The following is a 223,671-nucleotide window of genomic DNA, read 5'->3' as shown; positions in this document are numbered from 1 at the left end:
CAGTAGGGCTAAGAGTTAATGGCTTCAGGTTGTGCCAGGTTTAGGTTGGATATCAGGACAACTTTCTTCACGGGAAGGGTTGTGAGGCATGGGAGCAGGCTGCCCAGGGACGTGGTTGAGTCACCGCCCCTGGAGGCATCCAAAAGAGATGTGGTGCTCAGGGATGTGGTTCAGTGGTGGAGTTGGCACTGCTGGGTCAGTGGTTGGACTCGGTGCTCTTAGAGGCCTTTTCCAACCTAAACAATTCGGTGATCCTGTGGAGATGTGATCTGCTCCCGAGGACAGCATTAGAGGGGACATCAGGCCAAGCTTCATGATGGCAAATCTGTGGAGGGCTGGCAAAGCCAAGCCAGAGGCTGGCCCCACAGAAGCAAGGCAGTGCCAACAGGAGCACACAACGGGGGCCGAGGATGAGATGCTGAGCCTTGCTTGTGCTCTGTACTGCACGGGAGTGTGTGTGTAAAGGGCTGCCGGTAATGGCTGCCCAAGACTTGCTGACAGCTACCTTCTGCCACCACCACCACAGCCTATAGAGACTGCTTCCTGTCAGTCCTGTGTTCTCTGACGAGGCTTTTCTAGATACTTCACACGTGGGAAGTTTGATGTTTAATATGGAGTTTACTTATTTGAGGCTATTTGCATCTACAAGGGATTTTGATTTAGTACTGTGATGTATGGAGTAATAATTCGTGTCAAGAAGATGGTTGATGTTAATAAAGAAGGGGGAGATATGGGAGTGTGGCCATGGGGGTCAACAAGCCCCACGGTTGATGATAACATCAGACTCTTAACCATGAGGCCATGAGGAATGTAAAGAGTTTAAATGTAAACAGATTAGAGGGAACAAAGAAGGGTCATTCAGGAGACCATGCTGTCTGGGGTTGATTCAAGGCCCGTCTGGACGCCTCCCTGGGCAGCCTGCTCTGGGGAACTGCTTTGGCAGGGGGGCTGGACCCAGTGATCTTTCGAGGTCCCTTCCAACCCCTTCAATTCTGCTTCTTCTCCAGCCATTAAGGCATGGAAGTTGCTGGGGGGTTGCTGGTTGCTGGGCAAGGTTGTTGACCAATTAAAAGTTGTTTTTGAAAAGGACTGCTGGGGGGTGAAGGGTGTAAGAGGGGAGCCTGTCCTCAAAATGAAAAGGCAACACGATATAATGAAGTTATGTCATCAGTAAAGAAGTAGAAAAAATGAATGAATAGGGACAGGCTGGCAGAACAGAGACCAGGACAGGAACAGGCACATGGATGGCCTCATGAAGATAGGTTTGGGCAGACTCAGCAAACTGCCCAAAGAAGCTCGTACAGAAAGTCGCTGCAAATGGGCGCAGCGGAGCTGGGAAGAAGCTCAAGCTGAGAGAAGCGGAGCCGCGCACACAACTGCCCCTCGCTGGTCAGCAGTTGCGCGTTAGGGGGAATCGGACGTCCTTAGGAACAAAGACTGTCCTGGCAACCTTACAGCTTATTCTCCTTCTTACCAATCTGACAGTTTATGAGCCTGAAATATGGGACCAAACTGAGGTCAGGGTGTGGGACTCTGCAGCTAAAATGACAAGGTGGCGGTGGGATTGCTCAGCATCTGGCGAGCAGCCTCTGAGGCCTTAAAGAGCCATGTGGGCCCACAGTCAGAAACGTGTGGTTTGCCAGATAGTGAGGGAGCTGCGGGCTTGTCCACCGATACTCCTGCTTCACCAGCGGCCCCCACACCACTACAGCCATCGCAGGCCTTTGCTGTTTCACCCCCTGGTGACCTGAACATGCCTTTTGATCCAGGCTCTGTTGGCCTTGAAAAGGAGATGGAAATGTTTTCCTTCGATCCAGGAAGAATAGGATACATAAGGTCCAAAGGCCGAGTTGCTGAACAACTTAAAGCGAGACATATTGCTCCCATGACTTGCCCTGGAATTCTCCGGTGTTTGTAATCAAGAAAAGGAATTGAAAATTGAGACTTTTATATGATCCGAGAGAAATTAATGAAGTCATGGAAGATATGAGAGCACTTCAACCAGGATTACCAACTCCAACTATGCTCCTCCAGTCATGGACATTAATAGTAATAGACTTTAAGGGTTGTTTGTTAAACACTTGCCAGAATTCGGAAAACTTTGCCATGTTTCTGTTTCAATTGATACCTTTTCTGATTGTACATATGTATAGGTGTACTTGGGTTTAGTATGTAAAAGCAATGTTCTGTATGTTTAGGAAGTTCGATGTTCGCGTGTGTGTGTTTGTACAGACTCCCCGTGCACCCAGCACTGTTTACTTGCCTTTTATAAATATTACTAAATTCAGATTGAGTTGTATCTTCATTTATAACAGTACGATGATTCAGCAATCACAATATAAATTCACATTACACTTCACAGACTACTGCAATTCCAGTGTGTTGTCAAATTGCAGTGTAACTGTAAATCTCATTATTCATCTCCAGAATATGCATTTAGTCACATTACTGACTGGCCCTAATTGCAAAGAAGACATATGCGGGTTGCCACCAATTCAAGCCTGGAGTTCACTTTTTATAAGTCCTTTGTTCATTGTTTTTGAGGTATTTTGAAGTACTTGCTATTATACTTGCTAAATTGTACCCTATTATACTTGCTAAATTACTATCATAAGGCGAAGAGAGAGAATCTGTGCTGCTAAAGACAACTAACAGTCCCACAGGTGACAAGTGGGTGAGCATATTTTTTCCTTCCTCACCCTCTGGGTCTGAAGGAGTGAACTGTGCATACCTGCAGCTTGAGGCCGTAGCCACTGCAGAGCAAGGTTGTTCTTGCAGGGTGTGTATCTCAGCTCCTTGGGCTTCATAGTGCTTGTAGTGCAACTTCACCAGCTCCCAGGCAAAGGCAGAGTCACCGCAGGCAAAGTCGCTTCCTGAGAGATGACAGGGCTCTACAGAAAAGTAAAACAATAAGCTGAATACTGGCTGCAGTTACCTGTGTAATGAATAAATAAATATCGATTAGTCATAGGATCATAGCATTTATTACATACACAAGCCACATTATGTATCTGTATATGTATACATTATGCGTACACGCAGCAGTATGTACACCCCCTAAAACTAGTGTTGCTCTGCTCTAAGTCTGCATTTCTTGAAGTCAGAGACAGCCAGTTACAAAACTGGTTTTTATGGTTAGCTGATTCCAACTGTCTAAAACAAAGGCACCCTCTGGTTCCCTCTGGTATTGAGATGTGTTTGGCTGTTTTTCCAGCAATTGCGGTCAATCACTCCATTATTCTCCCTGAAGCCTCGAGGACATTTAGCCTCTCTGTATCTCCTCAGCGCATTCCTCCCCTGCCTGTGTGTGGTGGGTGATGAAGGGGTTCCTGAATCGGTCATGCTCCTCTGGCTGTGGTGGGAACTGAGCGCCTCTTTGGAGCTCACCAGATACTGGCAGCTTTTGTGAAGCTTGTCCTGATGAATGTGTGGAGATACAGCCTAGACAGGCAGCCCATTGCTGGGGACATACAGCGTCTTCTTGCCAAGGTGCACCAAGCAGCTCCTCCAGGAGCTTATCAGCTTTTTGGTCCTTGCACAGCCTGGAGGCCTACAAACATGTGTGGCTGCTGTGCTCCTGGCAAGCATGAAGGAAACCCCTCAACCTCACCAAGCCTGGCTGCTGCCACAGAGGTGGCTGCATCTCAGTGCCATGGTCCATTTTAGACTGGTAGCCCTCAAGTCCCTGGGCATAAGGAGCTTCCCAGCACCCCGGCTGCCAAGGAGGAGGAGAACAAGCAGCCCCCTAGGTTTATTTCCACCACAGCAATACATGGTCATGGCTCCAGCACTGGGAAGGAGTCTGGGAGCAAAGCCATAGTGCTAGGGAGATGGTCAGAAAGCAGACAGGAGCAGGCAGAGGAGACAAAGAAAAGGGCAGAAGAAGAGGTCAGGACACTTGCAAGTCACAAAATAGCCAAAGAGGCTTTGAAAGTTGTGAGAGAGGCCAGCAGGTCCCAAAGCTGCAGAAAGACTTCATCGGGAGCAGCTAAAGGAACAAATGCAGGAATTGTTTGTCTGGAAGAAACAGTACTCAAACCAAGACTAGAAGCTGGAGGGTGAGGGAACACACTGATGGGTACGGGACACTCAGGGCGTGGGGTCAGGGACAACAGACTTAGACACAAAGGGAAGGGTGAAGGAGCATCCATTGCTTTGATTCCCCAGGCAGTAAGAAAGAAAACACTTATTTCTCAGAGACTTCATTGTACTGTGCTCCTCAAAATGTCTGTGGACGGGAACAGGGCTGAACGAGGTGTGTGCAGCATGAAGCTTGTCTCTACCCTTATCAGTCCAGCCAGGCCTTTCTCTCTGTTGTGCAACCTGTTCAAAGTCCAGATAAAACGTTATGGAAAGATGGGAACAGAATCATTCTCAATGTGTTTCTTAAATGAGAAACAATCGTTTTCTGTTCTACTTTTTGGCATGTCTACACAGCTGTGACAGTGAAGTCCTGGGTGTGGAACAAAAACTTACCAACCTGTGCCCAGGTAGTGCTTTGCTGTGAGATGACCACACGATGGAGAGGTACCCAGGCAGACTGCTGAGGATTCCTGCAGCACACAAACTGGAAGGCTGGAGAAGCAGTTCAGGAAGCTGCTCGTAGATGTTTCTCAGCTCTTGGTTAGCAAGCCCTGGAGCTGGGAAGGTTTGCCTTCAGCCTGACTGTGTCCTGACGGCTGGGATTGTGCAGGGTGAGCAGAAGCGGCTTCATGAGCTCCCTCGCTCTGCTCAACCCGGGCAGCATGTCTGTTTGTGTGAGTCCCCCGGCTATGCAGCGTGGTCTTGCTGCAGACCGAGCATAATGCGAGGAGCAAAGACATCCACATGTCTGCCTACAAGCTTTTAATTAACACTTGGTGAGTTCCTTGGCCCTGTGCAGGTAGCAGAGGAGCAGTGGAGCCCTGCAGGAGGCCTCATCATGTGGGTAATTTCAAGCACTTATTACACAGGCGGCTCTGTGTTTGCCCACAACTTTTAAAGGCTCGAGCCTTCCCAATAAACACACAGAAATCAATAAATGTACAACAGGTCCAGGTGGGGTTTGGCTTGTGCTGGCTGAGGCTGGCCCTGGGCCAGGCAGAGGAAGTGAAGGGACGTGTCCCTGGCAGAGCTGCATTTCTGGGCCTGACGGGCAGAGACCCAGACCAAATGACCTTCACAGCCTGGTGATCGGCTGTGCCACCACCACCACCTCATGCCACCACCACCGCCTCAGATGGGGCGCTTCCACCAGCGCCTCCTCTGCCTCTTCAGGGCATGCACTGCCCTGTGGGTGTGTGCAGGTGTGTACACATATAGACGTGTACCCGAACACACGCAGACTGCTCACGGAGCGGGCACACAACAGGACACAGCTGGGTGTCTGCGCCGCCCAGCACCTGAGGCAAGCCCGGCCATTTTGTGGGCGGCAGCTGCCATTTTGTCCAGCGCCACAAGGCTGCCTCCTCGGCACCAGGAAGTGCTGTGGTACGAAAGCACACAGCATGTGCACACCGTGCGTGCTCGGATAGGAACATGCCTGTAACGGAGGGCATACCTGTGTAAAAATACATTTGTTTTATTTACTTATCCATAGGTGCAGTAGTTAGATACATGTATAAACCCACATTTACGGAGAAGGACACATTGAATATGTATAAACGTGAAGGCATAGGTTTAAAGTGGATGAGATTCTTTAGCCAGAGATAATGGAATGAATAATTACATATTCATAAAAAAAGTAATTAAATAAAAGCAGAAGAGGGCCTGTGTGTAGGTGATGGCTGACGCCGAATGCCAACACCACTGGCTCTCTGGGGGGACAGCATCCCCTGCACCCCTTGCCTGGGTGAGCTGGGGCAGCGCTGGCACCCCGTGAGCCGGAGGAGCCGTTCTGCTGGGCTGGCACTCCCCGCATGAGCATCCCCGGTGCGGGTGGCTTAGGGAGCTGCTGGGCCATCGTTTCTCTTTGTGCGCTGCTCGCTGACGGTGCAGGGCAGCGTTTGCCATCCCCATTGTGGCCCCGATTGTGCCGCTAATCCCCCGCAGGCCCCAGGGCTGGTCAGCAGCCTGGCTGGCGCGGCCGTGAGCGGCATGGGGCAGAGCGATGGCCTAAGCCCACCGTGGCACTGCTCCCTGGGGACAATGTTGGGCTCAGAGCAGCTCACTTTCCAGCAAGACCCACGGGTAATGCATGCGTCAGCAGCAGGAGGCTCTTTGGGGAGCTCTGCTGTGGGAAAAGGCTCAGCTTTCTCTCTCCACCAAGCACGGCACCAACACTCAGTTTCTCCTCCAGGTGGGATCAGCAGCTGCTGGCCCGTGCCCTCCACGCTGCACATGGGGTGGCACCAGCTCTGCTCCCAGCACTGGTGATGGGCGTCCAGGATCAACAACACGTCCTGGTGCAGGGAATCGCCCCATAGGAAGGACAGGGACAGGGACAGGCACCAGGGGGAAGGCAGCGTGAGGGACCATCAAAAAAAGCTGTGGAGTTGCCCAGGAGAACCTGCACCCTCATCACCTCCCTTTCTGCCTTTTTATTTCCTTCCCCAAAATGTTGGTTGTTTTGGAGGAGGAGGACTTTAGAAAACTAAGTAAATAAATAAATAAAATAAATAGATTAAGTTACACACCCACAGACCGAATAGTTACATTATAGGCATTTTTGCATAACTACAGTCCACCATTGCTCTTACAGTGTTTTCGACCGGCAGCAGTGGCACACCCGGTGGGCCAGGCAGGGTTTCCCGAAAGCCTCCAATAAACCACTGTAAGGTCTGGCTATCCTCAGTCGGAAAGCAAGAGGGCAGCAAGCTCCAGTGTAACAGCAAGAGCAGTTAGCTGGGCAGCCAGCTCACAAAGCTGTGCCCAGCACAAGAGCGGCTTTGTTTATGCCTAAGAAAGAGTTGTCAGAATTAAGGTCCGTGCTTTGGTGTCACGGTACTTCATTGACACTCCTTCGTTTTGTGCCAGCACTCAGCTGAACACTTGGCAGACAGCTGGCAAGTAGTTATAATTAACAGAAACTAACCCCGTCGGCAGGCAGGTGCAACTGAGACTTTGGACAGGTTATAGCAGGCTGGGGTTTAAAGTTTATGACCAGATCTGCTGACACACCACGGTTACAAATTTAAAGACACTGAAAAAAAAAAAAATCCACATCGTGTTCACTTAAAACCTGAGGAAGCCTGAAAAACTGTTAGCTCTTTGAAAAGGAGAGCAAGTATAGCAAGCCACTGTACAGAGCTCTCCCTGGGACTGAGAAGGGGAGAGGAATGGCTAACGCGGATTTGTGAGTAGGGTGGAGATACCAGGAGGAGACAAAGGCTGATGGAGAGAAGGGCCAAGCTGTCCCATTTTCCTGGTGAGGTGTGGGAGCATGGCCTTCACTGTGAGCTGGTTTGTGGCTTGTGGCTGGGTTAATTCTTCCAGCTTGGCCAGCTTGAAGCAGGAGCAGCAAGCTCCACATCTGATGTCCTTGCTGCTGGGGATGTTTGTGCCTCCGGAGCTGCTGTGGTTGCTTGCGTGGGCTTTGGGGATTGCAGGAGGGAGGAAAGCTGCTTGGAGCCAGGAGGTGCTGGCCTCCAGCCAGTTTGCAAGTGAGCAGAGGAGTGACCAGCACGCCCAGAAACCTTGGCTCTGAGCAGGCTCTTCAGCAGCAGGCACAGACTGAGCAGCACTGTCCTCACAGCAGTGCCAGCACTTGCCACGGCAGCCCTGGAGGCACAGAGCTGGTCCATGCCCCATTTCCTGCCCTGGGGTGAGGGGCTGTCCTTGTGCAGTTCCTCAGCACAGGTTTTCTGACCCCCACTCTACTCTCCCCTCTTTTTATTCACTGGAAAGGAGTCTATGGCAAAAACACCCCACAAATGACAGTGAATTTCTGGGTCACCTGGAAGCTCCTCCACTCACATTTCTTTCCTGCCCCTCCTCTTGCCCTTTGCCACTCTGGTTTGGGTTTGGGTGAAGGTTCAGAGACCTCCCTGCATGTGGCTGGCACTGAGCATTGCCCTCAGCTCCTGGGAGATATCTGCAGGTGTGATGCCAGAGCCTCTAGCAGTGCTTTGCTGAGGAGGAGGAGCACATTCTCATCACTGCCGGCTTCTTCCCCATTACTGGAGAGTTAAATTGATGTCTCTTTCTTTTCCAGGGCTATGCACAAGGATGGATTTTGGGTCGTGGCTCCTGAAGAGAGTTCACCAGCTCACTGCATGTTGGCCACAAGCCCACCTGCAGCGTTTGGAAGGACGGCCCCGCACTGAGCACCCACAGAGAGCTCCCTGGTCCTCGAGGTACATGTGTTCTACCTGCTGGACACCCCAGCTAGCTCCCACAATTGCATATTTGAAATAAGTGCTGGGTTGCAGCTGTAAACATACGTGTAAAAGCTGAAGTGGATAGAATTTGAAAATCAATGTTTTAGTGTGCCACAACACCACTTGAACCGGAATAATTGGAAGATGCGTCTTTGCTTTTCCCAGTAGTAGAGACAAGAGCATTTTCCTTCCATTGTTAAAGCAAGCTGGTAGGCATGCAGCTTGGTTATGTCATGAGAATGTCTTTCTTTCCTTTTTTTTTTTTTTAATTTTTATTTTTTAATATATATTTTTATTTTTATTTTTATTCTTTTTTTCCCCACAGTATTCTGTTTGCTTGTCATCTTTTCCTGGGACAGTAGTCCTGAATCAAGTTATACTAAACATGCTTTTTAGATGTGATTGTAGCTACTTTGAAGCTTCTTGGCTTGCACGAACAAGGTGCACCCTGAGACGCTAGGGCAAGCACAATCCCTCCCCTATTTTTCAATAAATTGGGAAGAAACAATTCCCTCGTGCCAGGGAAAGGGCTGATGGAGCAGGGACCTCCGAAGTGGAGATGCCAACGTGATGGACACCACGAGAGGCAGGCCAGGAGCTGCAGGGAAGGCAGGGGCTGTCCCGCCACAGTGCTTCCCATAGAAGTAACAGCTCCAGAAGTGCTCGACCCTTGCTGAGTGTGTGCATGTAGCAGTGTGGGCATCATTGTAGCAACTAAAACCTAAGAAAGGAACCAGGCTGCTACAACGCAGCCACCCTCCCGCCACCCAGCCTGGAGCACAACCCGGCCTCACACAGCGAGGCTGCAGAACGCTTAACCCAAGCAGCGCCCGCTGGAAACCAGGCACGTTTCCCTCCCACCAAGTGTACTTCACCATCTTCAAAGAAGCACAGCTACTCCACAGACAAACAGGGTGGAACAGATACTGTATTTTTTCACAGACAAATCCTAGTTATAGATCTCTGGAACTTGTAAATAATACTTAGAATACAGAATTTCAAATCAGTGCAAAATGTACAGTCAAATTAAACACAAACATATTGCCAAATATATACAGAATTGTTCTCCAAACACAACCCAAGGACAAACAGATGTTTAAATATATGAGGAAGGTCCATCTTCTATAAATTACTTTTTTTTTTTTTTTTTAAACCAATTAGTAGATTAGGTATGCTATTTGTAGACAAATTACCACAGCATAGTGATTTGCAAGGCAGACACTGAGAAACAAGTTACATCATCAAAACCCTGTTTCTTGAACCAATGCACAAGTAAATGTGAAAATGCATTACTAGTTTGAGGCACACAATGTGGAAGGCTTTCGAGCACTTGAATGCTTATGCTTACACTTTGTTTTCTCAGTATTATTTAGGCAGGTGCACAAAGAATAGGCACGAGACAACAGCTAAACTGTTTGGTGGTCAGCTTACCTTAGCTTGATGGGCCAAGTTGATTTATTAATGATGTATTAGAAGATTCACAAAAATGCTGTAAAACATCTTAGAGTATCTTGATATTAAAACACTCATTGAAAAACTGCTTGAAGTTGGCTTATTTAACCAGAGGTGAAAACCACAGTTACTTAAGCTGTAGTTTGAGAAGAGTTAACACGTGATGAGTGGTTTATAAGTAGGAGGGACACTGAAATCTACACTACATGACAACTTCTGTGATGCTTTGCATTCAAAGCAGAGATACTCCTATTAATTAGAACTTGCAGCTTATTCAAGGTATTGATTGCTACTATCTACACCATTGATAATTAAACTATCTCAAGGATTACTTGCTTTTGGCATGTTCAGAAAGCTGGAGTTATACAGCTATTGCTATGATACAGATCCCCACAATTTTCTTTTAAAATAGCAGTGAAGGCATCATAAGCACCTAAAAGTACACAATAAATACTCAGTAATTCTTCAAGCACCTCTTGCTACCCAATTTGGCAAGGTCAGCAGCACAAAGAAAGGGATGCCATGGCAAGGCAAGCTGTAACTGTTTGACACAGGGACGCGCCTGATTTATGCCTTATTTCCTTCAGAAAGCAAAAGGACCAAATTGTGGCATATCCTGTGGACAGCGAGAGATGTCTCGAAGGGCCAGACAGTCACCAGACATGTAGCATTCCTGCTGTCAAGCACAAGGGCAGGCTCTCTACTCCTTATCTGACAGTGGTTTGTATCGGGAAAAGTTCAGCCTTCGATAGCTGGTGTTTACGTTTGGAGTTGCTGCCAGAAGTGTGATACGGGATACACACAACGTAAATGAAGCCACGTCTTCCGAAATCAAGTCTTCTCCTAAATAACACACTTGAGCCAAAGGGTGTGTTGCGAGAAGAGCTCAGAGGAGTAACTACACCAGTAAGTGTCCTACTAAAAATACTTTGCTTTGGGATACATCTTTGATATCTACATACATTTATTTCAAGACTTCAGAACAACCTTTTAACAACACTGAATTGCTTATAAAACACTCTGATAAATTATCTTCACAAAAAATAAAGTCAATCTTTTTGAAAACACATTCAATAACAACACCTGTGTCAGTACAAAGTCTGCCCTACGAATCAATGGCAGAAAAGTCATAATCCACATTTAAATTTTTCTACAGGGACATAGCTAGGAGGCTAAACCGGAAGGCAATTATTTTATTAATTGTCATGGGAAGCAGAAACAGCGCTTCCAGAATGCAGGAAGGGAATGCACTGTTTCAACTGACATGTACAGGTTTACAATCAATAGTCACTGTCCTGTAAACATTGAAACTGCTGGTCTAACTGCGTGTTAAGACTAATACATTGCATTTGTTTCACTGCATTCCATACTTACAATGGCTACACTGTTCAAGAATACAGTAAGTAGCAAAGGAACAAAGGCTTTGAGCTGGACTTCTTCTACAAGCCAAGTGTCAAGTCAGTAAATGTTGACATTATAAATAAACTTTAACATTACTCTAAAGCATTATAAAATCAGACTAAGAAGCCTAAATCTTAGAATAGCAGCCAATTCGTAATTGTTTAAAAATACATGTGAACTTTCAGTCAGTCAGATATAAATACATACTGCGATGTGGGGAAGACACCACCTCCCATTCCCAAGCAGAGCTTTTGAAAACACAGTATCAGAGCTGGGGATCAAGGAACACTGCAAGTCAGAGAAACTCTTGAAACATTAAACAGTTGCATTCTACAAACTTGTGTTCATCATTACCTGAAAGTGCATTTTTATATCTGTAGAATCATCCCCATATTTACAAAAAAAGTACAAACATTGCAATTTTGCCACACCCTAAAACTATCCAACCTGCTTTTACTGTTAAGTGCAAAAAGTCTGTGAAGTGATACATGCACTGATGAATACAAGGTCAAGGGCTGAAAACGGAGGCAGTGCTGCCACCACGAATCCCAGGCATGTCAGTAGTTGCTGAATGTTTGCCGCACAGCTGCAAAAATGGCTGAAGTAGAAGCTGAAGCAGAAATCAATAAACAGCTTAAAGGCCAATAGCTAGCGTGGAGTTTTAGACCAGGATCTCCATTCCCTGCCCTCTGCACAACATCACCAGCCTTTTTTTTTTTTTCTTTAACCAGCTCACTCACGCCTTTGTTACCAGTGTCAGTATAAAGGTTGGGCCCAAAGGGCAGGAAGGCAGCCTAGCAGGAGAGGAAAATGCAGAGTTCATGCCAAGGCAGCAAGGGAGAGGTACGTGGTGCAGATCGAGAGACACCTATCTCCTGCCAGCTTCCTCAAGGGCACAACGCCAGCGCACCCTCAAGTTTCAGTGCTGGAGCACGGGCAGGTGGCCATGCAACACACACCGTACCTGCACACACAGTCAGAGCACACTACAAAACACCCATGCAGCTGCATCTGTTCTGTCTCCAACGTAAGTCCTTTTTAGGTGTTGCAGAAGTTCATCTGACATTCTCCTCCCTCAGAATGAGGCTTCATTTGGAAATGAGGTGGTTACATGCCAGCAGGCTGCTGCAAGGTAACGCGCACACCTGGCTGCTCAGCGATTCCACAGAGCTGATAATCAGACCATTATTGACACAGGACATTATTTGCTCTTTAAAGAACTGTAATCTTCACAATACTTTGAAAAGGGTAACTGTGAAGATTAATGAGCAATTGTCTGGAACAGTTCACTTAGTTTTGTTCCTTATCTAAGTCTTGAAGTTGACTATGCTGCAGCTTCTAGTTTTTAGAACATTGCAACAGGCATTGCCATTGATTTTAAACACGCTAAGGCTTGATTAAAACCTAGAAAAAGTAAGAGGGGCTCAAAGCGTACACATGCAGATACTATAAACACAGTTGTGCTTTGACTATATTGCTATCATGTCGGGAAGTACACATCCCTCAGAAATGTGGGCTGAGAGCCTCGGTGGGACCAGCAAGAAAGCAAGCCCTGCCTTCTGACCACGACTGGTGAGAGAAAGATCCAGAAGTGAGTGCTCTTTGCAAAAGCCACAAAACCACACACCATTTCCTTTCATGGAAATACAAGGAAGACTATTTTAAGGGTGTGTGCATATACACGCATATGCATATATGTACACACACATATACGGATGTATAGAAATAAAGTGTTTTTGGTAATATAACCCAGTTTCATACAAAAATCAATGCAACGAAAGCATCAGCAATTTAAACTACTCCAATCAAGTCTAAAAGTCATGGGAGAAAAAACAGCAAGTTTTCTGAAGTAGTGTTTTTATCTCAGGGATAAGCTTTTGAACTTAGGTTTAAATTCAAGGCAGAGGTAATGTATTCACCCATCAAAGCAGATTTTAACCAACTGACCACCTTCTTCCTTGTCTGTGACAGTGGGATATTTGAAATGAACCTTGGCTTTCAGGACCCCTCTTCTCCCCATGCTAGGAAAGTGTAGTAAGACGCCAAATAAAAAGCCAGGAGCTCATCACGAAAGAGGCTAGTGCTGCTCTGTGTGCCTGCCACCGTCTGCAGGTGAGCTGAGAAGGCAGGGCAGGATGAAGGTGATAGCAGCGAGCCTGCGTCTTGCCCTGTCAGTGGGTTATGCTTTCTGATTCTCTGTCCCTGATGTTGATTAACAGCTGTCTGTTCAGAACTGAGCCTCCTTCCCAGTACTTTTCTTACTGCCTTATTTAAAGCACTTGGCCGTGTGAACACCAGCTACCCACACAGTGCTCCTCTCTCCACTCAGTGCTGAGAATCATCTATCAGCCCGTGGTGATGTGAAGTATACTGCATTGTTTTATGTTCAACGTGAAGGCTAAATCAAAATGTTTCCTAATAACTGCGGGGAGTTTTATCACCTCTCTTCAAGGAAATCTCACTCCTGTGGAAGAAAATACTAGGCCTTTGCAGATAATCAGTGTGAGAAAAATGTCAGAAAAACAAACAAACAACCAAAAAAACAAACACCAAAAAAACAGGTATGATCCCCTTGATATACTGGCCTCTACAGTACCAAGAAACTGGAATGTCTTGATAGAGACATTCAACAGAGAGTTTCTTCTTTTAAAAACTTTACAAGAGCTTTCCTATCTCCGCCACCCAGGAATCTGTTTTGTCTTCAAAACGTACTAAAAATCACTCTATGATGTGGAGAGACCTTAAATGCCAAGTGTGTTTTTCTTAAGATGTATTTTCATTCCAGTGTGGCACTCATCTACTCAAACAACACGTGGGAGTCAGTTTATGGAAAAAGGGAAAGAGAACAGAAAACTAAAAGCCTCCATATCTTCCACTAGGATCTCCTTGGACAGTTGCAAGGAGAACGTGTTTATATTTCTGTGTTGCCTTACTAACACACTGCTACCCTGAGACAGGCTCCTACAGCGCTCCAGGTATGGAAAATCCCCATGGAAGGAAGGGCACGTCACAGTGAGAGGCCCTCTGATTAAAATACTCTGGCCCAAGAGTTTCATGTGATTTGAGAGAACAGATTCTGAGCAACAGAGACAGACAGCCAGGCCTTTAACGAGCCAAGAACATGAACACTGTCAGTTACATGCTGCAGGATGATGTCTGTCTGAAAAACAGAGTCAGACAGGCTCATTTACTTGGGCTGTAGAAGATAGCCAGTACCAACAAGCTTGAAAGTTTATGCATGTTATCTGTAATAAAGAGTTAGCAGTTTTCCTCTCCATCTTTGAGTCAGCAACCATACAGGAGACCAGTTTTTCAACTACCCCAAGGACAAAAAGCAGTTTCTCTGGCTTTCTGGACAACTACAAACAGCGATGTATTTAAGATTTCTTCTCTAATTTGTGAGCTTCATCCTGAGAAGGCATAGGCTGAAATACAGCACACCCCTCCTCCTTGCAACGCTGGTACCAGGATGCCAGAGGAGCTCCAGTTAATCCTTGCTGCCCAGGTTCTGAAGCTGAGACAATGCCATGGTTAATGACCAGGTGAGTGTCCACACTATCTCCTCCTGTACTGTCCATGCTACTTCCTTCACAGCACGAATCTAGTTTGCATGGTGAATAATGGTAAGTTGTAGTCCATGTGGTAGTACATGAAGATAATTCCTAAAAATTAGACTTACAATTGAAATAACAAGCTCCAGTGAAAAGAGGAGTCCTCCAAATGCATCTCTACAACAACAGTAGGCACCTGTTAACAGAAGGAATCACTGGGCAGCAAGGAGAGACTGCAGGCAGCTGCCCTTTTTCCATCTCTGTTACGTCTCTGTTTATAGCCTTAGCTGTGTAGCTCTGTCTGATGCTACAGATGAATGTTTTATAGTACCCACATTCACACCCTTTTCTGTACCGTAACTGGAAAATATAAAGCACAGGTAACGACCAGATGTTGCTGGAGATGGCACAGTGCTCAGAGTACAGACTGATGTCAACAAACCCAGCAAGAACTATCTAACCACATAATGGTCTCCAACACAGGACAATGGCTTTTGCATGTTTCAAAGGTATAGTGAAGTTTCCTGAAGCAGCTGGAGACGTTTTTCTAGACATGCTAACAAGAGGAACCTTCCTGAAGCTGCCACTTGAGTGACAAATCCACGTCATCCACAGCCAGGTTCGTTACTACCATGCAACAGAGGACAAGTTATCACCCTGGCTAGCTAAGTGGACTCTGATCCGTGCCAGCAGAGCTGAAGTAGCTCCAGGGAGCCAATGCACACACGTGGCAAAAGCACACAGGCCCCTTGCTCCACAGCCAACTGTGCTCAGAGGGCATCTCGTTATGATGTTGACCTGCAGTGAAAGGTTAGTCACTGGAGGACCAAAGCAAGACAAAACCAGCACTGATGTCAGTAAAGGTGTCAGATGTCAGTGAAGACCAACATGACCGCAGCCACGGGGAGCAGATGCATGTAGCACATTACAGGACCACCACATCAGCCCTAGTGCCAGTCTCCAGCAGGTAGCTTGAAAACTACTGGATCCCTGTGTCTTCAGCAGGTGGGTAAGCACAGAGAAGCGATCTCAGTCTCACAGGAGACGAGAGAGGAAACCTCTGAGGAGCAAACACACATCCCAGTGAGATGAAATAGTCACCTGGGTCCACAGCTGCTAGCACCACCCACAGGAGACCCAAGAAGGCTGGCTAGATCAGTGAGTTTTCATGACTGCTATCACATCCCCAGTTTTCTGAAGCCTACAGAACATTAGATGCATGGTACATCTCCTCAGTCTTCTCAGTGAAGTTACTCTTCAGTATGTCAGTTCAGCTCTACTGTATCACTGTGCAAATTCACTTTACTGAACACTAAATGGTACCTGTTTTACACTAATTAGTGACAATTCTTTTAGTCTTTGAACTTGCTGTTAAGTAACAGTCCAACTCTGACAAATACCAAAAATGAGATAACACAATTAAAGGCAAGCAAAGCCTGGTGTCAAAGATAATGGTCTCAGCAATAGAAAACAGTCAGTATAATGTAATACTGCCTCAGGTATTTTTGTTCATTTTTTAAAGTGGTAGCTGCTGAAATTCAAATGTTCTTTAAAACAGGCTATTATCAACTTTAGTTGACAACCTGCGCTAAAAGCTGTTTCCCCTTCACTCACACAGTCTAAATGCTGTAGAAATAAACTCTCTGAAATATTTTGACTCAACTGTTCTAGTACTTTCTTTCTTCCCAGTGCACGGGGCTCCTTTTATAGAAATCATCTCTCCTGTGTTTTGTATTTTTTCTCTTCTACGGTAGTACTGTTTCAGCTATGTTATTTGGACTTATCCAAGGAGTTCTCAGCAGCTCATGTCTTTGCCTTTTTTTGGTTTGGAGGTTACTATGAGCATTAATTTAAAACAACACATTTTCATTTATGGAAAGATACACCAAAACTTATCTATGGAATGATTTTCTTAAAGAAAAAGCTGGGAGGAGGGGAAGAGTCTTTGCGAACACAGATGTAGAAATCTCGGCATCTTGGAATCTCTGTTTGGCCTCAGTTCCATATATATTAAAAACTGGGAAACGGTTTATGGAAAAGCAACCCAAAGTAAACATCTCAAATGAGGCAAGTGGTACATAATAGTTATTTGTAACAATGAGGCACTATCTTTCAAAGACCACGCAGAACCCGGTACTGTTAAAATGCAATGAAAGGCACGCTCCTAAGCAACCCTTCTTCACCAGCTGTCTGCACCCAGTTTTACTGAACCATCTCAGTATCTACAGTAGTTGTGCTGCTTCGCTTCCGAGCACAGGTCTCCACTTAGCGTCCTCCTTCAGATACTGCCATGCTATCCACTCTCATCTCTTTCAGGCTTCCAGTTTTTTTCTGTTTCTGCTTGGACTTTTTCAACATATGTACCTAAAACGGAAAGTTTTTGAAGAAGGTGAGTGAGAATTCAAATATCTGTAGTCAGATATACATAAGCAGACCTAAGGCAACTAATACATGAGCAAAATGTTGGAACTGCAACTGAAACACATTGAAATACACTACTGGCTGAAGCAGCTATCCTTGTAAAGTGCTAGGATTAACTGATTTTTACATAAATATATACATATGCATGTAGGTACATGCATATAGAAGTGTAAGAATGTGTGTGCATATATATGAATGTACACACACATACATACGGGTAACACTATCAGTCACTAGCCTTAAAGACAGAAATATTTCTTACTGGAAGGACAACTTAGGTTTGTTCTTTCTTTCTCTCTTTTTTAACAATTTCCTGCAGGAAAAGAACAAAGTTTAACATATTCCCAAACATCTGAGGTATGACCCTCTTTTCTCATTTTTCATCTGTGATGGCTATTTTTCTGGTAGCCCTCCTTGTAGGGATATGTCTTGTCCATAGCAACAAACTGCTGTGAGTTAAAAAGGTGTCCTTAAGGTAGCAGACGAATCTGTAGACTTGTGCACACCAGAGTCAACCATTGCAAAACATTTATTTCACAATTTCAATATCAAAAGTTAATTCTTAAGCAGCTGATGGTCTTTTTTTTCTGTATATACACTGAAAGACCAAGGAAAAACAGACATCAGTTATCTCCACAGACTCTTTTTTTTCCCCTCGGAGTTTCCTCCTCCAGTATTCACTTTTTTCCTTTGCTGCTTTCTGACAGATCGTCCCTCTTCCAGCACAGCCAGCAGGCTGTTTGGTCCCTTGCACACTGCAGTGCTACCATGGGCTCCATAACTGTGATCTATTTCAGAGCAAGCAATACTGCCTGGAGATCTCAATACAGGAGTGCAAATTAAGTCACTTGGCTGAAGCTCAAGACTATCGAGGATGACTTTCTTAAACACAAGCCTCATCTGACCCAGTGGAGAGGGTCCTCAAACCATTCTCTGAATAAAAGGCTGTGTATTTATCCAGCAGTTACGACACTGTGCTGACTAGCTCCTTTGAAGTTAAGCATCAGAACACAACTGATGAGCAAGATAATATATTACTATCCACTGGAGAAACAAAGTCAGATTTCTGAGACAAACCTACAGTCATTACCTTTGGTCCAGCAGCAGAAATAATAATCTGTCCTGGGGCCTGAATCCAGGGCTCTCCATCAACTTGAACTGGAATTGGCTTTAGGAGCGTTACACGAAAATACGAGCCCTGGGCTATGCGGATGCCTGATCGAAAACCACCTTGGACTTGACCCTGTTAGGAAGTAAAAGCCTGGATTATCAAACACCCCAGTGAACAAAGAAGCACAAATATTAGCTGCCCTTAAACTGGGTGGATACAGTTTTTTTCTTACCTGATGTCTTAAGTTTCAAGCTAAAGAACTGCCTAGGCAAAATCTGCATAGGATGCTTTTACTGATGCAAAATTAATCATTTAATTAGTGCATGAAGCATAACATCCCCTTGCAAGCTGCCAGAGGTGAAATAATTTACACAGTGGAATCACTTGTACATTCATTTTGGGAAAGGAGAATGCATTCACAAAGTCATGTTTGCTTCTACTTCCCTCCTCCATAAAATAGTAAACACTTTTTCAAAACAACTAACTATACACACAGACTCTGGTGCACGTGAAATGCCAAAATCTAAAAGCACATTATCATAAATCAGGGAGACAGAGATTTACAATATCCAACTCCATATTCATCTTCAGCTAGTAGGATCAGCGTTAACCACAAAAAAAAAAAAAAAAAAAAAGATGCAACGGCAACTCTGCTGCTAAAAATTGTCTTGGGGAACATGTGCACATATCAAACATACAGGTAAAAATCTTAATACAAAATCACAAGAGCATCAGTTTGTTAATGTTTATATTCTGAAGCAGTATGTTCATTCCTTGGTGCTTCTAACAAAACAAAACTTTCAAGGATCTCTACGAAACTACTTCTCCTAGTGGAAAAATTTATGTTTATCTTCCTTAAAAGAACTAAATTGCAAAACCGTGAAGTTGGCTGACACCAAAGGTTGAGCTGCACAAACAATTTTAAGTACCCACCTTTCCATTTTTGGTGGTTGTATGGATTTGTTGTCTCTAGTTACCTGACCACATATACTTTTTCAGCACAGATTTCTTAAAACAGTGAAACAAATACGAAGAAAAGACAAAAATAACGCATCATTCCACAGGACTGCATTGCTAACAGCAGGCCATTTAAAAAATACGTACTACATGGAAGAATGAAAGCTACACTGATTGAGCGATAATATTCCTTGCATAACTGGTATACAATCTGCTTCGTGTAGCATTTGGATTAAGTATCAGATTCTAAGAGACAGGTATTGGAATGCCTGTGGCAGATAATTATAAAGATACCTCTCTAAAAAGCATCTCTGCCTTGGTTGCCTTGAAGTATGTCCAGATTTTGTGTGCACATACTAAGTGAAGAGTGGGCATTCTTATGACATTAAAATGAAATATTGCTTTCATCTTATGAACTATTTGGTTTTGATGCCATGATAAAGGGTAGTTATGCATACATGTATTTGTGTTCCATATCTATGTATATTTATGCACCATATATGCATGTGTGTTTAAGGCCTTAGTTCAAAGCCTGCATCAAGCATTTTCCCATGCTCTTTTAATGAGTACTTCACAATTCTCATACTTCCCATCCTAGCACAGATTTCTTCAGTTTCCTTTCCATCTACTGTCACGTGGCACCTAAATATGGATCTTCAAAGCAGGCTAATACACAGGCTACAAGGGGCGCTGGGGGCTGTGGAAGGGCATACCAGTTACAGCTAAACTCCTGAACATTTATTCACTCACAGACAGCTGATGTTGCTCATGAACTCTCTTTACGATCTGCAACCATTTTTGCATGAAAAAAACAAGAGCTTGATCAAACAGTGGTGTAACTCTAGCACTGGTGCCTATTTTTAGGCACTTGCAATGGTGCAAGTGGACTTGCAAAGTACTGTTTATTATGAAAATAAATGAGTCTGAGAAAATGTATTTACCAGGGAGGCTCATTCAACTCGTTCACGGAAATGCATTTCCTCTGTTCTCGCTTGGTTGCTAACTTACCATGTGAACAACGCCAGTCACACCAACAACTTCCAGCAGGCCATCGTCGATGCGTGGTTTCTCAAAGCGGTCATCGCTGTCAGAGCCCCAGAGATCGGCTCCAGACCCCCAGCTGTGCAGAGAACACACCACAGTGACCACCCCGCCAGGGATGTCTGGTCTGTCAGACTTCAAAAGCTGGGCGCTCTGCTCCCCACCAGTGAGAGGGAGACAGCTTAGCTCTCCTGCACCGCGAGAGCGAGAAAAGCTTTTCTAAAATCTGAAAAACTTCTGATCAGATCTTTGAGGGGTGAAAGAAGGATTGATATAAGTACTTCCCGTTTGAAAGAACTCAGTAGTTAAGCAGGTGTTCCTGCACTTCAATCGCTTCAACTGCTTCTGACAATTTAACACGGCATTGCTTTTCATGCAGTATTGACCTTCCTTACTCAAATCACTTGCTTATTCTTTTGGTGCACAGACTGCTCAGTGCTAATCCTGATCTTTTCTTCTCCACAATTCTCAGGTAGCTTAAGGTTAAGAGTCTATTTGAAGAAGGTAGTATGGCAACGCTAATGACCTGCTGTTACTGAACAAACAACAAAAAAAGTCACTCATCACCAGCAAATTCAAGGAAGGCAGGTTTCTGAAAGAACTGCCATTCTTTCTCACAGAACAGCAATTTCACCTCCCTGCTGGTGTCAGTACAGCCCCAGCGCCCACAACAGCTTCCTGAGCTGCAGGTTTTCCACAGCTCCCTGGGTAATAGCATCACCAACTCCACACGTACCTTTGATGAGGATATCATTCCAAATTACTGTTAGGACACAGGATAAGAAATAGCAAATGTACAGGGGCTTGCACCGGGAGAACGAGGTAGTACCTACCACCTTTTTCGGAGTGAGATTGTGACTTTCAAAGGATAAGAAAAGCAATGTTAAAATGGTATCAAGAGCCAGGCTCCTTAGGCACAGTTGCAAACCCACAGTTTGGCAATAATCAAAAATACCCAGGAACAGTCACCTATCAGCCCAGACTGTTTAATTTCAGGAGTGATGCTTAAGCACCAAGCAGTTTTCCCATGCATACATGCAAACATGCATCTACAGAAGATCCTTCCTCTCATTTTTACCTGGGTATATTAATAAAAATGAGTCCTTCTATACTTGGCAACTCCACCTCTCGCTGATCCACCTGAAGCTTTATGTCTTTGTGAAGATTTCTGGTATGACTTATCTTCTGCAGCCCAACTTTCACATAAACTCCTTTGTTGTGAAACCTAGGAGCAGACAAGCATCATGTAACTGAAAGGTAAGCCCCAGAACAGTACTGTTTTGTACTACAGTACTACATTGAACATGTGCTAGCATAGCATTGTCCTCTAGTGGGTATGTTTAAAGAGCTTTTCAATTTTTTATTGCAGAAACAAAGCATAAGCCACAAACTACTTCATATACTTTTTACTTAGAAGAACTGTGCTGCCAAGGCATGGGGAGATGCAGAGATGTGGAGAAGCAATACCTCTTTGAAAAATAAACTTCTGTGCTGAAAAACTGTATTACTGATTAAGACGTAGGAGATGTCACAAAACATTTTTAACTGATTTATCATGCAATGGTAGAATAATTAAGGCAGAAAACCCTCCTGAGTCTGGGCTTTACATACTGCTAGTTCATTTAACCATACTCAGCTGTAGAAATTAAAAACATGATTAGTAGTTTTTGACAGAGCTCTAACACACCTAATTTTAGAGTAAAGAAAATATTAGGAAGATTTTACGGCATCCCTTGAAACGTTAAAGCATTTGAAGAGTTACGTAAACAAATGCCAGTTAAATGCAGATATTCTTTTCTTTTGTAACGGTAACCTTTGGATACATGGCCTTCAGGACAACCTTAAAAGAAAAAGCATGAATTTTGACTATTTGGCCCTATTAACACATGGGTGTCATTGGAATCCAGCTCTGCAGAATGTCCCTAGCATTATGCCTGGATGATGCAGACATGCTAGTGGGGAAGACAGCCAACTTAGCACGTGGGTTACGGTCAATTCTCCAGACAGAGACTGTTCAGTTCTTTTAAGTTATTACATTGGGAATGATTTATCCTACGTGCCAACAGTTTTAAACAGCACTGAATTAATGATAGGCAAGGGATAACCATTTAATATATGCTTCCACTCCAGACAAGACCAAGAGATGTGTCTATGCTAAGTCTGATTTGAATGCATTACATGCAACTGAAAAATAAAACAGGTAGGAAACAAAATACTTTAAGTATCCTCAAGAAGTACAAACTTTAGTTGCATGAAGTGAGAAGCCTTGAGAAACTAGCAGAGTATGACACAGTGACAGAAGTGCAGACACTGTTCTGAATCACAAGAGTTCTAAGAAAGATTTGGCCTCTGAGGTCCACAGGATACATTGGGCAGGGCACCCTGTGACACATAACGAAGTGTAAAAACTGTCAGAGATCAAATACTATTACTCTTATTTTTGCACACATATTCCATTTCAGCTATGGATCCTATTAGGACATCGAGACCAGAAAAGAACAAACTGAGTTCTGTAATGTTATCATGCCAATACCTACTTAATGGTTGTGAAGGCAACTGGAAGATTTTGCAAGTAAAACAGCTCGTTGAGCTTGGAAGGGTGAACTCTGAACGTACACTACTAGACAGAGGCACCACCCTTCTTGGTGCATCTACGTGTCAGGCATGGCACGATTTGGTGGGAAAGTCCTAGTGGAAGTTGTCAGTCCATTGCTAGCTGTAGCAAAAAACATACCAACTTGCCCACTTGGTAGAAAAATGAATAATTTCCTAAAGCAAACCCTTGTTTACATACATTGTACTGACAGTAGTCTTAGGCAGGAATCACAGAACTAGTATTTGAAGCAGTCTCCAACACCTTATTTGTGCTGAAGGACTTTGAGTTTTCGATTTGGAGGCAAGGCTCACGTTGCAGTCACTGCTGTGAATGACTGACGGGGATGACAGGAGGAGGGAAGGGCTTTATATGCAGGTCATCCGTCCCCATGGAGCCCGTGAGTCTCCACAGCAGCTCAGCCGCAACACTTGCACCATGATGTCATCCCAGAATTATTTGGAAGGTTCTCTAGAGCACGGATATCAAAGTAACATCCTACTACATCAGACCAGTGTGGGGACTTGACCTACACAGCCCAGGAATCACCCATCAGTTCGTTTTTCTACAAACGATGCACTACAAATATAGCCAACATACTACTTAATGCCCCACTGGCCAAACCCATAAAGCTACACCCTACCAGAAAGGCATTCAAAAGCTTGGACTGACACTGCAGTTTAGCTAATTGAGTAAGTCAGAACAGATAAAGTTAAAAGGTGATCCTATATAGGACCAGTTTTATGGACTACGAAGGTAAACAGCTGTTTTCAAGCATCGCAATCCTGTGTTTGTTCTTGAAAGACCAAACTGAAAAACACCCTTTTCTTTTAACGAGCCCATGACTAAGTCTGCATAGACTCAGGGAGACACCAAACCATCAACTATGCTGTAAGTTGAACCGTCTCTGTGGTTGTTGCCCAAGCAGCAAGAATCTCTTGTGGTCAGAGAAAGCAAGACCCATCCATAAGCACTCTCCAGGCTTTCACAAAATCAAAATAAAGAAACCAGGTTTCAGGAGGCACTAAGAAGCCAAGTGAGCTGATGCAAAAAGCCAGATTCTTAACAGTTCCTGCCACTGCTGCATACGCAGGAGGGTAAGTTTGGGGAACTCTTTTATTTACAGGTGCTGGGTAAGAACTCTGTGTGCCAGCAGGCATTTTTAGATGAACTGCTGTTTCCCATGATCATTAATAAACTACTAGGAAACATCTCTTGAAAGGGAGTTGGCATTCAGAATTGCATCACAGAGTACGGAAAGCAGATCAAAGAAAACAAGGTGAGCACTTTTCATCTAGTCTTGCAATTTAATAATCCTACCTAGGGGATGTCACCACTGCAAAAGCCAATAATCAGCCTCTGTTTGGGTGATTTTATTAAGGTTTGTTCCCTACTGACAGGGAACAAACTTTACTAGACTCCCTTTCAACACCCCCAACATAGAAAAAACTAATTTAGACACACCAGCTGTTGCAGCACTTTAAAATCCAGAACTGACAAATCAAACAATCAATACTTTCAAACCTTCCCCCACCAAGAGGAGTTTTGTATCCTCAAAAGACAATTTTAAAATTGCATTAAATTGTGCAAAGTATTTTCTCTGCCTAATCTTACAGCCATGAGAATGCCTGTCACAGAAACATCCTGCCAATTTTGGATGACACAAAGGAATGTGATCTCTTCCCTAACAGGCAATTCTAAAGACTGTTCCAGGACCTCACAACAACTGAGGAATAAAGGCAGATGCCCTGATCTTTAGCTTTATATTGTAAAAAATAAAAATCATAATGCCTGGCACTCAACAATGAGAAACCACCACTGCCAAAACATACACTGCTTCTGCCTGCTCTGTGGTGCAAGTTTGGTGTTGATCTCCCTGCAGGGAAGTCATCACTTCGCTGTGATCTGCTAGCCCAAGGTAAGGAGTCCTGAGCCTGCAAAGACACTCTACAGCATGAGGACAGAAAGCACACAGATTTCAGGACATTTACCAGCCTAAGGTCTTAAATCAGAAGCACACACAAGCCTGTTTTCCTCCAATGGACTCTGCAACATGCAGACTTTGTTGCCACCACCTGAAACTTCCCATTCCGCATACAAGAGCAGCCTGTCCATATGCCAGCTGCTGTTGCATTTAGCATTAAGTAGCCGTGCTTCTTAGTTAATTTATTGAAAAAAAAAAATGCTAATTTGGCTAGCAAGTGTGCACTTGTATATCCTGGGAAAGGGGAAAGCCAACAGTTTTAACATGGCTCTCTGAAAGGCCCCGATTTCATAGGCACTGTTGGGCTGCACAACCTGTTTGTCCCCTGCAAAACCATACCTGAGTATCAATTCAGAATTCATATCTCTTTCCCATATCTTGACTCACAGAAACATACAGCCCTTCAGATTTGAAAAAATAAAAATAAAAAAATCACCCCCTCTTTCCTGCACAAAAACACTACGCTTGCACCATAACAATATACCTGCAGAAGGTCTGCAAGAACGATACCGAGTCATTGCTCATCACACTGCTGATGCTGCACGTTATGGGCTGGTAAAGATTTGAGAGATTAAAAGCACATAGGGAAACAAATGTCCAAGCATAACTCTTAAATACTGAGTCAATAAGTAAAGGACACATCTTCTAAAGTGCTGTAGCCTTGCAAAGTCAGAGTAGTCTATTTCGAAGGAACGAGTATAACTCTGATTTACTTATGTTCACTGCAAAAATAAATCCAGAACAATTTAATGGACTAAAACAGGCACTGCTGTATGCAAACTTATCACCCATGCTGTTTTTAATCCATTGGACTGAAAATAAAAAACAGTGCCTGTTGTCCTAATAGTAATTTACATACCATAAACAGTACTTTATGCAATTTTTAGAAAGTGTATGAGCAACATCTACACTGATAGACAGGCGAGGTTTCACTTTATTACACTCATACCTGGCCAGAAAATATTCTTAGTAGTTGGGATTGCAATACTGTGTAGTTGTAATAGCTTGTTCTGGCAACCAAGGGACAACTTAGAGGACATTTATTCACAAATGTAGGGGAATAAAGAGCAGTCAAGAACAGTTTCTACAAAGAGCTATTCTTTAATTAAACAAATGTGTTTTTTCTTTTTCCTCATCATTTTCAGTGATTAATGAAAAAAAAAAAGAAGTACTCTTATTGATTGATCTGCATGCCAGAATGAGGGAGGTTTCTCTTCACACCTTTTTTATCACTCTGTTTCACTTGAGATGCAGAGACTTTTTCCTAAATCACTATTACCAGCATGCAGATGCTAACACACCACTAAGCAAGGGTTGGAAACGTATGATGTGTTTATTATTCACGTACCAGCACTGCCTTCCCTCCTGTTATAAGCTTTGAATAACAGATATTTCCACTTTCTTGAAATTTCACTGAATTCGACATTGAAATTTTTGTATACTGAATAATAATGACAGGGCTTACAAAAACTGCTCTGATGCTCTCTCTCTTGGGGGAAAAAAAAAAAAAGGAATAGAAAGAAAAAAGAAAAGCCAAACAAATTCTGCATCTGAGTTCATGGGTATTTTAATTCCTCCCTGTGTCTGCTTTACCTCAGGCAATGTTATTTGTGAATACCTGTAGCAAGATTATCAGCCTTAGTGTAAGTTGGAAGTTATATTGTACTACAGCACTTATCCCTCACCTCTGTTTTCCCCCAGGATTACCTGCTATTAAATTTCCCTGGTTCTTCTTCTCTAGCATGATGGAAGTCCAAGCTCAACTCTGCATCAATGCCAAGACCACAGTAATTGTTCATCTGTACAATCTGTCAAAAAAAAAAAAAAGTTGTATTATTTGCTCAAGGCTTACATTTATAAATAAAGAGGTTCCAAAACCTTTCAACAAAAGCAAGAGTTGCAGATAATTCTTCCAAGTCATTTACATCTTGACAGATTTAGGAAAATATTTTCCAGAAACACTGCACTAAAAATAAAGCTGTACAAAGAATTGTTGATACGTGTAGTTACTAATTCCAAACTGTCAGAAACTTAAAAATTTAATCTTAATTGCTAGAAACAGGTATAATAAGGGCAGAAATAAAAGTAAATGCAGAAACAAAGACAACCCAACTTCTCCAAGTGATTCTATGCAATAACTAAAAGACTTGCTGAAGGGTAACACCACTACTATTTTTGGCATCAAGAAGGGAATTATCATGATGTCATTGGGAAGATCCTGTTCCTGAACTTCATCTTATGTTAGATGACCTTGACTTCACCTTTCAACTGCATTTTAAATAGCTCTACATGTGGCAACTTTTTACAGATTTCTATTCTTTCTCCTATTGATTCTTCCTTTGCCTGCCAGCTCATTCCACAGCTTTTCTATCCTCGCCTGTGATTCTCTCACCTTTCATCTTTAAAAACCACATTAGGCACTCAGGGCAAAATCTACCCCCGTGCTGTGGGTTAACCTGGCATGCAGCTCAGCACCACGCAGCCATTTGCTCAACCCACGCCCAGTGGGATGGGGGAGAGAATCAGAAGAAAACAAGATTCCCTTTTTGTATTTATATTTATTGCTGATCATGATGCCATGTGGTACGGGACATCCTGGTGGTCCATTTGGGCCAGCTGTCCTGGATGTGTCCCCTCACAGCTCCTGGTGCACGCCCAGCCTCCTCGCTGGTGGGACAGCACGAGGACCTGGAAAGGGCTTTGCTCTGTGTAAGCACTGCTCTGCAACAACTAAAAACATCAGTGTGTTATCAGCATTGTTCTCATCCTAAACACAGCACCATACCAGCTAATAGGAGGAAAATTAACTTGTTCCCAGCCAAAAGCAGGACAACCCACCTCCACCAAGTTAAAAATATCTAGAAGCAGAGCAACTTAAATTCTCCCACTGACACAACGCCTACGGTTTTCCAGCAACTGGACTAAAATCTTTGACGTGAGCTACCATTATTACAATTTTCTACTTTACTTTTGCCATATATTTTCTATCCAATTTCTTGGTTTTGTCTGATAAAATAAACAGAACTAGTGTACACAGAAAGCTCTGAAGTCACCACCTACAAACAACATTTTTATTTTCCTGCACAGAAATAAGTAATACAAACCAAGGGAAAGGCTGTTTCACTCCAAAAATGTAAAACAGATGCTGCAAATATAGATACCCAATGGCAATAAGATGATAGAAGGATTTACTTCCTGTATGTTTTTGCTATTTATAGTCACTTAATCTGTAACAGGAAAGATCAAAAGTAGTCTCTTTAATTTTATTTATTTATTTATTTATTTATTTTTGGTCAACACTCCAGTTTCACTAGTCTTCTGGAAGGCATTTGGCTTTCTTTGGAAAGTTTTTCTTACTTGAGAAATATGTATTCTCCTAAGCAAAGCAAATAGGTATGCTCCTGCTTCATGTATCTTTCCATTGATCTTCTCTCAGATACTTTTTGCCAGCCAATGAAGAAACGTGCTCTGCAACCAACCAGTCCTACCCAAATTGAAGCACTAGATCCAGACACAAGGTATGTTCACTACAGATTAGCTCAGCAAGGCCCAAGCACTAGATAGAAGAGCAATAAAAGATTAAATGGTGCTAATACCTATCTTCTTCATCACTCTCAACAGAACCACAGTTCTTAAAAGTCGAACCTGAACAGTGCTCAGCTCACCTTTGGAGGCTCGGGTTCTGCTACACCATTCTCCGCACCATCAGCAGGTTCTTCAGCATCCAAAAGGATAGTCCAGCGATCCATAAGAACGTCGTCTGCCTCATCCACGGAAATCAAAATAGAGTAGGGGTCCTCCCCACTGTAGCCAGCTCCCCAGCGTAAGACTCTCCCTAAGTCATTACCTGGGTAATAATGAAGAACCCCAAAATATGACTGCATTTTGTAAGTTAGCTAAAAGCATCAAAAAGTGTATTAGCCCTGTTCGACAAGATGGGAGGGGACCTGGGCAACCTGATCTAGTGGGTGGCATCCTTATCCATTGCAGGGGGGCTTTGAAGTGGGTCATCTTTAAGGTCCTTTCCAGCCCAAGCTGTTCTATGATTCTACAAAATAAGTTATTAAAGTAGTACAATTGGACTGAAAAGTTAACAAGCATAAAAAAAAAAATCTATTTGTGGTGGTTGCATATGTGCTTTGTGTCACAAACAGACATGTTGTCTCATCTGAAAAAAATCATAAAAAGCAGTGGAAAAAATGGAAAAATGTTATGGAGTTGGGAAGCTGGGCAAAGTGGACTTTACTGGTCTACAGCAAGTGCTGGCGCAGTTGTGGTTCCCAAGGGTACAATATTTTGCCCTCTCCAACTCCTGCCCACTCAGACACATCCATAGCAATAGCCCTGCTGCTCATTTTTCAGTCAAACTGTGACCAACATTTTGTTGATGAGCTGATACTACATTTGCTATCCAGTACCTGCCAGAACTGAGTCATGGCATCCTCACTGCAAAACCCTGTAATTTGTCAGGTGGATACATGAAGACAAACCTTCTGGAGGGCAACCAGGCACAAAGCCTCACACAGAGATCCAGCAGGACTTCCAGCACTGGACCAGTCCACAGACTGCAAGCAGACCTGTCAGCAGTGTGCTAGCACTGGGAGTTCGTCTACCCACTGATCCAAGAACACCTCTGTCATAAGCCACCACCAAAAAGGACAACATCTTAAGAGACAAAATGAAGGAGCTGTATTCTGAAGGCTATGTGCACTTACTCATGTGGTAGGCTGGGTATGAGAGATCAGATCTTTCACCCACTACATTAGAAAACAAGCATTTAAAGGTCATGGCCCAAGAGCTGCTAAATTCAATCCCAATTTAGCATTAAAATAAAAGCTAAACGCAGTTCTGAGCTACTTGGGAAGGTTCTTTGTTGCGTTCTCTGCCCCCAAGTCCATGTTACTATGTTCATTATTTAGAGATTATGCCAAAGAGTCACTCTTCCCAGCAATTATTCCTTCCAAATTCAACATAGCACAGCCATGGACAGTGAGAAGTCTGGGACTTCAGCACTTGCCCTGATTCTCACCTGTTCCTAAAGGTAAGATGGCAACAGAGGGCTCTGAGCACACCAGCTTGTGTCTGATCTCCTCCAGCGCACCAAGAACCCAACCCACGGTGCCATCGCCTCCACACACCAGCACTCGGAAAGAAGGGACTTTGGAGAATGTGTGAAACCTCAATTGAGAAACAAATAAAAGGGGAAAAGAAGCATTACAATGTAGTACAGCAAAGTCTCTTCATACGTTATTTAAGGTAAGACATAGTTACTGGATTTTTTCCGCCTTCACCATCTGTCTCAGGATCAACTTCAATGAAGTGAGTGGAAATACAGACAGTTTTAGATAAATCTGTTTTCAAGTAGTAAAAACCACAATCTTCTATTATTTTCTAAGGTGGAGATCAATTGTTAATTACTTCCTTCCTCAACAAAGACAGAGAGACCTAACTGTTTATAGTTTCCGTTTGAAGATCTATTACTCTCTAAATCTTTGTAGAGATTTTGATTTCACTTAGTGATTTCTATATTGTAAGTGTGGTATTTTGATACGACTTCTTGTTCATAGTACTATTTCGTTCACTGTCACCCTTTATGGCTTTTCATCCTACATACCAAAACATCCTGCAAAGGAATTTTTACTCACATTTCACGAGGAGCAAAAAGCAAGTGGAAGCAATTTGCCATAAAGCTGCAGAAATATTTTATGGGTAAAGCAAAATGAGCCAATTATCAAAATTACAGCCTCAACTACATTAGAAAGACATCAAAATTACACAGCTCTGACAAAAAAAAGTTTGTGCAGCTTGTTTTACTTGCTTCCTGCATAAGCTGCATTTCCCTATGAAGGCTTTTGTTTGGAAGGTCTTGTCACAACAGTTCTTTGTTAAAGCAGCACTGAAGTAATGAGGGTACTCTGACTAGGCTGCAAACATTGCTTTCAGTTTTATGAAGTTGGTGACAAAATGGTGTTGATAAAATCAAGTAATTGGTTACTGCCTCCCTTACAAGCACATTATGTTCTGTTCCTTGTATTGAGAAATGCTGCAGCTGTGATCAGGCAGGCCCTGCTAATTCTGCAGTTGTGGCCAAGTTTCAAGAGTCAAGATAGAAAATTTTATTATAATTGCCTCTTAGTTTCCATGAAACGTTAGAGTAAATAAAAGCAAAAAATGAGCATTCTTGTAAGGCAAGATGTTTCTATTTTGGTCCCCATTTGATTATAAAATCTTTTTATATTTAACGATTATTAGACCTGCATTATTGTAAAGTATGCTTCCCAGGATTTGACTCTACTAAACTTGACACAAGCATATACACCAGGAACTACTCTGTTTTCTTTAGAGAACTTAAAAGCTTAAGTCTGCTAAGTAAGAACCAGTTGGAAGGTCTGATCCACCACTTCGGTCTCCAGGCACAAAACATATAAAATTTGTATCTTCATAATAAGAGAATCTGATCCTTCCTTAGAACAAAACAAAACAAAAACACCCCTAACAAAATAACATCAAGAAAAATGTTAAAAATACTACAACTTACCCAGGCAGAGGGCCACCATTGGTAAGTTCAAAGACCTGATGTGGATTTAGCAGCTTTCTAAAACTGTACAGCAGATCCCGGCCTTTTAGACCACCGCTTTTTGGATTCACAAACACAAGAAGAGGCCAGCAGTTCTGTGGTATCTTGGAAGCCTGAATGAAGAAAAGGAAGGATTAGCCAAAACCATGACTAGGCAGGAAAATTACTACTGCATCTCAAAAGTATTTCCTGAAATTTCCTTGATGCTTAGTAAAACAAAAATCCAGATTCAATAAATAAAAAGATTCAACACCCAGACAATCGACAAGGCTAGCTGCTGATTTTGTCTTCCTGGGAAAAAGTTTCCTTATCCCACTCCTACTACACAGTCTGGCCTAATGTTAAAAATGAAGTCACTATCAGTAGTCCTTCCTATGCATTTTCAGTAAAAAAGTTTACAGAATCACAGAATGGCCAAGGCTATGGAAGGGACCTCTGGAGATCACCCAGTCCAACCCCGCTGCCAAGCAGGATCACCCAAAGCACATTCCTCAGGATGGCATCCAGGTGGGTTTTGGATATCTCCAGAGAAGGAGACACCACAACTTCTCTGTACAGCCTGTCCCAGTGCTCTGTCACCCTCACAGTACAGAAGTGCCCCCTCCTCTTCAGATGGAACCTCCTGGGCTTCAGTTTGTGCCTGTTGCCTCTTGTCCTGTTGCTGGGCACAACTGAAGGGCCTATTTCCATCCTCTTGACACTCTCCCTTCAGATATTTATAGACATTGATGTGATCTTCTCTCCATCTTCTCTTTCCAGGCTACACAGGCTCAGCTCTCTCAGCCTGTCCTTGTACAACAAGTGCTCCAGTCCCCTGATCATCTTCTTAGCCCTCCTCCAGACTCGCTCCAGTAGCTCCATGCCCCTCTTGAACGGGAGAGCCCAGAACTGGACACAAGACCCCAGGCATGGCCTCACCAGGGCTGAGTAGGTGATGGAGCTTTATGATGAAGAATAGTGTGAAGGATAAAGTAATTTTCAGCATCCTGTAGGATTCAAATATTTTCCTTGCAGAGAGAGAACTCTCTCCACAAGTAATCAAAACATTTGTCTTAGGATTTGTGGTTGTCTTAGAATACATCTTAATTTGCAAGGAGAAAACACTTCAAAATGAGGGAGCATTAAGAGGCTGAAAGCTTCTTTTAAAAAATACTTGTTTGAATGAGAAAGGCTTGGTGCCTGTATCCTCACCGTGCTGCAGTCACCACTGAAGGGCTCTCCAAGCACAAGAGTGCCGTGGGCATCCTGCTGCCCTTCCAGGAGCCACTCTGAGGGAAGTCCCACCAGGGGTCCCCTGGGACAGCCAACTCACTGCAGGGGCACAGTCAGCAGAAATATCCCCCCAGACTGGTCTTCAACTGGACCTTCAACCATCCTGTAACACGATGCGTAAATGACTCTAGGCAGACCACAAAGCTCTAAGGCACCTTTTATTCATCCTGCCACAGAGTTTAGGGTTTTTACTGGTCTGCGAGGCAGGTACAGCTTAAAAAAAGTCATTTGGCCATCTCGACAAGTGTGCTTCGAAACAGAAACGTTTGCCACAGTCCCTAAGTAATGGTAATTTGTATTTACAAATTGGACTGCATTCAGAGAACAGCAATTTGTCACGCGGCTGACAGGATGGATTCAGGGAAAAGAACAACTGTGCTAAATATAAGGCAATTTAGACAAGAATGATTCAGGGGGTGGTGAAGCAGCAGCATGACAGCAGCTTACAAACATGCGAAGAGATACCAGCAGCTACAGAGGGGAGGAGACAGTGCCTCAGCTGATGGCTGTACATAACCACCAGGGGTGCGAACCCAGTCTCAGGACGGAGAAATCGGGGCATGTAATCGAGTAACTGGGGAAGCAAACTGGCATCCAGTGTTGAGATACCTCACGTCACTGTCCACGTGTGAGCTGGCGTGGACACTGGAAAACAGTAGCTTGGGGTGTCCTAGTATTCAAGAGATTTTCTCAAATTGTGCTTTCCTGAAAGGGCTGTGCACTGACCCTCTGTGTTAAGATACCTGAAGCTGCATAAAAGTCTCTCCTCTGTGTCACTGCCTGCCTGAGAAATATCCTCCTTCATCAGCCATGACTGGCAAGCAAAAAACACCAAGAGAAGAGGAATGCTGAGCAGGTAAGAGGGCTGATGGAGGAGAAATACGTCTCTCTTCTTGCCCCTTCCTTCCTCCTGGTTTAGAGGCAGCTAAGCAGAGACATCCGGTTTGAATATGTTTATGTTTACTCCAAAGAATCCAGTCAAGCAAGGACTATTTTTGCTGACAGGGAGCCAGGAGAGCCCCAGCAGTTTCTAGCTGCTGGTGGGACAAAGAAACTGCCAAGACAAAGGTGGCACTACAGACCATGCAAGCACAGACAACCCTCAACCACGCTAGGACAAGGACAGGCAACCTCAGAGGAAAGCTCTCCTGAGGAAGTGCCCTCATGCTGTACCGTGGAGGCTGCTAAGCCAAAACGCCCCTTGCCTCCACATTCTGGCTTTGCTGGAAGAGGGGAAGCACTTCCTCAAGCGTGTGCAACGTACAAACAGGGTGATATGTTCATTTCTGTTATGTGCCTACGAAGGATATTTGCAGCCAGCAGCGGAAGTCTAAGCAAAACAATGCATGCCACTGTCACCAAAAGGAAGTACCTCTTGAATTATAAGGTCAGCAGCTCAAGGATCCACACATCCCAAAGAGAGGGGCGGACTTCCTCCCCTCAAGCCATCACAGCCATTAATAAAAATAGCAAGGGAAGCTCTGGCTCTTCCGTACAGCCCTCCTTGTTACTCCATCAGCTAACGCACTGTCATCTGCCACATCCCGTTAAGAATACTCCTTTGAAAATCCTGCCAGCAACCAAAGGCGGAGCAGCGCTGAAAGGAAATGCTGCTTCCCACTGGGTAACTGTTCCCTTCCTACGCTCCTTCTTCCAGCTTCTGCTCTGCCCTGCATTACCATTTCCCATCTCCTCCTCTTCAAAGCTTCTTTTTTACTACTTAAATTTGATCCCCAGTCATTTTAACTTTCTGAACGATACAGGCTATCTGAGACCTCAGGCTTGGTTCAGTGCCCAGGTACTTGTGGGATTTTATAAAACAAGGAGGCTGGGGGGAGAAGATGAATGAAAAAATAGGAAAAATAAATCAGCTCTGCAGCTCAAAGTAAATAAAAACTGTAACAATAAAAGAATGAGAGAAAAGAAACCAGACCAAAGCTTATGCCAAACAAATACCCTACTGGAATGCAGACAAGTGTTTGATTACCTTCTCTTTCTTAGGAAATCAATTCTTTAAAAAATATTGGTTGTAGACATTTAAAGTGACACTTTAATCACATGTTTATATTACTCCCTCTTACAGACAAGTTCTACATATTGGTTCTAAACCCAAGCAACTAAAATAATTTACAAAGAACCTCAGGGAACCATGCTGATTTTTGAGACATGGTAAATCTCAAGGCAGTCAAAAGCACAGCTGTGTTTTGCAAAGTGTGTAAGATTTTACCCTTTCAAGTATATGTTGCGGCAAATATATTTTTACAGTTTCCATAAAACTGCCATCTAAATTTCCTAGTTGCAAAGTGTCAATACCATATAAATAATAACAAAAAAAAAAGTGAAACATTTACCCTGAGTGCTACTAAGAGTCTCAACCAGCTGCAAAGGATGCCTGGAATTAAAAAAAATATCTGCACGTAGTGTAAACTGAATAGTCCTACCACTAAAAAAACATCTTTGCTCAAGTATCTTCTAATATAAATCCCTTAATTATAATCATTTAGGACTGAAAGAACACATGTAGACTAAACAAAGTATCCTAGAAAGGGCAGAAGCCCTCGCAAGTGTGCTTACCCTTACATTTAACTTGCTTCTCACCCACTCGTGGTTAAAAGCAGCAAAATCCCTTGAAAGGACCAATCTCTAAGAAAACAATCACTTTTTGTTAGGGGTTAAAAACTGCAGGAGATCAAGCTTCCAGGCTGATACAGCAGAGCAGGGCTGCTCTGGTGCTGTCTAAAAGGCTTGGGCCCCTCTGCTAGATGGCTGCAGGACAGCACCCTGATGCTGCAGAGTTTCTCCTGGTCCCTTAATAAAGCCCTGCGGGGACACTCTGAGAAGGGGAGGTGTGACTCACTGCCCAAGGACTCCCTGCCCCCTTTGGTCCTGACTTCCACACTCAGCTGGAGAAGCGAGGTCTGCGGAGGGGCTTTGTGTTGGCTGGAGTTCAGGAAGGAATTTACTGCGTGTTTCTCAGAGCCAGCTAGTGGAGGACGTGTGATTTAGGCACTCTGACAGTCACTGTGCATTGCTTAATTTGTCAGGATTAGCTCAACGTGGCTGCGGGCTGGGGCAGGATATTTATTGCACACGCTAATCCCCTTTCTGTTGCGCGCACGCTGTAATCACATCTAATGACAACAGAGAACAAGGCGTTCTGTGCCACGGGCCCGCCAGCACGACAATTACGGCGTATCTTCCAGGGTGGTGAGCTGTTTCCAGGAACGACGGAAATCTCTAAGCAACACGTAAATTTAACATTTACAAGCAGGCTGTCTGCAGCATCTCCCATGTGCAAGGGCTCGTGACTCCCCTGTACAAGACTCCCCCAGCCTGGCTGTAAAGGAGGCACTGCACCAGACGAAGAATGACGTGTAAGGTCTGTCAACACAACTGGAGAATCAGCTCTGTCCACACAGCAGGACCTCCAGGAACTGCTTCTTGACTTCTGGGGGACTGGGGAGGTGGCAGAAGGGTGGAAAGTAACCTTTCACAGTGTTTTGGCTAAGACGGTGATTAAACTATCATGCTCTTAAGCAGACACATGTCTGTGAAGAATTAGTACAAATGATTGAAATGGAAGGTTTCACCCACTTGGGTAAATCCCAAGTTTCTTTCTAATTCTTTTAAGGAACCCAAATATGGGTATTATGTTTAGTGAGATCAACAGAAATGAACCCTTTCCCTCCTCCCCCAGCTAGGTTTCCTCCCCCCATGCTAGGTTTTCATCAGAGCACGTTCCACTGATAAGTGGGATTAGAGGTCCAGCCACAAACACTTGCCCCTGCTGTGCTGGCATTGGCTTGCTACAGCTGTTTGATGACCTCCTTGCCTGCAAATGCTACATAAACTGCTCTGCCATTCTGGTGAGTTAGCTTTCAAATCAGTGCTTCAGTGCTGTGCTGCCTTCCACCCTTCCATGCTGCCCAAGACTGGAACCGAGTACCCCTTAAACACATTAGCAGATCAACTTTATAAGACTGTATTTTTTCACACTGTAACAAAAAGAGAGTATTTCCATTTACTTAAATATTGTGAAACAAAACCATTATTTTATTAAGCTCTCGCAGGCAAAAAATAATAAAACACTTATTATTGACTTTTTAATAAGCAGTTATCAAACTGCTTCTGTGTTCAGTGTTCTGTGTACAGAATCAAACTGATTCTGTATTAAAACTTTTCAGAAAAGATAAGAAGAGGGCTAATTGCTTCTGGCAGATGTGACCATGCCAGAATAGAACCAGGCCGACTCTTTTGAAGGTGTACCAAAACCAGAGCAAATAAATCACACATTGGGAAAATGACAGACTAACAAAACACAGAGCAGATGCTAACCACTAATTCACTTCTACGCTTTTATTGATTTTAAGTAGGGTTCTTTTGCTTTGCTTGTTTGTTTGAAGTTGAATAAACCATTAGCCAAAACACCGTGGCCTTTGATTTATCAGCAGTTCCCCTTCTATGGCTGCACATTATTACTTCATACACAATTTCTTTGTATTTCTGCCACAAGAGGAATGCCAAAAGAGTGCAAGTTTAATATTGTGCTTACTTCTTGTACAAGTATTTCCTGTAGCTGCATTTAAATGATCACGTACATACTATATAAACAAAAGCTAATAGTATCACAAGATAACAGAATTAACCTAGGTTGGAAAGGACCTCAGAAGATCATCCAGTCCAACAGCTACCAAAGCAGCATCAACAATTACTCATCAGTTTACTCTGGGTAATTAGTGAACAGCAGAAGCTGTGTGGCCTAGACACAGGCAAACCACAATTGAAATATTAGTCATATTAACTCTTGGCTCATTTTAGTGAGATATAAGCTGAAATGGAAAGAAAATGTATGTGCACATGTACAGCCTCTTTCTCCTCTTATATGTTATAAATTCATCCAATCAGTCTCCTGAAATGGAATTTCTAAGAAGTATCTTGCATCAGATAAAAGACAGCATTATCCACATTTGGCTTGCATCAAAAAGCTCACATCAAACATATGTAATGTCAGAAAACCCAGACGTATCAGCAGCAGAGCGGATATGTTCAACTTCACATACCAATACACCACATCTAGGATCATAACATATTTATCTAAACAACCACCAAAAGCAAGTATCCAAAACCATTCCCATCTTTGTTCTGCATTCTGTTCATTCTATCTCTGATAAAAAGTGTTGAAACCTAGATGGGAGGGGCAATTAGTTTCTAATGATCTCACAAAAACGTAATACCCATGCATGCACACGATGGTTTGCAATCCTGCAAGCTAAATGCAAGCACTGCCACTAGTATCTGCTTATATATAAAAAAAAATTCCCATCAGAAAACTTTGACAAGCATAGGACTCTTTAAATAAAAAAGCTGGCATTAGTTGCAAGTATGCAACTAATGGCCTTACTCCTGCTATTGAACTTGACTTCCTCCCACCTGAAGTTGACTCACAGTTCTCACTAATAATGTATTTTGTGAAGCTTTCATACTTCTATGCAGTTCTAAAGAACAAGTCAAATCAAGATTCTCAGTTCATTTGCTATAATAAAACTCCAGAAAGACAGTAACTGCAAGATACGCAACAAGTCAATAGAAAGTAATTATGGCTACCCTGTCTTCTGGACAGAACCTACATCATCCTGGTTCAAAAACATTTTATTCAATCAACCATTTCCCTCTTCGCACCTTGAATCTGCCTTATTAACATGAAGCCTATTATAAACCTAAGTGATTCATAGCAAAGTGGTTTGTAGCCATGAAAAGTAATAAATTAGAACCAAGCCTGAAACTGTGAAAGGACACTTGCACAGTCTAATGTCTGCATGAGGTGCAGATTTCAACAAAATGATTGATTTTTACCAGTCAAGGAAAAAAGAAGTATTTTTCACAGCAGTGAAGTCAAGGCAAGTGCTTTACTCAAACTCTTGCAGACACAGAAGTGATTAAGGTCCACTGTGTAACACTGCTCTCCCCATGGAAGGTGCATCTTCTCCTTCTTCCCTACCAGCCTCATACCCTTTAATCCAAGAATGAAAATTCACCCCACACTCAACTTCACGAAGTTCTTTAATGACCAATTTATTCTTATTATTATTGTTAACGTAGCATCCTGAAGTATGGCAAAAGCATCTGGCAGATGTCAGATGTTTTAACCAGGTCATTACAGTTATGTTAAAACCAATGAAGCTGCACATCTCAACTATGTCAGTCATTTCACCCCACTAGCGTACCTGCATGTCTTTCACAGAATCCCACACTGGTTGAGGTTGCCAAGCACCTCTGCAGGTCCTTTGGTCCAACCCCCTGCTTAAGCAGGGACAGCTGGGGTAGGCTGCCCAGGACCATGTCCAGGCAGCTTTAGAAGACCTCCAAAGCTGGAAACTCCACAGCCTCTCTGACCAACCTGTGCCAGTGCTCCATCACCCACATGGAAATGAATTGCTTCCTGATATACCTGATATTCAGTTTCTGCCCATTGCCTCTTGTCCTGTCCCTTGGCATCACTGGAAAGAGCCTGGCTATACTCTCTGCACTCTTTCTTGAGTGTTACACTCACACTTCTTCACAACTCAATTACAACAGGACAAGTGACTTAAGTCACAGTAGTATATCAGATACATTAAGCACAAGCTCTCAATTACTATTTCTTCATCACACTACTTACATAAACTTACTGTATGCCTTCCTTGAGCAACATGCATTTTTTATTCATTTCCAGAAAAAAAAAAAAATGTTGATGGTAGTGCTTTTTCTGTTAGATTAATTTTTAAGTTCAACCTCATCTCTTACCATAACTTCAGGAATCACCACAGCATTCAGAGGCTTGTCATTGACAGTTGTGTCTTTAACTAGCATATATATTCTTTCAGCTTCAGAAAAACATGAAATTTCGAGTACAACAGCACCTGCAAAGATGTGTTAGAATGACTTTTTGTATTTTCTATTAATAGAAAATCAACAATATTGAATCACAGCAAACATTTACTTAGGATATCTTTCATTTAACGTTACTCTACAACACTCGCGGTTGTTGGTTATCAATGAATTGGGCATTTTGCTTTGTTTTTAAGCCTTTCTTCATACCCCAAACACACCCCAGATTTTTGTTAAAAGTCTCAAGTATATAACTAACTTCAACAGAAAACTAACACAGATGTAAAGACTTCCTTTGGACTTCAGAAATATCATCTCTTTCCATACACTTTATCATACCTAACCGGCTGTTCTCAAGGTATACAAGTGACAAAGCTATCAAATTTCATTTTCTATCTCATTACTAAAAATTTAGTAGTTCAATTCACTGGCAATATCTCAACACGAATTACTACATACAAGGATCTGATCTGAGAATCATTTTAAGATCTTTAAGTCAGTTTAGGTCCCGTATTGGAAGATGGGGGTGGGAAGGGGAAGGGAACACCTGAATATATACAAGAGAAATCTCAGGCATTTATTTGTAAGCTGTACCAAATGCAGACCCACACCTGTGAAGCATTAGTGAAGCGGACAGAGGTGACTCTCAGCAGCCCTACAGCTTCTCTGCCCTCAGTGAAATATCATTCATACAGCAAAAGCAAAGCAACAGCTCAAAAAACAGTCAGAAGATTCAAAGGAAGAATGCAGAGAGGAGTATACTGATTTTCTTCAGATTTCCAGCCACAGAACCCCAGCTCAGTAGAGTGCTAGAAACAGTGACCACAAAGCAGTCCCACCAAGTTCAAGAGCAGCACCAAATTTTTGTGTTTCACAGTCAAAATTAGGAGAGAGCATTTGAAGGGCTTTAAAGAGTTCTGCGGTGTTAGCACTATTCAGCTGAAGTGCAATTTCAAACCTCACTTCTCTGACAGATTATCATCACTTTCTTGTATAGGTGGCATGAAGCCAGCCTTTTATTAATAAGGTAACACTAATCCCCTGCTCTTCATAAATACATTGGGTTATGTTTTATCTAAATGGCTTTTTGCTTATGCAGTAAGATTCACATACTCTGAGCTTAGAACCTCTAGTACTAGACTGTAGTTTTGAAAATAGACATTGTTTGCAGTACTTAAAATCTTATTGCTTACCTTGTGCTTGATAAACATGACTCACAGATACTACATTTGCTGCAAAGGGTAAAAATATAAACACATAAAACCTTGGGTACATTTAGAGTAAATATTTAAAATATTTTAAAAAGTTACGTAAATATAATATAAATAAATATTAAAAGTTATACAAATATAGGGAGAACCTCCAGCTAACACTTTCCCTCTTCTAAGTTTACTTTGCAAGTTAGAAAAGCTAAACCGATTTTCATAAAAGGTGGCTGTGTATCCTTCCTGGCATTTAGTTTAATTCCTCTTGAAGTTACATAAAAAATTGGGAAAAATACCTCGTTTCCCGAAACAAAAAGGATGACACATTCCTGACATTGTTTATATAACACGTTTGTTGAAAGAGTATTATGAAAAATCAATTACACTTTGAAAAAGGAAAATAAATTCTTTTCACTGAGTGCTTGCCCATATGTGCATGCATACACAGCTCTTATTTCTCTGTGACCTGGGACAGAGCACATGGACAGTATGGACAATAGCTCAAGCAAATATTAATAAAGGTAAAGATCATTCATGCACATGGAATTAAATTGCACTGCCATAATTTGAATGGTGTAAGGTATGCTCAGTTTAAAAAGGTTTTTCCACTAAAAATATTGTATAGTCACATGTAACTCCAGTACTGTAACATTACCATTTGAATAATAAGCTGTTACATCTCTTGTGCAGCCACCAACATGCTCAATTGAACAAAAAGGCTCCCATGAGAGTAGATGAGAGACTGATTCTTCAAAAGACATCAAAAACATTGCGAAAGAAACAATAAGAAGCTACAGATGCTACTACATTTAATTATGTACAGCTGAATAGATCTCAAAGCGCACCTGTTTACTTACTTTTGATAGCTAATTCATCCTTGAGAATATTTGTGTATTCTTCAGGAGAAAGCTGAGGTGGAAGGCCACCAATAAATAAATTTACTCGTACAATGGACTTGCTGTTTTCCACTACGTAAAATCTTGTTTGATTCATCTGACGTATTGAAGTCTACCAAAATAATAATAAAAAATGACATGACATTTGGCAAAAAGATATTATGAAACAAAATCCCAAATAGTTCTGAACTTAGCTATCACGTCGTCTATGCCTAGAGAATATCACAAATAGAAACAAACTTCAGTCCAAGCACTTGGCTTCTCTACAGATAAGCCAGCTGGGGGTGTAACCGAATACTTATTTTTTCTGTAAGAAGGGGAACTCCCAACTTGCTATAAAAAAGGGATCATGTTTCTCTTTCATGTTTACCTTTCTTATGTCCTTGAGTCTGTTAAGAATCAGTTCCTGACTGTCCAAGACCATGCGCTGAACTAGAGATGGAAAGAACATTAACCGTGTTTGAAAGCAGTATAAGTTATTATCAGGCTCAATTAAATTAAAACAAAACAAAACAAAAATCAGCACAACGAAAACACACACATGCCAAGATGTTAGGGAAAATTCACAACTCTTACATGTCTATCATTAAGGACCATGCAGACCCATTATTCAAAGGAAGATTATGAAGTTGCTTTGCACAATCTGAATTTGTCTACAGCTGTTTAAGACCTCCCTCCCTTTAAAAAAAATTACAATGAAACTAAGTGCTAGAAGATCACTTACACACATGCCTTTGGTCAGTGCTCCTTCACTTACCTTGCTTACTGCCCATAAGCACTTCTACCAGTTTGAAATTCTGGAGGCACTCCGTCTGCCAAAAGATGGAACATGTAAATGTAGTTTCTAAATGAGATACTGTTTTGCCAGATGTTTACATTGATATTACGGTATCCATTGCACAAACAAAGCATGGTCAATTAAACATTTTAAAATCCATCCCAATGTTCTTCCTCTACCCACTCCTCCCAAGTCAAGAATAATCTTTATTTTACACATTCAGCTTCCCACATGTGGTGTCAGGCTCCCGTACCCTTAATTACACAGGTCTCCTAGCAGCCCTGTGGAGAAATGATGCCCACAAAGCACGGTTAACTTTACCCCCTTCAGTGACCAGCAGCTCAGCTAGGCTATTTCCACAGTGCTCTTCCACAGCCAGCATGTAGGATGGGGGATGAACCTGATCTTTGAGAAGATCAGCCAGGAACCAGGCTCACCAGGCCTCACCTCCTGGGGCATTCCACCAGCACTGATGGAAGGAAACCCTCCTCGTGTGCCACTGTTATTTCTCTAAATTGTAGTGCTACACCACAGGGTAGCACTACAATTTAGACTACAATTTATTTAGACTACAATTCCTTGGTAGTCAGAAAAGAAAAGCCAGAGGTTCAATCACTTGCTAGTATAACTGCAATCCTGCAAACATGACACTCAGGACTGAGGAAGTCTTAATTTTAGGCCTTGAGATTCAAAAGAAAAATTGCTTTGCATGGATGTTAAAAGCAAGTGTGGTTTTAAAGGTGTCAACTGCCAACATTTGCTTTACCTGGAATTTGATGAGAGCTATTTGGAGGATCTTTAGAATAGATAAATTCTGAATATTAAAAAAGAGATTTCCTGTACATGCATATGTCTCTCACAACTGTAAAATAGCTTCCCAAATACAGGGATATAAAGAACTTTTCCAAACAGGGTACCTAGCTTTCTTGTTCAACAGTTTCTTTTTTTTTTCAGATGAGATGAAGTTTCAGATGAGAATTTCCAAGTTTTGTTAAAAGCTCCAAAGTACTTGAGAAAAAGGGCTGAAACCAAATCCTAGAACCATCCCACGATGCAAAACGAGCTGCATGCACTACAGTGTATACATGAAGACCACAGTTACCTGCTCCAAACAGCTAGCCACATGCATGCTTCAAAGTGCCCTGTAAGCAACTGCAGAAGGTGGTCACCCTCTGTGAGCATGGCTGTTCCCTGGAAGGAAACAGCTCATCCACTGGTCTACTCACAAACTCAAACTCCTGAACAAAATGCACGCACTACAGTTTTACGCCTCCACAGCTGTGTGTCTGATTCAGACTGCCAGTGCCTTGGCACACTTAAAAATTCTACTAACATGTTTCCTAAAAGTCATGCTATCTTGGCACCAGCTTTATGACAGACAGGAAGACTAAAAAGAGATCACATTCCACAGAAAACATGTATCTACAAGATTACAAGTTGTATCTAATTGTTTTACAACAAGGCTGGAAGGAGTGCAGATGGTAAACCATGCAAATGCCATTCAGTCTCAAGTTTTTCTTTGCATATAACCATGTTTTAAGCTATGCAAGACATAGACAACCAGAAAACATACACCGCATACTAAGAGTCATTGTGCTCTTACAAGTAAATTTGCTTGACCCAGAAAGACTGATGGTAACTTTCAGTAGAGAGCACCTAGGTCCACCAACAAGACCACAGAAAGTTTAATAGCAGTCACAAAAGACTATCAGGAATTAGCAATCTCAATACTAACATCAAATGGACAGATGGTATTTTTTCTACAGAGGAAAACATGCACATCCCACTTCAGGGTCACTCAGGTAGTATGTGGACACGCGTATTATCTTGTGCTTACCTGCCTTCCAAGTAAGGGGAGCACTTCTTTGATCACACTCTGTGTAGTGCTTTCCTTATTTACTCGTAGAGAAACGTATGCCATTCCCACCCTAGACAGAAAAGAGAATTTTTTTTTTTTTTAGGACAATCATTTGACCTAACCCTTTTTTATCTAAATGGAAAATTCACTGTCAGTTAGGAAGAAATCTGTATTATCTGAAGAAACATGCTCACTGAGTCTAATGGCAAATTCAGTATTAGCCACACCAGACAAAGCACAAGACACAAGACAAGTTCTCAAGAAATTGGTCATTAAAACTGCAGCACTGCAAATGAGTTTCTTACTATCCACACACAACTAAAACCAGGTAAAGTTTGGCAATGTAGGTACATTAGTAAAATGACCAAGTGTTTACATTTTATCCCACGGCTTTTAAGAAATGAATAGGTCATCACAGTCTTGTTTTGACTGCTAAGTATGCTTAAAATTTATATTCCCTTAGTGGTAAATGGAACAGATTTTTTTCCTTTAATTCTACTTCTACTTTCACATCAGAAGTTGCACTAAATTCTTCCTATTTAATAATTCTTCCAAGAATGTCAAGCTTTCAATTGACATGTATCTGTCATCATTTATTTACATATACTGTTAAAATAAACTTGCATCTTTTTGGCCAAATGTACAAAAATAGAACTGCACATGTTGCACGTGTTGTATGCATGTTAAGAAAACCGTGAGCAGGTTTCCACATGCTGAAATGAATAATATGCATACTGCTCATTCAGAAAAATAAACAAAAGTATCCTCTAGTACAGAAGAAAAAACAACATTCTCCATTACACTTGTGAGATTTTAATGACTGAAACACACTAAGCTAAACTACAGAGGACAAATGTAGCTAAGCAGGATAACCTTGTAAGAGAGGAGGAAAGCACTCACTTCAGCCAGGCAGGATAAATTCTGATCACTTCTTCATCCTTTGGTTTGGCTCTGATGATCCAAGCTTCAGGAACGGATTCTCGGAATACTGAGCCTGAGTTGCTGTCCTCTGCAGCATCGTTCCTGTTGATAACGTCATCAGACAGCAGCGCCTGCTGCGTAAAGGTCTGCAGCTCATACTCCTGCTGGTCATCATTTATGTAGTATGCCCTCAAAGCAGCCTCCTACAACACAGAAAGATAAATTAACATTTTCTTGAAAAGACACCAGTAATACCTGTGTAGCCGCAGACACTTATAAATATCCTACTTACAGAATCAACCTTTACAACATGTTTTAAGCACAGAACAGTAGGGAAAAAACAACAACCATGTTGTAAAAATAATTTTTAGTAGAAGTTAGAAAAAATTATCAGTAGAAAACAGTAATTTGAACACTATATTTTTCTCTAGTGATAGTCATTTTAAATTCATGTCAAAAGTAAAAATTCAGCACCAATACAACTGACACACAGTGCATGCAAAATTTACTCCAAAAGGAAATTGGTAAATGACACTTGATTATGCTCAATTCTGAACACATTATCTTCTTGAACTAAGGGGATACTGAAAACTAGTGAGCCTCTCAACCACAAGGCTGCCCTGAACCCACACATCTGCGAAGAGTAAGTTAAGGTGATGTCCTTGGGAGATGCAAGCAGTCAGAGGAATATTACATCCATTAGTGACCCATGCCTGCAGCAATTCTGCACATATAGACTCTGCAGTGAATACAGCCCACTAAGTCACTTACAAAAAGTGGTACTAATCTGCCCTGGTATTGTATGCAGCAGTCTGATGAAACATGCTTTAAAGACAAGTAGTAGTCCTAAATAAAAGTGTTTTCAGCACCGTATTCAATTTTCCTTGGACACCACTGACATACAAAACATTAAAAGCCATTTTCAAAATCCCTGCTGATTTTGAGCACACCAGCAAGGTAACAATCTTAATGAGCTGTGAGTTTAAATCATCAAAATTTTGAGTTAATATATTCTCCAGACTCGTGTGCCAAGCTCTTTATTGATGGAGTCCTCACCATCCTACTGTGCACCTCCCCATACTCCTTCTGGGCTTCATTCTGCACAACATGGGGTCTCTACCCAGTTATTCCCAGCCCAGTAAATCAAAATCTGCACAGAACATGTAGTTTTGGATTGAGTCATGTTTCCATCCAAGATGAAGTGCTGAAACAGCTAGAGAGTGGCCATTATGTAATCAATAATTCATTGCTTTCACAACCAAATGGAGGTAAGTGCGGCATGCTCCAGTCTTCAAAGCTGATTTATTGCAGTGCAGAAGTGGTGGCTATCCAGCATGAACTTCAAACTACTAATGAGGACTTCAAACTACAGAAGAGGAATGAAATATAAGGAGCTGGTTATCCAGTACTCCTCATATCGGTAAAATCACATTTCAGTGTCACACCAGGAAAGTGAATGACTGCTGAACATACCATTTTCTGCTGCACATACTGTGTGCCCCAAAAGCTGCATATATCTAAATAACAACATCTACAAATATTCTAAAATAAGAGCACCACACGAAGTCAAATTGCATTATTTTATACCACTTACAAATTTTGTTGTTGTTCAGTTACATTTGTAGAAATAAGCTTTTGACTATTGCAATATAAAATTATTTGCCCCTTTATGACACTGTAATATTGACCTTCACCAGGTATCTTACCACAACTTCTTCATTTTTTGCAATCCTTGGAATTGAAATCAGTCGAAATTGATTGCGTTTCACTGCATCATTCCCATCAAATATCTTTAATGTTTGTTTACCTGAATGAAAACAATTATTGTATTTCAATAACACACCCCTCAAATCATAAAGCTACCTGATCAGGAAGTGTACAATGGAACTATTAAAAACCTACTTTTAACCCACTGATTTGTTTCTTCATAACAAGCCCCGAGGCTAAACCTTTTTGTTTTGTCATTGTTGATTTAAAACAGGTGCACATTCATGGAGGAATCAAAGAAGAGTATTTTAAGTAATCATAGCTTTATGTGGGGTTTTGTTATGTGACTATAGTGTTTACTTCATCGCTTCTTCATCCTCACCATTCAAGACTGCCTTTATTGCTGAACAGTTCAACAACTAAAACCAAGCCATCACCTTCAGGAACAGCTCACAAAGCACTGCACGTTCTGAGAGCATCTTTCTGAAGAAAGTCTTTAAAATAGCTGGTCCAGGCAACAGGATAAAATTAAGGAACAGTAGAAAAGCTAGAAGAAAGCAACTGCAGCAAATGAAGAATAACACTTTGCTGTTACAGTGTGTAATCTCATAATAAAGCTGTTATAAACAGCTCATAAACAATCCTGCAGTCATCATAAAGTGATAAAATGGGTAGGAGCTGATGACTTGCAGACTTAAAATGCTTGAAGGCTTAACAGAAAACCACAGAGACCAGCTGTAATGTACACACAACCGGTTAATCAGGCAGTCTGTTAATGCTTGTTGTAAGGGAGGTGTGCATCGCATGCTGGAGTCCAGTTTCATCTTTCACTTTCAGTTTGGAAATATTGCGTAGTACAGCTGAAGGTACTGAAAACCTCTTGCTCTCAAATAGTATTGGCATTTAGATTTGAAGAACCATGCTATCAAATTATCCTTTGTCATATAAGGATTAAAAAGGAGCTGGAACTGGAAGAACAAAAAAAAAAAAAACCAACAAAAAAACTTAAAACCACCACACACCTAAGCGATGACTGGAGAAAACTGGCTAGAATCCCAGGCAGAACGAAGCATGTTGTTGGATACCTGCGTGCTGCAGTGACAGCACTCTTAGGAAACACTGCAGAGAATTAACTGCTTTGAAAAGGCACTTCAGTGACACCCTGCTGCCCTTCTGGAGCCACCTGAAACTCAGATACACTGTGTCTAATGCACCTATTCCTGTTTCAGTGTTTATTGTCACTTCCCAAGGAGACGCTTCACAGAATTAAAGCTTCATCCAAAATTATGTTTGAAGACAGCATTTTTTAAACAAGACCCTTACCCTCGAAAATAAAAAAATCCTGTTATCTTCATTCTTGCTGGTTTTACTTCCAATTATTTTGAAATGCAACAGCTAGACTTTAAACTTATCTCTGTTTAGGTTTCTCCATTTATCATGGCCTTTCTTCATTAACAATTCTACTAGGCATGGCACAGTAAATGAGCAAGGATGTTCTCATTAGGCAATATAATGATCTAATTGCACAGCAAAGCAATAACCACTACAGTCTCCCATTGCACTCTGAACTCATCTTAGCCTCTCCTAGGACGAAAGTGACAATGGTGATCAGTGAGTGTTTCAGCAGCAGCCCTTACCCACTAACAGGAGAAGAACGGGTGGGACTGCTCCAGGAGCAATCCTCCACTCTTTGGGGGGATTTGGGCAGTACTTTGGTATAGCACTTTACTCTTTGTTCATGTCATTGCACAACATTTGAGGTCCACCACAAGCTGAGACTGCAGCACAGAGCATGCACAAGCCTGCTGCAAGGGCACACAGACACCCAGCCTCTTTTCCTGGCTCTGGGAGCTTCTGTTCTGCGAAGAGGCTGGCTGCCTCCTCCTTTAATCCACTTAGGGACAGTGGGGCAGGAAAGTGACACACACGTCGATAAACATCACAAGAAATGTATTCAACAAATGCTGCTATGAAGTGGAAAGCATATAATACAAATTGATCTCAGAGCACTACGTTAGCTTTTTTAATCAAAGGATTTTTGTGAGATGCTTATTGCCTGCACCGCATATCGCTAATTGATGCTGAACAAACCGGTTGTGCTGGGAAACAAATAATATTAATTGTCCCCTGTTCCCCTAACTGCAAACACTAATTTATCCTTCTCGAATACATGAAAGATGAATGCTGACGATTATTCCTTCACGTGATAAGATACATACTCTTAATTTCCACACAGAATGAGGGTTAAATTTGATATACAGAAAACACTGAAAGGGGAGGCTATTTGAAAGACTGCACCTGAAACAAATGGGTGACTGAATCATTTCAAGGAACTCTTCTTTGTGTGGTTTCATGTCCAGTTACAAGAAGTATACAATTTCACCTTCTAAGGAAATTTTATGACCTCTCCTGAGATAACTAGGCCTCTCTGAAAAGAGGAATTTGAGGACTGCTTTGCTCTGCTGCAAATGAACTAATCCACCCAATCTCTTTTGCATCTGAATTCTTTCTAACTTAAGAGAATCATTTTGATCATTTGTACTTAACTTAAAAGTCACTGTGACATGGAAACAAGGGAATAAAATGCTAAAAATAACCTGCAAAAAAATTACTGACAGGAAAAACCTGAAATGTACCAATGATGTGAAAACAAGCACTTATCAAACTGTACATGAACAAGAAATATTTTATGTTAAGACCCTAAAAACAGAGCAGGGCTGAAACTGATCCATCCCACCAAGAGCTTCTGGGTTAGGAGCAGTGGGCCAGACAATGTGTGGGTGACATGGTGGTGGTTGTCAAAGTCTGTGGTCACGAAGAAGTAGGAGATGAAGTAGCAACACCTTCAAGCACCTGCAAGAAGCCTCACGTTAGCTGGTGCAGCTCCTCACAGAGGGTAATGATACCTTCCTGAGACAAGCAATGAGCTTATGTGAGGTGATGTTTTGCTAGACCCGATGCTTATAAACCAGGAAGAAATGTTTGGTTATATAAAGGCTGTGGACAGCCTTGGCTACAATGACCATAAGACGGTAGAGTTCAGGATCATGAAAGGAAGGGAAAAAAGCAAAGGGAAGTATCATAATGAAGAACTTCAGGAAAGCAGACTTCGGCTTGCCCTGGAATCTGTTTCTAAATATCCCATGGGATACAGTCCTGGAGAGAAGAGTGGTCCAGGAGGGGTAGCCAGTTTTCAAGGATCACTTACTCTGATTTCAAGCTTTCTGTACCCACAAATAGGAAAAATAAGCAAAGGTGGCAGAAAGCACGCACGGATTAATGAGGAACTCCTGATAAAACTTGGCTGTGAAAAGGAAGCACACAAGAGAGAGATGAAGAATAGTGTTGGAATGAATATAGAGACTGTCCATACAGGGATTTGGTTAGGAAAGCCAAAGCCCATATGGAGATAGGTCTAGTGAAGGACAGTAAGACAAGAAAAAAATCATCAGGAAAAGGATGACTGGAGAAAATGTGGGCCTGCAGAGGATTTGGAACGAGGACCTGGTCATAAGGGCCATGAAGAAGGCTGAGGCATTGACTGCCTTCTTTGTCTTGGTTTTCACTGGTAAGACTGGCCATCAGCCACCCCAAGGCTCCTGAGACCAGTGGGAAAGTCCAGGGCAAGGAAGCCTTAGTGGAGGAGGTTTACGTTAGGGAACACCTAAACAGGCCATGCAGAATGCCGTGGGTCTGATACAATGCTGAGAGCATGAAGTCCAGCTGTAGGCCCGTACAATGGAGCACCCTACCAGTGATATGGGGGATTGATAGCATTTAACCTCTTCACTGACTTTTTTTTAAGCCTCAATATGAGGCACATTTAAGTGTGATCAACTCATACTTCCAAACTATCCTTGACAGTCTATTGCCATCACACTGAGACATTCGCAACTTTTTAATAGTCAAAATCTGATCCTCTCCTTTAAATCCTGCTGGATTACTGTCAGAAGAAGCAAAATTCTTTTAAGAACAGATTTCTGTCAGAGAGATCTCCATGGTGACTGTAGCATGGACAAATTGTAACCAAAAGACATTGTGTCCTGGGTGACCTTCTCTTGGGCTAATATGATTTGAGAAAAGACAGCAAACACATGTTACTGAAGCACAACCAATGTTCCGAGTACGAACTTTCATAACATTATCAAGATCTCTACTGTTTTCTCTAGCAATCCAGAGGATAGACAAACATCTGAGAATAAAAACATTCATCCAAATTTTAGTACTTGTTTTCATTCAAACTGCCTTTGGAGACTGCTTGTTAGACTCTAGCTGTCCTGAAAGAATCCTTAGCAATTTCATCTGAAGATTTTTTATGAGCTTTCCACTTAAGATCAGACAAATGTTTCATAGGGTTGGATTGACTCAAACCATTTTGCTAAGAAGAATGTGGATCTCAAGTACATTCCTTAGCCAAACATACCCTATACTCAATCTTGCTTTCCATAAGGTAATGCAGTTACCTATCACACAAAGCAACTTCAATTTATGAAGTGAAAAGTCATATTCAACTTCTTTTGTCACTGCCATCCTTGTTGGAGTCCCCTGTACTACAACTTGATGAAAGTTGCCTTTCTTGCACCTGAGCTTCTGGGAACAGATAACAGAAAGCTAAACAGCCAGTTATTTGATCACGGCTAGTCACCTGGAAAAACACTTCCTGACTCATTCAAGTGCACATCCACAACATGAAAGTTAAGGTGTGTCTTCTGTCAGTCTGATATGTTGAACTAACCTCTGAAAAGAAGCTCAACTATAATAACTTCTAACATTAAAGCTCCTTCTCTCTCCTGCTCCAATTTTTGAATATTAGAGAATGATCAAGTTATAGAAGTGAGGTCTACCTCTCATATTTTGTAGCACATAAAAAGTATTGGTAATATGCAATGGATGCATACATCAAATTTTGGTATTTTAAGGAGTTATTGCCTGTGTTACAAATACTGATATTTCACTTCAGAATGCCTCTCCCTTTGAACTTTTACCTTTTCCTATTGTGCTAGACTACACAATATTGGGACTTCCCTTTAAAAAAACATTATTATTTTTTTCCTATTCTTATGGGTTAGCCCCAGTAGGCAGCTTAGTACCTCAGAGCCACTCACTATGGAAAGTAGAAAATTATCTCCATCCCAGCCAACGCCAGGACACTAATCACAGGACTCTGAGCAGGAAAAAAAAAAAAAAAAAAAATCTGTCTTCATGATTACACTTTTCAAGGTGAAGACAACTACAAAAAGGTCAACTACAGACATAAGTTACGAAACTACAAAATGACTTAAGAGGCTAATTTCCTGGGAAAAAAAGATAAATAGCATTTCATGATTCATGCACTTCGACCTAAAAAATCCTCATATACGGGACACTGCTTCTGAAAAGGTTTGTGTGTGGCTTGTGGCAGAGAGGATGAAACGAAGTAGACAGAGTTTTTGCTGTTCAAGAAAAATAGAGGCCTACACCAAACATATGTTCGAGTTTAACCTTAAAAGAAATAAATGTTAGCTATGCTGCTTACAGAGAACAATCCTTCCAAAGAGAACTTGTGTTATTCACAGGCTTTCTGCTCTCCTTTTATACTCAGAGCTACTTCAAATTATAAAAGTCTGGACTGGCAGATTTTGCTTACCACAGCCTTCAAGGCAGCAGTAAAACAGGTAGGAGTTGCGTGTTTTCTTTGCTTTTATTAGTCTTTAGAAGACTGTTGTGGAAGTCCCAAATTCTTTCTTCCTCTGGATTCTCCTCTTCCAGGAGAGCCATTTACAGGTTTGTCATTTCCCTGAAGAGGTTTTCATGATCAAGTCAAATATTGCTAGTTCCAAGACAGTTTTGGAGCACAAAACGATGCTGGCAGCCATGCTTGTTTGTTCATGCATCCCTTTTAGGGAGAATTTTAGAATTTCAGCAAGCATCTGCTGTACGTAACAAAACCTATTCTGGTTTTACCCGTTTCCCACTCTAGATTTAGGTCTCCAAATCCATTTAAACCACCTTTTAGAGGAACATGTGACCTGCATAGTTATCTGTAAGCAGTAAGTTCAGCAATGTAACTTTAGAGGAAAAATCCATACATGCTACATATGCTGTCTTTGCTCTTTCCTGAAATGATGTATTCTTGCCTGCAAAATTACAGTGAAGGTTTCCTCCACACTGTTAGCAGATTTGGGACAGGATATAAGCAAGCATTAAGCGAGTAACTCAGGTATACCTAATGAAACAACATTATATCTCACTTCCCCAGAACAGAAGGAAAAGACTCACGGAACACAGGCCCAAAAACCTCTGCAGTAAGCTACCTGAGCAGAGCATTAGCAGAACACGGGGTGTGGACAGACATGCTGTGAAAAACATGTTTGCTGACAATACTGTAGGCCCCTATTCCCTGAGTCAGTTTCCTTTGAAACCTCCTGTAGAGAGGGTTTCCTCTTGACGGGTGCCTCTCACATTTAGTGCTCAGCTTTCTCTCCTCTTTTCTCCTGCGGAGGATGTGCACTCACTGGAGCAGATGGTTCACACCCAGTCAGAGGGTGCTGAAAGCCATCCAGATGGCAGAGAGACTCCCAGGTCAGGAGTATGCCCTTCATCTTCACATTGCCAGGTTGCATCCCTGGGCTACAACACATGTGCTGCCAGAAAGTACCCTGAGCCCTTGATACGCCTACTGAAATGCGTTTGCACACATTTCCAGTGGGCTGCTATGGAGAAACTATACCCAAGCATCAAGACTAGCAAAATATTAAAGCAGAGAGAATGCAAAATCACAGGAAAAAACTCTCAAAAAAACATAAATCTCCATGTCATTTTTAGATATCTATAGTTACATTATTAATCTGCTAAGCCTTGTCTTATTCTCTGAAGACATGGAATAAATTAACACTGGCTAATAATATTAGCTAATATGTCTCCTCCATACCCTTCTGGCAACAATGCCAGAAAACCTCAGAGAGATGTTTCAATCATCCCTCTTAAAGATATTTGCCAGAAAACATTTTTACATTGTAAAATTACATTTACAGTAAGTGGATTAAGAAAAGGTGCTTGACTTCCCTAAAAAATGCATCTAGAGTAGGACATGTTTTGACAACCTATTAGCATGAGACATCAAGGGCGAGAGGAAAAGGGATGCATTGAGCAAGAGAGAGACAAGATGATTGAGAGGGAACTGAACCAAACCAAACAGGCAGTAACACTAGGGAGTAAATGTTACTGGAGAGGGAAGGGAAGTGGGAGATGGGATATCAGTGATGGACAATTTAGAAAAAGAAAATACAACACATAATTCATTAATAAGTGAGAACAGTAGTAGCCTCTAACAAGTGTCAGAAAAGGCAGACAAAGAAGGTTGAGCAGGAGGCTATGCACTGCAGGGGGAAACTGAAACGATACAAATGTAGCATATGATTTTTCAGAACACTTATTTTTCTTTTCCAGGTAGTTACAAGCACTTCAGCCAAGATAGGGAAACACACAACCTTTTCTACCATTCAAGACTCTAGTTCAAAATATCTTTAAATGCAGGCTAATTAAGCTATCTTGGGGAAAAAAGATTTTATCATGACGTCAGCATGACTGCAATTTAGCTAAATGAATACCTCCTGAAGTACCACTGAACATAATCTTCAGGAAAGAAGTGTAGGACATTTAGAGACAACAGCCATCAAGCACTACCTGTGATGGAAAAGCTTTCAAGTAAATAAAAGCTCCCTGGGCCTCACTACACAGTAGCCAAGTGTCCTCATCCTTTATTGATTACTGGCAAGCAATTAGGGTAGAACCTGATGTCTGTTCACGTTCCCAGATCCCTGAATATCGGCACTCAAATAAGAGCCTGCAATGACTCATTTTTATTTTATTTCAGGAGTTACTGAGATAGCTCCTCAGGGATTCATTTGTTGCATGTATACAACAAATCAAGGTTTTTGTTTTTATTTATCCACTCTGTCTTCACATTGCTATGAAATTAGAGGAGTGATTTTTACTTGATGACCCTTGTGGGTCCCTTCCAACCTGGGATATGCTGTGATTCTGTGATTTTTACATTTGCTCTTTTGACTTCTCAGGCCTGACAGAACACATTTGTGGTTGCCTCTTAGCTGAGACCAATGAATTCTGTTTCCAGGAAACCAAGAGTGATCTGTGGTGGTCGAAAGCAAATTCAACATCCCACCTCAGAAAGGACAGACAATGCACACTTTTGAAATTCACCTCTTAGAAGCACTTTTAATCCCTTCTCTTATCCCTGTTTTATCAGTTATACGTTCACAGAATGACCAACACAATTACTTTAGTTTGAAAATGGACTTTGGGCTGAACTCTTTCCCCAGGCAATACAACTAACTACGCTAATAAGAGCATCCACATAATGTTTATCTTACTACTCCTGTAACATTCAGTTCTCCTCAAGTTAATTGCTCACTGTGTAGACAAGCTCTTGGAAGCTGGCTCATGCTCCCAGGCACAAGGATTTACAGTCCTTTTTCAAACCTGCTCACACGTTTTTTTCAGCAAATCTCTACATCTGTTAAACCTATCACCTCAAAGTGTAGGTTTGTTTTTATGGTCCTTTTATGCTTTTGGCTTTGGTATCTCAGTAGGCTATGTTTCACGCCCAACTTAATGTATTTAAGTCCTGAAACCTAGTATTTATGTCTTCTAACTTTTCACTCAACAATCCTATTACAAGAGCTAAGAAACAAAGGGGAATGCAGGCCACCAACTCACAATTTTCTTCTAGTATTAATCTAAAGACTTTGCACCCTTTTTTACTGTTTTCTTGCCTAAGGAAAAAGCATGCCTTTACAGGCCAATACTGTTCAATATGTTTAGACTTATTTCCAAAGTTTCTGAAAAGCAGGTATCTGTAAAATGTGGAGAGCTGGAATTAAGAAAAACTACAGCACTGCAGAACCCAATTCAGTTCAGACACTCCTGAAGGAGAGCACGGTAACATCCCTAAAGCTATGGCAAATACAGAGTCAACACACAGAGGCTAATGAATGGCTAACTCCTGATCCACATTACACAACTACTATCATGTATTTTCTAGGAACAGGTGGAAGGTGCCCGGCACACAACTCCCACACCTCTGTGATGTTTAACTCGATAGTTTATGACTCCTGACACACAGAGGAGCACAGAAGCACAACGGCAGGCGGGGGAGCCCCAATAACTTTGTCAGAGAAGCCCTGTATTGCCCTGATACAAGGGATGTCAGTCCCACAGGCCAGGAGTGACACCTACCAGGTCAATCTGCAGGGGAAGCAATGTGGGTATCACCTCACTGACCAAGGGGGTCACTGCTTAGGGGTGTGGAGATCTTTATGGGATGCATGGGAATAGCACTCTGGGATTGTACAAGAGCTGTTATGGAGTATTTAGGGGAATATTAAGAACCAAAGGTGGCATGGGGAGGAATAGGTATGTGAAAATAGAGAGATAAGGACATAAAAGGGGCTGGTCATACATGGAGGTTGCAGGTTGGTGCACTTCACACCCTGCACCGGATCAGCACATACTGTCCTGTCTTCTCATTAAAGGCTGTTTCTAACTTTTGCTGGGTGTGTTATGCTCTTCTGCATGTGTACATATGTGCCTCTGAAAATAGCAACTGGAGTGGGACTGCAGGTCACTGTGACCCACACGTCCACAGTGCCAAAAACTGGACTGACAGTGGGTGTACAAGCACCAGCAAACCCCTAGCTGGACTGACGTGCCTGCACGGTGAGTGGCCTGGGAGCCATGTGCGTGTGTTTTTCTGTGGATGAGGCACCTGGAGATGATGACTACTGGAGGGACTAGGACAACCAGGCTGACTGCTAGAGAAACTACAGGAGAGTCTGAGGGTGCAATGAGACTTGGAGTTTGTGTGTGTGTATGCGTGCATATATGCATGTACACAGATACCTAAACACATACACACACGTTTATGTGTATACCCATATGCATGTAATATATGTATTCCCACATACACATGCATGAGTACACTCACACAAATATATATATCCCCACTAACAGATCTTCACCTTGCTCAGCCAGAGAGAAAAACAGGCTGAGCACCGAGTGTGCCTGATGTTGATCTGAGTGTCCATACGTATCTGTACATATGTAGTTGTTTCAAACGCATGTGTACACGTGGGTGTCTGCACATGCAGGTGCATGCTTGCTTATGTATAGCTTGTGGCTAGACCTGGGAACATGGAGCCACAGCAGCCTTACCTCTGCTGGGTACCAGATTTGGAGACCTCTAACACAACTAAACGAAAGCTTTCAAACATTTCTTTTTTTTTTTTTTTTCCTGAATGCTTTATTTTTAAAGAGTTAGAATCATTCCCTACCTAATGAGCTTTCTAATCATAGCAAAGACACTAGACTACACACTGACATCTGGTTTGTGAAAACGTATTAAGAGGAAGCAATTTCTTCTCTATTTAAAACATGAATAATGATTCCTTACATTTGCCTTGAAAATGTACCATCTATTGCTGCTTTCTCCAGTCCACAGAGGGATGTTGTACATGAAAAAAAGGACATGTTCAAGATTATATTGGGTTCCCAGTTTTCACATTTTTTTCCTTCTTTTGGGAAGGTTGTCTAAAGCTGAATTGTCCTGTACTAGTAGTTTTGAACAAACCAGCTGGAACGTCTGGATACTTAGTTTGTTCCCATTGACAGCCATGAGTAAGAGAAATAACCTTAGATGGCAAAGAACAACAGTCTTGACATTCAACCACTTATGTCATTTAAAACACAAGAGAATGCTGAAGGCTCATAGATAAAATGCAGTTAATCAGAGTTTGGTCCCATAATAAGGGAGTGTGGTTGTTCATCATAACTTCTTTATTAGTCATCAAGAGATTCCAGCTTCAAATTTTTAAAAGTGAAATAAGAGCACACTTGAGATCACTTCCATAACTCAGTTAACTGACTTAGACTTTTTTTTTTTTTTTAATCCAAGCAACATTTTCAGAATTAGCTCATTGATTTTATAAGAACTTTAAACTAAAAAAAAATAAATCATGGCTTGATTTGGAATTTCTGTTTTTACAGCAATCCATGCAGACACTTTAGGTAGCAAGTACTATGTTTTTCTAGTTACTAATAAGAATATAGCGAGTGGAATGCCCCCAAGTTGTAGTCAGCTTCATCTTCTGAAAAATAAGAGTTTGGCTAATACCACTCCTGGAAAGATCCACAAGTACGAGACTTCAACTGCATAAGTTGCTGCCAGCCTGCATCAATCCTGACACAAAGGAATGCATTCATTTCTACTATGGCTGATGAAAACTAAAAATTCACCTGGTATCTTCAGCATGATTTGGATCCAGCTATCTTAAAGGAAAAAGGCTCTGAAATGATTTGCTGTCTGCCCTTTAAATTGGTTGCTATGTATGGATTTTTAAGATCATTCTTTCTTTCTTCAATTACCACGTTGAGAGAAATGGCTAGTTGAGATTTATGCAGCATGCTCTTTTCCAATGTAACTTAGCGCTAAAGTACTGACTAGCAGAAAGGAAGTTTGGAAAATCTTACTTTTCCAATTGATTTGACCAGGTAATGAACAGATTGTCATTCATGGCAATTTACCAGTAGAAAATAGAGATGCGATGATAAGACCCTGGATATTTGCTAAACCCAAATTTTGGACTCCAAACTAATATCTAGCATTAGAAGAAGGGCAATTTTTTATTACTTTTTTTATATCTCTATATATAAGGTAAAGCTAACTAAGATTATATGAGTAAAGACTGGAATGGGAATATTCACCACTTAATACTTACTAAAATTCTACTTACTTGAATCTGTTGAAATTTGGACATCTTTTGCTGACACCTGTGTTGACCCATCAACATCATCATCTTCATCTGTGGAAAAAAATGATTTTAGGGAAAGATTCTCTTTTATCTAACCTTTAAAAAAAAGTAGTTGCTGTGTAAGAATGGTTTCCATGGAAGAGTAATACAAAAAAATTCTAGTCAGACAAAAGAAGCACATTTTCTTCTAGCTATTTTAGAATAAAAATCTGTACTATAAAATTGTTAAAAAAAAACAACACTGCATTGTCACATAACTATGGTGAAGGCATACATGAAAAGCTTCCGCTATCAACTTTAATATCACGACCCAGTGCATTTAATCTCTTTCTCAAGTTGTGACGTCTGCCTATTACCAAATTATACACGGTTTCCATGAATAAATTTCAAATCTATTGCTACTGCAGTAGCAGCTTTCCAGTAAAAAGTATGGGTATTACGCACATAATTTCTATAAATGAAAAACAGATTTGCAGACAAATGAAGAGAAACAAATAACTACGCTCCAGAAGTGACCTCTGAAGGCAGCTCATATCTCTCACTAAAAGCTATAAATTAACGTCAGCTGATAACAGAGCATGTACAATCACATATAAAACTCAGAAAAGATGAAAAAAAGGTACTAACATTTAAATTTGCTTCTCTGAAGACAACATCCTGACAGCATTATCATTCCCAAGATCAGATGCATAAAGGAAGACCAGAGCAAATCCAAAATATGAGATATTTTTATTCTCTAAGGTCAGCAGTGTGCCACAAAAGCCAACCCAATGTATGGATGATATGATATTCATACTCCCACCCATTGAAATTGTCAGTCAGTTTTGACTGGGATGCAGACAGAGCTCCCAGAAGCCATAAGCCAGGCTACAACTTTATAAAAACTATGTCTTGCATGTGGGGGACAAGGCACACAAAACCGAGAAACAAAGAAAGAAGAAAAAAATTAAAGCCCTAAGATCTTCAGATCAAAAAATGTATTAGGGAAGTTAGAACCCTAATGGAGAAAAACCTTCCAAGAAGCAAAGAGGAGTAGTTAATAGGAGTCCTAAACTGGAGACCAGGTTTCTTACCAAACATTTATGTAATGCTTCAATAGACTGCAAAAAACATCAATAATAATGCTTTTGTGTTATATTTTTCAAACATACATATATATATATATATAAATATATATAAATCACCTCAGTAAAAATCAAATTGAAAAACAATGTAAATACAAAAATAAGAAATAAAATAATTCATTGTTACTTCCAATATTTCCCTTTTTCTAAGCTTAGATGAAAAGGAACTGACCTCTTTCTTTTATGATTCTTTCTCACTCAGTCTGGATACCAGGGAAAGTACCACAAACAGCATCGTGAGACTGTGCATGTGAAGTTCTAAGAGTCCCCTTGAAATATGTTAAGACAAGAGCTCTGCAGGACAGGCATGCAATGGCATGTTTGAAACTTAAATTTCAAATGGAAGTTCACATTGTATTACATGCCCTTTCTCCTCCTGTCCCAGCACATGATACCATTATGATGTTACGCTCTTTCCTCCTTCAAAAAGCCCTCATCTCGTACGAGTTGCTTGTGTGTGTGCTTCCCCCTACTCTCAAAGAAGAGGCAGTTCCTGTAGTCAAACAGAGAATATTCTGATTTACATTTGCACTCTGGGGGGACCCATCATATCAGATCCTGCCTGATAGTCCCCACACTGAAAAGTAGTGGAAAGGAACCCTCACAGATGCATTCAGGTGAGCAAAGACCACAGTTTCTCTCTCACCATTTGATTCAGCATTGGGCTTGAGATGACTAGGTCTCTGAGGGCATACCAACAACTGACCAAGCCATCCACATAGCATTATTTCAGAAGAGCACAGGAGTATCTCCCCTACCCCTTTAGTCTGTCCCGGACCAGATTAGATCAGCTAATGACTGATCTTCATTGCATTCTTTCATTTCAAAGTACAAGGCATACATTTTTATTAAAGGAATGCAAAAAAAATTACTCCACAAAATGTGAATGTGTGTAAAACAAACTGGTACAGTTAGCATGTACCATATGTCCTGACATTGAAATCTTTCTTTTCAATCATTTGAAAAATGAAGGAAGAGACTAGAAGGCGCAGCTATAACCTTGGATTCTTTCACTCATGGTGGTCTGTATTCATTCTAGAGGTAACTTAAAGAAAAAAAAAGTCCAAGTCCAACAAACTAAAAGAGCATGCAGCTGTTTAAAAGATAAACTTGGTTAACATCACAGATACACCAAAAGGGACTGTTAAAAAGGTTTGTGATTAACTTTTGTTAATAATAACACATCTTTACCTTCATTAAAGCTTTTGGGAAACTTGTTGAATACCTAACAATAAGCCTGAATCAAGATTCATAAGGAATCTCCCAGCAAATCCAAGTTCATCTGTATTGCATATTTCTGCTATTTCTTACGCTGGAAGCATAAAAGACTGCATCACCTTCAAGTATGTACTATACCTCACTTTTCCCTGAGGAACAATTTATTAGAAAGAAAAATAACTTACTGAAAAAAAAACCCACAGGCCAATGAACAAGCTCGCAACATAAAGATTTCCTCCAGCCCTGCAGGCCTTTATAGTTCTGTACACCTAGCTTATGTAGGCTTAGGGCCATGCAGTTTATGTTGTAGCAGGACTGCTGCCATAGATTCTGCATATGCAAACACATGGCTCCTAGCAAACAACTGCCTCTGTGTGCACCAAAAGTTCAAAGCAGAAAGTTTAAGAACAACCTGTCAGGTTGAGAAAAGAACAGTTGCAAACATTTGGCTTTCAAGACCAATATTTTACCTACCTCATATTTACTTTGGTATTATTGTTAAGTACCAAAAGAAAAGCTTTACAAGAACGTAATTTAAGTATCAAACAAAAAATACTTTGGTAGTTCAAAAGAATTCTCTTTATCCTAAAGAGCTATTAAACAAACATACACTCTAGATGGCAGCAGAACATTATCCTGCTAAATATATGATTTCCTTTCAGCACAGAAATCTTACAAGGGCAGAACCCTCTCACCAAGTCAAAGAGGTAATTGAAAATATTTGCATATATCCAAGCCATATAAAAAACGTGTATTAGCAAGTGCTCGTCACAACAACAACAACACTAATCTACCACAAAAGTTTTTGCATTTTAGGTTTTTACTTTCTGCATGCTTATTATTGAAAGAACACTCTTCCAGTTGCTCAGTCTGCACTTAGAACCTGTATCCTGTGCCCTGATTTAGCAAAAAGTTATAGTATTGTCACAAAAGGCAGTGAAAATTAGCAATCATACACTCCAGTAAATTATAACACTGAATTAAACACACTCATCAATTAGTTGCATTCAATTTTGAAAGCTTTTACCTGATTCTGCTTGCAAATTTTCTGATATTCGAAAACAATGCAGTTTGCTGAAGTTGCGAGAAAATAATTGCACGCAGCTTGGAGGAAGAATCATATTCCTTAATCTTCCAAAAGTACATTCTGGTGTGACAATTATGTAGCAAGCAGCATGAGCCTATAAATAGAAGCATCAATTAAGCACTTTGTGAAACACAGAGAAAGCAACTGTGTTTATAACAAAACATGTACTGGAACTGCAAAAGACAGGCTAGGACGTACAGACCTTTCGTAAATCACTTTCATGAAATCAGTGATACATTTTTTCATTCTAGATTTTAATCTGCTCCATTAATTTTTAAAACAAACAATAATGGGAAGTCTTAACACATGAAGAAACTTCAAGTATTATAAATCGTCTGAATTAAATACTAAAGATTTTGAGCAGATATCTGGAGAAGATTAACATTTTGATCTCAAGCCCTGGATCTTCTGATCTATATGAATATTTATTGGGGTAGATGGGAAATGTAGGCAGGTTAAACTGACAAACTTTTAAATAGAAAAAAAAAATTTAGAACTTCTTACACTTGCTTGCAAGCCCCTGCTTGCAGATTCTGAGATAAGATGTTTGGAGTTTTATTTCAAGACTTGCCTGGTTTGTTTCTGCCTCTGTATTTGTCCTAGATCTATCTTCACTGAATATGCATGCCTTTATAACTGTGACCATGTAGCATGTTATAGTTGTTAGGCTGTTTTCAAAGACAGCTCCTGCTACCTCAGGAATTATGAATCAGATTACAAATACAAAAAACACAATTTTTACGATATAAAAAAATTAAATGATTCAAATCATATCTGAAATACACAAGACTTTCATTTTAAACAATTATTACATAGTATGCCTCATCTAGAATTACGTGGCAAATTAATTATTTAATTTACCAGACAAACGTCTCTGCTTGCACCCCATCTGGCACTACTTTGGTCTGTAACTATATTTCAGCAAGAGGTAGTATTCAGTGGATGGACCAATTCTTATCTATGCAGAAGACTGGCTTTCATCAGGATTACTGAAAGTTACCATCATGTTGCACAAGTCATGGGAAAGACAGAAACCAATACTCACTACTAACACAAAATTACAGGTTGAGCGTATTCTACACCGAAAGAGGAATATGCATGTTAGAATGTCAAAGGTGAGCCTTTGACTTTTCAGAATTCATGTGATTTAAAAGAACTTTGGATTTTGCACAGCAAAATTAACTGCAAGCTTATAAGCTGCAATATTTAAGGATTAGTCTCTATTAAATTTAAATTCCATTGATTTCACATAAAGTTTAACTGAGATTTTGCAAATTGCTTATTCTGGTGATTAACGGGGAAAAAAAGAATTCACACATTTCCTATCTAATTAATGAATGAATATATACACTGACAAATAATTGTGTATATATATAGATATATACACACACACACACATATATTTCTTATGTATATATATATATATATATGGTTCCCACAAATACACCCAACAGCACAACATACCAGAATGCCACACCATTCACATCTCATGCCAGACAGCACCTCAGAAGAGCCACAGGTTTTTTTGCAAACTTCGCAACGAGCACCTGAAGGAAGGTTTCCCTCCCTCCAGTGGTGATGGTAAGTATCCTGGTAGAACACATCACAACTTAGCATTACACCAGACAACAGGTACAGAAGTATCTTCAACCTAACTTTAAAATGAGCAATTCAAACAGCTCTGAGAAAACGGCAACACAGACCAGGCCATTAAATATTTTCTTAATAAAAATAAAACCCTGAAAAATCCTACATCTCACAAGAAGACCTTACCAAATGGCCCAAAAATTTAGTACATAATGCATCATCTTTGGAGTCCACCAAAACCAATTATTCTTAAAAAAAATCCTGAAAGATCAATATTACACATATACTTTACACTGAGAACCTGGGAAGTCTTGCCTCAGACAGACTGTAGGAAGCCTAAGGGATGTGACAGTGTTTACCAGGGATGCACGGCATCCAACAGCTCAAAAAAAAATAATCCATATCAGCTTCTGCAATGCAAGTGTTTAGAAAGATGATGGATTTTGTTTTTTTCTTTTTTAATTAGTATGTTGTAAACGTTGCACAGACTTCTCAGCAAGACTTCTATAAACCTCAAAAATAGAGATGTTTATCAGAATTTATGTTCATCTCACTATCTGCAGTACATTCTAAAGCCACAAAAATGTCTTTCCACAAAGCAGCAGCAAAAGTGCTTTGATAATTGTCAGCACGTGGAAAAAAAAAAAAAAAAAGGTCAGAAAAAGGTCTTCTCCCCTGCCTCTAGCCTACAAGGTGTGACCACTTTCTGCTGCAGATGTGCTCACACTTACCTGGTCCTGGTGCCCATCCTGGTGACACTGCCGGCAGTCACTACAAGCAAACAGGATACAATCTGTGTGGACGTGTAGCTCACAAACTAAAAGATGAAAACAAGAAAACTTCTTTAAGTCAAAATCCATTGGTTTCTGCTGCTCTTCCCTCTCTCCCTTCCTCCAGGACTTCTTCCATTACCTTTCTGCATGGCATTTTCTTCCCTTCATGCTCTTTTTTGTTCAGCAAAGACAGACAATAAAAGAAGTTTATCAGCACAACCTTGTGTGTAGCTCAATTTCCTTTGTGTTAAACTAATGCAGCAAATTCAAGGAACACCTGAGCTAATTTTGCTCATAGCTACCTGCTGTATTTCCTCCAGTACAGTAAGCTGAAACTGTAACAACTGTTTAGCTTATTACAGCTTTGTCTCAACTACTTCATGGGAACAGCTGCCTACTCTAACATTATCACTTCTGAAGTCTACTTTGATTTAATCAAAACCAAAAAACTGAATGGTAGAAGTATTAACAGAGGAAAGTTTTCCTTCTGTATCCAAACATCAAGCCTTGAGCGCAAGATAATGTTCTTCATGAACTCAGACTTGTCTGAGCTATTGTTGCACACTGTAAATTACCATATCATTGTCAGGAAAAGGAAAACAATAGTTTGTTTTTTTTTCAGAGCATTCTCCCAAGTAAGCTTCACACTGTCTACCTGTGAGATACTTTACCTGGAAGAAGTTTCAGTGGAGACTGTTGAGCATTTTGTGTTATTTATTTATTGATTTTGGATAAAGTACCTTCATTTCTTAAAAACTGACTTGAAATATCAGATATCAAGAAAAATATAACTAAAAGATCTCAACACTCAGCTTTATTATTGAAATAGTTCAGAAAGTTCTCTAAGAAACTCAAACAGATGTATGAAAAAATACATTAAAGTAAGAGGCAGGAGTCAGATTCTCCAACTATTTTTTTTTTTCTCCTGTTCTGCTCAAACGGGTTATTGCTCCAAGGATGTCACAATAATCTGAAGACTTTAACCTGAAGATGGGAAGGTGCTAATCATGAATGCTATCCATGCTACCTGAAAGCATTCTGAAAACAGTATAAAATCATCTAGAGCATAACAACTCGTTTTGAAATCGCTCTCCAAGATCTAGAAAAAAGTGACCACACGAACACTGTTTTAACTCTAATTATGCAGAAAAACACGATCTACCACCACATCAAAGCACAGACTGTCCTAAGGGTTTGCTATCTCAACCACAGATGTTCATGTACAGTTTCTCATACAGTGGATCTTTACCAAGCTCAAGAATCTTACATGCAGCTGTGGCAAGGTCTGTCCTCAGCTCATACTTCTCCTCAAACCATACTCATAGAAGAAACAGGAATATTTTACAGTTTTGTAGATTCAGCTACTAGGCAAGCTAGATGCTTTGAGTCATACCGTCAATAATAGTGAAAGTTTCTGTAGACCAAATTATAGTTTCAAGAAATTACCAAAAATATTGCTTGTTTTTTTTTTTTTTTTAATCACTGTCTGCTAACACAAACACACACTGCCCTTTAACATACTGTGTAAGAATACAAAAGGTTTTTCTCTCCCTCCCACCCCGAGCTTTTCTTTCCCTTACCCTCCTGCTGCTACTAACAGGTACCCCAATTCATAATTAGAACGAAAATGTGTGCGTGTGAAGAGCAGGAGTGTCACAGGAGTTAAACCCTTAAGATAGCTATCCCACTCGCTGGAAAGATAAAGTTGTCAGAACGTAAAGATCAATTCAAATCAGAGTGTCTCCAAAAAAAATTAAAAATCTACGCAGTTCTTTAACTCATAAAAGAATGAAGGTTTTCTGTTCGAGTTAATAAGGAATGTGTTGTGAATTCCTTTCTATTTGCCAAAAAACTTGATTTATTTCAGATATATAACTTGGCAGCACAGCCTTTAAAATGTTAAATGCACTCCTCAAAAAATGAAAATCTATCCATTACGTAAAAGTTCACAAATAATTTTCTGCTCCTGGTTGATGCTTAAAAAGAAAGTTTTAAAAAGGATCTAGCACTAAAAAATGCTTGGGTTAGTCCATTTTTTCCCTCTTTTTTCCCCCCCCCCCGCCCCTCCAGTCCTTCTTGGAAAGAAAAGAAAGAGGAACATTCAACATCCTGAGTTGAGGTTCAACTGTTACTCGTGAATTCTACAGCAAAAACTGCAATCCAAAGCAACTAATAATCATCAGCAGAGTTTGGATTACAAGTATTACATTTCTTGCCATTCAAGCATATGTATTTATATCACGAGGTGTTACAATGCATGTATGCTCATTTCTGAGAACAGATGCCCCACAAGCATCCACAGTGTGTAGCACTTACCTAAAAACTTTTCTTTCAACTAATATTTTATTGTAAGATATGGAGACCAAACCAAGTTATATAAATTATTTTAAAAGTACATCTAATTATGTCAATCACTTGCTTAGAACAGGTAATTTCATCTTAGCTCTGCTTTCCATCTTAGTTATAGCAAATATTTCAAGAAAAGTTCTTTAATCTCAATGTCAGAACACCAACACACAATATTTTACATTAAGCATAATTGTTAGAAGTATGCAAAAGGACAAGTCTAATGCCTACCTTTGAATTTAAAACTTTACAGCTTAAACCAGCTGATTTCTAAAACAAATTCTACAAATATTTTAGAAAAGCAGAGGAAGGCTCTCTTACATTTCATTAACCTCAACTGTGCTTTATAAACTACATTTTTTAAAAGTATCAAAGAAACAAGCTTAGAGTTATTAGTATTCAGAACACAGAATAGTAAAGTCACACCACACAAAACAAAAAATCCATTTAATCCATATTAGGAACACAACTCAGAACCTTCAATGAACCAGGAAAAGCATCTGGGCATTTCTGTTACCTAACTATTACACGTGACTTCATGTGTTTCTTGTTTAAAAACATTTCTTGTTTAGAAATGTCTGAAAAAATAAATATCCACTTGCAATGGGTACAAAGCTGATAAAATATAACAATTAAGATAGTAAGAACAAAAAGTCAAAATTTAGAAAGCTTTAACTAAAATAGACCACTAAACCATGGCCATTTTCAAGAATTAAGAAGACATAGCTAGTGAAAATTTTCTCTCTCTTTTTTTTTTTTTTAATGTTTACTTCATGCCACACTGAGTTCTGAACCTTATTAAGACAAGTCACTGGAAAAAACTCTGTGATATCTGTATGTCTTTGACCATCCCACTGAAGCAGCCAATTCACATGGTAATTGTATTAAATGACAGATTCCAATCAGTTGGTGAGATAAATTTTAGATTCATTATGCAACTCACCAGAAAAAAAGCGGAAGCAAAAACACTGCACCGTTTTAAGTCCAAATACTCTGATGAGAGAAACATTTACCCTACACACACACCTAAGCAACCACATCAAATGAGACATTATCTTTAGCATAACTGCAATTCTGAAAGCAGTTCTGAATTGGTTCTTCTCTTATTAGACTCCTTTGCCTCCTTCACTTTTTTTTTGTTTTGTTTTTAAACAGCTCGCTGGCAACATTTATTTAAAATACTAAATTCCACTGAACCTTACAACAACAACAAACCAAGTGCTACTAGAAATTTAGGACAAGAGAGTCAAGGGAGAATTAAGGAGCTGCCTCACAACAAAATCAGTGAAGTATTTGTGCCAACATATATTTCAAATTAATGGAACCTGAAATAGTGTTTGGGTGATTTATTTAATCATTGTTGTTTTTCTTTCTTTCTTTCATTTTTTTTCCCAGAGAATGTATGTTAGAACACTCTAAACAGTACTATTTTGACAAATAATGTTTTCAAGTATCTTTCCACCTAATGCACCTCCATCCCCGTTACAAGCAACAGACGTCTGAGTCTAGTGACACAGAGAGAAGTTATATTCAAGTTGTATTCCTATTCTTTTGTAGAGATGGGAAGGTTTTAGGTACATGAATACCTGGCATCTCCCATAACAACAGCTTCCACTGGAAACAGAAAAAAAAATAATACTTCAACAGAGTGAGTCTTTGTCGGAACGGCTTCTCATTCTTTACACATCTCAGGCATGGGCTCATAGCACACCATGAACACGACAGACCTGTGGTGCCTTAACTTGAGGTACACATTTCCACTGTCAGTGAGTGGATAACACAACACGGAAATCTTTCAGACACAGTAAAGGCATTATTGGCACGTATGTACCTACACACCCAAGATACGCACCGTAAGAAAAGCATATGCTACTGGATAACATACAGATGGCTACGCAAGTAGGGCTTTTTAAGTTACCTTCACATCGAAAAGCAGGTGACTCTAGTGACTTTCTGCACACAGTGCAAAACTTTCTTTTGTAATGTCCTGGAGGCCCAAAACAGTGTGCAACTGGAACCTGCCAAAGAAGAACATGTGAAACATTATCAGCTGCAGCTTTCCAAATGGCAGTTACAGCTCATAGAAACTGCTTTACCATGCAGGATAGGATAGCATATACGATGTGAACTCGAGTAAGCCTTAGAACAAATATTTTAAATACCTAATTTTTTTTATAGATATACACATATACATTATATATATATATTTTTAAGTGCTAGTCAGCTTCCCGATGATTCACAGTACCGTGAATGCAAAGGTTTCCTTTGGGTTCATTGCCATGCAATGTATCTGGAACCTCTGCTCCTCTCTCAAGTGTTCTTAAATGAATCAAGGACCATTAAACAGTAACAGCTATATATTATATATACACCCTCACACAACATGCCCTAAAGACACATTCAAGACAGTTTCTAAAAGTGTGATGCTGCCACAGTCCAGTATCCTCCACAAGTTTTTCACCTATTCTCCAAATATAACTCTGCCAACTGGCTGGATGGTAAAGAGATTAATCTCCAAACTACATCTGTACTGCTGTTCCTGGTGACTCTATGTTGAAAAGATGTGTTTCAATATTCCCTTGGTAAGAGCTGTACCAACAGTTTTGGCAAGTTTATTTCTTGTATGATCTTTCCTTATCCTAAAAGGATAGGTGTTTTCTTGATTAATATCAAAGATACATTAATATCTTGATTATTAAATGGTAACATTTTAAGGTGGAGGCAAAAGGGAACAATGGAGGAAAGAAGAAAAATTAAGAAGAAATACATTTGAGCTTTATACTTCTTCTAGAGACCACTCTTCCTAAAAGATGCACAGCTCTGTCAAGACTGACATCCACGTTAGAAGGAAGAAGCGTAACTGCATCTTTAAAATGCCAGAACCCAAATAACTTCCATAAAATTATGCTGTGATTAAGGCTAATAACTTTTTTAATCTTTCAAATTTCACATTTTGTATCTCACAAGCCCTTTGGACAAACATATCAGATTTATCTTCTGTTTCTTGCACCACAAAAAAAAATCAACCAACCAAGCAACCAAAAACTTGTGAAGGCTAAAACATGGTTTATTTAAGCATGAAATTAAATTAATCATTCCCAGAAAAAGATTAGGAAATAGAGACATAAGGTACACATAGTTAGAGACACTTTCTTTTCCTCCTAGATCCGTGAGTAAACAGTCCTCCGAGGTTATTGAGAAGGGTATGAAAATTTTCCTTGTAGATTAGGGTTTTCTTATGAACCACCAGTGGCAAATCTGACACGTACTGGCCACACAAAATTGGAGGACCTAAAATGTCCCTTTTGGTTATAAAATTCTAGTTCCCACCCACATTTCTGCCTTTGAAAGCATAGGCACAGTTACACTAAACAATCCTGTACTTTGAGTATGTTCAATGAAATAAGCAAGATAAAGTTTTTCCAGATGTAACATGAGGGGAAAAGAAGACTGCTCGAAGTTTAATCAATAGATTTATCAAGAGAGACTTTCTTTAGCTCTGGAGTGCTCAGTAACCTGCTTTGGACACCCAGCATGGACTTGCAATCCCTTCAACAACTGCTGTTTGAAATACAGAGACCTTTTCTCTCCCTGGCCTTGAGTCTGGCTATTTTATCTTCGAACTGGCATAGAAATGCAGGCTTTTCATTATTGTCATAGTGTTTAATAAGCAAGAGAAGTTCTGCTGAAGAAAAAGGACACTCCATAGATCAAAGCAGAGTTTTGTGTAAAGCAGTGATTAATCTGGAAAGACTGCAGAATAGGACTTTGACTGGAGACAAACTTATCCATGGTCTGACCATACTTATCTAGAAGACTCAAGGGAAAGAGACAAAGTCTAAATCCTGCAGTTATTCAAACCCTGGTGACAATCTTCTAAAGACTCAAGTCAGTGCCAAAGATAAAAGAACAACATACTGATTGAAACACTGGATGTGGAAAAAATAAATAAATAAAAATAAATCAATTCCTTCAATTTCTTACTTTTGGGAACAAGGGAAAGCAGCTTTGTTTATTACAAGCAGTCCTTCTAACTTGCTTTAGAAATTACAGGTACAAAACTGCTGCAGAGCCTGGTGGGAAATGGGATGGGAGTAACATGGAAGAGAAAATGGAAAAGAGCAAGTACAACATAACGAGCTCATCAATCACAGGCTATTTTTCCGAGCAATTTACCACATTTCTTTTGTTGTTGAACGAGTTCCAAGCACCCAATGTATAAACAAATCAAAACTCTTAGACTTGGAAAGCCAGCGAATCAACATGTCAGAATATGAAATGTTATCTATTATTCTTTAATTTATATCCACCTGTATAAGTACAGCAAGCTACAGACACACAAGGGGGCTTAAAGAGAGAAAGTTAATAATTGATGAGAGTTAAAAACTTCTTTTCCAATTCAATTCCTTGAATTACTTTATGCAAACCACAAAAATTGATTCCCAGAGAAAGATACAGAAAATTTCTGCTAGTAATACCATTAAATGACATTTAGTATCGATCAGAAGTCCATCAACAGAAAGTATAATGTTAACACTCTGGCATAAGCTCCAGAATGACCTTGTACTGATGTACAAGATGTTCCTAGTCTCCATTTTGTTTCCTGCCATCTGTTAAGAAATCCAAAGCATTAGTGTTACACATTTCTATAAAAGCTCATTTCAGCTTTTTCCAAATCTAAAGCTTACAGATTCTAACCCCCTTCAGTGCAATCTGTGTGAGTGCTTAGCACAAGACCATGCAATCACATCACACAGAAAGAACAGCAACAAATGCATCATCAGCAACAAATTACTCCAAACTTTGGAAGAAAAACACGGGAAATAACTTTAAAAATTGTTCCTCATTCTGAAATGCCGCGGAGTGTCAAGCACACGGTGAACAGCAGATCATCAGTTTAATGTGTTTTTCCACTGAAGTGCAATCACAATGTACAGAGCAGCCCAGCTGCCACCCGAACCATCTCACAGACCTGCCTCAGGTCAGGTCAAGTACTACTTGTCTGCAATCTTCCAGATACCTCAGTAGGGGAAGAACACAAATGCCTATTCTTTACCCAGCTGCAGATGCTATTCCACCAGCTGAGGCAAAAAGATTTTAGCCTGAATCTTGAAAAAAAATGCCCCCCAGCTAGTCACAGATCTTTCATGGACAGATCTTTCATTTGCTTGAAGCCTCTCCGCTTCATTAATGAAAGGTCTTTATTTCTGCAACACAAGTACTCTGCATTTTGCACTGTATTTCTTCTTTTTCCTTTTATGGACAAAGCCAGTCAATTGCTCTTTGTGTCCAAACTGAAGATCTTCCTTTGTGCACCCCATGTATCAGTCGGTGTTACAAAGGAACTTTAAGTACACACTCCACTTGCAAGGTTTGAAATCGGGTGTGAATGCAAAGAGAAGCAGTATCATAGGACAGCAGAGGAAAGAAATTTCAATATTCAGAATTAGTTATCAAAATGTTAATTGGTGCTAATGCAAGGAAAGAATGCACACATCAATTGCCTTCTGAAACAGTGCAGCTGGGGGCCAAGTGTTGAAATTTAGGGACAGACCTACCTGCTAAGATCAGATCAGCCTGAGTCCAGCAATTTCTATGACAGGCACCCTGTTAAAAAGCCCACATACCACTATAGCGAAGCCTATAGCCAAATAAAAGGGGAAGAAGAAAGAGAACAAGAACTTTCCCCCAAAATGGTTTTCATAATGCATGAAAGAGGAAAAACATTAAGCACACATTTTTTTGCTTTCAAATTCATGTTACACATCTAACTCCTGGCTTCCTCCCCAGAAAAGCACTTACATACAAGAGGGACAGGACAAAAAGTCCCTTGACAGATGCACATGAAATATACAATAATTTTAAGATGAGACTTAACAGTAGTAAGGCAACCAGCTTATTTACAAACACTGCATTTCAGCAGGTCTTCTACAGCTCTCTGGTAATGAGAAGCAGTAGAAGAAGCTCACCGAGAATTCACTGAAGCATTTTTCCCCGCGTAAAAGACATAACACCTGCAACTAGTATATAGGAATGACTCTCCAAAATTGTGTTCTGATTTTTTTTTCTCTTCTGCTCTCTTGAAGCAATCACAGAAAAATCCATCTGACAGCTGAATGAGACTGCGAGAATTTATAATTCCAAGGCAAGTGAAGCGGTAACCAAGCTTTGATGATCTCCATCTCCCATTTTGTCAGGGCTTCCCACTGCTTCTTGGGTAGGGAGAAAGAGGTAAGGAGGGAAAAGAAACAGGAGAGAGGTTGTGTCCCAGTGCAGTCGCCTTTCAGCTGCAGAAGAATTAGGTGCTGCTGTTGCACGTCTACTAACTGCCCAAATCAGAATAGATTATCAGAAGTGTTGGCGTATTTACCCTAACCTGCGTGACCTTTCCTCTCTGCTACTTTCAATTTTTCTGTCAGATCATGAGAAATACAGGAACTGACCCACACAGCCAACTGCACACATGTGAACGCAGCACCCAGACAGAGAGGCTCAGGTCAGCAAACAGGAGCAACAATGCCTGCTGCTCCCAGCAGAGACCTCTGTGAGCTCCACAACCTCATTCAGTATCACAACCTCTAAAAGCAGCAGCTATCCAAGCTCAGAACCACAAAGCCACATTTTATTTTTAGCATAAAAACCTTCACAAGAAGCTGATGGCCTCAACCAGCATGTTTCCACTCCAGACAACCTGGCTTTAAGAACAAAGGCACTTAGTGACATTTTGCAAACAGTTTATCAACCCTTCTTGAAGTGGAAACGTTTAGAAAACATTACAGCAATGCCCAACACAAAAACAAATTGAGGAAAAACAAGTATCGTAAATGTCCAACTTCACTAAAACTACTTGTATTATACTCTCGTTTATATTTAGTGTTCAAAGTACAGCTATATACAACCACCCCTCACTTACATGGCAAATTTAAGAGGCAAAAATTTGTGACTCATTGTTACCTAACAAAGGAAAAGAAAACCTTGCATTTCACATGCAGTCAAACAGATTTTGTTTTCATTGTTATTTTGTCTTTTGTTTGGACTTTTTTTTTTTAAACACATGCCTCAGAGTAGGCAAATACCTATGGGAATGTAGGGAGGAGTGTGTTTAAACTTAGACAAGTTGCAGAGACCTCAGCAGTGGAACAAATCTTGCAAACCATAAAAAAACAGGCTTGCTCAGAAGACCAATCTGTGAAGTTTCATTTCAAAACATCATGACCTGGATCCAGTCTGGAACACCGAGTGCAGGTGAGAATGATTAGTAATAGTGCAGGAAAACTCCTTAGGGCAGCCTAAAGAGCAAATTCATTAAGAATTATCTGAGACTGGATGTAGCCATGGCATGCTTGCAACTCTGTGGGCCTTTACTTGACCCTAGGAAGGAAACCCTACTCTCAGGAATGAAAGTTTCCATGAAATGTCTGCTGAAAAATGATTCTCTGATAGTTTGGCTTAGTACTCAATGACATACAGTCTGATGAGCTTTAGCGATTGCCCTCTTCTCTAGATGAAATCCAGGGGATTAAAAAAAAATAAAAAAATCTGATTTCTGTAACACACTGAATATTAACATGCTAGAAGGAAGTATCAGAAAAAAATCCTACCTGTGATCCCTCCTACACTGGACCTTTTAATAAAAAGATACATTCAAGTTATCTGAAAGCACCCAGAGATTAAGAAAATAAACTCTCCACACATTCTATAAATGACCATCATTCACTTTTTGCTCTGTTTTGTTTTTGAAGCAAGTGCCAAATTCAACATTTACTTCGACAGAACTTGCATGCAAAACAACATCTCCCATATGTCAGACTTCACTTCCACAGAAGACCAGGATTAATGCAACCTGGATGACTATGTCAAGGATGACAAGCCTGTCTAGAAAGAATAGCACAATGCTGTATTTTTGAAACATAATCATTACAACTTAACATGGATAAGGCAGACGACTTCACAGCTAAATTTGGCAACGCTGAACAGCAAACAGTCTTGAGAGCAGACAACAGCACTCCTAAGTTCCACTGCACAGTAAGATTACTCAGATTTGATGTGTAAACGAAGAACAATTAGATCAAATGTATGTGTTGGGGCAAGTAGGGAACAGGAACTGGCAAGGGAACAAAACAAACCCCTGAACTGATGCCCATGACTGGTGAAAGTAGGACCATTAATGTATTTCAGTGCATGATGTTCAACATGCAAAAGCAAAGCAACAAGTACTATTTTGGACAATAAATTATATGTAGAGCAAATTTACAAAAGAAGAAGTCAAGAATGTTCAGAAGTTTGGCTCTGAACTTAATGAATACTTCTAAATTAGATGTGTACTATGCCCCTAAAGATCCCTCTGCTGTGTGACTCATCATTCCTTTTCCCATGCCACAACTGACTGCCAGCATACTGGAACAGTAAAGATGCTAATTCTTAGTAATAACATTTCTCACCACCTACATGTCCCTTCACTGGGGTTGGAAGAATAATAGCAATATTTCTTATTCTTTCACTGGCGACATTCTGTGCATCAGCCAACTTTTTCCCAATCTAAATTACACCTCCCAAGATGAAAGTACGTGGGGAAGATGAAGTATGTAGCAAAGGCTGAACAGCAGCAGCATCTAGACAAAGCACATCAAATAAAAACGAGTGGGTAATGTCTCTGTCTGCTTCCTGTAACTCTAGTTACGTGCTGTTTTAGACCTTCTCCTGCCATCCCCTACATAGGCTTCCACGACTTAAAGGAACCCGTAAAGCTTTTTTGAATGCAAAAAAGCCCCCCTTGCAGGTTCCCAGATCTATACAGTGAGTATCTCATAAACATGGTTTTAGTCAGTGAGGTCTGTAAGGCTCACCATTTTCTCATTTTGATTTTACAGCAGTCTCATTTGACTTTTGCATAATGCTCTGTACGGTATTTGTAGTGTCTTCCTACTTATCTAGAAAGCTTCTCACCCCTTTTTTCCCTCCAGGTGGATAACACACAGTTTTCTCCTCAATTTAGCTTCTTAATACCATAGTTGCAACACATTATCATCTTCAAAATCAATCCCTCTCTTTCACCTAAAGTCATGGGGCAGAAAAGGTCACAGGGCATCTGAAGAGAGTATACTTTATTAATAACCAAAATACATACATTTGAACTCTTACCATCAGTTGGAAGCCCTGTCTTTAGATTTTATTTTATTTTTTTATTTTTTTTACTTATTTTTTTAAGTCCTATGCTTTTAATGCAACACCTTTATTCTCTGGACACAATAAGCAAGCAAATTCTCAAGAGCAGTAATCAATAGAAGCCAAACACAGCCCCTTCACTAGTCAGAAAAGCTTTAGCATTTTTCCAGTAAGGTGTAATTACTGCTGAAAAAAATGGTGGTAGTCAGAGTTCTTCAAGTATGATACATGGTATAGTTTCCTGAGAGCACTGATTTCAATCAGTCACCCCATTCCATTACTGTGAGACTTCCAGGTAATGACACAATTAAAAATGTCTAGTAATATATAAAGAATGCAAATAACCACTCTTTGAAGACAGACTGTCTACAGCTGCCCATATCAGGGACGTTTCAAAGGAAATGTATATTTTTTTCTCTGAGCAGCCATAAAAGTTTAAGTGATGACTAACACGATTGATTTAAGCATTTTAATATTAACAAGCTGTACTACACCGTATTATCTAGCGATAAATCTGTGCCGTTGTGCCATGAAGGAGACATGACAGCGTGTGCTTACTCACCCTTACAAGGCTGGGAGCAATACATGAACAAGGTATCTTGACATTCTTGAGGCACTTTTCATGAGACATGAAGTTGCAAACTGTGGAAATCAAACAAAGAACTGTAAGCAAGTCTTTCACAAAGAAGGGACATTTTGGTGGAAAAAAAAAAAAGAAAGAAGAAAACAACAACAAAAAATAATCACATTGAGTGAAATACGGTTGGGAAAACATCTTCTTAATCACATTTGCTCTCCACTAGATGTGGTATCTACACGACTGTTATATGTCTCCAGCCAGTTTTGTTACCAAGATGTTGGTGATAGAAAATAAAGGAGGAGAGCTTATCTGAATGCATTGCAGGCCAGCAGCAAGTCATTCCCCCCTAGACTCACTCTCTCTAAGTGCCAAAATGAGCTCTTAATTTTTCAGAAGAGATTTTAAGCAGCCTGTGGTCCAAAAGATCTCTTTGATGTTGCCAGAGTAGATGGACGTGTTTAAAAGGGATTTTTTCTAAAAGCTAGTGCATGTGACAGGAATAAATAGGAAGACAGCATTCACACTCACCGAGCGTAATGGATGAAGAGACAAAACTAAAAGCAGTTACATGCAGCTTTGAAAGTTGAGAGCAATTAATTATTTTATTTATGTATTTATTTATTTATTACTGTGTCAGTATCAGGTTTAGGATTTCACCCAAGCTTTATTAAATGCATTTTGACCAAGACAGTGTTTGATGACTCGTTTTTCATGGGGATGCTATTTTCCACAGCTCCGTGCCGTGGGTTTACAGGTTTAGTTTGCACACAGGGAACAAGGGATTCTTTATCTCTTTCCCACCACCTCGCACCAACGAACTAATACGCCATGCAGGTATGGCTTTAGAGTCATCCACCTTTCAGAATTACTCTCTTCCAGGTCAAGCACGAAGCCTTAAGCGTACAAGCTCTGGCCTCAGTCCCTCATGTGGAAGCACCTTTCCAGAGCTTCTGGCAGAAGATCCCTCACGAGTTGCAGTGATCTTGGTACACATGAAGTTTTTGCACGTCCCTGGTTTTCAGAAGCATGCTGCACGCTTCCTAAGCTTCATGAGCAACTGCAGAAAACCCACATCAAGCTTCCCATCTGCAGCCCATGTGCAGGACTCACGTTGCTGTTACTGGTAGCATGTGCTCATGCCATCACAGGCAGACCATTTTCTTCTCCTCCCCCTTCTCCAGCTCATTTACTTGTGATTTCACAACACCACCTTCTCCCGTGTCAACACAACAATTTAAATGCAGGCCCACTCCTTTCTGTGTCTTACTGTCAGCCCACAGAAAGCAACCTTTCCTTTCGGTGGCATGGAAAGGAAGATGACCCCACTCATATAAGCGCTCCTTTTAATATGTGTGGTAGGCTGACATTTGCTTTTCATCTGTCTGGAAGTCATGGAGGAAAAAAAAAACCACTGCAAGTCATTGCTGTGCTATTCGCCATCCATGGCTGAACACAGAGTGACCACTACGGAAATGAAATGCAAAGCAGGAACAGAGCAGATTGAGGCCTTCTGTTTGGTGCTATCAGGTGTTACATCTACCTCTATGGCTGATAATATTCCTGACTCCATGGGGCAGATAAGCAGCAGGAACAGCCAACGAAGGGGTGATAAAGGAGATTCTCAGAGCTGAAAATGCAGACACCCAACGTATGTAAATGTCACGTGAAGGAGCATACAGCACATCAGCACAGATGAAACCGAGGAGAATCTAGTAATTGTAGATGCATCTCCTGCTCCAAAAAAGCAGGACAGACCCAGAATGGTGAATTCTTATGAATTCACTTAGATTGGATGTAGATGTAGGCTGTAGACATGGACGTAGACAGGTGAAACCGAGTCTCCCCTCAGGTCTCCACAACATTTCCACTCAGGCTTGCAGGAAGGCAGCTGGCTGCTGTGCAGACAGGTCTGAAGAGGCTGCAGGAAAAAAGCTAGCTGCCCACTTCCCACCAGTCTGGGTTTTACCACGCACGCTACCACCAGAAAACATTTGCCCCAACCACTCGTTTAGGAAGCCTCTTCACTATTTTGCGGGTGGTCCCTGAAGTTTAAGCTGAACCTGTCTAGCTGCAGGGGGCTGGCAGGAGCAAGCTGACAGAGGTTGTTAGGTCCCCAGCCTGCAAAAGGTGACAACATGAAGCTTCAGACACCTACAGGCTGCTCTCAAGAGCTTCACATAGGGGTGAGAGAGAGTCAAGGAGGAAACTTCAGTGACTAAAGAAATTAATTAAAATGGCAGCTTTCTCCTGCATTTTCCTAGTTCTCAACTAGTCAGACCACAAAGGGAAGAACAGAGCAACGCAATGTAGATGGCTCCCACAAACGTTTTGATCTGGAAGAAGCAGCAGACAACATAAGTCTGCAAGACCAGGTGGCTACTGCCTAAATTTTAAGTGTGCTCAATAACAAGTCAACCAACCCCTACAGAAACACCTCGGGGAATTCACAGAAGAATGCTCTAAATCAGCCAACAGAAGTGGGCCTTCTCTCTCCCCTGGGCATGGACCTTGAGATGTTCTCCATTTACGCAGCCAACCCAAGTCACTGCATAAAGGCAGCACCTCATGATTCAGCTGAAGAAACATGTACTAAAGAAGAATGCAAGGCAGCAACTTTGGGAAAGCCAGAAGTTGTCACAGATAGAGACAACATTCAAAGTACTGAATTTCCTAGAATTTTCATGGAAAAGTTGGGAGCATTTGCACAGCATCAAATTAAGAAGTGTTAGCAGACAAACGCAGGAGGTAGCAGTGCTCAAGAGGAGATTCTAACGTTCTTCATGAAAGGTTTCCACGAGTTTTTCAGGAGGTTCATGCCTCCACTGCTCGTCACGTGCATTGAGTCCAGCAGAGAGGACACCCCTAGCTAAGTGTCGTTTCCCTGTCCCACAGGGGCCAACACAAGCACATTTAGCACTTGTAGCTCTAAAAGTAGAGCTACCAAATTGCTCTCCAAGGAGGACCAAGGAATGCCAATACAAAGACCAAAGCAGGTTTGCCCCTCTCCTCGAAGTGTGACAGACTTAACACAAGACTCACTCTGGACCTACCGACATGTGTGTTCGTAACCCAGGAGCATCCATCTCATTTCAGTGGGCACACAGTTTGAGCTTAACAAAACTGCAGTTCTTCCTCCAAACACACCCTCCAATGCTTTCCCGGAGCAGGGCCTACCTAAATATTTCCCAGATTGCCACCTGCGCTCATCCTGACATCCTCCTCTGCCTCTGGTCCATACACCCCACAATTCAGGTGCACCAGCATCACAAGCAGCAACCACGCTCTCTCCTCCTCCCAGCAATCCCCTCTTGCTGTCTGCGCGATCTGATCCTCTTCGTGCTGCAGGGAGCTCTCTCCATGCACACCCTGCATGCGCAGGAGACCTGCAGCAAGCTCCAGAAATTCACAAGAAACACCACAACATCTCTGTCGCATGGACAGCACTGGGAAAATATCATCTCCTATCGTGAAGAGACAACACGACCTCTCAGTATTGCCTGGGTGAGTTGGCAGATAGCAATTTTGTTCAGTTCTGCATGAACGCCAGAGCTCACTAGCTCGCACTGTGCTCACCTGCACAAATTGCCACTCTCAGCAAGCACCTGCCAGAGTTTCTTCTAACCTTTTAACTACAGTTAGCGATCGCTGAACGACCCAGTTGACTAAATGGCTTTTTTTGTTTGTTTGTTTGTTTTTAAAACAAACATTAGCTCAGCCACAAATGGACTAGTAACTCAGAATTGTTTTCCCAGCTATCAGTGTACATTAAGTTTTTCATTTCTGGAAAAACATAAGAGCAACACATTAAAGCACATACTCAACTCATTAATGTGAATATAAATAAAACTAAATGAAAAGCAATAATTCACTGGGGCATCTTGTTAAATTTAAGACTTGGAAGAAATCCCTGTCTCAGAGGGTTTACAGGACAGGATTGCCTGACATGTGAAAGGAGAGCACAAATGAAAACTCTCTGCATTTCTCTAAAAAAAAAACTAAAAGGCTACATAGGCATTTGTGCGTGTCACCTTCAAGCACTCCACCTTACATTCATCAGCCCCTGGCAATACGACGGTGGACTGAAATTAAATCACTCAAAACAAAGATTCCCCTGCAGTCCTCAGCAGCCACCGTCCCTTTTAAACTCTCAGCTCACTACTGCCCTTTCAGAGGGGGTGGTAGGCATCTGGAGCAGCATCCACATCCACATCTCTACCAAGGCACCACAGCCCAGATCCCACCTGCAGCCTTGTCCAAGTTCATTGCTTCCCTTTATCGCTTCTGTCTGCTGCTCAAAAGCAGGCCTGCCCTCAGTCTGGTTTTATTTCAGCATTTCACATGTGGTGAATGCCAACTTTCAGTTCCAGGCAGGTCCTTTCCATGTTCGCTAGCCGTGGCTACATCTATCTGCTGGTAAAACGTTCGGAAAAAAACAACAAATAAAAGGTTGTGGTTACAGCCAACAACTGACTCTGGCACCAGACCACCCTTTGGGTAGGCAGGGGAGCATTGCCAGCATTTCCTTGAATGTATGGAAACCGCAGGACGAAAAAAAAAAAAAAGGGTGGTTCTACTAGATTAAATTTTGTGCAGCTTTTACCCGACACCGGTTGCCTGCAAGTGTTACAGATGATAGCTCTCCAAACATACATCATCCTGAAAGGGTCATCTGTAAAAAAGATGAAGCAGTAGATGGGGAAATAGAGGTGAAATCCTCAATGAGTATCTGAAGTGCAACTTTAGAAGTACTCCTACTGCCTTGAATTGGAATACACAGCAGTTTTAGGCTTAAATTTGAATGTATTCATCTTAAAAACTGAGCACATTTAGAAATAGCTTCCTGTATTAGATGCAGGTTGTACAATTATGTTTTCCCCATCTCTAACCTTACTGCACTTCCTCTCTTTATCATAACACACCGCAACCCAGGACTCTTTCTCCTCCTTCGTGCCACAACCTTCAGCTCGTTAAGGCTTTCTATGCATCAGACAAAACTCATCCGCAATAAATTTTTTGCTTTTCCAGCTGAAGAAATCCCAGCAGCTACCAGCAGCAGCACTGCTGCCAAGCAAAGTCAGCTGACAAGAAGCAGGACCTTGATGAGAGCTTGCACCTGCCTCCAGGCTGCAAACACCACGGCGGTGGGCACCACGAATACGGGTCTGCTGCTGCTTGGGGCTGGGTGGACTCCCTGGAAAGGCAGCGTGTGTGCATCTTCCCTTCCACGCTGCCACGCACGCGGCCCTGCAGACTCACCTCTCCGAGGCATCGAGTCAAGCAGCAGTCTCTCGGCAGCACGAAGAATATGCGGTTCAGTTTCAAGCCCTCTGCTTCACAGGAAATGTTTTAAATGCAGCAGGTACTACAGAAAGAATGAGCGCTCGTGCCATTTCCTCCAAAGAGGTAATTTACTCCAGCGGGGGAAATTTTTTGATTCTTTTTCAATAATTTCAGTATTTTTCATTTTCATTAACCGCAGTAGAGAGCACTAATGTTAAGAGTGGAGCAGGCTTTCAGAGAAAGTACACCTAACACAGCCTGAAGAGCTAGGGTCACTCTCATATGCTGTAAATAAATCAGCGTGACTCCCTGAAGCTCACTGAAGCACAACAACTCGCATAAGCCAAGATTCTTTTCCTTCAAGTCAATACAGCAGATTATAAATTAGAACACGTAGCATACATCTCATTTTCATCAAGACAAAGAATGAATGAGAGGTAAATTATACCCTCAGCTACATTGTCAGGCTTCCTGTCAACGTTACTGGTGAGAAGAGATATCCATCAGTACTTCTAGCAACGTAAATATTCCTCTTAACTAGACATAATTATTACAAATCTTTGCTCTGTACATCAGCAACTTAAATAAGGCATCAACAACGCAGAGCAAGAGGGAGTACTTGAATTTGCCTGTGCTGCATCAAGCCAACACTGCAACCTACTCTCCGGCTACAGGCATTTCCTCTCCCCAAAGACAGAACTACGAGGAGTTCTTCAGAATTATGAAACGTTCGCCAGCTCCACTCTGAGAACGCTACAAATTCTGTGATTAACAGAAGAATCTTGGCATTTATCAAAACAAATCCCTGTGGGAATGTAGAGGTCTTACATGGTTTTCTCCCAAAAAAGGCACCTACTCAGGAAGGAAGAGTCGAGGACGTTCCTGAACACAAAGGATGATGGAAGCATTAGGATTTAAATCCTCTTCTCAGAGCTGCAAACTGAAACCCAGCTCATGAAGAAAGGCAGAAGAGCAGTAACAAGTCTGCCCCAGTTGGTTTCAAACATCCAGGCTATGGTTTAAACAGCGTTTTATTTCTGTAGCACATACCTACATTGCTCAAAATTGTTTTTTTGCAGAAGTATGTACTATTTTGGGCATGAACCTCAGTACGTTCCAGAGTTAACTGTAATGAAATTATGTAGGTAATACATTAATTTTTACAGAAATCCAGGCAGCAAATGGCCTCAAGAGCTCAGCTAATCTTGCATTCCTGACAGGCATCAGCCAAACATGCTCCAGAAATCCACCCAGGAGAGACAATCCACAGCCTCACCCTGTATCCTTCCAAGCCCTTGCTGTTAGGAGCCCAGTGCTTGATGTGCAAAAGCTGAATCTCCCTCATTAAAAGGTATGTCTAGCATTTCTTGCCCTGTTTGCTACAACCATGAAGACCCATGTATCTTCCTTTCTCTTTGCAACTGTTTTTACAGCTAGCTAGGACAGCAAGGCAAGGTGGTGGTGGTTATTTCAACCTTCAAAGGGGCTTATTTTGGGCATGTACTGACAGTGGAACAGAAAGCAGAGCAGAAAACACAAAGTGGCAAATCTTATCTTGTCTTTCAGGTGGTTATTTCTTACCTCTCCCCTCCCAGAAGAAAAAAGACAGTGCTCAGCAAGTTGAAAAACATCTCTGTTATTAAGAACACTTGCTATCACTGCTAGAATTCAAGAAAGAAAGAAAAAAAAAAAAGACAGCAAGTGTTTATTCAGTTCAGCCACTTTCCCCAACTTGACCCTAAAACACAGAAGGGCCCCCTGGACTTCTGGCGGATCACTAAACCAAACTATTTCAACTCAGGACCTGGAAAGGTTTCCAAAACAACACTTCTATTTGTCAGCATTTGTAAGATGGTGTAGCTTTTGCTCCAGCCCTGCAGGGCTCCACGTCTCAGCACAGTAGCAGTGGTTTCTGAAGAGGCTGTTTGGAGCAGCTGGGGAAGAAAGACGGGTCCAGAGTAGCCGAAAATGGAAGTCAGCTTGTTCAGATCAGTTCAATAAAAATACACAGGCACACAATGGCAAGGATGTTCTGCGCAGAAGGTGTTGCTGCTGCTGTGTACTTGAAGGCTGGGAGGAGGAAGTGCAACTGCCTGTAGATGGACGGAGCACAAACAAACAAGGAATCTAGCAACGCCGTGGAGCAAACCAGAGCTTCAAAGCTGTTGTGCAAGCCAACTCAAACAGTCTCTACTTTCCAAACAATGAATCAGTGGGACTTAAAGGGCATGTGAGCACCAAGACAACTCAGGCCAAGTCACCCTAACACAATCAAAACAGTTTTATTTTGGTCAGAATTGGGAAGGTTATTTCCTCCTCCCCTCCTGCTCTTCCAGAGCATGCTCATGATGTGACACAGGCCAAAACACAAGCTAAGCTTCCCGCGTCTCTGCCATGTAGGGGCCTTTTCGCTCACCCCTGCAGTTGTCCTTGGTCCTGCGAGCAGGCTGTTTTGCTCAGCAGGACTGCCTTTGTGTTCACTGAAGAGATCCATTGATAATTAGAAGACAATAGCTTTGAGGAAATGCCCAGAGGCTAAGCACTCACAGATTGGAGAAAAATACATTTTTTAAAATCTCTCTTTTTTTTTAAAATGAATATAAATCACATCGTTATCAGGTAGATTATACAAACAGCAGCACTCAAGCTAATGGATGAGAGGGACTTTTCATCAGTAACTTGAAAGCACTGTTCTCTTTTCACAGGAAGCTTGCAGGACTAAATTTTACATTTGCTACACAGCTTTGAGCTCCTTTTCCATTGTAACAGCTTGCCAACACAGACACATTTAGCTTTTGTGTTTAGGACTGTGACCACAGGGCAGTCTGAATACTGTGACTATTCACTGAGAGGAATGCTGGACGCAGCCATGCTCCTTGCCAGCTTGTTTCCCAATTCAGCAGAAACACGCGAAGACCTGTGTGCGATATTGGTGTGCTCTCTCAGGCAAGGCATAACCTAGGATAAGTTTAGAAGTCTGTTGTGCAATGCTTGCTAAATGTCACCAGAGAAGCTGTCACCAGAAGCTGTGGCCGGCCCAGGACGCCTCACACAATGGCAGGGCAGGGATGGAAAAATCTCTGAAAGCTTTAAGAAGTCAGGCGTTAAAACACCTTCCTCTCTCACTGCAGTGTCTTACAGTTCATTTTTACCACGTTGTGGATTCCATTTCTCTGCAAATCCACTGAGATTTGGAAACCTGTTGAGATTTTCTCATCATTTACTGAGCGTCTTACTGATCAGTCATACATGCCAGGTCCTTTCTGGGACTCTCGTCTTACTCACTAACCATCCATGCTTATCCCTGCTTTAAAAAGAGCTACAAGGATATGCTCCATCTGACCATAACGCAGTTTCCCCCTGCACAGTGGGGATAGCGTGGTATTTTACGCTTCCAAAACTGCCTGCATGACAGCAAGCTCTATATATAGGTACAGATACCCAAAAGAAATGTTTTCAAAACATCTGAGCTCTGTAATTTCAAGGCAGCGCACTCGAATCCCTATTCATTTGTATTTCAGATGTCACTGTTAGGAAACAACATAGAAACCAGTCAAGTGAAAACAAGACAAGCCACTGAATAACGAGGCAGAGTCAAATGAATTCAGTGATATACTTGGACTGTCAATCATGAAAGCACTGATTTGGTTACGTAGGCCTGATTGACTTGTGGCAACCTTACAGAGCCCCTGTGCTGCACCAAGGACCTCTCTCTTTCTCTCATCAGCAGGCTGCGAATAGTCCAGGGTCAACAACAAGCCTCATTTTGTTTCTCCGTCCTCCCTGGCATGGTAAGCCCTGAACTGACAAATGAACAGGTCCTCACCTGTCAGAAAAGCACCCTCACCGTCCTCCATCCCCTGTCTTCACCCAGAGCAGGCTCCCCAAACCCTGCTGTGCAGGCAAAGCCAGGGCACCTGCAGCTGCAGGGGCAACGAAGCCACCCACGCTCGGCGTTTTGCTCCACCAGGGTTTTGCACTTTGGGAGCAAGAAACAGTGGCACAAGCAGGCTGTACCACCATGGTAAAAGTGCCATTTCTACCTGGTCAAGAGGCTGTCCCCAGGTCATACCCACATCCAGCAGAAGTCCTAGACACCCTACATATAACAAGAAGAAAGTCTTCAGCCAACACGGTGAGGTCCTCTCCTTCCATGCTGTAAGATATGTCCAGTGACAATACAGTCTGGCTGAGTACAGGCCTCAATAAACAAAAAAGGTAAGTTTTGTATATACTTTACTTTCTCCTCTCAACAGAAAGCTGGGACAGACTTCCCACCTCTGAAATAATTTGGGCACAGGATTTCAAAGGCACGTGGTTTCTGCTTAGAACAAGTCCCTGGCATTACGAGATTTTTTTCTTCCTTCGACAGATGGCTAGTGCTTAACTCACATTTACACCCAGAACACATCAACACCTTCCTTTTCCTTCAGTTTTAGCCCACAGACAGGACCATGGTGTCTTGGGACAAGATGCTGGCTCACTGCTAGAAAACAAGAAATTTCCAAGAGGGCAATTTTCCAATAAGTTTTCCAGCACTGGGAGAGAACTTGGCAAATTAACCTCTAGACAGTTTCCCCAGAAGATCCTCAGAGGAGGAGGCATCCTGTTCACAACGTGGAGTTGTACAGGGAGCCTGGAGGGATGCAGTTCCTCCCCTTCCGTCCAGTGAATTCATTTTTCCACTGAAGTGGCTCTTGCATGGGAATTGACACCCGCGATGCCACACCAACAGGCCTCTGGGGTGGCTGTACCTCCCAGCCCAACAAAGAGGAACCACAGCCTCCCATTCTCAGGCTCCGAACCACGGGCATCTGCCTGTCTGAGGGACAACAATTAAGCACTCCAGTAGCTTCCATACAGGCTAGAGGATGAAGGCTGCCCATATAAACCAGATGCCAGCCAAAAATGGCACGGCTTTCCCCTCTTTGCCTTCCCAAGGTAAATACACTTTAGAGTTCACATAAACCTGCAAAGGCCTTGAGCCCAGTGCAGTGGTGTGGACACCACACTCAGCACCTAGAGCACGTCCTGGTCCTACAGATCAGCATCTGTCAGAACCCCCCCGAGGTCCTGTACCTGCAGGGAAGGAAGGGGTGTACCTCCTCATGCTCCTGGAAGGCACAGCAGGGATCTTTTGGTGACAGCCAACTCAGAATTTCAGCAAGATGCCATAGGGATAAGAAGAAAATCACACATCACCTGCCATTACGGACAACCCCCTTGAAAAGCACTTAAATAACACTCTTTTCCCTGGCTTTATCTAAAGCTGAAGCCTCTTTTGTCCTCTAGTGTACAACTGCCCACGCTATTAACTGAACTGTGGATTAAAAAAACAAGGGCTACAGCAGAGAAATGCCAGCTCTGCGGCGTCTGTAAGCAAAGAGGGAAGGCAGGGGCAGAGAAACGTGTAGCAGGTAAAAACAGGAGAGCTCAGAGGGAGACTCAGCCAGTCCCAAGGAGGACGTGCACACCAGTGTCATGAATACTAAAGACATGGTACTTAACACCCTGCAGCAGTTGTCTGCAACAGCTTCTCCAATTTACTGCTTTCAAATCCAGGCTTTACAAAGAGAAACTTTGTCAATTGTTTACCATCCTTCTCCAGCTGACTCGGGGTTACTGGGCAAAACAAAGAGCTATAGCTGGCAGTATTCAGAACAAAACAGCACAACACCAACCACAAGGTGGTCCCACCCCGGCCCTCGGTTTTAAGGAAACTCCACTAAAACTATTTGACATTCGCTCTAAGCATCCTCACAACCAAATCTTCGTCGTGCCTGGGCAACCGAGCTAAATATTGTAAGTTTCCAGCCCTCAAATACCATGCACAGTTCCCTGCATCACTCCTGCGGGTTGCCTGCCCAGCACAGCGTGCACAACTTCACACACCGCAGTGTCAATGTCACACGTCAGTAACTAGCTTCTGAAAACCCAGGTAAACAACACAGAGGTCTCCTGCACAGAAAAAACAGCCCTGTTAACACTTTTGCAAGTTTAGACACACACCAAAACATCTCCTCACACAAAGGAGAAACAACAAAATCACATCTTTGGGTTTAAAAAAAAAAGAATTTGAGTTAAATCAGCGGGGCAAACTGTAACAGAATTTAAGGCACAGTAGGACTTCATATGCCATGATGGTATTTTGTCAGAAAACGATGGTGTTGAAACAATTGCCTGGAATCCCTCACAAAGCGTCAAGATTTGGTGATGCTCTGAATGTTACAGTATGGGGAAAGGTCTTAATGCAGTCCTGAGACCACAGGGTGCATCACTGGGGGTACGGAGGTACAGTGCACGCATATCGCACGCACACAGAGACCAAATCAATTTGCTCAGCGCCCTGAAGGAAAGAAAGCAAAATTTCCCTCCAAAACACACCTAAGTCTTCGAATGCATTAAGGAAAGAACAGCAGCATTTCATATAAAACAAGAAGTTCCTCCACTCAATGACACAACCAGCATGCCGGAGGGCTGGATTCCCTAGTAGGTGCAGCTCTTTTCACTGCCCCTTTCAGAAAGTGAATACAGAACATGAAAATGCAGTTAAAAAAAAAAAAAAAATTTGAAGAGACTAGAATAAAAAACACAGTTATTCTTAACTACAATAGCACCCACCTACCTCCACTGAAGTTATAATTTTAAAAGAAACACCACGTACAGCTTAAATGTCGGCCAAATTATTAGTATTTTTTAACCCAAGGTAAGTGCTCTTGCTCTTTTAACACGGTAATTTCAACATTATTTAGCACATCTCAACACTTCACATCACCATGAAACACAACAAAACAAGGGAGGAAAGAAAAAGAGCAGTTGCCATGGTAACCCCTACCTCTCATTCCTGTAGTGCTCTGTTTCCAAAGTGCAGCACAGACAGAAGTGTACAAAACTACAGGACTCAAGTGAAAAACGGAGCTAGAAACATGAATTTAAAAATAAATAAATCCAAAGAAACAAGCTCCTGGGCCAGCTGGATAAGTACACTCAATGCTTTCTTTAGCTTGTTTGTTACAAGGGTATTGACATGATCCGGAAACTAAAGGTAAATGATTCATACAAGGCAGACCAGAGGAAAAAATAAAACACACTATTTAAAGAAAGGCTCCCAAATCGAACTTGTTAATCTTTGTGCCACTTTTTGGAATCACCGTTCCTATCTTACTACAAATTTCAAATATTTTAAAAAGATTCCTGTCAAGAAAGAGTGGTGATTTCAATTCTACCACACTGGCTTGAGTCACTGATGAGACTGAGGCCTATACTTATCTTGAATTTAAGGAACGGTCTCTCCTTCACATGAATAAGTTCATATATAATTCATAGAAGCTGAACATTAACATCTAACTGGAGAACAGAAGCCTGCAATGTCAAAATGTTATATACAACACCTACAACTACACCAGATCTTTCAACATGCAATAGCTCAGTTCTCGAACCAATAAAATTCATAGTCTACCCCTGGGGTACTGAATTAGTGTGATATATCTCCATTATCCTTCCAGACTCAGGGGAAGGAAGAGGAGGAGGACTTACTTTTAAGATAATCTACTTGCTCCTACTGAAGAATAATGCTTGAATGAAAAATACAGTGGTTTCAAGAAACCTCAAGGCACTTGCCAAAAAAGGAGCTATCTTGGATAGAAGAAAATATAGGAGGGATAGAATAAAGGAGGTCTGAACCAGCATAGACATGAGGATACTTAACTGTCTTGAAGAGCATTTTTAACATTACAGTATTTTTACCTGCTACTTCAGCCTATTTCTGACCAAGGATTTGGCTGGGGAGGTCTGATGGACACAGCTTCTACTGGGAAAATGAGGCAGTGATTAACTTACTTTCATCATCATTAAAAGAGAAACTACAGTTAAAGCAGTCAATGGCACAGAAACCAAAGCAAGAATTGCTTCACTTGGTATTGTTCACACAGGAAAGCCATCTTCACACAAGAGAAAAAACACAACAACAAAAGGAAACCATAAGAGGAGTAGATGCTGTGTTTCAATTCAAAAGCTCTTTTCTCAAAACTTACAGCTCTTAGGACTTATATTACAATGAAAGCCTGTCTCCTCCCTGCAATGGCACAAACAGCATATTCCCTCCCTGTGCCTCCCACAGGGTATCCAATATTTCACTTTTCTGGAAGGTTGTGCCTCTCTTCCTCCGCTAACTTTGGGTCATCCACTTGGTTTCTCAATCAGCATCTGCTATTGGCACAGTTAAGTCCCCACGATCCAGGTGTCAAACATAACTGTGAGTGCCATTTCCTCAAGCTGTAACTCCATCCCCTTCTGTGATAAAGTGTCGTAATTACTTTCTGAAGGGCTGTTGTTGACACCAATGACAGATCCTCAGGAGTGGGTGGAGATGTGCTGCACACAACTCATGCATTTAGGCCAGCAACAACGATCCCAGTATGGTACTACAGCACCAGTACCTGCAATGGCCTCTGTTGCCTCCCAGAATTTCTGCATCAGCTTGCAGAAGCATCTAGAGAGCATTAAATTCCCTAAATATTTGTGAATATCCACGAAGCCTGAAAAGGAACCCCGTTCCTTTCCTCCACATCAACACTGTTTTCAGAAGTGGATAACATGAACAAGCTGTTTTTCTTAGGTCGTGCTACTCAACTCACACCTTTGCTTCACATTTGAAGGCTATTTTTGTAGCAGATACAGTCCAGGAATGCTAACTCTAAGCACTTTCCCCTGCAAATTTGTTTTTGTAATGATTTACACTTTGGCATCTTAAGTAAGCTCTGAAGAAAATCTGTCATCTCACAAGAGGTATTTTCGATCCTGAAAGAAAGAAGACCAACAGTCTCAGAGAGGGCTAGAATCAGAGAGACATAAAATGGTTTGGGTTGGAAGGGACCTTATAGACTGTCCAGTTCCAATCCCCCTGCCACAGGCAGGCATGCCACCCACTACATCAGGTTGCCCAGGGCCTCATCCAACCTGGTCAGGGACACCTCCAGGGATGGGGCATTCTCTAGGCAACCTGGTCCACTCCCTCACCACCCTGTTAAATAATTTCTTCCTAATACCTAATCTAAACCTACTACCTCTCAGCTTAAAGCCATCACTCCTTGCCCTATCACTGCACCCCGTGACACAGAGTCCCCCTCCAGCTTTCCTGTAGGCCCCTTTAGGTACTGCCAGGCCACTGCAGGGCCTCCCCAGAGCCTTCTCTTTTCCAGGCTGAACAACCCCATCTCCTTCAGCCTGTCTCCACAGGAGAGGTGCTCCAGCCCTCTGACCATTCCCATGGCCCTCCTCTGGACTCATTCTAACACTTCCATGTCCTTTTTGTGCTGGGGGCCCCAGCACTGAGCACAGCACTCCAGGTGGGGTCTCACAAGGGCAGAGCAGAGGGCAAAAATCCCCTCCCTTACCCTGTTGGCCACGCTGTTTCTGGTGCAGCCCAAGATGTGGTTGGCTTTCTGGGCTGCAAGCACGAGTTGTTGGCTCGTGTCTAGCTTCTCAACAACCAGCACCCCCAAGTCTTTCTCCTCAGGGCTCTCAGTCATTTCCGCCCAGCCTGTATTTGTGTTTGGGATTGCCCTGGCCCAGATGCAGGACCTTGAACATCACCTTGTTGAACCTCATGAGGTTCACACAGGCCCACCTCTCAGGCCTGTCCAGGTCCTCCTGGATGGCATCCCTTCCTTCCAACGTGTCGACTGCACCACACTGCTTGTTGCCATCAGCAAACCTGCTGAGGGTGCACTCGATCCCACTGAGCCTTTCCATTCTATACCCAGACACTTCCCATATGCCCTCCTCATACGTGGAGGAATCTTAGCAATTTCCTTGTATTCTTCTGTCTTCTTCTGAAGCTCCCGAAAGATTTCAGCACTGAGGAAGTATTCTCCTTCAAAACACTTCAGGGACTGGTTAGTGGAGCACTTCCATACTCACTGCTTAACAGAGCGTACCAGTTCTTATCTCCACATGCTACGGAGAAAGTACTGCAGAAAAAGGACAGTGTCATTTCCTGAATTACATCATGACAAGCCAAGGCATTCAAACATGACACATTCTGCCAAGTCAAAAATGCAAAGAGGAACAGAGATTTTTTTGCTACCTAATCTCACACAAACTGGAAGTCCTATTTCCTTACCAGTGTAATCCAATACAACCCTACAGAACAACATGCTCCTCCTACTTTAACACCAGAAGCTCAAATCATTCAGTTTCTCCTAAGCACCTGCATTTAGCAAAGTATTCAGAATGCCTCCAGCAATCTTCTGTATGTGAAACCTCCGGGGACTGATTAAGCTGGCCAACTCAAGTCAATTTTATTTTTATCATTTTGAGTTGCTTCACATCTTAAACTACCTTGTTTTTACAAAGCAAGTGGCATGAACTTTATATCATACATGTGGTATTTAAAAAAACACCAAGCAGGTAAACAGTATCAGCATACCGTACAATCCTAATCCTGCTTCCACATACATCATTCAGACTAAATCGTTTAAATAGGAAAAAAAAAAAAAAAAAGAAAAGAAACAAAGACATACAGAAAAATACAAACATGCTCTTTTATATTTATAGTCACATATACATGGGAATATGCATACATGAAGATGTATATATGCAAACACATGCGTTCTTTCAGATTCAAGAGAATAAAAATATTTAAATTAACATAAAAAGTGAAATTAGGGGTCAATTCTACTCTAGTGAGTACCAGACTTGATGGGACTTCCACAAGTGAGGCATCAGTGGGCAACAATACAATTTAAAGGGAAGAATATTGTATGCACACCTAGAAAAAAAAAGAAAAAAGAAAAAAGAAGTATGCTTCCAGCAAATTCCCTATCACATAGTGATAATGCAAAGATTAGTTTTTGCTCTTTGCTTGGGTGTGTTTCCTCACAGCCTCCTCTCACAACTTAAAGGCACCATCAAGCAAAAAGACTGGGAAAAAAAAAAAAAAAAGAGAGAGAAAAGATCAAGAAGTGATCAAAAGACATCATTTTGTTGTTTAGCAGGGCTGTATGCTAGACACACATCCTGTTCTTTCCACACACTGCAGCTGAGTCAAAGTAAATACACGAAGGTAACTTACTCATCTGGTTTCAATAGGCGTTGCAAAAGCAGTTTCTCCAAAGGGCTTTACCCAAGCAGGCAAGGACTTTGAGCCCGCTCAGGATGGACCTGATGGGCAACAAGTGCCCCAGAAAAATGACAATTTGAAGTGATGAAACGCAGCATTAAAAACAACTCTGGGAGACAGGCAATATGACCAAAATGCAGAAGTCATCTGGGGACAACCTGAGTCAAATATAAGTCAGGAAAATGCTGCCACCTGAGAAAAAGGCTCCAAAGGCAGGAAGAGAATCAGATTTCTGATAGGACAGTAAGCAGAAAAAAAATCACAACACTGTAGATTAATTCTAAAGCGTACATAATAAAAGAGGAGAAAACAGACAAGCTAGGAGGAGCTTCCCCCAAAAGAGCTCACTGAAAACGATGCAGGAAAATTCCTTATCCTTGGACTTGGAAATCCGAATAAGAGAGAGGGGGAAGAAAGAAAAAAGACAACACTAGAAACATCTGTTACAAGCTTCCAAGAAGAGAATGAAAGCTAAAACCACTGCATGTCATCTTGCACTGGACAATAAGCAGGAGACCCTATCTCCAGACCAGCATCTGTGCTTAGGCTACTCAACGCCCTTACACATAACATGTCCCTTGTTTCAAGGAAACTGCCTGTGCAACACGGTTGCTTAGTGGGATTATTTCATGTAGGAAACCCCAGGATACTATGCCTAGTGCTACCACAGGTTATTTTAGGAAAACACTGACATAAAAGCAAAATCACTACTTAAAAAAAAAAAAAAGTGCTGATGACTAAACCCACAGGAGCACAGAGTAATCACACAGAGTGATGTGCGTCACTGGGGGAGATGTGCTACATGCCACTTTAATACAAACTCCTATGTCTAGAAACAGGGAATGCACACCACCAACACGGGAGAGAGGAAAGGGGATACCACAGTGCACTGACTCCCAGAAAGGAACCGGACCTGAGCCGAGGGGCATGCACACAAATATCTTGGAAAGCAGGAGCAGAAGAGCGCCTTTGTAGCCACGAAGTACTGACCTCACCTCCGCCTGAAACAGTCTATCCAGCTTCTTTAAGAAAATGCTGTTAAGGGACTCAAGCACAGCGCTTGGAAAGCGCTCTACAGGGAAAGCCTTAGAGTTCAATGTGCTTTGTTTATCAGAAAAAAATAACTAGTCAGGCATTCATCTCCCACATAACTGCAAGAATGAATAGAAAGCTTTTAGACCCTTTACACAGTACAGCAAGAACTATGGTCCGTGGGAAACTCACCAGAGGAAGACTGAAAAAATTTCTTGCAAGAGGAAAGGAACCAGAGGGTATAAGCCTAGAAGGTGGCTGAGGAATACCTGAACATTTAAAAAATATGTAATACTAGATGAAAGATTGCCTGGAAAGAAAACCTGCAGAGAACAAGCTGCAGCCCTCAGCTACTCCACAACATGATGGATTGATGAGCACCTTCTTTATTGCTTTTGTCATTTATCACCAAGTCAGACCAAGGCAGTGACAGAGATGATATATAAACGTGCTGTGGGAAGCCTGGTATTGGATTACTGGCTTTAACACTTTCTGCAGCAAGTTATTTCCTACCTAATTTAGTTCCTGGACTCAAATGTGGGTCTACTCCATCAACACAAAATATAGCTTCTGGCTACACGAGCTGTGCTCATCCTTGCAAAGTTCCCTATACGTTCCTTCGCATCACTGATGGTGACAATGACATTTTTTCTCTGAAGCACTGTCAGAGGGAGAAGGTGAAAAGAGAAGAAATTCTCTTCAGTGCAAAATGGTTTGTCCTCAAAATGCAGACTGGTAAATAAATGGCATCTTTCCGTCTGTCAGTCAATGCTCCCAGCTTTTTTCCCAACATGTGTTTTAACTTGACCAGAGCTGAGCTAAGTTTCTGTCTCAGGGTTTCTTTTGGAGCTTTATTTTTATTTGTTTGTTTTGGGGGTTTTGTCTTATTTTTATTTTTTGACATAGTTTGTGTTTGTTCCTCAGATGGATTTGGAGCTACATGGCTCAATGTAAGCTTTAAATGAAGCAGTCACATCTACACAGCAACACTTCAACCACAAACTCACATCACACCTTGACATCAAACACGTATTGTCGCACTGAAAGGCCTCACCACTGACATGGAACATGCAGCAGAACAAAGAAAGCTAGTACTGAAAATTAAAACTGATTGTGGGATAGAAGCGAGATTTTACTGTGGTTTTACCTCCTTGCAGCTTTTATTTTTAGTTTAAAATGCAACAAAGCAAGCCAAGCTCACTGGAAGACAGAATAATTTGTTTTTCTTTTGAACTGCAAGCATTAAGACCTTCTGGGGAATCTCATAGATCAGTCACTTTCCTCAAAACTAAGCTGAACCAAACCAGCAGGGTCAAGGATGTTCCAGCTGCCTGACCCAAGCACAGAATTAACCAGAAAGGATGAGAGTTCAAGGGGATCGCTCCTCTTCCCTGTGCTCCCTGCTGCTATTTCCACGTCTCTGAAGAGAGAAACTGCCTGTGGGTCCAAGATTTAAACTAAACCAGGATCACATGTGCATCTCCAGATCACTGCAGAGATGCTGTCTGAACACCTCCATGTTCTCCTGCACCAGCAAGACACAACATGGCTTGCCCATGTCTGGGACGTGCATATCTGAATCACAGCAGCTTCGCCTAAAAACAATCCTTTATGGCTATGTTTTTTAAGGGAGGGGTTAATGACAAACTTAATTCCAGTTCACCATTTGCACTGCATTCTGCAAAAGTTGAAGTGCTGTCAGACAGCAGCGGAACCAGCTTAGGAGAAACAGGAATTTCTGTGCCTTGGAGTAAGTTTGGAGGTTCTGCTTAGAATACAAAGCCTTAAAACATAAGCAACAAAACAGAAAAAAAAGGATGATATTTCCCTAAGTATTACTTCACTTATTGCCTTCATATCCAGACAAGCACCTTATGTGCTTGAATGACATTCTCCTAGTAGACAGGGGTACAAAAAAAATACAAAAAAGACCCTAATTGTGTCTTTCAATAAATGCTCCAGTAAAAGATATAAAAATAACCTAAAAATGACCGAATAATTCTGTTTAATTTGCCAACCAACTTGCTTATTACCTAAATCCCAAATGTTTTACCTTTGGCTAAAATAAATCAACTTAATTTCACATTAGAAGGATTTATAGCACTAGAAGAATTTGTAGCCTCCAGAACATACAGGTCATAGAATCATCCATAATTCTTCCTACACTTTTTTTTTTTTTAAATCTGATATATAAAAATAAAAAAGAAAAAGCATTGTGAAAAGAGTATTTATTGGTAGATAGATATAAATCCAAACCTTCAAATTCAGTATTTGCTAAAAAAGGCAAAACAAAACAAAACACAATTTTCTGAGTGTATGAAATTAATTCCATGGCCCATAAGAACTCAACTGTCTTTGTTTCATATGTAGACTTTACGTACTGAATAGATTTATATATTGAACTTATAGGATGCACACATACACGTACAGAAAACCAGCCACTTACACGCTTCTTCCCTGAGAAGCCTGAGGAAATTCAAAACCCACTCAAAACTGAAATGACCAGGCTTTGGAAAGCAAGACGAATACAAGAGAGTCATTGTTCTTGTTGCAATCGAAACATCACTTATTCTTTCACATACACATACTTATCAAAGGAAGTGACAGCTACAGTGTAAAGTGGCAAGAAAAATAAAGAGTCATTTAGAAAGGGTTTATGGAAAACAAATGTGAAGAAAAAAAAAAAAGGGCAAACATCTGCAGGCCTGTTTGACTGAGATTAAACTAAGTACGTGCACAAAAGCATAAGACAGTAACATCTTCAGACACAACTTAGTCTGCATGGTAAGACTACCAGCTTCCATCTAAAACATCACTTACAAAAATACCTATGCAGCTCCAGCAGGACAGCTGCAGTTCTCCCCAGATTTGTCTCCCTTCTTGTGCAAAGTTCTGGCAACACAGCACCACAGGCCCTGCACTGGAGAGGTGTGCTTCACCTTAAAACGGAGGGGTTAGATGCAGGATGCTCTGTGCCTTATGTGAAGAGCATCGGAGCATCTCTCCTATGTTTTTTTCAGAGTCTGCATGAAGAAAAGGAAAGAAGCACTCATCTTGGCCCACACAGCCAGGAATGTGCTAAGCATTCATTATACTTTCCTGTATTTTTGTAAACAGCCACATAACCCATGTGGGCATGTGTCAGTCCATGCTGAGCAGTTTGGTAGGCTTACCAAAGAACTCCATAGACCAGAAAATTCACATATGCAAGATGTCATTTTCACAGGGCCAAAAGCACGACTGCAATTAAAAATCAAATCCAGGCCATTTAGGCCACACAACTGCTCAAAGCAGTGACTGGCAAGCTCTCTGCCCCCAGCCCCTTTACTTTGGAGGAGTCTTATCTGCAGCTTGCTCAATTCTCTTCAAAGTCCAGAAACTTTCAGTTTGGTCCAGACCGGTTTTATCAAGACACAAGGAGCATCAGGTGACTGAGCACCTGAAAACAGAGGATTTGTAGGAGAAGCTGTTGCGAATCCAGAAAGCCAGAAAAAGGCCACAGAGTAGCTACATTTTGAAGCCTGCATGCCGTTCATCGGAAGGAGCCCAGCTAAGTAAGAGATCAGCTTAGCTGCAATTACACCTGTAATCCCAGCCTCTCTGGCGAGGAGGAGATAGCTATTACCCACCAAGTTTTTCAGTCTGCTGCAAACATTTGCCTTCACTAAAAGCAGGGTGGGTTGTTTTCGATTTTTTGATCAACGTGGCACCCTTTTATTACTTTCTAAAGAACAATGATCAAATTCCACTAGTTAGAGCGAATGTGGCAGGGAGGTAATTATTAAACAGAATTCACTTCAAACACTGCTGGAGAAAGCGCATTAGAGTCCATTAAATAACCCAGAAGGAGCAGGCTGCCTAACGAGGCACCGCGACCTGTCACAAGCAGCCCCAGTCAGCAGATAACACACCAGGTACTGCTCAAACCCGTCGTTTAGCAGCGAGTTACCAGGAAAGAGAAACACGGCGAGGAGCGCAGCCGGCTGAAAACAGCAGGAATAAAGCAAAAATGAATAAGAAAACACATATTTTTTTGACATAACGATGGACACACGTGCGCCCCGTGATATCGCACTCCGTGCTATGTGGAGATGCGCATACCCGCTGATGTTATAGGTATTTCCCTAACATTTTTCTCTCTCCCCGGGTGTTTTTCTCTCTCCCTGGCCACCTCTCGCACTGGCTCGTTTGGGCTGGAGCCTTCACACCGGGGTTTTTTGGAGGCACCACCAGAGCCGAGGTGGCTGGGCAGCACCTCCCCAGGGCACAAACCCCTCGGAGGAGCCACCCCGGAGGGCGAAAGCGCTCCGGACAGCCTCCCGAACTAGGCAAACACCCCGGCTTCCAGCCGGAGGAAGCCGGAGGGTATTTTTAAGGCTGTATTTTGGTAAAAAAAGCGGGCCGGGCTGCGATAACGCCGCTGCTGCGGGGCACCGGGAGGTGCCCGCGGGGGTGCCGGGTGCCTCTCAGCAGCGCACTCCCGGGACGGGGCAGCGCTGAAACCGCTCCGAGCACCCCCAAAATCCTCCCCCACACCCCCTTTACCCCCACACCCTCCCCCCACCACAGCCCCAGCCCCTTACCCTCGCACTGGTAGCCGGCCAGCCCCCAGATGAAGTCGGTGCAGTAGTGGCAGAAGGTGGGCTTGGTCAGGGTCACCCTGCGGAAGCCGTGACCCGGCGGCACGGCGGACGGCGCCCAGCCGCGGCACCGCCCGCCCAGCACCGGGCTGGAGCCCGGGCTGCCACCGCCACCACCTCGCACCGAGCGGCTCCCGTCCGCCATGCCCCGGCTCCTCCAACCCGGCACCGGCCGCCGACCGCCCTCGCTTCCGCCCCAAGCGGCGGCGGTGCCGCTGTCGGTGTCGGCATGGGGCGGGCGGAGGCGGCGCCCCGCTGAGGGGCCTCTCCCTCCGGCGCCGCGCCGCCGCCTGCCGGCCGCCAGCCGCTGTGGGCCTACCCTCGGGGCCAAGCCAGCCCCTGGTTTGTCAGAATCACCTTTATTTGAAAATAAAAATCCTTCACACATATCCCCCTCCCCCCCCAAAAAAAAATAAAAACACAACACGTTGAGAAACTGCAGCAGCGAGGCGGAGGAGCCCTGCCCGCGGGGAGGCCTCGCTGTGTGGCACGAAGCTGAGAGATGCTCATTAAAAAGAGTTCCAGCGTCTCGCTGCCCCATGGCGCAGGACGGGTGCTGTGACCCGCACCCAGCACCGCTTGGAAGTGCGCAGCGTTTCTGGTGGGGCGTTTGGGTGGAAGGGAAGGCTTGCCCTGGGTTGTCCTGCCTTCGACTTTCAAGAACTCTGCCTTTATGAGGAAAAAAAATCAGTGCCTAGCGATCCCTTTAGCACTTAATCCTTTATAACACATTTCTGTTGTCCACTTCATCTTCTTAGTACTTCTTATTCCAGTTTTGAAAACTGCACACCAGGATGTTTCCATCCCACCAGTCGTCCCTGCCTCTGAAATACTTCCATGTCTTTGTTGTTAAATTAAACAAAGAACCGTAGCAGGAATATGCTGGGACAAGAAAGGAAGCTATGCCGTTGGATTTCATATACCTGTAGTGGGTTTATGTGGCAAAGTTTTGGTAGCAGGGGGCCATGGGGGTGGCTTCTGTGAGAAGGATCTAGAAGCTGCCCCATGTTAGATAAGGGCCCTGCTGCTGACCAGAGCCAAGCCAGTAAGTGATGTTGTTTGCACCTCTGTGAGAGCAGATTTAAGAAAGGGGAGAAAAAAAAACTGGTGGAACAGCAGCTGGGGGAGAGGGGTGAGAGCCAGCCCTGCAGCCCCCACGGGCAGTGCAGCAGGAGGGCAGGAGGTGCTGCAGGCAGGCAGCAGCAGTTCCCCTGCGGGCTGGGCAGGGAGAGGCCCCTGGTGGAGCAGGCTGTCCCCCTGCAGCCCATGGGTCCCACATGGAGCGGATCTCCACGCTGCAGCCCCCCCATGGGTGGAGGAGCCCCCGTGGAGCAGGTGGACCTGCACTAAAAGAGGCTGCAGAAAACTCTTTCAGTTGAAGACGTGTGCGTGCTAAATACAAAGAATGAAATAAAGACCACAATGCCTGGTGCTATCTTCCAAAAACTCATCCTCAGTATGTTCTGTGTGAAGATCATAGAACAAGGAACACATTTCTGGGCACATGAAGGAGACGACAATGATCAGGAAGAGCTGGCACAGGTTTCTCAAGGAGCAATGATACCTGACCAGACTGGTTTTCTTCCAGGACAAAACAAGTAGGAGGGGAGAGCAGTGAAACCTTGGCTTCAGCAAGGCTTATGACATGGTCTGCCACAATATTCTTATATCCTTATATCAACAGTTAGGGTCAACAACATCCTTGGCTATATGAACAGGAGCACAGCCAGTAGACCTAGAGCAGGGATTATACCCATCTCCTCAGCACTTACCAGACTGTGTCAGGAGTATTGTATCCAGGTTTGGCCCCCGGTACAGGAAGAAAGCACAAAGACAAATTGAAGCAAGTTCAGTGGAGAGCCACCGGGATGGCTAGGAGCTGGAGTACTTACCATGTGAGTGGAAGCTGAAGGAGCAGGACTTAGCCTGCAGAAGAGACAGCTTCAGGGGGACCTTATGGCAGCTCCCTATTATCTGCAGAGAGGTTTTTGAGAAGATGGAGCAAGGTTCTTTATAGTGGTGTGTGCCGGGAGGACAAGAGGCAGTGGTCATGACTTCAAACAAGAGCCCTTCAAGCTGGATATAAGTGGAAAGTACCTTTCCACTGCAAAGGCACTCAAGCAGAGAAGCAAGTTATCTAGAGAGCTTATGCCCTCTCTGTCTCAAACTTCTCAAGACAAGACTGGATACACCGTGAGCAGCCTGGTCTGTCCTCACTTGTGAGGTCAGATAATAGACTAGCTGACCTGAGATGTGTTCCCATCTTAACTTTCACATGATCTTATTTTTCAGAATGTTACACTCAGACATTTCAACTGTGAATGAACCTCAATACACATACAAGCACTCTCGCTTTTGGAGACATGTCTGGGTTGTCAGTTGGTACACGCTGATGTAGTTCCTCAAGTTTTATCTCTGTGTACAGTGGCTGAGAGTGTAGATGTTCACACAGGCCACCAGAATGCAGGGAGACTACAGGTACATTTAAATTCCTGTTGAACATGGAGAAAGGGGAACTAAGACTAACAGAGTCTGTTTGCCCTTACATCTGTGTGCCTCAACTCCCACATACTGCATTTCAGTGCTTTAAAACAATTCAAGTTTGACATATCAGAAAGTTTATCTTTGACAGCAATTCCAAGATGCATGACAAAAATTTCAATTAGATTAGACTTGGCAGTGGTTTTGTAGATGGAGTTCAGTGCTCTTTGCCAGATTTGTTCTTTGGGACTTGCCTCCTTGCTCAGGAGAGGAAACCCTTTCCCTATTTGCTTAGCCCATGTCATTGTACTCTTATCTACCTAAAAAGACCCCTTCTCTTGCTTTTCTTCAAGAATGCATCTATAAAGCATCTCACTTCAGCTGCTCTGTTAACCTGCCCTACCTTAATTTTCCAAATAGACTGTCCTCTTTAGCAGTCATTCTTTTGTATGGATCAAAGGACAGAGGCCCAGGAAAGCTGAAGCTTCTGTGAACAACTCTTTCCTACAATCAGGGAAATACGCTGAGCTGCCTCATGAGGACAGTTGAGAATTTGGCCTTGTTTCAAAAGCTTGAGGAAGTAATTAATACATATTTTTATACAAATGTGAAAATGCATTCAATGAACAGTAATTCAGATACATTACTGCATTAGCTGCCAGTGCGGGATTTTCACAGGGTTTCCTTGAAGTTACCTGTGAAATGGTAGTTTGTATTGCTAAGGTGTAAACGACCATCTAAGATTTTGGCTATTTTTTCATGTCTCAGATGCATATTTATGTGCTGTAACACAACACAAAGGCATTTGTGATCTATATTTGTTGTGCTTTAACTTCCATTTTTTCTCTGAGCAACCAGTCTAATAATTCAAAACAACCTAAACCATCTGATTGTCTTCAGACACGCCTGTTTCCACCTCCACTGCCAGCAGCCATGGAATATGGCAGGATGTGAAGGACAGCCATTCTTCCCGTTTCACATGTGCATAACAAGGACCTAGTCCTTGACAGCTGAGAAGAGCAAAGTTAGAAATTATTACCAGAGGTGTCACATTGATAAATATGATAGCTCTCTAGAGGTGTCTGATAACACTTCCTGACTCAGAGCTTGGTCATCTTAACTGCAAGGTTTCTACCACCTTTATGTCTGCACTCAGGATTCTCATCCAAAAAGAGAAGAATGATAAGATAGCTGGAAGCAATTCCAGCTTTTTTTTTTTTTTTTTTTTTTTTTTTTTTTTGCTATCAAGGTGTCCTTTATAAGCAGGTCATACTCTGATCTTTATAAAAAAGTAGTAGCTAAACTCTTTTTGGAGATGAAACAGCAGTTTGCCTGAGCCAAAGAAGACAGAGTCCTCTTTGCAGCTAACATGACTGTCTGCACTCACAACTGCAAGAATGTGTGCAGCTAAAAGGATAAGGGCAGTGTTACCTGTTTCAAGGGCAGTTACCTGTTCTGGAAGAGTCAAAACAAAAACCTTGCCAGACCAAAGAAACAGTTTCTTTGAGGTGGCTGGATCATAGCAAACCTTGGAAAATGGATGCTGTTGCTCAAGGTCACAGTTATAATCACGGTCCTAGTACTGTTTGTCTCCTGCAGTTCTGCTAGGACAGAATTATCACCAGTTTTAAGCACCAGTGCATTCTTGGCTGGCAGCTCATTTAGGTGAAACCGTACTAGGTCAGCCAGGTCGGGCTATCTGAGGAAGGTAATTCTCCAGAAATTGTTGGCAACAGCATATTCAGATGCAACAGTCAAAGCACATTAGGGGAAAAAAATGTTTTGGTTAACTAACAAATTCTGTATTCCCATGGATAATCATCCTTCAGAATTTATAGTTTTTAATATTTTGTGGAATTCCAGCAAGCCTTCCATTAAGGACCAACATTCCCACATACTCTAGCATGGACTATAGATGAATAGATGAAGAAGTAGTTTCTACCTTTTTGCTTTAACAGTAAAATCAAGAGCTCATAGTGATCACAGTATTGCCTTTCTTAAATATTCCTCAGTGGCTCTTAGAATCTCCCTCTCTCTCTCTCTCTCTCTCTCCCAATCCCTCTATGAATATGTAAAATGATGCAGCATCCATCATCCCTCAATGAACTATTTCAAGAATATACATACAAAAGATCTACATATCTACATAAATCTTCAATTTGCAGTAAATACAAGGGTTGTATATTCATGCAGGAATTGATGCCTCACAGCCTGACAACTGAAAGATGGAATAAACACAGTTATACCACTTCTTAGGTTTACCTTTGCTTTTGAGTAAAGAAGAGCCAGAAACAGGTGAAGAGAAGTAAAATTGTAAAAGCATCCATTTGCTATGTCTTGACAAGATTAGCAACAAAGGTCAAAATGTAATGCCTCTGCAACCATCATTTAATCAGTTGTATAGTCAAGTAAACATTTTGTGTTTTTGGCTTGCTACAAACTCATTAAACTCCAGTGACACAACTCTAGAGCAGGCAATTCAGCAAAATCCTAATTTTTCCAAGCCTCTTGGCTCAGTAAAGGTGTGTTCTGTAAATTGTTCAAGCTTTACACCTTGATCTTCTGAACTTTCTGTAATCTCCTTGAACTCTGCATGTCTGGGGAGAGGAAATTTTGACAGGTAGAAGGCATGTGGTACAACTGAAAAGTGCAAGTTCTGGTACATTACTCCCATTTTATGAATAAGATTAAGTAAGTGTGATGTGCTCTTAATATCACACCATATTTTTATCTTATAAGTAGTAAATTATATCGATGTTTCCTTGACAATGCAATGAAATCCAGTTACCACTTTCATTTCATTTAAAACACAGACAGAGTTTTGCATATACCTTGCTGTTGGCAGCCAGTTGGAAGGAAAGGCTTGGATTTTTTTGGTTTGGTTTGGTTTGCTTTACTTTGTTTTCATTTAAATAAGCATACAAATATTTGGAGTTTGAGGGATAACTTAGTAGTAACGGCTCATGTGTCAGCTTCCTGGTCAGGGGAAGTTTCAGATTTGCAGCTTTTCCACTTCTCTATACTTTCACAGAGTGACAGAGTCACAGAGTGGTTGAGGCAGGGAGGGGACCTCTGGAGAGCATCTAGTCCAACCCCCTGCCAAGCAGTGTCACCCAGAGCACTTTGCACAAGATCACATCCAGGGGGGTTTTGAATATCTCCAGAGAAGGAGACCGCACAGCCTGTCTGGGCAGCCTGTCCCAGTGCTCTGTCACCCTCACAGTGAAGAAGCGTTTGCTCATATTCAGCCAGAACTTCTGTGTTTCAGTCTGTGCCTGTTGTCTCTTGTCCTGTCACTGGGCACCACTGAAGAAAGACCCGCTCCAGACTTCCTCTCTTGTCTCCAGGGTCTGGGATTCCTGGGAGCTGATTTTAGCAGTAGAGACTGAAGCAAAGAAGGCATTCAGCACCTCTGCCTTCTCTGTATCCTTCATCACCAGGGCACCTCCCCATTCAGCAGCGGGCCCAACATTTTCCCCTGTCTTCCTTTTGCTGCTGATGGATGTGAAGAAGCTCTTCTTGTTGTTCTTGCCATCCCTTGCCAGATTTAAATCCAAATGGGCTTTGGGCTTCCTTGTCACATCCCTGCATACATTGACAGCGTCCCTACATTCCTCCCAAATGGCCTGTCCCTTTTCCCACATGCTGTATACTTTCTTCTTCTGTTTAAGATTTGCTGGGAGCTCTCTGCTCATCCATGTTGATCTTCTGCCCCCTTTGCTGGCCTTCTTAATCCTAGGGATACATTGATCTTGAGCTTGGAGGAAGTGATGCTTGAATACTAACCACCTGTTTGGACCCCCCCTTCCTTCTAGGGCCCTAACCCATGGGATTCTTCCAAGCAGATCCCTGAAGAAGCCAGAGTTTGCTCCCATGAAGTCCAGAGTCACAATCATACTTTCTGCCCTGCTTCCCCCTCGCAAGAACCTGAGCTCCACAATATCATGGTCACTGCAGCCAAGGCTGCCCCTGACCTACACACCTGGAACCTCCTGGACTGATTGTGCCAGGCTGTGTGGTCTTTGCAGCAGAGGTCAGGGTGGTTGAAGTCCCCCATGGGAACCAGGGCTTGTGATTTCAGTTGGTGATGGCTAAACCAAAAGCGAATCCTGATGTTCATTTAAATGGGATACCAATTCTAATATTGTCCGTGGACACTGGCACTTTCTATCCCCATGCATCTCACCAGGCCTCAAATGTGAGATTTACAAAAATCTGACAGCTGAACAGACTGGAGAAGTACTAGTTCATGTTTGTGCTCTCTATGGTTTGCAATGGAAAGCAAAAGGGACATGAGCTTCTCAGACCCACACTGGGAAGGACTATCAGTATGTCCCTAGCATCTACTTAGTTTCCTTTTTGTTTTGTAGTAGCTGTATGTCTTACTTCCTGACAAGAGTGCCTTTAAGATAATTATACTGACCACACGAGAAATAAATCACAAGCACAACTGTTTGGCTGAAAGCTTCAGCTGCCCGTAAGTAGGAGAAGCAAAAGCACAGGTATGGAAAGCCAACAAAAAGTTCTGGCTCAGTTTCAAGTAACACTAGTAAGATAGATGATATGGCTTTCAATTTTTGATTTGATTCTTTATATAGACAAATTAAGAGATTACAGCTTTTCAGGTAAAGGTCAACAGGTCAACATAAATAACACATAAGACTACCCAAGCTTTTTTTTTTTTTTTTTAATAAAGGAAATTAAAATGTCTGTCCTCTTGAACACCAGAACATTAATTATGAGGCATATACTTCATAAGATACAGCACCCCACACACAGTACAGAGACTTAGGTCAGGAGAAAGTGCTATTTCCTTCAGCTGACATGCATCCATCTACTGTGGGGGAAAAAACTGCAGAGACAGCATCAATTAATACAGCTTCATTAAAAAAAAATAAAAAAATCACTACAGTTAACATTGTTAAGGAGTCTAACAAAAAGGTAGAGGCATTTATTGCAGGCAGACTGGACTGCAGAAGTCACACCATATTATAACATTTACACTTCTTGCTGTCTCAGGAGCACCCCTGGCTCTGCTAACAGAACTGAGACTTCTAAATAATGAGCTATCTCAGAGCTGATAGAAAAAAACATGTAGCAACATAGAAAGGTTAAAAGTCTGAAGCTTTATGCCCAGTCCTCTAGCACATGTGATGATACAGCAAGCAAGGCATTTTTGCTCCAAAAACACTGACTTTTAACATTTAATAGCTTATTTCCAGCTCTGTTTGGAACACATACTAATACAAATAACTTCCTGAGAAAGACTATACAGGATTTGCTCAGAGTTAAGCAATCACTTTTCTGGGAAACAAACAAAAAAAATTAATAAAAAATAACCTAGCATTAAATTTATTTATTGTAAAGGATTGTTAGTTGAATTTATTTAAATGTATTTTGACCCTGGACCTAGGGAACACATAAGCAGTTCCTATGAATGGAGTAGCTAACAGTGCATTTTGAACTGCAAAATAAGCAGAAACACCCACGTGGAATAACAGCTTGCTGTTTCTGTTTGGTGAGAGTTGTGAATCCAATAGGATCTGGAAAATAAAAATGTTTTGCTTTGAACATAATTTTGCTGAGATCAGTTGTAAGGATTCTGTGTAGGCAATAATGGTCCTTTCTTTTCTAAATTATAAAACACTCTAGACTGTCCAGCATGAGTATACATTGTGCTGGCATATTAATTTCTTATCTTAAAGATACTCCATCAAACATTCACCCACTCAATAACTGAAACAGAGTTATTTAGTTATATAGTTATTATAGACCCTCTTCCCACTTTTTTGTCCTTCTTGTGCATCCTCTTCTAAGATCCTCAATTGAGTCTCACTAAAATGGTTTCTGCACAGTGTGGTCCAGGGTTGATTCATAGTAAGATGCGTACTGTGACTGCTCTCAAGAGCTTGTGTTTATTTCATTGAAAATTTTAGGATAGGGGAGCTTTCTGGAGGTCTGAGGCTCGCAACAGGGACAACCTTAAAGTTAGATCCAACTCCAGTATTAGAGCAATTCCATGTTTTCTCAAAACAGGGCCGTTAACCCGCTCTGTCACTCTGTCATGCTGACAGAATGTTACAATGTGTGACTCAATCCATAGTTTTGAGAAGAGTGGAAATTTTCTGATCTATGCTGGAGGTAAAACGATTAAAAACCTACTTGTGTGCTCTGTAATGCAACTGGGAAGGGCCATGTAGGATCACGTGGTTAAAATGCAAACTTTGCTTAAGCGTAATAACACCAAGTCCATCAGTGTCCAGGAAAATTTAGCATTTTGAGGTGCCAAGAATACTGTTGGAGTGGTGTGAAACACTCCAGCGCCAGGATCTGGCTATGGGGTAGTTCACCCATACGATGCTTCATGCAGGATCTCTGCTTCCTGCTGTACCATTCCTGTGGTAGACTTCTCATTCACTTCTCAGACATTACATTCCCACTTTCTGCTTCCATGCAGCTCCCTTGCCTTGTGCCTTTTAATCAATGGCAGTGGCTCTTGACTCTGCGGTGGGGGATGTCCCTAAATCCCTCAGCATCTGCTCCTGCTCCAGCACATCTCCAGTGAATGCCCTGGTCCCTCACCAAGCCTCGCTCCAGCGATGTTTCCATGCAGGATGTTTGAGAAATTATCCTTTTCCTTGCAGACAGCAGCCTTTCAAGCAGGAGTGGTGGGCCTGAGACAAGCTGCCTGGCCGTGCCTGCCCTGGGGGTGTTTCTAGTGAAGGTAGGCACAGTGGCAAAGGCAGACCCCTCCAAAATCCATGCCCCCTCTGGGCGGGGGGAAGCCTGTCTCCTCCCAGCGCTCTGTTTAATGAGGAGGCTTAGGGAAGGAGGCTGGGCAAGCTGTGGAAGCACAGCCCCAGAGAAAGAGCCAAGTGGACAAAGTGCAAGCAGGAGCTGGCGCCCCAGGTACAGTGGGAGGGAAGCCAGCAAGGGACCACCATCAGCACCCTGAGCTGGGGTGGCAGCTGCTTTTGGGATGAGCACTGCCACCTGGGCTCCTATCGGATCTGCTGGCAGTTTGCCTACTGGGAGGGATAGCATAGGGGAAAGGACCTCTCTGGGTTGGTCTCTGCCCCTTGCAGAGAGACAGGCTGGAGGAAACGTGCACCCAACATCTAAGTATGGTCCACGGCTGAGTTAGCAGGGACCTGGGACTTGGCTGACTTCGAGTAGAGGCACGCACTGCAGCGTGGGCACAGGCACCAGCACCTCCAGCACCTTGCTGCCAAAGCTGCAACACCTGGCAAGGGAGCCAAGGACTACTGCGATGACCCAAGATGCTGCTCCTGGCAAGACATCTGGCTTTGATGGACTCCTAGGTTTCATGTCAGCCTCTTCCCCCTCCATGAGCACTGCTCAGAAGATAACAGAGTCAGTTCAACCTGAGTGTTTCTGCAAGCAGGACTCAGCCTCAGAAAGACTTCAATCCCCAGACAGTTGCTTCCAGATAGAGTTTGTTAGGAGGCAGATCCTACTCACCAGTGTTAGGTTGCTCAATATGCTTAGTTACTTTCGTCTAAATAAAGAGTATCTGCAGAGAGGCTTAACCCACATACAGTAAAATCAGTAAAAAAAGTTTTCCTGAAACTTAAGTCCTCTTGTTTTTTTTTTTTTTTTTGTTTTCTAACCCCTTTTCACGGTCACATTCCAAAACACTCATGCTATGTTCTGTTCTTCACTAAACAAGTAGAATAACTCTACTTTTTAAAAAATAAAGCAGCATATTACCTCTTTCTGGAAGGCTTCTCTCCAGATGTCTGCTCAGAACAGGGGAGTATAAAGATATTTATGCTTATTTCTGAAAACTCGAGAGGTTCAAATTACCAGCTGTTTGTCTGCATCACCGCAATTATTCCTTAACAAGTGTTTCAAAGATCAAAGGCACGTTGAATAGTTGCTGAGGTTTGGCAATTTAATCCTAAATTAGTTACATATGAAAAAAAAATAAAAAAAAGCCTCCAACACCTACTTCCATTGTGTTAGCATTATGATCAGGTTGAGAAGTCAGACTTCAGGGTGGGATTTTAGGGTGACTGCTGCTGGCCTAGGGGTGTAGCCAGAAGTGAAAGAATGTGAAATAACAGGGTGTAATTTTAAAGCACAGCAGATAATTAGCTTCCACCTCAGTGCTTACTCCAGAACTAAGGTTCTGCAGCTTAAGTTTTCTTTAGAAAAGCAACAAGCTAAGTACTGCCAGTGTGATTTTTAGCTTGGAACAATATCATCCAGATGGGACTCTGGTCTGGAACAGAACCTTTTGAGTCATTATCCTTCTAAAAACACATTTACAAACTCTCCAATATGAAGTGCTTTCAGGAAATGGATATTTAAAAGAGGCTTAGCCTCAATAAATATTGAAAGCACCACAGAATTAAATCTGGGTATGCAGGAACTGCCTACACAGAGAACATGATCAAAATACCTTATTACCATCTAGTAAATAGCACACAATAGATTTTCAGTGGTTTTGGTCAGTTAACATACTGCATACAAAACCAAAAGCACAACAACAACAACAAAACAAACAAAAAACACAATGGGATTTCACTGATGGAAATGAAACATTCAGAGCCTGGTAGCTTTCAAATTAACATGTCGTAGCAAGTCCCATTGGGTAGATTGCATTTGGCACAATCACAGCTTTTGATTAAGGTCTGTGGTAAATGAGGCAGTCTGTTCACAGAAGGAGAGATCAACAGTGGAGGTACTATTTGCACACAGAGCAGCAGTACAGGATTACTCACTGAAAGCATCTAAATGTTGTGCTAAGAAACGGGATAAAAAGAAACACCAAACTCGGTCTTCTTCAGTACATCATTCTTTGCTGCTATGTCTTCTGGGTTAGTGCAACCACTGAAAGCATTCTTATGAAGGATTGGTTATATGGAAAAGTCTTGACTTCTTGCAGAAGGGCAAAAATGGCAATATTTTAAAACAAAATTGTATTACAATGCCTGGTGTGAGATATGGTTTAGCTCTATGCTCCCATTTTTGCTGGGGGTCAGGGTATATCCCTTCATCCTGACTCTGCCATATCATGAGCAGTCTGGTTAGGAATCCTTGGAAGAAACTTAACAGAAGATTCCTGAATTATGACAGTTGTGTACATTCAGAAAGTTAACTTTCTGCAGGTATATTGAGGAATGTAAAAGCAAAGTACTAGTACAGAGATTTGGGAAAAAAAATAGGCAATATATTTCCCTTTTTGTTGAAAAGTAGTTAGGAACTGTTAATCGGTCATATTCAGACATGAAGAGTAAAATGTCATGGATAAATATAGCCCACCATTAGGGTGCAGCAGAGGAATTTCTGATGCTTTTCTCTGCATCTCTAATGCTCTGCGAGCAAAACAAGCATATGTAGACAGTACAAAATACAGGCCTCTTTTCAGAAGCACATTTTCTATTGTTTTCTATAATGTGCCGGCTGTTTTTTAGAGCTACGATCGTTTGCTTCTGGTACAGGTGCAAAACAGTTAATTTCACAATGACAGAAGACCGCTACCAGTTGGGGAAATGATTAGAGCTTACATCAGAAGTTCTTTTCACATGAATATGGAAGAGGAAAATAAAGGGAGAAAAAGAAAGATAGTTTGAAAAAAAAAGATGAATTTCAGGTGGAAAACATTTTTATTTTTTTTTATCACCCTTCATACTTTGGAGAGATCAGCGAGATTTATTCCCAGATGTTTCCTTGTTCTCCTCCTCTTCCGTCTCCACGTATATAGGAAGAAGAAAAAAAAGTCTTAGCTCTTAGCATTTGCACTGATCCTGGCTCTGCTTCTGTCTGCTCTGGTTTGGCATAACCTTCTGCTGTGTCTAAGTTGTCTGATAGTAAAAATGATACTTTATGAGTGAGTGCTATATATGCACTGAAATTAATGCCAGCAGGCATGATTTTAAATGCACCATTTAAAGCATTATCCACAGTGACCAGTGGACACTGAGGACAGAGGACAAATGTTAATACAGAGATGTGTCCAGATGTTTTTTCCCCTCAGAAATTAGTAGCCAGGCATACAGAAAGAATAGCATCCTTTCCACATACCAAAATCTTGTGCTGTTTGAGGAGTGCTTGTATGCTGAAATACTGGGAAAGACAAAAAGACTTTTTCCTCCTGATTTATACCTCGAGCGCTGTTCACCTCCCTGAGGCTTACAATAACTTTTGCACTTTGCTTTACACATTGAGCCCCTTACTGCAGGGCAAAAATGTTGTCTGAGCAGTCTATGAAAGTGAAAAGTGACAGCATGCCTTGCCTGGCCTAACTCCCACCAGCTCCACTGAAGGCAGTGCAACTGCAGCAGTGTGGGTCTGTCTGATCGAGCCTGACTCCAGACTTCAAGCTCTCAGCCAGTGCAAAAATTGTTCAATAATTCTTGAGTGAACTACTCTGAACATTTTCCATTTATGGCTAGTATAACTATAAATGGCTAGTGTATTTATGGCTAGTATAGCACTTGCAGTTTATCTAAAACTTTATACCTTTTTCTTTGATGATAGTGTTATTTATTTATGGATGGTTTCCTGCTCATTTTGCTACCAGTAACTGTCATTCATTTCTTCTTTTTGCCCTGTTTTTCTCTTTTTCTAACCTGCTTTTATTCTCAAAGCATTCCTTGTGACTTGTTCTCGCATTCTTCCTTTGAAGTATCATTACCTGATGCTTGTTTTTTGTACAGTCTTATTGCAATAGACTTTGGAATTACCTTAACTCAATTGCAAACGATTCTGAAGTCACCCTTGTGTCCTACATAAGAGCTTCACACTTTATATCAAACTGCTTTTACGTGCCTTCTACCAGTGGCAGCTTTAAAACCTTCAGTTTATTTAGAGCACTGCAGCAGTGACACTTAATTCATCTGACAGATTTATATTAATCCTTCCCGGCAAAGTGGAAATTATTCTGAAATTGGAGGTGATGGCATCACTTCTACTTGTAGTGATTATCTCAGTTACACCCAATTCAGCGTAACAATGACAATTAGCTCTGTATCTTATCTCACAAAACGCTTCATGGCACTCACAAGGCAGAATCAGCAATTCAGCTGGTTTCAGCAGTACAGAAGGAAACGTTTAATGAAAAGCCTAGGTGCCCAGCAACATGGGATAGCAGAGTGGTCAGTACAGTACTTGAGACCTCACCAATTTCAGCTGCATTGCTACAGCTACAGACACAAATGCTCCTTCTTTTCCCTAACTTTGGGAGTAACTCATGTTTCAAAACCATTGTTTCTTAGGAGGAAAAGGCATATTATTTAAGTATCTATTATTATTATTATTTTTAAGTTAGTGTATTTATATTCACTTGTGAAAATGGCACATTTGTAGCTAACCCACACTTAGGCTAAATCCACACAATTATTCAGCTCTTGTAAGCAGTTTGCTAAATACCAGTTGGTTCTAACCAAGAATTGGTGTGTATGTGCATGTCATTTATAAGTCCAAAATACAAAGCTGTTCCCACATGGCAGCAGAAATGTAAATTAAAGCATGAAGAGTGCTATTGTTTCTCCTTCCTATTCTTACAAGAAATGTCACAGTTATCAAAGTGGAGTAACTCCCAAATTTTGAGCTAGGAAAAAAGAAAACTGTATTCAAATGATTTAGAAAAGAGAGAACTCAGTGGAATAGGCCCCAGCAGAAGTATAAAGCCAATCTATTCTAGATAGAATATTAATTAAATTGTAAAGATTTCTGCATATCCAAAAATTATTTCCCCAGGAAAGGCTCCAGTAACCCAGAACTCCACTCACACATCAGTAAACTCAGTTGTTGGTTTTTTTTTTTTTTTTTTTTTTTTTTTTTTTTTTTTTTTCCAGTCGTGCAAGCTGTAAGTCCTTGGACAGAATAATTTTCCTTCTGTTTTAAAGTATAACAGCGGAAGTGATTGTTATTTTTACACAAGTGCAAGGCGTTTCAGGAACCCTGACAAAGTTTCAGAAACAGTATTTCTGCAAACATCTGCATCTAATGTATCTGTTTGGAGGGGATGGAGATAAGATTAGTGTGACATACATCATTCCCACATTCTCAAATGTCCTGAAGCCAAACATCCCAAGTCCAAAAGTGCCCTTCGTTACAAGACTTGCCCAAAGTGCTGAACTTTACCAGAACACAAGATGCCTGAGATTAAACTCATACTGAGGGATCCATCCTGTAAACACACTTCTGTGCATGCTTGACCACGTAGCTGCAAATAATCAACAACAACAACAACATTTATGAAAATACAAACATCTGTCCAGATTTAGCAGCAAGTTCCACTACAAACCACTGAGTCTACAGAGAATTAGGGCTAAGGAAGTGCCAATTTGTAGAGGTGCCATGTTCCAAAACAGGACAATTTAATCAGTTTGCTGGTGGTGAAAAAGAAAGAATAAGAATAAGAAGAAAAAAGCTATCACAAGAGCAAACCTGGCCTTTTACTTTTCTTATGACATGGCTTCCACAGTGTTCTTTTTACTGGCAAGAGGGTAGACTAGCTTAATAAGATTTATATCTCTGGGATGATTCGATGGTTGAATGGCATTTATCTATCTACACATAGTAGCTACTTGGACAGAATGGTGTTGGACGGAAAATGTCAGGTTTGGGGGATAAAATAAGTTCTTTGTGTCCAGGCAACTACAAATAACTGGGAGGGGACGGGAGGGGAGGGGAGGATCGTGCTGTAGTGCTTGCTCAGTTTACCAGTGACCAAAGGCATGGCAGTGAGGAATACGAAACCACTGCTTTTCAGGCAAAACTACAAAACCTAGCCAGGGTTAAAGCCCAGCTACACAGGGAAATACACTGGTGCCCAACAAAGAGTTCTGCATTGCCTGCAGGGTGTATCATCGCTCTTAATAGGGCCAAGAACTGCCCTTGTACTTCCACAGAACACACAGGTTTTCTTTCTGATGCTTTTTACATCGACTACAAGCTCATCAGGAATTTTCCACTTCTGAAGAAATTCTGCAAAAGTAGTATGTAGGGCCTGGTTTTGACAGCACAGCGCTGGCAGTCAGGAGACAGCAATTTTACTTGTCTCAATCTCAATTTGCAGCTTGATTTTGGGTACATTAGCCCCTTTCTCACCTCCATTTTCTTCAGCTCATCTGCCAGGGCTGGACAAGTGCTTTGATATTGTTGCAAGAGTGCTGGGAGTGGAAGGGGTGGGGAGGTTCTTCGTCAGACCACACGTGTGAACTTCAGCTGGGAAGTGAAATCAGAACCTGAACTCCAGGCCAGTGCCCTCTCGCAGGCAGCGAGACACCAAGCCTCCGCTAAACCTCATTTAGCCAGCAGATGGCAGAAGTTAAATCTTTGTTCTGGTACTGAAGCCAAACCGCGATATTCAATCAGCCTTTGCTGCAGCTACGCGAATTGGAGAGTCATTTAAAGAAAGGCATTAAAAAAATAGCGTTAAAACCAGAGGCAAATCATAATGTATTTATCAAAATACGCTGACCCTGCAAAATAACCTGCAAAATCCCCCCTCAGCAGCTCCTAAACTCTGATTCACAGATGGCTTCTTGGAGTGCAACACTTCTAGTGAGCGCCAGGTTCATTGGAAAATGCACATTATAGCCCACAGAACATAATATGAAATGTTATGTGCCCGTAGGTGCTGCCTGGGGGACACACAGTGCTCCAGAGCAAACCTCACTGGACCATTTCATTACACCACGGAAAGCCAGGAACAGCCGGAGGACACATGGAGATTGTGCTACTGACGGACACTTCTTTGGGATGACTGCTTTGAAAGGCAAACACTGGATCCTCCAGGCTGGCAGCTCTAAATTACCGTCTCCCTCACCCCAGCCTTAGCCTAGTTTTAGACAGGTGACAGCAGCCACAGGTTGTTGCAGCCTCAGTGAGCAGCTGAGTCTGTGTGGGGGATTAGCACCGTGCACGATTCTGCTAAGTGCTGTACACTAAGGCTTTATAGGATATAATGACCTGAAAACTTCTGCGTGGGAATCCCACATATTTGTAAGTTCTTGCTGGGATAAGAATGGGTGAAATGTGTTTATAGATGTAACAATAAGTCATGGAATCATAGAATGATCTGGGTTGGAAGGAGAACACCATCTAATTCCAACCCCCCTGCCATGGGCAGGGACATCTCCCACCAGACCAGGTTGCTCAAAGCCCCATCCAGCCTGGACTTGAGCACCTCCAGGGATGGGGCATCCACAGCTAGGAACTGAACAAACATGACACGCTCCCTGGGTTTCTAGGACACTGCTTGGTCAACAACTTCAGAGATCACTCTAGAATCAATTTGAAGTTAGACCAAGCGTCTTGCAACTGGATTTCCCCAAAAATGAGAAAAGGGCAAAGAACTTACATACAGTTCCTCATCTCCTCATCTGCTGTGAAATGATTTCACACAAAAAAAACACCTAAAAAACAGGAAGTCATGGGAACTGGGACGCCCAGGATTGCAGCAAGAAAAGCATGTTACTCCTATTCATGTCTATCTTCAGTGCAAGAATTGAAGAATGTAAGTTTTTGGTTTGTTTGTTTTCGTTTCTTTTGTTTGTTTGTTTACTTTTTTTTTTTTTCCTTACTTTAGCCCTCATTCACCACAGTGCATGATTGCCCACAACAAATGTCGGAGGTCTTTGCAATCTGATCTTAAAACCCAGAACACATTTCAGTAAATATCTTCCTTATAAACAATGGTTCTAACCTACTACTCACTTCCCAGCAATCTTTGGAGAGAGACAAACCTGACAGCAATCATCTGACACATCAGACACATTATTATCAGCCTAGTCCTGTTGAGGGGAATGACAGCTTCAAACACCCTGTACTGCAAATGCCAACCTGTGATAACCTTCAGAGAGTATTATCATAAATCCTTAAAGGAAGAGCCTATCTTCCAATCCCAACACAGCCTCTGTGTCCTTAGATACAAGCAGCTGATGCTGCAGCAGTGCTGCCTTTTCCTGTGTTAAGAAAGCCTCCCTCCCACAGCAGGACCTTGGGTGCCATCCCTCCAGACAGAACAGAAATTACAAGCCTTGCAGATATTCACTGACAGAAGTTAAAGCTGACAAATGGATTTTCCATTTCTGTTGCTGACCTGCTATTTTACTAGTCTTTGCTTTTCACAGAAGAGTTCTTAGGCCTATCAGATTTTGCAGCAATTGCATTGGCATGAAGGATTCTGTTCATGATTCAAAACTCAGTGACATACACAGGTCTTGGAAATCTGTTTTGTTGGGAGCAACAACAAAAATCACAATTTCTTTGAAAGGAAGTGGCCCAAAGAGTTATTCCCAGACTTTATCCCACTAAGAGGAAGGTACTGAAATTATGTCATTGTTATTTCTTAAACATGTAAAAAAAAAAACCAACAACAAAAACAACTTCTGCAACATCTAAAACTCTAAGGAAATCACTGAGAGGTTTTAGAAATTCTCCAGCTTCTCTTACTACCAGAATCATCATTATTTTGTGGTGTCCTGAAGAAGTCATTGGCCTTTTCCTTCTACTACCAAATTACAGAGATAACTTCATTCCAAAAACCTGAGTCTTCTGAACCTCTTTGAGTAAAGGTTTGAATGGATGCCCATTTTCATGTCTGAGTTAACCATTTCTTAAAGCCAATCAGTTGTTCTAAAGACTGATTTGATTCGAAAAAGAGAAGTTGGAGAATATATATTACTCCACGAGATACTTACACTGAACATAAAGCAGGGCGACCTGTAAAAGATTTTGAGTGATAACTCTAAAGTACTGTATTTTGTAGGTGACATGACAACTAGAAGTATCAAGATAATAGTAGGCTTAAGTACAGACAGACCTTAGAGGACATAATTGTGCCACTTAAATCAAGACCAAGTGTATTGACGTAAAATACAAAAGAAGGAAAAATAGCAAGACAACTACATATCTTCTTTGCTAGACCCTGAGATTCTGCCACTGATTTTCCCTGGCCTGCATGTTCCAGCTGGACAGTGCGTAGGCAGGAGGATCTGCCAGCACAGGTCAGCGTGCAGAAATGCAACCGGCAGACAACCAGACAAGCTGTCTTGGGCATTTTATAGGTTCCTGCAGTCTTTTCCAGCAGAGAAAAGTGCTTCCATTTTCACTCTCTGCATCACCTCCAGCATCTGAGGTCCGCTCCTCTCCTGCAGTGTCAGCAAGAAGCCCTGTTTGTTCTTCACCTCGTGAACCTTCTTCAGGGGAAAATAAATCATCAGAAACAACTACAAAAACATTAGTGGCCGTCGGTTTCTGCTGGTGGTTAAGCAACAGGTCTGCTAGCCACTACTCTCCCAGCCGCCCCTCAGAGATGTGTGAGACAAGTACGCCCTTTTTGCGTGATCCCTGCAGATCTTTAGCTCCCCCTTTCTTTATCTAATGCTTTCACTAGGACTAGATACACTTTAATTTATTCTTTCTTCTTTATTGAACGCTTTCCCTAGAATGAGACGAATTCTAATTGACGCTATTCGGGCGCCGTTTCTGTCAGGGGACGGGGGACGCGCAGCAACGCCCCCCCCCCCACCACCAGGCTGAGGTGACAGTGCCGTGCCAGCCTCTGGGACACTCTGTCCCCGGACACCCCCTCCAGCACTGGCGTCACGGTATCGATCCCGGACGGGTTTTGTGTAACAGCGCGGGGCGGGGGGGGAACAAAGGCCCGCTGAGGCAGGGGCAGGCCGGCTCGCCCCGCCGCCATGCCGGGCGGGGAGGCGGGAAGCCGGGGCCGCCATGCCCGGCCTTGAGGGCGGCGGGGCGGAGCCGGCCCGCCCCTGCCCCTGCCCCTGCTCCTGCCCTGTCCTGTCCCTCCGCAGGCCGGCAGCGGGGCAGCGCCGCTGGGTTCCTGCTGGCTCCCCGGTGAGTGCAGGGCTCGGCGGGGGGTCGCCGTGCCCTCCTTCGGCCCTGCTGGAAGCCGCCTCCCCCGCCGCCGAGGCGCCCCCTCTCCCGGCCGGGTGCGGGGCATGGCGGCGGGCGGGCGGCTCGGGGGCACCCGGGCGGCTGCGGCAGGGCTGAGGGGGGCTGAGGAGGGTCCCAGGAGGGTCCGAGGGGGGTTCCCGGGGTGCTGGGGGGGCTGTGGAGGGTCCCCGGGGTGCTGTGGGGTGAGGAAGGGTCCCCGGGGGCCTGCCCGCCTGCAGCGCGGAGCCGCCGGGAGCTGCTGTGGTGGCAGCGCTGAGAGGAGGGTTTGTGGGGAAGGAGGGGGAGAGGCGAGGCTGCCCTGCCCTCGTCCTGCTGTAGCTGTTTGGTGATTTATTATTATTATTATTGTTGTTATTATTATTATTATTATTATTACTGTTATTTTGTCTGTTGGAATAACGCTGGCCTAGCCTCCTCGCGTTTTCAGCGGTACCGAAATGCTGCGGGAGGGTGCGTGGCGCGGATACGGAGCACACGGCTGTGCAGTGGAAATAAAATAAACCCTTCCCAAACCCGCAGGACGCAGAAAGGATGGAGGCAAAGCTTTAGAGGCCGGGAGGAGCGGGGTTCACCCGGTGTGAAGGTGAGGTTGTGCAGGCACAGGTGCCCCACAGCAGCCGTGAGGTGGGAGCTCAGAGGCAGGTATTTGCGTTGCCCAGCCTGGCCGGGCAGCGTGGCCGTGGAGGTGCAGTGTTCTGGGCTGTGGATTAGGTATACGTCCAGATTAGTCCCTCCATATCTCTGCGGTGTATTGCTGTGTTTCATAACACCGCCGCGGCTCTCTCTTATTTATTAACTGCAGGTTGTACTTTGATATTTAGCTTCCACCTCTGAAACTAGTGTAGGTGCGAGAAGGGGGAAAGATGTAGAGATCTGGCCTTCAGTATGCTTTAGTATCAGCAGGAAACTTGGACTAAAACAGAGGATTCTCTTACCCAAAACTTGGAATTGAATTAGTATCTCTGAGCACTCCAGCGTGTTGCTATTGTTCAGACTGGCTCATTATCAATCCACAATACTGCAGTAAAGGAAGACCACCCTAGAGAAAAATATTAACACTGGAATGTTTATTTAGTACTGCTTTGCTTAAAAGCAATTGTGCTCCATCAGAATGTCCTAATAAACTTCTGGGGATTGTTAACTTCTTCAAAGGACATAGGAAGAATTTAATGTGCATAGGGTAGGAAGTGCAGCTGACTCTTATGCCCTCCAGGATTTGTGGTGTGTTTGAGGAGTTATTTGAAAAATTGTCAGTACTTTACTGATCCTGGACATTGTAAAATAAAGACAGTTCCCCTGGAGCATTTCAGTGTGTGAGGGAGTCTGAGCACTTAGCTATAGGGATGCTTTACAAAGTATGTATGAGTATAGCAGATTAGTGCTGAACCAAAGGTTGTAGGTCTTTCAAACTCTATTTCCAGTCACATGACACTTGTAATTTGGTGCTTTCCTCCTCTCCTGGTTCTCTTGAATGGAATACCAACCAATGAATGATACAATGCCACTCTGATATTTTTAATGAAGTTTTTATTGTAATTGTGGACGAGCTTTCACAATGATTGCAGAAAACCACAGAATAAATATTACTAATATTTAAATAGTAAGAACAGCAGCAAATCTCTTTGGCTAGTATTTTTCAGCACAGACTCTCCCTGCAGGCTTTTGCCACACAATAGCTGGAAGTTTTCTTCCTCACTCCAGTAACAGTCCACTTCAGATCACTGGAAGGGTCTGAACTGAAGAGTGGTCCCTTTCCTTCTTTTGAAACAGTGAGGAGGTAAAGATGAGTCGTTGTCTTCTTTTTTTTTTTTTTTTTTTTTTTTTTTTTTTTCTCTCCAATTTGTCCTGTTTGTGTGAATAGGAGGTAAGAATTTTTCAGGGTTCTTGCTTTCAGTGTTGGCCTGGGGAGTGGTTAGCTCAGAAGATTTCCTCTGGATATTTGGCACGTCCTCACAGGAATTGGGACATCCCGCAATTTTAGGGTCAGGACTCCAGAAGCTTGTGAAATAGGGTGTTTTGTTTTGTTTTTCCCTAGGCTTTTTACAGAAAACTGTTCTGAAAAAGTCATTTGAATTAAAACAATGTTTGATGGAAACTTAATTTTATTCCCCTGGGAGCTTGGCTAGTAAGCTCTGGTAACAGCTGGTTGGAATTGATGAAATGTTATCAGATACCGAGTTGTTCTGCTTGCAGACTGAAAGCAAGGCATTTTGAAGGTTGGATTGATTCATCTACATGAACAGTAGAATAGCTGCTGAGATTCTAGGCAGCAGCTTTTATTGTGAGGAGATTATCTTCCAGTATTTCCAGAGTGCAAAGGCCTGAAAATTAGGGGAAAAACACCATGATGCCAGACTTATTTCACAACAGTAATAATAATTCTTTCATCAGTTCTTCATCCTGAAAGGACTCCTTCCACCTACGTATTTTTGATGGCTCTGGAACAGGTCAGAGTTGCACAGAAGGAGTCCTAGGGGAGCAGAAACGGCAGTTTACAGGGCTGATATGTTGCTAGTGGGGCAAGTAGAAGAGAGCTGATTCACATTACTCTCATTTAGCTTCCACTTCCCATGCGCTTCTGCAGTCATCCTTCCAACTTTCACACGAGCCTTTTGAAACAAACAGACCAGTAATATGTCTTTTAATCCTGCATACTGAAATTGAAACCAAATTTCAGACCAAGCATTTGTACATGCTTACAACACTGTATTTCCAGCCTTCTTGCAGTGCTTCCATGTTAGCTTGTTGGTGGGAACGTGTTCCTGCGTGTTCCCCTGTATTTTTTTTTTTTTTCCTAACACTGAAAGCTGGCTCTTTGTTAAAACTAGTCCATGCTGCATATTTATTAATGTATAGTCTAAGACTGCTAACAGGGGAAATGAGCAGCAAGTTTGTACAGAGGTAGGAAGTAGGTTAAAGTTCAACATTACTCTTTCAGGGGAAAAAAAAAATAAATCAAGGCTTTATTTTTCAGCAGTAGCCTCCAGATAGGCTTCCTTGTGTCATTACATGTAATACTGCTTGTTTTCCTGCAGGAAAAAAAAAAGTCTCTACTTTTAACTAGGACACTCACTGGTGAGTCTGCTGACACAGCGCTCCCTTAACACTTATGGCTGCTTAATTAGGATCTGGATTTTTTTTTTTTTTTAACTGTAAGGTTAGATCACATTCCAGAGGCTGTCTGAGGATACTAGATATGTGTGCTTGTCTGGGTCATCAAAAGCTGGTGAGATGCACGCAAGAGAAGTGTTTTAACAGCCCCTTGAGTAGAAAGTGAACTAGCTTTCTGCCAAGTGAGGGAGGAGGAGGTAGCATTTGGCTTTCCGGAGGGATGACTTGGGGTTGAGCTTATTATCCGCATCTTGAAACTGAGCGCTCATTTAAACTTACAGCTCACTTGGGGCTGGAGTTTCTGCAAAACCCAAAGCCTTGATTTCGCAAGCATGATCTCTGAACTAAATTTTCAGTTCCTGCAAATGCGCTACAGCGCTGTTAACGACATGAAATTCTCAGAATGCTTATGATAGCCTGAGAATTATGTAGATTATAGGGATATGCAATTAGCAGACTTTCCAATGTGCTTGAAGTACAGCACATTGTGGTTTTGAGTAAGTATGTACTTTAGTGTTGCAGTCAAAGGTTTAGGCATTAGGAGCAAGCAGTAAAGTCAGTAATCCAAGGTCCCATTTGCGTTCCAGTACAAAGTTCCTTTTGAGCCTTCAAGATGAAAAGGGTTCCCTGAAAGCTTGTGTAGAGAGTTAAAATAAAAAAAAAAAAAAAATCCTTTACATATTGCTGGATTTTCTTCCAGTGCACAATAATGAAGTGGTTTATACCATGAAAATACTTGCTCAGCTGTCAAATTGCTAGTGGACTTCTCTTTAAGGATCTATGTAACTGTGGACTTCTCTGTGGAAGAGAGAAACACAAAGATGCTCTTTTCTCAGGTCTCTGGTAGCACTGACATCTCATCGCAGACAGTTTACATCAGTGCTGCGCTCTGTGCTTCTTATATAGCGGCCTTATCTGTCACAGGTAGAGCAAATGTTAAATAGTAAGAGCTTCTTTTAATCAAAACAAGAAACCTGTGTTTATTGCAGCTGTAGCTGTATTCATCTGTTCTGGGTGCATACAAATGTAATTATAGCTAGATACATTATAAAACAAGACGCTGCTTGTTCCAATAGTGGTGTACTGGTGTTGAACTTAATCCAAGTGCCAGGGGCTTTTTATTTATTTTTTCAATACATGCCAAGATAGCAGAAACATTTTCCTTCAGCAACTTTATATTTCAAATATTTTTTTTTCTACCACACAAATATCTGTGTTAACTTTTTTTTCTAAACTGTCTTGAATTACGGATGGATTTATTTGCCGAAGAATTATTACTGCAGACACCTGACTCATGCCGGAGAAGCTGCCTTTCCATATCAAACACATAGATTTCTGTCAGCATGCTTAGCATGGGTATTTTCAACTAAGGTAGGTGTTTATGCAGGGCATGTTGCAATTCCAACAGGACAGAACTTCCTACCTGATGGACCTGCTAACAGATCTTAGAATCACAGAATGGTTTGGGTTGGAAGGGACCTTAAAGACCATCCAGTTCCAACCCCTGCCACAAGCATAGACATTTCCTGCTACCTTCCAAATCTTGGTTCGTGGCTAAGAGATCTGAAACTTTCGTAAACTGAAATAAATGAAGTCATCAACATTTTTAATTAAGACCCATTGCTAAGCAGAATGTGAAAACATGAGTAGAGCTCTGCAAATTGTAGACGCTCATTTTCTGCTGGGGAACAGAGCAATAACCCCAAGTTTCAGAAGTGCTCTGTAGCTGTATGTAGTTCTCAGTAATGACAGAAACTGCGTGCTCAATATTGTGATGGATTTACAGTTCAGTAGTGTATTGCTCTGTGGCAGCTCCCCTGAGATTTTTTATACAAACATGCATGCATACATACAACATGTCAATTGTTGAGTAGACAAAACTAAAGGAAATAATAACTTGTGGGGGCAAGAGGAGGATGATGATCACAACTGAAGATGGCAGAGAAGTGGTCAGGTTCAGCACAGGTGGTAAGTGCTGTGTTTCCAAGCAAGGCTGTGAGTGATCCATAGGTCTTCTGCCTTTTTCCCATCATCAGGCAAGGACTTTTATCATAGCAGTGCTGCCCGCTCACACACCCTCCTTTTTCCAGTTTTCAGTTGGATGTTTCTTCACAGACACCTGTCATACCTGCAGGTCTAAGCCTTCAATCTCTGTGTTTGCTGAGTGTAACCACTTCCAGTGGATGCCCAAGTTAAATTGCTCCTTTGCAGATTCTGTGCTGTTGTTCTTCCCAGCAGGGACAGAGAATGAACGTGCTGTCCAGGGAAAAGTCTGCTTCAGGTGTCAAGCCACTAGATGTTCAATTTTATGAGTAGATGTTGCAAGTAAGTGATCCCTGCCTGCTAATAATGGAGGCACCTTTGCATAATTTGTAAGACAACAACCAAGAAACCAAAGATGAATTAAAAGAGACAGTGGTGGCATAGACTTGTTCCTGACCGTGCCTGTTATGTGCCTACATTCAGACTTTATGGTCTGAAGTTTAGACAGAAGTTCCCTCACCCAGGGATTTTTCTTTTCTTTCTGCAGGTCAAACAAAATAAATCTGTGTGCTTGGTTGGTCTTCAGGCACTTCAGTAATAAGTGATTATTACTCTGCAAGAGTCTTTTGTTGACACTCGTGTAATACAAAAGAGCATGAGTTGCTATTAACATCTATTTCAGCATAAAAATACTACATATGCTAAGGTTTTCTTGTATTCTGGATAGCAAGAGATAAGTGTCTCCCTTGAGACCCCCAGAAAATCAGAACAACGTGGTTCCTGGTATTAATCTCGTTCAACAAATGAAAGTAAGAGCGGTTATGTTTCAACATGTATATACAAATATTTTAGTGGTGCAGAGATCGTTCCTTTTAGTCTGATTAGCTATATTCACTTTTTACTTTCAGCCTCTTCTGCAGATCTAAAGAGAGTAGAATAGTATGCTAAGGTGGTATTTAAAGTGGAATCTGTCATCAGGTTCTCTTCTATAAGTACTGCACCTCTTCCTTCCCTGCAGTCTGGGTGAGATAACTTCTGCAAGTGCAAAACTGCAGGATGCTTTTTCAATTACATCTGTTTCACTCATGTTTCAGCTTGTTGAGGTTGTTCCAGGCTGCGCTGCTGCTTTTAAAGGGGTCTGAAGCAGAATCCAGGATCCACAATCAATTGAGAACGTGCTTTAATTAATTCCCCAGTATCCGGAGCTTAGTCCTTTTCCAGTTGGTGTTGTGATGCAACTAGTACTGGGTTTATGTTGTCAGAAAAGTTAAATCAATAAACTAAAAGTGTGAAAACACACACAAAATGTGTTTAAATCCCCTGTGAATTTTCTTAAGAAAAAAAGTGAAATTAAGTTGCATGTCTTTATCTTTGTTTTGAGGATTTTTGAGGATCCACGTGAGACTTTGTCATCCCTTTAACGTATTTGATTTAGTTGATTAACTCTGAAGAAAAGAAACAGATGGGAGGATACAGATACCTTTTCCTTCCAGTCCCCTTGGGACTGTGTGTATTTTGTATGTGATGATCATTCAGCCACACAGTCTTCAGGCTGCCACAGAGGTCCGCGTGCACAATACAGCCCATGGGCATATTTGTCCTGGTCTTTTCTTGCAAGTGAGTGTCTGAGCACTGATGGTAAATGCTGAGTGTACTGACCTACTCAGTGCAGATGGCGTGAGGAATGTTACCGTACACATATTTTGCTAGCGTGATTGCTTTGTTAGAGTATCACAATACAAGATTTTGTTGCTGGAGAGATTTGAACCCTGCTGTGTCATATCCACGGATACAGTGTGGAACAGCTGTTTTAGCACAGAGTTTGTTCTCTGCTCTGAAGGGCAAATGTTACATGCATGAAAAACAGTTTCCCTTTTTATATTTGGAAAGCTATGACCTAGTCCAAATAAATTTGCCCCTCTTGGTATTCATGGTTTCCATGCTGATGCTAGGAATCCTGCACTTTCGCTTCTGTGGGGGAGAGAGAGAGAGCTGGAGCTGGGAAAGCCAGAACAACAGGAAAGCCAAAACCCAGACTTTTCTGTGGTGAGCTGATGTGCAGACTGTGGGTAAATTCTAGATAATCTCCAGCAGGAGATGGAGGGGGTCAGCACAGCGCTGAGCATCGACATCGATAGGACAAGCTGAGTAGGTGACATTGATAGTTGGGGACTTCGGATTAAAGGATGACCAAACAGCATTAATGTGAACCCTAATTGCCAGTGCTGGTGGAATTGTATTAGCAAGCACAGGGAGGGCTAAAGTAAGGCTACTGTTTACCTGGTACATTTTACACGAGTCATGCAACCCTTTGGAAAGGTTCAAGTAATGGGAATATGCGTCTTGGCAGATGGTATTTGGAGGGGAATGTATAAAGAAAGGAGTGTCAACGACTTCAGAAAAACACCTCAGTGAAGAATGTGAAATTTGCCATGCTGCAAAATGGCAGATTTTCACTACTAATGCCTAGAAACTAAACATCCTTACTCCAAGTTCAACTTTTAGCATGTGCTCACGAAGACATGGATTCTGCGGGGCAGCTGGAAACTTGACAGCTTTTGCCTCAGTCACTGGTATCGTGGAGGTCTCCTGGCTCGTGATACTTTTCCTTTCTCATTTGGTTAATCCTCCTTGTTGTGTCATACCTCAGAGCTCCCCTTGCTCCTTTCCCTGTGTCCAGATCTGCACGAAGGTGGAGGAAGGGGACCAGGTTGAAGAAGAAAGCTGAGGCTTTCTTCTTCAGCAGAGCAGCTCGTGCGGGTTACTTGTGCCTGTTACCCTGAAGCCCCTGGGTCCGTGCACCCCTCATCCTGAGGGCTGTCGTGAGGAATCCCCTTCCAGATGTGGCCTCCACGCCATCCAGGGCAGGAGATCGAGTGCTTTCTGTGGGGTGGCCGCTCAGCTGCGGCCATGCACAAGGTGCGTGGCCCTGCCAGCCCTCTGCCGACAGGTGCTGGCTAACCTGCTTGCATATTTACCTTTCAGTGTCTGCACAGCCTGGATAAATACTCTGTGCTGCAATCACGAGTTAATCTGTATCCACTGCAGTGATTACTCAAGGTTTTGCTGCTGGAGTCAACCTGCAAAGTGTTGCTTCCTCGCGCCTTTTTGGCCAGTCAGCCAGAGAAGAGAGCACGTGTTTAGGCCTTGGTGACCTCCAGCCTGGTTTATTTGTTCAACTAACTGATGATGGCAAAAACGCTAACAAGTCAATAAAGTCTCCATCGTAGGGTCTTGAGCTCACACAGGTTTGACAAGACACTGACTTAAAAGAGAAATGTTGCTGATGCAATTTATACTTACAGGAGAATATGCAAAGTGAATACAGTGGCCTCATTACGGTCATAATGAAGATCTGCTGCATCTCTCAGCGAACACCCCAGAGTTTCCTATCTTCAACTGCCCTTTTGGCTTTCCCATGAGAAATGAGTATACATAAAATAAAGTTCTCAGCTTGGAAGGCAGAAAATAAAATCGGCTTGCAAGGAGAGGAAGGAAGCAGTTTATTTCAGTCATGCTCAATCCTAGAAGGACAGGGTTTGCTTCGGAAGAGGAATACCTGAGTAACTCATGCTGTTCAGAGAAGAAAACCAAAATTTGGTGAGGTTGTATAAGGGACTGGTATCTGCAAAGATGGGATGAGAAACCTGAGAGAATAACCTGTAGATAGGAACATGTGAGGTGATATGTCGGGCGCACTTGGTTCATGATAGGACAAATTCAAACACACATGTTGCAGCTGAAGTTTTAGGGACACAATACAGGGTGCAGTGCAGAATAGAAATTGTTTTTGGCCTAATGCAGGCACAAAAAATCAACTTGATTTCTCTGCGGTAAAGGAGTGCGTTGTCTGTGAATGCTTAGGAGTAAACACTGTTCTCTGAAAGGTGGAGGCTTTTGTGAACTTCCAGATACAAGTTTATAGTTTACAGCAAACAGTGCCTCATCTTAACTTCTGTTGTTTTGGCGTTTGCAGTCTGTTCATTTTCCTACCTTTCTGCCTTCTCTGGGCATTCAGTTTTTTCTCAAAAATTTTCCCTTGTTTTGTGTGGCAGAATGCTGGACATTTTCCTTTCTTCTACAGTATCTTAGTGCCTTACATCCTTGATTTGTCCTCATCTCTGCTATCTCTCTGTCCCACTCTCACTTTTAACTTGGTTGTTGTCTTGAAGCTACATGGGATGTGATTTATGCTGGACTGCTTTAAAAGTCCTCCATAAACACATTCCACATACTAGAATTTCCTTAATGGTTAACGAGGCTGATGGGTGAAATAAACTAATTCACTCCTTGGCCCGGTACTCACTGTAACTCACAAATACTGGTCTTTGTGCATGCAGTCCTTCCCACCAGTCTCAAGGATGAGGATTTCATGCTGTGGTTTTTTTTTTTTTTTTTTTTTTTTTTTTTTTTTTTTTGACTGTTTGTTTGAAAAACTGAGACAAAGGGGAGATAGTCTTACCTGAATGAAGATCAGAGCAGTGTTGTGTGAAAATAGCAATTGATCTGCTTATATATTTTCTAAAAAATAAAAAATCTGTGTATGTTTCCAGGCTGGGGGAGGATAATTGCCCTTACTGTTGCATCGTTAGCTTGTTCCCAGTCATATGTTAGCCTAAAGTAGGGCTCCCAAGAGAGCCCTGGGCAGACTTCAGGTGCTGATGTCCTAGGAACTGTTGCAATAGGCATTTTGCATGCAACCATCTTTTCTGGAGATTGACAGATATTTCCAATTCCAGCCCTTCTATGCTAGATGGCCTTGATATTGGGAATATTCGTGTGTACTTTAATGTGTGTAAGTAACCCTAGCATTTGTAAGTCCCAACAGAGGGTTCTGGCCACTGTGCCATTAGGGTAGTGACATTAAGAAGAAGTCTCAAACTGAAATGATGTTTAGAGTGGAGTCAGCTTTAATTTTCTTTTTTGTGGGGACTCAAGTGAATCTTACTGAAATCAAGAGGACTCCTTGTTTCTCAGATAGTCGATCAGAGTTTGTAGTCTTAGTGTGCAACATTTTCAGGCTGAAGTAAAAAACATCATGTTTTCTGTTTGATTCAGCTTGAGTTTTGAATGCAGATGCCTGTCTCTTCAGCTTTAGACTGCTGCCATGTAGGAAACAGGACCATGTTGTTGTAGTGGTTTCTGGATCACAAATGGTTATCTAGAAGTAGCCCCAAGAAGATGATAATGCAGACAATGTGAATCCAGAAATTTGAGCTTCCTTTTTAAACCACATGGCTTATCATATGTTTCTACAATGCTCTTCCTGCAGACCTCCTATCTCTGAGGGCATGTTTCAAGTAGATTGTGGGGAAAGGGCATGACTAATGCAGTCTGTACAGTACCTTTTGTCTGGTATAGGTTTTGCGCGTGGGATTGTGGAACATGTCCTTTTTATGTGGGCAGATACTGTGAAAATGGCTCTGATTTTTTTTTCTTTTGTGTTTTAGGGACACTAGGTGTCTTTAATAACCATGAGCAACCCTTTTGCACGGATTGTGGAGCCGCTAGACCCTAAACAGCCCCTGAAGAAGTTCTTTAATCTGACCAAACTGGAAGATGTGAGATACGGTATGTTGACAACATAAAGAAAGCATTTGGTTAGCACTGATGAGCAGCACCTGAGAAAGAGACATTGCAACACTGGGTGCTACTTGGTTTCTGATTGTACAGTCCTGGAGAGAAATATGAATTCAGAAAATGGTTCTTGAAAACAAACTTACAGCAAGATTTATTTCTGGAAACTTAGAATTACAGAAGTGCTGGCAAGTTGACGGTTATTTTTTCAACATGCTGTGCACACAAACTGCATGTTGCAGTCTTGTTTGTCCCGAGTGAATGAGGACTAGCCAAAACCAAGAGAGCAAATTTTCTCGTGTACCATCCTGCCACTGGGAAAGGCTGGAAAGGACCTAATGCTGACAGGACCAAATCATCCAGGAGGGCTGTTCAGCTTTAAGAGGAAGAAAGAATAGAGGCTAGAAGAATTGTTTCTGAAGAGGCTTTTTCTCTTGGTCTTCTGACATTTCCTGAATGTACTCAGGCATATTCCATGTGGCACTGGTAGAAATATTACATTCCATGCCACTGGCTTCCTAAGCCAGTATCTATAGTGTATATAACACAGCTGTCTGTGTTGGGTGTTTTTCCTCTTTCAAAGAGGAAACAGGTGATTAAGGAGAATTCAGTAAACAAACTTGGAGGAATGTTTTCTCCGAATGTCAGCAATACATATTCATTGCAAGCTCAGACAGGGTGTAAATGAGGAAAGAGTTAATGCTGGACTTTTATCTCTTAAAAGCAGAGATGAGTCTGAAGAAACAGGCAAATGCCTATATGGTATTATCAGTTGATTTATTCCAGAACCCTAATGTCCAGATTCTTTAAGGAAAAAAAAAAAAAGTGTAATTCTCATTGTACAGAAGAGAAATTGAATAACTTAGCAACTGGGTGTAGTGGAATTGAAAACCAAGCAACCAAAAAAGCCCCCACAGGTGTTTCTGACTAAGTGTCTGGGAAGCCGTGGATAGAAAGTTAGGACAGACTTGTCAGATTTTTGAATTGATATACTAGGACAAAATCAAACAGCTGTTATTACAGTGAATGAGGAAAGGGAGGGCAGAGAAGCTTTTTTTTTTTTTTTATTCACACGTGTTGCTTGCAGTAGAGCTGTCAGGACTGCTCTAATATTTTGTGTCATCTTATATAAGTATTTCTGACTTGAACTAGAAGATCAGCAGATGCACAATCTTGCTGCAGTTCAGTTTCATTTTCCTTCTCTGGAAAAGAAGAAACTGGTTAGACCATCAAGTGTGTGCTTTCCATTTTGCCAGGTAGAAAATTTTGGTTTTCTGTGTTCAGTGCAAAGATTGAGAGGAAACTGTAGAGAAACTAGGTGAGCACAGTCTGTTTCCAGGGTAGAGTCACTGTGGAGGGCAGGGAGAGCAGCGGAAAGTAGTCCTTTGGCCATTACTGTCTACTGTCTCAAAGGGACAAAAACAGATAATCTGTTGTAGGAGTTGAGTGGAATGGGTCAGTTGGCACTGATCTCCTGGCAAAGCTGGGAGATAGAAATGGGTGTCTGATAAATTGGAATAAAGCCTTGTCAGAATTCGGGGACAGCACCAAAGGAGCCATCTGCTCTGGGCATGGAACTCTATGCTTGTTGAGGTCTCTCTTTTTAATACAGTATTTGAAAAATCAGTCCCTAATGTAAAAGCTGAATTTGTTTCTTGCCTCTTACCCATGCAGCACGTCTGCCATTTTCTATTCGAGTCCTCTTGGAAGCAGCAATTCGTAACTGTGATGAGTTCCTAGTGAAGAAGCAAGATGTTGAGAATATTCTTGACTGGAAAGTTGTGCAACACAAGAATGTTGAAGTGCCATTTAAGCCTGCACGAGTTATTCTCCAAGACTTCACGTGAGTTTGATGATCTCCAAAGTCAGGAAAGAGGGGCTCTTGAAAGTCCAGCAGTGCTCAGCTTGGGGTGGAGAGGGTGAGCTGAGGGAAGGAATAGCAATTAAATGCTTGACAGGCATTTTTTTCATCTTTCCTGGATGTTATATGACAAACAGACAGCACCCGGGGAGGCAAACACTTGTGTTAAAAGCACTAGATGAAGTACTTCTGGGGTAGAGAAATAAATATCTTTATGAAATTTTTGAAAAATGGCAGGGAGGAAAATGAGATGGATAAATTTGCATCCAAATGAAGGAATTCAGAGTTAAAAGGTTTTCCTGTCATTGCTATTTTTTTGTATATTTTGCAGGGGCTCTTGCTTTCAGTATTTTACCCTTTTCAATTCTCATTTATAACCAACATCATTTATTTTCTGTTTTGAATCAGTATTATTCCAAATATATATTTTTAAAGGCTTCTCTGCTTTAGAAAAAGTAAATATCTGCTTTTTCCCAGACATGCCAGTTGAGATTTCTACTTAATGGACTCAGAAAGCAAGGTGCTTGTATTGCAGTGGTGTTAATTTCCATATGTCAGTGTGTAATAATCCCTGATAGTTGTGGAAAGCCAATTTTCAGATGGAACAGTAACTTCTAACTCTTTTTAATACAGTATTTGAAAAATACGTAGTATGAATATATAGCATAGTATGGAAGTCCATTTTCCTTTGTACCTTTGTCCTGTACCTTTGTGAAGAGAGATTTCAGTTCATCTCTGGGAAGCCGCATGCTGCTAAAATGTGATTTGATTTTATTCCTCAGAACAGTAACGTGTCTTAACTGTCCTACCTTCTGGTTTTCCTAAAGGCACAACACAGGTCAAATTCTGAAGACATCTGGAAAAAACTGGCAAAGCTTCAGTTGAAAAAAAAATGCTGATTTCCTAGTGCTTTTTTTTTTTTGTTTTTTTGCCTACCGGCTGTTGTTAACATTTGGAGAAAAAAAAATCGAGTACAGAGGAAGCCAAACTTACAAGCAAACTTTGTTCCCTTTGTTACTGAGTTTCTTTCTTGCCCCTTACTCTCCTACTGAGTTTTTAAAATCTCCCTGTAAGTCTGCAGAGCAGCTGCGTTTAAAAACAAGCTCTCGAGCATGCCCCTGTGAGGGAGCTTTCAGAAAGTGCAGCCTTTGCCAGCTTTACAGAAGCCATACGACAATTACATTCACAGGTCCTGGATTAGGATTATTGAATTTCCTAGATCTGACTGCTCTGCAAATATGCTGAGTTCCTGTATGAATGTAGAAGGATATTGTCTCTGTTTCTTTTCAATTGTATAATGTTGGTAGCTGGCAAAATAATGCTTCCTCTCACCTGCTCCCAAGCCTGCCCTTCCTCAAGTCCAGCCAGGAAGCATAATATAGCATCTGCTGTTTTTCTTGGTGTATGCATATTCTGGGACAGAAAAAAGCCTCCTTCAAACTACTAAGGAGCCAATTGTGTCAATGCTAGATAACACAAAGCCTGTTCTTGCTTTTTTTTTTTTTCCTTTTTTTCTGTAAACACTAAGGTTTTTCAAACTAAAATTCTGCAGGAATTACAAAGCTTTTTCTTTCTTGGTACTGTTTAGTCTGGAGAAGAAGAGGCTCAGGGCAGATCTTAATATATAAAAGTACCTGAAGGGAGGGTATGAAAAGGATGGAGCCAGTCTCACTCTAATTAATGGTGCCCAGTGACAGGCCAAAAAGACTGAAAAACAAGTTCCCTCTGAACATTAGGAAGTAATTCTTTACTGTGAGGTTTCCCAAACTGAAATGCACTTTTGAAAATACAGGTATTCTGCAAAGGTGTTCTGCAGTCATGTCCTTTGTGATTTAAGAAGTGTGATGCCCTGCTTTGCCAGTGAAACTGGCAGAAGTATGGAATGTACATCTCTAAATAGGGAGAAGACTCTCCCGTGCTTCACAAACCTTGGAAGAGGTGGTCCTTGCCTTAAAATCAGCTAAAGAAACAGAGAATGGAAGGAAGGATATTGTTGTTTTCCCTTTCACCTCCCCCATTTCTTACTATTTTTTACGTGACTGGAGAGGAGAGAGAACAGAGCAAAAAAGAGAAATCAGTTCAAGGTCCCAAAGGAATGCTGAATAGGACCAGTTTTCTGGAGTCCCAGCCAAGCATGTTAAAATGCTTTTTTTTTTTTTTTTTTTGGGTGGGGGTGGGGGAGGAGGTAGGGTTTTAGTTTTTCATTGTTACAATGCTCAGGATGTAGATACAGTTGTGTCTCTTCTATTCCGACTTCATCTTCCCAAGGGTAGCATCTCTGCAGTAGAGCAGTGATTGAGAGGCTTAGGGTCAGGCTATGGTTTGCTTCATATATGGCAGTAGATTTCTATTCTGAGTCCTAGGTTGTGTTTTGTTTTGTTTTTGTTTTCCAAATTGTTTCACCTTTTCTAATTCTCTTTCATTTCAGTGGGGTACCCGCTGTTGTTGACTTTGCTGCAATGCGTGATGCTGTGAAGAAACTTGGTGGGGACCCTGAAAAAATCAATCCTATCTGTCCTGCTGATCTAGTGATAGATCACTCCATCCAGGTTGATTTTAACAGGCGGTAAGGACACAAATTCACTCTTACTTCATAAGGTTAATTAGGAAACTAGTTCCTATTACTGGTAGTGTAATTGGTGATACTCGAGCATTTGGACCTTAGCAAGTGATTAAGTTAAACTGTTGTATGTGTTGCTGTTGTGAACAAAATGGATTTACTTTTTTTTTCTGTAGAGCATTTCTAAGTAGCACAAGCCTGGAATAAATGTTAATGGAAACAGGCTCAGTCCAGACCTGTGGTGATCACAATTTTCCATAATAATATTGCATTATTATTAGTTGTTCAGAAATAGCTTTTTTCCACATGCACTTTTTGACCTTGTGGGCCTTTTTTGGAAAGGACATGCGAGACTGTCTCCTTTCTTCCTTATTAATATAAGAATAGACCTGAGCTGCCCTAACCCAGCTGTTTGCTAGTTTAATACCTCCACAGAGAACACATTGATTAATATGGTCCCCAAAAGTACAGGAAAGTATAATGCTAATGACTCTTCAGTATGCTAGAGACAGACAAACACTAGACCTGCAAGTAAATACAATACATAGGGGTCCTTTTAACCTCCATAGTCTGTAAACGTGTGCCTCCCAAAATACTCTTCAAAACGGATCCTGCAATTACATGTTTCCTGGTGGTTTCCTTCCATTTTCCAAACTTCTGAAGTTAGTTGGTCTGCTAAAATATTGTGTATTTATTTCTCTCTGTATGAGATGGTTTTGAAGCAGGCCACTTAAATTATAGCATTACAGGGAAGAAAAGTAATAGAAGGTGGAAATTAAAGAACATAAAGAACATTCTGTCAGTGCCAATATTTCAAGGCCTCTTCAGAATAAAAATACTAAACTTCTGAGCAAAAATGTATCATAAAATCTACTTCATAGAAGAAAGTTGCCAACAAGATTTTAAATGTAACCTTTTCTTACCTTTTCTTTTTTTAAACTGTAGACTCATAAGGATACAAATTCATGGGTGTCCTTTCATAGCTGATGAGAGAAAAAAGGCCAAAAAATGTTGACATACATTGCAGTCAAAAATCAACTCCTTTTAGTTTTTTTTAGAAGTGCTGTATCTAAATCTTAATATAGCACTAAGGATTTTGGAAATAGACACAAAATTAAAAATAATTTCCAGACTGATTTCTGGGGTAATGGGCATTTTAACAGCAATCTAATAAACTAGAAGCATAACCTTTTTGGTTTGTAATTGGCATCTGTATAATTTTTAAGTTGGGAAACAGGGAAACTTGGGAAACACTGTATTCCTTTCTGAACAAGGTATGATTTTATCTTTACCACAGGATGAAATCAATTATTTTGATCGTTTTTCTGTGTATTATAATAACGTTTGTTTTATGTTATCATTACTCTCCAGGGCTCTATTTAGACAGTATTTTGCAAATAATTACTTCTTGTTTTAACCTTACTTTGATTCTGCCTGGGCCATGTATATACGTAGACAACGTTGGCCAGTCCCATGCTTCAGTTCTTTCTAACACCTCAGTCCTAAGTTAGGGAGCTGCTACAAGTGGAAAGCTTGTTAGCTCTGTCTGTATAGAAGCATGGGGGCTTCAGGAAGAACTGTACAGTCACTTACCAGTGATAGCCTGTATTTAACCACAGTTCCATGGCAGTTGTGTTCCATCTCCCTTTACTACTTTCCTGACTTCTCTAGATTTATGTGTTGAAAACTTCATAATAGAGTAATGCATGGTCTAGGGCTTCCCAAGCTACAAGTTTCAGGACTACCACCTGTATAATATGTAGATTAGTGTTTGCATTATTACCAAACTTCAGGTTTTACCTCTAAGACTTCTTAAATGCTACAGGCAACTTACATCATAATTGCCTGTAGTTTTCAGCTGGGGTGAGATTAAAGGTGAGATTGATCAATGTTTAAATTAGCTAATAATGCTTTTTCACCTTTTGGGTATGTATGATCATACATAAATATCAGGTGGACGCTTTTTGTTTCTTTTCTGACAGCTGATTATTTTCACTTCCAGATCAGACAGCTTGCAAAAGAATCAGGACCTGGAATTTGAAAGGAACAAAGAAAGGTTTGAGTTCTTAAAGGTACAGAAAGAGTTGATCTTATTTGCACATCCAAAGATGGAATGAGCAGAAGTTCTTCCAGTGCTCATGTGTGTTGAAAACTTTTGATCCACTTCTTTCTGTTTCAGTGGGGCTCTCAGGCTTTTAAAAACATGAGGATTGTTCCACCAGGCTCAGGGATCATCCACCAAGTGAACTTGGAGTACTTAGCAAGAGTGGTGATGGATCAGGACGGCTACTACTATCCAGACAGTGTGGTGGGCACAGACTCGCACACTACCATGATAGATGGCTTGGGAGTGCTTGGCTGGGGTATGTGCAGTAGCTCATCATGAATAGTCCGTTGGGTGATTAAGCTGTTTTTCAGACTGTTGTGGTTTGACCTCAGCTGGTAGGCGAACCCCACCCTCAGTTGCTCACTTGCTTCCCCCTCAGCAGGATGGGAGAGAATCAGAAGGGAAAACTGAGAAACAAAATCATGTGTGAAGATAAAGGCAGTTCAATAAGTGAAACGAGAAAAAAAAGGAAAAACAAGGCATGCAAAAGATGATCACTTTTCACATACCATTAGCATACTGAAGCCCAGCCAGTTCCCAAGCAACATCTGCTTTAGAAAATTAGAAGGGAAGTGTTACAGGATGTCCGTTTTTGTTCCTTAATCATTTACCTAGTTCCAAAGTGTTGCCATATCAAAAAGTACTGAAAAAGCTCTTTTGGGCTGAAGGTGCTGACTGAGTCTGAATAGGTTAAACATGGCCAGGGAGGGAGCTGAGGGAAAAAAAAAATGTGGTATGAGGTATGGTCTATGAGGTGTGGTCTGATATCAGTAGTCTGCAGCCTATTTTTTATAGAAAAAAATATAAGTAATTCATTTTTTTCTGCCAGTGACAAACTGCGGTATTCGATTATTGACTAAATAAATAGGTCTGAAATTAAAGTATTTGCAGTTGTCTTAGACATGGTAGCAAAAACTTGAGTTGAGCTTCTTATTTTCCTGTGATACGGTCATAGGAGTACTATTGAAACACATACTGTACAATAATGCAAGGTATGGTGATCTTAAACACCATATGCTTGTTGTCAAAGGTTCTTGTCAAGCTCTGAGTGGCACGTGATGCAAAGAACTGTCAGTTTTCTGCCCTATGTATACCACTAGAAATACTGACTGAAGAATCCTGTCAAGGATGGAGGAATTTCTGCTGACCTGATTATACAGATACACAAAAGTTGACTTTGCTTAAAGCCATGACATCTTTGACATGGGAGATGTCTCTTTTATTCTGTGTTTGGCTGCAGCTTGCACATGGGACCGTCATGCTCAGATCATGTTGCAATATACCAGTAGCTGCTTGGAAGAGTAAGCTTGTAAACTTGGCCTTGTGGTGCTCCAGAATTTGGAAAGTATAGGAGGGGATAGTCCATAACATACATACTCAAAGCATGCACTTTTGAATCCAGCATTTCTTGCTAATGGCTGGTAGTGCTGAACTTGCTTCGTGACAGTCCGTGGTAGCCAGACAGGTTTGCCCACCGGCTTGACTGTAGTGACAGCTGGTTCACCACCTAGTGAAAGGAGTCATGTGACTAGACCTTTCACAGGTTTCTCTCTTTAATTGATGTAGGTGTATCTTTTTGCATAAAATAAATTGGAAAGTATTATTCAGAACCAATTAGTGGGAATAATGATACGAGTAGCAATTTGGCATGCATAAGAAGGTATTACAGGCAGTTTTTCTAGCTCGGTATTAAGTAAACTAAACAAAATGTAGAAGGAAGTTTGAAAGTGCAAGATAAACACGCTAGGGACTTTCTACAGGCAGAGTCATAAAACAGATGCTTCATGCCCAACTAAAATCATGTGAATAAGAAGCATCGTGTTTTTAAGATTGCATATGACTATGAAGTCTTGACACTTGAGTAAGAGGAGGTAGTGACCTGAACAGCATTCTTCTAATGCAAAAGGTGTGCTTACACAGAGGTCCCACCAGCACATGCCAAAGCCCTGTTGAAACTTAATGGATTTAAAGAAGATTGTCTTAACAAGTAGCTATTTTTGTTGGTATTCTTTATAACACTCTATATCCTTTAGAATCATAGAATAGTTTGAATTGGAAGGGACCTTAAAGATCAACTAGTTCCAAACAATCTGCCATGGGTGGGGAACAGTCTATAACACTGACTCTAGTGCTCTTTCCTTCCTTTAAAATAACTTTTCGGGTTTTGTTTTATAGACCACAACTATTGGTTATCATGCATTTCACAAACAGTGCATCATGTTTCATGCCATATCAGGGTTTTTGTTCTTTGTTTATTCATTGCATAGTTAAGTCATTAAATAAATCTTTTACATCTTGCGTTGTAAAAGTCAAGTCTCCTCAGAGTGAGTTCGATTTATCTCAAATTCCATCTATTAGCTGAGGAACAAGATTGAAAATATGAACCCAAAGGAAATAAGAAAGGCTCAACCTTGCAAAAACTGAAACAGGATGATGAATGTCTGTTCACAGAGGGGTCAATCTGTCTTATGGTGTGCCTTCTTCTCTTTCACACTTTAAATCAAGTAATCAAACATATCTCATGGGTATATTTGACACTTCTCTATCTTTTGGATGATCTGATTGTGTAATTCTGTTGCACCCAGGTGTTGGTGGCATTGAAGCAGAAGCAGTGATGTTGGGCCAGCCAATTAGCATGGTGCTTCCTGAGGTGGTTGGCTATAAGCTGTTAGGAAACCCTCAGCCACTGGTAACATCCACTGACATAGTGCTCACCATTACCAAGGTAATGAACATGTCTGCTGTTTTATTGTTTTTGCTGGAAGCTGTGCATGTACTCTAAGACAGAGCCGCTGTGCTGCATACTTAGGAGGCCTCTTTGTACTTCCATGTAGTCATTTTGGTCTTTTTTGTTTCTTTGTTTTTTAAGCTTTGTTGCTCTGTGGGTTGGAATCAACTGCCCAAAGACAACTGTGAATTTGCTATGTAAATCTGTTTCCCAAAAGCCAGATAAAATAGAACACAGAGCTGATACCTCACTGCCAGTTCAATTCCTCATGTACAGACCTATTTAGGAACAGCAAAGCTTGTAAAAGGTTTTCGATTCTTTATCACCTCAAAATAAACATGATGACTCTTTATTTGAATGCCTTGCTTAGAATAATGTAATGTAAAACCTGAAAACAGGAAGTGGTGCAGCCTGATTTCTTTGATTTACAGGTGTTTGGCTCACATAATTTGGTCACAAGTCACGTAGTAAATAAAAATATTAAGTGTATTACTGGGTCAGCAGTACTGTTAAGTGGGAGCTCAGAGATCTGGTACTTATAATATATCTTTATATTTATATTATACTTATATTATACTTACATTTATATTCATCCTGGGATGCTGGCTGTAGAAAGAACCTCCAGCTCAGGAAAGTTGACCTTCTGAGTTCATCCAGATGTTGTATATTTTCAAACATTTACAGTTTGTTTTGTGTACTTGTGCAGCTGGTTCCTCCTGTTTCCCCATCTTTCAGGGTTTACTGGAAAAGGAGACCACACTTTTTGTCCCTTGGAAAGTCATGTTAAGATAAACGCAGTTGTTCAAAGATAGACTCTAGTTTAATTGAGAAGAAGAGCAAGTTCAAAAGGAATACATCCCTGTGCTGTATCTTATTGAAACTTCACATCTCTGAATCCTCATCTTTGTGAAATCTTTCCTAAGGGTTCTATAGCTATTTGAAACCAGGAGACTTTGGCAAACTAAATCACAAAGTCAAAAGCAGGACTTCCTACCTTACATAGACAGGTCATTACCTAGCAATGATATAGTCACTGTATTTTTATAACAGCACCTTCGCCAAGTTGGAGTTGTGGGTAAATTCGTGGAGTTTTTTGGTCCTGGTGTAGCCCAGCTCTCAATTGCTGACCGAGCCACCATTGCCAACATGTGTCCGGAGTATGGAGCAACAGCTGCCTACTTCCCAGTGGATGATATTAGCATTGGGTACCTGGTGCAAACTGGTGAGTTGTAACAGAAACTAAAGGTGGAATTGAAAGCAGGGATCCCAAGTCTGTATGGTACAGTCAACGACACTGTTGAATCAGGTGGAGCCTTATAAACTTGAGTGCTTTTTAATCCAAATATTTACTTTTTCAAGCTGTTTCTTGCTTAGCATCCATGTTTCTGAAGAGCCAAATTTTAGATTGTTTTCCAACTATCTGCTTAGCGCTGCTTGAAGCTAGACTGTCCAGATTACAGAAGCAATAACCTAAGCTTTTGTTCCGCAAAAGCCACTAAGTCTGCTCAGTTGCTTTGTTCCTAGCGAGTCCCTAACATTTGCACCAAAAGAGTGTTTTTGTGCAATTTATGGTGTGATCAGTGTGAAATAGCCTTAGTCATGCATTTTTACTTTCTGTTATATATGAATTCCTGTTTCATTTGTTTCATTTGCTTTTTTTTTTTTTTTCCCCTGCTATATCTGGCTTTTACCTTAGGCCGTGATAAAGAGAAAGTTATGTGCACAAAAAGGTATCTCGAGGCTGTGGGAATGCTAAGAGATTTCAAAAATTCCTCTCAGGATCCAGACTTCACACAGGTTAGAAGTTACTGCCTTTTGGCTCCTTATTTTATATCTTGCTATATTTTAATATAACTATTGTCTGTTTTTCACAGAAACTAAAAATAATCAAGGGACTTTTTATCCTTCTATTCCTTTGGCTTGATCTGCACAACAGTCTTACTCCACTGGGCTCTGAGTTGAGTCAGCTGGTCTCCAGGTGTGAAAATGCAGGCATCAGTATAGACTGGCTGTCTGTTGAGCTGTAGCTGGTGCAGATACCATGACTGGTTCCATGGTGTTATAAGAATTTCAGTCCAGACTTGAACAGAGCTCTTGAAGATGGTGTGGATGTGGTCTCTGTAGGCCTTGTCCCAGGTTTACTGTTCGTACATTCAGCAACGTATTTTACTGTGTGAATCAGGACAATTAGAAGCTCTGTTTGGTAACTGCAGACCACACAAGTTGTATTCTATGAAAGAAAATCAAGGTCTTAGTTTTTGTCTAAATATAATAAATAAATAAATAACAAATATAATAAAAAAAAATAAAATGGAAATAAACTACAAAAACAAAGATGAAACATGGATGAGGAGTAAGAAAATAGGATAATCTCTAATGCTTCACAGTAGACTGTGAACATTTTCCCTAGAATCAAGACAAATAGTCTGGTCTGGTTTATGGCAATACCAGGATTTCTCCGCATCATTGTTTTATGAAAAGAACCCTGCTGCTAACATGTGAAAGGACTTAATTCTCAAAAAGATGTACGTTGTTCAGATGCTTCAGTCACGCATCCATTTTTCAATAACTGGGCTACTTTTGAGAGCCATACCTGGGAGCAAGCAGGGTCTAAAAGTAGAACTGTTCCTTTGCTTTTGATCTTTCCCTTCTCATATGTCTCAGATAATTTCTACAAAAAATAATACAAAATTTTCAGATTTAGCCTTGATTCAACAGCAGAGGCAAGTACACCTGTGGCTTAACTGGCTTCAGCATGTTATGCAGTACTGAACCCCTCTCTGTTTCTCTTACTGAATAGGTTGTTGAGTTGGATCTTCATACTGTTGTGCCTTGCTGCAGTGGACCAAAAAGACCCCAGGACAAAGTTGCTGTGTCAGATATGAAGAAGGACTTTGAGACTTGTCTAGGAGCGAAGGTAGGGACTAGGAACATTTGGATCTACAAAGTCACATGTGCTTCTAAAAACACATTTTGAGGAACTACATGTTGAGGTTAACTAGTGAGCTCTTTGCTTGCCTATTTAAAAAGTGAATGAGATCGTTTGGTGCTTGAATGCAGTTCAGAAAATGACATCAGTGTTCATTTTGTATATTCCTCTCGCATGAAAGCATTCCTTTTCTACTGAACTATGAGTTCCTTCTGATTTTAGACAGCTCTTAGGCCCAATGTGTGTTCAGTGTGCAGAAGGGATTTCTGAAATAACTACATTTGGGTATTAGTAGTAGAGGGGTGAAGTAGATAATGCACTGACCTGTGTGCTAACCGCCCAGCTCTACGTCCAGCTTTCCAAGCGGGTTATGCTCTGAGCTCCACAAGGTAGTTTTGCTTCCAGTATTCAAATTAGATTCAGCAGTTCAATACTGCTTCTGTCTCCATGTCTCTTCCGCGTTGGTGATAAAGACAGAAAAAAAGACATTTTGAGAAATAAATACTTCTTCTACCTCATCCAGTCAAAAATAGGCATTGAAAGAAGAGCAAAATTTTATTTTGAATCAATATGCCCAGACATGCAAGTTTCCAAAATCAGTTTGAAACCTTCCCTGACATAGTAATCCTCTCTGGTAACCTTATACAGTAACCTTACCTGTTAGATGGCAGTACAGAACTCTAGTGATGTAAATGAAGAAACTTAAAACTGCAGTGAGTCTCATAATTTTTGATTTGTTACATGTTCCAAACTTAATTAAGCGGCCTTATCCTTCCCAATCTCTAAGCATAACGTTTTATGCTGCAAACAGTGGCTGCTTGTTCTTTATCAGATTTGCCTCTCAAGTCAGCTTGCAGCATAGGTTTGTGCTGTTTGATACTCACAGTTTAAAAATCTGACGTGTTACAGCTGAAATCTTAGGACTAGATTTTATCACAAGACTAGCCTGACGAGTCTTTGCTTTCCGATGTGTGGTCAGGAATCTGGTGCAAGTGGAGCTAGAAGCATCTGAGCACCAGTAAACAGAGAATGGGATATAGATCTCATGGAAATGATTTTTGTCCACTACTTTGACCAGAGATGCAAGCTTTCACCATCAGTGCAAGTAATTGGTGTGACTAACACACACTTCTCATTGATGAAGTTCGCATCTCATTGCTAATTTCCAGTCAAAATATTAACGACATCCTTTGTATTCTTCCTTTCTCCTCTTACAGCAAGGCTTCAAGGGATTCCAGATTGCCCCAGATCGACACAACAGTGTAATGAAATTTAATTTTGAGGGCTGTGACTTTGAGCTCACTCATGGTTCCGTAGTGATCGCTGCCATTACGAGCTGTACTAACACCAGTAACCCCTCAGTTATGTTGGGAGCAGGTAAGTACATTTGCTCAGTTTTATGCAGAGTAGTTTCTCCGTGGCTCTGGCTGTGTGTTGTGAAGATTCAAATACATCACTGATGCTGTTTTCTTCATTTGGCATGCTAAAACAGAGATTAGTCCCTAAGGGGTAGCAGAATAAATTCTGGAAATAGTAGCTGGAAATGTGAGTTGAAGAAAACGTACTTTTCCTGCACTGTCTTCTCTACAGGACAAGCTGGAACTGAATTAACCAGCACAGAAACAGCTATAAAGCTCTTCTGTGACTGGAGCTGAGGAGAGGCTATTGAAAGTCAGAGAGCCATGAGAAAAGGGACAGTAAAGAAGGGTCTGTGAGTTTAAGACTGGAGGTACTCTTATCTACCAGCAGACTACAGAAAATACTCTTAGCTAGAGATGTATTGAGCTGTCAGTGCAGGAGTCTGAGGGCACCTGGGGACAAGCAAAGGAGGAAAACTGCGTTCTCTGGGATTTCTGTCTTTCAGAGCTTTGTCATTTTCACATTAACTGCATCCAAGAAGTGGTCAGAGGTGTACTTTGTCCCCCACTCTTGTGCTTATCACTGATTAAACACTATAATACAGTTAGTATGAATTTGTTGCACGAAATTTCAAGTCATAAAAAGCAGTTACATTTTGGTGGCAGAACATGGTTCATTTCTAACCTGTACAGTGTAAGCTGAAAACTGCTCATTGCAAATGTGTGCTTCTGGCAAGAAAGTATGAATGGAGTCAGCTGAGTGGGCTTGGACTGTCTTATCCCAGTTCATCTCCCTTTCTCAGGTTCTTCAATATATGTCAACGTGTATTTCGTTCTCTCCTTTGCAAATATGTGCACAGAAGTTACCTGCCACTGTTAAGATCGTCACTACGTTAGGGCTTCCTAGTTTGTAAGACTGTAGGATGTAAGCTTATTTTTTACAAAAATCTGAATGAATGTGTAATGAGTAATACAAGAGAGGATGTCTGAAGTTTCTTTAATTTCTCTTGAGTTCCTGTGTGGTGCTGGAAAAATCTTAATCTTGTGGACAACCTCTAACAACAGTCACTTTGTGTCTCGTTTGTCTGTGATGTGACCTGTCCTTGGGCTAGCATCTTTCTCTGGGATTCTGCAGTATCAGTAGCTCACCCCTTTCACAGGCATGATCTGTCTTTTAATCCCAACAAGCAGGGAATGGGATGATCACCTTCCAGAAGCTGGGAGATGGGAAAGGGAGAGAAGACTCTTTCTTAGTCCTTTGAGAGGAACAAAATTAAAGTCTCTCAATTCACCTGCCCGTGACAGGACAACCAAATCAGCACTCTTTTTCTCAGGTCCATCCTGATCATGATCACAGAAGTTGAGCTGTGTTTATTTCTTCTGAGGATCAACAAGTAGGTTTCCTCCAGGCAGACTCTCCTTACTCTGTCTTGTTCCTTTAGTTCCAGGTGGGTGTATCCCTCAGTTGTTCCACCAGCACAGGGCACAGTTTCCTTAGGTGTTTGGCTCCCAGCCTAATGGTGTGCATTTTTAACCCTCTCCTCTGCGGCAGTGGTGATGCTGATCTTTCAGCTTGCTCAGCTTAATAGCTCTAAGGGTTTAACATGCAGAAAGCTCTGCAGCTGCAAATGAAGTTGGTACTTTGAACATGTTCACTGCAACATAGTGCACAGCAACCAGTTCTGCTGCCTTTCCATACAGCGAGCAGCACTTAAGCTTTGACTTTGTAAAGAGGGGAAGAAAAATTCTCTCAGTCTCTGGTGACTGTGCACTGTGATGTTTAGAACCCTCAGAGATGCTCACAGAAAAGATGATCATTCCACTTTCAAAGTGGGATTTCAAATTAAATTAAATAAAACATTCGGTGCACCAACACTTACTAAACAAGCTAAGAGAAATCCAGAATATGAATAGCTGTTTCAAACAACAACAGTGTATCCTGTGCGCTAAATGGTATTTGAGGGTTGTGTGTCTGTGGGAACAATGAGTGTATGTTATAGAAGCTTTGTCAGCCTAATCTGACTCTAAAAAAGTTTTGGACTAAGGTTGCTCAAAGTAACTTAAGTTCTATCATTTCCTTGCCTTTTAGTGTTTGACTTTGCATTCTTTTTAGAGGTGGTATTTGCAGGAAAACGGAAGCCAGCACTTTCAGACAGGCTCTCAGGTTCAAGAATCATTATCTTGATCATGGTCACCTTTTGAAAGTTACCCAAGAGAACTGGAAAGCTCCAGTTTCCACAGCTTTCTCTGACACCTACGAAGCTTCAGCAATTTCAGGGATAGAACTTTTTTTTTTTTTAAATATATTATCTACCTTTATGCCTCCAAATCTAATAGTCTAGTCCTTCTCACAGCACCGAAAGTGAAGGTCTCCAGGTCATGTCTAACACAGCTGCCAAATGGTCGACAGAAACAAACCAGTTTGATGATATCTTTCTGCTGGAGATGATGTTGGATCAAAGCAAAGATGACGTCTATTTTCTTATCTAAGTGGGTGTGTGAGAGAGAAAATGAGGCATGGGAATACGAAGTTTTGCATAGTTCGCATAGTTGCTGCTCGTTTTATGTCCATCCTGGGAAAGAGCTGGAGACGATTTGTTTTCTGAACATTCCTCTGCATATGGCCTGTTCATTTAAAAGGAAGAAGGTCAGGGTAAATATGTTTTTGGCAACTTAATCACCTCTATGCACATTACAAATCAGGAGTAGTAAAACAGCACTCCTGTAACAAGCTGCAGATTGTGAGATAGCTTGTTTGTGACAAGGGCCAGAGTTTCTGCCCTGAGATGCAGATGGTAACGATTGTACCAAGCCATATACTGGTAGTTATTTCAGCTCTGGGTCAGTAGACAGCCGTAAGTGGGAAGGTAACAATCCTTCATTGCACTTTCTGTGAGATGTTTGTCTGGTGGCTGATGTTCACTTAACTGTTTGAGTTCTGGATGTCTACATGTTGCCCCAGTGTGAGTGCACCTTGGCAAATGCAACTTCATGTGGCTTTCCAGTGGAGCAGAAATTGCAGGCTGGATTTACAGTACGGCAGAACACTTGAGCTCTAGCTGGTTCCTCAGGGATTAGTGCTGTAGTTAGCTGTGCCATTTCATTGCTGGAAATTGAATCATTTCTGTTTTCCAGCTATTTAATGGCACTGCTGTTGATCTGTTTATCCACCGAACTATATTACTTCCAGGAAAAACTACAACTATCATTTTCATTTTTCAGGATTGCTTGCTAAGAAAGCTGTTGAAGCTGGTTTGACAGTGAAGCCATACATTAAAACCAGCCTGTCCCCGGGAAGTGGAGTTGTTACTTACTATCTGAGGGAGAGTGGTGTTATGAGTTACCTTTCTAAACTGGGGTAAGAGCACTTTTCTTACTGTTGTCCAATGGCTGCTTAACTGCACTGACAAGTGCTGCAACAGAACAACCACTTCTTTGCACAACTTAAAAGCTATGTCAGGTGCCCTACGGCGTGATCCTGCACAAGTTAACGCGTTGCTGTTGTGCTGGCTGACTTTGTGGTAACTTGGAAGAGTGATTGCTGCATTCTATAGCTTCTTGAAGGCTCATGTTCTTACACAGGAAATTTTTTTTTTTTTTTTTTTTCCCAGAATAATGATTTTTAAATAGCACAAATGGCAAAATATTATAGTCTATCTTGCTAGGTAAAACATTTTCCTGCTCTTCACTCTGTTCACTCTGTGTACCTGGAGAATCATTGCAATGATAAAAATGGAGCATTCTTAAAAATTCTGTTTGCAGTAGCAATTTATTTGTTAAAACTGAACATCTTCTGAAAGTAACCCCACCCAATTACTTAGTTAAACACCTTACTACAAAATTTCTTTTTTTTTTTTTTTTTTGCTCATGATTTCTGTACTCTGACTAGGTTTGATGTGGTGGGTTATGGCTGTATGACTTGTATTGGCAACAGTGGGCCCCTACCAGACTCCGTTGTTGAGGCCATTACGCAGGTATGCATCAGTCAGATTTTCCTGTGCAGTTTATTTAGATAAGTTGTTCTCTGTTTTGTGCTGTACTTGAGCTAAACCTTCTCACCTGCATGCAAAGTAAATTCAGTTTATATTCAATTTTCTATGGGAGGTGCTTTGGGGTCTTGTGGAAGGAGAGAGCTGTGTGACTGTCCAGTTGTTGGTGTTGCAGCACAGGACAGCTCTGCAGACCTGTTGTGCATGTGGAGTCTGCAAGCTCTGCAGCTTCCTTTATCTCAAATTCTTGCAGGGAGACCTTGTAGCAGTGGGTGTACTGTCTGGCAATAGGAATTTCGAAGGTCGTGTCCATCCCAACACCCGTGCTAACTACCTGGCCTCCCCACCACTAGTGATTGCCTACGCAATTGCAGGGACCATCCGGATCGACTTTGAGAAAGAGCCTTTGGGTAAGACACTGCTGGGATGCTTATAAATGGAACCCGTTGGAATTGAGCTCTTCAGAAATGCTTGTCCTGTGGAGATGCTTCAAATGCCTGAGTATATGCCTCTGGGATACAAAGCATACCAAGTGTTAAGCAACAGAGTAATAATGGAGTCTGTATGTTGGAAGAAGGGAAAAAATAGGTCTGACCTTTTGATTTGTTGGGGGATATTTTAATTATATCTGGGTGATGGCCTCTCATGAACAGCCTGACCTTGCAGACTTTCTTTGAGTAGACGGTTCAACTCAAGACCCTTTCTAACCTAAATTTTCCTTCAAGTCATTCTGGCAGACTAGTGGAAGTCGCAGAAGAAAAAAAAAAAAAAAAAAAGACATTATCAAGGCCCTCTTCTGTCAGTCTTGTAGATGAAAAAGAGTGCTTCTCATGAGTCCTGGTTAGGCTAGAAGGACCACATAACTGAAGGACATGACAAGATATACTTTTCTTTTTCTTTCTTTCTTTCTTTTTAATGGAACATTTATAGAACAGATATAACAATACCAATTTCTACAGGAATAAATGCTTCGGGAAAGAAGATTTTCCTAAAAGACATCTGGCCAACACGAGATGAGATTCAGGCTGTTGAGCGTCAGTTTGTTATTCCTGGGATGTTCAAGGAGGTCTACCAAAAAATAGAGGTGAATTAATCCTCAGGGAAGTGGTTTGATTGATGTGCTGTGCTATTCTGAAGAGGTCAGATAAGGTGGTCTTGGCAATGAAATGAATATTTTCCTTCTGTTCCTGTTGCTGTCATGTAGTTCATGACAAGTGTTGAAATGAGATTTTATTTTATTTTTTTTATTTTTGTAATGGCTTCTGGTTAGTTAATTGGTTCTTATAGCGAGTCACATCCTGTAAATTGCTTCTTAATGATTTTCTAATGTAATGTGGAGATGATGGGCTCTAAACAGTAATTCCAGGCTGATATTAGAAGGTGAGATATTCCAGCCTCACAAATACTTCTTCCTGAGCTGACAAAATTCATCTGCATTACCTAATACCATTCATGCCAGAGGAGAACTTGTGCTTGGTAATATCTTTCTGCAGGTCTTCCTCAAGTGGTAAAACAAAATGTTCTTTAGGTTTACATGTTAGGAAAGCTTAAGGTTAATGATAAATACACTTGAGAGTTATAAAGTGCTATCTGTAAACATACCACAGACAAATGTCAGAAAACTGGATAAGCAGCTCTTCTGTAAGTTAGGGAGGGTACTTGATTTTAATAGGATAGGTAGAATCATTTGAAAAAAAATAATAATTATAATGTCATAAGAACTTCCCATAGTGCAAATGCAAGACTTCTTGCTGAAGTCAAATTTGTGGTTTTACCTGGAATCTGAAATGATTCCATTACTTCTGAAAACTTACAAAATTAATGGGATGTTTTTGTGTGTTTTTTCCAGACAGTAAATGAAGCTTGGAATGCCTTAGAAGCTCCCTCAGACAAGCTATACACTTGGAATCCCAAGTCAACGTACATCAAATCTCCACCTTTCTTTGATGGTCTGGTACGTGCACACTTTCCCTTTGAATCAAGGCAAACTTAATGAACGTTAAAGAGGAAGCAGAGGCACTTTAAGGGGCTTGGGAACATCCACCATAGCCTACTAAGACCTTGTTTCTCAAATGTTAGCATCACACCCATTGTATTCTTTTGAATTCAAAGGCACAAGTGAAAATTGCACTGAAGATTGCAAGGATTCTGTCCCTTCAAGACTTTTGAAAATTCTCCTTTCTTTTTAAGCTGGAGTAGTATTAAGTAGTAATAAAGCAAGTGAAGGAAAAGGAAAAGAACCCAAAGATCTTTCTGTCTTACACTAAATAGTTCAGTGCTCAGATTGCAATTTCAGCACTGTTTAGAAGAAAATGCAAATTTCAGTGTATGCAGATGTCCTGGAATCCGGGATTCATTCATGAACTTCTGTGTTCATGCATGTTCTGTTGAAGCTCCCATCTAACTTTTTTTGCCTCATCTATTTTATACATGCATGAACTTGCTGACAAGCACCCATAGTATCTGGTTTTGTTCAAGAGCACCTGCAATTTTAATAGTGTTTTTTTTTTGTCTTCTAGCTTGTATGAAAAGAGAAGCTCTATTTTGCAAATTTCTATACATATCTTGCCCTTTTGAGAAAGATAATGGAATTATATGTCATGTTTTAATGATTCTCTTTGTATATGTTGTGGCTTAGACTTTGGCTCTTCAGACCCCCAAAACTATAGAAGGTGCTTATGTCCTGTTGAGTTTTGGAGATTCTGTGACAACTGACCACATATCTCCAGCTGGGAATATAGCAAGGAATAGTCCTGCAGCACGTTATTTGACCAGCAGAGGGTAAGCAGTACTTCTTGTGATGTTTACAAATTGATAAGAGGAAACAAGCCACAATTACTACAACATGTTACAGGCACATGTATCTGCTGTCTGTTCACATACACTGAACATTGGATGGTGCCTGGAGAATATGTAAAAGAAGACAGAAAAACATTCCTATCTCTGCTGTTTCAGCAGCTGCCACTGATCCTAAGAGCTTGTGTAGGGTATGCAGATGATATACAGGCAAGCTAAAGGCCTACATATAGAGAGGGGAAGATGATGCTAGTTTTTGTAGTAATTCAACTTGTAAATACGGTAATGAGTATTTTTATCCCTATGGTCATATTCCTTGGAGCCAACAACTGATTCTATACTCAGTTCTCTTAGCAAGTGCAGTGATACTGCATATGTGGGATATGAATTACAGAACATCAGGAAGTTTAGGTTTTGGTGCAGCTGCCGTACCTGGGCTTGCTGAGTCTACCTGTTCTGTCTTCACATGTAATATGTTGGGTTTATTCTCTGGATTAATACTTCTTACACCTTCAGTGGTATTTTGAGGGACAGCACTGACATTTTAGAAATGTTTTCACTGCAATAAATCTGGAGAGGAAATTGGTTAAAACTGTGTGGTCTACTGACAAGTAACTGTTTTGGCCTCTTTGGCCCACTACTATCAGTCACTTTGGAATCTAAGTAGTTCCCCCATGTTACAAAACAGATGTTGTATTTCATAGCTGCCTTATGGATATAGCCCAATACAAACAGTCCATTTTTATGTCACATTCCAACATTTTTTTCTCTTTATTAGTTAGGATGGAGTCTTCCCATATTCCTATTTCCAAATGAAATTTTTCTTCCTTAGTTCTAACTTCCAGCAAGGCTTTCTCTTTGCCTTTTAGACATGTAGCACAGTGGTGTATCTATCTTTGACAACGCAGCTATATCTGTGTGTCAGTATCAGAATCTATTTTGTAGGGCAAAGGGTGAGAATGCCATTGAAGCTGCTTTCTGTGCCCAGGCTAAGTAGGCAAACTTTCTCTCTCTCTCTCTCTTTTTTCTTTACTCTTTTTCTTCCAAGAAAACTGTAGAAGTATCAGATAACTGGATATTACTGCCATGATGGGAACTGTTCATATGTGCCTCAGAAACACCAGTTCCTCATTTTACCTTAAAATACAGAGTTCTTCAGTCAAAAACTAACACATTTTCATTTTTCTCTTTTCCGTTAATAGCTTGACTCCTCGAGAGTTCAATTCTTATGGCTCCCGCAGAGGGAATGATGCTGTCATGGCTAGAGGAACCTTTGCAAACATTCGTCTGGTGAACAAATTTATTGATAAACAGGGACCTCAAACTATCCATTTCCCTTCGGGGGAAACGGTAAGTAATACATGCTGCTTTAAGATGAAGCTCACTGATGGCTGAATTAACACTAGCTTTCCTCCTTACAGTTTAAGTCATTTAGTTAAGTGCCTTTTAAGTAAAGCTAATGAGGGGAATGGAGATGTATTGACTTAGGGCAGCAGGTCACACATACCTACATAATGAGGTGCTATCATGCTTATCAGTGGAGAGAATAACCATTGTAGAAGTGACAGTAAAATGTGCAGGTGTGTGGTAGGAATGAGTTCAAGCTAGAAGTCACATAGTGCTGTGTAACAAACATCCTTAACATGCAGCTCGGCAGAAAGTGTGGGCTTCAGCTCTTTATGTGATAACATGTTTTCCTCGTGTCCCCAGAACTGTATTTCTACCCAGAAAAAGTATATAAAGTGTTTGGTATTTTCATTCCAGCTGGATGTGTTTGATGCTGCAGAAAGATACAAGCAGGCTGGCCATCCTCTGATTGTGCTGGCTGGGAAGGAGTATGGTGCAGGAAGTTCCAGAGACTGGGCAGCCAAAGGACCATTCCTCTTGGTGAGTAACTACAGTAAACTAGGAGAAGGACAATATTTGGAAGTTAATTAATCTTTTGTGAAGAGTAGCTTATAACCAGTATCCTGGGTAGCTTGATAGTAAAAGTTAGTTTGAAATATACGTGTCCAAGAGCCACAGCAGAGTTGCAAAGCGATTTAAATAATCATAGAGCCCATTCAGGCAGGAAATCTTGACTGATCTTCATCTAGCCAGAAAGCCCATTTTTCTTTACTGTTGCATCATGCAACCCAGTACACCTTGGGTCTGCTTCCAGGTGCTTTTTTCAGCTTGCTTACCAGGGAAGATAAAAAGTATAAGTGAAGAGTAGTATTAGTGAGCATGAAATTTAGCATTGCTTCAACACGCAGGTTGCAGGAATACTTACCAATATTGTGATAAGATTATAATACTCAGGTACAGTGGAGTATCTGTTTTCTCTGTCCTGTCCTGTACCATTCAGCAGCCTCTCCGAACTCTGATTCAGGTTTTCGCAGTGTGAGATTTTTGAATGCAATAGTTTTGTATATTATTATACAAGGCTTTAGGACAGTTAGTGTTTAAGATTATGTTTGTCTAATTTTTTATTTTTCGCCTTCCTTCAGTAGTGAATTTTTGTCTTAACTGTATTAACATGCAAAAATGTAGAAATCAGTAACACTGCAACCTGGAACATGTACTGTAGGAGGACAACATTGAATTAACAAGACCTAGTGAAATGACTACAGGTGCTCTACATAAAACACATTAAAGAGGTACACAGGATTTCAGAAAAAGTGCCTGTAATTTTTTGACAATCTTTCTTTTAAATATGTTTGGAAATTGACATATAAGCAATTCATTCTAGAGTCTGCTGTTGGACAGACTTATTGCCTCTAACAGTAGCTGGTAAATGAAAGGATGGGAACTCAAACATACCAGTTGCCTTCCTTTGAGCACAGAAAAACTATCTTGAACCATGCAGATAAATATGCATTTTGTGTACTTCCCAGGGTGTCAAGGCTGTGCTTGCTGAAAGCTATGAGAGAATTCACCGGAGTAACCTAGTAGGGATGGGAGTGATTCCTCTGCAGTATTTACCTGGAGAAGATGCGGCGACTTTAGGACTCACGGGAAGGGAGCGTTATACAATTATAATTCCTGAAAAACTAAAACCGCAGATGAACATCCAGATCAAGGTATGAAATGCCTAAGGGCTGAGTGTTCTACAGCACTATGATTTCAACCAAAGTAACTGTCTCTTCAAACAACATGCCTTCCAGTAAGCTTCTCTCTTTTTAGTAAGGGAAGAGAATCAAGACAAAGGCAGAGGGGATGAAAACAGTCATTCTAAGAGAGATTTGTTATGATGGGAGTTAAAAGCAGTATGACCAAACTGTTTCAATCAGCACAAAGTAGTCTATAGCAAGTAGTCTGGAGTAGTCTACAAAAGTTGTTTACATGTATATCTCATTAACTGTCCTGAAATGGAAAAGCCTTGATCCCAATGAATTCATCAGCTTATCTGGAAGAAACTAAATGAGTTTTCATTAAAACTGAAGTAGTTTTATTCACTTCTTGCACTCATCTTTGTGCTTTTCTTATTCCCATGCTAAGCTCGATAGAAAGCTAATGAAATTAGTATTGCTGTTGTACCGTAGCCAGGAAAATGACCATATAGAAAGGGTGATCAGCTTTCATGCCTCTAGGCTTGAAATCAACAATAAATCTAAGAGAGGCAGTAAATGCAATGCAAAGAGTTTGGTTTGTTTCAAACAAACTTCCTCTGAAGCATCTGGCTGTGGTATAGTGTGGCAACTTGTCCTAAAAAAAAACAATCTTACATCTAGTCCCTCTTCACTTTGGCTTTCTATCACAGTTTTTTCTTTTGACTGCAAAACTGTCATAATATCCTCTATCTTATTATTATGTCCTGTAACGTGGAAAGTTCTGCTGCTTGAATGACTCTCTTTGACCCCAACAGCTGGATACTGGGAAAACCTTTCACGCCATCATGAGGTTTGACACTGACGTGGAGCTCACTTACTTCCACAACGGTGGCATTCTGAACTACATGATTCGTAAAATGGCATCCTAATCAAAAGCATTAAGCGAAGCCGTCCAGGTAAAGCCTGCTTCTGGTGAACGCAATAAAACCATGTAGTTATCGTGAATTTAAAAGTGTGAACCATAAAATGAACAGTGTTGCTTGTTTGTTTGTTTGTTTTTTTTAACAAGCTTTTTGAAAGGCTTGTTCACAATGCTGAATGATTCTGTGTATCAGGAAACTGGACACCAGTTTAAGTCTTACCAGTTAAAGAAAACAACCTTTTATTACTTTTGTATGGTGGTTGGCTTGACTTACCTTAGAATACTGTGCAAAAGTCATTAAAATACTGATGGAATCTGTGGATCTGTTGGAGATAATGTGCTGATTTTATATATTTCGTCCATTTACTTTGACTCTGAAGTTCAGTTCTCTGCTCATATCAGTGGTCCAAAAACTAACTGACAATATACAATTAATTTTTATTCTTTCCTGATTACCTGATATTGACTCGCTTTCTTATTCAGTTGACCAGAATCTGAATCTAATACTGAAATTAATTATTTAGCTGTTTATTAATTTAAAAAAAAAAATGTGAACTCTGTTCCTTTTAAAACCTAAGCCTTTGTGAAAAGGTGGACCTATTGGGGATAATATTTCTAATGGATAAAATAAAACTTATTTTAAAGGAGCTTGGTGTATTGTTTCATGTTATCCTCAGTGCTGAGACACAGAACAAAGCTTTGAGCTTAAGCTCTACTGTCATTGTAGGAGCAAGATTCTACTGATCTTACATTCTCATATTTTAGTTCTTACTTGTTTCTTTGAATAATCTACAGGAGATAGAATGAATGCAGATGCTGTCTGGTACTGGCAGTCTTCTGTAACCCAGCAGAATAGCGCTGGTTTATTTCCCTGTTTTGTTATCAAGAAGACAATTTACCACGCTTTCAAGATTAATGTCAGCAATTTTATGGTAGTTACCAACCAGTGATTACAGTAATACATTTGTTGAAGGCAGTGGCTGCCCAATCCCCAAAACATGTATTTGTTTATGAACAGATAACAGATAACTCAGAGATAAACAGGGTTAATAAAGCACTTACTCTTAACTGTATTTAGACCAACTGCTAAAACAACACAGTGGAAAAAATATTATACCCTCCTGTTGTATTTTCAGTGCACTTAGCTCCAACTGTATCTGAGGAAAAAAACAGTGAAATTAGTTCTGAAAGAAAGCAAGAGTCTTAGACGGAGGGTAGAGAGTGCACTGTGCCTGCAATAGCCAAATGTTGCTTGATTATAACAAACAGCACTGCTGAGGTCACCTCTGGGGTACTATGTCCAGTTCTGGACTCCCTGGTAGAAGGGAAGGGTGAAAGAGCTGGGACTGTTTAGCCTAGAGAAGAGGAGGCTTAGGGGCACCTTGGCTATTTGTGTGTACAAATACCCAAGGGGAAGGCGTGAAGAAGGCGGACCCAAGCTCTTTTCAGTGTGTGCAGCAACAGGACAAGATGCAATGGGCCACCAAAGGAAACAGGATGTTCCCTCTGAATGTCTGGAAACACTTTCTCACTGTGAGGATGACTGGGTACTGTCACAGGTTGCCCCAAGAGGCTGTGGATTCTCCATCCTTGGTGGTATTCAAAAGCCATGTGAATGTGGTCTGCTCTAGCTGTCCCTGCTTAAGCAGAGGACTAGATGGCCCACAGAATTCCTTCTACCCTGAACCATTCTGTAGAGCATCTTGAGAGCTGTTAACGTGGTCATAATCTTGAATGTTTTTTGGTAATAAATATGTAATTCTGGGTTCAATAAAAAAATAAAATCAGATACTCTCAAGGGCCAGCCTTCTTCCAGTTCTTTGTTTCTAGTATTTTTGGAGGGGTGGCATATCCAATAATAAATCATCTTTATTCATTGTTCCATGTTTCCTTTTAGAAGCAGCTATACGAACAGGACATTTACTGGGTAAAAGCTATATCCAGAATAAATCATTGTAGGACTGAAGTGCAGGCATTATGTATGGTGCTATAGAGCTTTCACAAGAAAAGGCATGGACCAAGATAGAACATGAAGCATCACTTTAAAAGATTTTTGCTTTTAATGCCTTGTGACAACGTTTAAAAGACCATCCCAAGTCTCCCTGACTAGGAATTAAGTAGTTTACAAAACATTTTCCACTCTTAGCTTATCATTTGAGGTGCTTTCGGCTTAAGAGTTCAAGTGTATAATTAAATGCATAACTCTTCTATGTTAATATCTTACTGCACTACTAAATGTAGAAAGTAAACTACATTTCATCTTAGTTCCAAAAACTTTGAAGATTATGCTCTTTGAAGGTATCACGTAGAATCAAGTGCTTTATAATTTACAGTTTTAACATTACCTTTCATAATTGCATCTGTAGCAACTTCTGTTTTTTTCTTGGAGAAGTCTGGGATCTAGGTGAGGGGAAGGGATTTAAACACTAATGTTTAAACTCAGTTCTGATTCCAACTCAGCTGACAGGGCACCTATAGAATCAATATCAACATTGTGAGAGATTTCAAATACCAACCCCTGAGGCAAAACATCAGGGTAATCACCATCTAAATTAAGCCGTCACCTATCTTAGACGGCACTGTCTTGTCTCCCTTGCAGCTCATTAAGGTAAGCAACACATAGAAAGGTATCCATTCTGCAACTTCAGCTGTAGCAAGCTGACAAATATGCCATGATAGAAAAATGCTACCATTTTAATAAAATCAGTAAAGATTAAGATCTAGATAGTTAGGCATATGTTGGTCCATACTTACTTCATAAGTTCTGGTGAAACACTTAATAAGATAGCTTTTGTGTGTTTTTTTTTTTTTTGGTGGCCATACCAGCCTTTTGTTATCTAGACAGATGCCATTGAGGTACCTAGCACACACACAGTATAAAGAACAAGTATTTTTTATACAAGGAAATAGGAGATCATTTCCTTTTTCACATTAGTGTAGGAGAGTAATAGATGCACTAAAATGGTGGGTACAAGTTGGACATTTCTTCAACATCAAAATTCTTCAAAGAAGAATTAATGCTTTTCCATTTCTGAAAGTCCATTTGTGTTCCAGTTGCAGTACTCTCCATTACGAAGCTTTTGATTTTGATCACTGGTAGATTGTCAAATGTCAGGTACTTCACTGTGATTCCCCAGTCATGCTGGCAATTATTATTTCGGCAATACATCTTGCTTTTTTTCTCAAAACCATCAAACTGCATTGGTTTCTTATGAGGCTTTGTTATATAACGCTCCTTGAATGCTTCTCCTAGGACAATGTGATGAGAGTCCTGAAACAACGCACGTGCCAAAAATGGTTAATTGTAGAAACACCTTTTGTCATACTTCCTGACATTTCCCTTCCCCTCACAAATATCATTTCAGTCGTAAAGGGCTTCTCAATACTTGCAAGTCTCACCTTCCAGCCCCTCTTTGCCTTTTTTTTTTTTTTTTTTTTTTAATAGTTTGTTATATTTTCATTAAATACCAGGTACCAGAAAGGAGCAGGGCTGGGACTATCAAAACCAGAACTCTTACATATCACCAGCATATACACATTTAACTTAGCTTCTCTCAAAACCACGACTGCTGTTATTTGAGCCTTGTGCATAAAACTGAAAGCCATCTGAACAACAGATGACCTGAGAGACTCCTGCTTCCCACAGTTTTCTGTGAGTTATGATGCAAATAATTTGCAGAGGTAGCAAAAGCCACACTAACAAATTATAGAGGTTACAGTTATTTACACTTGTTTGTAACGTATTATCAAAGTTTGTTTCAAAAAAAAGCAATATGAAAGCATATACAGAACTTAAGGTGGAATCTGAAAACTCTCAATCCCTTCTGGAAATGCAATTTCTGTTAAATCTATTTAGGCTTGTAAGTTGGCAGAACTGAGTTTAGAGGGATTATTTAAAATGTTGGGGGTTATTTGCATGACACTAAGCAAAAAATCTGTTTTCTGAGCTCTCAAAATTTGCACAGGTATTGGTGATAACCCAACACCACAGGGAAAAAAAAAAAGAAAAAAGTGACAGAGTTGCATGTTAGACGCATCTTGTTATTTGGCAAAGAAATGAAACTTTTTTTTTTTTTTTTTTGTAAGGCTGAGCTATTTCAAACCCCTGTCTATTGACTTCACCAGGGCAGAGGAATAGTGAACTCCCATCAATAGTCCAAAAACAGCTGGTAAAAACAAAAAGGTTTTCTTGATTAAAAAGGAGAGTGCCTGGAAGCAAGTAATCATAATGCTCAGCTGTGGCTTGAAGCACCTTATCACATCTGTGCTTGTCAGAACAGCACGAATAAAAGAGAAGGATCTTAAAAAAAAAAAAAAAAAAAAAAAAAAAAAAAAAAAAAAAAAGCAGGAAAGGCTCAGAATATCCAGATAAGGCTCTCTCACGATTACCGCACCCCATGTGCAGAGTATTGGCTTCCTAGGCCTACACAGATTCTTCAAGTTCAGAAGTACAACAAAAATGTCCTCATGAGATACACAGAAACAATGTGAGCTACCTATAAAGAGTGGAAAACAACAAAATACTGAAGGATTGAAGGACTCCCCTTGCAAAACCCTGGTTTGCCTTGCCTTTCAATACACAAAAGTGGACCATAAACCAAGGTGTGAGTGGATCTCAGTACTTTGTGCTGATAATTTTCACTCAGCAGAAATAGTGAGAGAAATGTCAGCTGCAGGAAGAGGTCCAGGAGAAGCTTACATTAATAGGGAAAGTAAATATCCAGCAGTTACACTAAGAAGTTACATTATTAAACGTCACATGGTTTCCTGCAAAAATACAAGGATTTTGTCAGAAGGGAATTCAGGAATCCTGAACTGATTTCTGTCATATCACATATTTGCACACCTTGTACATCATCAGCTGCCACCATAATACGCTACAGAAGCTGTTACGACTGGTCCTGGGGCTTACTGATATACCAATATTTCTTGTCTTCCCCAGTTGGCACAAAATAGCTTACTTTCCACACAGAAAACCAATGCTATTGGTCCAAAAATGCTGACTTCCCTGGAGTTCATGGATGCAGATTTCCATACAGAGGCATACCTTTATAATTCTGATGTCATCTGTACTGCAGGCATATGCTTTGCATTTTCCACACAGGAGGTTCTTCTGGCCTTCCACTACTTTAGGTTTTATTTCTTTCCTCCTGGAATCTCGTAACACCCTTTCCTTCATTTGCAGATTATGTATCTTTAAAATTAACAGATAAATACAAATCAAGATCATAAAAGGCATCGCAAAATTCAGAGGAGCACCAATGTCTGAACACAACTCAAGATGGCTAAGTTCTCTTGGTAGGTAATGTCTGGGGACCCATTACTTATGAGGAAACAAACCATGCCCTGTTCTAGCCCAGAAAGAACATGGTATGTATGTCAGATTAGGCAACCAATGCCAGAATGAGTCTTCGGGATGGGCAGTGTTCATGCCATTGCTCTCCCACCTGAGCACATGGCCCTTTTGGTCATAACACTGTTAAAGTCCTTATAAAATTTAAGTCATGCGAGACTCCCTACAGCAGAAACAGCACTGCTGCTCTGGGCAGTCCCTGGTTTGTAAAGAAGGCTCCAGAAGGGCCTCCAGTGAGGCCTCAGGTGGGAGAAGAAGCTCTGCAATGGCTACAGGGCCTTGGACACCCCTTGTTACAACTCAGACTATGAAAGCTCACATGGAAACAGGGCAAACTGCAAATCCACAGGGATGTGGCAGAACTGTGTACAAAGCATTTTTACTTGCAGTGACTGTGACTGGCTTCCTCCTGCCCTCCCTGGGACACTTGTTACTAAGGCCTAGGAGGATCCCCACCTGTCCATCACAGCTGGCTTAGCCCAACACACATCTTTACATGTCACCTCAGATCCAAGGGTTCCTGACACTTCTTCCTCTGCCCCTCATAATGTTTTCTGATCTGCAAGTGCGTGGTTCACAGCACAGTTAATGTAAAACACTGTATGCATGCTGATTGTTCCTATAACGCTTGTTTTCTGTCAAATATTGCTCGTGGCAAAGATGAACAGTATTGTAGGCAGTACTGAAAAGGTCACCAGCAGAACAGCATGCACAAACCCAAACATCATCCTGTTAATATCCTGGTCAATGGTTTCTTGAAATCGATAAACCTTAGGCATTACAGCAAATAACTTAGGAAAACACTTGTAGTGGCCTGCTGTTAAGGAAAAGTGCTTCTGGACATGGATATGGATGGACATATTACCACCAGCTGCACAGTTTAAGTAATCCCATCTGCCCATCCACAGTCCCAAACAGATAAAATATTTTTCTTCTAGTAGACAAAATAGTTTATATTTAATTTTTTAAGCTGAGAAATTAATAAATTCTACCTCAACTTTTAAGGCTTCTGCAGTTCCAACCCAGATGACATTTTGCTAGCTAGTGGTATACACTATCCCTTCTCTGCTGGTCCAGCCTCTGTCTGAAACCAAGCACAGAGCACACTTTCCTCACATTATCATGTAGTCCTAGATAAAGCTGTGGTAGATGAAGGAAAATACACACTGTACGTGTAGATTTTAGGACAAAAATATAACAAACCTTTTTTGCAAATGTTTCTTCATCCCATTTCTGGATCTCTTCAACAGCTTTATTCATCATTTCTTCCTTATAACGGTTGCATTTTTCATTCTCAACCACTTCTGTTTTGCTTGTCACAAGGATGCACTTGCTGCCTGCTGCCCTTCCACGACCTATACAGCAACACTTTCATCCTCATTAGTTACTCTTAACACAATGTGCAAAACTAGTAGCTATGCCATAAAAGGGCATTAAGGACTTTCCGTGTGGCTGCTCATGTTTCCTGTACTTGTCTTCAAATTTATATAGCACTGTTTCCTGAACAGCATTCTCTCATCTGTTTCTTCCCTGATCATAAACCAGAACAAATAATTTGTACCCTTCTAGGCATCTTCATGCCTATCTCCCAGCCTCTGCTGTATTGCCTGCTTCTATGGCCTGCCTCAGTTAAGCTCAGGCATGCTTGACACGCTTCATTTACTGTACAGCATCTTGCAGCCTTCTTTGGAAAAAACAGGGTAGAGCAGAAAAGTTCTTACTATTTTTTTCCTCTGCTAATTGGTGTCTATCAAAATAAACAGATAAATAAATAAAAAAAATATCACAAAACAAAACAATGACAACCAACAGCAAAGTAAAACAAACCAGCAATGAAGAACTGGAAATACATTGCTGTCAATAAAAAGCAAGTGCTGTCTCTTCAATCTGTTGGTGCCTACTGCTTGTCTCCTTTTTGCTGCTGTGACACAGGCAAACATGGATTTCATACCAGTTCAGAAATACTGCACTTAGAACAAGTGTCCTCATTTATTTTTGAGCTCCAATCCCCTCCAAAGTCATGACTTTATGCGGCGTAAAAAGTTACGTAGCTTATTTTCTTTGTATCTTCAATGGCATATTATGAACTAACACTACTCTTTCAGCCATAAGCCAAAACAAGGACTATTATTTCTTTATAGGACAAAACTCAAAAATCACAGCACACAAGCTCTGAAAGCAGAGATCTGAGTGCAAAAGAGATCACATCTCATCAGATTGTGAACTTAATTACTCAGGTGATATGATAAAATATTGCAGGTGAATCCCTGAAAGACGGAGGCAGGTTTAGGACATCTGGGAATGTCAAGTAGAAGCAGTATTTAGTGTGGCTCTTTTTTCCCCTCTAGTGGCCATATAATAAAATCACCTAGGTTTGAGACTGAAGTCTTAGACTCCAAGCAAGCCAAGACAGAAGCTTTTTTTTGCTCTTGAATATTAGAGGTCTGTTATGCAGTGACCTAGTGAATTATCAGTGGGCACAAAGGGAGTACCTGTGTTGGTAATTGGCCACTGAGTAGGGGAAGGTCTTTGGGAGAAAAGGCAACACGTGAAACTTGATTACAGCAGTCCTTTGTAAATTATCACAATCACTACAATTCGCACTATTTTTGGCTACAGTTTTTGTAACCATACTTTTGTTTGTATATTTGATTATTCACTTGAGGTTTGCTCTTCAATAGCTCAATAGCCATGTGTGCCATGGTTAATTCACATGGCAAAAGAAAAGCCACACAACATTAAGGACTCTGTTCTGTGAACAAATTTGTTACATCCAGTCCCATCATTTATCTGACTGTACTCAAAAGGCACAAAGGAACAACAGTAAGCAATGCACATATTGCTATATTATTTCTGAAGTGCCATTTAGTAGCACTTTTAAGTCAATTTCTAGGCCAAAAGAGTAAATAAAGCAAAGTAATAGCTCTGAATTTCCATACCTCTGACTTGGATCATTTTGGTCACGTTACCGGAGTATTCATAGAGCACAACAAGGTTGCACTGGACAATATCAATGCCTTCATCAGCAACAGATGTAGCAATGAGCAGCCTGTTGTCCTTGCTGGTTTTGAACGCATCCAGCACACCCTTCTGGCTTAGGAGGGTCATACCTACAGTACCAAGAAACTGAGTCAGGAAAAAACACCAAAAGGTTTCTTGAGCCAGCTACCTGTATTTGCTGTTGCTGAAGTGGTACGTGGAAATTAGTACATCTTTCTGATATGGAAAAATACTTTAGGTTAGCATACCCCACTGGCTGCACACAATACCCACTGAACAGCAAATATGTTGATGTGCCACAATAATTGTCATCCTGGGAAAAAGCACCACACACACAGCACCTAACTGATCTTAGTTAATGAAACCCATGCAGATTACTTATTTTAAGACCAATCTAACTCTTAATTTAAGCCATTTGTACTTCATGTACTGTGATTCTGTGATTCATTTTGGGTGCTGCTTCCACTCCATCATAAAATGTCTTTGTACCACCAAATACAAAATTAGACAGGAGACTGTAAAAGAACACGGAAAATATCATGAGAAGTAATCACAAGGAAAACAATTTGTGAATTTCATTTGAACTAGCAAAAGAATCCAAAAGGAAAGGGCCACAGATGTTTCTAACTGCTGCTTTAACCAAAGATCCTAGATGGAAAAAGCCAGCATCTACACAGAATTGATTAAAAGTCTTCTAGATACTGAAGAAATCATAGCATAAATGATCTTCTGCTGGTTAGGAACACAGGAGCAGTAAAACAATTTTAGCTCTGTAGCCAGAGCATGTCTGGAGACTGGTATTCCACAGAGCAGACCTGCATACCTGTTGTTTGATCTCTTCTTCCGCGTCCCATCAGAACACCTGGCTTTATGTAGCTAAGGATAGGGTTTTCCTCCATACACTTCTTCAAAGCCTGGAAAGCAAACCAGGGAGTTAGATCGCCATCCAGATGAAATGCCAGTTTGGGACAGCTATGCAGAACCTCCCTGTCCTTGCCTAGGCAATTAATGCTTCTGAGAACAAAAGGCAGAAAAGAAGGTAAAGCCATATTTCAGCAGGGAAATTCTACAAGTAGGTGAGGGAACACAATCACTATTGCAGCCCTGATGCCAGATCTGATCACGTCACAGCTGGTTTCCTCTCTTTTAACCCTCCCAACATAAAGGCTGGCTAAAGTGCAGGCAGCCTTTCACTGCTAAATAGTATGCATTCCTTTATTTTTTTAATGTTCTCCTGTAAGCCAGTAGATCACTGAATACTAGAGCTCTGGGATCCAAAGGAAATGAAGCACTACTTACAAACTGCACTTTTCCACTGCACAGTGAAAGTAGCATCTTCAAACTGTCCTTATGTAAGAACGAATTTCAGCCAGACTAAAGTAGGCTTTTGCAAATATCACAGAAAGCTGCCAGGAGATGCTTGGTGTTGTTAGTCTGGACCTTACCTTGCATTTAACTTTTTTTTTTTTTTTTTTCTGTTTTGTAATTCATCCAGCAAGTCTATATGCAAGGATGAAATGGAGATTGGGACACTCAGCCGATAAGTCTGTTTACAGTAGCCAGAGATTATGACACATTGCAGCAAATGTCTAGGAGCTACTGAAGCTAATGATTAGCAGCACAGTTACTTCAAGAATGATTTTGTTTTCTGGGAACAATGTAGTGGAATAGTGAAAAAAGATCACCCAACCTAGATCTTTGATCCCAGGCAAATATAGAATAGATCAGTGCATCAGAAGGGTCCAGAGAAAATCTGTTCCACAAAGTCTTCCCTTTTCCTTGATCAAGAACACATGCTAGGGCACAGACCTCCTTTGGGCCTACAGGAATCCTCCAGGACACCTAAGAATACCTCTTGATGTGCACAGTCAGTAAAAGAGCAGAGTTGCTAGTTGATAACACTGCTGTACCAAGGCCAAAAATCTTGTAAAACAACTAGCTAAAACTGACTTTGTACCTAAAGTAAAAAACTGACAGCTTAATGATCAACTACAACCTGTAACAAGCAGAAATGATGAAGAACAACATCCCTTATCTTGTAGCTTTTAGGAAAAATAATAACCTCACCCTGCTTCAGAGCACCACTGCTTAGGATGGTATAGAAAGATAAATATTTGCTTAGGAAGACATGCATATTTTTACATTTCCAGATCTAAATGGAAAGGAAAATAGATGAGGCATTACATTTTATCATTTCCCATTGTAGGAGCTTTAAAAAGAGATGTCTTACAGATACTAAGGCTCTTGTCTTAGCAAAGAGAAGAGTGCGAGTCTGTGGGTTATAGCGGTATGCATCATCCAGGATGCAGGCAAGCTCTTCCAGTTTAGGATTCTCATTTGTTTCGTCTTTTGAAAGGGCAATCAGTTCTGGTTCTTTCTCTGGAAGAAAATAGCATTTTATTCAAAAAGAACTAAATCGCTTTCTTTAATGCAGGAAACAGAATTCTCACCTCAACCTACTTTCAAATGCCACCCGTATTCTCTTTAGCTTCTATTTTTACTTGTATTCTTTCAGATGCAAAGAAAAAAAGCTATTGATTAAATGTAACAAAACCCTCAGAAAACAATTTTTGAATCTCATTTCAGAATACATTTTGTAGCAAACTACAGGATCAGTTCTAATCAGAACAAACTTGGTTTCCATTTCTTCAGAAACAACTGGCACTAAAGGGCAGACACCCCAGTGATGTAAAACTGCAGTCAGCACTGCAACACACCACGTCACAGCCAGGTTTACAGCACACTGTTGTGAACCCAGAAGCTAGACAACTGCTCAGCCTCCAAATTTCAGTAAAAGAGGTGTAGAGGTCTGCCTGCTGTTTGCCAGGAGCTCATGGCTTGTCCAGGAGCACTGGGCAGGGGGAGGCTAGGCAGTGCTGTGATCAGTGTATGTTGCCTTATCTAAAGCTGCCAGCACCTATCTGTCCATCTGCTTGTGAAGCATCCCTCAAAGGATACCACGGCCTTATCTCAAAGGCTGGCACTTAAGAACCTACTACAGCATTTACTTAAAACTACCATTGCTTCCTTAGCTCCTGTGGTAGAGATTGTAATCCCAGAAAGTGAGGACCCCCCCCCCCCCAACAAACCCTAGTACTACCTTTGTGCCCACAGGAATAGTACAAAATACACAGGAAAAGTACAAAAATTCTAGGGAAAAAAAAAAAAAAAAGAATTACAGCTATTCTGAAAAAACAACTTGAATTACCCTACCAGAAGCCCTTTTCCTTCCTGCAGTTGTCAGAGGTGACTGTGTGAAATACCTTGAAATTTGGCCGTCAGGTGTTGCTCTAATTCTGTGTATGGTCCATTCTTGACATTTGTGAAAAACTCGGTCAGGTAGGATAAAGCATCTATGATGCGGGCATCTTCACTGATGATGAGGGCATCATTGTATTTCTGACCACAGAAAAAGACACACACACTGAAGCTTCACTTTCCATGGGACAAAGGATGAATGCAAATGTTATTTAGGTAGATTACATATTACAGAATTGTGTTGTTCTTCCATTTGCATGGCAACACAAATGTTACAAAGGCTCCTCTGTGTTATACTACGCTTAGTGAGTACCTTAAGACACAGTTCCTAGAGGATGCATGCTTTAGCCTGTTTCAAAAAAGATTATTAGGTTAAAAACCTGCTCCTCCATGCACATACCATTATCAGGAGGAACAGGAGGGCAGTATCTCTGTATGGAAGAACAGAAGATATACACTTACCCGCAGGTGTTCAGTGCAAATGAAAAGGGCTCTACATATCCTGCTCTCCTCCTCTTTGTCTTCTAGCTGCAGCAGTCTGCATTTCCTCTGAGTGACAACTATCCAGTGTTCATAGTTCTGTGTTCCAAAATCTTTCTTGCTGTTTTGGGAGACAGTATCTAGAAAAAGGGAGGAAACAATCATTTGTTTGCCTTGTTCATCATCACAAATAAACAGAACAGTTGGCCAGAAGACAATGCACTTTCAATGAATTTAGGTCTAAAAAGCCTAAACAGAAAAGCACCGTAAGATACAATCACTGAACTGCTGAGGCTGCAAGCACCTCTGGTGATCTTTAGGCCAAATACCTGCTCAAAGCAGGGTCACTTAGAGCAGATTTCTCAGGACCACGTCCAAATCAATTTTGAGTATTTCCAAGGATGGTGATGTCACAGCTTCTCTGGGCAACCTGTTCCAGTGCTTGACCACCTTCACAGCAAAGAAGTTCTTCCTGATGCTAAAGGGGGATTTCCTGGGTTTCTGTTTGTGCCCACTGCCTCTTGTTCTGTCTCTAGGAACCATCTGAGAAGAGCCTGGAACTGTCTTCTTTATTCTGTGCGTTTCAAGTTACACCCAGAGATTAGGCTAGAATTAACCTGGTACAATTCAGTTGAGGATCTATGTAGATACAAACATTTGTAAGGCTTTTACCAATAAAGTTGGAGTTCTCTTTTCCTGTAAGAATCCCACAGTATTCAAGACACTGTAAATGCATTGCTCCTTGGATTACCAGCTACTCAATAGTTCAGTAATCATCTGTTATATGGTCCATGGTACTTAAAGGTCTATTACCCAAAGGGCTGTTCTGGAGCCAGAACTAGCTAGTACCTCTTTGTTTTGTCCATACTCTGAGAACTTCATAAATATCAGTACTCTGAGGGTCCACAGAAGGGAAGGCAATGACATTTTATGCAAGAGGAACTGTGACAGGGAGATAAGCTTCAGAAATATTTACTTAATTTGCTGTACAGCTTGGAAAGTTTGTTGTGCAATTTGAAAACAAAAATTATTCTTTGTTTTTTATTGCCTTGTTTTGCTTTCTAATTCTCCCTTCCAGCCATGGAGTACAGTTCATTCTCCAATATCTGGAAAGTGGGGGAAAAGTAATTAGGAAAATACGGAAACAAGGAAGACAGGCTCAAGGCACCCTATTCAGTTTGCAAAGGCCAGTCTAAGTGCAGACAAAATCCTTTAATTCAGAGACGGACTCGATAGACCAAGGCAGATCCTGAGCATAACTCTTCAGGGGTGTCCACTTTGCGCTGTAGCTCTCAAACTGTATATAAGACCATTTACTGGACACCACTTAGGAACCCTGCAAAAGCAGACAGGATCAATGTCATTTCTGCAGGGCTGCACAATTCAGTCTCCTGACAATGCCACCCATTGGTTCTTCTCACAACTGTGCATCTGCTTCTCTGCAAACCTGCACATCTCTGGCAGCTCATGAAGCTGGGATCCTGCAGACAAATGTCTCCTTTCTTTGGCAGCTGTATCCTCTCTCTGACGGTGTTTCTGTTCCACAGATCCTCTTCTGCAAAATTATCTTAAATGCTTTCATCAGGAAATAACAGAGGCTTGGTAAACAAAGGAAACAGGGGAAAATGCAGCCAAAAATGTGAGAACAAAAGGCTGACCAGAAAAGGTGGTCAGGGTACCCCTACAAAGAACTCTGTGTGCAACTCAGAGAGACCAGAGATACTGTGTGAAGAAGTCTCAGTGCAGCAGAAGAGAGAGAAAACTTTCACGAAGAGGAAGAACTTAGAGCAGTCAGAGTAACACAGAGGCTGAGTCCCTTCTCACTTTCATTGACGGAGACAGCTAGGAATGAATCATCTGGAGAAATGCTTGAGTGAGAACTTCCAACTATCTCTCATCAACGAAATCCAGCTCACCACATTTTGAAAGCAAGCCTTTTGGTAGCTTTGTTTCCAATTCAAGCTGATGTGACAGTGTCAAAAACACACCATTCTTAGCTTCTAGAAACACAGGTTGAAATCCAAGCAAAAATATTCAAGGTTACAAAATTAATCACAAGTAACAGGACAGTATGTGACTCTTCTACCTGTGATCTCTCATGTAGGTAATACTGGTTAGAGACAAGTAAAAAGGAAGGAGGAGAAAGTCAGAGGAAGATAAGTGACTGTTGTAGCAGCCATGAGGATTTACACTGATGTAATCGATGACAGAATCCCAGTTATAGGCATGTTATAGTGCCTTACCCACTGAGTAAATTGTCCTCATCAGTGCCTCTGTCTCGGACATCAGATTTGAGATAATAACTGCAAAGGGATTGTGAACTCGTCTCTTAACCAATCTGACATCTAAAGACAAAAAGCAGAAGTGAGTGGTCAGTGGCTTCAGTAAGTCGAATGTTTTCCTGGGCAGCATAGAACAAATCCTCATCTGGAAGAACACTACATACAATGCTCTGTGCTATCATAATGATGTTTATTGTTAGTAAGCATTATGTTTGTGCAGAAACAGTTCCCAGTCTTCAATGGCAGAACTGAACTGACTTTTCTGCCTTGCTAAATGAATACCAGACACTGCAGCTCAGCAAAGAGAAAATTTGTTTTTTCCTGCTGTTTTCAGTACCATCCCCTTCTGGAATGATGTTATGACCACATGGCTCTTCATGGGAAGAGCCAGGAGAAATTTAAGTATTTCCTAGGAGGGACAAAAAAAAAAAAAAAAAAAAAAAAGACACAACATCATCCACCTCATTTCTCTACCTTTCATCTCTCAACACATTAATCTCAGCAAAGTGGTGGCATGGCTGTGTTGACCCTGAGGTTGTCTGATGGGAGCTCTGTTTGCAGTATGTGACACAGCAACGTCATCTAGTACAGATGATGACTTGCAGCTGATGAAGCTAAGTCTACATGGTATGGTCTGCTTTTTCTGCAGGTTCAGGGATGCTTGTGCTGGCTCTTGTGGTGCTGGCTACATTGTTTTTTGCCTGGTCACATGAATGAGCCCTAAAACTGGATGCAATCTGTGCCCAAACTGGCATTGTCTTACTGCAGGGCAATGCTTAAGTGCATGCTCAGACCTCTTTCAAGCTATCAGGAAGCAAAGCTCCAGCTGACTTATAAGCTCTTAACTTCACCTGACAAAAGTGGGTCAGATAGCTGAGTTATTGGTGGTGCTTTGCATCTCAGAGGAAAATGAAAAGGAAACATTTACCTATTTCTGGCTTGTTCATGAACCTTTGCAGTTCTTGTATGTTCTCTCTGACAGTGGATATGGCCTGTATGTCAAGGTAGGAGCAGAGACTACAGATGTGCTCTATTGTTTCCTCAATGTTCTTGGCATTACCAACTCCAACAGAAGCAGTCAAACCTAAAATCTGAACACACACACACACACACACACACACGTGAATAGCAGTGTTGGTCCTTTGTCACAAGTAAAAAAAGACTGGAGGTGCAGTTACCAACCAACGAATGGTCACTGTCTTCAAAAACAAGGAAACAAAGCAAGCAGCTGAAGTGCCTGAAGTCCTAAGTGCCAGGACTTATTCTTGAGAGTCAGACCTTGACCCCACTCATGCCTTCTCCATGTTGGTCAAGCCTTCTGTATTTAAACTGCAAATAAATTATCCAGCTAATTTAATCCATCAACAGCTGCATTTGCCTGTGCTCATCACACACAGAAACAGCAAATCCACACCCAGAGCTGTCCTCCACACCCACTCCGAGGAAGTGTCTTTACAGCAGTTTCTTGGCAGCTGAAGGGAAGATGCAACTGGGGAAAATAGTTTGGAGGTAGCTGAAGAAAGAGAGGAGTTGCAGGTGCTAGCATTTTCATTTGCAGCCATTGATAAGTGGGAGTTTGAACTAGACTAACACAGAAGGCAAAACTTCAGGCTTTGCTGACCACACTGCAATATGTTTCTCATTAAAGTTTCCACCACTGCCAGGCTGAGCCTTACCTGTGGCAGTTGACTTGCAGAGGAGTTAAATTTCTGCTCCAGATACCTGGTCATTAACACGTTGTAAGGGTGGTTGCCTGTAGTGTTGTGGCACTCATCGAATATCATCAGAGTGAAAATGGAGAGCGAGGTAAGGGACCCGTCCTCGAAGCTATTCACCAGGATCTGGGGTGTCACTACGATGATGTCACTATCCTCTATAACTTTTTCGACAGAGACATTTGAAAAATTTTCACCACTAATTCCTTGAACAGAATATCTAAGAAGAAATAAAAGATAATGTATGAAAAGAGGATGTTCTGCAAATAAAAACAAACAAACAAACAGCTAGAAGGGTTAATTTTCAGCAAGCCCTAGAGGGAAGTAACTAAATTAAAAATGTTGGAACCTATAGTCTGACCTGCAGAAACTGAGAAAAACAAGTGCTGAGAGTAAAAAGCTGGATTTTCATCTCCCATTAAATGAAATATATTAGATTTGAGGGGTGGTGACTTTGTCCATTTAAGCTTCACCTGTCAGTTCACAGTCAAGTTGTATTTGCAGAACCTGCCCTTCACCTGTTTTCTGTGTACAGCTGGTAGCACATGACTGTTTTCTGTCCAGCAGCCTCCTTTTCCCATAGCTATAGGAATTCCTATATATTTGTTCAAAATCAGAAACTGCAGGGTATCAATACTCCCCTAGGAAATTTTCAGTTCCATCTGAGAGGTTGACTGCCATCTGAAGAAAGGTTGAAAGGTTGAACAAGTTAGGATCCTTTCTTTTGGAAAAGAAGGAGATGCTACTATTTGAGAACAAGATGCATCCCAACTCTGGTGCTTCCAAGTGCCTTGTCCTTGGGAGCAGAGCTGCAAGGAGCCTCCAGGGAAAAGACACGTCAGCCCTTCTCCAGAGGCAAGCACAGGTATGCTTTGGCTATTGCCACAGATGCAGTACAGCCAGTGTGTGAACTCACCAGAGCTGAGGCACCACGCTCTTTTCACAGCACTTAGCATGTTGACTTGTCATTCTTACCACAAACCATCTCACATTAGTGAGAAACATTCCTGTCAGCAGTTAAACCATTAAATTTTGCCTGAGCTGCAGCTGACTGAGAGTATAGCTTATCTTCTGTGGAGGCAGAATTACACTTACCCTTGTCTTTCAAAATGGTGCTTGAAGACATTTTTCTGCTGTTCATACACTGGGACTTTAGTTGCAAGAAAGACAACTTTCGCCTTTCGTCCTGCAGGCATGTTTTGGAAATGGTGTTCGCAAATCAGAATTGAGACGAAAGTTTTTCCAGATCCTTTAAATGAAGAACATGATGAGTAAGGCACTAGAGTGAAAGGTCATGCTTGTAAGCAGGGGCCTGTCCCCTGTGCTTGTCATCTGGCCCTTGAGCAACAGGGAGCTGGCAAAGGGACTGTAATACTGCCAGATGCTCTTGGTGCAGGACCAGGGCCTGCACATCTCTGTTGCAGGTCCCAGACAAGTTACACAGCTCTGTTCCACAATGCACAAAGCTGAGTTCATAATATGGCATCTCCACGTACCCCAGAAATGATTACATGGAAAATAATGGAGTACAGAGGGCATGGGTGGCAGCAGCATCTGCTTCATGAAAGAACATGCATATTCTCTAACATATTTTGTTGTTAGTAATGGACAATTTCTGATTTTTTTACATTCACTTATTCTGGTTCACCTCTACTTTTTTCCAGTGTTGTGCAGAGGAACAAGGAGAGTGCTATGCTGCCCTTTGGAGGCTGTCTTTTCAGCTAGGTGGTCATCCCTTTCTCTCCTGCAGTCTCAGTCTGCAGACACCAGGTGAAAAGCTGTCTGCAGTGTTATTCGTTCTGTTTGAAGTCACTAAGTGTATTTCTGTTCCTGGTGTGCGCTACCACATGAGGCCAGGCCATGGCACAGGTACCAGTGTTTTCAGCCTCAGTTCTTCCCGTTGTAGCCTTGCGCCTCTCAGATTTCTCTCTTCCCCACTAGCATTCAGGCTCAGTGTGTGGAGCACCTGAGCTCTTCTTTGCTCTGCTGCCGCTACCCCACCTGCTTCTGCAGCATCTGGGGAGAATCAGGCTAGCAGCAGAGAAAATACGGTGGGGAGAAAGAGCTGAGTGATCTCTCTTTTGCTGCTGATCTTCACTATCAATTCAGTACTGAGCTACTGCAAAAGTTCCCTGTGGTGGTCTGGTGCTGCAGGCAGCGAAGCACAGAGTCTGACGAAGAGTCTGATGGGAATTCATTCTGTTTTTCCTAAGGGTTGCAAGGCAAATTGCTCAAAGACTCTACTCTTGCAGGGATGTCTGCTTTTAAATAAACAGCTGGAAAAGTCTGACTCAGTCTTTACCCTCCTCTGTCCTTCACAGCACTCTCTTCCAAAATACTTGCATTTTCTTACCAGTAGGGGCACATATTAAGGCATTTTTCCCATCGATAGCAGGCTGTGCAAGTTCAATCTGGTAGCTCCGAGCCTTCTTTGTTTCATAGGCAGGTGGAGGTTTGCCAATTCCTTCTAGGAAAGATTGCAAAAACATGGATTAAGCATCATTTGTCAAAGAGTGTTTCAACAGAAATTGATAAAATGTATTGTCCCCCACATGCTTAGTATCCAAAATGATAGAGCTAGTGTCCTTGCAGTCTACACAGGGCATTCTCTGATGGAAAATGCTTTTTACAGGACACATGCATCAGACAAGAATTGTATGTACTTTTGATGGTAGGCTTTTGTTATGAGATTGTTAGCAGATTGTGCTTCCAAAAATGAAGTCACTCCAGCATCTTGGAAGACAACTCTCACCTTGACTGGACATCTTTAACTCAGAAATAAAACATATGGACATATTTTTCCCAAAAATATGTGTACTGAGTTCAACTTGTATTCCTTCAGCCTTCTGCTTCAAAGACTTTTAAATAACAGTCTTACCAGAGGGCTTGTATTACAGAACAGTATGTAGAATCCACAGGCGGGACAAAATTTCACATATGAAATATGTCAGCAACTGTACAGATCCTTCACAGCCACTTTCAGCTACAGAAATTGGCTGACATCAGGTCTTGTGTGCATTGGTTGTATCAGAGAAGAGATATAACAACAGCCTGATGTTGGAAACTTCGTTGATAATGTGCTGATGGAACAACTCTGCATTGGAAATATGGTAAATGGAGGGCAACCTCTAACACATGTAATGTCCAACATGCAATACTTCAAACACTGAAAGAGGAGATAGCAAAATCAAGTCATTGATTTGTACTACATCTTCAGTGCCGTCCTTTGTGGCAAATCACATCTGCTTCCTCCAGGGGTCTAAAGGAATGAAGAATCCCCACTGTAAACTGTTGCTAAGTCTTACCTGCAGCTGAACCAAGATTTTCACTGAGATTATCATCAGGTTCTGCTTCTTCAGAATACGTCATACTGGCTTCAAGGCAGTCCTCAGAGGCATCTGTCATTTCACTGTCAACATCTTTGGCATTATCTGTACAACGACAAAAGAAAAAAGTCATGTTAACTACCCTTTTGATTTTAAAATGCTGTATTTGCTGGGATGGAAAGGTGAAAGAGATGGTTACTAGCATGGAAAAGCTACACTAAATGATGCTGCATCCAGGCTCCCTGTTACATAAAATGCATTGCATTCAGTGTTGGTCTTAGGAAATCCACAAACTCAATGCATATTTAAGTACCCCTTAAAAAGTAAGGGAGAGAATAGACGTGTAGAGACAAGATTACTGATCTAATGTGGACATTAACCACAATTAAACACATGTAGGAGTCCAAAGAAGCTTTGTAAATTCAAGACTTTGTTCTCCCTTTACCCTTATTCTTTGGAAGGACCTAGAAACTGTAGGACTATCTATATACTTTATTTGTATCTATCTATCTATCTAAAAGTATCTATATAGTATCTATATATATGTATATATAGAGAGAGATACATATATATATGTATATATATGTATACATATATATGTGTATATATATATATCTATATATAAAGTATATATATTATCTATATATAAAGTATCTATATACTTTATTTATATCTGTATACTTTATCTTATGTGATGATATCAAGACACTAGAATTTTCTTTCGCCCTGTAAATATTTACCTTTTCAAACAAATTTAAGTAGGCTTTGCAAAGAGTCTCACTGTGAACAGAACACACCAAGGCAAAGCACTGTTTTTGGAGAGGGGGAAAGAGCACAAATGTGCCCTAATCCAGCTCCTGAAAGCATATGTTACCCAGGATTAAATTCTACTGGTAACCCTCCTTAACTGCTAGCATTAAAGCACTTCCAGCATGTACGATATCACTTCAGTCAGCTTTAAACTAGATGTAAGCAGATGCTGCCCCAGAACAGTGAGAACTTTTACTTTTAAAATATAGTTGTTATCCGTATCATATATATAGCCATCAGCTATGTAAAATAGTATCTATATATTTGAAAGTATTATTCTTATATATTTTATATTGAATTTGTTCATAATTTGATTAACCATATCAAACTAAATCCCCAGATAAGAAATAACACACACACACATTTGACTACTGCAATAATATTTCTTATTCTGAATATTTTCATGTAAAAAGCCACTTAAGAGTGGCTTGTCTAACAAATAAAACAATCATTTATGGTTTGGGAAAAAGCAAATACAGACATAAAGAAATAGAAACCAATTTATCCAAAACCAATTGGCTTAATGTTTTAGTAGTGAAATACATATATTTAATTTTATATAAGAGATATTTTAATTTTTAAGAAAGAATATTGCTGGTTTTCTGTTTTGTTTCATTTTTAGCATTAAGGAGAAATGCAGTCTGATGGTATCCTTTTAAATTGGTCTTACTCTCCTGAAGAAACAACAAAACAAACAAAAACAAACAAACAAACAAAAAAAACCAACAACCTGTCTTGTTACAAGAAGAGAAAGAGAACATCATAAAAACAATTTGAAGTTTACCTTCTCTTATATCCCACAGTTCACTTGCACTATAATATCCTGTGGTATCTAGTGCCAGCTGAAGGCTTTTTGGCCAGTGCTCCTTATCCGACCGACAGAGACATTCAATGAGTTTAGTTATGCCTGCTGCTTTGCTTCTGTTTTCGCTAATCTGCATGTACAACAAACAGAAGTTGCTGTTGCTTGTGAGTAATCAAAAGCAATTCTCTGACATTTTGATTGATTTATATTGTTTCATGTTCAGTAGAAAATTACATTTCCCTCCCACAGAAGAAAAAAAAAGTCTCCAAAAAAATGTGGTCATTTACCTACTACTGCTGCAATTCTGCCTGCCTAGGTGTATACTAAGATTAGCTGGACTACATCAACAGACAGATTACTTGCTTAAATATTTAGAACACCATAAAGCAAACTGTGTGGCAGGCCTGATATTTAGTCAGAGGCAACCTTCCTAAATGTTATCTCTGTAAAGAAAAAACTCTTTTAAGATAAAATAGCTGCAAACAACCCTCCTCAGGAGTCACAAGGAGCAAGAACACCTTACAGACTCCTTCACCTAGCATCAATAATTTATTATTACCAATCACTCATTAACTACCACACGTTAGTGTTAATTGTTATCAGCCATCAGTCAGTAATGACACTGAGGTAACAGTAAAATTGCTGGGTAACAGTAAAATTGCTTCACATCCAGAAGTGTTAAAAACATCTGTGACACTGCATTTAGCTAATGACTTCGGACCAGAAGGTTTATTTTACTCTATGGGCATCTCTTTGGGTGCTGACAAAACTAAAAATGCCATACAAAGTTTCTAGGGTTTTCCACAGTCCAGGTAATAGTCTATCTGAAACCCCATTACAAGTAAGAATCAGTTTAGCTGGTATCCAATTGCCATTTTGCCTACATCCACCTCTATTTCTAGGAGGCTTAATGCAGCATGAATGCTCCAAAAAGGGGACTACTGCAAGGCACAGCAAGACACCCATTTGACCGCAACATGGCACCTTCCAGAAGCCCTGAGGTCTCTTCTCTGGAGCATCGACTCTGCAAACGTATGTGTCTGGGCACAGACAATGCCGAACATTTGTACAGCAGCAACACCAGGCAAATACAGGGGTTTTGCCATTAACCAAACCTGCTGGATCTCTTCGCACTCCCTGTCTATCAGGCACGTGTTTATGTAGGGAATGAGCGCTACTGGGTCGACTTCTAACATTGTTGCCTCTATCCGCTTCAACAGCTGTCTGTGTAACTCCAGTTTTTCCAGTTTGCTGAAGTCCCAGTTCTCAATTGCTTCTGCCAGTCCTGTGTAACCTTCAGGAAAAAATGGGTCAAAGAGTTACTATTAATTCAACTTCTGGCTAGAATACCCATGTGTGAGCTGCAATACACTTTCTTAGCCACTCTGGAGAAACAAAATTGTTTTGGCTTGTGACTGACAAAAGTCTAGGCCAACAACAATTTTTATGGATTCAGTGACTATTTACATTACCACATCTTCATATAAGTCCTGGTTTTGGCTGGAACAGATTTACTTTTCTTCCTACTGGCTGGTATGGTGCTGTGTGTTGGACTGAGGATGGGAAAAATTTGATAACACATGGATATTTCAGCTGTTGCAGAGCAGTGCTTGCACAGAGCCAAGGACCTTTCAACTTCTGGTGCTTCCCCACCAGCAAGGAGGCTGAGGGTGCACCAGGAGCTGGGAGGGGACACAGCCAGGACAGCTGGCCCAAATGGACCACAGGGATGTCCCGTGCCATGGGGTGTCATGGTCAGCAGTAAAACTGGGGGAGTTGGCTTGGGGCACTGCCTCTACTTGGGATCTGTCTGGGCATTAGCCAGTGGGTGGTAAGCAATTGCATTGTGCATCACTTGCTTTCTATATTCTATTGTTATTGTTTTCCCTTCATTTTCTGTCCTATTAAACTATTTTTACTCAACCCATGATTTTTTTTCACCCTGTTTTGATTCTCGTCCCCCTTCCCAGTGGGAGTTAGTGGGAGAATGAGCAAATGGCTGTGTGGTGCTTAGCTGCCTCCCGGGTTAAACCACAATATGTGGTTTAGAAAAGACTTTTGCTAAAAGAGCAGTAATACTTGCAAGGAGGACAAAAATGCTATAAAAGGTCACTCACTGAGTGTGTTCCCTTAAGTGGCCATTACAACCCACTTCCTTTGGTCCTTACAATCCTCGGATCCATTCAGTCTTTGCAAATACTCCTACATAATTTTTCCAGAGCACAGACACTGCTCTGCATCACGAGAGCCTTTGGACCCCTTTGATTTTATTCACCATCTACGTTTTATTCCTGTCCTTGGCTCCACCCTCATTTAGTATTTCCTACCGTAATGCATTCATTTCAGAACCCTGACTGAGAACTAGCCAGACGACTTCTGCCTAGTTAGACAGCAAACAGCTGAAAACAATGTAATGGGACAGAAAACAGCAGGGAATACCACATACACGACTTGCATGATTTGTCTTGGTTCAGAAGAGAAGGAAAGCAGGACGTTACCCCAGAGGGACAGTGGGAGCACAGAACAATTTCCATAGCTTTTTCTTGTCTTTTGGAGGAGCGGGAGAGCAGTGTGGGTACTTACCATCATGGTGTCTTTAACCTGGTTGTCACCTATCTCTTCATTTGCCAAGGACAAGAGTAATGCTCATTTCTAGTTTAAGGCCAAAGAGCTCTGTTAACTGTTGCAACCCAAAATGAAAGTGAGTAAATAGCACTTGGGGATAGCACTTGGGGTCAGTAGGCAGATGTTTTCAGTGTTTCTGCTGGACACACACCAAACCAAATGCTATGAAAATGTTTAAAGGGGGCATTTTTCTGGAATCCCGGGATCAACAATATAACACCATGGGAAAAAGTTGCCCTAGAACGAATATTTGCTTCACAGGGAGGGCGGGACAACATCCAAGCGGTAAGAAAGCCAGCAACAACTGCTCCCTGAGGTACCGTAGCCATCGATGCAGTAAGTGAAAGCAGAAGTGGCTTTTCTCATGAGACCTGTGGAGATGAGGTTTCTAACAAATCCCCAGCAGCAACCTGTGACAGAACCCACTCCAGGAGAGCGGAGATGCCAAACCCTGACCACTTTACGCTTCCACCATCTTTTTTTTTCCTGCCACCTGCGGGGACCTCACACACCCAGCAGCCACAGCTCCCCGGGGGGGCTCCCCGTGTCCTGAAGGGGGGGTGTCCCGGCGGGGGTCCTCCTCCTTCCCTCACACCCACCTGCGGCCAGCATCGCGTCCAGCATCCCTCGGAACCACCCCCGGGCCTCCAGCTGCAGCACGGCGTCCAGGAAGAGCGCGGCGGCGCCGCTCACCCCCCTCTCCTCCTCCTTGCGGATCCTCTCCCGCAGCTCTGCCGCAGAGAAGCGCTCCCGTCAGGGCTGCAACCCGACATGGGGGGAATCGGGGACACCCCCGGGGGGCACCCCGGGGCCCCGCGGCCGCGGGCAGGGCGCTGAGAGGCCCTGGGGAGGCTGTGGGGAGGGGGCGGCTCACCGTCGGGCAGCCAGTCCGTCATGTTGCCCAGCACGTAGACCGGGTTGAGGCTCCGCTCGATGTAGCGGCGGTAGCACTGCAGGCCCCGCTTCTCCTCCGCCGTCATGGCTGGGCTCCGCCGGCCGCCGCCCGGCCCGGCCCGGCCCCCCCCCGGCTCGGCACAGAAAGGCAGCGAGGCCCGGCGGGGAATGGAAAACGAAAGCGGCCCCCGCGGGGAGTGGAGATCGCGGCCCCATCCGCAGCCCGCCCTCTGGCCGCCAGCGGGCACAGGCAGCGGCTCGCAGCTTCGCGAGCCTCCTATCGCCACCAACAGCCCCACCGGGACACCGAGAGACGGGCCTGGGCTCCGGCACAGCCGCTCTCCCACTCCGCCTCCTCAAAGGGAAACGGGGAGAAAATGCGATGGAAAGGGCTCAGGGGTTGGCGTAAGGATGGGGAGAACAAGAGAGTGCATTGCCTATCACTAGCAGACTAGAGCGGTGAGAAAAAATAAAAGGAAATGAAAAACACCTTCCCCACCATCCACCATCCTCTTCCTCTTCCCCCCAAGCAGTGCAGGGGAATGGGGGCTGCGGTCAGTCCCTGACACTTTGCCTCCACCACTCCTTCTTGGTCCCTCTCTGCCCCTGCTCCCCGTGGGGTCCCTCCCAGGGATGCCGTCCTTCCTGAACTGAGCCTGGGGGGCTGCCCACAGGCAGCAGCTCTTCAAGCACTGCTCCCACACGGCTCCGTCCCACGGGGTCCATCCATCCCCCAGGAGCAAACTGCTCCAGCATGGGTCCTCCATGGGCAGCAGCTCCCCAAAGATCCCAAATGTGAGGTTCTCTCACATTTTCTCACTCTCTCCCAGCAGTTGTTGCCCTAGGCTACGAATGGCCCTAGGCTAGGAGAGACTTGCATTTGGGCTGTTAGCTTAACCAGAGCAATGAGAAGAGAGAAATATCATGCACAGCTGACCAAAACACAGAAAGGCTACCCACTCCTAGACTGGGAAATGCTGAACAACTGAGAGAGGAAGTCTTCTGCATCAAGCAAAGGACAGGGGAACAAGCCCCTGTCAGTCATCTCTCCACCCCGCATTTTCAGTAAGATAATCTCTTAGGGCTTAATTTGCTTGTGAGTAACAAGGAAGAAGCGTTAGCCTCTATGTGAGTTGCCCAACACACCTTGTAGAGCATGGTGATTAGACTGACAGGTAACAAACATAGCAGAGAGGCATTTTTACTTGGCAGTGCCTACTGAGCCTATTTCCACGTGAGAAGTGCCTATTACAGCTTTCATTCAGTAATGAGTGATATTAGCACTCAGGTTCTGCTCGTCACAGACGGAGTGTTCAAAGATTCAAAGATCAGTGCTGAGGGTGGGTAGCAATCGCTCCGCCAAGCAGAAACCCAGTCTTGTCCTTCATCTGAGAAGAGGAGGAAATCAAACTCCTTGCTTGCTGCTTCTCCAGCCCTAGATGGAGAAGTCAATCTGCCCTGTGAAATGGACCTGCTGGGCAGGGTGGCTACAGGAGGGGTCCTGAGGGCAGCAGGGATCAGTCGCACCAGGCTGGAGATGCACCTGGTGAGCACAGGAGGCTCTCCCAGGCTTTGTCATTGCAGGGCAGTGGTGCAGTGGGATGGGTTGTGGCCTGTGCGGTGTCTCATGCTCACATTCTCAGTGGCTGTGTTATGCTACATTGTAAGTGGTGGGTTGCAGTGGCCAAGCACATCGGGTGAGAAGAAGCTGCAGCACTGGGAAGACCTTAACCTGCTTGTGCTGCTGCAAACCATGGTGCCGAGCAGTTTCCTGGAGAACTTTCTAGGCAAGGGTGTAGGAAAAATGTTACTTTTTCCCAAAATCACTTGTGGCTGCCTGGAAGGGTCCCTGTGTGACCCACCAAGTCCTGCCTTAGAGAGTGTGGTCCAGCTGGTGGGAATAAATGCTTTTTTTGATTGGTATTATTATTTTTTCTTTTTCAGAGCATAGTGTGTAGTTGTGTTCCTCAGCATTAAATTTTGCATGTCCAACTTTTTGCAGGTCATCAGCTGTAGATTTTCCTCGTGATCACCACCTGGAAGCAATTGCCCAAATGGCAGAGAGCAAAACATCACAGGAGGTTTTGAGACTGATGGCCAGCCATAGCTGATGGGACCACAAGAAGAGAAACTAACAGGTGTGGCAAATGGGAGGTGGAAAAGTGTGTGGCCAGGAGAAACTACAGAGAGCACTGGGAAGACTGAGGGTGACAAATGACAGACAATGGCAAGAGAGGGGAAGTGCTGGCTTACTGGTGTGGGTGGTGCTGTAGGGTCAGCAAATTCAGGTTCTAAGTTAGCAAGGCAGGGCCCAATAAGGAAGGAGAGAGTGAGATGGGTTGTGTGGGAAAAGGAGTATCAGCTCAATGCTGTCTACTGGATAGACCAAGTGTCTAAGGTCAGTTACTGGAGGGATCCACAGTGCATGTGTGTGTACATGAGGGTCTTTATCCCACCTCCAGGTGCTGCTGAGACCAGTCTACAGCCCTTTGACCCACCCCTGGACACACAGGCCAGGAGAAATTATCTCTAAGGACCCTGGGGCTTCTTGTTGTTGTGGGGGGCCGCACGTGCTCAAATGCATGGCTGCACCTGTCTGCTGGAGCTTGGCTCAAAAGCCACCTCCACAGTTGGCTGTACTCCCACAGGACCCAAGGCTGCAAGGATGAGTCCGTGCCAAGGAAACCAGTGCCTGGCATTACAATCTCTGAGCACATCTTCAAGGCCTTTCAATTTCCACCCTTGCTCATTCTCAAACTTCTTTTCTTCACATCCTCATCTTCTAATACAGTGACATTTAAAGCCTTTGTTATTCCAAAGCCTTTGAATCATCTCAGGGTCTGTGAAGGAGAAGCAGGAAGAAATTCAGATCTTCAGACATGTAACGTCCCAAGACAACTGCAAGTCGCTGAGGAGTTGTGGTACACTCAGCCCTGACACTACAGCTTGGATGTAGCATCCTCAAAGTGTGTGAGGAAACAGGCCATTAATAATTTTATTTCCAGGTGGTACACTGAAATTAATACCCCAAGTCATCAGAATTTTTATCTGATTTTCTCCAAATGCTTAAGTACACATTTTTGTTTCAACTCATGGGTCAAGTTAATAATATGCTTGGCAAATCAAAGAGGCCAACAGAATTTGTATTTATACTTATGTTGTTCTGCAGCTGAAGCAAAGCAAGAAGAGGATTAGGCATACAGCAGCCAGCACTGTGCCCAGTCTCAGCTCCAGAACCATGTCCAAGTGATTGCTCCTTCTGCTGAGGACACACAATGGGCTGGAATTAACAAATTGGGGTGGGAGGCTGGAAAACATGGAATTGAAGGAAGAGAAAGCAGATGGAGGAAAACAGATGTAAAACAGAGATTGTACTTCAAAATATCACCATCATAAAGCCTCACAAATTTAAAAGAAATTAATTTCCAAAGATATAAATGTACAAATTCAAACAGAAGTTTTGAGATGCTTAATGTCTTTAAAATTGTTGCAGCAATCACCAAGGGCATTTCTTGATTGCATCTGTGAATAAAATTATAAATAAGATCAGAAATAAAAAATATAATTTGACCATTAATTTAGGTTTGAGGACCCAGTACAGAAAAAACACTTGAGCATATGTTTAATTTCAACCTGTTAAAAGCACATGTTTAACTATATTTATGAATCCTGACATTTCATAAGACATCAGAAAACTAGACGAAAAAGTTACTGAATCTTCATGGTAAGCTAACATGACAAGATTACCCCACATCCCTAACATATGCACAAGCCTTTCACTGCAAATAAGATGTTCAATAATTCAGTAAAAAGAAATCACTTAAAAAATACAGTTTAACAAGTGCTGCTAAATACAGTCTTTTTCATAACCCATTAACTCTTTGCTGTTGCCTAGCCTTGGCTGACTCCTCTGAGCATCCCCGGCAGTCAGTGGAGACAGCAGCCAAGAACAAACAAGACAAACACCGATGTTTGCAGCAGCTTTTTAAATACTTGCACACACACGTACATAATATTTTCTTGACCTGGAACAACAAAATGACTAGAGAGTGTAGTGATCAGTGGTCACTGCAGTCCTATGGAGAAGGCAGTGATTTTGTGTCTTGAGTGTTGTGATGGCATTGAACATGTGATGTGGCTCTCACCAACACATCCACCCAGAAGGATGATGCTCATGCCCAAAATGAAGGATATGCATGGCATATGTAAAAGCACTGTGCCTAAGAAGCATTTTCCATAGTCATAGGCCTTATCTCACAGGGATATTTCAGGGGAAAAGGAGACGGCAGCAGATTAAAACATTTGGGTTGACTTTATTTGCTGGGAACCGTGCTCCCTTGTCATAGGTTTCTGCATACAAACTCGTAGCGACTTGGGACTCGGTAATTTAATACCTGAAGGAAAAATTTCAGCACCAGCATGGAAGTAAAAACTGCCCAGCGCCTAAAATAATCCTCACAACCCCAAATCCTTCGTTGCTCTGAACGGGAGAGGTCAGGAGATGGCGCTGCCTTCCCGTGGGTCTTTCCACGGTGTGGGCACGGTTTGGTGCACACCGCAGCCAAGGGACACGCGTTACAACAATGTGCTGGCTCGCGTTATTCAGCAGGCACGGAAAGAGTCCCACAAAGACCTCAGAGAGACTCCTAACCAAACACAATACCACTGCTGTTCTTCAGAAACCCAGGTGAGCTTCAGGTGTCCAAGCCATTGCACGTCTTCTACACTTGAAGACAATTATTTTTCAAAGGTCTAGAATCAGTGTCCTAAACCCATATCTCACCTGTGATCCTGAAGAGGCTTATTCACATTTAAAGTTTAATACAAGATCAACTAAATGCCCATGTTAGCTGATTTCAACTAAACTACCTCAAATTTATCATGGCTTACCAATCCCTGTGGATCCACAGATGCTCAATGTATTTAATGAAGCATGGACTGAGTATCTAGGAGAACAAGAGTACCTGCATTGATGGAGATAATAAATAAAAGAAATGTTATAGCTCCAAAAAATGATGAACAATCACTGGCTTCTTGCTACTGTAGCAATAACCCTTGAAGATCACGCTGCTCTTCATACTGATGAGCTACAAGAATGTGTTTTCTAAATCTTTGTTTTACTATCCATTGTCAAAAGTGAAAAAACAATTCAACAAATAAATTTGGTTACTGCATGCTCAAAAGGAAAAGGCACATCTGACCTTTTAATTCCTTAGTTTTTCCTTAGAACCCAATTCTGTTTCTCAGTTCATAAAAAAGGACATTTTGTTTCATTTACAAATCTTTCTAAAGATTTCCTAAAACTAAACTGAGATCACTTGTATCTTTGTTTTAAAAGTCAGTACTGGTTTGCAGAGAAGCTCCTTACAGCATACATCTGGATAAATAAATACAGAGGGAATTATTTTTGCTTCCCCATGGGAAAAGGCAAGCAAAAAACCAAAAACAAACAAACAATTTTTCATGGCATTCTCCTACATTAAGTGTTAGAAGAAAATTCTAAAATTCTAATTTTAATGCATTTAAGAGGCTTTGTTCACCATTTTTCAGTAATGAACTGAAAACATTCTGCCAAATCCAGGCTGATTTTCTGCCAACAGCAACACATCTCACCAAGGTTCAGAGGAACCCTTGACCCGTCTGTGGTTTCCAGCAGCTCCTTGGGACTGGCAGAGTGAGCACTCTTCTCCTTTTGCAAAACGTCCACGGGAGGCAACCCCCTCCTGCAGCCCCCCCGTCATTCCCACAGATGGTGGGAGGGATGCCTCGGGAGGAGGGTGCCTTCTGACCCCGTGCAGCCCCGTCACACCTCTGTGAATCCTCTTTGTAAGTCACTGGCTGCCATTCAGCAGTCTTTTAGTGGCAGTTTCCCACGCAGAGTAAGTAGCTTGCACTTTCCGGGAGAAAATGTGGAGAGAATACTGGAGTAAAAAGATCAATGGGAAAATTACTTCTGGTGTGCACAGAATAAAAGGTCTTTCTCTGGTTTCAAAGCAGGGATTGTACAACTGAGATTCAAAACTAAAACTGACTATTTAAGGCTGTGCAACTTAAAAAAGAAAGTATTAATAAAAACAAATTTCTGATCCCATCCAGAGCAACACTGATTTCAAGGGGATACATTTGCAACCCCTTGAAGGATACTCTCTCCCCATGGTTTTGGAGCAAAGAGAAGATGACAGAGGAAATAGGCAAAACAATTTTGTCATGCCACAGAAAACAGCAATTAAAGCAAAATTGGAAAAAATAAAAATAATAATAATAAAAAAAGGACCATTGCCCACCCCTCCACAGAAAAAAAAAAAAAGAAAAAGAAAAAAAAAAAGTGAAAAAAGGGCCTTGTTACTTTTAGCAGATACAGAAGACAGATGCCTTTTAGCATGAATTTAGGTCTTCAATGGCAGTTCAAAAATAACATTTAAAACTAGCCAAAGAACATACTTTCAAGGAATATATGCAATTATTCATAGTGAATACATGTCCCTCACAGCAACCTGGGGCCCAATCCTGCATGGGCTGGCTGCCTGGCAGACCCCATCACTAAATCATCTGGATTTCCACAGATCTGTCCAGACCCAAAACTTTCCTGACCATGTAGAACTTCCTGTGAGGTTCTAGTAAAGCTTTAATCCTTGTTAAATCATTACTGGGACACAACATCAAATTCAGTTAACTTGATTAAATCATGAAGGTGCTAATATGTCTGGGAATAGCCCTCCTTTTGCAACTAAACTGAAAGAAAGACACGAGTAAATTAATAGTGTTTAGTTTTACAAGAAGTCACATTCCAGTTAAAATAAGGAAACAGAAATGTACATTGCCCAAATTATGCTAACTTTCAGCCTCACAATGAGCAGTGCTGCTCTTTTCGGGGGGAACTAGGAGGGAGAGGAGTGGAGAAAAGGGCAAGTGTAGAAGCAAAGCCCCCAGCCCTGTGATGACTCCTGTTCAGACAGCCACAGAGACATTGCTGGAGCTTTGCAACACTCTGGGAACTGCGAGGAGTGTGACAGCCTGCAGGACTGAGACGCCAGCGGTTGTTTGCAAATAGTGATGCATGCATTGTAAAAATTTTCTGTTGACATAGCACTGTAAAATTTCGCTTCTGAAACCGCAAATGAGGAATAAAGCTCTGAGCATACAAAGGTCTGTGAGGAGAGGCTGAGGACACTTGGCTTGTCTAGTCTGGAGAAAAGGAGGCCAAGAGGCAACCTTGCTGCTCTCTGAGGAGATGAGGCAGAGAGGGAGGTGCCGATCTCTGCTCCCTGGTGAGTGATGGGAAGACACAAGAGAACAAGAGAATGGCACAGAGCTGCAACAGAGAAGGTTCAGACAGGGCATGAGGAAACATTCCTGTACTGTGAGGGTGGTCAGACACTGGAACAGGCTTCCTAGCGGGGTGGTTGGTTCCCCAAGACTGTCAGTATTCAAGGAACGTCTGGATAATGCCTTTGATAACATGTTTAAACTTTTGCGTAGCCCATTGGCATCCTGAGGAAAAAAACAGCTGCTATGCAACATTTAAATGTGTCCTTTGTGACACAGAGCATATCAATGGTCAGATCTCACTGCTTTGGTCAGCAATTAGCATGGAGCTAAAATCCTCTTGCCTGTAGGATAACATAACCAACATACATTTAGGAAGCTGCTTTTCTGCTTGAGCTGCCCTTCATTCATTCATGGGGGCTGAGAGGGAATAGACAAGATACATCAACAAAGTTGGTGCCTCACTCTCAACTAGCACAGTGTTGGTAGAAATTGGCATGAATTAGATGGCTTGCTGTGATGCAAGAGGCATGTTATACTGTTTGTACTGAATGGACAAACTGGCATCCTAAGGCAAGGCAGCTGCATTCATCACTGGGGTTTCTAAATACAATGCTCTGACAGCTCAATAGGAAACTACTTCTATTTATAATATGAATAGCCTCTCTCCTCCGAAGACAACAGGAAAAATCCTAAGACATGACCACACATCTGTGTTAGGTCATTCCCACGGACCACCCCATTCAAGGATTCTCCTGCTGAGGTGCCCTCCTTGACTTTCCCCAGCCACTGAATTTGAGGGTATATAAATGCCTTCCCCATCCTAGACAGGACATAGATGCATCACTTTGAAGAATTTGGTAGGATACATTCCTGTGCTTGCACAATCAAATTACAAATAGACATTAGCTCAGAGAATTTCTAATCTTTGTCTGGGAGTTAAGTAATGCTTAATGCTCAGAAAAGATTGGTAAAGGGTGAAGGAAAGTAAAGAAAATGAACCAAACTTACCATTGTGCAGCTGAAAGGCTCTTCTTCTGTGTCATGCTGTGAGGACAGGAGGAAGAACAAAATTACCATGATTTGGTATTCTCTTCACTAAAAAAAAATATTAAAAAAAATAAAATTACCCATTGCAGGGTTTTTCTCTCTCTCTCCTTCTCTCTCTCTCTCTCTCTTCCTTCTTTCCTCCCTTCCTTCCTTCCTTTGCACGAAATACCAGTGTCTTCTGAAAATGTTTGCACTAAAAAGAACTGCAGAATTTTATGAAATTATGGCTATTTTAATGACAGTTAGATCATTGGTAACATACTTACTGTTAGAAATTATATTCTGAGGGCTTTTTAATGCTTTCAAACTGTCTGGAGTAAAAGTTTATCTGTGACTTTAATTGTAGAGCCCTTGCGCTGAACATGCCACCATCTAGGACCTCTGTCATGACTTTAATCTTCTTGCTTTGCGGGCATCCAATTTGGTGATGCTGTGCTGAGAAGAGACGGGCCAAATGCCCTGCAAAAGCAGCCTTCAGTTAGATTGCACAAGGGTCAGCTGCAGGAATATTGCAAAACGCCTGCCTTCAGAACTAACAGATCAACCCCTTTTCCCTTTTGACTAAGGAGAAACTGAAAATCTAGAAAATGGCCAACCTCTGTATTATGTTGAGACTTCATCTAATTTTGATGCAAAACCATTTTGCATGAATTGTTTCTAAAGAATGCTCCTCCCACCATTCCTTACAAACCTTAATTAACTACATATTTAATTATAGCACAGTGGACAAACTGCTGCTTGAAAGACACACAGATAGGAAAAGGAAAGGAGCATTCTTTCACGGTTCATTTATAAAAAAGCATGTGGGGCAATGAAAATAATGAAGAAGAAAAGAAGGAGCTAATTTAGGGATTAAAGCTGAAGAGTGATTTAGTAAAGAAGAACAAATATGTAACACTAGATGTAAAAGCTTAGCCTTTGGACAAGATTATTGTCAGAATTCCTGCTCCAAGTGCACATGTTCAAGCTTTACTGAGGTGGGAACATTAAACAAAAAAAAAAAAGATCAACTTAAAATCCAATTTATTCTTCAGAGCACCTGATAATATCTAAGAAAAAAAATCAACTGCTGATTTTTAAAATGTACTTTATTTTTTTTTTAACCTATTTGAAAGGCTGATGATCTTACTTTTGTGTCCATATTATTTTCTTCTCTTTACATCCTTGTGGTGAAAATTCCCCATAGATCTAAAGCAAATGATCCATATGTGCCAGAATATTTTACATCTGTCCTCAGTTTCTCCTGAATCCCAGAAATTCTAGAGGCAGCAAGGCACAACATAAAACCCTAAGCTCTGGATGATATGTATACAAAAGCAAAAAGGTAAGGAGCACAAAAGCCATTACTTCACATTCTCGCTACAGGATAATGCCAGTGATATTGGAAATGCACACAGGAGAACAGACAGCTGATAAGGCAGAAAGGGTTATAGTGAAGATTTGCCTCTAAATCACAGAATCATAGAATCAGTTAGATTGGAAAAGACCTCTGAGATCATCTTGTCCAACCTTTAACCTGCCAAGTCCACCATTGGACCATGTGACTAAGCACTACATCTATATATTTTTTGAAGACCTCTAGGGATGGTGACTACTTCCCTGGGCAGCCTATTCCAATACTTCACAACCCTTTCAGTGAATATTTTTTTTTTCCGAATATCCAACCTAAACCACCCCTAGTACAACTTGAGGCCATTTGCTTTTGTCTTATCACTTGTGTTGCTTGTGAGAAGGCTGTAAATGCTTTTTCTGCTCACTGACAGATTGTTCTTTTTTTCAGCATCAGTGACTCCTGTGAAGATTTTTCATCATGTCTGAAGATAGCGACATGGCCAAAATCTCACAAAATCTGCTTCCTAAAACTGTATTTTATTTTACTAAGATTTTTCAAAATTTCTTGCATTTTGAAAAGTGAAATATCTGACAACAGAAAAACTTCTATACCTCATTTTGGAAAAACAAGTCATGATTCTTGTGCCCAAATACGGCTTTTTGAGAGAGTTTTCAGAATCCTTAAGAATCACCCACATCCTCCATTAGCATTACCTGCTCTTAGCAACTCTGAGTGCAGTGCCTAAACTCAGAAGCTTAAGACTTCCAGGGTTAGTGAATGAAATCACATCTTTAAGCAGATTCCACACTCCCCTCCCCCCCAACCCCAGGTGGCAAGCTCTCAAAATACAAGAGAAATGGAAAAAGAACAGTGTAACAACTTTCTGTCATTGTATTAATTCTCCCAGACAAGTGAGTCATTCTGAGCTTACTACTTCTGTGATAGTTTTGGATAATTCAGACCTGTGATTTGTTTCACTCAGTGGGCAGCCATAACAGCAGGGATGTATGATTGATCTTTATACTCCTTCCTGAGTTTAAATCCAAAGGGATGAATGCATGTGCCTTTTCTTTGTATTTACCTTACATTGTAGTCTTTCCATCAGACTGCTGAGGATATATTTAATGGAGATTCTGATCAATTTGGTAATTCAGAATCCATTCTGCACTCCGGGAAAGCAATTCTGTCTAACTCTAAATTCTAATTCTAAAAGAAGACAAGATTTCAGTGGTCACTAGAAGAATCCATAAAACCCATGTGTACAATTTTATTAGTTATGAACATCAATGAACATGATACCTTCACAATACAGTCCTGCAAACTGTTTGGTTTGACCAGCTCCTCCACCTTGACGTGGGCCTCCAAACCAACAATGTTCTATAGATCAGAGAGTCAATTTCTGATTGAATACCTCTCTGTAGGAATTGTGCCACACTCTCATAGGTCAACAGAATCAACTGGAAAATATCTGTAAAGTTATTCCAAATCAGACAAACATGAGATGTCAGAAAGGTACTGATACAGACAGGTATCTGTCACGCAAATACTTATATAAGCAGCATAAATCTGCACAGCTGTATTATCTTTAAGGTGTTGTGCCTGTTCGTAGTCATAACCTGCTTGGCAATTCTGATGGGTTGCGCAATATGGTTGTTTATTTCAAAGAGCCATAGACGGATTTAGCAGCTTCTGTCAGCGGGGATCTAAAAGAAAATATTGTCCTGTTATCCCTCAGAAAATCACTATATTTTAAAGAAAGTCCTTAAGGTGCTCATCATATTTATGTTTGTCTGAGATGACTACCCATTGGTTAAAGGTAAACTTAGTTGGCTTCACTGTGAATAGAGAAAACATGAATTTCAGCATCTTGTTATTTCTTCCAAGAAACTTCAACTAACAAATTGTAGGGTCAAGTGTTAAAACTGTCCTTTTAAAAATGCCCCCCAAATTTGCCTGCCATAAGATGTCTCTGCAAAATGGAAGTACACTTCCTCTTCCATAGGGGAGAATAGTTTGCCTTTAGTAATTAGATTAGAGCAGGTTGCCCAGAATGGATGTGGAGTCTCCCTCTTCGGAGATCTTAAAATGCTATGTGGATGTGGTCCCAGACAACCTGCTGTAAGTGTCCCTGCTTGAACAGGGGGTTGGATTTGATGACCTCCAGAGCTCCCTGCCAACTTCGACCAGTCTGTGCTTCTATGATCTTTAGTCACTCAGCTACAGACAGATGGTGGCAAAAACTAAACCACTATTCACATTTAAGATTATACAAGACTGTTACTTACGCAACAACAACTCTATATTTTGATGATCTTGCTAGGAAATAATATCATCCCTGCTGCAGATGGAGAGGTGAGTTTGTGTTTTGTGGAGTCAGTTGACTTCAAAGGAACTGGGAGTAATGACAAAGTATGGCAGAATTCAGTGTGGAGTTGATTAAGTCCTCTTTGGTCCCCAAATGGCAGAGGTTAAAAAGGACAGATAAAGCCTTTTCAAAAATAGTATAGCAAGTATCTTTTTTCCTATCAAAACAAAAAGGAAAAAATAGCTTGATCTAAAACATTATGTTTCACTTTCTTCCTCCCAAAAGAAAAAAGAAAGGGGGTGGAGGGGGAGGGAGGAGAAAAAAAAACCAACACACCAATTTTCTTTTCCTCATTTTCTGACAAGTTCATTAGCTATTATTATCTATTTCAGCTCTGCTCTGCTGCAGCATATATGCATGATGAAATTTACACACACAATGCCCACAGTGAGGCGTGAATTACTGAAACCATTTGGGTAGCTATTGATATCTCAAATATTTAGGTACAAATCCTCCAAAGTTTAGCAAATAAACTGGCATTTGCTTTTATTTTGAACTAAATAGTAGCAAAGGCAAAGACAACACTGAACTTTGAATTCTACACCAGTACCACAATGGTTTACAGAAACGTGTGCCTCAGTATGCAGGAATCCTTCAAGGAGCAAATACATAGTTTTCTGGAAAAAGAGGAAACTTTGCTTGAACTAGATGGTTTTTAAGGTTCTTTCCAACCCAAGCCACTCAATGACTCTATGAAATTAAATGTCTATAACACTTCTTCACAACCACCGATTATTTCATTTGAATGGATTTTTATTTTATTTTATTTTATTTTATTTTATTTTATTTTATTTTATTTTATTTTATTTTATTTTATTTTATTTTATTTTATTTTATTTTATTTTATTTTATTTTATTTTATTTTATTTTATTTTTTCTCAAAATGGAACTCCATTTTCTTCATTTTGAACTGGCAGTGGAAGTAGCAATGGCTAGTACTAGTCATTACTCAGACACATACCAGTCTATAAAATTTCTTCAGATACTTTTCAGATCCATTTAACCTCTCTTCAGTTGCAAAAGATCTTAAAAGATCTTAAAAAGTGCTTGCACTCTTTGGACTAGAAACACATACTTGTGCTCAGCTGTCTTAATGATTTATGGGTCCTAAAACACAGCACATTTTACAAGACACACGATACGTTTTACAAGTCCCATCACTGAGCACAATATAAATAATCCCATCTACTAGTAATAGGTCCAATGGCTCTCTGAATTTATTAACTCTTGGTCAGTTCTTGCCTCAGTCTCATTAGATTCATTGGTGTACTTATACCTGTTCTTGCCCAGGTGTCAGTGTAGTTATCTTCTCCTCCATCTGAGGACAGCCAACTACAGACTTCTCAGTGGATTAGGTAAGGAAAAGAGTTTTTTATAAGATATATTCAATCATGCAGGTGAAGAAATGCTGAGCTCAGGATTCTGCAACTCTTGCATTATGTCATTGTCTTGACCTATTACAACCCTGACATGATTTATAATATTGAATTTCAATTATTAAAGCCCCTGATTTAAAACAAATGGGGCATCAGATTTTCTGTGTTGATGCTGACTCCATGCATTGAACCAACTAGCTAATACAAGATACCAAATACCACCCTTACTCTGTCAAAATTTGTGTGCTGCCTAGGGACAGCATGGCATGCAACTGGCCAGACAGCACATCTCTGGGACTCTTAATTCAGTGCAAGAGAAGTGTGTTGGCAGGTATTGCCAGTTCACTGCACTCACAGCCATAGGCACCCCCATTTCAATAGCCTGTTCTTTTGGTGTCAAGTTAACCGTCCAAGCAGGGAGGAGGCTTTACGTATTAGAAGAAAGCAGCATAATATGCTTGTTTTTCCTGACTGTCCATGAAACAAACAGAAAAGACTGAAAAAGACAAACATTTTATAATTAGAAATTTTCAGTTAGGTTGGTGCATATTCCTACATAAATAATAACAACAACAGCTTAGAAAACCTTCTTTCAGCATCCATAGATTTAGACTATTCACTGCACCAGGGAATATCTGCTGCCAGATTTCTCAGAGACTTCTCATGTGACCAGACCTCCTAGTACCAAAGCACTGAAGGGATCACATATTGTGGTTAACAACATATTCTACATTATGTCCTGAGAAGTCTGTGGAAGACATTTAGGGAACATATGTCTTTCTCTACTTGCTATTCCCAAACTTTGCTGTTGAGGCATGCTGGTACAAACAAGGAAAGCATGAGCTTTCTCTTACTAGGAATGTATCTGACCTCATTAAGAATGCCATACCTTTTCCTCCCATAGAAAATACAGAAATGAAGAAATAAGATATAATTTGCTCAATTTACTCCTAAAACAAACAAACAAACAAAAAGAAAACAAACAAACAAACAAACAAACAAACAAAAAAACAAACAAGAAAAGAGGATAAACTTTTTATGGGACACTTTTGAATGAAGGCTGTGCTAGTTCTCTTGCATGCCAAGTTTGCTTGAAGAAATTGCCAAGTTCCAGAGCGTTACATTCTTCATTCTTGGTAGATGCTAAAAAGGACGTCATGTCAATTGGAAAACTTCCAGCTACAGCTGTCTTTTCTGTAATGCAGTACAAATGGACACAGCATAGAATTTAGCTTGCAGCTGGTATTTGTTTGCATACTGCCTCCAGAAACTGCAGCCATGTGGCAGGAGGCAGATGCTGCTCCAGAGAAGTTATATTTAGAATGCACAGAGTAACTGGGATAGGGGAAAAGCTATATCATGTCAGGCCTCAAGACTGAAAAAAGCAAAGTAAAATCCCAAGAGATTTTAGAAATTATTATTAAAGAAGACATACAGGGTTAGTTTAGACCAGCATCCTCTCCCCAATACCACCCAGTACCCTTTCCTCAGGAGATGAAAGACCCTCATGTTAGGTGGCTCTATGACCCATCCAAATTTCTGATAGAGATTAGTTGAACCTGAAGAAGGTCATTTAAATCTTTTCCATTTTTTTTTCATCAGTCTTTACTATTATTATCTCTGAGAATTTAATTATCCTACAGACATCCAGTTCTGTATTCAATCTGTGAAGTCTCTCTCAGGGCTGAAAACTTCATGAGATTGTCTGTACAAGACTGGCATAATCAGGAAGCAGTTGAGGTGTGCTTGTGTTTCAGGTCAAATATTGCTGTTAGACACAGAGATGAAGGCCCCACAGTTTAGAATATTCATGCTTGCAGATGTCTAAGCAGACTATTTTCCAGCATTACTCTGTAAGAGTTTTTTTTTTTTGTATTTTTTTTTTGTTTTTACCTGAAACCAAATACCAAATACTATAGTTTTCACAATGATGTTTTCCTTCATTTTCAGTGTCTAAAATAAAGCACATTTATTCCCCCATATTTCAGTCCTATTAGTCAACTGAGATATAAGAGAACACAGCTATTATTCGTCTGTTAATGTTTTCACACTGATGGAGACAATAAGCACCCTCTTGTGGTTTTTGTGAAAAAGTGTTACAAGCAGAAGCCTAGAATTACATTTGATAGCCTGTTTTGACCAAACGTTATGGGACTATTAGAATAGGTTCATAACAACTGTTGAAAAAACATACATTTTTCTTAGACAAAAAAAAAATAAAAATATATGTTTACCATTAAAGAAAGGGAAATAAATAGCTACACATCAAACATCATTCTCAAGCATCTCTTGCACCCACCAGCTGCTGTGTTTTTTGATCATTGCAAAGTCAGCACAGACTTCCCCTTAAACCAATACTGAAACTCTTTCCTTTTCTTTGCACAGGGTGCAGTTTAATGGCTTCAATGCTAGTAACAACAGCATCGTCATTGCCTGTTGTTTTCTGTGTGCTCTCAGGTGTGTCACCTTATGGATGTCCTCCCCACACCAGGGCGAGAACAAGGATACCAGGGGGAGTTCAGGCTCTAACAAAGTTGTCCTCTTACCGATCTCATTGATCAATCCACTGCTTTCCAACCACATACCTTAATTTCCCACACCTGCAAACCAGACCTGACATGAAGAATAGGGCATCCAAGGTCTCCAGCATGAACAGGAGCCTGAGTAGGACACAAACCCCGTCCTGTCTCCTGCCCTGACCCTTGATGCCATGTCACCCCAACACTTCTGGGGACGTTGCAAAATTGTCAGCTTCACTGACCCTACACTTGTCTCCCAGCGTACAACACCATCTCTCCAGGTTCCTATGGTGAGTCCTAAGTGCTGACAGAGGCTCATGCAGATACAGTCACTTGCACTACCCTTTTTCTCCATACAAATCCTGAGGACAAACAGCAGATTTCAGTCTCTGAGACCTTTGGACCAGGATGATGGCATTCTCTTTTGAAATTGGCTCCAAAGCATTAACCTCTTTAAACATTTGTTGTTCCAACAGAAAGAAAATCCTGTCAAGCAGGTAGTATCTGTGTTCTTATGGCAGCTCCAGTGCTGGGTGTGAAGATGTTGTGTTTCTTAGAGCAAACACATGAGCGCCAGACATCTGCTGACTCTGAGGTTCTTCGTTTGTCACTGGGTTTAATGCAAGCAAAGCTCTTGTTATGGTTGGCAGTCCTAACCAGTAATGAGCTTTTAATAGAACCACTTCTTCTGCCTGCAACTCATACCATATAAAAGATTCACCATTTCCTTACAATAACATCTTAATAAATTATCTAATGTCACAGCTTTGCCAAGTGTGGCCATGAGTACGTACCTCAATAGCAGCACAACAGCTCAACAGCAGCAGTGATGCTTAAAACTCTCTACAGTTTCTTTTTCCCCATTTACCCTTCTTTCCCCTGGAGATAATGATGTCCTGCATTTACTAAAGAACTCCATCTATTCATCCTCTGTCACGGCCCTGAGTATTCAGCAATAAGTCTGTCTCCCAAAATGAAAACACACATTTAAATACTACTGACAGAATGAACAATTCATATTTTGCTTCAATAGAGTGTATGTGACAAAACTGGTATTTTTATATAGCAACCTTTTGAATTATATACATGTTCAGTGTGGTCCTAGATCTTTTTTCCTCCCCACAAATATCAAACTACTGTATCATGAATAAAAACTAATTGCTTAGGAACACTCTTTTAATGTGTTGCAAACAATGTTAAAAAAAAATAAAGTTTTTTTTTAAGGAGTGAAATGGTGAAAAAGGAAATAGTGCTTATGTGGTTGACTTATAAATTATATTAATAATGATACAATCCTGTGTCAATACTAATAACAATAACATATAATAGAACTGTATTATAGCTCAGGATTACTTGCAGTGAAGTAGTTGTTTAGTAATATAACAGTCACCTGCTTAGTAGCTATTTCAGCTTTTATTAAATTTTTGACGGTGTGTTGCCTAATCAATTGACGTTATAGCCAGGCTCTTCTTCCTTACCCTCATCCTAATCATCCCAGTAGTCATGGAAAGACACATCTTTCATCAGGGGCAACTGAAATGAACCCTGAGCAGAGGGGAGATTGAAGGACAGGCAGGAAGCAGACGGGGACATCTCCATCCTTGGAGGATCTGTACCTGGGTGGTTGAAGCCCTGAGCAGCCCTGTCTGGCCCCACAGCTGAGACTGCTCAGGGCAGGGGGCAGACTGGAGGCTCCCATGGTCTTTGCCAGCCTGAACTGCCTGATGATCCTATCAGCATGAAGGGGAGAAATGCCTCACAGACAGTGTAAGCTGCTCATTCCCTTTCCCCCAGGGCAACACACCCTCATGCTGGCATTGACAAGTGACCCGCGTCCCCTGGGGATGGCAGACTTACAAAGGAACAACGAGGTCCCTAGTGCCTCTTGAGGACTGCACTTGCACTGGGTTGTGTGACTTTTGTGTTGTGCAAGAGGAATTAGAGCTCAGAAAAATCCATACTCTGCCTGCTTTCAGATGCATCCATTAGCCAGGACACAAATGATATTTTCAGAGACGAATGCCTGCAGCTCACAGTGAGTCTCTTTGACATGATACCCCAGTGAGCTAAGCAGGGAACAGGGCCACATAAGCTCACAGAGCCATGTCCAGATGAAGTAAATACATCTTCTTATATTCTGCTCACTCACTACTAAAAATGTGGATCACTCTTTGTTGAAGGGCTCAGGATATTTCTACTATTTCACTGTTGCCTGTTACCAAGTCACTCCCTTTCTGTCTTCTTGCCATTTGTATATTGTCTATCCAGAAAAAGGATGGTACTAATTTTCTCGTAGAATTGGTCCTATTAGCTATTGCAGAATAATTAAGAAGATACCATTCTTCTAACTCCTATTGGGTTATTGAAAGATCTCAAGTAAGACTAACTAATCAGCACGTCTGACAAATTGTTTTCTAACAGCACAGGACTCAATGACTGAAGAGGTGTCATGAGATCATGACCAGGAGTAACAAAGTGGTTTCTGCACTTCTCCTGAGAGATTTTGTAGCAGATGGATGAATACTGCTGCTTCCTTAGGTGGAACTTTTTCTGTCCATGAATATTACTCCATGGTTTGATATTTGCTAGCCTATGAAATGGTGATATGATGACAGTGTGTAGCTTGTACGCCCTCCTTTGTTTGATGTTGCTCCCTCAGCTTGTTCCTGAGGGATAGTTTTGGGGACCAGGTGCTCTCAGAAATTGTCCTGTTTAATGCAGGTGTAACCCAGGTACAGCTACGACCCACTACCTGAAATGTGAGGATTAATAACAGTTTGTTCAAACTTGTATGCCTAATCTGATTTGCCTAATTTCACTTTTGTGCCTCCAGAAAGGGCAGGTGAATGCTGAAGTTTCTCCCCCTAGGGATACTTTGTTCCTTGCAGTGTCCTCAGCAGTTTGCAGCATGCACAGACTCCTGCTCAGATTTTACCTGGCCAAAGAGCACAAGAACAAGTACATCTGAGACCAAGGAGAGCCCTGTGATGACTGCATGATGTTATACGGATGGTGCATAGTTAATAAACATTAACTATAAATATCAGTGCAAAATGACAGATCTGCCAAGCCACTGGTGTTTTGTATGGGAGGCTGGACGTGACTGTAGTTAATATATTATGCTGTAGCTCCCTCTGCTGATCCAGACTTGCATCAGACCTAACTGCAATTTTCTGAGCACAGTTTGCTTCCTGCAGAATGAATTAGAGATCTTTAAAACTCCATTTTATGAGCTACTCAATAACAGTTCACTTTGCAGAGAACAATTAATTAGTAAAGATTTATTAAAGGTAACCATTAAGTTCAGAAAACTCTGCAGTAACCTGTACGAGGAGCATCACTGCAGTGCATGGTGTATCCCTGGCAGCCTCCACTTGCATGATCCTCACATGTCTCATGCTCTGAAGCAAGGTTGCAGAACAGCATATTTGGATAACAACCCTCGTTCTTCTTCCTTGGTGACTCCTCTGCTTGATTCTATTGCCGGTTAACCTGTAAGAGCATCTGGTGCCTTTTAGAAGTAACGTTTGGCATGAGATGTTTTACCTCTCATGGGAAGAACGTGGCCTTTGTGGCTTAATCCCCCCCCCCCAACCTTAAAACAGTGTTTCCCCTTTCTGAAGATTTCTATACACCACCATTCAGGAGGCATGGGAAGGAACCATGCAAAACTCTTAGAATACAATACAATTATACCAGAGCTTATTTTTACCTTTGGCAAAGCAAAGAATGAGAACTGAAAGAAAGATTATCTAAATTACCTTTGTCTGTACTATGTCAGGAAGTCAGCACAGTTCCTGAGTATCTTTCTAACAGAGAAACAAGCCTGGTTGCCCTCTTTTTATTATTGATAGATTGATCCAGGAAATTCTTACAGTTACTGTCATTTGAAGGACTGATTTTCTTCTAATGCTTCCAGCATTCCCCTGTGAAATTAACATTATCTTTCTCTCCAACGTATCTTGTCTGAAGCCTTTTTCATCCTCATGCAATAAGGCAGAAGCTAAACTGAGGAGTTTAACATACAAAGGAACAGTGTGAAGAAGCAGAAGGGTTGATGACTGTCATTAATGTTTGTGGCCAAAGAACCTGGTGCTGCTGACAACTGCTCACTGAAAATAAACAAACAAACAAACAAACAAACAAACAAATAAATATAAAAGGCCAACCTGGTAACCACATTTAAGCTTTATTATTAGTTTCCATGAGGCTTCTTAAGCATCCACATTCTCTGTTAACCAACGTGTATGACATCTCTGCTCTCTTTTTCAGCAGGCATTTTGTATGTCATAGTTGTCTCCTCCAAAAAAAATGTAAAAGCCATTGTGCCAATATTTTATTTTAAGTTCTGTGAAGTAGTGCAAGAGAATAATAGTAATTTCTGACTGAAGGCAACTGACAGACTTGAATTTTTCATTATCTCAATTATTTTACTCCCCACTTTTTCATTAGATGGATCTGCAGTGGAAAACAAATCTCGGGGATAACTGTGTACACTGCCTGCATTATTCAGTGCACGTGTTCCACAGAAAGGAAGAAGAAATTATGTTCAACCAATTAATGTCCATGAAGGATTTAGCAAGCTAGGTGGTCCAAAGATCCTACCTCCTACATGAGGTAGTGAACAGAAAATAATCAGAATAATCATCAGGGTTGACTTTATGTGGACATTACATGTGGCCTCAGTGAAAACAGAAGTATAAGTGGATAATGCTGACTTGCATATGAGCAACAAATCTGAGCTTCAGGCAGCTTGTTGGGGAGGTTTGCTGTTAACCTCATGGTTAGCTGAAACAGACTTTAGAAAGTGTTCACTGGTGTCTCAAAGTTGTGTATATTCAGGCAGTGGGATGTATGTCCTGGTCAGTGTCCTTGGTGGGGAGAATTTCTGCTGAAAAATAAATAAATTATTATGACTTCTACCTGATCCCACTCAGAAGAGGCACACTGGCAGGAATTACCCATAATACTCCTGTGTTACAACATTCTTAATTTTTTGAATTTGTGTTACTGTAAAAAGTTTGAGAGGACATGGGCATGCTTATAAACTTATACTTCTCTTACAGTTCAGACTGACAGAGATGCAAAGAAGAGCAGTACAGCCTGAGCCCTGCAGCCTGATAGGTGCTCAATTTTTATGTAAATCCTAGGATTTAGAAGTCCCAAGTGCATGCTGTTACACTTCAGGCTCAAAGTCTGATGTCCCTTCTGCACAGTCTTACTGTGGAGTTGCATTTAGGCTTTTCCTTGCAGATCAAGTGTTTTCACAATGCTGAAGCCCACCTGCACCCATGGGGATACATGGTTCCCACAGAGTGTGCCATGCTGAGAGTATGCGTTGTTATTCAATGTTAAAACTTCCCTCTGTAAACACAAACGTGCAGTTCTGGTTAAAGGAACATACCCAACAACTCTTTGCTTTTCCTGAATTCTCACATGTGATCCTACTGACTGGTCACTGGAAAGTGGCTTGTGGAAATGCCATGACGTGAAGGCTAACTTTCCTGTGAAAAACAGGGTGCCAGACTGATTAAACACGTGGAAATCTGGGTTTGACTATCAAATTGCACAAATACATTTCTGCTTTCTGGTACACTTTAGAAATACATCATCGTTTAATTCATGTTTGCTGAGTGGTCTGCTGGCCAGAAATTTGTGGTATGTCATGGTTCATGGACTTGGAAGCTAGGAAACCAGTGGTATCTGCAATCCTCAGTGGCTCGTACAAAACAAATTTTTAATGCAAGGCAATGTCTTCTCCCCCAAACACAGGCTAAGACAGAAAGAAGACAGCAGCTTCCATGCTGTCCTGCTCCCACAGCGTGAGCAATTCCTGCCGATGTCTTACCAGGGATGAGGGCCAGGAGCTACTGTGCCAGCCAAAGGCACTTCCCAGTGATGTGCCCACCCTTCAGCTATTCATTGGGAATATGAACTAAACAATAAAATATTTCTAAAATTTTCATGTTTAAAACACTGTGTTGCTCATACTGAGACAACCAGTGAGTATGTATCCCATGGTATTGAAGCTAGGGTCTTATTCAGATTTAATAGTTCTAATCATCCTAAAAAACATTGAGAGTAGTTTTCTAGCCAGTTATTAATACTTTGAACTTTGAATCTGTGACATCATTGTGCAGGGCTATCACTCAGCTACACAGAGACATAACTGTACGTGGGAAAATGCCCCCTCACTTTGTAATTCTGTAGTCACAAGAATTATTAATGTGCTGAGTGGATGCCACTGAGTTTTTATTGGAAAATGCAATTGAGGAGCCAGTTTGTTACTCTTCTCAGGAAACACATCTAGAATGTTGAGAATACCATAAATCCATCCCTGCTGGCTGAGCTTGTGTCTATGAAAGCTTTTCTGAACAAATTATGAAGTCCAAAGCACTTCAGCTAATCATTTCAGATGTCATAACATCAGGTGATAAAGTAGCATGAGCAGAAATGTTTTTTGTCAGCTAGGACTGGATGATGTAGCAGTTTGTGCTTGTGGGCAGCACATCAAACCATTACAGCATGCCTGAAAAATGTGCATCATAGTTCAGAGCAGAATTTTACCGTGAAGCTCAATTCCATCGCAACTCTGGGAAAACAAAAAAAATTGAAGTGCATTTTTCAAAATAAGCTCAGTGATCAAGGAACAAAGGTCCAGATCTACAAACTGGCATAGAATCAGATGGGGCTTCTTGGCACATCCATCATGATGGTGCAGGCAGAGAGAAAGCTGCCAAGGAACCAGCCAAAAAAAAAAAATGAAATGATCTTTTTGGAAATCAACTAAACAGGAAAAAGGAAGTAAATATTGTGTCACACTGTCCTTTCTGTCTTTGTAGAAAACTGGCAAGTACAGCACATATCACCAAAAAACAGACAAACAAACAAAAGAAATACTTGACCACAATATTAGTTACAGGTCTTCTGTACTGGAAGAAGCTAAAGCGTGGTAGTCAGAGAAGTTCAGCTTCTCAAAACAGAATTTTTGAAAGCACTTAAAGAGGTAAGGGAGCCAGAGAATCAGAGAATCAGAGTTGGAAGGGTCCCACAAAAATCACTGAGTCCAACTAATGGGTCCTCAAAGGACAAACAACCCTCCCATCCCCCCAAAAAAATACACCAGACCATGTATCTAAGAGTACTGTCCAAACACTTCTTGAACTCTGGCATGCTCAGTACTGTGACCACTGCCCTGGGGAGCCTGTCTCAGTGCCCGACCACCCTCTTGGTGCAGAAGTGGTTCCTCTTTAAGACGTTGCACCTGCAGGAAAGGTATGACCTCAAGAGCACCACAAGCTCAGTGTCTATGCATTATTTATTCCTACTGCAACCTGCTTTTCTTCCTGTAATTTCCATGCTGTTTGCTGAACACCAAAAAAAAAAAAAAAAAAAAAAAAAAAAAAAGACAATAAGCAAAATAAAAACAAGGGTGGGAGAAGATAAGAAGGGGGGAACCTTCAATCCTTCAGATCCAATCCAAGCATGCATGTGGATTATTCTCTCCTGAATTAAGCAATTAAGATACATATATTTTCCTCAAATATCAGCAGAATCAAGCCTTAAGTGCGTATTACCATTACATTCAGCACAGAGTGCAGAAAACTTTACTTTAGAGAGATCGATGCGGACCTGCAGGTCCCCGATTCATGCAGACAAACCCTGCCATGAAATTCGGGAGGGCTCCCCCCACACCAGGCTCGCTCATTTGATCAGGACCAGATCTGCCACTGTCCTATCTCCTGAAAATGTTGTTAGCAGGCCCTCACACCAACACGCCTCTCTTCTCATTCCCGTGTGGGCGTTTGGGGAAAACAGGAAAAGAGAAGCACATGCCTGTTTACAATAATCATTACCAGGAACTAAGGGATAAAACTGTTTCAAATGTCATTAACTAAGCACGTATTGCTAGAGGGAGCGGGCTGGGAGGGACAGAAATCACTCTTTTAACTGTTTCTGAGGTTCCCGGGCTGAGATCAGGACGGATGACTTTGCAGGAGGTTTACCGGCACCATCTAGCGTTGGCACTAGAAAAATGCACGACATGGCCCAACCCGGCGAAAAGTCCTGGTGGACCCCCATCACTGTGCTGGTACCAGCTAAAAAGGTGGGAGGAAGATGTACAGACTTTGCTACTACATCGTTCATCGGGACAAAGCATAAACCAAGCAACCTCGATGACAACAAATGGCATGCTGTGGAGCCCATCCTTCTGGGAAATGAGGTACAACGTGGTGACAGCTTCAGCAAATTGGGCAGCTGATGAGCCTGGACACTTTTGCTGTGCCGAGCTTTGTACTCCAGACTGGTCTTGCTGAAGCCTGTGGTTCAAGGCTAAGAATTTTATTTATGGTTTATTTATGTTGCTTAGACATAGTGTAGCAACGGGAAGGCTTGTTTTCATAACTGTTTAAGACCGACTATTAGAACAATATCTGAACACACACAGGTTTCGCAGGTGAGTCTTTCATGAGCAGTGTATTTCACATGAGCACCTGTGCACACAGCAGCCACCGTTATGGCAATAAAGAGGTCTTTTTCCCAGATCCAGTCCCCCAGCCACCAGATAGTAGGTCTGGCAGCATCACTGGGTCCATTACAGTAGACTCAGCAATTTGGCCCTCAGGGTCCAAAATCAAAACAAGTCAGCATTATGCATTATTAGGTCTTTCACCAAGAGTTTTGTGATCCCTTCTGGGTACTCTTAGAACTGATATTTGGAGTTATAGTCTTGGCACAAGCCTCCACCAACAGGTAACCTAGTCGGAGTTCAGACTGGTTTGCCCTGTGTCTGCAGGAATAAATGAGAGGTATTCAAAAGTGCACAGACAGGGCCAAGAGACTGTACTGAGCCAAACAGGAAAGTCACGGGCAAATGCATGGGCAAGTATTTTTATTTTGCAGCTAAAATAGATAACAAATGTGTGTTATTCTTTTACATTCTGTATACACATTTATAATTACTTCCTGCATCATTTGACTAATACCTTAGCACAGAACTTTAAACTTACTTCAAGATAGAGAACATAGAAGACAAACATAAGGGGAAAAAGTCCATTCTGTGGTTAACTCCATTCTGGTCTGACTTACTAAGGGTAGCTTAGCCCATTGTTCTCAAAATTTGCCAACAATTAGTCATTTAATATTTGCTAGTTTTATTCTTAAGTAGATAAGTGAGCATTTCCTCTCTAACATTTGTCGTATTTCAAGCAGACTGTGATGAATCCCAGCCCTTATGAGGATGGATTTCCATCTAGAGTGAAAGCTGCTATCTTTCTTTCATCTTCAAATCACTTGTCTTTTAAAAAGTTATATATGATTACAAATGTTTGTGTGAAAATAATAGGTTATAAAAAATAAAGAGGTTATAAAGGCAGAATCAATGAGAAAATCTGAGCACAAAGTGGTTAAAGCAAAATTAACATCTAATGTTTATTGAACTTTTAACTCAGGCTGTTTTGTTGTATTGGAAAACCTAGTGTTTCTGTGAGGTTTTGCATGGTTTTCAGATTGACCACAAACTTCCTTATACTGCTGAAAAACTGAAAGATAATGATTATGACCAATTAAGCATGCATGCAAAAGGATTTTTTTAGCTTGATATCAACATATGATAAGACTCATTGCATATATATATTAAAACAACAACAACAACAACAACAAAACAAAAAAAAAAAAAGGAAAAAAGAAGAAGGACAAGTTTGAAGCTAACAGGGAGTAAATGCAGTGTGTGCTACATACATCCTTACTTTTGGAGATGTGGTCATTCTCACCCACATCACATTTTCGTGGTAAATGTATAAATGTATCTTTTTCTTTCCCAATTGCTATAGAAAGTACAGTTACAAATTACTGTTTTCCATTCCTTTCTCTCCAGCACTCCCTGCTGCACAGTAAATATCAATGTGTTAAGCTGTGTTATGAAAGCTAGTTCAATAACACATTTTTTAAAATATACAAAATATTACTTTCTGCTTATGTCCTTCCTACTTCTATTGTTTTAATAATTCTATTTATGGCCACTCACTTGCTTAAGTGTTTAAATATGGTGAAGAAGCTGAAGACATCCATCACCATGTAAAACACTTTGATCCTTGTTTTTCTACATCAGACTGGGAAATCCCCATGAATAATAAGAAAGGAAATCTAGGGGGTTTCCCTGAAGATCAACAGACTCTCTGAGCGTCTTCCAAAGCACTGTGCAGCAGGAGCGCTAACAATTGAGCTGAGTACTGTGTATACGAGTAGGAATGGTTCAGTGGGTATGTGTTGGCTAAACTTTTTCAGGAAACAAATAGTAACTAAGACTTATCTCTTCAAGTAAGATGTTTCTCTTCCCTTACTCTCCATTACATCCAGGGAACAAAGAACCACAGACAACATCTAAGTGGCTTACAGCATTGCATGAAGCACGTAAGTGGCTGGAACAGATGGATAAAGCATTCAAAATAATTGTCACTTCACTGAAAAAAAGAAGTAGTGCAAGGACAAAAATTATTCAAAAGTCATGAGTAAATTCATCAAAGTGTGTCTGAAGAAAAAAAAAAAAAAAAGCTTAGGAAGATTTTTAAGACATCACAATAATTTGTTTTCCAGCATTAGCCAAACTGAAAACTATGTCATTTAGAAAATTTCAATATTTGTTCACCTTTATCAAAACATAACACTTTTACTCCAACTTCTGAAAATGCAGTTGATTGAGAAAGGGACCTAATTTATAAACAGGAAAAAAAAATAAAGGGTTAAATAATCTAGAAATGGTGAGGAGGTGAGGTGTCAGTGTAGAATATGCAAAATGTTTGGTTTGAGGGAGAGCAAATAAATCTGGGCGTAGTTCTTGGTTTGCTTTTCAGAAAGCTGTTTTGCTTCAGGCTGACCTCAGCTGATTTCTATTCTTTGTTCAGCCAGGAGTTCTTCCTGTTTAGTGAGCATAATAAAAGTGAATTTACCATATTAGTCTGTAATAACCTCTCTAATTACAATTCAAAATGTTGCACACACCTAAGTGCAGGGATCCACATCCTGAAGAGTTAATAACACTGGTTTTGTTGCATCTTCCTTACCTCAAGCACCACAAGATCTGGATGCACTTCAGGCTCATGCTGAAATCCATGCAGCCTCCACCAGGCCACATACATCTGCATTTCAAACAAACCTTGTGTTTTCCCTGGGTGAGAAGGTATAATATTGCTGAGTAAAGTGAGGGGATGCAGTTGTCTCATACTACTGGGAGGCAGGCAGTATCTAATAAGAGCAATAAAAAACTTATATGTTACAGACAAGCTGCCCTGAAAACAAGAATAAATGAGGAAGCAAAGCATGGCATCATACAAAAGATTATTTGCCATAGGGTTATTTGAGAACTTGTGCCAATAAATACTGCCAGTAGAGAAACTAATGTGATGGGTGAAAAAAAGTTCATTGGGCTTTGCCCAGCTTCACCGACACCAAACACAGGCCAAAGGTAGATGCCACAACATTCAGGTTAACAATGAAATATAGTAATACCTTGTTTTTCTAGTGCCTCCACCTAAAATGTTGGTGTTAATGTACATATTTTCTAATGGAAAATACAGAGTCCCTGACTGATCAGTGATAACTCTGTGTCTCAGCTCTGATCCTAGTATCATTTTCTTATCCTACATTAAGCAGACTTTGGATAAAATGGAGAGTAATTATTGGAACACAAATATTTCTTCTTCTTCTGTCTGAAGGTCAAACTCCTCTTTCTCTTTCTGCCCTCATGCATGCTATTGTATGCAATACCGCATGTGCAACGATGCTGTGAGAGCAGCTTCTGAATCAGGATCCCCCAGGAAAGTGTATGGAGACATGCCCCATTTCTGGAACTAACAGAGATGTGAAATACATGCAGAACACGCCTCTTCATGTTAGTGTAGGTCTTAGACTGCTCAGAGACACAGCCCGTGGTTCCTAATAACTTTCAGGTAAAAATATACAAGAAACATGTAGAATTGGTGCTAGAGCACATAACACAGTATTTAAGTAGTGACTCCTAGTTCTAACTTTAGCTTCCTTCCTTTTCCTAGACTGGAGGGGATGGAGGGGACACACAAAAAAAAAAAAAAAAAGAAAAAAAGAAAAAAAATTTTGTAAAGGTTGTAAAGGCAAAACGGTAAAATCTGAGAACAAAGAAACAAAGGGATTCAAAAACATTTAGCATTTAATGTTTATTGAACATTTAGCTCTGGCTGTCTTGTTTTACTGGAAAACTTAGTGCTTCAGGACACAACAAAAACTAAAAACATAAATTTATGCACCTCTAAATTGATATAAGAGAAAAAAAAATCAATAGTTATTAATCTAACACACTGCAGGTGTTTTTCCAGTATTTCATCAGTTTATTTGTTGCACAACCCTACTTGCAATTTCCTTAATCAATCATCTCTTTTATGTTCCTTTCACTTGCATGTTTCTTTCTGCATCCAAACTTATCTCCATGAAAGTCATCTTTGTTTTCCTGACTTCCAAGGGTAGTGATCACTAACACCTTATTTAGTAATAAGATTTAAATCTGCTAGATTTTATTCAGTCATGCATTGCAACAATTAACACAGCATTAATAGAAATACGATGTTATTGCAAATGCTAGAAGTTCATACACTTAAAGGATATGTGCTGCATTTTAAGCCAAGTGATGCATTTTTAAGCCAACCTAATTGGTGTCATCTTTACAAACTTCCAGTCCTTCCCATTAATATCTTCCATGTTTGCTATTCATAAGGATTATCCTGAACAGAAATCTACCATTGTTTACCAAGCAGCCCACAACAATTCACTTTCATATTCACCAGGCTGTTTGTCTCCCTGAGACCCATGTGCTCTCTTACATAAATTTTTGCCTTCCTCTTTACAAGGATATCGAACCATAATGTCAAGCCATGTACATCTGTACGTGCAGAAATAAGCTTGCCTTATTGTTGTTGTTGGGTCTCCTGAACGTGGAAGAATTTAGGTCTTGGGGTGTTGTTATCTTACGCTATGCAGTGGGAATTTACAAACTAACCACAACAGACTCTGATTCATCTTTCTACTGCTGAATTTCACATTCCTCTCTCAAACACCTGAAAAGACCATTCTTAATCATAAAGTAAAACAATTTTTACTCAGACACACAGCGTAAAAGTGGGAGTTTAACTGTTTGCTTTCCTTCAGAGTAGTCTTGTTGACTATGTTTCTTTTCTTATGCTCAGTTCCACTTTGCTGAATTTCCTTGCTGTCTTTCCACGCCCTTACAGAGTGGACACAGTGCTCTCTCTGGTCATTTCTCTAGACCATATCTCTAGGTCATCTCTCTCATGTCTCTGGCAGCACATAAATGCTAGCTCTGCTTTTGCTCTGTCCAATGCACAAATAAAAAGGTCCACCTATCTCCACCATGGCTGTTGACTAGGTAAACTGGTACTTTGAAGAGGCTGAAGAAGACCCTGGAGAAACAATACAAGTGGAAAAAGGGAGCGATATCTCCTGCTGCAAGTATTGGTCAGACACCCAGGAGAAAGTGTGGGAAAAATTGGAAAAAGAAATCCATGGACTTTTGGCCTTGGTATACCTGGTAGTGAGGAATAAGAATGGATGATCATGAGAAGGACAGATGATTGAAATCCAAGTCAAACTGTAGTCCCAAAGATGGAGAAAAAACAAACAAAAAAAAGCAAAAGCAAAAACACCTTGAAGAATATGAAACCTTGAAAACCATGAATATTCATGGCCCTATCTGCAGTAGGATGTTCTATATTAACAGAAATCCCAGTGGTCTTCAGGGATTCTCACAGGACCATGACCAAAAACAGATGAAAGTTCACTCTGTGGATGAAGCTGAATTGGTATAAGACTGAAAAGTTCTTCCATTGCAATTTTGCTTTGGTAAATGACAGAAAGATCAGCCACTCTCCAGGTACAAGATGACAGTAGGAAATGCAGAAATTAAATTAATCTACATCCAGAACAAGTAGTTGTGAAGGCTGGAGCAAGCTTCTCTGAATGAAGAGGAGCTTTACCATTGCTTTCTTCCTTGAATTTGAGACACTCTGTGATTCTGTAAAACAAAAGTAATTATCAAGTAGTAACTTAGCTGCAACACTTAGTTTAGGAAATAAGGGTGGATGGGTATGGCCTGAGGATGACTCCCTTCTCAGACAGCTCTCTTCTTGATGCCTATCACTTCTACTGCTCATAAAGGCTTTGTGGATTTTTTAAAAAATTGGATATCCTATTGATTTCAAAGTGTAGTATCTCTGCTAATCTACACTAAAAGCCAATAGATTAAAAAAACAGAGGTATCAATAAAACAACTTTATGCTGAGGTAACCTGAACCACTTTGCTTCATAAGTTTAATATGCCAGCACAGGCAATGAAGTGAAAGACTAGGTTAAAACACAGACACACGCATGCACACACACGGTTTGAAGGACTTCTGTTCTTGTTGAGATTCTTACCTTTTAAAATCAGTGGGATTTTTTTATTCCTACTTGATGTTCATTTTTAATAACACACAAAATCTAGTTTTTAAGAACTACCTCCCCCATCTGCAAGGCATGTTATGAAAAGAACTTTTATTGGTAGTGGAGTCTCATTGTGAAGGAACTACTCTTAAAAAACAACATGGACATAGTGTGTTAAAGGATCACAAAATGCCAAACATAAAAATGAACATATTAAACCTACAAAAAATGTACACTTCTAAACATCCCTAAAGAATTCTCCAGAAGTTCTACATCAGCTGGCAACGGATGCCACTTATCAGCTGCTAAAAATGAAACTTTACATGATGGTTTGCAACATCTTAATAACCAGTAGGAGGGAGGCCTGTGCAATCCTGCAGTCCACTGTAGGCAGGTGGATAATAATATGTACAACAACAGTAATAATATGTGCAAAGCAAGTGATGTACAATGCAATTGCTCACCACCCAGCCTGCCCCAGAGCAGCATTTCTCCCCACCCCTGCCAGCCAACCCAAATTAATTGCTCAGCATGACACCACATGGTACGGGACATCCCTTTGGCCAGTCTGGGCCAGTGGTCCTGGATGTGTCCCCTCCCAGTTCCACATGCAGCCCCAGCCTCCTTGCTGGCAGGGCAGCTGAAAGGTCCTTGTCTCTCTGCAAGCACTGCTCTACAACAACTAAAACTTCAGCATGTTTTCATTGTCATTCTCATCCTAAACCACAAATATAGCACCATACCAGCTACTAGGAGGAACATTCACTCTATCTTAGCCAAAACCAGGACACAGCAAGACACCTGGCATCTGTAATTTTTCATGTAAGGTTTTCCCAGTAGTAGAATACCCCCAGGGCAGAAGTATATCCTCCACAGATACTATTTCTGAGTGAAATAAGTGCTCATAAAAATATCAGTCAAGTAGAGGTGGAAACAAAGAAGGGAATCTCTTAAAATATTTCAGCTGTTTTGGAGGGACAAAACTGATCTTTATATTCATCCTCACTGATCTTTGAGGATGTCAACAAGAAGGCCAGTTCTGGTAAATCATTATGGCTTAATTCCATATTTACTGAACCTCAAGTAAATACATGTACATCTGCTGACTCAAATCAGAATATGTTTTGTACTTCTTCTGAGGTATTCTGTTATTTAATTTCTTTCAATGAAATAAGTTTCATGTAGTGAAGAAAACATCCTTTATAATTTTTTCCTGACTTCACTCAATACTGGATAGAAAATGTAAGAAAATACTTTGTGCAAAAAAGGAAGGAACTCTGTATTTTGTGATTCAGAACAAATTACATGGTAATGAAATAACACAAGATCAACCACAGTCCTTTACACCCATATCAAAGGCCTTAATTTTCTAGGGCTTTCATTTTACTTGTAACTTCAGATTGCTCCAAAATGTAAAGCAGATTGCAAAGTACCTTGTGTCAAATTCCTGGCCAATGCATGTGACACAGATGATTAGCAATAGCACAGTATTTCTAAGTAGTTATAAGATTGCAAAAGTGAGCTTTATGTTTTTAGAAAAATGATGACCTACTAAGTAACTCCAAATACTCTTGTACACTTCAGTGTAGTACATCAGGCTCTGTGTTGAAAGCTAAGTGTTTAGTTACAATTCCTATGGTTACTGAAGAGGACTCCAACATAGCACATGACTGGTTTTCTGTGCATGTCTTGGGAGATTTATGGAGAGTCCCCACCAGATTTAAGAATGATTCAGTATCCTGTAGAAATCTGTAGAGTCCTCTGTAATGGCATCCCAAATACACAAGATCTTAGGTTAAACAGAGTTCAGCTTCATACTTCTGGGTAATGCTGCCTGCAAATTTTTGCTGTTTTCCAAATTAACCATCTTTTAAGTTGCTCCTCCCTAAATTGCTGGGTTCAGAATTAAAGCAAAACACTGACCATATGAAAGTCAATGAGTAGTCTGCCATATTTACCTCAGCTGAGAAGAATTTCACCAACTGTACTCAACTTTGTTATTACTGGTACTTTGTTGGTTGCAACTTGTTTCTTCATTGTAGTTCTACTTAACCAAAGACTTTGGATGTCACCCAGAAGTTCACATAAATTATATTGTAGTTTACTTGAGACTGACCTCATTTATGTTCTATGGCCATAAAAATCCATGGCAGTCTTTTTTGCCAACTCTCTTTTCTTTCTAAGACCGGTAGAATCTCTAATCATGCTTTCTAGAAGTGATGTGTATTTTTGTTTTGTATTATTGATAAAGCAACTATCAAGGTAAAGGTCATGGTGAGAGTAAACATCTTTTAAGGCAGACTGCAGAAAGAAAATCTGTAATTAATTCAAATTGCAACGCACTTTACTACACGGGTTGGGCTATTGTTTTCTTATTCATATATCAAAAGACTCCAACTTAAAAAAAATAGAACACTTAAGTGTCACATACTTGGTTACCTTGTTCCAAGTAATTGCATAGGTATATTTGCAAGACAGTGGTGCACAAAGCAGCTGTGTAGTCTATACTACTGCAATATGGCTCCAGTTGTTCACCTCTTTCACAAAGTCATCAATATTGCTAGTGTGGTCTGTGTGGTATGGCAGGGTACTTACATTGTGAACCTCCAACCTGGCTGTTGTTTATAAAAAACACAGAAAAAATGTCATAAGGGTATCACTCCAAATTCAGCCTATGCACACTGTAACTCATACTTCAAATATTACACAAGTCTTAGTGTTCCAAGCACTTCCTAGAATTGGGATTTTTCTCCAAGTCTTGAGAAGATCTTTTTTTGTGGGATGAAAGATCATTGAGAAGGTTACATGAATTTATTTATTCTAAATAAATTCACATGCCACAATTCTCCAAGGTGCTGTTCAACATCACAAGCTTGCTGAATTAGTCAGCAGTAATTAGTTACACCAAGTTATTCTACATCCTCTCCTCTCCTCTCCTCTCCTCTCCTCTCCTCTCCTCTCCTCTCCTCTCCTCTCCTCTCCTCTCCTCTCCTCTCCTCTCCTCTCCTCTCCTCTCCTCTCCTCTCCTCTCCTCTCCTCTCCTCTCCTCTCCCTTTTTCTCCCCTCCCCTTTTCTATCCTCCCCTTTCCCCTCAATGTCCTCTTCCCCCTTTCCCTTTTCTTCCTCTTCTCTTTCCCCTTCCCTTTGCCTGTCCTCTTCCCCTTTCTTCTTTTCATTGCCAGGAAGAAGACAGTTTTCTCAAACGGCACGTTTGCTTGCTCAGTGAGAGACCTCTCAGGCATATACACCCTAAATATGTCAGTGAGAGTGTTCTCCTCATGTTCTTTCATGAAATAGCTTGGTAAAGTCTTAGAGATCCCATACAGTGATAGCTTTACTTTGGACATAAAAGCCAATTAGGCAGATTAGTTTAAATTCTGCATCCTGTCCATTCATTTTGTTAACTTGTTCTGTCACAACAATCTGTCACAATGACAGGACCATTAATATGTATTATATATTATATATATATTATATATATTATACCCCTGATTTCAGCAGGGTATAAAGACACAGAGATCAATGGTACATGCTAAGAGCCATCTCAAGAAAACATTACAAGAAACTTTGTAATTTTACAAGAAACATTACAAAACACTTTGGGACTTAACTTACCTAGCTCATGTTCTTAAGGCACCAAGAGAAAGGCAGTGACAATGGATATTTTCCCTCTTTTGTGAGGCAAGATGTACCTTGATTGCTACTGACCAGTATCAGACAGTGGTGTATGAACTACAGCAGCTCAACATTTGGGCAACCATTGAGGATGGCTTTCTTGTTCCAGAGAGCCTTGTTTGATGAATCTTATTTTATTTGGCTCATAAGGAGATTCTCCTATTTGCAACGCAGCAGCACTTCTGAAAAATGATATGTATCTGTGATGCAAAGCCACAGAGTCCTTGTACCCTCACAAGGCCTTCAAACAAAACACCAAACCTACAGGAGAAATTAAAAAAAAAAAAAAGCCATCAGCGGACACTTCCTATGAAATAATGAACTTCCTTATCATTTTATTTTCAAACTGCAACTTTTGCATGATGTCTGATAATCACAGAGAGCCCTTCTCTGCTCAGGATACACAAACCACAGGATTCCGATGACTCACACCAAAAGAGCTTTTAAACACACGAAGGACGGAAGGGCATGCTGTTTCTGCATTAAAGCTTCCTGCCAAAGTCCGAAACTAAGCGTACATAAATATATTTGGACAAAGTTTTAGCAACAACGAGAAATTCACCTCACTGTAACCCTTCCGGTGAGACAGTCTTGCCCATCTTATGAACTGTCAGATTGCATCCTGTTTGCCATACACTTCCCTTTCAACAATCACAGCTGAAAGCAAAATACTTGTGAAACTGCACAAAGGTGCAATATTGACTTTTTGATGCAAGGATGGCAATACCTCTTGTGTTCAAGCTGGATGTGGACTAGCAGAAAGGGATCATGCTGAAATTTTCAGTGCTCTTTGCCCTGTAGTTGATTATATTTTTATATGGCCTTTATCACAATAAGCTCCAAAATGTGAAACTCTTGGTCTAGCATCAAATGTACATTAAAAGCAATGTGAAGCTCTCTGTTCTTGGAACTGCAAAGATAAATACTATAGCTATGGCAGCTTCTTTTCACCAGAGCAGAATCACTGAACACAATACCCTTCACTCTATGGGAATCCTTTGGGGAAACCATAAAGAGAAATGTTTGGCAAGACCTAATGTACTTCAGGGTGTCACATTGTTGTCAGTAAAACCATTTGATCTTTTTCCCAATGCTTCTCCAGGGACCCACACTCATCTGCTGATTGACACCTAGATAGTGTTGCAGGAGAAATAATGAAGGATGTCAGGCCACATTTTTAATCTTATAGTAAAGGCTTAGTATCGCCGAAGAATTTCTTTCACTGATCTTAGGTAATTTCTCTGGTCCAAGTCTCTCTTGGACTTTGATGGAAATGAGTCAGCGGAAGCTCAAGCAAAATAGAGCAGATGAGCATGACTGGTTTGCAAAACAGTAAACTTCAGATTCAATTAAAAACAAAAACAAAACAAAACAAAACAAAACAACAACAACAAAAACAAACAAACAAACAAAAACGAAACAAAACAAAACAAACAAACAAACACAGAGGCCAGCAAAAGACCTGCATTCTCAAATTATTTAAATAAAATGGTATGCTCCCTAGATATACATGTAGTTGATGAGCTGATGTTCTGTACAAAAATGAACACCAGCCTTGTCCCAGAAGTATAGAGTGAGGCACCAAGGGGCTTAGAAAGGACCTCAAGTTTTGCAGCCTGAAGTGCACTCTCTGCATCTGCAAGAGCACTGCCTCGAGTAATTTAACATTAATCTCCGTTTGCTGCAGTCCCTGATGCCTGAGGTGCCAACCTCTTTGTGACTGCAGCTCTGTGACTGAGGACAGAGGTAGGTGTTACAGCACACAGACTAGGTGTCATATAGACAAAATGTCCTGGCAGGGACAGAGCAGGAGGGATCCCCAGAAAGGAGGACTGGTGTTTTTTGCAGTAGGATGATACGTATTTGTTAGGAACATCTGGGCTGCTGGCAGGAAGACTATGTGTATACAATGCAAGGGTTGCAAGGTACAGTGAGGACAAGAGAAAGGAGGTCTTACACTTCAGGGGGATTATAGCTGTCTTCCTTATCCACCCACTTCACAGCCTCATTATTATTACTATGTGGAGAGCAGATGACAACTATTTCTCTGGGGTGATGAGTACATCCATCAGTTTATACTTTCATCACTCCCACAGGGAATTACTCCACTCATGTCCCTCCTTCTGTCAGCTGCAAATGCAGCTGATACATCTGCAAATTATACAGCTGTTTATTGTTCTTCATCTAAGATATCAATGAAAAATTCAGGGAATTTTAAACCATATCACAAATATTTAATAGGCTTTCCCTTATGCCATTTTTGCCTTTAAATCCTTCTACTCCATTCTGATGCATATGACATACCTTTATCCATATAGATACTAGAATATTCTTTGCAAGTGCAATATAAGATCTATAAAGTGTCTTGAAAATAACATCTTATATATGTACAGTATTATTTCTGTAAAAATCAATTCATTTTATTTGTTTACCATGGTTGTACTAACCTCCCACACAAACTAATATTCCCTATGTGAATGCTTTCCTAAGAAACCAAAATCACTTCTCATGCAGATAACAAAAGCAATGGTTGCAGAACGAGCTAGAGCCAGCTGCTATTTTCCATTTTGCTATGTCCCTTTTTGTAGTTCAGAGTCTGCATCATTCTGGAAGCATAAGCTTAATCAAAGATGTAGATTTGTACATGAACATAAAAGGGCAGTAGGTCCTGGAAATAAAGTTAAAACACATTAGGTATATTTAATCTAATATGCATTTCAGGTTTTTTTGAGGTCCTCATTTAAAAAAGGCACCTGAAACACAGTTTTGCATGACATTCTCTTAGGTGAATATGGTTTAGATTCTAGTGTCTAAGGTGGCTGCTAAGCATTTTGGAAAAACACACTCCAAGCAGTGAGGACATCAGTGTCAAACAAGATGTATGTATTGGGTAAATTGTCCTGGGGCCTGTCCCACAGGTATTCAGTGTTCTCATTAACAGTTAATGATGAAAGAGTGAATTTCTTTTGTGCATCATAAATGTGTTATGACCTACAAGGTTGGACATGATGGAGAGCATATTTAGAGTTTGTCATAATTTTGAAAAATTAAAGAAAAGGTTTGAAAATACTGTTAAATTTTTGGCAGTGACAAGAGCAAAATTCCAGAAAAACAATGGCAATTAAGTGGCTCAAATGTGGCATGAGAAATGATAGGAGGCTTTAGTCCTGCAGAACAGCATCTGAAGGAAGGTGGTTTCTAAATTAAACAAGACAAAGTCTTACATTGCTGAAAGAAAGGTGAAAAGCTCACTCTGGGATGTCTGATCAGGTGTCTAATTTGAGAGAACCAGGGAGAATTTCTGTCTGATCCACTGACACATCTTTCGCCAATTTCTCTGCCCACTTACAGGTGCCCTCTCTCAAGAAAAGTGAAATCTATGTACAAATGTATGCTTTATGACGGGAGATTCAGAGGAGAAAAATAAGAATGATCAGGAGGTTAGAAAACACAGCCTATAAGGAAAAACTTAAAGAACTGAAGTTGTCTGCTTCAAAGAGGACAGAAGAGAGAACAGGACAAGAACAGGCTTGACAAGCTTAGGTAACCTGCAGAAAGGGAGAGGAAAGTCAAACACTAATGGCACGATCTGGATAGCTCACATTACCTGGGGAGTCTGTGAAAGCTCCCGACCAAATATTCTTGTAGGCACTGCCAACAAGTAAACCTCACTAATAACTGTCAGAAAGCATAAGCTGAATAATACTCATTGCTGGACCTGCTCCAGTGTTTCCATTATGCCACATGGGAACCACAACATGGAGAAGTAGTAGAAAAGCTTTTACTACTTCTCGAAGTTGGAGGAGAGTTTAGACAAGCAAAGATAAATAGTCAGGATATCCTAAATTTGGCTAGCCTTGAAGGCAATATGCCTAGGAGTTGTCCAAAATGAGATCTTCAGAAAGGACAAAAAATACATTAAAGTGAGAAAAGCTTAGTTTTAGCAGAACTGAAACTAAAACACTTCACTTTATTAATTGAGGAAACTCTAAGCAACTAGGTCAAAAAGATCTCTACACACATCTCTTCCCCTGATCATTGCATCTCTGTAGGCAGAGACTCATAGCCATGGTTGATTCCAGCCAACCCATCAACTTTTTGAGCAGCAGTAAATTCTGCCTAGCTCCCTCCAAAAATACCCTATATTCCACTCCTCTGAGACTTTTATGTCTGGTTCCTACCTAGGCAGCAGCTACCTACTTTCTGTTTGCTTCTAGAAGGTTCATACTAACTTCATCACTTCCTAATGGAATGCAATATATCACTGAAAACACAGGAGCAGCATAGATGCCATCCACCTCTTCTTCATGTTGGAAAGCACACTAAATTAAGATCACAGACCAGGCATTTCTATAGTGTAAGGCAAAAGGGAATCACTTCAGTCATTCATACTAACCTCTTGAACAAAACATCACGAAATTTCTCTACACTATTTCTTATTTGTCTGGAGCAGACTTTTTTTTTTTCTTTTAGGCAACAAAATTCCAAATTAAAACTTTCATCTGAAGAATCTACCACATTTTTAAATACATTGTTCCAAAGTGTAATTAGCCTGGAGGCTGAAAATCTGCATTTCTTCTCTAATCTGCTTTTGTGTTGCTTGATCTGTCTTGCTCAGATGCAGAAGAACCAGAATCACTGGTTTTTCTGATACTTTCATCTGCCAGATTTAAGAGATGAAAGTCAAAGGTTTGCTTTGTGAGTGCTGACAAGCTGTGATCAAATCATCTTCCAACTTCCTTTCTGGTAAACCAACTATTTTGTGTCTCCTAGAACAGGACATATTTTTCAAGTTGTTACTCATCCCTGTTGCTCCTCAACGAATTCTCTGTATTTTATCAGCATTTTTAATAGTACTGCAGAAACAGCAATATCAGTGGCAGATGCAGGAGAAAAAAAGAAAAAACAAAAACCAAAACAAACCAAACAAACAATACCTCTGCATTTGCATTTAATACTTCCCAGTAGACTTCTTACACTATTTTTTGGCCCTGCTGTTGTGGGGGAAGCTTTCATACTACCCACAAGGATCTTATCAGGGTGATTGGTCCCCATTTAGACAATGTTGCCTGCATTTTTGCTCTGAGCTATCATACATTGTTGTATATAATTTTCTATAAAATTCAGAGTGTTAAATCCATAATACAGCCTCTACACTGTTTAGCAATTATCTAATATTTGTGTCTCATGCAAACTTTAAATACTCGTCATTTTCATTTTTCTTTCTAAGTAGTTTTGATGGAAATGTCAAATATGTTAGACTTAAGCTTAATGGAATGGAATGGGAAGAGCATTTCAAGATCTGACCCCGAATTTATAAAACTCTGATAATCTGCAGGGCATTTCAAAAGTTTATTTCATTTCCTTTTGAAATAGGTGTTGATTTTCAGATTTTGTAGGAAATAAAGCATATTGTACCCAGCCTATGCTTCCATTTGCACCTCGGTCAGTCTTCAACATGCCGTGGGCAGGTCACAAGGTCAACAAACCCTTCGATGCTGCAAAACAGGAAGGAATTGTATAACAGGGTAGCAGAACCATGACTCAGGCGGATGCCAGGCCTTTGGGATGGTATGATTCACACGCCTTATTGTGCCTGCTTGCAGTGCAGCACCATCTCACCCGGGGTGGAGAAAAGCACTCAGTGAGCTGCCCACTTCCAGCTGCAAATAGGACATATCCGTTAATACCAACTGTAAATAACTCCTGCAGAAGGAAAGCCCCACTGAACCTCCGGTGCCCAGCCCTCTGCAACCAGTGCCCCTGCTCCCCTGGAGCCTTCCCAACACCACATGTGGGCACTGTCCAGCAGCACAAACAGCACAGAAGACCAGCTGAAGCTCTGAAATCCCACCAGGATGCGGTGAAGACACCACCAGAGCCTCCTTGTCCTTATCCAAGGCCTGCCTGTAAAGTCCAAAACTAGCTCAGACAAATCAAAGTAAAACTCCACAGTAATTATTTTGCCCCCACAGGAGGAGCAGCCTTGTCCCAGACTTGTGCATCTGCAAAATGTGTGGGTGAGCAACAAAGCCAAGGGGCACTGTCTAGACAGGGAAGTCTGAACTGCCTCCAGGGTTGTGTGTACTTTCTGTTAACTGCAGTGTAGCTGATAGGACTTTTTGTTTGCTTTTCACCTTTCTAATTCCAGAATGCCCTTTTCCATCCATTTACCATACTCAGAGACACCACACTCACCACTAGGTCTTCCCCCAAATTGGTGGGATGTGCTGGAAGAAGCCTGTGAGGTGGGAGATATACAGGGCACATGCCTACCAAAGGTATGGATGGTGGTAGCAGAAGTCCCTTCTCCTCGAAGTGGTTTTCAGATGATATCTCCTGCCAGCATTGGCTCACCCCACTGCTCCCTCACATATCAGGAAGCCCTTTCCTTTCCCCACACCTGTGAGTGCACAGAGGGACCTCAGCTGCCCAGCGTCTGGAGTATTTTTCCAATGAACAGTAAGGATTTGTTTACGTATCTACCTTCCTCACATAGGACAAGCACCAGGTCTCCAACACAAAGAAGGTCATTGCCACATAGCAGTGGGGAAGAGGGGTTTTGGTAAAACAACACCAGGAGCAAAGCCTGTCCTCTTGGATGTGTGGTACTTGCTGTCATCAGCAAGGGGCAGAAAAGACAGCGGTGTTTTACAGACTGCGTTATCAAGTTTAAAGCTGATGAGGAAGTGTGTGGGTGGTGAGGGGCAACAGAAGTTCCTCTTTTCACAATTACCCAACCATACCAACCTCACAAAGACAGAAGTGTCCCCATTGAAATAATATTTACTCTGGAAGCCCTGCTTGTTGCACTTCTGCTCAGTGCCAAATCTTCTCCCTGGAGCTCATCTTCAGCACCTCCCAAACACTTCCTCCACCTGAAAATTATAATGTTAAGTCCACAACATAGCTAAGTAGGCAAACCCACTACATTTTTTTTTCCTTTTTTTTTTTTTTTTTTTTTTTTTTTTTTTTCCTGAATTACTTTTTCTTGTATTTTTCAGGGTCTATAGAGCGTACTTCCTCCTCCTTCCTTCAAGGTTCCTGTATCCACAACGATCTGTGAGAATAAGTCCCATTAACATTGTCATATGCTTAAAGCAATTAAAAAAAAAAAAATACAGTGATATTCAGTTCTGCCTGCAATGGGCAGCTCCCTCAGCTACTAACAGATATAAGCAACATACCTAGAGACCAGTTTTTAAGACTCTCCACTCCGTATCACTTGGCAAACTTTGCCAAGGATGAATAGAAATTTTGAAATGGGTAACTAGTATTCACTGTCATCAGACCATACATTTCTCTACACATACAAACATGTGCTAAATATTACCAATTTTTGCTCTGTCACAAAAGCACAATGCTTCATGTAATTGTCTTACTAGCATCTTTTGAAGTTCGTTCTTTGATAAAATTGCCAAACAGTTTCAAGAGCATTGGGATTGGGTCACTTTAAGGTTTGACTGAGCCTTTGACACTATGTCTGTGCTTGAAGAGCCTCCTAATTAGTAGTCAGTATTTTGAAAATAACAGTTGACCTGTAGCTACATATTCCATAAATATTTATAATTATGTATTCCATAAATAATTATAAATTTAATTAATTTTAGTTATAAATTAAATTAAATTTATAATTATTTATTATAAATAATTATAATAAATTAAATATTTACTATAAGTAATTAATTAAATTTATAATTATTTATTCCATAAATATTTATAAATTATTTCAGTTTCACAATTAGACATCTGCCAGAGCCAAAGAAGAGAAATTTTTAAACAGATAAATAAGACTTGCTGTGATCAGAATACGCATCTAGCTCTACAAAGACTTTGGAATATATTGGGTATTTTGACTAGTCAGAAAAAAATGTATCAAAAAGCATTATGACAGGGAAGGGAAGGGAAGGGAAGGGAAGGGAAGGGAAGGGAAGGGAAGGGAAGGGAAGGGAAGGGAAGGGAAGGGAAGGGAAGGGAAGGGAAGGGAAGGGAAGGGAAGGGAAGGGAAGGGAAGGGAAGGGAAGGGAAGGGAAGGGAAGGGAAGGGAAGGGAAGGGAAGGGAAGGGGTGCAGGCATATAAAAAACAACAACAACAAAAAATCAAATCAAAACAATAAAAACAACAAGAACAAAACTAACAAAGATCTGCTTTTCTTTTGAATTTGTGCTGACATTTATCAAGGTGTAAGTCTATTTTATTATTTTCTAGGATACTGGGTCTGTATGTTCCATCTGATAATGATGTTTTAATAATTGTACCAAAGCACTGTGTGCCCTCTAAGAAATGCAGGTAAAACATCTGGTATTTGCTTAGATTGTCACAAAACTGGTACAACAGCACCAGGATCTCAGCTGATCCGTATCAGATTAAATTCCATGCTGCACAATACTTTGCGTCATTTTAGTGACTCCTGTGGTCAGACAGGGACTGACAAGGTCTGGTACCTTCAAGGAATGGCATTAAACACAAATACATCTAGGACATAGATAGTATGTCTGGCCTGTGACTCAGCTTATCCACACCTGTTTCTTACAAAATCAAGGCTTACATGTTGCTGCAGGTTAACGGGCTCAGTGAGAAATGATCTCATCTTTCGTAAAAGCAAATGTATTTTCACAGAAAAACTTTACACACTGCAATCTGCCTTCTGTTCAGACCGATTGTCTACTTCTTATGACATCTGCTTCTAGTGCTTTATCCAGCCTATTTTCAGCAGCTAGGTACTGAGTTCCTATCACAATGCTTATGAAACTCCTAATGAGTCACTGTTACAGAAAACCCATCTCAATCTCTAAGCCCTTCCCATGCCATGCTCCTTCCAACCACAACAAGCAAAGGTTGATCCTTGGCTCACCATTATCTGCACCTGCCTTCCAACTAGCCTTAATTTCTTCACCCTCTCTCTCTGTGTTTATATCCCTGCATCAAAAGCTGCCTCATCCCCTCCTAACCAAGCTTCGCCGTGAAGCTGGAGTGCCTCCTGCCAGCATGGAGAGGGGCAGGAGATGAGGTGGGAGTAGTACCTCCAGGTGTAGGTTCTTGTGCCCTGGGCGCCTGCTGCAGGTGCAGCGATGGGCATGCTGCCACGTGGCCGACTGCCACCGACACTCCCTTCCCCGTGGCCCCCATTTCACCCTGCCCCTGAGCTTCAGGAAGCTGAGCTTTGGCGAACTGGCAAGGTTTTCATGTTTACAACCAACCACTAGGAATCAAGTTGCTGTCTAATGGGCTGGAGCAAATGACAGTCATTATTCTGACTGTAGCCACAGTAACCACTTACCTGATTAACCACACAGATGAAACGTGCTTAATCAAACACCTGCCCATTTCTCTCTGCTGAAACGCATGCAGTGAGTGCTCATCCCACCACTGTGGGTTCACACAGCAGCCCTTCACTGCTACTTGTGTTGCCTTGAGCTTCAGCATTTGGGGCTAAAGAGATGTGGTAAGCTGCCTTCTGCCAACTGCCTGTGAATGAAATTTGGAGTTGCATATAGACACAGACACACGCAAACAGCCCAAAGCAGGTACAAGCACAACAGAAATACACAGAATATCTGTGAATGGAACAACTGTTTTTCCAGCCACCATGTACAGTGGGAGTGGAAGGTCAAGTAAACACTAGCTAGTTAGTTCTCAGGCTGAATGGAAACTGTAATATGCAATGTCCAAGTTTAATTCATTCAAACAAATGCCTTGTTGCACTCAATGTATCTCATGGGTCTAGTTTTTACTACTTTAGGAAACAATATTGTACATGCTTTCTTCCTCTTCCTATGTTTTGGATTTACAATCTATTTTGGATCTAATGAGAGTCCTGGGATTTTTCTTCCTGTTACTCATAATAATTACTGTTTATGTACTACAGGATGGAAAGCTTTCCAAATTACTTTTTCCTTTGATTATCAATCATTACCTGTTGGATGCTTTGTCTTTTTTTTTTTTTTTTGGCTTTCATAACTCAGTCCTTCCTTTGTGTACATTTGGCTGCCCCTCCCTAACTTGCATGATAGGCTTACCCTTTTCTCCTATAGTTTTTGGCACTTGTCCTTTAAAGCCTGCATTTTCTCTGGGTACTTCTGCCTTATCCTTTGGCAATAAAACTGTTCAAATACCCAACTGTTATCCTGTTGTTTCTGTGCATAAGCACCTCTGATTTAGCCTCTGTTCTAGACAAATTAAGTTTTGTTTCCTTTTTGACCTTGTTCCTGACATTCTTCTCAATCATTATGAATACCTTTGAACCCTCCCATTTCATAGATGATATATTCAGCTTATTCTGCTCTGAATACACAAATAATTTCTTCCTTCATTCTGCTTTCATTTAATCCACTGCCTCTGGCTTCTCTTCTCAGAGAAGACCTAATGCTAAGACAAGGTAATATTTTAGGTTTATAATTTTATCCACATCTCTTCCATTAGCTCTGACCCCACTATAAAGTTTTCCTGGCTTCTATTTTAAAAGCTTTCTGAACATGGTTACTAATCATTTTTTCTCTCTTATTCTGCCATTTCTTACCCATTGTGCCGACCCCCTCTCTGATGCAACCTTGTCTTGCTCATTGATCCACAAGCATCTTTCACAGTCTTGTCCCATATAGGTACCTCATTATGATGAGATCTGAAAAAGTAAAAGCACTGCATACATGACAGAGGACCAGTGAAAGTGGAAATACCAGTAAACTCTTGTATGATTTTGGCGTAGATCTACCTTTGCGTAGATTTCCCATTTGCTCTGCATTCATATGGGCTACAATGGCTCAACCCATGGCATTCATTCATGGCATTCATCACCACCCCAGTGGTGTCACTTCTCTGGAGCCTGCCAGGGTGTAAATCACCTGCTTAGCCATTAAGGGCGGGCTGCATCCATTTACACACAGAAAAAATTTGCACCAGGGATTATCTATCCTTTGCCATTCATTTCTGCAGCAGCAATTACACAGGTTCCACAACTGTGTGGAGCTGTTTTAACCCAGCTAATAATGAATACATTTAAGTAATTCAGATTACCTGACAACTCCCCAGTCTGAACCTGTGTGTTTCACTTAGGTGTCAGTATACCCTCTGAATTCTGGGAAAAGACTCACTTGATGCAAGCTGCAATTGTAAATTCCAACACTAAAGGGATTTTATTTAGATCATTCAGTCATTACTTCTAAAATTTTTAGATTTGTATAATCTTTTTTAATTCTCATATATGAAAACGAGCCATACCTTGCATATATCTTCAAAGAGAACATAAGACCAAGGATCATGACCCATATGTGCTCCTTGGTAATGTTCAATGGCCAGTTGGAACACATTGGTTATTTCCCGGATAGGGGAAAATGTTTTTAACTGAACTGCTGAACGCAGGCATTTTTGTTATTTGTGCCCATTCATACAACTTTTAGCCTTGGTACCTCATAGGAATTGAGATTCATGACATCAGGACCCCAGTGTAAAGTGTGATTGCTAGTAATATGTCTTATATCTTCTTTCTTTCCTAAAAGATCATGCACCTAGAGGCAGAATCAAGAAAATGCAAACCTGTCATAACACAATTTCTGAAGCCAGAGTTAGCCAAAACATCTTTATACATCATAGAGAAAAATATATAGTGAATTGTGCTCTGGGTGAGCACATTGAGGGGAGCTGGACTAGATGATCTCCTGAGATCCCTTCCAACTTCAACCATGCTGTGAAACAGCTATCTAAAAATAAAAATTACAAGCTGAATTGATCAGAATACCAGCAAAAATCACCAGCAATTCTCATTGCTCCTCTTAATAAGTGTTCAGCGGATCCTTCCTTTTCAATTTTAAGGGACTTAGCAGATCTTCTAAATACCCTAAACTTCCTCTCTCCTCCTGACTATTTTTTTTCCACTGAAGCCTCCGGATATTTGTCTCTCAATAATGATACAAACGGATGCAGCCACCCACAGCCACAGCCTTGTGGTCAGTCTTTCAGAGTCATTCTATGAATGCCTACATGTTCAGACCCCTTTCTAATCCCATTTCCTGATTAAGTGCAATGTTAACCATGATTAGAGGGGCATTGCTAAGATTAGTCAAGGAAAAATCTTGAAACATGCAGGCAAG

General features: G+C 41.3%; 3 protein-coding genes across 6 annotated transcripts; 1 reads left to right on the top strand and 2 right to left on the bottom strand.

The window, feature by feature from the left end:
• Positions 1 to 9,205: 9,205 nt before the first annotated feature.
• On the bottom strand, positions 9,206 to 98,818 carry DGKQ (diacylglycerol kinase theta). Of its 3 annotated transcripts, none has more exons than XM_032206438.1 (23): positions 98,594 to 98,818; positions 76,559 to 76,638; positions 68,750 to 68,849; positions 64,444 to 64,529; positions 63,590 to 63,715; positions 62,066 to 62,219; positions 58,679 to 58,747; positions 46,889 to 46,989; positions 45,162 to 45,385; positions 44,241 to 44,331; positions 42,383 to 42,437; positions 41,996 to 42,057; positions 41,587 to 41,737; positions 40,718 to 40,756; positions 39,441 to 39,556; positions 31,347 to 31,498; positions 29,838 to 29,986; positions 28,474 to 28,655; positions 26,516 to 26,616; positions 21,310 to 21,456; positions 20,199 to 20,310; positions 18,213 to 18,365; positions 9,206 to 17,065 (listed from the first exon to the last, which is right to left on the bottom strand). In XM_032206438.1, exons 1-23 carry the CDS (start codon positions 98,793 to 98,795, stop codon positions 16,967 to 16,969), a joined length of 2,751 nt encoding a protein of 916 aa, XP_032062329.1. In that variant the 5' UTR covers positions 98,796 to 98,818; the 3' UTR covers positions 9,206 to 16,966. The 3 variants fall into 3 exon arrangements, with proteins under 3 accessions (XP_032062329.1, XP_032062333.1, XP_032062330.1); XM_032206442.1 differs by lacking the exon at positions 98,594 to 98,818 and adding an exon at positions 93,969 to 93,987; XM_032206439.1 differs by lacking the exon at positions 63,590 to 63,715.
• Positions 98,819 to 117,909: 19,091 nt separating this feature from the next.
• On the top strand, positions 117,910 to 153,633 carry ACO1 (aconitase 1). 2 transcript variants are annotated; one of them, XM_032205363.1, is made up of 21 exons: positions 117,910 to 117,973; positions 128,578 to 128,698; positions 130,379 to 130,547; positions 132,994 to 133,131; positions 135,128 to 135,197; positions 135,305 to 135,488; positions 137,818 to 137,957; positions 139,011 to 139,182; positions 139,657 to 139,757; positions 140,761 to 140,877; positions 142,107 to 142,266; positions 145,470 to 145,605; positions 146,137 to 146,221; positions 146,490 to 146,646; positions 147,196 to 147,320; positions 148,086 to 148,190; positions 148,875 to 149,017; positions 150,235 to 150,382; positions 150,797 to 150,919; positions 151,909 to 152,094; positions 152,880 to 153,633. In XM_032205363.1, the coding sequence occupies exons 2-21, from the start codon at positions 128,602 to 128,604 to the stop codon at positions 152,991 to 152,993; spliced, it is 2,670 nt and encodes an 889-aa protein (XP_032061254.1). In that variant the 5' UTR covers positions 117,910 to 117,973; positions 128,578 to 128,601; the 3' UTR covers positions 152,994 to 153,633. The 2 variants fall into 2 exon arrangements, with proteins under 2 accessions (XP_032061254.1, XP_032061255.1); XM_032205364.1 differs by lacking the exon at positions 117,910 to 117,973 and adding an exon at positions 123,451 to 123,469.
• A 263-nt stretch (positions 153,634 to 153,896) lies between these two features.
• Positions 153,897 to 177,948, bottom strand: DDX58 (DExD/H-box helicase 58). The gene is made up of 18 exons (XM_032205362.1): positions 177,515 to 177,948; positions 177,240 to 177,371; positions 175,131 to 175,309; positions 173,995 to 174,145; positions 172,380 to 172,505; positions 171,428 to 171,541; positions 170,170 to 170,323; positions 169,036 to 169,294; positions 168,288 to 168,450; positions 167,321 to 167,422; positions 165,060 to 165,217; positions 164,603 to 164,738; positions 163,570 to 163,718; positions 162,163 to 162,253; positions 161,279 to 161,449; positions 159,543 to 159,694; positions 158,034 to 158,180; positions 153,897 to 156,257 (listed from the first exon to the last, which is right to left on the bottom strand). Exons 1-18 carry the CDS (start codon positions 177,618 to 177,620, stop codon positions 155,943 to 155,945), a joined length of 2,805 nt encoding a protein of 934 aa, XP_032061253.1. The 5' UTR covers positions 177,621 to 177,948; the 3' UTR covers positions 153,897 to 155,942.
• Positions 177,949 to 223,671: the final 45,723 nt, after the last annotated feature.

This window comes from Aythya fuligula, chromosome Z, assembly GCF_009819795.1.
Source record: "Aythya fuligula isolate bAytFul2 chromosome Z, bAytFul2.pri, whole genome shotgun sequence".
NCBI lineage: Eukaryota > Metazoa > Chordata > Aves > Anseriformes > Anatidae > Aythya > Aythya fuligula.
Note: the sequence above shows the minus strand (reverse complement) of the source record. Positions and strands in the feature narration are given on the sequence as shown.

Coding starts and splice junctions, on each gene's coding strand:
- DGKQ (XM_032206438.1), bottom strand. CDS start 98,795: ATGGCGGACGGGAGCCGCTCGGTGCGAGGTGGTGGCGGTGGCAGCCCG. Junction 46,990..58,678: donor CCAAATTTCAACAGATTCAA/GTAAGTAGAATT, acceptor GTTTTCATTCAG/GTAAACAAACATTAAAGATA. Junction 40,757..41,586: donor GGATGAATTAGCTATCAAAA/GTAAGTAAACAG, acceptor TACCCTTTGCAG/CAAATGTAGTATCTGTGAGT.
- ACO1 (XM_032205363.1), top strand. CDS start 128,602: ATGAGCAACCCTTTTGCACGGATTGTGGAGCCGCTAGACCCTAAACAG. Junction 150,383..150,796: donor ATTTCCCTTCGGGGGAAACG/GTAAGTAATACA, acceptor TTTTCATTCCAG/CTGGATGTGTTTGATGCTGC. Junction 150,920..151,908: donor CCAAAGGACCATTCCTCTTG/GTGAGTAACTAC, acceptor TGTACTTCCCAG/GGTGTCAAGGCTGTGCTTGC.
- DDX58 (XM_032205362.1), bottom strand. CDS start 177,620: ATGACGGCGGAGGAGAAGCGGGGCCTGCAGTGCTACCGCCGCTACATC. Junction 169,295..170,169: donor CACCATTTTGAAAGACAAGG/GTAAGTGTAATT, acceptor ATTTCTTCTTAG/ATATTCTGTTCAAGGAATTA. Junction 161,450..162,162: donor AAGAAGAGATCAAACAACAG/GTATGCAGGTCT, acceptor TTGGTACTGTAG/GTATGACCCTCCTAAGCCAG.